The 264021-nt window shown below is 41.7% G+C and overlaps 5 protein-coding genes across 11 annotated transcripts; 2 read left to right on the top strand and 3 right to left on the bottom strand.

The window, feature by feature from the left end:
- Positions 1–4889: 4889 nt before the first annotated feature.
- LOC306965092 (plasma membrane calcium-transporting ATPase 2-like) lies at positions 4890–19610 on the bottom strand (the record flags this gene model as incomplete). The annotated part of the gene is made up of 19 exons (XM_079559336.1): positions 4890–5183; positions 5606–5794; positions 5874–5981; positions 10009–10220; positions 10615–10828; positions 11026–11217; positions 11298–11404; positions 11632–11719; positions 12357–12536; positions 12760–12997; positions 13159–13400; positions 13536–13778; positions 14445–14659; positions 15425–15562; positions 16240–16377; positions 16736–16858; positions 17788–18045; positions 18839–19036; positions 19415–19610. The coding sequence occupies 19 exons, from the start codon at positions 19608–19610 to the stop codon at positions 4890–4892; spliced, it is 3573 nt and encodes a 1190-aa protein (XP_079415462.1).
- Positions 19611–42061: 22451 nt separating this feature from the next.
- Positions 42062–76693, top strand: mymx (myomixer). Its single transcript, XM_079559683.1, has 33 exons — positions 42062–42675; positions 42907–42990; positions 44019–44153; positions 46978–47124; positions 47273–47464; positions 48159–48242; positions 48443–48588; positions 48664–48778; positions 48847–48924; positions 49104–49219; positions 50510–50669; positions 54196–54341; positions 54430–54559; positions 55790–55939; positions 57025–57174; positions 57698–57954; positions 58862–58997; positions 59863–60057; positions 60739–60891; positions 62305–62522; positions 63864–64047; positions 64129–64266; positions 64363–64713; positions 70057–71880; positions 72666–72797; positions 72890–72964; positions 73149–73235; positions 73312–73403; positions 73488–73573; positions 74138–74201; positions 74293–74498; positions 75194–75343; positions 76198–76693. Exons 1-33 carry the CDS (start codon positions 42193–42195, stop codon positions 76437–76439), a joined length of 6906 nt encoding a protein of 2301 aa, XP_079415809.1. The 5' UTR covers positions 42062–42192; the 3' UTR covers positions 76440–76693.
- A 10673-nt stretch (positions 76694–87366) lies between these two features.
- Positions 87367–94163, bottom strand: ntpcr (nucleoside-triphosphatase, cancer-related). The gene is made up of 5 exons (XM_079559803.1): positions 94069–94163; positions 92977–93139; positions 92789–92891; positions 90122–90328; positions 87367–87821 (listed from the first exon to the last, which is right to left on the bottom strand). The coding sequence occupies exons 1-5, from the start codon at positions 94100–94102 to the stop codon at positions 87750–87752; spliced, it is 579 nt and encodes a 192-aa protein (XP_079415929.1). The 5' UTR covers positions 94103–94163; the 3' UTR covers positions 87367–87749.
- A 482-nt stretch (positions 94164–94645) lies between these two features.
- Positions 94646–97033, bottom strand: map10 (microtubule associated protein 10). The gene has a single exon (XM_079560246.1). The coding sequence runs from the start codon at positions 97005–97007 to the stop codon at positions 94743–94745; it is 2265 nt and encodes a 754-aa protein (XP_079416372.1). The 5' UTR covers positions 97008–97033; the 3' UTR covers positions 94646–94742.
- A 1377-nt stretch (positions 97034–98410) lies between these two features.
- LOC306965348 (signal-induced proliferation-associated 1-like protein 2) lies at positions 98411–232900 on the top strand. Of its 7 annotated transcripts, none has more exons than XM_079559687.1 (23): positions 98411–98586; positions 148164–149881; positions 152565–152698; positions 155944–156132; positions 165419–165593; positions 166087–166190; positions 169201–169358; positions 170708–171284; positions 180188–180462; positions 190743–190997; positions 195577–195726; positions 200073–200176; positions 200262–200347; positions 204558–204895; positions 208835–209104; positions 211957–212010; positions 215500–215629; positions 223069–223288; positions 225811–225942; positions 226438–226458; positions 228777–228894; positions 229508–229583; positions 231446–232900. In XM_079559687.1, exons 2-23 carry the CDS (start codon positions 148384–148386, stop codon positions 231590–231592), a joined length of 5211 nt encoding a protein of 1736 aa, XP_079415813.1. In that variant the 5' UTR covers positions 98411–98586; positions 148164–148383; the 3' UTR covers positions 231593–232900. The 7 variants fall into 7 exon arrangements, with proteins under 7 accessions (XP_079415813.1, XP_079415816.1, XP_079415815.1 ...); XM_079559688.1 differs by lacking the exon at positions 98411–98586 and adding an exon at positions 129949–130216; XM_079559690.1 differs by lacking the exon at positions 211957–212010 and having other exon boundaries at positions 98412–98586.
- Positions 232901–264021: the final 31121 nt, after the last annotated feature.

Here is a 264021-nt window from a genome sequence, read left to right as displayed (position 1 = left end):
CCTCCAGATCTGTGCAGCAGAACAGCTTTGTCACCTCAGTTGCTTCTGAATTCCTCAAACACGGAGCTGTCCTGATCCCTTAAAGCAGGGGTAGGAAAGCTTGCTTGGCGGAGGGACGATTTTCTTCATTTAAAAAAGACCAAGGGCCGGACCTGCCAATTTTAGCCTAAAGTAAAGCACCATTTTCTACAAATGCCTGCGTTGTCTGTCCATGATTGTGGCCATACCGTTAAACGATACCAGTCTGGTATCGGGAAAAAAAGGTTTAGGTTCTTCTGATATCAAAAGCAGTGTTTTTCCTATTTTTTGTTTTTCTTGTTTTCACAATTGTTTTTCCTTCTTACTAATTTTTCTAAATTGATTCCCTATTTTTGCCCCTTTTTTTTCTCCACATTTTAGCCACATTTCCCCCTAAATGATTCCCCATGTTTCACACATTTCCTGTCATTGGAGATGAACCCGATATTGTAAATGTGCAGATCTTTCACACATTATTGTTCTGTTTTCTTGTTCCAGACGACACATATTTTAGTATTCACCTTATTCCGGAGGCTCGCGTGGGCGTCGCCATGAATTGTGCCCGCCCCTTTTCTCCTATGTGTTAACATGGGGCCGGAGAAGTCCACTTAAAATCAGTCACTACACGAAAACAAAGCCGTTTTTCGGCCGCAGTGCAGTGTTGACATGTCGGTGCAAATGAACATTGAACATTTTACACAAATCAATCAACTAAACATCAGATTTGAGCGGAAAATATTTTCCCTCGTTCTCCGTTTAAATGAACGGGCTTCACGCTCGACCGGAAGTGTCTGGACAACGAGGTGCCGAGACAACGCAAAAAGTGGCAAAAGGGTGCGGGGCGGAAAAAGGTGAATAGATGTTGGATAAAGTATCGTCCAGTTATTGAACGGTACCCTTCCCTATACATGACCTAATCGGGTGTTTTGTCTTTTAAAGATTTGACTGTATTTTGCGCATTTTTAGAATATTCAAACAGGCATTTGACCTCTGATTTGTGTTATAATATCATCTTCAAAATCATTCCAAAAATCTTGAGGGCCAGAGTTTCTATGCTGGAGGGCCGGATTTGGCCGTTGGGCCTGAAGTAGCCTAGGCCACCGTTTTTCCACACTAAGATATGTTCTTACCTGAGCTTAGACGAGTTGATGCGTACCTGTCTGGTCTTTGCCCTCAGTCACGCAAAATGACCAAAGATGTTGTTAACATTTGGCCTCCCCCAGCATATTCCTATAGCTCCAAACGGGGGTGAAGATAGAAGCGACCAGGCTCTTCCACGGGCACAAAGACCAGACAGGTTTGCATCAACTCATCTAAGCTCAGGTAAGAACATGTCTCAGTGTGGAAAAACGTGGCCTGTTCCTTTAAGGGGTTAAGGTTTTTTGAATGGAGTTTGCGGTTTGGGAAGCGCCCGAACCCTTAGCATGAGCCACTTCTGAGTGTGTTGAAGGTAAATATTACGAATATTTTTTGTCTGGTGGTGACAAAAAGAAAAGAAAAATGGTGGCCTGTTCCTTTAACAAAACAAAATGAGCGACAGAACATTATTAGCTTTCAATAAAATAAACTCAAAAGGAAAGTGTACTCACACACAGCGACCCGCACAACAGCCCGTGATGACCCAGATACTGAGGCCACTCTGCTACTGAGGCCACTCTGCTAATGAGGCCACTCTGCTACTGAGGCCACTCTGCTACTGAGGCCACTCTGTTACTGAGGCCACTCTGTTACTGAGGCCACTCTGCTAATGAGGCCACTCTGCTACTGAGGCCACTCTGCTACTGAGGCCACTCTGCTACTGAGGCCACTCTGCTACTGAGGCCACTCTGTTACTGAGGCCACTCTGCTACTGAGGCCACTCTGCTACTGAGGCCACTCTGGTACTGAGGCCACTCTGTTACTGAGGCCACTCTGTTACTGAGGCCACTCTGCTACTGAGGCCACTCTGCTACTGAGGCCACTCTGCTACTGAGGCCACTCTGCTACTGAGGCCACTCTGTTACTGAGGCCACTCTGCTACTGAGGCCACTCTGCTACTGAGGCCACTCTGTTACTGAGGCCACTCTGTTACTGAGGCCACTCTGTTACTGAGGCCACTCTGCTACTGAGGCCACTCTGCTACTGAGGCCACTCTGTTTCTGAGGCCACTCTGTTACTGAGGCCACTCTGCTATTGAGGCCACTCTGCTACTGAGGCCACTCTGCTACTGAGGCCACTCTGCTACTGAGGCCACTCTGTTACTGAGGCCACTCTGTTACTGAGGCCACTCTGCTACTGAGGCCACTCTGTTACTGAGGCCACTCTGTTACTGAGGCCACTCTGCTACTGAGGCCACTCTGTTACTGAGGCCACTCTGCTACTGAGGCCACTCTGCTACTGAGGCCACTCTGTTACTGAGGCCACTCTGTTACTGAGGCCACTCTGCTACTAAGGCCACTCTGCTACTGAGGCCACTCTGCTACTGAGGCCACTCTGCTACTAAGGCCACTCTGCTACTGAGGCCACTCTGTTACTGAGGCCACTCTGTTACTGAGGCCACTCTGCTAATGAGGCCACTCTGCTACTGAGGCCACTCTGCTACTGAGGCCACTCTGCTACTGAGGCCACTCTGTTACTGAGGCCACTCTGTTACTGAGGCCACTCTGCTACTGAGGCCACTCTGTTACTGAGGCCACTCTGTTACTGAGGCCACTCTGCTACTGAGGCCACTCTGCTACTGAGGCCACTCTGCTACTGAGGCCACTCTGTTACTGAGGCCACTCTGCTACTGAGGCAACTCTGCTACTGAGGCCACTCTGCTACTGAGGCCACTCTGCTACTGAGGCCACTCTGCTACTAAGGCCACTCTGGTACTGAGGCCACTCTGTTACTGAGGCCACTCTGCTAATGAGGCCACTCTGCTAATGAGGCCACTCTGCTACTGAGGCCACTCTGCTACTGAGGCCACTCTGCTACTAAGGCCACTCTGTTACTGAGGCCACTCTGTTACTGAGGCCACTCTGTTACTGAGGCCACTCTGCTACTGAGGCCACTCTGCTACTGAGGCCACTCTGTTACTGAGGCCACTCTGTTACTGAGGCCACTCTGCTACTGAGGCCACTCTGCTACTGAGGCCACTCTGTTACTGAGGCCACTCTGCTACTGAGGCCACTCTGCTACTGAGGCCACTCTGTTACTGAGGCCACTCTGTTACTGAGGCCACTCTGTTACTAAGGCCACTGCTAATCAAGAGGGTGTGACACCGAGAGACTGAGGAGGTGCATTCATGAGGTGCACCAAGGTAGGAAACTACTCTACCTGGTTACAAGTTCATCCTCAGAGAAAGATGTGGCATTAACACACAGTGAGGTCATGAACACACAGTGAGGTCATTAACACACAGTGAGGTCATTAACACACAGTGAGGTCATGAACACACAGTGAGGTCATTAACACACAGTGAGGTCATTAACACACAGTGAGGTCATGAACACACAGTGAGGTCATGAACACACAGTGAGGTCATTAACACACAGTGAGGTCATTAACACACAGTGAGGTCATTAACACACAGTGAGGTCATGAACACACAGTGAGGTCATGAACACACAGTGAGGTCATTAACACACAGTGAGGTCATGAACACACATTGAGGTTATTAACACACAGTGAGATCGGCTCCTCCACTGCAATGTTTGCAAATTATCCGTTTTAAGTTTCTACTAAATAAACACAAAAGGACAATCTGCCTTCATTTAGGCTTTTTAAAACAGGGACTTTGCTGTGGTGACTCTAATATGTATTTTGTCACTTTTATAAAGTTTGTAAAAAAGTGCACCTCAACCTCAATCAACGCAGTGGTTTATGGGATGGCACATAGCTCCTAATCGCCGGTGAGGAACCACCAGAGGTCCCTATGCTAAAGCCCTGAGGCTCCATCTCCTACCTCCTTCTGAACTGACAGCACTATTCGGACGCTTCTTGTCATGGCGGACGCTGATGCACATGTGTAGAACTCTTACCAATCTGCTGGTTTGGGCCCCTCGCGCTCAGAGCAGAGGTTCTCCTGGAGTCTGTGGGAGGGCGCGGCTATGACCACAGATCAAAGTGGTCGGATCCTTGAAATCCTACAAACAAAGAGGACAGGTCAAAGCTCTCTCTGCCATCTCTTACTGTCACCTCTGCGGTCAGATTGATGGGAGCGGAGACAGACCCGCCCCCTGGTCTGAACAAGTCCGAGGCCTGACATGTCTTGTTCCGGTTTTCCACGGGCACAAAGACCAGACAGGTACGCATGAACTCGTCTAAGCTCAGGTAAGACCATGTCTCAGTATGGAAAAACGGTGGCCTCTTCCTTTAAATGACAATGCCTTTAAGAGCTGTGATACATCAGGTAATGACTTCTCTGAAACTGGAGCTGTTGGTTTGTTTTGCCTCATGAGTAAGTAATGTAAGAATGAGCCAGAGGAGAATTCTTCAGCAGAATCAGCTATATAGTTTTGACGTGGTTTATGGTTTTTTCAGCTTTGTAATTGCAGCGTCATATGAAACAACAATAGTTTTTCAACTGTAATCCAAATACAAGACGACAACTAAACCGCCTGATAAATAAATCAAATGGCAGTAATCATAATATTCTTAACTTGCTTTAATGTAATAATGTAATATCACACAGAAATGTTGACAATGAATTCATTTAAAGCTGTGAGTAAACTTGCAATTTTGTAGCATACATAAACAAACATAAATCCTCTTCGATCATACTACAGTTAGCTAAATAACAGGTAAAAGCATGTCAAACATTAAAAAGAACAAACTGCTCCTCAGTGTACTCTTTGACTGAAGTCTCTACAACTGGAACTCAAAAACAGTGGCTGAAGAAGGTGAAGAGCTCAGGTGGTGCTGAAGGGATCAGAGGGCTCCAAGGTAATGTCCACTGAGGGCCTCCTTTGAGCTTGGGCTGGTCCTGGGTCGACCTCTACACGGTCAGCCCACCCAGTGGGAGTGCTGCTGGGAGTTCCGCTGGGCGGGGCACTGGGTGGATTGGAACTTCTGGAGGAAGGCCCCTCGTCGATGGTCTCGAGCTCCTGATGCGTCTGGAAGTTGTGGATGGAGCTGCGAGACTTGGGCGACTCCAGGCTCTCGTACGGACACACGTTGTCCCTGAATGAATTCACCACCCGCATCTGACATAAAGCATAAAGCACAAAGAGTCTGATGCTGTATTTTGTGTCGTAGCTTGAATGCTCTCTTCATGTACCATCGGAATGTAAACATCAGTCAAGATGAATATTGCAAATGAATGTCTCTTTTGTGTCATGTTGGAATTGTAGTGTATGTGGTACTTCTTTATTTAAGAAGTAGAGTAGTCAGGCATACTTGAGCATTAACAGTCAAATACATAAATCTATAAATAGATACATAATTCCATAACTGCTGATACACATTGTGGATTTATTCCTGTTCAATCTAAAGGTGGCAAGTAAAATGTAATGCTTTTTAGTGCAATATTAATGCCTAATATATTTTTATATTATGCCTTGTTTAGGAAATGCAACCATGCGGCCCTAGACTGTAGTGTGTTGTAGTGTAATATGTGGGTCCTGACCTGTGACTTGAGGCGCCGCACGCTGCGGCACGACAGAACGCGGCTGTTCTTCCGCTCCATCTTGCTGTGGTCAATCTCAAAGTCGTCTTTCTGTAGCTCGGTTTGGTCGTGTGGAGTGGCGTCTCTCTGAGTGTTCTGTCCTGCTGACTTCAGGAAAGGCAGAATCCGTGTCGGCACGCTGGTCACCACCTGAGGGCGCCACCGAGCAGAGGCGGGTTAGAGTTTCACTTGGACACAGAATGTCCATGTCAGTTTAAATGTTACAGACCTGCCCCCAGAGCAGAGAGCCAAAGCCGTAGAACACACACCAAAGCCACTGGTCGAGGCTGAGGGGGACACAGCTGAACGGTTTGCCTCCAAACTGGACAATAATGACCTGCACAAACAACAGGACGCCACAGTCACAAACAAATACTGTCAAGTCTAGGGCTGAAACGACTAATCGATTAATCGACGACTAATCGATTATTAAAATAGTCGACAACTATTTTGGTAATCGATTAATCGTTTTCTGGTTCACACAGACTAAAATGGAGCAAAAATGAGATAAAAAATGTAGTATTTTTGATGAAAACCTACTTTGATTTTATATTTAGGGTCTGTCGTGTTTTGTACATTGTAAATTTCATTAATAGAGAATCCGTGTACCCTTCGATCATTAGTTATTCCGTTTCAAAATAAAATCAGAAAAACAACATTTTCATTTGTTTTTTTCCCTTTCTAAACTTGAATTAAAAAAAAGAAATCTTGTATACGTCAATGTCAATGAGTTTGTTTTGGCTCTAGTTGTTTTAAAGGAGCTATATCATGCTATTTTAGCCATTCCAAAGTTAAGTATAGGCATTTATACAAACCTGGGGGTTCGATTTGACCCCCACCTATCATTCAACACCCACATCCAACATATCTGTAAGACTGCATTCTTTCACCTCCGCAACATCTCCAAACTCCGCCCCTCCCTCTCCCTTCCCGACGCAGAGAGGCTGGTCCATGCCTTTGTCTCCTCCAGGCTCGACTACTGCAACGCACTCCTCATCGGGATCCCTGGCAGGAGCCTGCAGAGATTGCAGTACATTCAGAACTGCGCTGCCAGGATCCTGATGAGGGTGCGTAAGTCTGAACACATCACACCCATCCTCCATAAACTCCACTGGCTTCCTGTTAGGTTCAGGATTGAGTACAAGATCTGCCTCCTGACCTATCAGTGTGTCCACGGCAGCGCACCAGTGTACCTTAAAGAACTCATCAACAGCCACAAACCAACCCGACAGCTCCGCTCCTCTGACAGCCACCAACTCCTGGTCCCCAAGACAAAGCTCCGCACTATGGGAGATAGGTCGTTCCAGGCAGCTGCTCCTCGACTGTGGAATGCCCTCCCCAACCATCTGAGGGCACCACAGTCTATTGAGGTTTTTAAAAGTAAACTTAAGACCCACTTATTTTGTGCGGCTTATTCTTAGTGTGTTATTTTGTGTTTTTAACTGATAATATTCCTCGTGTTTTTACTATTGATATGTTCTGCCTGTTTCTGCTCTGTTTGTTTTTTTGTGTAAATTGTAGCACTTTGAGATGTGTTCTTCATATGTAAAGTGCAATACAAATAAAATGTATTATTATTATTATTATTATTATTATATGATATATTGTACCTCTACCATTATGGAGCACTCATTTTTGTGATAAATATAAGTGTTTTCTGGAGGTATTTTTCGAACCCGGAAGACACAACGCTTCGATTCAGTTAACTCCGCCCCCTCTCTCCGCACATACAACTTTACCGTAATATAAATAAACAGCAATAAGTGAAGTCACTTCACGATGCAGTTATACGGAGTTGACATCTGCAACACAGCTTCATAAATGGCTAACACACATGCTAATATGCTAACACACAAGCTAACCCGCGTTTGGATTGACTCACCGCTCTGGTCCATCGCTGTTTACATTGTGGGACTCGCGTTGGTTATAAAAGTTAATCCACTTTGGTTCTGGCGAAGGTTCACCAAACATCCATCAGAGACAGTCACAGAAAAACAATATTTTGGCTGATAGTCGCTGAATCCCGGAGAAAAAAACAGCTAGACGAGTGGCCTCTTCTTGAAAAAGGTTGAATAAACTCCTCGTCCTCGTAGCCAAACGCGCTTCTTTTTCTCCGTGACATTATCGTTAGTTAAGAATGAAGAACAGGTGTCCAGAGTAGGTAACGAGCTCAATCGTCACAGCTGCAGCGCAAACATGACTGATCTGTTCAGACGCGATGTGTTTGTTTTGGCCACAGCTGACCAGGAAGCACTTCGGGCACATCCTTATTTTTTATTTATTTTTTACTCTTTGTTTCTTTCTTACGACAAAAATAATGAAAACGCTGTTTTACAAATTAAAATCCGGCCGTAAGCATAGAATTAAGACATTACATTACAGACGTCGAGCACTTCCGTTCCGTTGTTACGACACAACTGAACACTCAGTCGTTCACCAGGAGAGGGAGGAGCAGCTGCTCAGAGAGCAGGATTCAGGAGGATTACTGAGAGCTGCGTGAATGAAGCCACAAACCACTCTGGGGGTGTTTTTGATGAGGAAATAGCATAACAACATGGCTAAAAGCACCAAAAAGTCGATTTTGCATGATATAGGACCTTTAAATTCCCCCCAAAATTATGACGTTACTATTATTTCGTTTTATTATTGTTTGCGACACCGGAAGTGAGGAGAGACCTCAGCTCCTACACTTGTTTGGAAAGTTTTATGCAGATACTTTTTAAAAATTGGGCAACACATGCAGAGATCAGAGATGCTTTATATTACCACGGAGGGAATGGTTGCTCAGAAATATCCGTGAGGAGATTCTGCTTGGAAAACAACCTTAAAAAGCTGGGCAGACACTGTGCGTCTCTGTCGTGCAGTGTACAGGGGGCTACGAGCCACGAATAGCTGCTCACGACGGACGTACGAGTGAAAATCGCACGGTCACAAGGTTTTCAAACATGTTTGATATTTTTTGCGAGTCGTGTGGTCCTGGTCCTGTGGCAGCGACACTGAAGCCGGCGGAAAGCAGTGCGAACACGGGGAAATGCAGCTGCAGGCGCCAGGAGGAGAGGACACACGCGATATTATATATATTTTTATTCCTCTTCGTCACTTTAGTTGTGCATGATTACTTTGCAAAACAAAAGTCACTGCTGAAGTGGGGTGGACGGATAGAGGAGTGGCAGAGGGACAGTTTGGGAATGCACGACGGGAAAGGGTTTTAGAGCGCGGCTCTGGGGAAACAGAGAGAGAGAGCTCCCGAACGCTCCCGGCACCAGCTCTCCCGGGCCATGGGAGAGAAAAAGGCGTGTGGAGTCCGTGAGTGAGGTGGCTACAGGAGCCCCGACTCTCACATCTTCCACCTGTTCGCTCAGCTCCGCTCTTGTCCGCCTCCGAAGCGACATCACCGCCCACCACCTCCTCCGCCCCGGTCACCTCGGCTGCTGCTGCTGCAGCTCCACGAGGCGCTCAAAGTGAGCAGCAACGAGTTTGAGAAATAAAAGTCCTAATGACATAATAAACAACGGTTACAGAGGAGACCGCGTTGAAGCTCGACCTCTTATGCTTAAGTTTGTTTTTGTTTCCCTCTTGCGCGAGGGAGAGAGGCAGAGAAAAAGTTACTCATCATTTCCAGTAGCAAATCAAACCGTAGCAGTAGTGAACAAAATAACGGAAGTTGTTTTAGCAGTGTTTGTTTCCACTGCATAGCAAAGAAGTGGGTCAATATTTTATTTAGAATTGTTTGCCTTTCCAATTTAATTTAGAAAATGGAAATACAATAAAACAACCACATAATTAGTTTTTCTAAAACTAATGATCGAACGGTACACGGATTATAGAGCCTTCAAAAAACATTTCCCTTTAGTTCACTCCATCAACACATCCTCAAACAGCGCCACTTAAGCTATAATGTGATAAAAAAATAGAAAAAATAAAATTTCCCATTCACAGCCAAGCGATTAATCGTAACAATAATCGATAGATTAATCGATTACAAAATAATCGTTAGTTGCAGCCCTAGTCAAGTCAGTCCCCGGGTCCACACGTGAAACTTGCAAACTATTCTATTCTAATCGATTGATCTGTTTCTCTGGAGCTGGCTATTGTTGTCATGACGACAGTGACATGCCATGAACATGGGAGTACAAATGTGGAGGACATTTACTTTAGACACTAAAGTAGATTGATATTAGCTCTAAAGTTTAGAGCTAATATCAATCTATTCAAACCAATACTATGAATAAATTAGAATTTTTCACAAAGAAATTACTGATGGAAAAGGAGGAAAGAGAGGGTTTTTCTGCAACTAAAGAATCTGAGTTTGAGACACAGAAGGATTTGATCAGTAACGAGTAACGAACACGGCGTTTTTTCACCTGAACCACGAGGGTTCCCATGATGACGCCGCAGAAAATGGGGTTTTTGTGGATGCCCTCGAACACGTTCCTCTCCCCGTGGATCTTTCGGGCGTTGATCTCATTGAAGATCTGCATGAGGACGAAGACGTTGAAGACGATGGTGTAATGCACTGACGGCGGCGCATGGAGCGGAGCGTCTCTGCCGCTGTCAATGTCGAAGACGTGCTCACCTAAAACAAGGAACACGATGGTTTAAGGCAGAGGTTTGCGAAGCTTCTCGTCCTCAACAATTTAGCCACATGTTTTACGTTTTAGATGAGACAGCGAGTCATTAACCATTGTTTTTCATTACACTTGGAAGATTTAAGATATTGATGAATTTTGATAAAAAATATTTGTATATATATTAAAAACAATCTTCTTCTTTCAGATATAGCAGATATAGATAACTATTAGCTATAACCAGTTATAATTTGTCAGTTATTTGAATAGCTGATTAGTCCTTGCAGGCCTCATTCATGTCGTAATCTGGACAATGGTCAGTTTTTCGCCGCCTTCAGTAGAATATTGTGATACGTCTGACGTGACTAAAATAGTGATTGTTGAGATTTTTCAGTCACTGACCTGCGAAGAGCAGCATGAAGATGATGGCGAGCTGGAAGATGGCGTGTCCTAAGATGTTCTTCATCATGGTGCGGGAGATGAGCGGTTTGTTGCGCCCGTATGGTTTCCGTAGCAGCAGAGACTCGGTGGGCGGCTCCGTGGCCAGAGCCAGCGATGCAAAAGTGTCCATGATCAGATTCACCCACAGCATCTGCACGGCCTTCAGTGGTGAATCCTGAGACAACGCATAACAACATTTATGACCCCTAAGGTCAGGGGTCAGGGCTCGGACTGGGGGTCTGAAGGAGGAGCGGGATCATCAAACGGTTAAACAAAGGATTCCAGCGGCGGAAAAAGCTACATTTGATATTTTTCAGTAAAACGTGAATTGTTGTTGGTGTGTTTCTGAGGATGATGATGACGTGTGCGGACCTGGGTGATGCAGGCTCCAGTGAAGGCCACGATCACCGCCACCACGTTGACCGTCAGCTGGAACTGGAGGAACTTGGAGATGGAGTCGTACACGTTCCTGCCCCACATCACGGCTTTGACGATGCTGCTGAAGTTGTCGTCCGTCAGGATGATGTCGGACGCCTCCTTCGCCACGTCAGTGCCCGCGATGCCCTGAGCAAAACAAACACTCTAGAAAGTTCTGTACACAATTATGTGTTTAAAATATCGATTTAATGGTTGAAAGCTGTTACCATGGCAAAGCCGACATCTGCCTTTTTGAGCGCAGGGCCGTCGTTGGTGCCGTCTCCGGTTACAGCCACGACCTGCCGCTGCTCCAGTGCTTTGCTGTCAATGATCCCTGTCAAAATAAAAGTGTTTATGGACAAACATGAAGAAGAATTTGACAAAACAGAGGAATATTGACAAAATATATAAAAACATCAACATCATAAAACCTACGGCTCTTCAAGCACCTTTGAGTTCATGTTTTTTCTACACTTCATATTCAAACTAATGCTTCACACATGCGTCACTGGAGATTGCTGTGAGCTTGTCCCACAGCCACAGGAGCCAGTGCAGACTCACCCTTCACCAAAGTGTGTTTGTCTGTGGGCGAGGACCGAGCCAGGACGCGCAGTTTGGGCCAAATCTTGTCGATTCGTTCCTGTTCGATCTGTGGGAAAACAACAACATGGCATCAGTGTTCTTCTCAAACCGTGGACCCATTTGGGTTTATTCATCTGACATTTGAGACTTTTATATTTTAAAGATAAATTAAATTATGCTTCATTGATGTTTACACCCAGTTCAGGTCCATCTTTGACATGGTTTAGTCCTGATTTGGTTTTGAGGCCTGATGGGTCAAATATACAAGAAAGTTTATAGTTGTTTTTGAGAGAGAAAAATATTTCCACTGTACATTTTACATTGTTGCCTGATGTTTCGAGAGTCATCCAAGGGCCACAGATGTTAAGTCCCATCAGATGTTTGATTGGGTTTTGTGACACTCCAAGCACACAGGTGTTGTAGATTGATCTCATCCAGGTAGATACAATATTGAAGGTTAAATACATTTGAATTTTGTTAAAACATTTGAACGTCCCTTTGAAGAAGAGAGTTGGATGACTCTCGAAACGTCGGGCAACTATGTAAAAATATCCAGTTGAAATGTTTCTTTCAAGGTTTCATTTAAATATGTCCATTAACAAAACATTCTCTAATTGTGGATAAGATCAATACTAAACCACATGAAGAAGTGACTGGAGTAAACATGTAATCCATGGTGTGTGTCGGAGTTTTTCTGCTCTGACCTCGCCTTCTTCGTTTTTGATTTGCCGGTTGAATTCTTTTCCCTCCATACACAGGAAGTCGTCTCCTGGGTTTAAGATGCCACATTTGGTGGCAATGGCCCGAGCGGTGCTGATGTTGTCGCCTGTGACCATACGGACGGTGATTCCAGCCCTTTGGCACTTCCTGATGGCCTCAGGAACCTGAAGAGACGGGCAGAGGGAAATGATCTCTACAGTGTGTGAAAAATACACAGGTGGACGACGGAATAAAAAAGGTAGAGTTTTGTGTACAAAGAATACAAAATTGAAAAAAGTATGTGGTATATTCTTAAATCTGTATCCTTTAAAAGCCAATGCAGGTGTTTGATTAGGTCACTAATAGGACTGAAGTGTAAATGTTGACATTCGATGACATGAGCTGTACCTCTGGTCGTACAGGGTCCTCGATGCCTACGATGCAGAGGCAGGTAAGATCAGACAGAATCTGACCCTCATTGTCCCAGTCCGGCTCGCCTGCTGAGGCGGGGAAATCCTTATAGGCCAAACAGATGGTCCTGAGGCCCTCTGACGCCATGGGCTCAATCACGCTGTTCACCACTCGCTTCCTGTCGGCCTGACGGAAGGCCTTCACCTCTCCCCCAGACGACACAATCTTACAGCACCTGCACAGGACGACCAATCCATCAGCTCCAATAGAAAGTAATAAGATAAGATTACAAAATAAAAAGCCACAAAAGAACCACAGTCAGAGCAGTCAAAGTTCTAATATAGTATAGAATTATCTTTGATACACCACTGCATTGGACAGAGCAGAACAACACACTTCTTTAGCACGATTTCCGATGCTCCTTTGCTGAACATGGTGTAGCTGCCGTCTTCGTTCCGGAGCACGGTGCTCATTGACTTTCTGACGGAGTTAAAAGTGTAGACTTTGTAAAGGGACTCTTCGGGGAACTGCCGGCGGATGGCGTCATAATCGCGGTGCAGGTTGGTGGCGAATCCCAAAAGAGCACACTCAGTTTTGTTTCCTACTTGTCGAGGCAGCCCTCCCTCTTTCTCTGGAGGCTGTGGAGACATGACGGCGTTCACATGTTATGGTTCACTTTAAATCTTTTTACTTTAAAAGCTGCTATCAAAACCGCTGTCGCAATGTAATTTAATAAAGTCAATGTCTGAATCCTCCTGTGGATTGTGGCATACCATAATATCTGTGGTGTAGGCACAGTTGACGGCAATGCCCTTCAAGAGCAGGTCCACAGTGTGTGTGGGGAAGAAGTCTGGGGACGGGAGCTTTAGGTGGTAATGTCCCGCACAGTAGCACTGCACCACAGCCATACGATTCATTGTCAGTGTTCCTGTTTTGTCCGAGCAAATGGATGTGGCGTTCCCCATCGTCTCACAGGCATCCAAGTGTCTCACCAGGTTGTTGTCCTTCATCATTTTCTGGAATCACAAAAATAAAACAATCACGACTCAAAAACTATAGACATGACCATAAATTGCTGCAGCGGGAAAGGGACCAGCACAAAGTTCCTGGATGTGCGCATCACCGAGAAACTCTACGGACAAACACCACATCACCAGTCTCAAGAGGACATCAGTTTGAGTGCCACCCCATCATGAGCCCCTTCGAACAAAAAGCATCTATCTCTGTGTGGTCCTGTGCCAGCACTGCATCCTGCCGTAGGAGCCTCCAGGGCAGAGTGAGAGCAGCTACGAGATCACTGGTGCATTTACTCCACCAATAACACCCAAAAACACATGGCCTCAGGTTTGACCAGCTGACTTAAATCACTGTTGTGTATCAGGGGCTTGAACAACACATTAGACGCAGTAGAACTTACTTTGCAATAAAACAAATCTGCTTTAAAGATGGCAGAATAATCACATTCCCCTCAGACGGGGACAGGGGTATGTATGACAGTAAGTATTTATGAAACAAATACCTAAACATCTAAAAAGTCAGGAATGTTGGAATGGTTATTAGAATTTGGTGACAGCTTCCATTATCCCACAGAGCAAATCTTCATATGAATAATCTTTAATGGCCCTCCATGTCCCTCTGTAAATATTGTGTTGTAATTTCAAAGCTCTGGAGTGGTCACAGACCTTGACGGAGTAGGCCAGGGAGATGGTCACAGCTAAAGGCAGCCCCTCCGGCACAGCCACCACCAGCACAGTCACTCCGATGATGAAGAACTTGACCAAGAACTGGACGTAGAAGGGGGCGCAGGCGTCGTTCCAGGGAACTTTCTCAACAGCAAATGTGCTGATGGCGAACCGAATAATGAGGATCTTCACAGTCAGCACTGACATGAGAAGGCCTGAAACACAAAGGAGAAATATCGCTGATGGATTCCTTCATTTCCAATCGTTAAAGGGGCACTAGTACCTGTAAAACAGTCATTCTCAGCAGGTGGGTTGGGACCAGTGTTGGTAATGACAGCGTTTATAAATAACAGCATTAGTAACTGCGTTTGATTTCCCAGTAATGAGTAATTCAATTCATTACTATTTCCTCCGTGTGAGCTTACTTTATGAGGGAAAGAAATTAAGACAATAAAGATGAATATTTCAATACCTAATTTCCATCATTTCTGCACTTTAAGTGATGTTTTTTAACCATAGGCAATTATTGGGATAATATCGTTAATCACAATTTAATTATCGTCCCATTCCTAGTTGGGTCCAAAAAGTGTCTCTTTGAACCATTTTCAGAAAGTCGGGGCAGGGGCTTTTCCTAGGGAATTTTTCTAGTAAATAAGTATAGAGACAAAAGATTATTCTAACATGAATGATAGGAGTTGTTTTTATCATAACTTCATCTTCATGAGCTCATTTAGTGTACTCATTTATTCAATTCTTATTTAGGTCTCTTCTTGTCATCCGAGGATCATGGTGGGTCATGTGAGCCTACCAGCTGAAAACCACTGCTGTAAAAGACCACACTGTTCTAGGTTAGAACAAATTGAGCTAATCTATAAAACATCCGTATTAGCCAATCACAAGTCCTGCAAAGGGCTCTTTGAGTAATGTGCTGTGTCGACCACAGAGAAACCATTCATGTGTGTGTAAACCTGGTGCAGTACCTGCTTTGCCGATCTGCACAGCCAGGTGGGTCAGCTTTCCCTGCAGCACAGACTTCTCCTTTTTGTTGAAGTGGATTTTCTTCTCCACATCTCCAGCTTTGGGCTGCATTTCCATAGAAGCACCTTCTTCCTGTTTATCTGCATGCCACAAGCACAAACACAAGCAGTTCATTCAAATATCCTCTATAGCATTAGCTTCATATCACTGCTTCACATACAAGATCATTATCATAAGAAATCAAGAAAATATAACCTGATAGAAAACTTAAGATATTTCCTTCTCCTGATGATTTCTTGTGATAACACACTGTTGGTCTAGCTGATCATTATCACTCACATGTTTCATGACTATTTAGTTGCTGTTGTAAAGCATCAACAAAAAATAATAATAATAATTTAATACTGCATTAATCTCTGTAGAGAAATGAGTTCTCTGCATTTGACCCATCCTCAGTGTCACATGGGGCGACCTGTAGGAGCAGTGAGCTGCCAGCATGGGCCGGCGCTCGGGGACCATCTCCATGATGTGGGGCCAGGCTGGTGGTCAGAAACACCTGGCTGGAGGATTAACCTATTGCACATGTTTTTTATAACCTACCACTAACCACACAGAAAGGCCCCGTCCAGGTGGGAATCGAACCCGGGACCTTCGATCTGTGAGGCACAAGCACTAACCGCTGAGCCACCGTGCCATACCAAAAGCTTAGAAAGTTCTGCAAAATGGCTCTAATAGACCTGTTCAAGTTGCTGTTCATTCTTACGTTATGAAGTGTAGTGATTGTGGTAACTGTGTAAACGGAGTAAAATGCGCTCACTTGTCATGTCCTTCACGGTCTTCTTCTTCGGCTGGTCCTCCTCCTCAGCTCCAAGCAGCATGAAGATCTTCCCAGCCTGAGAGCTCACTCCAAGCGCCGTCACAACCATCTTTCCTGAACCCTCCATAACATGAGTGCCTGAGGGAAATAAGTAAACATTCAGTTCTCCCCAATTGGCTTCTGTTGTCTGTGTTAATTATAGACCTCAACCAATCTAACCTCTGATGATCGTATTTAATGGCACCTTGAATTAACACAGCACTAACCCAAAGCAAATGTACCTGTAGAGTGAGTCTGAGTGAATAAAGAAGGTAGGAGAGCGTTCAGAGTAGAAACTGTCGGACTAAATAATTGTCTGGGTCCAAAAACAAAGAAAATGGATCAGCTTGCTTACATCAAACAAACATTTTCAAAATGTTTAAGAGAGAGCTATTGGCAAGCAAACCGAAAATAGGATATCCGAGGGGAGTTTTCTTATTTGATAAATAAGACTCACCTGAAAGAATCATGGGGTCATTTTCGTTCTTCTTCACGTGGTCGCACTCTCCGGTTAAAGAGCTTTCATCGATCTTCAGGTCATTCCCCTGGATCAAGACGCCATCAGTCGGAAGCATGTCCCCTACACAAAGGACACAACCAAATCACTCAAACACCAACAAAAGGAGATCGACGTGGACTGATATATTCTAGAGTTCTGTTTGATAGAGAAAAAAAAAACTATAAATGTGACCTATTTCTGTTCGCTGCCCCACCGGCCAAACTCATCCCTGTGGGCACAGAGCATTCAGCCTCTCTGCTCCCCAACTCTTTCCCCCAGACCTTGGTAAAATAGACTTCCTGCCACTCTTCAAATCCAGACTCAAAACCCACCTAACCGTCCTACACCACTCAGTTACGCACCTTTTCACTGCCGTCCTCTGTTTTATTCTGTTGCTCCTGTTTTTATTGTTTCTATGATTCCACTGTACTGTGTCCTTGGGTGTTTAGAAAGGTGCTTTTGAATAAAATGTATTATTATAACCTAATCACTAGGACTCTGCAATAAATCGAGATTTAATCGTGATTGCAATCCCTACTTTGATTATCACGAGCTTAATATAGACGCTGCAGTTACGCATAAGACCTGAGGTGGCAGTAGTGAGCATGAAATGACCAACTTGCATCTAGCCCCTTTAAGGTTTACTTATCAAGACATTGTTTTTTGGGTTTCTGGTCAGTTTTCTAAATGCATAACCATGGAGACGGTTCTATCAGCAGAAAGCCTAAAAAACAACTGGAGCGTCCTAGAGGCCACTATGGTGGAGAGTAAAGGCGCCATGCTCACCACTCATACAGCCGCTGAGTTACTGAAAGGTCAAAGACACACTAATAGGCACTTCCTTTTGCGGAAATACACTTAAATAATGCACCTTTAAAATTGTGTGTTAGATTTAGGGCCCCAAGTCTGATGAAAAAAATCAGTAGAAAATGTGTAAATTACTCCGATGCTGATCCATTTTTGCACATGTTCCTCAATCATGTAAAGATGTGTTCAGCGTAATTTTTCACCATATTTGATCTGGAGGATGTCTCCGACCACGATCTCGGATGTATTGATGGCCTCAATTTGTCCCGCACGGAGCACTGTGAACGTCTGGTCCTTCTCAATGCGGCTCTGGAGACCCCTGAACTGCTTCTCTTTGCTCCAGTCATTAAACGCGGTCACCAGCACCACGCAGACCACAGACAGAAGGATGGCTGTGCCCTCGATCCAGCCGGTCTCTGATTCTCCCTCGTCATGCACGCCGCCCGCCGCTGTGCCACAACCTGCACACACCAGAGCCACGTTTCAGTACAAGTGACAGGAGGCTTTTAATCCACAAGGTGGTGATACGATGTATCATGTAATAACCACCTGGATCTGTCAAATCTGGGTCTCCCAGTCTAAGTTGGGAAAGTTGAAAGTGTAGAAGATACTCATTTTTACTCTTACCACCTCTGATGTTAGATCAGGGGTGTCAAACATACGGCCCGCGGGCCTGATCCGGCCCGCGACATGATTTAATCCGGCCCCTGCCCTGTAGAGCATAAATTCCAGAGTATGTCAAAAAAAAAGTAAGTCTCTAGCCCATTCCTGTGCGGAGTTATGATTTTTTTAAGAATAACCAGAATGCTCATTCTAGCCACTAGGGGGCATTAAATAAAAAAAAAAAGGATAGAGTTCCACAAGTGTCCAGCAGAGGGCACTGACATAGTAAGAGCTCAGGATATGAACAACACATTATATAGCCATGTGGTAAATGGACAGTCTACCCCAGGGCAGCTGTGGCTTCAATAACAGTTTACCACCACCAAGTGAATGAATAATGACTACTGCACTTTCAGGAACTTGTGACACAGGCTTGTAAAGTGCAATACAAGTGTGAGCCGTTGTTATTAATGAAGCTACAGTTAAGTTGGGGCTTTGATCAATTCACAGCTTATTATTATTCATTTATTGGAAACATTTTCTCTGTATTACATGCGGCCCGCGACCCGCCATGGGAGCTGAATTTCGGCCCGCGACCCAAAATGAGTTTGACACCCCTGTGTTAGATAATCATAATGTATATAAACTTACTTGGACGCTCAGATCCGGTTGGCTTGTAAAATGACAGGCCTAAGGAGATTAAAGCTGCCACCTCCAGGATAATAAGCGTGACATCCTGCAGTGCTTCAAATATCAGTCGTAGGAATGACTTTGGCTTCTTTGGAGGAATGATGTTTGAGCCAAACCTCCGCTTCCTACGTTCTATGTCCTCCACGTTTCCATTTAGCCCTGTCACACAAAACACAACATAGTCAGAGCTAGATTTACAAAAACCTGCACTATTCAGATTTATTCGTCACATGGATTAACATAATTCAACCATGCAAAGATTTGAGAGCGCTTCAAAGTTTTGAATATGTACTGTTGAAGAAGAGATCATCATTCTTTATTCAGACTCTAAGTCCATAGCATAAAAAGACATATATACATATATATATATATATATATATATATATATATATATATATATATATATATATATATATATATATATATATATATATATATATATATATATATATACAGACAAGACTCACAAAAACAATACATTCAAGATTATAAAAGACAGCTATACCAATGTTTCCATGTTTTGAGTGAGTGAGTTACCTTCTGTGGCTGATGTTCGCAGCCTGCCAAGCAGCCCAGCCACACCCCCGTAGAGCCGATCAATTTCCTCTTTGCCCTCGATGCCTCTGAGGTCCATGAGGGTGCTCAGCTCCTCCATACGGCAGAAGCTGCGCTTCGTTTTACGCCGTGAGGACTTATGGTTCATGGCCGGCACACTGCCACTGTTCCTGGACATCTTTACTTCTGTCCTTTTCTCATTCTTTCTGAACAAAGTAGTCGCTGATCTGCAAAGAATCAACAACAGGACAAGGAACCATTGATTGTGTCTACAAAACCAATATCCTCACATATTAAATCATCTTTTAGTTTTAACAAATACATAATGTTGTTTTAGTACAGTACAACCTGTTTTGATGCTTGATCCGTTATGGTTGGGTACTAAGTTTTTAGTGGTGCACACGCAGTAATAAGTTAAGTACTAATTTTAACTTCTCCAACTGTTGATACAATGATCCAGTGCAACAATATATATAAAGTGAACCCTAGCGCTGAAGTTGGTAATCCCCTTAGTAGGTGGTTATTTATAGAGCTCCAAGTATAAGAACTCCTTCCTCCCCATTTCAGTGACATCTCCAGGCCAAAGAGCAGAGCGGGGATGTGTGTGTGACGGAATTATGTAATCTTGAAGGTTTCGTTTTTGCCATACACCAAACATCGCAAACCGGTGATCTGAAGGAGCTTAGTTAACGGACACCGAAGTCCAGGCATTAATGTTAAAAATAAAGTCATCACTCTGCATGTTGGATACATTTACCATGACAACCAGTGGAGATGACAGTGTTAGCATCCGTTGTAGCCTACTGTACTCATAACACTTTTTGAAAGGTTTTGTTATGTTTTACAAAAAAATTATTAAAAGTCAAACAACTTGGCATATTAGATGTGGTTTAACCGGTTTAAACTGACAAAACTAGCTAGACTTCTCAAACATTTATAAATGCTTCAATTCCAAATCATTGTGAAATCGACATGTAACTTACCGATCTTCCTTATAACACCTCACAACTTAACTTAACCTGAATATGAAGAAGGGTCTGAAAAGTAAAAAACCGGAGACGATTGAACCCTTGCGCAGTTGGCCGGGAATCCCCGTTCGGTGTGGGCCGTTGACGTTGCGTCAACTGCTTTCATTCACGACCATTTAATAAAATTAACTAGTTTAAGCTCTAGTAAACCACATAATGTTATGGTATTCTAGCAATACACAAGGGCACTGTCTCAACATAGAGAGTTACTTCAATTAACTAACTCAAAACTGACCATCACACAAACCATCAGTTACTCGGTGTGATTTAACCTCTTAACCCCCGCCTTAACTGTTTTTCCCCATGGGTTTTAATCACATCTTTGTCACTTTTTTGTTGTTTCATTTGTTTCAAGAAGCTTTTAGATTTGGGTAAAGCCAAACTGGAGAAAATATGCTCGGTTTAGGCGGGGGTTAAGAAGTTAACGTTTACTATATCAACGGGCGGAGACGGTAAAGAGAGTTTCGCCCGTTTGACGGTTAAACTCATATTCAGACCACATTTTACACGCGCACAGAACTGTGCCCGAAAAAATACATTTTCAGTGATATCTATGTATGTAAAGAGAGACTAACTCACAGGAATCGATCGTTGGATGCAACTGCTACCGACCTGTTAGCACTTTGCCCAAGACAATTATTTTCTATAGTTATCGTCCTTTCCAAGTAATTGTAAATTCGATTAACGCATCTAATAACCTCCCGGCTTACCTTCCAAACCCCTCATAACTTAACTGAATATCAATATTTGTCCAAATGTAAAATCGCTTAGGCCACTCGGAGACGTTACCCCTGCGCAGGGACTGGGAATCCCCGTAGAGGCCGGTAGGTGGCTCGCGCGCTTGTTTGGGGTTTGTTATATTATTGTCACAGCTACAGGCTTGTCAAGTAAATTATTCAACACCTTAAAGATCACAGTCGCTCAAGGCCGTGGGAAACCAGGGTGCTGAGGGCGCTGCAGCACCCCCTGGTGGATAGTTTGTGAACTGCAGGCAATATTAACCCCTTAACTCCCACCTGAACCGAGCACATTTTCTCCAGCTTTACCCCAATCCAAAAGCTTCTGGAAAAAAGGTGTGAAAATAGCAACAAAACTGAGACGAAAACAAGGATGAAAATGTGAAAAAAAGTGAGAAAACATTGACAAAAAAGTGAGAAAAATTTGACAAAAAAGTGAGAAAAATTTGATGAAAAATTGCGGGGGGGGAAAAGGACGAAAAAGTTATAAGAATTTGACAAAAAATGCGAATAATTTGACGAAAAAGTGACAAAAAATGTACAAAAAATGACAACATATTTACTAAAAAGTGAGAAAAATATGACGAAAAATTGAGAAAAAATGGACGAAAAAGTGACAAAAAATTTACAAAAAAGTAAGAAAAATTGGATGAAAAAGTGAGGAAAAAAAGTACGAAAAAGTGATAAGAATTTGACCAAAAAATGCGAATAATTTGACGAAAAAGTGACAAAAAATTACAAACATTTTACAAAAAAGTGAGACAAATTTGAAGATAAAGTGACAAAAAATGGACGAAAAAGTGAGGGGGGGAAAAAGTGAGAAAAATTTGACAAAAAATGCTAATAATTTGAGGAAAAAGTGACAAAAAAGTGACGAAAATTTGACAAAAATGAGACGACTGCCCAACAAAAAAAGTGATGAAAAAAATCTGATGTGAGGAAAAAGATCCATTTAGTTTTGTAGGTCTTTCAAATGAGGTGTTACACTGGCCTACAGGATTTGGGTAATGCTGAACTGGAGAAAATGCTCTCGGTTCAGGCGGGAGTTAAGAGGTTAATAAATAGGATTTATGCACAGAAAAAGTATTTTGGGGGTAAATTTTGTCCCTCACCGCCCCCTAACTAAAATATCTTCCCACGGCTCTGCAGTCGCTCTGTCTTAGGCTAAATGTTTTTGTCTTTCCAGGACTCAAACTTCATGAGCGCCACTGGTCTGCTGACCGGGAGCGTGAAGCGCTTTTCCACCATGGTCCGCTCGAGCCGGGACAATCGCCACCTCCTCTGTTACATCGCTACAGGACTGGTGCTAGTTTTCTTCATTCTGTAATACATCGTCATCAGGATTCAGCGCTGACACTAAAGAAACAGGCTTTACATTTTATTGTAGTTATTGAAAGTGCAAAGACGAAGAGTTGGACTGATGGTACCTTTGTGGTGGGTGTAGTTGAGAGTCGGGAAATGGAAAGATGCCATTTTTTAGAGGCTGTGTGAAGCACCTGGTGGACCAACTGAGGACTAATACAGGACTAAACCAGCTCAAACCAAGTCTTGGAACAAAGGGGATTGTGGGTGATGTGGCAAAAAACAAAAACAACTTCTCACTATGCATGTAAAGTAGTAGCCTTGTTGCTTAAAGACGTGACTGAAGCTACTTGGGTTTTCTTCTGAGAGTTCACACTTGACTGTGATTGGTTTAATCTTCTGTCATTCATTCAGAGCAGACCGGCCGAGCCAATGGGAGGAGGAGTGGGCAGAGAAAAAAGCAGGTGTTTGTGCTTGAATATCTGAACTCCCGCCCGAACCGAGCACATTTTCTCCAGCTTGGCTTCACCGAAATGTAAAAGAATAAAAAAGCATCACAATAGAGAGGATGAAAATGCAGAAAAATGAGACCAAAAGAGACAAAAAAAGTCACAAAATAGCAACAAAATCTGCAAAAAAGTGACAAAAACACGGCTTAGCTTTCGAATGAGGTATTACACTGTTGCTCTCCAGACAAAAAGTGTTTAGATTTGGGTGAAGCGGAACTGGAGAAAAGACCAGCTCAGAGACATGGTCCCTTCACTGTGTCCTGGGTTTTCCCGGGGCCTCGTTTCAATGCGAGGCGTTCAGGAGACATCGGAAACAGATGCCTCAGCTCCTCACCGTGGAGATCAATAATGGAAAACATCTATTTACTATACACATTGTATTTATTGCCATGTCACCCTGTCGCCCCGCCCTGCACCTACACCCAAACTCGGATTAATCCAAATCTAAGCAAGTGACGTATGAACCCAAAATAATCCCAAATGTGAACTTCTACGTCTTGTGTTACTGACAATGATAAAAAGTTCATAAAGGATCTTACAACAAAGTAGTTTGCAGCATTAATGCACTTTATATCCTCATGTGATTTTAGGAAATTGTGTAATTGTTGTGATATAATAAAAACAAATCAACTCTAGTTTACCACAGTGAGGCCCTTGTACTGTACGTGGAGTTTACTTGGTTATTAACAGATTGTGTAAGTAACATGAAGCTGATGTTAATTATCCCGATGTCAATATTTTAATAAATAAGACACTGAAGCCGTTTCACTTTGTATTTCATATCAAAGTAAATTACCATGGAGCATCTGAGCGTTTTATTTATTTGCAGATGAACGTCACATGCAGTTTGTCAAAGTTGAAGCATTTTTTTTCTTTTTCCCCTGGATGGTAAAGGCCTCGTGACTGGTCAGATTTGCACTGAACGCCTGAAAGACCCTGTTTGTAAACTCCACTGTCCTGAAGGTTGGGGTTAGTTTGTTAGTTTGTCAGGATGAGGGTCAGATATTGTTAGTTTGGACTAGTTTGAGGCGACGTCATGGCTGCAGCTCCAGTTTTCATTGGCTGCTAATGTCAGAGACTGGCTCATTATCAAAGATTTTTAGTGTTCTTGGCACAAACAGCCGCAGGACAGAGAGAAACTAAATATGCCATGTTTTGAATGGGTATAAATGAGGAGCTGACTAAAATAACTGTGTGTTTCTCACTGACTGTGAGGCCAGAGACACAGGAGCAAAGCTGTGGCCAGGGGCGGACTGGCCATATGTCCATTCTGGAAGAGCACAGAGGGGCCACTGGCTCTAGGGCCACCAGTCCCGTCTCAACCGAGCTTTACCCAAATCTAAAAGCTAAAAAGAAAAGCATCAAAATAGCGAGAAAAAAAAGAGGATGAAAAGAAAACAAAAATGTGCCGGAAAAGCAACAAAAAAAGTGACAAAAAATGTGATGAAAAGTCAACAAAAACACGACAACAAAGCAACGGAAAAAGCAACGAAAAGGCCACAAAAGCATGACACAAACACAACAAAAAATTATAGAAGAAATGTGACAAAAAGCCACAAAAAAGTAATGAAAAAACAACATGACAAGAAAATGCGGCGACTCGACAAAAAGCTACGATCACTTTTGTAGGTCTCAGCTTCCAAATGAGGCGTTACACTGTTGCTCTCCAGTCGAGAAGCTTTTAGATTTGGGTAAAGCCAAACTGGAGAAAATGCGCTCAGTTATGTGCACATTTACGCTAATTTGGGCCAGGCTGGTCAGAGGGCTGTTTTTCAGTCCCAGTCCGCCCCTGGCTGTGGCCGTCCTGAATGTAAACCTCGAAAGGGAACAGGATTGCCTGATTACATTAACCCTTCTATCACTATCACTGGGTGAAAATAACTTAAACATGGGCCTGTGTGTGTTTTGGAGGAAAACCCCCAGGCCGTCAAAGATGTCAAAGACAAAGCTGAAGCTCAGAGACCCAGGACACTCAGATAAACCATCATAATGAAAATCACATAAATGTATTTGCTCGGATGTTCTAGGGTCAACCACCAAAAAAAAATATTAACAGAGCACAGTGAGCCTATAGTGTTTTTCCTCTCAGCCTCTTTTTGTTTTGGACAAATAACAACAGGCCGTTTTACTCTGAAAGTGAGTATTTACATCTTTCTTTCTGGCCTTTTTCCTTTCTTTAAGGCCATCTTACAAATGTAATTCTTCTCCATTATAATGAGAAATTACATCTTTAAAAAATGCTTTTATTAAAACATAATAATTCCCTAAAAATGTTTAATAGTAACAAAAACTCCCCGAGAGAAGCAGATTGTGTCCAGAGCAGATTTATTGACAAAAAGCATAAGTTCACAAACAGAGGCGACATTGAGTCCTTCAGCTCGTATCAAACTGTACAAAGTTTAGTGTCGAGGTCAAATGCCATTCTTAATCTCTTAACCTCATTTACTCCAGTCTGGCTGAACCCAAACCTCAAAATGGCAAAATCAAGAAGAAAAATGTAGCAAAAAAGCACCAAAAAGTGACCACAAAAAAAAAGGTCACAAACTCAACAACAAAAAATGTCAAAAAACGCAAAAATGCAAGGGGAAATAACCCAGTTTGTAGGTCTTAGCTTTCAAATGAGGTGTAACTCTGGCCTGTCGACCTTTGAGACTTGGGTAAATACCAAGGTTCTAAACAAAATAAGTGAAATATCTCCACATAGCCTCATTACAAAGCGGTCCCTCTGAACACACTGCCCTCGTCCCCGTCGTCGTGAGTGCTCATGTTGTACGCGTGTCTGAGGAAGTCTTCTATGGCGTTGGGATCGACCTCGAGGATCCCACTGAAGAAGTGAGTCAGTCTGTCCTTCAGGCCGGACATGGCTCTGGTCACGGCCTCAACGCCCCCTCTCTGGCCCCTGGGCTCCGGCTCCTCTGCGGGGGGGCAGAGCATCAGAAAGTGCTCCTGGTCCGCTGTGAGTAACAGTGCGCCCACCTGAGCCACGCTCCTCTTTAACTCCGCCACGTCCCGCCTCACCTTCTCCAGCCGCTTCTGCACTGCCTGAAGCTGCACCTCCTCCAGGCGTCTCTCCTCCCTCAGAAAGACGCCCTCCATGATGAAGCCCACGCAGCGCTGCCCCAGAGCCTGCACGTTCTGGATGAGGTCCTGCTCCCTCCGTCTGAGCGAGTTCAGCTCCGTCTCTTTATTCACCAGGTCCCGGCGCAGCTGCGCTTTCTTGGCCACGAGCTGCGCCTTCCTCTGCGCCCTCTCCGCCTCGCAGGTCGCCGCGTCGTGGCCCTTGTGCTGGCCCACGAGGCAGAGCGCGCAGATCATCTCCAGGTCCGTGCGGCAGAAGAAGCGCCTCTCCTCGCTGTGCTCGGGGCAGAGCTTCTCCCGGAGTCTGCGGGAGGGCGCGGTCAGGTGGTGGCGCCTGAGCACGGCCACGTCCCGGTGAGGCTGCAGGTGGGATTCACAGTACGAGGCCACACACTGCAGGCAGGACCGGACGGCCTTCAGCCTCCTCCCGGTGCACGCGTCGCAGCTCACGTCTTCGGGACCGGCGTAGTAGAGGCCAGTGGGGGGCGCTGTGAGCCCTGTCGCGATCAGCTCCTCCACCACATTGGCCAACACTGAGCTCCTGACCAGGGCCGGCCTCTCTGCGTATGCATGCAGGCACTGAGGACATCTGAAGGTGCTGGAGTTGTCCCACACGGTGCTGATGCAGTCCAGGCAGTAGCTGTGGCCGCACTGGAGGGTACTCGGGTCCTTGTAGGTCTCCAAGCAGACTGGACAGGTCAGAGCGTGCCGACTCAGAGCTCTCTCTGCCATCTCTGCTCTGCTCTTACTGGAAAATCTGAGGTCCAACTTATAGGAGACAGACCCGCCCCCCCTGGTCAAACAGGTCTGAGCAGCCGGGGACCAACTGCATTTCAATGATAATGTCTGAAGTGTCGAGATGCAGCTGGGCTTTGTTCTTCCGCAGAGTTGGGAATGGCTGCTCTGAAGCTGGAGCTGTTTTGTCACATGATCTGTAGTAGTATAGTTTAGTATAGTTAGAAGTAGAGACAGAATAAACCAAACCTAAGGGACTCAAACTTTAGATTTAACCCTTTAACCTCCACCTGGACCGACCACATTCTCTCCAGTTTGGCTTTTTCACAATTTAAAGGCTTCTTGGAAAAAAGTACATGTACTTGAGTATCTGTTTCTCACTCTTTTTCCACTGTGAGTAAATATTTCACTGCTTCATTTCGTCGTGTGCTCCTTGATCTTTAGAATTCTTTCGTTTTTTCTTTATTTTGTTCCATTTTATTGGAATTTTCTATGAAATATCTCAATTTCCGCATTATTTTATATTATGTTAGTTACTCAGTTACTCGCAGCACTGAAATTGGGTCACAACTTTTTACTTGTACTTGAGTAAAACAATTTGAAAGCAACGTTAGTCTTACTTGAGTAAATATTTTGGCTTCTCTACCCACCTCTGATTACTATTGTACACTTGCACAGTGACTAATAAAGTGATTTCTTTCTTTCTTTCTTTCTTTCTTTCTTTCTTTCTTTCTTTCTTTCTTTCTTTCTTTCTTTCTTTCTTTCTTTCTTTCTTTCTTTCTTTCTTTCTTTCTTTCTTTCTTTCTTTCTTTCTTATACAGGTTTGTCCATTGAGATCAGTGTCTCAGTTAAAGGAGAGACCTTTTCAAACACATGGACTCCTTGCCTTTAGTAGAACAGTGACATTGGGATGTTTGACTAAATAATAAAGGTTTTACACTGACAAAGAAGAGGCCACCATTTTCACTGAGACATGTTCTTACCTGAGCTTAGACGAGTGGATGGGCACCTGTCTGGTCTTTGTGTGTGCCCTCAGTCACGCAAAACGACCAAAGATGTAGTTAGCATTTGGCCTCTCCCAGTATATTCCTATAGCTTCAAACGGGGGTGAAGTTGGAAGCTTCCACGCTCTTCCACGGGCAGGTACGTATGAACTCGTCTAAGCTCGGGTAAGAACATCTCAGTGTGGAAAAAACGGTGCCTGTTCCTTTAAGAACAATCTTTGAATTATGTAAATATGAAGAAGAGCATAATGGCCTCTGTGGCTAAACCTGATGTAAAATGCTAAGAAATGTAGAAGTGCAGAATACTGTTTGCAAAGCACAAAGTCCATTTACAACACACTGCCGGTCAGGCAAGACCATTTCCTTTTTAGATTCTCACTGAAGGCATTTATGAATGAACACATTATGTTTTAAACAGAACAAGTAGAAATAGATTCGCTCCTTTTGCTTTGCATGTTTGACATTTTCTCACTGAGCTTCACGATGTCGTCATAATTTTGAGTTATTTCACCCTTTTGTTGTTTCCTACACAACCCCATGTGTTCATTCATAGTTCAATGTCTTCAATGAGAATCACATAAAGTAAATCATGTTGGAAATAAAGAAAAGCCGATGCATAAAAAGTGTTTCCAAACTTTTGACCAGTATTGTGTAATGTATTGTAAGCAGTAATCTTTAATAATTTGAATAAATAATTTGTTACTGTGCTCTGTAGATGACACTGCATGAATTTGATTAAGAACTATAGCAACTTTATATTTTAGTGTCACTTAAACAGACCAAGCATCACACTGGAATAAAGGACATTTGAATCAGTGTCGAGGCTGGTTTGACGAGTTTTATCAGAAAAGCAGATTAGGGTCTTCAGGCCAGACGTCCTGTTACAATAGAGGAGGGAGAAACAAAGGCCACAGGGATGAGGAGTGTCATGCTCTCATGTTAATTCACTCAGGAGGTGTTTCAGGCGGGGGTCATGAGGACAAAGGCTGTGGAGCTGAGTCTGTTTGCATGAGATTAGGCTGGAACCTCTAAACCTGAAACCACTGCATTTTCTACACGTTTATACTTTGGAATTGTTGCTTTTCCGGCATGTTTTTTGACGCTCTTTTGTCGGCTTTTTGTTGTGTTTTCACCCTGGTTTTTATCACTATTTTGATGCTTTGTTCATGAAGCTTTAAGATTTGGGTGAAGTTCTGTTCGGGTGATGGTTAAGAGTTTAAAAAGCATTCAATTCAATTCAAACTAGCATTACATTTAAATTTCTCATACAATGTTATTTTCCCTTAGAGACAGAACCCACTCAATGACATCACTCAGATATTTTCACTGCTCAGCCTGGACATTGGTCATAAGGGCGGCCTAATCTACATACCACATGAGTTTAATGAGTAAATAATCAATAGGTTTGTCCAGGATGACTAAACACAAAGCATTATCACTATATATTCCACAGAGGGAGTGGCTTCCATGAGAGAAACACTGAAAGTTACAGCAGTCCATACAAGGTGGGGGTTTGTTTGACGAGTCACAGGGATGTTGGGATAAACAAAAGGCCTCCTGCAGAGGTCATTTCATTACAGGCAGCGGCAGTGCTGGGGGGGTCAGGAGGGGACCCAGAGGATCTCAAACCCCGATGCCCTCCCCCAGGTTTGATACAGATTCAATACGCTTCCTCAGTTTGTGCCTTCCCCAGTCTATCTTAGTGAAAATACACCAGAGTACATGAAATGTGAAGTATAAATAGCGACATTGGTGGTGGACAGGTATGTTTGAGAATCCCAGCTCCAGTGTAAGCCAGAGTACATACATTTTGTTATGTTAAATGCATATTATTTGAAGTCACATCACATTTACTAAAACTTGGATGCACACACTTTATTTCTTTTCAAACATTTATGAAGCTGGAACCGAACAAATAAACTATTATAATTTGTTCATGAATTGTTTCCACCGTATTCAAAAACATTCTCAGTTGATTTAGTCATAACCATTGTTTATTGAGTAGTTTTCACAAATGTGTTTTTTGTTGGCCTATGTCTCCCTCTTGTGTTCATTTAGGCTTAGTCCTTAATTCAATTAGGTCAATTTGGATCTCAGTGAATTCAATTAAAAAAATTAAAAAAAGATTTGTGCGCAGTGATGTTTGAGTGTGAGCCGCACAAGAAGGCTTTGCACCCCATGTGTTGTCTAAGGAAAACAATCGGCTCTCCACTGATGATGCTTAACCCTGGTGGTTCATCCCAAACCTAGATTTTGAGTTTAGCTACTTTGTGCAATATTTGTGCAAAGTCAGGCCCCATTTCAACATCATAATTTGTTCCCCCTTAATATTGGCAATTACTTTTTAAAAAGACTGTGTCTTGTTTGGTCAGGCTGCACTGCAGGCTCTACTCTCGGGCGCGATCCCACTACTGAGCGGTACGGGAGTTTTGGCCTGCTCCGTCTCCGACCTGGGCCGGTGCACCCCTCCTTAGGCGACCTGGTATTCCCGAGCTCCCCCAGGAGCACCATATCGATACCGAATTTAGTGCGGACACCCGATCGACATAGTCCGCTGCAGCTCAGAGCTCCTGAGCTCAAACAATCCCCCAGTCTCGGCCTCCCAGCAGCTTGGATTACAGGCGCGCGCCACCGCACCCGGCGACAATTACGGGAACATTAATGGACTCATTTGTTTGACGTCATCAAACGATTACTTTATTTTCTTTTAATCCTATCACAAACTATTTCTTGGGTTGCTACGTGTCCATGAAGGACTTCATATCTGCATCTTTAGGAATTGCCCTCAAAAAACACACACAATCGACCAAAACGTCCTCAAATTACGGTAAAGGGGAAAAACAACAACAGGTGAACAGCAGATGGCGCTGTCATGCAGGTTTAGGGTCAGAGACTGGCATCGGGCAGAGACGAAACGGCAATTATAAAATGCTATGATAACATATTCATTGCCCATAAAACTCTTTCAACAGACCTACAACAACACAGTAGCCCCCCTTTACACTGAAGCAGACTCACAGAAATGTTGTGAAAAATGAAAGGCAAAACTTTGTCCATGTCTTCAGTGAGAGCAGTGGGATTAGTATCTGTACATCTGCTGTGGATGAGCCAGTATCATTCATGACCCAGTCCTGTCCGTACAGCGGGGCACTGATTGATTCATTGCCGAGGGATTCCTGCCCCGGACCAGCTGTGTCCGCAGCACAATGGTCAGTCTGTGTCTGGGTCATCTCAGAATGACAGCTGTCTGTGCCTTCGCTGTGAAATGCTCTCCATTTGAGTATGATATCACAGAAGTGCTATGTGCTGTAGTGAATATTCATCTGCTTCATGTCATCTCTGTGTATTTTCCATCTTGAGCAGAATATTAAAAGTAGCCTACTATATTACATTTTGTGACAGAACAGACAGTGCTTCAACAGACAAGGGAAGACTCGTTCTTATTACAGCAGATGTGGTAGAGAGCAGTGAACTCAGGACACCCTTTCCCAAATCACTTTGAAGAGTCATACACCACTCTTTTTGATCCTGAAGCTTATCTGCTATCCAATAAGAGTTGTTTTACCTAATTGTTATATTTTTGCAAGTTTATTAATGATGCAAAAGAAACACATAAGATAAAAAGCGCCAGTTAATCATGATAGGCCGATGTCATGTTTAGGGGCACTTCCGTCACACAATAAGTTATTTGCTAAACTTTTAAATTGAACAAATAATATCACTTTTACACAACATTTCAAATCAGATATACAGATACACAGAATTTGAGTAGGCCTACAACTGTCTTCTACTTGACCATGCTCATTATTCTGTATAAAATGCGACCCCTGGCCTCCATACACCTGTCATCGCATCACCTGAGGCGCCTGAGCCGCTCCTGACACTTTTGCTTAGTGCTGCGTTTTATAAAGTTTACAGGCAGCACATGTGGTGTCTGTCTGTTGTTACGCCTGACTTAGAGAACAGGAGTTGCTCAACTGCGGCATAGCTCTGCACAGCTTCAACAACTGCAAAAGGCAACTGCTGTTTGGTATTTTAGGGCAGGCCTGGTGATGGCAGTACTCAGAAATGTTTTGTGGCAAAGGAAAATACAGCTTAGACTTAATATGGCTCTTTTGGTGAACCCTGTGCAAGACCACATGAGGTTACAACAGCAGTGGTATGTAATGTAGTTTAGTCATCAGGATTATTTGATGTTGTGTTGAAAATGTGATGTAGTTATGAACCTGCTCATTTGCTGAACCTCTCGTACAGGATATGTTCATCAAATCCAGCTAAAATGAATTTCACACTTTCACATGTGCCTCCGCTGAAGTATTCCATATATTCCTGGAAGTTCTCACACAGTCCTGACTTCCGCTGCAGTGTTTGGGTCGTGCCCACAGTGATGTCATTGAACATGATCTGAGTTTGTGGCCAGATGATTAAATCATACATTTTCCTTTAATTTAGGCTTATTAAACGAACAGAGCTCTTCTCTGTGAATGTGCGCCTCAAGCTATTTTCTCACTCATGGTTCATTTGAATTTCTTCAAATTAGGGATGAAATTAGGCTTTTCTAGCAGCTTTTTAATGGTTATTCCGTTTCCATTTGCCAATTAACCATCAAGCCATGCTTTATAGGCAGTCACGTGATGATTCAGGAAAGCTCATTATTACATAATGTTATAGATTATAAAATATATACCTGAAATAGAGCAGTGACTTACTGGAAATGTTGCCATATATTCATAAAGGCACACTGCTGACATTTTAGGAGCTTTTTTTTTATGACTTTATGAAAATCTACTCCCATTACACAACAATCTGGGGTGAGATTTAGTTTCACTAAAGAGATCCAGTTTCCAACAGGTGTGAAAGTGTATTTTGGGAGTTTTTTGTGAATTTGTCTTTTATGTTACTGTGAGTCCCATGCCATGATAAACAGAAAGGGTGTATGAATGCTAAATGTAAAAGTACATAAGAAAGATACAAAAAACCTTATAATGCAGTCCTATTGAAATGAATGTGGGCCAACACATGCCCAGACTCAGAGTGCCTGATGATGAACAGTGACCACAACAGAGGAGACAACTGGCACAGGCACAGTCATTTCTTCTGAACAAGTTAACTTAATTATGTTTATGTGGCTTACTTTCTATTTCAGCTTTCATGGGAGCCCTTCCTTCAGAGAACATTTGTTCATTGTATTGCAGCCTGTGCTCTGCACACCTGCTCAAGGCACAACTGTTGCTCCTCACGTCAGGCGTGACACCTGCTTCATACAAGACTAAAAATATATACAGTATTTATATTTTATTACTTGCTTTAATAATGCATCCTTAAACAGTGGATAAACACTGTCTTTGTTCTGTCTGTGCTGGCACAGTCGCTTAGTTGGTCAGAGCACCTGTTGAATCCCAGCAGAGAATATTCTCAACTGTGAGAATGAATCAATGAAGTTGTAATCTTTCAACAAAATAGGACTGATTTATGAACTAGATGTTTGTGATTAAGATAAAACAGCCAGAAGTTCCAAGCATTTGTTCTGGGGATTTTATTTACCCCAGATTTCAACAACTATAAGTGGTATAAGGCAGAAAACAAGAGAGTAAACAACTTATCTAAGCAAACTGTGTAAGACTGTTGTTGCTCAACAATGATCTGGACAGGGCCAATGTGACCAGCTCCCCTACCACAGGGGAGCTTGTGAGCTTGCAGCTAGTGTTTAGTTAGCATTACTGTGACAGAAACCCGGAAAGTTGTGAAAAGTGCTTATAAACCCATCCTTGTGGAGAATTGTGATGTTAAAAATGTGTTAGGAAAGTTAGGAATGATGAGTAGGGATAACAACTAAAAATACAAACATTCTTTCACTGTTAAAAAACAACTTTAAAGGCACGTGAGACTTTTTTGTATCAATAGCAATACAGAACAATCTCTTAATGAGCAGCTAGAAACAGAAAATGGATATTTGGATGAGGACTTAACCTATTTAAGTCTCAGATTTGGCTGCCTTAGATAACATTTACTATGAAGCGAATTGAACTGAATTGAAGTAATTGAAGCGAATATAAATATTATTATGTTTTTGCAGATGTAATTTTCAGCACATTTTGAGCACGTGTAATGAAAGGTTTGGGACAGTAATCATACATCACGTTGTATCAGAGAAACTATCAAAATGATCTCATCCCCTCAAACTCAAAGGCCAAACTCTCAGGTAGGTCCATTGTTATATAACCCCCCTGAGGCCACTATGTTATAGCCAAAAGAACAATCTACTATTAAATCTTTTGAGGTGAAGCAGAACAATCTCTTTATTTAGCGATAAAACTCGATGCTGACCTAGTTGCTTTTAAAACAACATCTGTAAAAGGTTTGCTGCATATTTATTGGTATTTTTTTGTTTACCCCAATTATAAAATGACAGAGTAGGATTACCTCAACCCAACTATAACACTATTGTGCCGTTCAAAAAATGACTCAGGATTGGCATGCCCATACTTCTCCCGTTGCCCAAAGCGTTCACACAAAGCTTTTTTTCTTCTGTTTTTTCTCTGTGTGACATGAAAGTTACTGTGCAGATCGATCAAACGTCAGGGTTTGTGTATGTTCAAATGTAAATATGTACCGTGGGCTCACCTCGCCTTTGATTCTGTGTTTTATGCGCCTTTTCTTGGCAGCGCTCGCCAATACAAATGTCAACCTCAAAGTCACGGCATGCGGTGGATGGGGGGGCTCTTTGCACTTGATTAAAGCGAGTCTGGGCGATTAATAAATCAAACCGCGCCGTGTCCAAATGGGGGGCTTTGAGGCACAAAAACCTGGCCACAGAATGACATCATAGGCCAAAGGTTAAGCTGATCTCCTGCGGGGACTGCAGATGTGGAAACAGGCCCAAAATGTGTAGCTGCTGAAGAACATAGCCAACAAACTGCTCAAATACAAGCAAAAGTACAAAAGGAATACTTCAGTAAATGTTTGTGCAAGCGCTCAGTCGTCATTGTAGAAGACTTTTTCAACTGTCGACTGGCCAGGGTTGTTTATTGAGGATGTTTCACCTCTATCCTCAGTGGCCTCTTCTCGGTCATAAGTGAAATGGTTGTCAAAAGTCAAATTGTTTGAATTATGACCGAGAATAAGCCTCTGAGGATTGAGGTGAAACATCTTCAACGCAAGTCACAACCACTACTACAATACTAAAGCGGATATTCACATATAAACCTGGGGTTCCCAAACTTTTTGGGCCGCAAATCCAAATATCCCCAGACCAATAACTCTGGACCCCCCACTGTAAAATGCTATTAGTATATTAATGAATTCAGGTGCATAACATTTACAATCTGGTTTATTAATGTTTGTTTTGTAGTATAGTGTATGTCTAAATAGTTGGCTTAAAGGAACAGGCCACCGTTTTTACACTGAAATATGTTCTTACCTGAGCTTACACAAGTTGCTACGTACCTGCACAACTCCAACCCGTTTGGAGCCATAGGAATATACTATAAGAGGCCAAATGCTAACAACATCTTTGGTCGTTTTGCGTGACTGAGGGCACGCACAAAGACCAGACAGCTACGCATCAACTCGTCTAAGCTCAGGTAAGAACATATCTCAGTCTGGAAAAACGGTGGCCTGTTCCTTTAATTTCACTATAATATACTGCTTTCAATCAACAAAGTTTTAAAATTTCAAAAGTATTGTCTTTTGTATTGCATTTAATAATCTACCCCGAGCTACAAGCAACTATTCTGTGGTGGTAAGCTATACTACAGCCACTAATGCCAAGACGAGTTAAGGTATCTTGCCCGAGGACACAACAACTGCGTGCACCACTGGGAGCTAAGCCTCAGAAGTTAAACACACACAACAACCTTTTAAGTTGATCAAGAGAATGTTAATGAATAGTTCTACTGAATAACTGTTTAATTCTACAACCAAGGTTTATTTTGTCCTTTCCTTCAGTTGATTGATTTGATACTCACACAGGGGCTGAGAGAGGTGCAGCTTTTTCCTGTTATTCAACCTCTGATATGGTGAAATTGCTTCCTGCTGCCGGGGAACAGTTGCCATGTGAACAGGGATGACGGAGTGTCATTCACTTCTATGTAATGTCCGAACGGCCTGTACAAGACAAGCAAAGTCACAATGTGTATTTTACAGAGACCACATAATCTTTCAATCTCTGGACTCACAGGTAGCATGAGCTCATTCCTTAGTACATAAAACATAATAAATTGGTTGTCTCTAGTCTCAAGCTGGTCTGCAGCAGCCAACAAAAATGTATAAATTCCCAGATGACCCCTGGTTTAGTCCAAACACAAATCCCTTTCTTTTGGAAGTATTTATCTTCTCTCGATTATTGAAACACTTATAGTTCTTGGATGCCCTTTAAAAGCTTTCCATTTATTGTATATCAGATTCCTCTCGTAACTATCACTTGATTGCACATTTCCTGTCTATTTTGCCGCCCCTGAGTGTTACTTGAGAGCTGATGAAACAAGTGAAGTCTTGTCTTATCATTTATATACTATCTTATGAGGCTGCATCTTCATACCTCAGACGGTTGAGTATTTCAACACTTCATGAGGTGAGACCAAAATTTAGGGTGTAGCAAATGAGAAGTCTCAGTCATGTCAAAGGGAGGAGCCCAGGTGGCAGACCAGTGCAACCACATAAACTGAAAAAGTATTTAGCATGAGGAACAAACTCCATGTACAGCTTATAGCATACACAAACAATATTTCCAAATACGAATTCCTTGCCAGTCTCAACCACTCATTTACTGCCACTCTCAAGACGACAGATTGCAGTGTTTCTATTATTTGCATACGGGAACGGTGGGAAAGCATAATACACCTTTCTATATATCTGTGTTCAATCAAATACAGCCATTACCGTGCCAAAACATATTTCAAAAAGATGAAATAGAATCCTCAAAGCCTTGTAAGTTTCAGAAGAATGATGTCACTGTGTAAAAAAAAAAGAAAAAAAAAAAAAAAGTCATACGTTCTGCATCACTTCAGTCAATGCAATGTGACAATCTTGGCAAGTGGCCTCAGAAAACACTGATTTCTGACTCAGATTGGGTTTTATAGCCTGTGATGTCATGCAGACTTGCTCGGGCTCCTCAGAGCGATAAGAGCAGACAGGTTTCGGAGCGAACAGGACTCCCAGGTTGAGGAGCCGCAGGTGTGTGTCAGTGTCAGCCCGTAACTATGCATTACACTGGGTCAATTATCACCACGGGCTGTCAACAAAGCACTCATAATCATTTCTGCTTTATATGGGCGAAAATGTCAGACTTTGAGATAGCTTGAAAAAAAGGTCCTCGAAAATAATTGTTTGTTGCGTTTACTTGCTGATTTTTAGTGTGCCTATTATATTGCACTGAAATAATAGTGTTTTGACGTTACTGGAGTAGACGTACAAGCTCCTACCCACTTCTGAAGAATTATGTCATGAAGTACGCTATGTCCCCAATCCAAAGTGCTGACAAATTGAACTTTGCAGAGCCCTCATGTGGGTATTATGTCGCGAATACTTCTTTTGTGATGTGTTTATATTCCAATCTGGCCATAAACTTGACTCCAGTGACTGTGAAGCCCAGGGGCAAGCGTCTGAGCGCAGTCCCGGGTCACAGTCAAGACGTACGTTCAGACATACGAGCTAACAACAAAGGAATTCAGCGTTATTTAGATCAATAGATGAACTGCAGCGCACATGTATGAGCTCACAGCATTTATGACTTCTGCTGGAGTCGGGCCCAAAAGTCTGCAATCCATTGTTGTGCAGAAATTAGCTGAAATACAACCTGTCTGTTCGGAGTAAGAAAGATTTACACAGGCTTTGATAATTTGTCAAAGAAGGGACTAGGCTATTTGGAAATAAATGGGCTCTTTTCGCCTTCTTTTGGACAATGCTTAAGTTTCTACCACATCAACGTCTCATCACTTCTCCATTGTTAAACATTTTACTATATCTCCACTAATATTAATTGAAAAATGGGCAATGACATATTGATAGACTCTTTTTCGGTGTGTGCTCATTTCTTTGTTTAAATATGCTATAACATAATTTTGTAACCTACTACACATTTAATAGTTTAGAGGTTAAATGTAATCTTTTCCAAATCTTCATAATTAACATGTGTTTTATTTTGTCCTAGTCCTGTTCTGTAATGTTGTTAGCAGTGCATGATAGTCATGAAACACATGGATAGACACTGCCATGTGGACAAAAAGTCTGCAAACTTTTGTTCAGACAGTTCAGGTGTAAAAACTCCCATACATCATTTTGGAGCCTCATAATTTCTTTGATGAGGCAGAACAAAAGCGGCTCATCTTATCTGTAGTGAAACTCAATCCAGCGGGCCGATCATACTTCTGAGATGACATCGTCTGAGTGGAAAAGTACAGACCCCTCCGGCTCTCCATGCATCTTCCTCCAACACTGCAGCCATCACTCAGCTTTTACACAGGCCGTCCCGGTGACATCACCCCTTGAATAGAGGTTCACAAGTCGTATTTACAGACTTCAATAAAACAGGGGATATCTAACAAGCATGTGAGTCTGTGGTAACGACACATCAGGTTTTAATTATCTTCTTGGGCGGTCATGGTATCAAGCGTGAGGCCAGACACGGCTTGTTTTTTACATTAATCCTCAAAGATGCAAATAGATGAAGACAAATCAAACATGTTTTTTAGATCTAGATCTGAATGAGGCTTAAGACCTAGTTATTTCTGTGGGATGTGGGCAGCAACACTTGAGCGTTGCAAATTAAACGCACTGGAGAGGATTTCCAGAGTAAACAACATAAGGAAGGTGTTACAGTAGCTTGATCAAGCTCTGCAGGCAGAGGTAAGGCACCTGGTTCAAATCTGATCTCATGGCAACGCTAAGCAAACACCATTTTTAAAACAAAGCTGAGGAACCGGAGCTACCATTGTTTTTCAAATCAGGTATCAAACACAGTTTTAAACAAAACTATTTGCACAACTTACTTAAGGAAAAAGGAAAAATCATTAGCACGTTCACATTGCCGGTGGTGGAAGACCAAATTTATTTGGCTAAAGTAAAAGTACGAATGCAGGAGCAGAAAAGCAGATCAGATGAATATGACTTCAGTAAAAATATAAATGTGCTAGGTACACATATTTGGGAGATTGTATATAAGTTTAAATGAGTGTTGGTTTTGTGGAAAAGTATCCTCTTGTTATACAGATGGTGTTTTCAGAATTTATTATTGTGATGTTTCTGATCAGAATTACTTTACTGCAGCTTCACCTGTGTCATGTTTACAAAGAGGTAACTACAAAATATAAATGCATATGATCCACAATTCAAACTACTACTACCTTTAATACAGCTAAAAGTGTAGAGGAGAAAAACAAATCATCATATAGCAAAGTAAAATTACTTTAAACTTGTACTTTTTATAACTTGATTGTACTTTTCACTTTGTTACTTCACACCACTGGGTGACAGCGCCCAACGGTGTCTAAATAAACCATATGGTTTACGGAAATTGTAAGTTTACTTGAATTATTGTCGCCATGCATCCTTCATGTCTTTTTGATAGAAAATGTATGAAATAGTGCTTCATCCAATACAAATTCATTCAAATTAAACCTTCATAAACATACAAGAAATATTTAGCCCTCACAGCTGACAATAAAACATAGTAAATTATAACGTATGATGACATAACGTTTTCACAAGCTCCAATTATCACACTTCTAGCATTTCAGCAGTCACGCCATGGAGCAACCGCTGCGCACATAAACTACACTTTCAGTCACCAATATGAGGAAATGGTATTTTAAACTTGGCCCAAACCCCTTGAACCCCACCCTTTGAGCCGACGCTGGATTTATCTCTCCTTTCAAGCTGCAACACATTAAAAGTCTTCCTCTGATGACTTCACCCTGAAACCAGATCTGCTCTCAATGCTCCGTTAACCATGTCGCGTCCGGGGCTACTACTGTTGTCATATGAACATTAGGGTGCTCCATGTATGGCTTTCTTCTTAGAGCATGTTATGTAAGACAATGAAGTAAGTGACTAACTTGTTTTGGCTAACTTTATAGGCACAAGCAATAACTATCAGATTTCACTGTGGAGAGATGGAGAGCTGAAGAAAGTTAAGTTGTGGCAACCTTAAAATTAACTGCATGTTACGCTATTAGGTCCTCACGGTCACTGACTTTTCAGAACTTATCATCAACATATTGCAAATCCTGAGTGGTACTGGCTACTTGTAGTAATGATAATGCAGCTTGCCTCACAGCAAGATGGTCCTGGGTTTGATTTAAGAGTCAGGTGGGCGGGGCCATTCTGTGAGGAGTTTGTATTCTTTCCCTGTTTCTGCGCATTTCCTCCTGATCTGTTTTCACTGACTATTTAAAACATGTACAATATGGTTCCCTCAGAGGCCAAGACTCTTTCCATTGAGATTCAGAAATCTCAAGGACTTTTCGGGCTAGGTAAAGGTAAAATAAAATAACACTGGGTTACGCAAGTTGTCTAAAAATGTAAACTGGTTTTAAACATTTTTGCAACACAGAATCTAAAATTACATCCAATTTTCTGTATCAAGTCAGGTTTTTTGTGGATTCTAAAAAAAACAAAAAAAAAAACAATAAAAACTTATTTTCCTCTAATTTGGGGGGGGGGGTGCTTTATTTTAGTGCCATCTTCTACATCTGTGTATAAGTGATTTACCAAAATATATGCACACATGCCAATGATGTTATAACCAACCCCAGTTCCTTCCTAATAGTGGACAGACAGGCACCAGGACAGAAGACATTATAAAGACAAGGGGTAGAAAATGTGATTTTTTTTTATTCAGCACAACAAACTTGTCCAAAATCAGCTCACAAAACTTAGCCACCAAATTTGCTGTAAACCAGTGTAATAGCAAAAGTTTTCTAAATTATTCAATGTCAATTCAACACGTTTTTAAGTTCACTATGACTAATCAAGGCTAAATGAACAGCACCCCTAGCTTTCATACTGTATATATGAGAAACAAAAACAGTATATTCGCTAGAAGACAAACTGAATACAATCAAGCTACCACTGGATTAATATTACATATGAGGTAACAAGTGCTATGTTTCACTGAGCATGAGCATGTTTACATGGAGCTGCACAAACTCAGTACCAGGTGTTGGGGTCAATGCAGGGGTCATTTTAGTGCGGAGTGAAAGTTCCTTATTTGGAAGGGCTTTGCCGATGGAAGCAGATTCCCCTCTCTGCAAATGTTTTCTCTGCTCACTGCCCTCTGCGGTAATCCCTGCTCCCTCGACAAACGCGCGCCACCCCTAACATACCGATCATTCAGCCTGACATGTGCTCTGTTGCACCTCTGAGGAGAGCTGGGGTCATCATCTGTTTGACTGTTATCTGCTCCACTCCTAACATGTGTCATGCCAACAGCTCTGAGCTTAAAGGGGCTGAACGGAGACTTCAGCTGTAACATATGTGACAACTGTCCTTGAATGAGGAAAAGTCAAGTCCAAAGCTGCGAGCCACACTTTCACTCCTGCACAGTCAGCATTCACATGGACCTCTGAGGAGACAGAAAGACAGTCCTGGATTCTTCTTCAACAAGGACTGTTTGTTTAGTGATTTCTTCTGCGGGACAGGGCTGAATGTGTTCCTGAGGTAAGGTAGGGCCGTGTGGGTGTATGTGCAAGTGTTTCAGCTTGAGGATATTACCTCATTGCGGATAAGCCGTGATTGAAGAGGTCTGACAGAGGTTTGAGCCTGTGACTTCATTACTCCTCGCCTCTTATCTGGGGAGACTTTGGGTTCAGGGGGGAAGTTTTGACAGCCAGCCTTACAGCCCTCTCCACTTTGTCAGTCCTGACAGACAGAGAGAGAGACGAGTTTAGAGCGTGAAGAGCTAGTGACTTCATCCGCTCCTTAACCAGCCCTCCACTTTTCCCCTCCTTTTTTCAACTTTTTTCTCTCAGTGCAGTCAGGCAGCATGCCAGCAGTTTTCATCCTGCTGCGGACCCTGGTTATCAGGCTCGTCAGTAGCAGACTGGCTGGCTCAGTGGCACAGTTCCTCAGGAGAGCCCTTTCTACAGGCGCTGCTCACATTGGCACAGCACTTCGCCACGTCTGGGACCGGCTCCGATCCCAGGAGTCAAAGGAAGCCATCCTGGGCTGCGTGCTGTGCATTCTTAACATGCACAAGAAGGTGGAGAGCTAAGCTCCCAGCCCACTTTCACTTGGAGCCTACAATTGCCTGCTGAACAGACTGACAAGCAGAACTGGTGAGAGAGGACTCAATGAAGGGATGTGAATAACTTTGTTCTGAGGATCATTTGGACCACAGACTTTGGACAACATTGTGTTTGGGACCGGGCCATGTCTGAGAGCATAGTGAGGAAGGTCCAGCCCTTTACGATTGGGACAAGGCTGTCAGTCCCTGCTGTGTCAAAGTGTCAGGACTATTCACCAAATTATCTTCAAAGCCCTAGTTTGGATAACTGCACGCTTCAGCACAGCTTGAACTCTCTGTACTTAAGCCGCTCGCAGGTCTGTGCACATGGGCCACGTGTGGTGTCACCGGTCGTTCAGTCTCTGTCTCCAGTCGCACAGGAGGACATGGCAGCGGAGGACCACCTAAACCAAAACATCGCCTCAGCCGCAGCAGTGGCCAGGTCCATCAAGAAGATCACAATATCTGGACACAAGGACAGAGCAGAAAACAAGACCGCCTGCGTTTTTGTGCCTGTTCCCACTGAAAACAACAATAACAACAACAACGTCAACAGCAGCTCCACAGAACAAAGTTTACCCAGGATTGTAGGAGTGAGTTGTGAGAATAAACCAAGCTCTCAGTTCAAGGTAAGATCTGCAAAATAAATAATTGATAATAAATGCATTATTATTATTATTATTATTATTATTATTATTATTATTATTATTATTATTATTATTATTATGCTCTATGTGTATCTGGAAAGGAGAGAATAAATATAAAATGTAAATGTAGCCTTTTTTTTGGTTCATTACAAAAAAAGGCTACTTTGCCTCGTTGCTCTTGCTGTTATCACCTTAGTCTATGATTATCTCCAGGTGCTACTACGAAAGGAAGGCGGCAATGGACAGACATCGATGCAATCCAAGTCTAAAGTGAACGAAGAGCAGCCTATTCAGCAGGTGAGATGCTATAGCTAATGCTAATTCTTAATGAAGCCACTCCATAAGCGAAAAGTGCGTTGTAAAGATAACCATTGCGCACTCCAGTAGCACGTGCAGCAGCTACTTTGTCACTTTGCTCGCTGACTGCGTACAGAAAAGTCATATGGCGGAAGGAAGCTAAAAATTAGCCTTACAGTCGCAGGTTAATTTATTCCTACCGTGCCCAAACAACAAATGTGAAATAAATATCCACAGCAAGTATTGGAGGATTATGTAAAAGGTCGCTGGGCTGTTGGAGTTGGCCAGTCCTGCGTTGAAGTCATCACTGCGCGGATAAAGCTGCTCTATAACAGCAGCAGCAGACCCAGACCATGCAGAGGCAAGGCCCACTGGAAAACATGAGGTCAGGGAAGATGTTAACAAAAGAAAAAATGGTTGAAGCTGGCTATAATAACACCCTGACACAGCAGTGGCCTCATTTCCCCCTTTTTTTTTTTTTTTTTTTTAACTGCACCACTCATCACCAGTGGATTTATTTAATAACCACAACAATGCCTAATCTCCCTGTACTTTCAGTGGACCCAAATTGCTCACATAATTGTACACGAGGGAGGATGCAGGAATGAAAAGGATGCAGTTTATTGCCAAATTCCTTTCAAGGTGATGTGTTTACCTGTAAGAGGCAAGGGGCTGCTGCATCCAAGAATCTGTACAGGCTCATTTCCTATGCGCTCAGATGTTTCCTGATTAGACAACACCAGGAATAACACGTCCATTAGGAAAGCTTTGCCAGTTTCATACATTGGATACAATATGGTGCTGACTGTGAAGTTCGGAAGGGCCTTGGAGTCAGTCTGACAAGTGTTTATAATGTCTCCAGTTGAGACATGGGCTTGCTAACATTTCTGCCTCAGATTATTTTATCTGGAGAGCTCCACCGAGGGATTTCTATCACAGCAATGGAGTATTTATTTGGTAAACGCTCACATCACCAAATTGGCGGCGCAGAGATCTGACTGCGTGCTGGTTCTCCCCTGTCTTTGCAGATTTGCTCACTTGAAGTTGAGTCTCAGAGGAAAGAAATCCATCCAGTTGCTGAGGCTGAAGAGTCGCCCGGTGTTTCTTCCCAAGCGGACTGCTTCACTCAACGTAACTCGCTTTTCAACAGGGAAGCACTGCAGGTAAATAGCATGAAAGCCTAGTGTTTTATTTGGTCCAGAAATCCACAGAAATGTAGTTGTTGTGGTGTAAAACTGCTTCTTGATTTGCAGCATATCAGAGGGAGTTTGGATAACCTACATTATTATCATATATAACTGTGTGCGCTCAAATCTTCAGAAATGTAATTGTTGTGTAATGTATTTGATTGTATACTAAATTCATAGGCCTACTGGACGATATGGGAAAAAAGTATTTTCGACCTTAAATTAATTTAAAAAATACATCTATATATATTTTTAGCATTAAAGGGACTAGATGCAAGTGGGTCATTTTTATACTCACTACTGCCACCTCAGGTCTTACGTGTAACTGCAGCTTCTTTATTGAGCATGATGGCACTTCGGACCCGAATTAACACCTTCTTGAGTGACAGTGCCGGATTTTAGAGGCAGTTAATAGGTCTGGACATTAGGACATTGCTGGAACATGTAGAGGGAGGAAAATACATATTTTTTTTACATTTTTAAACTCCGTATAGTCCCTTTAACAAACATTAACAACAATATTTATTTTACTAATTTGGTTGATGAACCTCAGCAAATAATTCCTTTCACTGCAGTATAATCCACTCAGAATAGCGCCTATTCTATTCCTCAAAGTTCAGACCCCAAATGCTGAGCTGTTACTGCCGCAGGATTGGCTGTAGACTCATTGAGTAATATGTACCTCACCAATAATTAACATAAAGCAATAAAACAGATTCAATTTTATTATAAAGATACGTAATCATCAAAAACATGTGAGTTTATTCCAAAGCGGAAAAGCTAGATCTTGCCTGTCTCATGACCCCTGCTTTGAACAGAACAAAATATGTCCTGGTTCTTATTTGGTTCCGAGAACTGTATGTGTCCACGGAGCAGGAGGGGGCGCCACAAGTGAAGCAATTATTTCAGGATGAGATCACAGTTTGGCTCTGTGTCTTCACGCCTATGGCCCAGAGAGACTCAGCCAAGCAGCACAACTGGCTTTGTTATCTCATCACCGCATGCGTTCACTCGCTGCATTCAAGGAGGTTTCTCTGTGGATTTGAATGTGGGACATTTTGTTTAGCTTTTCACTGTTGTCAAAACTTTTATGAAGTAGAGTCTTTTGAAGTAATGGGCTGTTTTCAGTAAAATCATACCAGTCATGTGTCGGTGAAGTGAAACATACAGCATGATGTTACTGTGATATGTCCAATGTTTCTGCAACACATTGTAAAAAAAAAAAAAACTCTGGTGACATGACTTTGTTTTGTATTTAGAGAAAAAAACAGCATTAAGTGAGATTGTGCCAGGGCTCAGACATCAGAGGACCAGCTTGTTGTAGAGTGATTTCCCTCACTGCTCAGTCTGAATAAAATGTTATTATAGTATTGCATAGCCGCAAGGAGAAGTGGAAGTGAGCTTTCCAGGTAGTGGACTTTTTAAAGGCCCCTAATGTTTTAAACTGGAAGAGCAAAGTCGAATGCCACTTGCACCAGGCAGGCCTTTCAGCAAACAGCTGTTCACTGTCGACTTGGTGAACCCGTCACTCCTTGATTTTGGTTAAAATACTCTCATAGTTGAAGGAGTGTTTGTCTGCCCAGGTCTCGCTATGATGCCGTTACTACAGTTCATGCTAAGATATAGTTTTACTTTATTGTCCTTGTGGGGAAATTTGTATTCTCCATTTGACCCGGCCCTCAAAGCCACTGTGACATTCTGTCTGGAGCAGTGCTGTGCCCAGACCCACCTCCAGGTCTTGCACTAGGTTTATAGTCAGAAGCGCAAAGCTGGAAGCTTAACCTTTTGTGCATATTCATTGGGTTGATGGGGAAAACCAGAGCACCCGCAGCAAACACACTCAACTTGGTAAACAAATGTAGCCAAGTGGAAGCTTTTGAAACAACCCATGCAGTAATTATTTGCCATCTATGAAGACATATAAAAGTAATATTCATGCACATTAGAGCTCTATTCTCTGCAGCCGCACTAAGCGGTTACTATAAATTTGGATAAACAGACCATTGTTGTGGAGAGCGGACAGGAAGAAACAAGGGAATCATAGACTTCCTGTATGAGGTCATTTTATGCCATGAAAGCCAATGCCAGAAGATAGGGGCAGGCCTGTTTTGTCAAGCTCTTTTCCTTCTGTTCAAACCCAGAAATACCTCCGTCGCCTCAGGGGCCTTGTAAAGTTAATGACTGTACTCCCTCTGCAGAAGTGACATCACTGTTGTAATCGGGAGGGGAAAACGGTTGTTTAGAGACTGTCATTTTCTCTTGACAGTTATTGATTTCCAAATGAGGGCCTATTTTTCTTTGCTGTGCAAAACTCTTATGCAGTGGGACACGACTAAAACATGTGGATTCATTAGCGTGGAGAATTACTGACGTTTCACTGCAAAGTCTTCTTGGAACAAACAAAGGGAAATTCTTCCTTTATTTGATAATCCATGTATGGGTGTGTCTGAGACTTCCTTATTGGACACAGTTAACAAGTATAAAAACAAACATTTTTTCAACACACTTGGGTTAGAGGCCATGTTAGAGGCCATCAGATACGAAACTTTTGTGAAAAGACCCAACACTAGCCAACAGAAACGTTTGCACAAAAGTAATACTGAAAAGGAAGGGCTTTTTTTTAAACTCAGTATACTGTATTTGGAGTGACCTCAAAAGGAGAAAGGTGTCGCTGTAATTAATGGCTTCAACATATTTGAGGACACACATCCCCGACACAGTCCTCCACCTTTTCTTAATCATTTTATAGAGTTTTATAGATGAATAGTTTGGTGTTCAAAATGCTTTGTGCAATGTGCAGGCTGAAGCATGGATCCAGGGAAAGCTTCAGGACCTGAGAGATGGCAGCAATATTCAGCGATGCCCCCTACAGGACTGGGAAGAGTTCTCCCAGACGCTGCAGAGGGACCTCAAAGACTTCGAAAATACCTTGATTCAACTTAACCAGGTACTGCTGCCCTTTATGCAACATGAAGCTATTTGCAACACTGCAAGACATGCTTAAACATTAAATGTTTTTATTATATTTCATTTCAAATATATAGTTTGATTTTTTTAGCATAAATTAGCTTATTCATGTTTATGCCCCCCTGAAGATGGGTGAACAGTTGATTTGCAAGAAGAATCCGACTTCAGACCTGGTCAAGAAGCAGCTGAGCCGTCTCCGGGACCAGTGGCAGACTCTGAAGCAGACAGCCGCCAATCAAACCCGGGCTGTGGGCGGAGCTAAACACCTGCAGGAGTTCAACACTAAAGTGGAGAAACTGGAGGCGTGGATCAGAGAGAAGGTCGGTGCGTTCAAAAACACGCTGCTGTGTTATTGTTCTGCTGAACAAATGTGCCTCAGTTACCGCATTTTTTGTTGTTTTATTAGCTTAATCCAAATACAGTATAAATAATTTGGATGTTTAACAATCTTTGTTGCTCACTGCACAGTGACTTTCCAGTTAGAGAAAGGGTTTGCCTTTGCAATTTTGTTTATGTTGGTGCACTTTAATAAACTACAATAGATATATATTATACAAATATATTTATAGTTCGCAGTTATTTAGTTTTAAATGGGGGGGAGAAATCATATCAAATCGTTTTTTACGTAAAAAATCGCAGGTCATGAATCATTAATCATCAAATGGCAGATTTTTTTGGGGGAAAAATTGCCCAGCTCTAATACACTGCCATGTTTTCCATTTTCTATTGACTCATTACAGATGACAATTATTGTCCGCTGTCTCTAAAAATAAAATGTCTTTATTCATAAATGGATTTGTAATGTGTAATAACAAGCAAACCAAAGGTTCAAAGGTTCCCTCTCTGGGATTGAGGTTTTCCTTCTAAACATGTCTCAGTGTAGCCCGGGCATAAAAGCGTAATCTGAACATAAAGCAAAGGAAAAGGACTTTATGTGTATCACGCCTTTCATGGACAACTAATGGTTGTTTCCTTGTAAATGGTCGCTCTGAGCGCTGTTGTGTGTGCCAGCAGGAAGAGCAGCCGTCCCTGGTCAGTGTCCTCGGGGAAAGTGTTGACAAGGTGCAGCTGACGAGGAGGATATTAGATCTTAAACAGGTGAGCGCTGTAAAGAGAGCGTTATAGAGAGCAGCCGATTAAAACCAACCAACTCCATATGTTCAAGGCTTATTGCCCAATTCTCTGGAGATTTTCCAATGAGTATTTACAATATCTTTTCACCGCCGCTAATTTGGCTCCCAGGGTGTATGGCACAGACCGCTGATGTCATAGTTGGACTGTCTCTGCTTCCCCTACAGGATGAGCAGCTCTACAGAAACCTCTATGAGGAGATCAACCACTTGGCCCTTAAACTGGAGAAGCAGGGGAAGGCAGATGGGAAAAACATCGCCAGTCGAAGGAAACACATCAATAAAATGTACACATGGTCCTTTGAGATGAACTGGTATGATGCATGCAACACGGTGAAGCCAAGAAAGCCTCACAATCATCCCAATGTGCTCTTTCTCTGTGCGTTTAGGTGGCTAAAAGTTCAAGCTCGTCTGAAAAACTACCATGAGCATCTTCAGCTGGCTCTGGAGGTGTCATCATTCTACCAACAAGCTGATAGCGTATTACTGGCGATTCACAACATGGTAAGTATTAGTTGTATAGTGTTTTCTTCCAATAATGATCTGTGATTAAAGAGCTTTTCTTATTTAAGAGAAAAAGCTTATCTGCCTCCAAAGAGCTGGACAAGCTCGGAGACCAGGAAATCCGAGACACTGCAGGTCAAATCATGGTATGTCCTTTTTTTCTTTTTTTTTGCTATTTTTGTGTCTTTTGTATCCAAACCGTTTTAATTCTGAGCACAAAGTCTTGTTTTGTATTTTTTCTTTCTGTAAAATGTTGGCATACTTTTTCTGCTCAAATGAATAAATAAATGAAATGAATGAAATGAAATGAATGAATTCTCGGCAGATGCTGGACGTGAGTGTGTCCCAGCTCTCGAACCTGCACCCTGCGCTCGCGGACGGTGTCACACAGAAGCAAAGCGAGGTCAAGGAGTCCTGGACACTTCTTCAGAAAACCCTCAGGTAAGAGATAATACAGCAAGCAGAGTTTATCATATATTACATGCATTTATAAAATCAGAAAAAAGGCACTTCACTCATTTATATATTTGTTAATATTTGAATTATAGGGACGTGTATGTATTTTCTTCCCCCTACATGTTCCAGCAATGTCCTACCTATTTACCACAACTGCCTCTAAAATCCTGCGCTGTCACTCAAGAAGGTGTTAATTCGGGTCCGAAGTGCCGTCATGCACGAGCTTAATATGGGACCTGCAGTTACACGTAAGGCCTGAGGTGGCAGTAGTGAGTTTAAAATGGCCAACTTGCATCTAGCCTCTTTAAATGACAATAATAAGATAGATAAGATGAGATTCATGTGCAGGTCAACACACAGTCAAAAATGCAATGAAATTATATGAGCCGAATCTGTCCACTCACGTATATTAAAATAATAAAAAACAATACACACAACAATCTTCAGCCACACTCAAAGTGCAAAAGAGAGAGGAGGAGGAGGAGAAGAGAAACTTATTGCACCAATAACCCTTTGACTTCTAGGGCACTTGTTTTGTACTATTTCGGAGCCACAAAACTCCTATATACTCCAAATAAACCTATATCAGTGTTTCCGCAGGGCATTAAAAAGCCTTAAAAGTCATTAAATGTATTGTCCCAAAATTAAAGCTTTACACGTCATTAAATTGGATTCAAACTGGCATTAAATCTAAACTTATGGGACAATAGAGAGACGTCGACTCGACAATTTTTACTGCATGCGCTTGTCAAAAATACATAGATTCTGGTCTAAAACACCTTCATCAGAAATTATACACTATTCTTTCCTTGTGTCCAATTTGCTTCTGGATAACAACATTTCCCCTCATACAGTATAGTGTTTGGGCATTATAAAGCATTAAATTTGACTTCCTGTTAACTGTCTGAACCCTGTATGTTGTGAAGTGCAGAAAGAGCTACACTTATTACAAGAAGTTATGTTTTGTTTGTATCACTTATGTACTTTTCTCAAGAATCCCTCGTCATGGTCATTTAAGGTCAAGCGTAGAGATATCAGCCATCAACATCTTGAGCTTTCCAAATATTTATCAAGTGAGTAGCTCTCGGTCCAATGTGTATTTTTAGACACCTATGACATCATCTGGTATGTTTCATCAGCTGCACTGTTTTAAAACTATTTCAAGCCAATAACACAAACAGAGGCAGGAGAGATTCGGGCCATAATAGGAGTTTACTGAGGGCTGTAAAACACTGCAGTCAGCACCGCTCTGACCCCCGGCTCTGCGTCCAACAGGGCTGACCGGCCTGCACTGCCCTCCACCAACTCCACTTTCTCCAGGGAAGAGGCAGACCCTTTGACTTCACCCAGGGAGCAGTGCATCGTGGGAACTGAGCTGCAAAGGACCATGGGAAAGGAGGTGAAGGAGGAGCAGAATCGCCTAAAAGGTTTTGTGGTAAGCAGTTTTTTTTGGTGTGCATTTCTTTTACCAGAGTGACCGCAGTGTGTGAGACAACAGCGACATCAGAGCTGCTGAAAGATGAGCTCAGTTTTGCATCTGTGGTGGTGAAGTGACGCACGTGGCCCTGGGTTTGGAAAGTGCCTTATTTACATGGTGAAGGCCCTTTTATAAATAACAGGAGGATTACATGATGTCAGTGGTTTCCAAGATTCTCGATAGCTTTAGTGACCTAGTTCCTTAAAGCACAGTTTTAGTGGGAAGGACCAGTGCCAAAGCGAGACATTACAAACAGCAAATTACTCTTTATTTTCCAGTCCGTTCTTTCAACAAGTTTTCATCAAGCGTCTCGTTTCTAATGTTTCAAGTGTTGCACTGTAGGAGCCACAGGAAGAGCTTTAAAGGTGCTATTTTCCCTGGCTTTTAAAATGTAGTCGATTTCCCTGTAGATTTTCAAACCATGACTGTTCAACATGGTTCAGTTGGCGGCCAGAGCAAATATGGCTTTCCTGTCAAACCAGAACTCAACATTTTTAAATCGTTTAATTTAATGGTTACAATAATATCTTGGATTATGGCCTGTCTTACAAAAGCACAGTCACTGAATTAATGTAATATTAACAGATGTGGTCTGGTTCAAATGAAGGTGAGGACATAATAAAGCAAAGGATGTGAACTCCTCACAGGTGGCTTTTCTCATTTTGAATGATAAACATTGGAGAAAGACTTATAATGTTAAACATCTTTACGATTTTGGGTCCTTTTGCTTAAACATTCTTCCATCTTAAAGGAACAGATCACCATTTTTCCATACTGAGATATGATCTTACCTGAGCTTAGACGAGTTGATCCGTACCTGTCTGGTCTCTTGGTCGCTTCTAACTTCACCAAGTTTGGAGCTATAGGAATATACTGGGAGAGGCCAAATGCTAACAACATCTTTGGTCGTTTTGCGTGACTGAGGGCACACACAAAGACCAGACAGGTATGCATCAACTCGTCTAAGCTCAGGTAAGAACATATCTCAGTATGTAAAACAATGGCCTGTTCCTTTTAAAGCAGTACTAAGTAACTCATGCTCCTAGAGGCCGTAAGTGCCACTGCAGGTGGTGTAGCAATTACACAATGGAGATATTTTTTTTACTCAAACTTGGCTGTAGATACTGTTTAGCTTTTAGCTTTACCGTTAGCCTGTTAGCTACTTCTTCGTGATTCCATTAGTGTGTATTGGTGACTCCGGCCCGGAGGCAGCGAATTTGCAATTGTGGTTTTCTGGCCAGAGACACCAGGGGGAGATGAAAGACCCCCAATCATCCCCTTAACACTTGTATAACCCCCAGAGGGACTACGAAAAGGATTTATTAAGGTAAAAAGTTACTTAGTACTGCTTTAACATAAAGCAGTCTTGCACTTTTGAGTTTAAATTAAATACATGCCATATATTTTAATCCTATGTTAGGTGTATGATATGCCTATGAAAATCTGTGTAAATCCTTTGTAGCTCAGCTTGTTACTGTTTATTAAGGGATAATTTTGACATTTTCTGTAAAGCGTTGGAGCCCAAAGGCCAAACAAAACAGCCTAACAGTAATTTGTCATTTATGTTAAACTTCAAGAGGCACCAGATGCAGTGTACAGGTCGCTTGGCTGACACAGTAGTGCCTAAGTATTTGTTGACAGCCCACTCTGGCACAGTGCAGCCACACACACCTCTCTCTCCGCCTGAATAGTGACATAGTGTGTCCGCACACATTAATGGCTGTATGACTTATCCATATGTGGCCGGGCTCTGTGGTCTCCATCTTGGTATGGCCAACTCCAGTGGACACAGACATGGCTGGAGTCTGTTTCTCTGCCTAATTGTGGCCAGATGTGAAAGCTGCCAACCAGATGCTCTCGGTGCAAAGTGATAGTGCATGGCTGACATCACTTTATAGCACGTTTTAGAAAAGCACAGAGAAAGTAAAGCTCAGTGAAAATCAGAATAAACAGTCTCAGATTTAGGTGCTGAAACTGAACACCGTTATGTTTGAACTATATCCACACAGATGCATTCCTTATATTTAACTCTGTTGCTTTCGGTCCAACTGGAACTTTGATTGACACTAGAGCTGCACCATTATCGTAATCACCATGTTAGACACAATATCCATATCGCAAGAAGCCACAATGCATCACAAAATCACAGAGATCACGACTGAGATTAGCACCTTTTTTGCAAACACAACTTTAAACTTAAATGCACAGTGACTTCAAAAACATGCACAAGTTCTGTTATAGTCATGATGATAGTAATAGTCTAGTGGTTAAGGCTTCTGCACATATACACATAGCATTGTTCCGAATACAACCATCCGAGAATTTGCTAAAAGTCTCTCCCCAGTTTGCCCAAATATTCACCACCTTTCACCGTGCACTGTTCTGACTAATAAAGGTTATGGGCCAAAATAATGGAAACTTACCAAAATGGTTTAATCCAATGTTGCTATAATAATGGTATACAATCTCACAATATTCAAGACAGTTGTTGATCATTACCTTTTTTTTTTTCATATTATGCTGCCCTGATCAGATTTTTTTAGACTATTCCAAAAACAATTGTTACTCTGTGTACAGAAGCTATTTGAAAGTGAGCTTGATAACAACTCTTAAAAAAATGTTAAAGTGTGTTTTAACTTAAAGAAGAACTCAGTAACTTGTTTACCTTAATAAATCCTTTTCATAGTCCCTCTTTGGGTAATGCAAGTGATAATGGTATGATTGGGGGGTCTTTCATCTCCCCCTGGTGTCTCTGGCCAGAAAACCAATACACTAGAATGGAATCACGAAGAAGAAGCTAACAGGCTAAAAAATGCAACATGCTATGACACCTGCAGTGGCGCTTATGGCCTCTAGGGGCATGAGTTACTTAGTTCTGCTTTTACTCTATTGCTAAAAATGAATGATATATTTGTACCAGACACAGGGTGTACAGGTCTGGTGTTGACCTTTGCACTCAGAGTGAACTGCCATAGAAATCATTTCTGTCCAAAATGGGCAAACAGTAAATGCTATATTCTCTAAATCAATGGCCCTTTTAGTCATAGGTATAGTGTAGCACACATTAGCGTGCATTTATGAAGTGAGAGTAATAGATTCGGTGGGTTCTGTCTTCAAGATTTCTTACAGGCATTACAGCTGTCAATGTAATATCTTTCGCAGTGCCTGGCCTATTTCACCAAGAATAACCAACCTTTGTGTATTAGAAAGCGTGTGTCATTTGTCGGAGAAACCTTAGACTTGTCTGGGCAGCTGTCCATGTCGTCCACCCTGCAGCCACAGTGTAACATTCACATTAGCAGAGCAGGAACGCCTTTTAGTCTTATGACCACTCAGTATGGAATCAGCAAATTAATCCAGCCTGTCAACATGTGTTCAAATCAAGAAACATTACTCACTTGTCCTGTGGCTAATATTTTGGAGTTCCCCGAAAAAACTAAACAGGCTTTTTTTCTTTTTTTTTTTTGGTAACCTTTCGTGTCAGGGCACTGCTGACGCTGCAATCAGTCGGACATCAAGTAGCCAAACCCAGGAGCAGGAATCGTCCAGCCACCCTTCGTCACCCACGGGAGACGAGGCAGCCGTCTGCGCGAATGATGTCACGGCCAGACACCAAGCGAAGGGGGAAAGGTGACATTTGGGTCTCTCTGTTACTTACATAATGAGGGCTCTTTATGTAAGTCATAATTGGAGTCACATGGCGTTGTTTTCTTTGCAGCAGGAAGCCCAGAGCTGAGCCGAAGCCTGCCGCCTCCGCCGCCACCGCTGCTGCCCCCGCCGCCACCACCCAGCCAGGCCACCCACAGCTCCACATCCAGCTCCAGAAGTTCACTGTGTCTGCAGACAAGGTGACCGGACCCCAGCCAGGAACAATGCTGTTTTCTCTATACATCATTGTTGTAAAAGTCACTGCGAATTAAGGCTGCCTGACCTTAGGAAAACAAGTCATACAAAGAAAACAAAGTCGAGCTAATGCAATAACAGCGTGATTGGCAAAGATCCCCTTAATAAGTTCTATTTAGATTTATTTCAAAAACAGATTCGAAGACCACCTTAAAGGAGACAAATCATGCAAAATCGACTTTTTTGAGCTTGTTTAACCTTTGAAACCCACACCTTAACAGAGCATGTTTTTTTCCAGTTTGGCTTTACCCAAATCTAAAGCTTCTATAAAAACTGTCAACAGGTCAAAAAAAGCCACAAAAAAAGCAACAAAAGTGACCAAAAGGCAATAAAAAAGAGACAAAAAGTGATGAAAGTACAACACAAAAGTGACCAAAAAAAGTGATGAAAGTACGACAAAAATGTGGCAAAAAGGCAACAACAAAGTGATGAAAGAGCAACAAAAAAGTGGCAAAAAATGTGAGGAAAACGCAATTAAAAAAAGCCACAAAAAGTGAAAAAAGACAACAAGGAATGCAAGGGAAAGGATCAATTTTCATCATGGTCGGTTTTTGTAGGTCGTAGCTTTCAAATGTGGCGTTGTTTGCACTGGCCTATAGGTGGAAAGCTCCAGTCGAGGGAGAGTTTGGGTAAAACCAAACTGGAGAAAATGCAAATGCAAAGGCGTTAAAGCATCCCTGGAGTAGTATTTTGCTTCATTCATAAGGATTTGAGTGATGTTTTCACTTTATCTGCTGCAGAAGTGCTCCAGTCAAACCTATTTTTCATTTAATCCAACATAATTTCTGTGAAAAGGAAAAGCGTAACCATTGTGATGCATCTGTTGCAACATGAGCGCAACCCGAGTGTTAATTCCATATTTGTGGCACCGTGACATACTAGAAAAATTAGAAACCCACATTAATTTCTCTGGTCAGCGCTGCATTTGTTATTATAGCGCCATCAGAGCAAACCACAGACATTATGTCACATTTTAAATCAAACTGTTGTCATCCATGTTCGTCTAAAGTGTGCTGAGTGCTGCGCTACTTTCTCTGTAATTGTCCAGTAACTATGGAAAATATTTGATTTTCGTCACTGGTTGTCATAGCACACAAATGCCAATTCAATTTATATCGTCTCCTCAGCTGACTTCTAATGGGTTTTGCCTCTGTCTTTCTCTATCTCCATCCTAGACTCTGTCCTGGCTCAAAGACAATGTGCACATGGCCACCCAGGTCTGCTCTGTCGCCAGTTTTGAGGGTCTGGATGCGGCCCGCAGGTGTCAGCAAGCCTTGGAGCAGGAGATACTGAACAACAGAGCTCGGATAGAGGTGGTGAAAAGGGTAAGGTAACTGTACACCCCCAAGTAGGGCTGCACGAGTAATCACAATCAAGTCACAAATTCATTTTAGTTAGCAAACCGCAAAGGCTGCTGTTATTTGTTAATATGACATCCTCAACAGTGGTCCTCTAACTTATTTAACCTTTTAACGCCCACCTGAACCAAGCACATTCTCTCCAGTTTGGCTTTACCCAAATCTAAAAGCTTCTTGTAAACATGACATAATAACAACAAAAGTGAGAGAAAAATTAGGATGAAAATGCAACAAAAATAGTGACAAAAACATGAGGGAAAAGTGACGAAATGTGACAAAAATGTGACGAAATTTGACAAAAATTTGACGAAATGTGACTAAAAACTGATAATAAAAAATAAAAAACGGCACAAAAGGGTGACAAAAAAGCAATGAAAAGAACACGAGAAAACGCAAGGAAAAAGATCCGTTTGAATGGGCCTTAGCTTTCAAATGAAAATGCAAGCAGGTGGTAAGACGTTAAGCTATAATCATGCATTTAACGTTAAGCTGTCAAGTCATTGTTATTATCAAGTTATTCATATTTTTTGCTTACACCTAGTTTATAAATAATTTGGTCCACTTTAGGTCTGCTTCAGGCTTTTTTTAGTCTTGATTAGATCTTTTCCTGGTGATAGAAGATCAAATATTATATGAGGTGGCACTTGGTGTGAAAACATGTGAGAGCGACTGCTCCACAATAAACAATAAAGTATTAATTTGTCATTCGTCTGCATGGGGTGTTATTTTGTATGATAACATCTACAAATGTTCAAATGTAATTCATTGTTTAATGTAAGCTTTCCTCAAATGTTAAAACTCCTTGACGTTTGAATTGTATATAAATGTTAGAACATTTGCATCAAATTACAACACGTCATAGAAATCGCCTTTTTAATCCCCAAATCCCGCCATCCTAACCCAAAAACTCTCTTTTTCAAATCTTATCTTGCAAAATCTGGGAGACAGTTTTCGATCCAGTTAGCTTAATACTAGATTTCTGTGCATATTTCACATCAGTTCCATTATTTTGTTTATCACCTGCTCTCGTCACTCAATTGCAAATTCCTCAGGAGGGCCGCGAGCTGGTCCGAGCGCAGCACCCGGGCAGTTCCAGGATCGAGCAGTTTGTGGGCCAGCTGGAAGTCTTGTGGGAAGAGCTGCGGAGGAGGCACCAGAGAAACGCGCTGTTCTTGCAGGCCTCCGAGGAGCTGGGCTTTAGGGTAAGACTCTCATAAAACATCCCAGAACAAGCGCTCCTCTGAAGTCTGACCCGGGCACCGCGCTCACTCCTGAAAATATAGTGAAAATGATTACTTATGAGTTATGACAGACGGCTCGGGATCATTTTTCCCAATATAGCTGGCTTTATTCTGGACCGGGGCCTAAGCTGTGCACGCATACACTGACAGATACTCTTTTTTTCTCTCACTGACTGAATAAAGAGCTTTTTAAGTGAGTTAAACAAACTCCAGCTGAAATTCATCTGATACTCTCATAATGGTCTTAAAGCCAAGGTTTAAAATGTGATACCTCAATGTATGCCTATTTTAACATAGCACATGCAGGGATTACAAGAAAATATATTGTAACAAGGGGATAAAGGCTGTGCCATATTTTGCAAATGCATGATCAGAGAGGACAGCAAGTTGTAAGTTGGATTTACAACATGACAGGGTAGCACATTCTGTTTTCAGGCAAAAGCGTTGGACTCATCATGGCCTCACTTCTTGTGTTTTCACACAGGTTGTAAAAGTGCTGCAGGCTCTGGGCAGCCTGGACGCCTGGCTGGAGTCTGTAGAGCTTTCCATGAAGGAGTCGTCTTTGGCCACTGACTCTGAGACTATGAGCATGGCCGAGCGACAGAGCTGCCTCCTGGAGAGGGAGGTGACGGCACGTGGCCCTGAACTGAGCGCGCTCAGACAGGAGGTGGAGCGCCTGCAGTGTCACAGTCACCCGCTCACTCGAGGGCTGCCCGCGCGCATGGAGGATATGGAAACAAAGTAAGTTTATAGAGGACATGAGGGTCAGGGGTAACGCCCTGACGTCTATCATTGTGGAAAACGAATGTTATGAATGTGAACTATCAGGCTCCACGCTGGTGGTGCTCCTAGCTGTGGTCAGGAAACAGAGCTGCTCAATGTTTCCAGGCAGTCGCACGCTCCTGCAGCACTCCAACATGGAAGAGTTTATTCATAAAATCCACTCCTTACTAAAGACAAACAATTTCACCCCATAAACCACCAGAATATATATCCATGTATCCTGTAAGTTTTATTTAAACCCTGGCAGCCACACTCTCTATGTGCTCTTTTATTACATTTGCGATTCATGAGGCTCTCAGAGAGGTCTACCCCACAGGTCTGTCCCACACTTGGCCCGCGGCTTGTCAGCACGCGTCAAACTCGCCCTGTCCATGTTTTCTAATGACGTCTCTCTCATCGCTTGGCCATGAGAATTAATGCTTGCGCCATATACTTTTCGTAAAGCCTTATGATTCAGGCCCCAATTGCGGGACCTTCCAGTGTCCATAAATACAAGTTAAGCCCTGACCAAACTAAATAAAGAAAAGAAAGCACTTGGTTTAAGCGTTTCCAGAGTGGGAGTGTTGTATGGAATAAAAGCGTCTGACGTCATTATTTATGGCTGCAACATCCATTCAAGCATCATTTATTACGGAAAGAATACGTTTTTGAATTGCTCCCTTTACTATCACAAACATAAACCCAAAAGTACAGGTCATGTTTATGGGACACATGATATATTTTCACACAAATGGCACAGCAGCGCGGTAAAACGCACTCTTGAGCTCTCTATAACGCGGCCGTGTTGAAGGATGTATGGACTGAACGTGGATAATGGTTAGGCGTCTTGTATAAACATTTTAATAGCAGTGTTTATGTTTCACAGGTACCAGCGGGTTCAGAGCGCCCTGACGCAGCAGAGTTCGGAGCTGCAGGACACGCGGATGCTGGCAGAGTTTCTGGAGCGAGTGGAGCTTGAGGAGAGCCAAGAGCTCAGTGGGAGTCGCTTCAGCCTAGGACAGGTGAGAAGCCTCAACGAGCAAGGGTTCGACTCGTAGAATAAAACAAACGTGCAGGAATAAAAGCGTAGGAAAGGTTGTGCAGATTTGAAATACTTATGTTCCACTACAAATAGACTTGACATACTGAAAGCGCTTTCGGAAAATTACTAAGATCATTAATCATTCCAAAAGAGGTAAGATGCTAAAATGAAAACTAGGCCACACCGGGTTTTCCCATCAACGAACTTGAAAATGAAAAGATGTCCATTACAATAAACATGGCTACAACTTGACCAGGGTTACTGCTTGGGCATTTCCCTGGAAAGAGACAAATACTCCGGGTTTTATGCAAGGCCAATTTAACATTGCTTTCCACTATGCAGCATAACAGTGGTTAGCATTCACCGCACACTGAGACCCAGGTTCGATTCCCAAACCTCCTCCCTGTGTGTAGTTTTCTCCTGTAGCTGTATAGGTTTTGTGTCCACTCAAAAAACATGTACAATAGAGTCTGGCCTTTCTCAATCGATGGAAAATCAAAAGTTCTGACCACAGGGTTTTTGCATGTTATTCAAAACCATATAATTTAGTTATAAATTAAATGTGCCAAAGCTAAGGGCTTAAATGTTCTTTGAAAATGAGGAACTTGCTCAATTATTTTTTACAGCATAAGTTTAATGAAAAAAGTCTGGTTTCTGCTGAAAAGTTGCCCGTTGTTCAAATGTTTAGAAGTTACACATGCTCAGCTCTTTTTTGTTTGTGGCATTATCGTATTTAGACAATGGCATTTAAAAGCGTTATATTTGACTTGCTGCTCCCCGTATAAACCCTGGAGCAGATTGTAAACTAATTCCTCTTGTAATAAAAAGCGTTGTGTGCATTACAGCCCCTTCACAGTGAAATGGCCCCAGCACCGACTCTAATGGACCTCCGGAGCAGCGGCGCGGCGGACCCCCTGATCGAGTCCATGGGAGACCCCGTGGAGGAGCTGCGAGAGGCCGTGGAGATGCTCAACGACACCGTGAGGGAAAGAGGGCGCTCGCAGAACCACGACCAGGCCATTTGCGAGCTACTGAGCAAGGTATAAACACCGACTGAAGTATCTGTACACATCCGTCATGATTGTTTTAAGCTAAATTATCCTGGAAGAGGCTAAAATAGCTCGCCCAATTTCCTCGCAAACAGCTGCATAAACCAACTGCGAGGCACATCTGGCTCTCCCCTGTTTGTGGATGTGTTTTTAACAGGCCCAAAGTCATTCAGCACCCTTTTGGAAAAGTGTTGAAATCAGCAAAAACATTTATTTTACACCTATGTCAAACTGTTTTAGTTGACAAAATTACTTGGAGTCGAAATGAAATGGCACATTACATGCTTGTAATTAGAAAACTGCAAAAAAAAAACATTAATAGGTTTAACAAAAAGTTATATAGGTTATACAACAACTGTTACAAACCACAAAATATCCAGTTTAAAGCTTACTGACCACTCATATGTTGAAGCTCTGGGATATTTTTAAATGTGTATAGTGAACTAAACAATTGCGCAAAAAACAACACAAAATTACAACTACAGATGTATTTTTTTCAACATAATGCAGCCCTAATTCTCATAAAAAAGCCAGAGTCTAACTATGAGGGAGGTGCCATGACAGAGTTTGAGGAGCAGTAATTTGCCATGTGTCTCTCATTGGAGAACAAATAGTACACAATAAACGGTAATGACAGAACGTCAGTGCTAATGATGGCTTTGTGCATTACAGCATGCCAGCCTGGCCGTGCGCGTGGAGGAGTCCTTATGCCGCAGTAAAGACTTGGGCCTGGACATTCTGGAGAAGGAGACAGACATGGCAGTACAATGCGAGCCGGACCGCTGTGGTCTGGACTCTCTGTGGGAGAGGCAGGACCACCTGGAGGTGAGAGGAGGATGCCCGTTTTATGTTGTGATTATGGCTAAACATTGAACATGACTCAGTGGTGCTAATAGTGCTGCACAAAGACAAAGCGCAGAAACCAAAGGAAAATGAGAACATAGTGACGTTACTGCAAAGGCCACAGTCCGCTTCAATTGGAGAAACAGCTGCCAGGCTACGTCAAAACAAGCTCTTGTTTCACAAATCTCATAACAATAATAATGATCATTATAAAACGTTGTCAATGATGCTTGAAGCTGTGCACAATTTTGCTTTGGGTTGTAAATGCATTCACAATCCTTTGCATTGCACATGACTCACTACACTGTGAAGCTGTTTTATTATAGTATAGTTTTTTGACATTTGAAAGAGCTTTAAAAGTCATGTGAATGTGCTACCTCAAGATATAGCTACAATATATTGCCAAATATTTTCTTATTTTCGCAATTTTAGGTGACACAATATCGAAAGCACAAGAAAAAAACCTAAAAGAATGCAGTTTTAAACATGATTTTCCTAATATACATTTGTTTTGATGTAATTTATTGCCTTTTGTGTTTAAATCTAAGATATTGTGCAGCTCTATACCTCAAGTTGGACAGTCACCATTGAGATCTTTTTTTAGGATGTTGCTATTATGTTGTTATGTTGTTGGTTATATTGGGACCAGCTTTGAAGTCAGTATTGAGGTGAATTCTGAAGAAGAGAGTTCTGTCATTGGGCTTGATTGATTAGCGAACACTCCCTGTTCACGCACACTGCTCGCCTCCCACAGTGGAACAACGATATGCCAGATTTTTTCGTTCTTTTCTTTTCTCTGTGCTGTGTTTAATTGATTACATAAACTCGGCAGTAAAATCACACGCAAACACATGTAGTGCGTTTATTCCACACAAGATGTTTATTTATGCACGCGTTAGTCACTGCTCTGTGAACTGTGCGCTCTCTTTGCATTTGCTAATTCATCTCTTGGCCTGACTGAAACAGCGCACAGTTCAGTGGGGTCTTAGACTCTATGTTTTGTGGCGGTAAAGTCTGTGTGGGTCTTGTTGTGTTTATCGCACACACAACTGTCTGGACTCTGGACACAAGAAGGAATGACCTAATCCAGAGCAGAAATAACTGTGGCGTCAGCAGACAGGCATCCACCACATTGTGTTCCTGTAGCTGAGAAACATTATAACGCATTGCTCCCAGAGAACCCTCAGTGCTATTAATTACCGCCTTGTCAAAAAGGAAAAAACAAAGAAGTGGTCAGGATGGCTTGCTTGCTTTAGTGTGACAGGCCATGTGCGCGCCATATGGATCTCTTAGTGTATAATACGCATAAAGATATGAAGTCATGGGGAGAACGCAATACTAGGAACAGCCTGCAGGCCTGATCCTATAGATTTTAACTACTGTGATTCTCCGCAGATCGACTATGAGGTCATCAGGGAGGAGGTCGGCGCCGTGGAGAGCCTGGCCTCGCGCTTGCAGGAGCTGTGCCCAGAGAGAGTGCACGTTTTCGGGGCAAAGATCCAGGCGACGCTGCAGGGCTGGTCCGAGCTGGGAGCGAGCGTGGAGCAGAACAAGTCACGTCTGCAAGAGTTTGTGCAGCTCCAGGACTTCTTCAGGAGCTACCTCCGGATGATGTAAGCGGGGCGTCGGGACGGGGTGCACTCTGAGAGCTTTAGGGCTACGCGATAGTGGAAAAATACTGTGATTTTGTGAGTGCAATTGCTTTTGACATTTATGTTTTAAGATCAAGATTCCGTTCAGAGTGGACTTTTAAGCACATAAGTTAAAAATATAAACTGAGTCAAGAGTTACATGCTTGTCAGAAATTGTTTGACGAGGTCTAAACTACAGAGTTAGTAGGTTTTAAACATAATAGGAGCCCATGGAGAAACAGTTTTAGTTTTCTGCAGAGGACTTTAATCGGGGTCTTGAATGTTTGTTCAGGCTCAACATCACCATAAAGTGATAGTCTGTAAGTTTAAATGTTTTACACATTTCATAGATTGTGTATAATTAACCACCTAGGCCTGCAATATGACATAACACAATAAATACTAAATAATTATATATTTTCTGAAGCCCCTCCCTTTGCTGATCTCAGTCACTAATCAGACTCCCCGGTGCCATATCTTTGATCAAATCCTGCTCCTCATTTCGCAAACTTACGGACTATCACTTAGATTAATCCTTGATGCGCTGGGGACCACCCAACTGTCACTCAGCTACTTGTGGAGGATGTTGGTTTTGATTTGCTGAGAGTAAAATGTGTGATCCTGTTGCATAAATCAAGTCAGGTTAATAATTACTGACTAGGAGTATTGATGTAAAGGCCAACCCTCTCCACAGGCCTCCAACCACTGAAGACACCTGACCTTGCAATTGCTATATGATTGTGACTAATCTTGTGTCCTGCAGCTTTAAAGGACCTATACCTGATTTTACTCCTAGAAATGGAATGAAATGTATGTTGTCCTCCTTTAGTGTACTGTAAACTAAAACGTTTGTGGGGAAAACAGTGTGCATCAGATTATAAAACATTTGTATACATTTTATGAACTTTCAGGCTATTTTTCTAGCATTTTTGTGTAAGTGACCCTGAAAAGTGACCCTGCAAGTCGTGAAATGTTCCAATAAACTTGTCCCTGTAAAGAATTGGGATGCTACAAATATATTAGGAAAGTTATAAATGAGCTTGGACCACAACTAAAATGGAGGATAGGGCCTTTAATAACCTTGTGAGAGCATTAGATTCTTCCTGTCTGCCTCAGAGAGGGCAGGATCTTTCCCTTGTCTAAAGCAGGTCCCCAGTGAAATGTTAAAACGTGTCTAGAAGACGGAGCGCACATGTTTCCTGGGTCTATTTTGACAATGCGATGACTGTGTATCCTATCGCACACTGGTCTGGCCATTGTCATGCGTTGCGAATACACGTCTCCTCGCTGACATGTTTTGCTCTCTGTCTCCTCTTCCTTTAGCTCATGGACGGAAGATACAAGGTCCTGCATTTTCTCAGATACCGCCTTGCATCGCGGGAAAGATGGAAAGGCGCCAATGGCCGAGGAGCTGGATTTGCAGATTGAGCAAAAGTTTGAGGAGTTTGAGGAGCTGGCAGCTACAGGGAGGAACATATTAGACAAAGAACATCACCTCAGCCAGATGGTGAGAGAAGTTACACACACTACAACTGATGAATGATCTTCTTAAGGTTGTGTTTGTTGATGTTTTTTGTGGTTGTCGAAGGTGAGAGAGCGCATGGAGGAGCTGAGGAGCATGCTTGGATGGATCTCTGTGCACTGGAGAGCCCAAAAACAACAGTGGCTTCACAAACTGGAAGCGCAAGACAATGTTTACTCCATAATGTGCTCTTCACTCTCAAAGGTATCAACCTACAAGTGGTAATGCTAAAATAAGCTATAATAAAGTTGATTTTGCCATATTCCAAACTGATCAAATCGTTTCTTTTCTTTTACACAGCCGACAGGGAGCGGGCAGCAAGCCGATCATTCAGTTTATTCTCCGATTCTCTCCCATGAAGAAGAGAGCCGACAGTCACCCGGAGGATCTGAAAGCTCTTCCAGTATGTTTAAAACTGCCGCTAAGCAAACGGAGAACGGATACGAGGTCATGAAGAGTGTCCCTCTGCAAAGTCCTGAAGTGAAGACGCCAGAGTCTCCCAAATCTTCAGTCTTCGTCCTCAAAGACAAAAGCAGTCCTGGTCTGGGCAACACCGTCAACCTCATCCTCAGTTTTGGCAACACGGGGGACAGCCAGGTGCAGGTGCTGGACGTCCCGGCCACAGAGGAGGACACTGAGCCGCTTTGCAGGGTGAGGGGCAGTCGTTTTTTTTGCACTGCAGAATAATTCCATGATGGCATTTGTTTTCGCAGCAGTTTCCCACAGCATGGGATCTCCCCTCTTGACTATCAGCTGCTTCTAGCCTCTTTGCTCAAGCTTTACGTCCTGCTTTTTCCCCTATTTCTCCCATCAGCCCGCTGTGCCACAACCTCCTGCCCGTAAAAACTTTTGGAGGCGATGCCAGGGTCTTTTGGAAAATACTTTGGGTAGTTTAAAGAGAAAGAAAAAGATTTATCGGCAGAGTGCGAACGAGGTAAATGCCGTAGCGTGTGAAGTGGCTGCATGCTGAGTGTGTTTGTTTTTTGTGGAGAGCATGCTCTGCTAACCTCAGAACAAGGTAAGGCTTCCCAAGGCTACTGCTGCTGCTGCTCCTCTAAACCAGGGAGTCTAAATGAAAACAGCCAAAGCCCAAAAAGCTGTGTGAAGTAATATGTGCTAACCACATCTTTAAGAGGTTTACACTGACTTGACAGAATCCACGTCCAAACTCCATTACAGACACATTTATGACTATCAAACCTTTATACATCGCTAAAATAACATTACAACAGAGGTGCCCAGACTATGGCCAAAGGCGTAGCTCAGTCAGTCGGCTGAACTGGACCAACGTTATTTTATTTTTACTTTTACTTCACCTCTTACTGAACTGAGTGCATTTTCTCCAGTTCAGCTTTACCCAAATCTAAAAGCTTCTTGACTGGAGAGCAACAGGGTAATGTGTCATTTGAAAGCTAAGACCAGCAAAAGTTTTTGTCACATTTTTTGTCTCTTTTTTGTCATGTTTTTTTGTTGCTTTTTCATCGTGGTTTCTTTTAATGCTTGTCGTCTTTTCTCCTCATTTTTGTACTTTTTTTTGGGCTTTTTCGCTGCGTTTTCATCCTCGTTGTTGTCACTGTTTTGATGCTTTTTTTTTAAGCTTTTCAATTTGGGTAAAGCCTAACTGGAGATAATGGCTCGGTTCAGGTGGGGGTTAAGAGGTCAAAGTAACATTTCACCCAATACACAGAAAAAAAATATAAACATCTACTTGATTACAGTTATATTTATCAGTGAAAAAGGCCTAAAAATGCAAATCAAATGTGTTTTTGTTGTTTGCTCATCTCTCCTAAGACCTGACTGTCTCTAGCTTGTCTCCATGGAGATGTTTAGTTTAGTGGTGCAGTTTCATTAAAAAGATGGCTGCACCAGATTCAGCACTCTGCTAATTTCCATCTGTAGTCCTACAGAAATGTTGACTTTAGTCTTGACAAAAGATTAAATGTTGACAAATGTTGACTAAAGAAAGCCAAATGTGCGATTTGAATGGGTTAGGGCCTCATCCAAATCCATTCTTTGATTACCCACTGAAAAAATAGCATCGTCTAGCTGGTCATGAGGATTGTGTTTTGTATTGCTGGCAGCAGTATAATCTAAACTGTGACGCACTGTGCCTTTAAAACAAAAACATATATATTCCAGTTCTGGTTCTGTGACACAGAGCTGCCATTAGGATTCAATCCTAAATAAATATGTTGGGTATGGTAACGCGTTTTGCTATCATGCCCCGACTACGCTCTCTCTACTCGACGCTTCAATATGTTTCTATTAATGACAAATGTTAACAAAAAACACACCAAAAATAAAAACAAAGACAAAGTTTTAATTTTTATCGAGTCACTTTTTCCTGCTTGTTCCCAGCTTGTCTCTGTGGGACAGTCCCAGCTGCTTCGTACGTGAGGCCCTGCACAGACTGGGCAACTGCCAGTTAAACACAGACAGACAATAACACTTAGATTCATTATGGACAATTTAGATTAGCCATTATTAGCCACATGTGTCTGGGCAGAAGGGAAAGTCAGGCCGGGACAAGCAGAGGGCACTCACAGGCACAGTCAGTTTAAATCATCTATTATGCCTTTTTCCTCATGGATTTTAAGTATAGTATAAAACTTAAAATATTGCTTTGCATAAATTACGAATGAGGAAAAATAGTGACTAATCAATAACATTTTTCATCACTTTGTGCATAAACAGTGAATGCGTCACTAAGTTTTCCTGAAATGATCCTGGTCTGTTTTGTCAAAGGGTAAAGAACATGTATTTTCAACAACTTTCCCCGAACATTTCAAACTTGTCGTTGGGTCTAAACTTGTGAAAGACGGCTGGATTACGCTGTTGACAGAGACAGAGTGGGCTGATGAGTAATGTCCTCACACAGACGCCTCCTCCTGCTGCGAATGATGACAGACGCTTCTCTTTCCTTCTTATGTCACTGCACCGCAGGCCCAGAGGTGTGTGGAGGAGCCTAAACGTCGACTTAACCGTAACTTTACTCGAAAATAATTTTACTCCAGAGTAGAAGTAAAAGGCAGGGTGAGAAATAATTACTGAGAAAAGAAAATTGAGAAATGTTTGAGTTCTGTGCAGCTGCTTGTGAGTAAAATCTGTTTTATGTTGTGCCGTAATCCAGCAGAACATGATTTATGTTTATCTGATATTTCCAAACAATGCACCATATATTCAATAGAAGACGGTCCGTATAGTGAAGTAAGAGAATTGACACTCACAGTAATAGTATAGTATAGAGTAAATAGTACTGTGTAGTGCCGGGTACCGCTATTTTTTTCCAATACCGGTACTTAAACGATACTTGGTTTTCGATACCGATACATGAACAATACTGTTTTTGATGCCTATACTAATTATTTGTCATTTGTCCATTTCATTTCTTTTGAATTTGAGGGCGAAACAACCTTTTACCCCAATTTCCCCAAATTTAAAAAAAAATCCTCATTTCCCCCTCCCAATTTTTGCGCACTTTTCCCCCAAAATTTTTCATTTTTCCCTCAATTTTTTTAAACTAATTTCCCCCCCAAATGTTTCATTTATTTATTTATTTATTTATTTTTTAAATGTTCCCAATTTTTTTTCCACTTTTTCCTCCAAAATTTTCTGATTTAAAAAAAAAAAATTCCACAGATTTTTTCCCAATTTTGTTGTCTTTCACTTTTTGTTTCTTTTACATTTTGATGACCTGCAGCATCAAAACTTGAAGATAAAGACTGTATATTTCTTTTCAGTACATGATTTCGATACTTTTATATTTTTGATACCAGTAGTACCTAAACCTTTTTTTTTTTTTTTATAATACCAGACTGGTATTGTTTAACAGTACCCAGCCCTCATACTGTGTGCTAAAACTACTTGTTGAAGTACTTACTTGTTGGAAACCTCTGGACAGGCCTGATGTCGACTTCCAGCTTGACTTCCTCCCTATGGCTTTACCACAGTTGTGTAAAACCAGTGACCTCACCGTTGCTTCCGATGAAAGCCGTTCCCCCATTAGCAGCGCGGCCTGAACACTGTAGTCCTGATGATTAGACAAAGGAGCGGTCGTGAACTTTCGCAACAAGCCCCCAGACTCTGCACGGGGGTTTGATTTATAGTCGAGTGGTCCCACGACAACAAGAGATTAGTCACAAAGTTGAGAGTTCAAACCGTTGCAGTTGTGGATGACGGCATGTGCGCCATACGATTCTGATTAAGATTGTTCTGAAGTGTCCACATCATGTCCGTGTTTCTTTGTCATTTCTTTTCATTTTGTTTCTGTGTTGCTTGAAAAATGTGAGTGCATTCCTTAATCCCTTTTTTGTCTCAACCGTTTTTGATAAAAAGCTAAACACGGCTGATGTTTGCTTAGACTGCGGCTCGTGCCATTCTTCAACTGTAGCTCGGGAAACATCCGGGTAAAAGAAAATGAACTGGCAGTTTTATGGGATTAGTTCATTGTTATATAAGAAATAGTATGTGTATTTAGTGTGTATTTGCCATTGTAGACAGTTATCAGCAGTTTAAACATTACTCATTTTACTTATTTATTTCATTCAGGCGTGACATCTTACAATCACGACAAAACCGCCGAGCAAATACATGAATGAAACGGAACAGAGAAGATCAAGTCTTATAATAACTTTTTTTTTTTTACAGTATACACTGATGTTTTTTGTATTTTATATCCAGTTAATATTTAAAGGGGCTCGATGCAAGTTGGCCATTTTATACTCAGTACTGCCACCTCAGGTAATACGTGTAACTGCACCTTCTATCAAGCTCGCGCATGACGGCACTTCTACACATTAGGACATTGCTGGAACATGTAGGGGGAAAATACTTAATTTTAACATTTTCTAACTGTATAGACCCTTTAAAATACAGAAATTCATGTTTATTCATGAATGTCATAATAACACAACCATCATATTCATGCTTGTTCAAAACAAATATCTCACATTATTCACGTCCAAGTCTAATGTTCAGTCTTCTTTAACATTGTATCTTTTTCCGAGTTTCTTGAACTCCAGGAGAGTTCCTGACTCTTTCACTTCTGTCTGAAGTTTATTCCATAAACTAATTCCTGTCACAGTAACAGTGCCTTCCATTGCTTTAGAATTGATTTTTTCTTTTTTTTTTTTTACAGATGTCTGTTCCTTTACAAAGGCAGCACTTATTTCTGTGATTGCAAACACAAAGTTAATGAGAAAGATTTAGATAAATTAGAGAACCAATTTTAGTGTTGTACATTTCAGTAGTATATAATATATACATCAGTTAACACATCTTTTTCTGGTCCTCTGACCCTCCTAAACCAAGTACTACCAAAACATATAATAATAATAATAATAATAATGCGTTTTATATAGCGCTTTTCTGGACACTCAAAGACGCTTTACATTGCACTATTCATTCACTCCATACTCGGTGGTGATAAGCTACTATTATAGCCCCAGCTGCCCTGGGGTAGACTGACGGAAGCGAGGCAACCAGTCTGCGCCATCGGCCCTTCCGACCACCACCAACCACTCACTCACTCACTACATTCGCTAGGCTTCCTGGTGTTCCTAAACGGTCTCCCATCCAAGTACTGACCAGGCCCTTCCCTGCTTAGCTTCCAAGGTCTGACGGGATTGGGCAAAGCAAAGGCGGTATGACCATATCTAAAGCAAGTCTATGCAGGACTACCAGTATATAAAACCTGCGCTGTATCAGGTCTACTGCTACAGTCTAGGGCTGTATGAATACGAACATTTACATGAGGCACCACCTGAAGCAGTTCAAAAGGTACCACCAGTGTTACCATAGTTTGAGAAAAAGGTATAGAAGTTCCAAGTCAAAAACCTGGCTTTTTTATGATGTTGCATTTGTGATGGGGCTAAGTAGGAACTACACGAACACATCCCATTGAACTCAGAAACAACACTTTTAAGCATCCTGATGACACCTTCACAGCTGCAGTGGAAATAACCCATTAATGACATCACTTTGTCTGTTTTTTAGGTAAGTACCTACTTGCATGTCAAGGATAACAACTTGGCGCCAGGCCCCGTGTATGAGAGTATCACCTTCCCGCGTCAAAAGAGCCACTCAGCAACAGCAGCCCCGTCCTCCCCCGCCTTCATGTCCTCGCCTCCCTCCTCTCCATCCACACCTGCAGCCCCATCGCAGGTAAACAACTTCCACATGTCCACCGGAGGCAGCACTTCCATCTTCAGCAGTCTCAAGAGGATCGGCAAGAAGAGGAAACGCAAGAGGGATACACGAAGGCACACCATTCAGAAAATCATGGGCGTGGAGGAGCAAGAGGAGGAAATTCCCAAAAGCGCATCCGAGGTTGTAATTTATGACACTCGGACTTGGCCGCTAAAAGAAGGCAGGAGGAAGCAGCCAAAGAGTCAGGCTAATGTCTCAAAAAGCTACATGAAAAACTCTCTGTTGAAAGACATTGAAAGCGAATGCACAGGAGAGTACAACATCACGCCTTACGCTGTTTCAGAGGGACCAAAGCCGCCTGCGAGTAAAACTCACTGCCGCTACCTCTCTTTGGGATCTGTGCTAAGTTTTGATCTGCCTAAGGATATGACGCTCATTCCTAGTATTCAAGATATCATTACCATCGCCCCGCCAGAGTCCAAAAAGGCAGCAGGAGCTGATCCGGACCCACATTCACAAAGGCAAAGTGCGCTGAGCTCCTTCAAACAGACGAGACCTGCTTTGGCAGCAACTGCTTCTTCAGATGAGATTGCTGCAAATTGTCCGAGAGAAAAAGAGAAAGATTTCACTTTTGACAATGTGTTGAAACAGCAATCTCCTGTCTCGAAGAGTGAGCAGGCTACAGAGCAGTGTAGCAACCAAATAAAAGTTGAATGCAATGCAAGTGTAAATGAAGATCAGCCAAAAGATCAGCCAAAAAAACCACATTGTCCAAATCCGTCAATACAGCTGCCCATTTACGCCAACCATCTCCCTGCCACGACTTGCCGTAAACACGAGTGCCTCAGCGTCCGCACGCTTATCAAGGACTTGAACGGGCACAAGTACCACAAGTGCGTGAGGCCCCATAACGGGCAAGGTCATAGCCAAGCCTCACACATGGTGGTCAATCTCAAGTCGACTGTAAACGTGAGCGTTCGCCAAGACTCCGTGGACTCCGGCGTCTCGAGTTTGGGCAGCATCAGACTCTCTTCGGACGTGCCCTGCTCTGAAAATCCGCAGCCCAAAGGAACTGTGGGTAAACTGGTGTCTTTGGATGTGGGGTGCTTTGCAAATAGTAAATCGGGTGAACAGAATGTGTTCTCCACAAGTGACGAGAGCGTGCGCGTCGACCACCAGCAGTTCGAAGAGGAGGAGGAGGAGCTGGAGGGTATTTGGGGTCAAAACTTTAGGAATAGTATTTGCTCAGACATTATGTATCAAACGAATCAAGAAGAAACAGTGTCTCTTTGTCAAAATACTCAACCTGCCTCGCCCTCCCCATCACCCAAAAGCCCCGCAGTTCTCTACAGGCATTTGGTTACCGCCTCCGCACCTAATCTGCTCGTAGCGGAGTTCAAACTCCCCCCATCGGTCCAAAGTCTTCTGGGGTACGACAGGGATCCCAAGCGTCACCTCCCTCCCCTGGCCATCGGAGAGAGGAGGTCCTGGGCCGCGTTCCCAAACAGAGAGGCCCTCCCTTCCTCCAGCGGGACGTCAGTGGCTGTGAATGAGACGGCGTCCGATCCGGTCAAGCTGCCAGAGATAGAGGACAGTCAGAGGTACATTTACCAGTACAGAGAGGAGGAAGAGGACGAGGCGGGGGAGGAAGAGCACACAGGCGCTTCCAAGGTGAGATTAGGGCATGTGATGATGTGTTGATGTTGACCCGTTTAAGTGTTCGAATCTAATCGGGTTCAATCCAATTAAAAAGTCTCTGCCTCTGAACAATGTTTGAGGAGATTATTTAAAGGGTAAAACAGTTTGTATCTTGGTAGTTTAAAGGCCCGGTACCTGTATTTATGTGGTGTACAAACAATGAAACAGGCAGCGTAAAAAAGTTTAAACTTATTCCTAATGTATTTCTAACATTCCATTATCTTCACAAGTTTTTAAGTAACGTTACAACTTTCAGGGAGGAGGAACTGGAGCTTTACTAACAGTTATGTGAACAACTGGTATGAATGATGTTGATTGATAAAAAGCCTTTATCATAACATAGTAATATAATGCAGAGTGCACAAAGGTCTGCTTTTACAAAGATAAACAAAAAATAGTATTAGGTCTTTAAAATCACCCCTGGGTAATTCAGGAGGAGAAACTATGATTTGAATGTGAATTGCAAGTGACAAAGGTTGTCGTCAAAAAGAATAACATCCCTTGTTTGCAATAACTTTTTAAATAGATATAAAATCAATGCCTCATACAAATTTTAACATGATTTGTATTAATATTATTTGCACATTTGCTGATTAATTTACAATGACAAAAGTTAAAACCAGCCCTGATGGCGCTCGGGCCTAAATATTAGCATTAGGCAGCGCTGGTGCATGGCATAAGGGTTAGGGTACCTGTGTAATATACCCGTGTGCTCAGCTCTGTTCATTGTGTGGGATAATCTGTATTGTTTGTCACAGGACCCTTCACTGAGCCTTATGTCTGCACAAGCTGACGAGGAGGATGACTGTCAAAGCAAGTCCTCTCCAACAACAGGCGACTTGAACACGCAGGATCAGACATGGACCACAGGGGGGCGCTGTATTGCTTTGGTAAGCTCATCTTTGTGTCATTGCCTGTTACTTGCATTGCATTATTGTTTGAGAAAGTCTTTCCCAAGGCACTTATCAGTGTTTGATTTCAGAGTGGAAGGCCTGAGCTGCAGACTATGGAGGGGGCTCTGGAAAGAAAGCAGAGGCTGCAGCTGGGAGGAAAGAAGGTAAGAAAAGCCAAATCCTCTGTAGCAATTTAAAGGAAAACTCAACTAAAGAAAGGGTCAAATTTTAATGTAAAAAAATAAATAAACATCAGCTTAAAAAAAGAGAAAGAGAGGTCCAGCTCATTGTAAGAGCAGCCCGTGGTCAGCAAACTGTCAGCAACACGCTCTTATCTTATTTTCTCAGGCAGCCTCCCGAGGATGGAGCTCCTGCCACGCTGTGCTTTACAGACACACCTTGTGCTTCTACCAGGACAGAAAGGATACTCTGAGAGTAAGCAAAACCAGGAAACACAATAAATAAATATTAGATGTTTACATTTTTATTTTATTTTCATTTTTCTATTCAGAGTTCAATTTGTGGCCTGCCGCTGAATCTCATCGGAGCAGAATGTGTTCCTGCTCCGGAATATACCAAGAAACCCAACTGTTTCCACCTGAGGTAAGACTATGGCAGATTAATGTGCTGTCTGAGGGTGTTTCTGTTCCCATATGCCGTTTTTGAAATGTATTCACTTACCCTCAGGCTGCGGGATGGCTCTGAATACCTGCTTAACGCCTCCTCACGCTTTATGATGAAAAAATGGATGATGAAAATACAAGCAAACACAGGTAATTATTCACAAGTTAGTTATATTTCTGTATGCTCACAGAGTACACTTTGTTTTTCTATGCATCTTTATGATTGTGAATGAATATGCTTCAGGCTTAACACATTTAACACCAGTATCATGGCCTTTTCATGAGACCGTTTACAGATGCATTTTTTCCAAAGATCTGTAATGAGACATAAGGTTTTGATTAATTCTAAACTTTATTAAGGGCACACTCTCTCTCGTTTCAAGACCAGAGGAGATTGCTCCTTCCAGGTGGAACGATCTTCCGCTTTCCTTGTGCTTACTTGATTGTGTTGATGTCTTTAAGAGCAAATTGAAAACCTACTTGTTTGAGAAAGTGTTTTAATTCCAGTGGAATAAGGGTTGTTTTATGACCACCATGTTTTGTGACTGTAAATGTGAATGTACTTTGTGTTTCTATTTGTAACTTTGTGAAGCACTTTGTCTGTGAAAGGTGCTATATAAATAAACATTACTTAATTACTTACTTACATAGTAACTTGCATTATTCTTAATAGTACTTCACAAATATGTATTCCTTCTTGTTTTATTTTAACAGAGCGTCCTGAGGCTGAATCTTTAACCACAGGGCTCTACAGAGACACAGACTTTCCTCTCTCTATGTAAGATCATTGTACAGTATAAATAATGTTTTAACAATGAGCACTACATGAATGCATAAATACAGTAGTGATTTCCTCCTTTCCTTCACAGAAAACCCTCTGAGAGCTGTGGATGTCCTGACCCGGTCAAATGCTTCTGCTCCTCCCAACATGAAGTCACCTCCACGTTCCCCAGGCTCAAACCACGAGGCGCCGCCCAAACCGCTGTCGTCCGGAGAGAGTTCGCTCACATGTCACAGAGTCATTTGCAGAGCGCACAGGAGCAGCGTGACCCCTCCTCCACAGCGGGGGCAAGTGGTATGCGACTCACTGTGGCATAGGACTGCACTGACTTGTACAGACGTGTTAAACCATATGGTATATTGTAAATAACCTCAATTCATAAAGCATAAGGCACTCAATGTGCCTAATATAGGTGATTGTGCTGTATATATGCCTCAGTAAAAGGCGCTGTATTTGGACAATTTATGGGTGAAAAACAATTTCAACATTTAAGGGAATCCGAATATGTAGAGCTATAAAAATCAAGTACATTTCAGATCATATTAATAATGTATTCTAAATTTAAGCAATTTTCATACATAATACGACCCCATGGAGACCAAATATGTTGTTGTTTGTAGAAAAAATCGTATTAAATAACTGCACCCGTTGCCATATGTGAAACAAAAATGAGTGAGCATCATAGGGACAGTGACAGGATTTGTCTATGAAGTGTCATGAAGTGTAACATTAAATGTACTGAATTACTTTGTGGTAGTGAATATATGGAAAATATTCATAAAAGCTATTAAAGTTAATGAAGTCATTTTGAAGAGGTAATTACTGGCTCAATATGCCATCTAACCATTAAAAAGAAATCCAGATGAACCACTAGGGGGAGCCAAAGCATTGTCATGTTATTCAAAGAGTATAATGCTTTTCATAATCCCTCTGTGTTTTAAGGCTGTTATAGCTCAAACACACTAATGTTTTTTTAATTTTTATTTCAGGTGACAATGATGATGAAGATGACAGAAGCAGTTTGATGCAGATTGTGACTCAAACGCCCGGGAGCCTCACAAACACCTCTCCTCTCTCTCCGTCTCTGAGCTCTCCTGACGGGCTCAGCAGCCAGCGTCGCTCCCACTCCTTCACTTCAGGTGATTCACCAAAAGCAGTTTTTACTCACGACTCTCTTGAGTTTAACATCATAATCTCAGATGTGACTCTGTGTGGGCAGTTTGCTGTTTTAGACACAAATAATCAGAACAAAGAATCCGCTTTGAAACTTAACATTGTTTGTAAGTGATTAAGTCCACAAACTTGCCATCAATCTTTTTGCTTAAAAATCTACATTAAAGATCAACGTTCACGATTGAATGATGCCTTTTCTTTGTAATGCTGTAGTGTAAAAAAGGAACTGGAGTTCATTTGTGCTGAAAATGTATCAAACATCATGATTTTGTTCCATGAGTACCATAGTTCTAGTATCTACATAGTTTCAAGTTAAATAAAACAGAGCAATAAATATGACAATTAAAAGGCATAGGTATTGTGTGGACATTTCATGCATGATTGTGTGGTATGAACTTCTTTTAAGCATATTATGTATTGCATGGGGCGCCCTCCGCTGGCAGGAGGGGGAATTGCCGTAGCAAACAAACTGCAAGCTTACCTTTTTTAGACCACAGCATTTCAACAAACCAATCCCTCCATGATAGACGCAGACAGACGCAGAGTGCTGGTTTATGGGGAATAAAAATGTGGACAGTTACTCTAGGAACGCATTTCAAACAACAAACAAACAGCAAAATCCAAGAAATACAGATTGGAGCAGTTCAGTTGTAAAATACAAAGTGACCAAAAATCCAAACTGCGTGAATGAAACGAAAAACTACTCCTGGAAAGTAATTTATGAAGTAAAACGTAGGCAAATTGTTTCTTAAAATATATTGAATCCAGTATGAATCTATGAATAAAAATGTGTCTGAATCTTAAGTGTTTGTTATTTCAGCCACCTACCAGAAGATCAGCCCGGTGTCGAGCCGCCCTGGAGGCAGAGCAGCGGAGAAAGGCTCGAACTACTGCGTGACACTTCTGGTGGGAGACAAGTCACGGGACGTCCCATCCATCACCCACACACAGCCCCTTCTCCTGGGTGTCACCGAGCCCTCTGCCCTGAGGTACTACACAAGCCTGCCCCGACCAAGGAACAAGTCTGTCTTCAAAAAGTTCTTTGGGAGAAAAGACTATTGAGTTTTGACTAAATCTGTGGTTCTTAACTTTTGGCTCGGGACTTTAAAGTGGATCAAAGAATAATTTTGAGTGGACTGTGACCATTTGCCAAAGATAGGTTCTGTTAAATTACAGCACTGGGGTTGCTGCAGTCGTCCCACTGTGTCCCTAAAGAATAAGATCAGCTGACCTGAGCATCTTGAATGACCAGGTTCAATAAATTAATTTCTTCTTCCCAAGATGACAATGCCTGGGTTCATTGGGCTCACATTGTGAAAGAGCTTGGTGAAATATTAATGCAAGACTTGATCTTTTGGCATTGCAGAAGCTTATTGAAACAATGTCACAGCGAACACGTGCTGTGATCAAAGCTTAAAGGGACTACACAGAGTTTAAAAATGTTAAAAGCTAAGTTAAGTTAAGTATTTTTCTCCCCCTACATGTTCCAACAATGTCCTAATGTGTAGAATGAACCCAGACCTGTTCACCACAACTGCCTCCAAAATCCTGCACTGTCACTAAAAAGGTGTTACTTCGGGTCATGCATGAGCTTAATAAAGAAGGTGCAGTTACACGTATGACCTGAGGCGGCAGTAGTGAGTATAAAATGGCTAACTTGCGTCTAGCCCCTTTAAGCCGGTCCAACCAAGTATTAGAGCTTTTTTTTGGTTCGTCAGACAGTGTATTTTGATTTTATGATCTCTCAACAAAACAGAAAATACTGTATTATTTTTTCCAGAGGGTTAAACTGTAAATGTTTATTTGGGCTGCAGCTCGTCTCAATATGTTGTAGGTGAGTCCTGAATCTACTCCAGCTGAGAACCACGAGACAAAACGATCACCATGTGCAGTGCGCATAAACCGCTACTACTGACAGTATTTATGACCTGAAGATTAACATTTGTTTTAATGCTTGATGTGTTAAAATCATGAAAGATGCCACTATAAGAAAACGTGAACAAGTCATTTATGTTAAGTAAAAGTGTTCATTTTGAATGAGTGTGTGCTGTGTCCTAACAGAATAGACGAAGCAACCATCATTGTATCTGTCTTATTTTGTAGTTTGTGCTTCTTATTGTGTATGTGTCTTTAATGCTTGTGTGTCCGCCAAAGAAACAGAAACCATTAGACATTGCAACTTCAAATTCAAGGCCAATTTGAACACAAAAATAAATAATATTTTTCTTTTTTCTAAAGTCTTCTTTGTTATAACTTTGAGACAGAAATCTTTGTTTACCTACTGCAGAGACTAACATTAAATGATGCCACTTCTTTGTACCTTTTGCACAGTGCGTTCTGTTTTCTACCTTGAATCTATCTGCAGTTTGATACTGCTTGTGCCTGTCTTGTATTCACCATATTAAATTTTATACAAAGTTTGTTCATAATAAAACGTTAAAACAACATTTTCACATTTTCACATTTGGTTTCTGTCTTTGAAAGCACATAACATGTCATTTTCTGCTGGTAGATTTTTTTTTTTTTTTTCTTATAATTGAGTTTAACGCAAACCTAGATCTGACTGTTTGTTTTGAGGTAGCCCAAAATGAATGCTGCAGCTCCAGTTTTCCCCGTTTACTCGGCATTTAGGGTAAATATTGGCCAAGGTATTGCATATTTTGTTGTATTTAATATTTCAACAACAAAATAAATAGAGGGTACCAACAACACTACGTGGCTAGCCGAGTAGCATCTAAAAAGTATGAAAAATAAAGCCCAGTGATCAAAAAGGCTATTGCCAAGCAGTGGTAACATTGGTTTTAGTAATCGCACAGTGTCAGCCTATTTGTGCAGCAAAGATATGATTATAGCCGATGTTTAACCATAAGTGCGAGATAAGCCCATGTTGTCGCAGCGGCGGTGACAATGTCTCATCTGAGGGCTTTGCTGTCGCCTGGAGGGCTTTGAAGAGAGCGAGGATTAGATGAATCAAAAGATTAAAGGCCAGGGCAGGCTAATGACATTATGCCTATTTTTGCATATTTAAAAAAAAAAAACGGCAGCTATTCAGCACTCAAATTTATGATCAACATGCATTAGAGCTGGAGGCCAAGGTGTTTGCTATAGACAGGACGGAGGATAATGAGGCAGATGCATAAAGAGGCTGCAAATTAGATCAGGCCATTAGGAGATATTCAAAGCATGTGTGCTGCACATCATACTGTCACTTAAGGGTCGGACGGGGACAGTAAGACCAGACTTTATGTATCTTTTAAGGACAGAACAGTCTTCTACCATAGCCTTAACCACCAGACCGTTGACTGCACAAGCTCTTTATTCTCTTTATATGTATATGTTTTTGGAGGTCGGGGAAACTGGGTGGATACTCAAACCAAACACATAAAGGCCACACCTACAGTAGTTCAACAATTAAACCTGGGGCCTTCTAGATTGTTAAAGGGATGTTTCAGGATTTTTGACATACATAGGGCCTTTCCGAGTGTTGTTGATTTCTGGAGTTTTTTTTATTTGTATTATTATTCATGCAGTCCTTATTTGAAGAGTTTAGTGGTGCTAGGCTAGTGCTAGGCTAGCGCATGTCTATGGTAACTAGTAGCCTGCATTAAAAAAACGGGGTAGTCCTCCAAACGTTGCTATATCTGATTTGTAGAAAGCTCCTTTGTGAATTCCATGTGCCACAGGTAAACAAAACTACTGTAGATCTGGCAACTTTAACAGATCACTCTGCCGCTGCGTAGCTTACAACCAGGAAGTGTAACCAGGAAGCTGATGCTGTTCAACTATAAGCTCTTTTAAATGCAAAATTGTTATATTTAAAAAAAAAAAAAAAAATTCAGTCAACAGACATTTATATCGGTAGTCTGGTGTTATATGTGATTTGCCTCAGGTGCACTGTGCTTGGGTCAGACTGTTGTCAATGCAGGCTACTAGTTACCATAGACATGCGCTAGCCTAGCACTAGCCTAGCACCTCTAAACTCTTCAAATAGAAGGACTGCATGAATAAAAAAATTAAAAAAATCTCCAGAAATGAAACACTTTCTCACACGAACTCGGCAATGAGGCCCTATGTCAAAAATCCTGAAAAATCCCTTTATTCACTTCGGCAAACCTGAAAAAGAACTCTATGAACTACTTTTCATAAATGTACAGAACAGTTGTATATTATTTGTTTTTTGTTTTTTTGTTTTTTTAATCAACTCGTATCATCACATTGCTCTTCCTTACGGATCTTTCAGTGTTTAAAAAAAAACTGAAGCAGAAATCACATGGAAACAAAGAATAACATTTGGTTTCTCCTCTCTGAGCCAAAACGTCACTAAATGTGGTTTTTGGCAACTTGTACATGTGAAGAGAAACATGTAGCCTAATGTGAGTAGAAGAAATAAGTATAGGCTACTATATGTTTGTCAGCTCTCAGGAGAGGAATTTTCCCATCATAGAACAAGCTGTCATCTACTACTACAACAACTACAATTACTGTGGAGAACAAGAGAGTAGGCCTGTTCAGGAGAGCAGAGAGGAGTGTATAATGACTCAAATCTAGATAAATAAGGGTGTAATCAATGCCAAATTAAGATGTGAATAAGTGCACGCTATAGGAGGCAGACGACCTCAGAGGGGAGTGACAAACAAATGAAAGTAACGACAAAAAAACTACAGCTTGTGGGACCAATTCGCCAAAGGTTTCTTGTGCGGACATTACTGTGCAAGTCAGCAGACTGTGAGTCATAATAAGCTGCATGACTCAACCTCAGGCAACAGTGTATCAGCCGGCAGTTTGTACCTGCAGAATCCCTGTTACAAATCTAGATATGTTTTTAGTAGACGCCATGAGACAATGAGGTTCTGATCAGTGAGAAAGAGGAGCAAAGGTCCATGAGTCACCAACTGTTAAGCTGTTAAACCAAAGGCGAATGTGCCATCACAAAAGACAAGCATTGCTGTGTCCTTGGGCAAGACTCTTCAAGACACGGGTGTACCGCAGAGGACCCATTTCAACAAACTCATGCAATGATGAACACCACCTGCAATAACTATAGCAAATACTAATACAATAACTACTAGTGCTGCTACAAGTGCAGGTACCACACTGCTTGTGAAAACCATTTTAATGAGTAAATACGTCTATAAATACATAAAAGAAAAAAGAAAACCAGTACCAGTGAAAAGGTATGGAGTTTTCAGGCCTATATCAATGTCAATATCCCAACTTGATTCTAGCTGCAGCTGCTTCCTCAATGAAGACATTAATGCTGTCAACTTTTCTGTCACATCCACTTTGTTCCGAGCCCTGAAGCGACAATGCATCACCATCGATCGATCGCATGACCTCTATTTTGACCCTTAACCTTTGCATTATTTTGTGTTTAGCTCCAAGGCATTTCAGCTCCAAATCCAGATTGCAAAAAGCTTCTACCGTCGGCTATAACACTGGACAGGAAGGCAGCGGATACGGGCGCCTCAAAAACACAACACCCACGCAGCTTTGCACACTTTGGCCATTGCATTTCTTCAATTTTCTGACCACAAATTGCTACTTCTCGCGTGACGCGTCCTCCGCAGAGAGGAGGAGAGGGCAGGGTTTTTGTGATGTTGCAGAAAAGTGAGTCACACAAGGCTCACCGCAGACGCTCAGAGAGATCCGGAGATCAAAGGGAAGCATGAGGGAGGTGAAACAAGATACAGGGATGTCCTGAAGCCCTCAGGACCATCCCGAATGTGGGGGCAGAAATCATTAGGACTCTGTAGATCTGGGTAACACAGGATCGATTTGTAAAGTGATAAGGGATACATGTGGTCAAAAGTCACTCACAGGAGATAAACTGTATACCTTAGTTTTTTGAATTATGAATGAACCAATAAATACATGAGTGATCACATTAAAGGAACATTCCACCGTTTTTCCATACTGAGATATGTTCTTACCTGAGCTTAGATGAGTTGATGTGTACCTGTCTGGTCTTTGTGCGAAACCAAAGATGTTGTTAGCATTTAGCCTCTCACAGCATATTCCCATAGCTCCAAACAGGGGTGAAGATGGAAGCTACCAAGCTCTTCCACGGGCACAAAGACCAGACAGGTACGTATCAACTCGTCTAAGCTCAGGTAAGAACATATCACAGTATGGAAGAACTGTGTGCCCTCAGTCACGCAAAAAGACCAAAGATGTTGTTAGCATTTGGCTTCTCCCAGCATATTCCTATGGCTCAAACTGGGTGAAGCTAGAAGCTACCAAGCTCTTCCACGGGCACTCACAAAGGTCAGACAGGAACGCATCAACTCGTCTAAGCTCAGGTAAGAACATATCTCAGTATGGAAAAACGGTGGCCTGTTCCTTTAATGCGAGTATTTCATTCTACTCTTCGGATGAAATGTTACACAGTAAGGTTCCTGTAAAACCTCAACAAAGTACCTCCTCCAAACACCACACATTGAGACACCTTATCTACCATTATGTAAGTGTTTCCCATTTCCTCTTGCGGTTTTCGGTTCTTTCATGGTGCGTGCTACTGTCTGTGAAACCCTACCCTCCGCCTCGTCCCGCCTCAGGCCCCGGGGAGCCAATGAAGGTGATGTAATGGAGAAAACAAGCGAGATCTATCGACGCAGACCCGACACCGAGACTGCCCACCTGCACCGACCAGTGGACCTTAGTTTATACCTATTAGCCGGCTCCATTATAAACCATGATTATAGCTCAGTGGAAATAAATCTGAAACGCTAATGTCTGCCTGTCAAGTCTGTGGCTGGTGGAGACACCCACATCGACGGACCACGCTGAGAAATGACCTTGGTGTTTGAGGGAGTGTTGCTAAAACTCTCACTGTGGTCTATGGATTGGGGAGCTTAGAAGAGAGGAAGAAAGATTTAGCTTATATCATCTTCCATCAGTGGGTCTCATACTGTGGCTGTGCTTAGACCTGCTCTTGTCTTGTTTTAGTTTTGTCAGATTTGCCTATTGACAGAGACAAGACAACTTTCTTTCTTTCTATCATGACAGTTTGAATGAATTAAGCTGGTGTCAACCCAGAACTGACTTATTTATATAGTCATCTGTCTGTTCCTGTATCAGCTTTTCCCCAGCTCAATGTGGCATTTTGTCCTCAGGCATTTTCTGTACCATAAATCACGACACACGACGCCCCCGTTCAGTTGTCGTGGCGCCTCCAAGTGCAATAATCGTAGAGAAACGTCCACCCCTCTCTCCAGACCGCCCCTCCCAGCAGGACACCCTCTTTTGTCCCAGATTGGTGTAAGCTCCTTGTGTTTCTGCATCCTCTGTTGGGATAAGGGGAGAAGGATGACATCTGTCCCACTATACGAAGCGAATGTCTCTTTGAGATATGGATATTATTCAGATTGATTCATGGTTTTCTATAAGACATATCTCCTTCTGCGGAGGACGCGTCAATACGTCCTTTACCCCCAACAGTTCAGCTTAATGTGATGCAGAGACTAAAGAGATCTATCTACAGTGTATAGACCAGAAGATGACAGACATTGAATACAAAGCATGCACTGTCCAGTAGTCATGCATTTGGATGTTTGGAGAATTTGAGTTGTGCAAATGACACAGTGTAACTTAAAGTGAGAGTCTGTAAGTTTGCAAAATGAGGAGAGAGAAAGAGCGATCAATCAAGCTTTGTATGATGACAAACCGCACAACTTTATCTTGAAAGCACTGAATAACAAAGCACAAGTTCAGTTTCCAAAAGTTCTAAATTAAAAAGAAATCAGTCTGACACAGTGTAAAACATTTAGAAAAGTGCAAATAGAAGAGGGTTTTTTTCTTTCCATGTTTGGCTTTGTTTATTTAAACTGGTATTAACAATACCAACTTTAAGTCATTTTTTTTAGACTTGTTTTACTTGTTCAAAGTACAAACATGTGTATCACAACAAAGAAGTATTGCAATATATTGCAAAAAGGTCAAACGTTTTTGGTAGTCATTGTATATAAGATACCTCTATTAATTATTTAACTGTTGAATTGCACATTTCCTGTCTATCCTGCACACCCTGTTTCTGAGAGTGGAATGTAACAAGTGAATTTCTCCATTGTGAGATCAATAAAGACTTATCTTATCTGTTCTTTATTCCAGCCTTACACAGCAATATTGCATAAAGGAAAAGCTGTTTTGATTCAGACAGCTTTAGTCTTTTGGGCACTTAATACTGAGGGAAATAAACCACTAAACACTAAACAAATGTCTGTCAAATTAGGCTTTTGAATGTGACTACTACACAGTCTGAGAAAAAAAAACTATCTACCTCTAGATGCCGCCAAACCCACATATTATCTGTTTTCAACATGATCAGCCACCAGGCTTGACAGTCTTTCTTATATAATTGTGAAATGTTTAGTTTATTGTAGAATGGCATAAACAGAAAAATGCATTTATGCTGTGGTTTGTTGTGTAACCTCCTCGGACATGTATGGGATGGTTCCCATAGTAGTGCTTTAGTTTGTAGACACTCTTATTTATCATGAATGAAGGCTTGTACACATTCCTCCTCAAGGCGGAGAGGAAAGACGATATGAACAACAGCTGCCAGCAGTTACTACATGTTATATTTACTGTGGCACAGTAAGACTCACATACAGCAAAATGTGTGTGTTTATTTAGACGGGTGATTTTATAATATATGCCAGATATGTGTGCCTTAGGGGTTGATACAGCTCAAGCAAGTCAGAAAACAAAATCCCATACAATGACAGAAAAGTAAAGTTATGACGTTTTTTGGATGCAAACACTTTGTCAGCAGGTCTCCATGTGTTCCACATATTTCATTCTGTACCTGGAAGACCATTGTTTCAAATCCCTCTCAGTACAGTTCTGGGAATGAGCGATGCATTTGTCCAGCCAATGAGGCAATGGCCAGACTTTTTCAAATGTTGCAATTAGTTGAGAAGTATTTGCTTATATTTCTCTATTTATTTTATCTTTTTATGTGTAAAACATGTATGTCTCATCTATGTTATGTATTTATTGTGACATGTACCGTATGTCTCTCTGTGTACCTGCTGCCCCTATCTCATGGGACTATGGATGGAAACTAGCCTTGAGCTAAATCCAGGTGCATTTACAGCTCCTGCTGTTTATTAATACAGGCTGTCCCATTCAAATAAATAAATAAATAATAAAATAAAGTTGATGTTTTGAAATGTTTTGTATGTTTTCTGGTCAGCAATGAAAACCTTCCTAACAATTGATCCTGGAGCGTTGAGACCAGTGTGATGGAAAGTAAAGGCGTCATGCATTGCTGACCACTCATACAGCCGCTGGGTCACTGCAAGGTCAAAAACGCATGAATATCACTTAAAAAGTTGCATAATGCACCTTTAAGATGAGACAGTATAAATTAACACGAGTCCTTAAAAGGAGCTATACCTGTAATTTTTTTAGTAAAATAAGTTTTGCTCCGTAAAAGTATTTGTAAAAGTAGTCATTTGTGGAAAAAATCAGCCTGATGCTTGAAATTAGAGCTGTATTATGATTTGTTGATGTTGTGTATGGTCAAACCAAATAGTCAATATGTGACGAAAAGGGGTTTACCTATTTCTTCAAGATACCCATTTTGTCATATTTTGACAAAATGAGGTATAGTGCCTTTGATGTTTCTTAGATTTGTACTCTGTGCGGCACTTTGGTAGACCTTGTGTTGGCAAAATGTGCTACACAAATAAAGGTGGATTACAAATTGCATTTCATAAAAGCATCTGATTATAATGAAACACTGGCTTTGGTTTCATGGAGAAAAGATCTGTCAAATATAAAATATAGTATAAATGTTCTTAAAGTGAAATAGATCATTCTCAACTGCTGTAGCCTCGGGAGCCCACCTTTAACGTATTATAGAGATCTGCTGATTCAAACACTGACCTCAAGGCTGACAAAAATCAGCAGGATTTTGCAAAGCCGATGCACTGAAATGATCACACGACTTAACTTTTCCACCTGAAATCACTGTAACCGCCCTTCACCTTTTGCAGTGATGGATATTCAGTTTTTTTCTCTGGTGGTTTTGGGCATTGCAGCCTGGAAATTTCTGGAATCACAACTGCAGCACTGCTTTGAAACCTGTTTGTGCCGCTGGATCTGAATGTAGGCCGTGGTGGATGGAGCTGCAGACGCTGGCTCAGTGGCAGGTCTGACGCACTTCACAGCTGGCAGCTCGGGCCGCGGCCAAAACGACATGTAACACTGAGACTGTGCAGCGAAACAGCAGCCAACACGGGGGAAAACACTCTTTGATTGAGTTTCACTTTGAAATGACCTGAAGACGCCGCTGCTGTTCAATAACACATTTTTGCCAAACGAGCTCACAGCCGCCAGATTTCCACCAGCTGAAACGAACATCCCTTCAGCATTTCTGCTTGAATTACAATCGATCGCAATAGGTTTGCCAAATGAGTTTTCAAGCAGTGAAGTTGCTTTTGAAACCTGTTCAAAACCATCAAAGACTCCATATTTTATGACAAAGCGAAAAGTACACAGCCTTTTTCTTTGTTCTGTTAGAGTCAGTGTTCTGTGCTTTAATATGCACAGTATACTATTAATCCAGCCACAATGGAGGACCATGATCCCGCTCTGGGTTCCAGAATTAAAATCCCTCCAAATCACATTTACTTGAAAACACATTTTGATCCAATATTTACTTTCATCTTTTGCAAATGTACAAACTGAGGGGGCTCTAGAAAAGCAAGCCAAAAGCAATTATAAAGCAAAATCTATTTAAATTGCACTTTTGACCATACAGTTGTGCTCAAAGCTTTACAAACCCTGTCAGCCTTGTTGACAACAAAAAAGTGCACCACACCTACTGTGAAATATGGAGGTGTTTCCCTGATGCCACTGGCTCCAGAAGAATAAAGTGATGGTCCTGTTAGTGCCATCTCGGTGTCCTGACCTCAATATCATTTAACCACTGTTGGGAGAGCTCAAATGTGCATTTCATGCAAGACAGCCCAGGAACTTACAGGAAATGGAGGCTTTTTGCGAAAAAGAATGAGCCATTTTACCATCAGAAACAATGAAGAACCTCATCCACAACTACCACAAAAGACTCCAAGCTGTCATTGATATTAAAGGGGACAATACACAGCATTAAAGGAACCGGCCACCTTTTTACATACTGAGATATGTCCTTACCTGAGCTTAGATGAGTTGATGCGTACCTGTCTGGTCTTTGTGCGTGCAGTCACGCAAAAAGACCAAAGATGTTGTCAGCATTTGACCTCTCCCAGTATATTCCTATAGCTCCAAATGGGTTGAAGTTAGAAGCAACCAAGCTCTTCCACGGGCACATAGACCAGACAGGCACGTATCAACTCGTCTAAGCTCAGGTAAGAACGTATCTCAGTATGGAAAAACGGTGGCCTATTCCTTGAAATACTGGGGTATGTAAACTTTTGATCAGGGTCATTTTCGTACTTTCTTTATTCATTATGATTTAAAAATAGCAAACTCTGTTGTTTCACCATAAATGGCTTCACACAACCACTAACTATGAGTGAAAAACAACCTTAAGTGTTATCTTTCATAGTCTTTGAATAGCCCCCCCAAAAAAATAAATCTGCCAGGGCATGTAGACTTTTGAGCACAACTGTATGTTGAACTTTTCCATATCTTCCCAAAGCACCACTATTCACATAATCTAATCACATGAATTCACGTAAACAAATCCAGTGAGATGCTACTTTAGTTTGACTAGAGCCGGATAGACAAAACCTCTTCAAGGACGCATCCCAAAATCCAACAAATAATTTATGCATCTGCCGTCGTTAAATCTCACCGCATGCACGCAACTTCAATCCACAACAGAAAACTGGATGCACAATCTCTCTTTATTTTATTCTCCACACACTGGCTATGAGTAAACCATGCTGGATTACACATAACACTACTGTAAATACTGATAAACTAATAATGAGGTTCACAACAAAAGCTTTACATCGGACACATTTTCATGAAGAGTTAAAGGATGATCCATGCGCCCAGAAAACAAATAGAAACATGCATTTTCATTGTGTCCAAATAAAAATGCTATAAAAATGGCTGAATTAAAGATTAGATAACTCACGAAATACTATGAAGCCGTTTCCTGGTATTTTACACAATAACCAAGCAATTCCCTTCACTGCTCTATCTTGCAATCAATTATTCACAATGCAATCCACTTTAGGGAAAACACTGAATGGGGCGTATGAATGTATGCATGTGACAGAGCCGCTCATCAGCAGACAGGGATGGGTCAAAACAATGTCAAGTATCCTATCTGCGGGTTTTGCGCCTGTATATACAAACTCTGTTGGGATTAAGGCTTTAAATAAACACACACACACTGGTATAGAAGGCCGTAGCTGGTCACTGTTTGAGACACTCGTTCACAGTGGATAAGACGTCCTGGAGGATGGAGTTTCTGTTCTCTTTGGAGATCTGAAAGGTCACATGAAAATAAAACAGGATTGAAGGAACAGGAAAAAAAGGATTGAATTATGTTTAAATTCATTCAGATTGACCAGATTATTGGGATTCAGTTTGGTTTGTGTGAAATATTGTATTGCAAACTCAGGGTTCCATCTGTACCTACCAAGCAATAAAGTATTTATTTTTCCAGATGGTTGGTCTGGATGTTAGACCATTTTCCAACATGACAACAATAATTTCTAATAGACCAAGGTGTATTACAGTTTCCCTAAAATACTGCTCACTATTCACTCTTTCTTAGGACAAATTCCACAAAGCACCGACTGCACCCAAAAGCGCACTCTGTTGTAAAAACATGGACTCTGTTGTCAAAACCTGCACATAGAGCAGATATACTAACATGCAGCACAGCAATTCTTGTGTTTTCACATGAAACTGAAATTTTGCAACTATGTATGTGTTCAATTTACACACCATGTTGCTTGCTGTCACCGGCTATTTTTTTTTGTTTGTTTCTGATTTATATTATAATTTATATTAAAATAGATTTATTTATTTTTTTAGTTTTTGACACACCATGAATTGTGATCAAGGTTTTGACGACAGGGGAATGTTTTTGAGAAATTTGATCAGTCGGTGCAGTCAATAGCATTAAAAGGAACAGGCCACTGTTTTTCCATACTGAGATATGTTCTTATCCGAGCTTAGACGAGTTGATGCGTGCCTGTCTGGCCATCTTTGGTTGTTGTGCGTACGCTCAGTTACGCACAACAACCAAAGGTGTTGCTAGCATTTGGCCTCTCCCAGTATATTCCTATATCTCCAAACAAGGTGAAGTTAGAAGGGACCAAGCTCTTCCATGGGCACGCACAAAAACCAGACAGGTACGCATCAACTCGTCTAAGCTCAGGTAAGAACATATCTTAGTATGGAAAAACAGTGGCCTGTTCCTTTAATGTCCTTTCAGAAGGTTTTATATAGCACATAGTGTTGGGGGTATTGTATTACAAAAGTAATGAGTTACAAAAATAAATTAAATTTTTTCAGTAACAAAGGGATAAAACATATGGGAATAAATTAGTCATTACAATTTAAGTACTCGAGATACAAGTGCATTTAAATGAAGGAAAGATCTGCAGTTGTGGGTAGTTATCGTCGTCAAAACAAAAAAGAGAGAATGGGGAAAGAGAAGGAAAAGGAAATGTATGGCTGCAGTTTTGCTCGGTAGTAGCCTGGCTTTACCAGACCCTCGTACTCATTTCGTTTTGTACAAGGGTCTGAATCTTCACAATTAATCTCTGTTCTCAGGTGGGAGGGGTGAACTCCTTTGAAACGATTGGATCTGATTATTTCTATTTTCCGTTTACATTCTGCCAAAAGTAACTCAAAAGTAACTCTAAGTAGCGTAACTAAGCTACATACTAAGAAACATTTTCAAAGATAACTACTAATATAGAATCTAATACAGTTTTGAAGTAACTTGCCCAACACTGATAGTAAATTAAATCCATATTCCAATAGTTCATCTCTTCTGTGCTTCTTAAACACACCATTGATTAATCATCACATGACCTCCTCTTATGGTAACAAACTCCCAGATCACACGCTCGCATTTACTGTAACACAGAGCCGCTAGTCATCCTCGGAGCGTTTTGCATGACAATATCCATAACTGAGTCTGGCGTGATGAATTATTTTGACATTTGAGACCAGCCTTTGTTGTTGAATCAGTCACGCATGATTTAGAGTTAATCCCTCTATAAGAGAGGGATAATGGAGGCCATGGCCTTTCTGTGACCATGTACACAGATACTACTGGTAATGCTGTAAAGCAGCCTGGTAATGCTCTAAAGCAGCGCCCTACAGAGAGAGCAGGACTCATAACAACACCAAAACTGACCTAATTCCTATGTTTTCAATTTCATTATAAAGTAGAGTCAATGTAATTTATTACAAAGGGCAGCTCCATGTCAGTGAAAACATAAAGATTTAATACTATCAAAGGATTTGAACTACTACAGAAAAAGCAAATAATACATTATCAGCAATACATTGTAGATGGGTTTATTCTGGTGTAAATGATCATAAATTTAAGAATCAAGATGGCTTTGAGAAACAGATTGTGCAGATTGTTATCAAGAGCGTTTTTTTCCTTTTGTTTTTTGGCTGCAGAAAGTGAGTTCTGTTGCTTCAATAAAAAAATCTAATACAGTGTTAGAAAAAAGCCACATTTTCCTCTTTCATAAACAGACTTACTAGTACTACCCATCTCTATACCATGCATGGCTTGACTTTCTGAAAATACTCACAGTGAAGACCTTGACGTCACTCCTGCCCCGCACTTCTTCCACCAGAACCAGCGGCTTGTGTTTTAGGACGGGGATGGTTCCCAGGATGGTGCAGGAGGAGCTGCCCAGAGTCTGCCTCACTGCCCTGATGAATGACTGGCTAAACAACTCCATCTTACCGATCTCGTCGATGATGAAGACTTTCTTGGCCGCGCCTCCTGACCCCACCTGTCAACAAAAGCACACAGGTAACATTTATTCTCAATGAATTCAACTTTTGGTCCCCGCCCGCGGGAGGTGTTCCAGGCATGTCCTATTGGGACAAGGTCTCGTGGAAGGCCCAGGACACGCTGGTGGAAGTCTCCGAGCTGGCCTGGTGTCGCCTCGGGGTCCCCCCAGAACAGCTGGAGGAGGTGTGATCGGGAAGTTTAGGCATTTCTGCTGAGACTGCTGCCCCCGCGAAAAGTGGGAGCGGAAGAAAATGGATGGATGGATGGATGAATTCAACTTTTGATTAAAAACATGGTCAAACATGGTTATTTGGATTGGGTCTCTATAGCACACTCAAAATCAATGGTCTATACAGCTTCTGCCATTTATTCAAAATCTTATATAAGATCTAAGTCTATGCCATAATAATAGTACAGTGTGTTTTCTCTGCTTGACCAATTCACTTCGCAACATCCCAAATGGACTCACATTTCAGTAGACGGTTTATGAAATATGAATTACCAAAACCTTCAAGGAAGATTCATCTTCCTTGAAGATGAATCTTTAAATAGTACCTACTTGACTTCTTTACCTACACTTACCTATTTTGCATACCCCAACTGCTCTTCCATGCAAACTGTTTAAGATTTTGACTTTCATATTATGACCCTTTGGGAAGTTACAAAAATCAAAACTAGTCATTGCAAAAGCCTAGAGCGTCAACACTCCAAAAGATGTAAATTCCCTCTATTCAAAAGTGAATTGTTCTTTTTCACAAATTCCTATAAATAATATGACAACATCAATGACTTTGAGCTTAATGTATTTCAACAAGAACCTATTTAATTTAACAGCTTCATTCCCTTGTAGTACGGACCCAACGTTGCTCACCACAGACTTAAAATGACAGTGTAAGCATAAGTGGCTGGCCTAATATTAAGAGATTCTTTACAAACACACCTTGGCGTGACATCTGTGTGCACATCAGCCATATGCGATGACAGTCACCGATCTTACTGAATTATTAAAAAGACGCAGCAGAGGTTAAAAGTTTACGGGCTGCATCACTGCATATCGACAGTGCAATGTGGGTTCAGAGAGCCCTAGTACTGCCCTCTATCCTACTGCATGTTTTAGTGGTGGCTCTTTCTTTTAGTGGTTATCTTACATTCTGGTTTAGGTTGAAAGTTCATTTTCGCAGCGGTCTGAAAGCCCCACAGCCAGTTTCACACAGCCGGAGTCAATGGGGTGAACGTGAAGCCATATTTTAAGCAACAGAACAAATTTATGGACGGGTTTGTCCTTGAGGCAATGTCTTTTGAATGCCTGAACATGGGAATGGACATGTGTTGTAGACAGAGTGGAACCACATCCAATGTAGGGTTCACTTGATGCTAATTGTAACTATATTTTGTAATCAAGGTGTATTCTGAAATATCCATTGTCCGGGATACAGTGTGCATCTATCTCATGATTAATTTCAGGTAAAAAAAAAAGAAAAAAGTACATGCTATAACAATTTATACACATTAATTTGTGCTTGATGCTTGTTGTATTAGCCTCAAAGGTAGTGCTTCTATGGGACTACAGTACATTACAGTAATGGGTGATTAGCCGTGATTAAAGAGTAGCTCTACGTGAGATGAAAGTGGACTCAAACATCTCCAGCTCTCTGTCTTGTGTAGGCAGCACTCCGGGCTCACTTTACATGCCGGATTAATCACGGACAGTGACAGCCAGACGGCACCAGCGACACTAAAAACGTCAGAGAGGAATTTATGCCTTTCTCAAGCTTCAAATTATTCCATCAATTCAATGGAAATCAAAGGTCTGATGATTTCTTAAAAGGAGACAGAGACAAGTGTTTTCCTGGTGTGATCTATTGATGATGGTAATTTAGGTTAAGTACATGTGGGTCTTACATTTGAAGAGAAGAAGAGTTTTTTAAAATAAAGGGAATTGAGAGGGATCAACAGTGTCTCTGTGAGTTAATAGTGCAAGTTTTTTTTTAAGTAGCACTGACTTGTTGGAGCAGTGATGAATATGCTAATTGCTGTAGTGCATTTGCAGATGCTGTGGCCCACCTTGCATTTCATTGATAAAAAGAAAGCTCAATTTCAAGAATCCAATAGAAAAGTTCAGTTGCATTAACAGGCATCTCTGTTTTTAACTTTGTCAGAAAAGTTTTGTTCTTTTGGTTTCGGTGCTCTACAAGAAAGACCAACTAAGCTAAAAATTCAGTTTATTGACAATGGAGGAGTGACTGCACTGAACTTAATGTGGCCTTTAAAAACACTGTCATACCAGATACAATATCCAGATATTTTTTCCAGACATCCTCTGTTTGCAAATGAGCTCCTCACACGTTATTCATACAATTCTGAAAATATCACTAAAGATCAACCTGTCCTGCCCCCAACATATACTGTATGTATACATTTTCCCCCCAAAATTTCAAAAACATATTTAGAGACTTACATTTTTGAAGAGGGGAAGAACTAGGTTTTCAAATGAAGGCAAATCAACCACATACTGCCCAACTGTGTACTCCTGTCTGCCATGAGACGGACCAGCCATGTCTCTGTGAATTACAATAGGGATGTTTTAGTGACAACTAAAGACAAAGAGTGTATACACAAAGAGTGTATTTCACAATGACAAAATACCTGATTCGGGACAGGTGTCCCCTCTCCCCTGTCAGAGTGACGACATCAAAGCCAACCCTCCGTCCTCCTGCCTTCACCTCCTCTGTGTAAAAACCCTCTACAGTCGCCCCTGATGACACCAGGGCCTCACAGGCCTTCTGTACCAGAGTGGTCTTCCCCACACCTGCAAAGAGCACACACCGGACTGTACTTTACATGTTGTTTAAAGATACTCTGTTTATTATGTAACATAATATGTTACATCCTAGATGAAGGTTCTGTACTATGTAGTTGAAGCTTATCTCTCATCCAAAAGGCTTTATCAGCAACAATAAGGCTTCAGCTCAATGGTGGAATATAAAAGGGGCACTAGAAGAAGATAACATCTCCCAGTGGTCTATATGTAGTCCGTCTGTGAGCAGAAAACCTTAATGTTGCTAATGAAGCTTTTTGGGTCAGAGGCGAAACGTCCTACACTTCAATTACAAAGGACGATGACTCAAGAACATTAATCTAAAATTGAAAAACTCCTGTATGACTGAGAGCTTACACAGACAATGTGGGCCGTGCTGTCTGGAGTTTACATGTTCCTAATCGGCAAAGGGATGAAAGAATGAATCCAATACAAAGTAATCAATCTTCAAGGACAATAAAGTAGTCCTGGTTTAACCCATGACCTTAATAAAAACAAGACAATACAGACACAAGTCTATGCCACAATAATATCACTGTGAACCTCAGTGCATACAATATTAACTTTGCCATATACTTGCTTTAGTTTACTTGAATAACCCATGTTTCATAGTGTTTAGTAGTCAATGTAGATCCATCTTGAAGAGAAAAACTAATATCCACATTTTAAATTTAATTTCCACAGTCTACTTAACAATTTGTTAAAAAAGCCATGTATATCAAGCCACTGGATAATTACAACATGGTATGTGTATGCTATTACTAACCCACATTTTACAATAACGACGAGTTATCAAAAAAACATTAGTTGGAGTCAATGCTCTGCGAGAAAGACGCAAACTGTCAAACATAACTCGCTTCGTGAGTCGTGTGGATATAACGACTAAAAATGTCCTTTACTCACAGAGGGGTTAGACTTACCTGGCTGTCCTGTCAAGAAAACGTGTTTGATCATTTCACTTCATTCACAACATTCGCCCAAAGCCACGCTGCTGCTGAGGCACTTCCGTACACACACAGCCTGCGCATGCGCAATGGTACTTGTAATACAACGTTTTTAAATATAGGTTAATCCTCTCTAACGGTATGACAGTGATTGTAAAATATTCACTAACCTCTTCTCCAGTTTTTAGTTCGCATTGTCTAGACCTCTGTGTCACTAATTTATGTGTTACATTATACATTAAGGGTTGCAGCTAGATTTATGCTGTTAGTTCCACCCAGATTTAATAGTTTCACTGACTAGCTTCATTTCGTTTTTCACTTTGAAAATGTTCATTGTGAGATAATCAAACAGCGTGGCCAATAAAGTGTACTGCAGTAATTACCAGTCTATTATGACACTCATTTGCATGATAGACAATAGCCTTTCATTCCATAAGGAAATATCCACGCTTCATATGCAAACAACCATGATAAACGTAGATAAAACTGGCATCATTTTCATAATGTTTTCTTTATTGAAATTATGAGGAAGGTATAACTGAAAGACATGTACAGTTGTCATGGGTTGTTTTTTGCTTCATGCAGCACAATATTACTTAATAAAAAGGCATTAAACCAGATTTGACATTCAAATGTTGCATATAATGCATTTACATTGTGTACCCGGGGAGTTTGTGTGCCACTAACTCAGATATGTGCTTATACCCCTTTCTGAAATCAAGAGTCCCAAGTTCATCATCTTCCTCTGTTTTATGATCAAATGATGATTCATCAGAAATCTTTTTTATAGTCTGTTTACTTTTGTCCATTTCACTTCTATGATCTCTTGATGATTGTAAGCTTTCTCCAGAGCTTCTCTCCTCTCTGCTACTGTCTCTAAATAGTTTTGCTGAATATGCAGATAGTTTCGAGGATGCCCTGTCTCGGTCTCCATCCTCAGAGGAAAAGCTGACCCCAAAAGTCTGACGTGGAATTGTGTAAGTCCCCCTAAGAGCTCTTTGTGGAGACCTTGATGCTTTTATCGGGACTGGAATCACTGGTCTACTTTTAATACTCCTTTGAACACTTTCTGGGCTAGAGTCTGAAGATCTTCGCTGGTCTGAATGGGACTTTGGGGTCTTCGGTCTCTGCAGCTCTGGACTGGGACTCATGGGGTCGGGCGAAAAGGCATCACTGGGCTCAAAGCTGTTAAAGTCATCAGCGTAGTCGTCCTCTCCCCCGCTGCGATCAGAAACTGAAGAATCCACACTGCTACGGCTACTTCCTGAATGTTTCCCCGTGTGGCTGTCAGGACTTGATTGATTCATTTTCACCATGTTGTGGCGCTCAACTTTAGTGGGTAAGTGCCTGGAGGGACTTTCAAAGAACAAAGGTTTTTCAGCAATGCTTCTACCTTCTTGTGGTGTCCCTATAGGTGTAGCAGCATCCAAATGTGTCCGGTTTTCTACAGTGGCTTCCTGCGGCGTCGACTCAGCTGTGATGCTCTGAATCATTGTCTCTATATTTTCAGTCAGCTTTGAACGTTTGGTAGACCTTTTGGCTGATTTGGTAAGCTTTTTAACAATTTTGGATTCTCTGCTCGAAATAAGTGTTGTTTTGCCCTCAATTAAGCCTACACATTCTCTTTGTTTCCCGATAGCAGGAGAGTTTCGCTTCAGTCTGAGATTAAATGACTTTGTTGTGCCATACACAAGCTTCTTCTTTGGAGTGCTTCTCCTCTCTCCGTGTATTGGTGTGGAACAGTGTCTCGGAGAGTATAAATCATTCAACTTGGGACTCGCAGCTCGCCTATTTTTTGATTCATTCTGTAATTTTCTCGATGTGTTCCTCTCCACAGCTGATGCCTCTGTAGATGCAGGTTTGTACATCCAAGCCAAGTCGGGGTGAACGTTCAGAGATTGATTGGGGTTGGAAGAATTTAGTAATGAAAGCTCAACAAGGAGAGCATTGAGCAAAGGCATCTGTTGCAAGGCTTGACCCATGACATTTGGGGTCACATCACCAGGGCCTTGTTGCTGTTTTTGGACTGAATTGGCTACATAGTGTTTCTGTTCCTTTAGGCGCACATGATGATCAGTCGCATCCTCTGTATCCTCAAATGCAAAAGCGTCCGGGTTTGATTTCAGTTGTTCGCGACCCTCCTCTTCAGATCTAGCTCTTTCCTCTGCTGAGTTATTGTAATACAGATGTGGTGGGCAAAACACAGACATGTCCTCTCCATAGCTGTCAGTTTCTTGGCACTTTGAGGCAAATGTCTCCTGTTCCGTGGCTTCCCCGTTCTCGGAAAGCCTGCTCCCTTCATCAGGATTTGACTTTTGCATATTTTCAGAATCTGCACTTAGCTTTTCTGCTTCTTTCTTGCCGTTACCGTCTTTCAAACATACTCCAGTCGTGTATTTTGAGTCCATTTTGCTTACATGCGGCAGAAGGCTACTCCCCAGACTCAAAAGTTTAAAGCTCAAGGAGATGGTCCCAACTTTCTCCCCTTTGAGGTTAGATATACCAACAGTGCCTCTTTGTCCATGGGAGGAGGGAGTAGACACCCCTCGTTCAACCACATCTCGTCTGATTCTGTGCATGACATTCGCGAGGGAAATTTGAGAGCTGCCGACAAACTTGGGCATTTCTTCTTTGGCGTCCAGCACCATTGCATAGAGAGGCGTGCTCGACAAATGACGATGCAGCGAATCCATGTTCATTTTGAAGAAACAAGCCTTGCCTCGACTGAAAGTGTGTTCACCGTCTTTCCCCTTCACCTCTTTGTGTTCGGGTTGATAAATAATAAGCGTTGGAAAGTCCAGGAGACGCAGCGCCACAGCCAGCTCGTCCGACACCTTTGTTTCTCTGTCCACTTGAATATTATCCACAAGTAGCTCAAACGAGAATAAAGTTTCCATTTGAGTGTTTTCCTGCATTTACTGCTTCACGTTAACTATGTAAACTTAAATAATATCCCCAACTGGATAAATATGGGCTCATCTGCAGCTAAGCTTCTGTCAGCTCCATGGAAACAACCGTCGCACGGTCGCAGATTGTCTACGTCATCAAACGAAGGGAATCATGGGAAATGTAGGAAGTGCAGTTCTTGAAAAAATATAGAAACATTTATTATTATTATTATTATTATTATTATTATTATTATTATTATTATTATTATTATTATTATTATTATTATTATTATTATCATTCTTATTATCATTCTTATTATTTCAAAATGTATTTATTATTTTTGAAAATAAGCACAGAAAACACACATCCATGTACACTCCATTGTCATACTGGGGCAAATAGTCAAGGACAAAGTTCTTGAATAAACTTTACCATAGCCACCCCAGGGTAATAATACCCCCCCCCCCCCCAAATATATGTATATATATCAAATGCACATATAAATATCTCAAATAACTTTGAAAAGAAAAACAACTCTACAACCAACAAACAGACAAATGAAAAATAAATAAATAAATAATAATAATGGTAATAATAATAAAATAAATAGATACAATACAAAAACAAAACAAAAAAAACAGCAGGGATATACTGTCTTAAATTGCTAGTCAAAGGAGTCTGCATCGAACACATTTTCATAATAACCAAAAAGGGTTGCCAAATACTTTCACAGTCCAAAATTTTGGACTGTGATCCGAATCTTTTTATTATTATTATTATTATTATTATTATTATTATTATTATTATTATTATTATTATTATTATTATTATTATTATTATTATTATTATTATTATTATTATGATTGTTATTATTATTGTTATTTTTAGATTCCCATATCATTAACTACATAGCTCATTATTGAATTGAGCTGACCTTTTCACACTTTCTCCTTGACCTATGTTGGAAATATACCCGCATGAACAGTGGATATGTTTCTATCTTTTACACGGCTGGGAATGTGTTAGCATACCTTGCTAAAATAACTTTTTTCTTTTCTTTTCTTTCTAGTCTAACTTCTACTTCATTTTTGGAAATCCAATTAGCCCTACTTTTTTTTTTTTTTTTTATGTTATGTATTTGTATTCCACGTATGACTTTCAACACTTCACCAGATGGTGCCACTGGTGGGCTTACTGAGCTTAACAGACCAAAATAGTCTGACTGACTGAGCGCGTGTTTGGAGGCGAGTTAGTTTGCGCTCCATTTCTTTTCTTCTTCTTCTTCTTTTTTTTTTTTGGCGGAGATCCTTTATAATAATCTCCATGAAAATAAATACTTTTTAAAAACATTCCCCCCCAATGCAAGGTAAGCTCCCTGGCAATCAGGCGTCGAGTGGGCGGAGCCTCGGTCCTTGTGTGTTGTCATCGCGGAGAAAGGTGCTGGATGGATATCGCTATGGTCTAGTACTTCAGTTTGGAGGCTGCGACTGAGCGAGAGCGATGTGAGGCAGACGACCGCCACCACAGCTGCATTTTACCTTTTTTACGGATAACTAACACCTTTCTTCACTCATCGACCAGGCCTGGGCATCACTTATGAAAAAGGTACGAGACTCCGCGTTTTCCCTTTTCTCTGAAAGCAGCAAGTAAAAGTAGGAGTGTGGAGAGTGGAGTGTGACCAGCCATACGCGTTCAAACTCATGGGCTGTACGTGGCTGCACTGGCTCAACACAAAGGATAAAGTTACTTTCTGTCACTGAGCGCGATGCAAACATAAAAGGGAACGCCATGTTTCTACTGAAGTTTATATTTAGCCCACATTACTTTCTGTTTTACGAGTTCAGCACTTTGAACCGAGGACGCGTTGACTTGTCATCCACCCTGTTTATTTATGATACAGTCGCTTTTCACTTGTAACCACGTTTGTCACATAAATCCAAACTAATTGCAAGCTATGTTAAATCATTTGTTTGCAAGTGTATTCTCTCCTTCTCATTATGAAAGCATACAGTACTTCATTCTTTATTGGTTGGTGTGTTTTTTGTGTCCGACGGTGCTGTAGCCTATAAAATACTGTGCAGGCTGAAATATTCTTGAATGAACACATTGAGTTTCAGTTCTCTTTCTTGCCAGATGGGGGCAGTAGACGCAACACTGTCCGGCAGGTTTTTTGTGTAATAAAGCCTTTATGTATTGGAGGCTACAGGCAATGATTAATCCCCCACACAATGGGGTTATCCATTAGCTTTACAGAAAGCAAGGTTGTATGTGTTTTGGTGTATTTCCTCATTTCCTTTGTGCATGTTTTATTCACATTTGCAACAATGTGTGGCTGGCTATGTGTTTGAATAGAGTAATTCCCCTGTCTTTCCAGCTGTTTGCCTTTTACATAAATTATACCTGGATGGCTTTTTTTGTATACACAGTGCAATGTTTTGGCTGCTGCTGAGCACTGTACACCCCACAGGGACATAAACAAAGCGGACGTTGTTTGCCTTCCAGCTCCTATCTTTTTCAGTTTTCCTGAAGGAAGTTTAGCCTCAAGATAGCCACTTTTTCTATATAAAGGCTAAAGCTCAAGCCCCTTTCATTGTTTGTTGAGCTCCAGACACAACCACCAGACTTGTTTAAGTGAAAGTTTCCATTAGGAATATAGTTTTGTTTAATGGTTCCCTTTGGAGGAGATTAAAATATCTAAACACACCATTATTTTTGGATAGACCCCATGTCTGCCTGGGAAACATTTTTGCAGTGCACTAATGGATGAACTAGACACAAGAGGGCTTTTAACATAACTCTGATGTGTTGGACCATTTTATATGTTTTCATTTAGGACCAACAGTGTTTGTCTTAAGCCCCCAGTAACTGCAATTTGTCTTGCTGCTGAGTTGTACACGATAATATATTTTTAAAATTGTACCATCTACAAAGGTGCATGTATACACGACTGACTGACTCACCCTTTTACAACTATACATTGTGGGATTTACAACACAAAATACTTTGATAGGTGTGAAAGGCTCCACTCAATCAGCCACAACTTGCATTATACTTGAGCAACCTTTTGAGGAAGTAGTTCTTCTTAGAGTAGTTTTATGATGTGGTGCTTTTTACTTCTACTTGAGTAAAATTATCTGTAAATAGGTTATGTTGTGCTCTTTAGAATTATTTCTTTTTTTTTTCTGTATTTTCATGCAATTTTTTTGGAATTGGAATTGGATTTCTTGTTTTATTTCGCGCAATTTATGGCGTCATTTAAAATAATCAGACGTTTTCGCTCAAACAGTCACTCAGTTACTCACAGTACTCGAGTAACATTTTCTCCAAGTACTTTTTTTTACTTCTACTAATTGTTTGGGTCATTACTTTTTACTTGTGCTTTAGTTAAATTATTTCAAGGTGACATTACTCTTACTTGAGTATATATTTTGGCCACTCCACCCACCTCTGAAAATGACTGACACATGAACTGATGTGTAGAAAATACTGTTAACAAAAGTGGATAACAACCTCATTAAGATGCTCATTTACACCAGTTAATTAATTTTCTGCATGAAATCGCATCTGTGCATTTATGCTAGCTTTAAGTATAATGTATCTGTCAGATCATGTTTTCATATTTGTCAAATGAGGGCATATGTTTGCTCACAATTGTATATATACCAGGACGAACGTATGACTACCTAGGGTGTATATTAGTACTATACACTTCTAAAGCTTGGACTGAACAAAATGGGACTCAACTGGAGAAATCAAGAACGAAACCTGGATTATAACTGGGCAAACTGGCATTGAACCAGTTCTAAAGGCCCATACCAAGGCAAAACTAAGTGTAAACCAGGTCAACAGGACAGAAACTATGACTAAAGTCCTCCAAGAGATTAAATTGGTATTTTATTGCATACGCCAAGGATTGAAACATATGTTGCACAAGAATGAGACTTTGCTTGTTGTTGTTACATCTCTTGAGGAAGCTGTGATAATAGGAACACCAGTGAGTGTCCTTCTTGAGTAGGACTCCATGGTATCTCTGCATCAGTAGGGCATAAGAAAGAGCAAGCCCCGGAGAAGAAACCCCTTCTTTTTCCTAACAGCAGCGCCTTCTGCATGACTTTACAGTGGGTAATTGAGGCGGATGTGTCTTTCAAAAATAAAGTTGTGTGTACAATTTGTGCTCGGGCTGAACAATAAGGCACCTCTCTGGATTTGGCAGAGAAGAGCCGTCCTGTGACATGCCTGCAAGCGATATCCAGTTGTTGTCATTGCCGGGCTGCTTAGGTCGTCTCAGGGCCTCGTGGGTATGAAGATGTGACGCTAGAGTTACAACGCTTGTGTTTACGTCAGGGTATTGCCATAACAGAGGCAGGTTTTCGGGACATTATTTCAAGCTTGTCTTGTTAAAGCAATTCGTCACGTCTGGATGGTCGGTCAGCTCGTTTTCCTTCCTTTTGTTTTGTGGCTACAATGGTCGGCTGCCACAGCGTTGACCATTCTGACCAACGACAAGAATGTGGACCAATTGTATCATGATGGCTCCCAAATGAATAGCTTTAGCACATGTCAAACTCCAGCCGCCGTGCTGGTTATAATGAAAGTGAGAAATGCTTCCTCCTCGTGTAACATTGCACTTGCATAACTGCCCAATTATCTCCATCATGTGATATCCAGTCTTTTGATTTTTGACTTCTGTTTCTTTGTTGTACAACGCTTTAGAGACTCATGGGCTTAATCTATTGAAATGTGGAGGATGTTTGTCTTTTACCCCCCCCGCCTTAACTTAACTGCATTTTCTCCAGTTCGGCCTTACCCAAATCTAAAAGCTTACAGCCTATAAGCCAGTCTAACGCCTTATTTGAAAGCTAAGACCTACAAAACTGATCAAAATGGATTTTTCACTTGCGTTGTTGCTGTGTTGTCATTGCTTTTTTGTCACGCTTTTGTTGTTTGTTTGGGGCTCTCTTTATTGTGTTTCCCACCCATTTTTGCCACTTTTTTTTTTTTATCAGATTTTTGCCACTTTTGGTTGTGCTTTGTCACTTTTTCATCAAATCTTTACCACTTTTTCACTGCTTTTTTGTCACTTTTTTGTTTCGATTTTGACGCTTTTTTCAAGAAGCTCTTAGATTTGGGTAATGGCAAACTGGAAAAAATGTGCTCGGTTCAGGCTAAGAGGTTAATGTTTCAATAGAAATTTTGCAATTACTATTTTGTACAATGATATTTAAGTGTGTGATGCTGCAGCTTAGTAGCGCTTCATCTACACCAGGGCTAAGCGTCGTTAGGCCCGGGGTTAAAAATGGCCTCTCAGTATACAAAGAAAATTGGCCTGAGTAAATTTGCCTACCCCCAATATACACAGTATGCCCCACAGTTTGATGTAGGATTTTGGACCAATAAGGTGAATAATAACTCCCACTTTGAGGAACATGCTATTCTTGTGTTGTGGGAGCGGGCCTTATCAGCAAAATGCCATGACGGCAAATACTTTGTTAACTTATAGCCTGTTAACAAAGTTCTGTCCTATAATTCATTCCATACCCCTCCAGCTCCTCCTGCAGACTGGATGCATGTGACGGGGATCATAGGGGGGTCCTGGTTTGATCTGGGCTGGGCTGACTGAGCGCCTCTCTGGCCCGCACTCACAATAGGCCCCTCCAGCCCAAATCCTGTTGCTCCAGATCCAGCCAACCAGCACACAGGGGGATCACATGCTGCCCGCTGCTGTTGTGAGAGTTCAGACTGGTTCTGCTCGCCTCTGTTTTGATTGCAGTCTGGCCCTCTGAAAGGATTAGGCCCACTCATCACTGTCAGGGAAAGCACAGATGCCGTCATTTGCTTGCCGTTTTTTGTACAAATAATTGATCCCATGGTCCATTTGGGGTTTGCTGCTTGTGATGGATGTTGGTGCGGCGCTAGACAGACATAGACAAGTGGAAAGAGGCTGTTTTGGAATGATTTATCATTAGCTGTAGCCATAAATATGGTACAGAAATGTATACTGCTATAGGGAATCGAGTTATATACTGTATGTCACAAGCCTTTGCCTTTGTGTTCTTTGTTCCTGTCCCAATCCTACATAGTTGCAGAAATGCTTCAAGGGGGAAAACAAAGCACAACAAAAGCCATGCAGAATATGACCTGTGATAATTCCACACTATTTTAATTATTAATTCAGGTACAAGCTATTCTCAATATTGTGAGAGCAAAGGTATAGTTGAAACACATTCAGCAAAAGACCTTAAGACCATGCATGTAGATATTTATAATTCAAAAAGAATAAACTTAATGGATCAATCTGACACCTTTTGTTTAATGCTTTGTCACTTCTCAATCAATGTCCATTTTTTCCCTTTTTTTGTGAGACACAGAACAACGTGACATTAAGCTCTGTGCATGTTGACATTAGGAGACCAACATAATTCAATCCTTTGTGCGTTTCGTTCCACCAATGCTAAGACTCATCTCCATCTTTTCCTTTTATTCCGTGCAAATCTCAAAATGTCATTCCTCGAACTACTCTCATCACTTTCCAAGATCATGTTGCTCGAACGCTTCCAAGGTCGCCATGTTCTCCTCCAGTTTCTCATTATTGCGTCCCACCACTCCACACGTTCTTTCAGCTACTCATGTGCAATCAATGTAATGGCATTAAAGCAGCATGTTTAACAGCTTGCTCAGGCTCTGGCATATGTCATTGTGCATCTCTGGGATCCATGGAGATGCCAAACGGCCCACTGCAACAAGGGCCATCTTCTTCCCACTTCATTTAAGCGATATGTTATGAATAAGGCGCGTTGCTTCAGGATGTATGCAGATTACTGTCTGTCTCATGCAGCACTGTGAGTGTATTGTTAGTTAATCTAGAGTGGTTTAGTGGATTGTGTTCAAATGAATGCCAGGTTTATGGTATTCAATTATTGTAGTATGCTGTTGTATGAAACATCTTAAGTTGAGTGGCTTTGTAGGGCTTTGTCAATACATTCTTGAACACGCTTCATGATCTACCAGTGATGCATAAAATAACTTAGCACCTTTAAATGGCAAACATTTTCTTGTAACACTGAGATGTTTAGGGAGAAATGGCGCAGTAGATCCACAAAGGAGACGTTTTTTTCAGGCTTCAAATACATTTAAGACAGCTGACTTTGAACAGCCCCAACCTTGTGCAAAGAAACAAATGTCTAAAGGGCAAGTTTGTGAATGAAGCAGATGGTGAAGTGACACAAGTTAAATGCTTGTCTTGCTGTTTGCCAGTTGGACCCTGTCAAACCAGGTCTGACCCAGACCTGCTCCCCTGACTGTCCTGGGACACTCGGACCCACTGGAGGTGAAAGGGCTGATCTTGTGCTGACAACCCTGCCATCGCTGCATGCGTCTGCACACTAATGGAGGGATGCAGGAGATTAGATATAGCTCCAGATGGACACACAATGACATCAACAACGTTACTTTAGCCATATCGCCTTTTAGAATTTGGTACACAGTTTGATAATAGTATGGGGCTGTCATTTTAGAAGATGGAAAACATATATACAGAAAATACTTTACTTAACTGTGCTTGATCTGCTGAATGTGTTTGTGAAGAGATAGCGGACCACATACCAGAAACCCTGTGCATTAGTTGGGTGACCATCTAGATTTCTGACTGACAAATGTACATTTCCCCTATTTTCTGAATATAGATTTTTTTAATGCTTTGTGACAAACAGTAGATATGTATGTGACATATTGATCTGCCCATAATATCCCATATGTCCATGTGGGATATTATTGTGTCCTATGACCAGCTTAGACCGCTCAGCCGTGACCTCAACAAAGTCTACATGTTTTCTGGACTAAGCTCCATCTCATTTCTCCCCCTTCTTCCTCCCCTGTGTCTCTCTCTCTAACATTGGCAGACAGTGTTGTGTATATGATCCGAACAGTAGAGGCTATGGCTTACAGCTGTGGCCTATCCTACTAACACAGATGCAGCCAGAAGATGCTGTCCATCTGAGAAGAAAAGCCATTAATCCTCTTTTGGCAAACACAACTGAGAGAAGTGGGTCAGTATTTCACCAAGACAGTTCACGTTTTGTAATAAGCAAAACATTACATAATTTGTAGTAACATATAATTTTAGCTTCATTGCTTTTTAACTGCCAATTGATCCATACCATCAGCCTCTTTAGGTCTTTTTTTTTTCTCCAGGCGTCATCATGTCACATTAAGTCACAATGCAGCCAACCACATGCTTACTGACCTACTGGAGACAAGCTCTGCCCTTTCCAGATCAACAATGGAACGCAATGACACAGCGTAATAGCAGCACCATTCGAGAGTGAATACGATTTGATTTGTGTGCTGGAATATCTCACAGTTTTCTCATTCAAAAGTGACTTGGCAGGATTTCGCACCGTTTATGTGATGCCTGGAGCTTTGTTATGCTATGGAGGTCTGGAATCACTGAATTGACGCAGGCGTTTGATAATGTTAATTTAATTTATAAGTTCAGAGTCACCAGTTCACTAATATGCATGAGTTTGGGTATTGGGGCAAACTATTAAGAATCCAACGGAGTGTCAAGAGAGACTGCAAACTCTTTCAAGAGGCTTTTGCTCTGTCTGTTGTTTGTTGTTCTTAAAAATAAACCTTCATTCTTCTTCTTCTGAAAGCAGTACTAACTTGTTTACCTTAATAAATCCTTTCTGTAGTCCTTCTGTGGGTAATGTTTATGGGACGATCATCTCCCCCTGGTGTCAAAAAACCACAAATGCAACTCCCCAGCACCGGGTTGGAGCACCAATACACACTAATAGAATCACGAAGGAGAAGCTAACAGGCTAACGGGCAAAGCTAACTGTGGGCTAGCGCCACTTAAACAGTATTGACAGCCAAGTTTAAGTGAAAAAAATCATCTCCATTGTCTAATTGGATGAACAATATCCCTCTCTCCCTTTGTCTTTTCTGTCAGCGTTGTATTTACTCTCACGGACAATTACTGAGTAAAAAAACACAACATGCTACGACACCTACTGTGGCTCTTATGTCCTCTAGGGGCATAAGTTACTTGGTACTGCTTTAACCTGTTTAACCTTTCATGCTTTTAACAATATTATAACAATGTTCACTGATGAAAAGTCATACTGGCTCAGGCTTATGCCATTTGAGAAAAGAAACATCAATGCTCTGTCAAAACAAATAACACCTTAATGTTTTGCTTTTTGTTGTTATGCTGTGTGTTGCCGTACTATGACATCAACCACAAGTGTTTCAAAAGGTTTTTATAAAGCATAATAGGACCTTTAAAGCATTGGCATCTTTTTATATCATCAAGCATCTACAACAGGAACACGAGGAATTTGGCCTGTTTTCTTTTATCTTTTCCCTGCTTTATCAGCCGTACCTACTGCACAGACTTGTATCCGGACATGCTCCCATCATGCTTCGTTTCACAAAGCCAATGACATCAAATGCCACTCCCAGTGCATCTCTGTCATACATTATAGATTTGCCATAGTAAAGGAACATATAAAGGAACGTGCCTTGCTTTGATGAATTACCTAAGAGGCCACGTCTTGTTCTCTTGGGGCCTCATTAGTTTCTATATCAGGAATGTTGGGAAAAGGCCAGGGAAAGTTGCTGACCCACCCTGATGTTTTGTCTTCATATCTGTCACTGTGATACAATGGCAGTGGATGAGCGCTGGCCGGTCATTAACCCTGTGGTCGGAAAAGTCCAAGGACCAGCGGCCAGGGCTGACCTACAGGGTTAACCCAGGCTCAGTGCACCGTCGGCGGCGGGGCTCACAGTCGGGACAACTATGACCCCTTTAGTCCCAGCCAGCTCCAACGGGAGATAAGAAGGGATTTGGTTTAATGCTGCTGTGCATACCTGCTTCTTACTGTAGCGAGAAATAAAGGGTCATTTGGAGCAAGCCACACCAGAGCCAGAGTCCAGACATTTTTATCTGCTGTCTGTTCGTCTGATGAGTTAATGCAATGAGCGGGAATGTCAGTTAACCCTTGATATGAGCAGCATTGTGCATTGTCCACAAGAACAATGGCGTGACTGTCAGCTTCAGGGGCGTTCACCGAGATCATATGCATTTTATTTTTCATCTTTAAGACCCTGTGCCTGACTTCTTTCTTAATGTGGAATAAAATATGTTATGTTCTTGCAGACATTCGAGGAATAAAATTGATCTGGTTATTCACCATAGACATAGCAATGACACTGGACAAACACTTAGCACTTGTCCTTATGGGGGGCTTTCATGCTATAACAGCCAAACCTTCATACAGCAGCATCATTGTAAAAGGTTTGAGCTCTCCGCTGGTTTGAGCTCTCTACTAAAGATATTAATGCTAGTCTGCAGTTTGAGTCCAGTGGGGTAGAGAGTTCAGTCAAGCCCCCTCAAAGGAGAAGCTTGACTGTGCTGTTGATGTTTTGAACTTTGGGAGCACACAGTCCCTTTTGACTGAGGCTCTGGTGGAGGGTCTGAGAGAGGCCTGGCGTCTCATGAGACTAGCTTGGTGGTTATAAATTCATCCCTGTGAAAATTTAGAAATGCTTTCAGAATGAGTTGGAGCCACAACCAACAGTTTAAATGTACACGCTCCCTTTTCAATATGTGATTTTTGACAGCACCTGTGTCCATCCATACAATAAATATTCCTCATCATGATTAAGTAGGCCAAGAGTATATCTGAGTGAACCAATAGTTAGTGGAACTGGCCTCTGTTTCTAAAAAAATAGCTTGTCTTTTCAGTTCAATGGCATGTTTCACTTTTTAAACATAAGTGATTGTAGACATTAGATTATACAGTGATTACACAGACAGTGCTGAGTTCAATGGGTTGAAACTGGGTGGAGCGTCTGCATAGCTGTCTATTCAAGTATGTCTCTTAATCAAAGATTTGTCAAGTTGCCAGGTTTATGACTGCAGCAACATTTGACTTCATCAACATTGTTGGTTCTTGATAGTTAAGCTGTCAAGATAAATCATGGATAGCACGGATTTTGAATTCAGTTTGATTTAATGGTACTTCTTTGGCAAGGGATTTATTTATGCAAATCAGAAGTCAAAATTTCTACTGCAGAATGAAGATAACAGCATTTCTATGTTTTATGTCATCTCCTTCCACAGTTATTTCTTTGAGATGTGTTTCTCATATCGTGCAGTTCTAGTTTTTTGTGTCCTTTAGTCTTCTTGTCAGAAACCGAAAAAGGTTTTAACAAAGTCAAGGCATGATCGCATCAAAAAAGCCGAAGTTCAGCAGTTTTACGAGCCTCAGTCCTTGACCGTGTCTCCTTTTGTACAAACATCTGCGCCCTTGACTGTCAAATTGACCTGAACTGTGGAGCGAATGGCCGCTGGATGAGTTGTTCCTAAAGCGTTGAAAGTGCCGCGACTTGTTTTGGGAGAGAGCTTGATTGTAATTAACAAGTCAAATGGAGCAAAGCCGTGACAGATGTGCCATAAAGTGCATTGCTCCAGTCCAGCCCGCATTAGGCCCTGATGTAGTGCCTGTTGAAGTGCGTAGCATCCCTTTCCGAGCCTCATTGTGACCTTTTAGCAGAGACATCACAGCAAAATTGTACGTAACTCAACATGCAAATGAAGTGCTGATAAAAAAAAGTTGATTATAAGTACGAAAACTATAAAACTAAGGCATGTAGTCAAAAATACTTAGTTAAACTTTACAACTGTGATTAAAATGACACAAACAAAAAAAGATTAATTGGAGTAAACCCTATCCTTGAAAACACTGCTTTTGTTTCCCTACATGCTTTTTCCGGCTTATGAGGAAGTTTGCAGTTTTTCATTGCAGCAGGAAGGAGCTTTCGTCTTTATAGTGTGAGAAAGTCGGCTTCTTCTTTTGTTTTTACCAGCTCGGTGACACGAGACAAATGAGCCGGCGCTGGTCATGGCCGGTAGTTTGTCTTTGTGATTTTTTTAAAAAGCGCCTACGTAGCAATTTGCAGTGTTGTTTTTGGTACAATTTCAATCCGCTCATGAATTAAATGCTAATGAGTTTATTTTTCCTGAATATTTTGTTGTGGGAATTCCCTGAACTGTTGCAAAACCCGGGTCATTAGCATTGTGTTTTTGCATAGTGAAAAATTAGAGCGTGGCAGAAACAAACAGCTTCTTTCTCTCAAACGAAAAATATCTTTCATTTGAATCATGCCGGAGCAGTGTTTTGAATATGAAGCCTTTGTATGTTTGTGTACGTGCTTTGGTATGCTTGTGTGCTTAATTGTCACTGTAGGGAAATAAAGCCTCTGGGGCAACCGATCAGGAGCAGTGGGGCAGCCGCAGTGCAGTGACCACAGAGCCAGGTTCATGGTCAGGACTTTGAGCTCGCACTGTCTGGGAATTTCTGTATAGAAAACCTCTTGAAATGCTGCACACATCAAACCTAGGACCTTCTTTCTGTGGCCGCCATAGTTGGAGTAGAGTTGTTAAAGAAGAACTAAGTAACTTGTTTACCTTAATAAATCCTTTTCATAGTCCCTCTGGGGGTAATACAAGTGTTAATGGGAGGATTGGGGGGGGGTCCTCTCCCCCTGGTGTCTCTGGCCAGAAAACCACAATTGCAGCTTTCCTGCCTACGGGTCGGAAGCTCCAATACACACTAATGGAATCACGAAGAAGAAGCTAACAGGCTAACGGTCAAAGCTAACTGCAGGTTAGCGCCACTTAAACAGTATTTACAGCCATGTTTGAGTGACAAAACATATCTCCATTGTGTAATTGGATGCACAATATCCCTCTCTCCCTTTGTCTTTTCGGTCAGTGTAGTATTTACTCTTACGGACAATTAATGAGTAAAAAAACGCAACATGCTACGACACCTGCAGTGGTGCTTAGGGCCTACAGGGGCAGGAGTGACTTCGTTCTCCATAAAAAGTTTAATTATAACAGGCATGATCCTGAATAAGTAGCCGTGTATATTTAATAGTAAACACATAGTACACCACTACTACCCTGCTACTGTATTACACACACAATTAAACATCTTTTATTATGTCTCCTTTGTGTCCATTCCCTGAGGCACGAAATGCCCGTATACAGTACATGATATTGCATGTGATCTATTCTTGTATCTTGCTGTTAGTGGGGCTATACTTGACAGTGCTAACATACTGGAGTCACTTGTGTGTTCAAAGTCTTTTATAAAGTGAAGAGAGGAGCTGAACTGTGGTAATCCCGTATCCGACCTGGCCTTTTCCTTCAAGTCTGATGTGTTTAAGAAGCCTGGATGCACCCGAGCAACGCTAATGGGAAGCTTAGAGGGAGACCTTGCTTGTGTTTTCTCCTTTCCAAGCATCGGCGTTTGGTCTGGCCGGCTTTTATGCGATCTGTAAAGGGCCTGTTGACAGAGGATAATGATCTGGAGTGACAGTGACCTGATTTTTTTTCCCTTCTTCTTCTCTCGTGTCTTGCTCGTGTTATCGTCTGACGGTGTGTATAGGAGATCTGCCCCTCACCCTCCTCCTGCCTCTCCCGCTGGCAGTGAAGTGCAATGAAATGTGCGGCGGACGTTTGGAGGTTAGCCACGGGGGGTGTATGAGGAGCGCAGGGAATGGCCTGAAGGCAGCGCTGGATGTTTCTTTTATTTTGGGAGAGGACAAAATGAGGAAGAAAAAAAAAAAAGTTTGGGGAAGGACACAAGCAACCATATTGGGTATTGTTGAAGTGGCACTTCTCAAGCTGTTACCACTGGCATAAACAAACCACTGATTTATTACACAAACTTAAAAGAAACCATAAATCAGCTTGTTCAGTCCGAAACCCATTAAGCCTCATGTTGCTAATAACTACGGACCCCCCCAGTAACAGTTTTACTAATGACGGATTGTGAATCTTATTAAAAATCATGCTTGGATAAAGACTTTGCGATGAATGGACAAATGATTTCCTCATTCCCATCAATGGCCTGCACATACTGTAGCTCTATAATTTTAGATTTAGTAATACATGGGTTTTTGCAAGCACATGGATTTACATTTCTGCACGATATATGGATCAAAAACGCACAACAAAGATGCCTTACACTTATACTTCATAGGGATGTATAAGTGGACTTATGGACTTCATATGGAGCGCTTTATTCACTCCCACACTAAATGGTAGTAAACGACTACTATTTCCACAATTGCCACTTGTGCGCCGGTGGGCTCTTAGGCAGGGGTGAAGTGTCTTGCACAATGCCTGGTTGGAGCTGAGATCAAACTGCCAATGCTCCTTTTATGGACCACCACTCAACCGACTGAGAGAAAATCTGAGACTGGGAATAGTCCTGACCTGAGCCCATCACCATTACGACTAGTCCAAGTTTAGTTTAGTAAAATAATAGTAGGTCTGTCACGATAATACATTTGACGTTCGATATATTGAGGCAAGAAAGTATCGCGATTAACAAAATTATTGACTCTAACGATACTGGATACTGTCAACTCTCAGGTATAAAAATGACAGTAAACCTTTGTTCTAAAAATTATATCCTAAAATACCACACAAGAAAATGAAAGTTTTACAAAGAAAAAATAGGGTGAAATGCTAATATATGTACAGACAATCAATGTCGAGCCCAAAAATATATAATTTATCTGTTATTTATTGAATGATAAGTCGATATAGTCATTATTTTAACAGCCCTAGTTACGTATATAGCTACTGTACCACTGCTGGTGACATTATTTGCAAAAGCTATATTTAGAACAGGGATCCTCTCTCTGTACAGTCCCAGGATCTCAGTGCCAGAGGGACAATTCTTCTGTACAAGTGTCCTAAAAGAACACACTATTACGTAATGCATTCATGTCCTAGTCTGTGTGATCGTAACAAAAGATCTCGATTCTTACAATACCCAGCAGCTATGTTTATCCAAGGACTGAATAGAACTATTGGTTGGATGCGGTGCAGGATAGTGTTTACTCAAACGCAATGAATCTGTAGCAAAAATGAGATGTTTCTTGTTACTGAAGTAAATGTAACAAAGTAATGGCCACCACACTTGACATGTTAACACAATGAAGTTCTTTTGAGAAGCCTGACGCAAAACGGACGCGTCTAAACCAGGTGCTGCGGATCTGAGCCCGAGGAGCAGCTGGATAATTACATCGTTCCTTATCTGCGTCAACAGGCTGCGTCTTCAGCAGGAGCCCACAAACACTGCAGCGGTCAGAGGTCAGCGCGCACGTCCGGGCTGTTTACAGATCCGCAGCGGTTTCAGGACGAGGCGCGAGGTGGTCCCGTCTCCAGCTGCTTATCGTTAGCCGGGTAAACATGGAGGAGTGTTTCCGAGATATCAGGTTTCATTCGGTACAAGGCGTGTAGTGGGGATCAGAGCAAACTGTGTGATTGTCACAGATGTAGCAGGTGATAATTGGGCAAAATTGTGTCTCAGTTTTTGTAAATTCCCTCCTTTCTAATGCTCTCCATCTGACACAACATCACACACATGTTTTTGAATGTTGTCCACACTTTTCGGCACCTTTATGAGGAAATAATTAGATCATTGTTCATATGTGCTGGAGGAGATGACTTTTAAAGTGACAGTTTTTGTTTCATGTGAATTGGCCCATGAATTACAGAGAAATTAGCAAATAAACAGTTCAACATTTTGACAGTTACCATAGTTACCGCCATGGGATTTTCAGCTCAACTGCCCTCTGCATCAACGTTAAACTATAGGCTCTTTAGAAAGTAACCTATTCAAATACTTTCTTTCCGAACTCCTTCCTTGAAATCAAATTGACTTTTCTAATTGAATGTTATGTTCTAAGCAAGGATGTTTCTTCCCTTCTCTTTAGAGCAGAGGAAGGGCATAAAAATAAAATGTTATTGTCTACCGAGGTAGAAATCTTTGGCTCACCGACACATAGAAGTACAAGACTATGGACAATACAAACATGCCCAATACTAAAAATAAAACAAAAACACATATATAAGAACAGATCATTTCAAGATCATTTCTGTGGCGATTGCATTCGGTCGCTGCTTCATTCAGAATTCCCACAGCACAGGGGACAAAAGATTTCTTAAACACAGCCTTTTTAGCCAGTGGGACTCTGTATCGCCTCCAAGAGTTCAGAAGCTCAAACTGAGCAGAGTCAGAGGCAATAGCTCGAGTGTCCTTTCCTTGTACAGCTCACTCAAAGGTCTCTGAGGTCTTCCCACAATCTTAGAGCCTATCGACAAAATCAATGAAAGATTTGTATTATTACTATTTGTGTTATTTTGTGATAGATTTTATGCTATGGAAAAGAGAAACATCAGGGTATACATGTCAACACATAATAATGTCTTACACTTTAGCACTTTCTTGATGCTTAAAGCGCTTCGAATCGTATTATTCATACCGATCTTCAGCAATCGATCTCCACTAATCACTCATACACTCTCCACATTCACACAGACAAGGCGAGAGTGAGGAAGTGTCTTGCCTGAGGACACAACAACACATACAGGCTGATTGGAGTGACTGCTTTACAGAGCCACCGTCAGCCCAGATGAAGTAGTTCTTCTCGACAAATTGCATTTTTCACCGTGGGAGTTAGACATAGCAGTTTTGTTGATGGCTTGAAAGGTCAAAAAGAATAGATCCACCAATCATAGAGGAGCTTATGAGCGTAGCTTGGCTGAGTCAATATCCGTCTCCATTCCAAAACTGAAATAGATCTATAAGCCATTGGTGGCTGTGACTGTTTATCTCCCCTCCCCACTGCATGCATGGGATCTGATGACTTCTCACTCGCTAACCTCATTCCAGCTCCTCCTCTGCAGCGATGACATTTTGTGATCAGAGCGTGGAAGTGAGGAGGAGAGAAAATGAATGAAGCTTAATTGTTTCCTGTCATTTCCTTTTATTTTCTCTGAGGATTTTGAGGATTTGCTGATGAGATGCAGCCAAGTCCCAGGTTTAGAGGAAAACCAGGAGTTCTTCATTCAGACCTTCTTCTAACAGGCCTGAATACATTTTTGGCCGGGCAGTGTGTTTTCTGAAGTGGTGTGAAGGGATTTCAAATCACTACTGATGCAACGGGTTTACAAAACACGCCAATGGCAATACAAGACTTTTCATGCATTACATTTAGTAAACATCTCCTTGTCCTTGATACTAATAAGGATGCACAGCTTGGGTGTAAGCCTCTTGCTTGTAAGGATTTGGCCAACGGGGAGCCTCCTTCCTGGAAGACAGTGGTTGCTATTGATTTCATATTGAATAGTATTACTGCCGACCACAATGCCCAGCTTATTGTCTTGTTGGGAATAGGGATATCTTACATTTTTGAGGCAAAACTTCAAGGTCAATCCAAGAGGGTTATTAATTTTAACAACGTATCAGGGAGGTTTTGTATCTCAGTACCAGGATCACATCGGTATTTATAGCCGTTGTGGTTCTGTGGGAGTTCAGCGTATCAATCTCCGCTCGAACCGTCGCTGTTTCCAATCTACCGTAATGAAATCAAGACTCCCGCCTCGCCTCCTCCAGCGCTGTGACCCCAGACGTGGGTACCTTGGGACACGCTGCCTGCTCCCGTCGCTTTCTCCAAACCCTGCCATCGCCCAGACGTTCCTCAGAGCGGCTGTAGTTCAGAGATAAGGACGAGAGGAATAGGGAAATCACTGCTTATTTGGGACGCTTCTGTAAAGTCGTGCCAAGCGCTAAGATTAAGGCCAGACTCCTTCCTGTGTGCACTTTTTCCAAACCACGCCAGTGCAAAGCATGGGCACTTCAGGTATTCTTTCATTCAGGCATGTTTTAATATTAATACGGATGGACCTAGCTGCCCATTCACTGCAGGGGCCTTCCTGTAAGCCATTGTGCTCAGCCTCCACGATATTGCTATTAGGAAGCATGCTCATTATGCGCGCTTTGTCTACTAACAGCCAGACAAAGGAAGCATTACGGTGTCCCCGGAGTGTCAAATGTAGATAACCTGCAGCGAATTGGCCGAGCTTAATGGCTCTGTTGGCGCTTCTGTGATGGATACCTGGTAAATGGGGCTCGCTTGTTAATGAACATGTATTGAAATGCAGAAAAATAGCCAAGCTTTATTAGAAATATAATTAAACCTTCAGATGACGCTATGAAACGGCGCACGATTGAGATACACATAAAAAGATGGACATTGGTCTCACAGGTGAAGTCATTACTAGAGAAGTCATTAATAGCATTGGGGAATTCTCTTCAAAAGGCATAAAATGGGAAATTTCCAAAATAAAGCTCTTATTATCGGCAAAAAAAGTCAATTCTAGTAGCTGTTATTATCAAATGAACATATTAAAGGCTCAAAGCAAAGACAAATTTTAAAGTTATTTTTTTCTTCATGAACATAATAGACACAATATCAAGATCTTACAAGGGGAAGAAGAGTGATTGTGTTGGCTCACAGTTGTCCATTGCAGTGGAGATTTTCAAATATCGTTGACTGGACTAGGAATGTGACAATATCGATTTTCCGATATATCGCGATATTTTGCGGGACGATACGATACTGACTTATTCCGATATCGGCACTTTTGACGATGTCATGGATATTAATGAGCGACATCATGCATATTAATGAGGCATCAGCAGTAGTATGTAGTATGTTAAAATATAGGTTAAAAGTGGCATGTTTTTTTTTTATTGCGACGTATGGTAGGTTGTTTTTGTGCAGTATATCGATTATCACAGTATCGGCATATTGGTACCCTGAGGTTCCCATCCTTAGACTGGACTGAGTTGATTGAATTAAGGATCTTTTGCAACTACGTTTTGACTCAACCTCGTCTATTTGAGGTGAAAAAGAATGGTTCATTTAAATTAGAATATAATGAGTGCTCATGACTTTGATAGCTATAAAAGCACTTAGCTGTGGGCAGGCAGTGGAGATCTCATGGAGCTTGTGCTAGAAACACCAATCTTAGTTTAGAAACTCATAGTTCAGTCTTCTCTCAAATGTTCATGCTTCTGGACATGTTCAAAATGTTTGCATTGTGGGCTGAATCTTGATTTGATTAAAAAAATATTCTCAGTTACAGCAATTGTCAGAGAGAGTGGTCTTTTTGGTCCGGCTGTGAGCAGAATTCTTTAGTGTCGCTGACAAAGCTGCTTGGATGAGAAGCTAAACATACAATGCAGACGATGATGACTCAAGAACCGTCTGGAATTGTCAGATTTTTCCAAAATTCTGCACCTCCGAACACGCCATTTGCTCAAAAGTTATGCTGGTAAACAAAGACAAATCAGACAGATGCACTGAAGTAGATTAAAAACACAGACACAGCAAAACTCAATCACGCACCCATTAATCTACATTTTTCATGACAAGCTTCATCAGTCTCATCCATCATATCGTGTGTTTTAAAACGCGCCCTCAATATTTCCCCCGACACGTCCCTCCCCCTTCCACACGGGGACGACCTCATCAGATCAGTTCGAGAGGGCAAAGGTCGCTCGATCACGGGGGACCCTCATGTCAGGTCACATCAGTGCACTGGGATCGCCGGGAAGGAAATGAATTCACCCACGCTCGTCTTTAGCCCACTTAGCTCTTAGCGCCGCCGCCGCGGAGGGGGATGGTGCCGCACGCCGCGTAACGAGGCGGACCGAGGACAAAAGGTGGGCGCCGTGGACCTTGCACTCAGGATGATCTTTTTTTTTACATCCGTTGTACAATATTGATATTTCATAATACTGTAGAGCAAAGGGATATGTCAAAAAAACAAGCATCATTGGCAAAATCCACCATGGTATTTGTCAACAGGTGTATCTGCAGTCTGTAGGTCTAGTATGTGTTCAATATGATATGTTTTTGTCCTCTTTTGGGTTTGTCCTGGTACTACATAGGGCATGGTATAGCCCAATTAGAGTTGGTCCGGCCCACATTTTGAGTTTGTTATAGATCTGGTTGCTGGAGAGCTTTTGGTTTACTTGGTTTAAAGCGTTTTAGAAGCACTGCCTTACGTGTTTTTCATTGTTTGTAAGTGAAGTTGTAGCATCTTTTGTGTCATTCTAAAACTGGGTACAGACTTATGTACGTCAAACAGTATTCTGAAATGCCACCCTTGTCCTTATGTTATAGCGTATGATCAATGATGATACTGTGCATGTTTGAAAATGGGAAGGGGGTCACCTGCTGCTGCTGAGGAATGCAGAGTCTTGGTATTTTTACAACTGCTGACTCTTTAAATTTACTCTGTGGCCTGCTCTGCCTTGTGGTTGGCTGCTGTAAAATGTACTGTACGTGTATTGGATTCTTGAGGCCGTTGGAGGGGACATTGCACACTTAAATATTCACATACTAGACGCAAGACTCAAAGACTGTCTATCTCCCAGACCCAGGACATAATATATTTAAATGGTACATTCGCAATTCAGTGCTATGTTTAGCTGCAGGATTCGACTGATTTGTGGTGATGTTCATTGAAAAGGGCCTGTTATTATAGTGTTTTGCGCTACATTTAAGGTCCGAGGATCTGAAATTTGTTCAGCTGCTCTGTATCAACACAAATGCAAGGACACGACACAGGACATTTCCCAAAGACATGAAAAACTGTCCGCTGTTCCTCAATTTGACCCTGTTAAAGCGTGACACACAGTACCGACACCCTGATGGTGACTGCACAGCGTTCAGAACGTGGCTGGTGTTCTTAGCCAATGTGTTGTTATGGTGCGCTGCCTCATACTGTCCATCCAGGGGGTGTCCTACAATCTTTGAGAATCAAACGTAGTCCATGACCATCATCACTGACAATTGAAACCCTATAACATCGTGTGAACCAGGTCCTATTTCACCTTTATACTATAATGCTATTTATTTCAGTGGTAAATTGTCTCAACTTGTACTCAAAGCGCTTTACAGTAAGGAGCCACTCACCCATTTACACTCTCATTCATACACCAATGTGCGCAGACACTGGAGGCCAGGTGGGTGAAGTGTCTCGCCCAAGGACACTAAGGCAATGGGCACCTTCAGGACGCGGGATTCGAACCCCTGACCCGCTCTAGCATGTGCCCCACTGTCGCCTTATTTATTTCGATATTTAAGTATTCATTTGAATTTGAATTCTTTGTCATTTGAATGGTCTCATTTTATAGCAAAGGTGTCATTTTATTGGAGATATTGAACTTTGCAAAATACCTCTGATCCATGGGGTGTTCTAATGTATAACACCAACGTTTTCTGAAATGCAAATGACTCATGTATTATTTTTCTAATTCTATTTCTTCATATTTCATCCGTAAGGTGAATGTGGCTTGAGAAATCAATTTGCAATCCATACAGAAAAAAATTCCAATATATAATTTTCCTGAGCTATGGATCTAAATGTCAGTTATAAAGCCGAGTTAATGCCAGGTGTTAGCCCTGTCCCTAGAAGCACCTCCGCTTATTAGCCTGTCACAAACGACATCGCGTTGTGGGTCTGCACTTATAAATCCATCCATAGGCTCTTGTACCATTGTGTGTTTATGGCTGCTACGCGTGTGGGTGGCTCTGGGTGGGAGGCTCGACTTTGACACCCTTTTAGCTGCCACACCTCCTGCGTCCCGCCCACCACATGCCATGCCAGCTGCAGCTGTTAGACCTCAATACGAGAGATGTCAAAAATTCCTCTCCCCTCTGCAATTAGAGCCACAGATTGCTGAATAGCCCGCATTGCAATGTCCTAAAACGATCTCCTTGAAAGAAAGAAAAAAAGAAAAAAATGCACTCCTTTCTGCTCCCGAAAACACAGCCTGGCTAAATAGCAACTGATGAGTGGCGAGGAGAGTGAATAAACTTTCCGCGTCTGTTGTGAAGTTGACAGATTGTGTTTGGTGCAAGCTGCTCGTGGGGATGTGTGGTTTTCTCCGGTTCAAGAAACTAAAGGAGTTGGAGACGAGGAAAAAAAAAAAAAAAGGAAGAGAGGCCTCATTTTTTAACAGGGAGGGTGTTTCTCACGCCTGACTGAGAATGTTCCCTTTGCATCCAGTCAAGTGCTGCATTGTGGCTTTAACTAAAGAAATGCAAATAGATCCAACAGATGCACTGGTCGTTTTTTTTTAGCGTTTTGTCGGCGGTGGTATAATCTCGCTGGCTCATTGGGAGGACTGAGTGCGGGTCTTAAGTGTTAACAAGGGGCCTGGCACATACGATGGTTGCATGTTCTCAATGAGACGCGATGCTGGGGACAGATAAATGGAGGCTTTTGTGGCCCTTGCCAGAGGCTAGACTCGCCGCACAATACGGACACACACAGAGCCGGGCCTTCCCAGTGAAAACAGCTAATGGCGAGCAGCATTTCTTCCGCATTCTCTCTTCAACTCAAGTTTTAATGCCTGCTTTTTGCATTTTGTACCCAGTCTTTTTAAGGTTTCCCTGGCTTTGATGCTCTTGCCCATTACTCTACTCCCTCTATAGTCAGACCCTCCGTGAGAACTGAACCTTACACTCTATAATGTTTCCATGAAGTGAGCGAATGGAAATAACTCTGGCCATTTCCCCGCCGCCCTCCCACACTTCTCTCACACTTTCTCTTCGCGAGTCAAGCCGGACCAAACCTGCGCTCGCCTCTGTAATGATGCACCGGGCTTCACGCCGCTCCGAGCGTCCACCAAGACTTCGTGAATCCACTCCGGACGCGGTAGCTTTTCTCTGGCGCTAACAAGAGGGGCTGCAGGTCAAATTGTTCCACTGCAGGAGATGTCAAGTGGCACTGCACATCTCTGAGGAAGACCGAGGAACACTGATTTAAAAAAAAAAAAATAGTGGTTGCCTGGTCACTGCGATAGTTATATATATGCAGGCCTGTCTTGAATCGATCATTCAATTTTACAAGGTAATAAATTATTCGTCCTTCTGAGTCTTTAATGCGTCCAGAACACTTTCGTCTCGGTCTTTTCCACCTGTGGTTAACCTTTTTCTTCAGGCTTCTCTGTTTCTGTCACATTTACTCAGAAGGGAGAAGATTGTGCTAAATCTTACAACAGCCTTTATGGAGTGTCCCCACTGTCTGTAAAAGGAGAACTGGCGGCCGCTGTGACATGTGTGCGCTCCCAGTCATTTCAGTTGTATATAATATGTTCACAATCCAAGCCTGGCTGCAAGGAATGTGTGCTGTCGTAATGTTTATGGTTTAAAATTTAGACCGTTTAGAACATTTTTTTTCCTGTTTGAATGATGTATACATGGAAATGGTCATGGCCACTAACTTGCCCTTCCAACATCTGTAGTTTCCAAGGGGACAAGAAAGTATGAGAAGCGCTTGAAAAGCTAAGCAATCTAATCAAGGTACACCCGACCTCTTTACTGCCACTTGAACCGAGCCAAATGCCAAATTTCTCCAATTTGGCATTTCACAAATCTAAAAGCAAACAAGGCAACCAAAAAATAGAGTCCAAAAAGCCACAAACAGAGCAACAAAAAAGAAGAGGATCAAAAAAGCAGCTAAAATGTGACCATAACGTGACAAAACACAACAAAAAATGGCAAAAATGTGACCAAAACTCAATAAAAAAGCCACTAAAGAGCAACGAAAAAACAACAAAAAGTGGCAATCCCTGTCTGTGAACAGCATCCTGCCTTGGGACTACAGATTAGCCATTGTGGTTAACATATTTACATGTGGATTTTGAGGACTCGTGTTAGTTAAAGCTGGGGTACCTGACTTTTTTGTTGTCAAGTAAACTTATTATCACCTCGGAGTATGCTGCAAAAATAACAGACCTTGTTGCATTGTCTTGCCTAAATATTTATTGAGCCATGAAAGAGAAAAGTAGAATCTAAATGACTACAATTTGCGGTATCACTTTAGTTTGCACTACCTTGATACATTATACCTAACTACATTTAGTACAATGTAATGTGCTCTGTAACAATCTGTAATAACTTGTAACTATGGGTTAGATGCACAATGTAATAACTGGTATTAGTACTTTGTAGGTACATAATGTAATAGGACACGAGACACTTAGGATTAGGGCTTAAGGTTAGGGTTAGGGTTATGTCTTATTACATTATGTACCTACAAACTACAAATACATATTATCCCATTGTGTATCTAACCCATAGGTGCAAGTCATTTCACATTGTTACAGAGCACATTACATTGTACTAAATGTAGTTAGGTACAATGTATCAAGGGTAGTAAAATAAAGTTTTACCCAATTTGCTGCTTCTTTTTGCCATGGCTCAAAGCTGTACACGGGCTTGAAACGTGCATATAATACATTTCCTTGAACAATTCTGATGTGCAGAAAGAAAACAGCGAGAGATGAGTTTGGGCCAAAACAAAAAAAGTCAAAGTTTGAAGAGGAAAAATCAGGTACCCCAGCTTTAACATGCACTGTCCCATCGTAAATGAATGAATACATGAATAAATAGGTCTCAGCTTTCAAATGAGGCTTATAGGTTGCTCCAGTCATGACGCTTTTAGGTTTGGGTAAGGCCGAACTGGAGAAAATGCACTCGGTTAAGGCAGACGGTGAGAGGTTAAAGCAACAATTTGAGTCATAAGCAAACTTGGAGGTCTTTTTTTCCAAATATCTTGTCATCATCGCCGTCACAATGTGGCCGTTTGTTTTCTCGGATACATCAGTTGCGGGACTTCATGAACCGTCTCTCATGTGGCGAACTCTGCTCCGGGAACACATGTTTTTCGATGCCGCCAGTGAAGAAAGCGCTTTGAAAGTGACTCTGAAACCAAAGAGATGCCAGCTGCACAACAAACCACTCTGTCCTCCAAAAATTTTAATTGAGTCAGAGCCAGCTAAACAATGCTGTGATAATCCAGTTTGCTGTTTCGAAAAATGCTCCTTTTCCCCACCATTATTTCACCAAATTGAACGTGTTGCAAAGAAATCACTGCAGCTGTTTCTTCCTCTTTTTTTGTGAAGGTTATCTGATTTTATTTTTTTTAAAGCATGCTTTTCTTCCCCTGGGAAATCTGTTCTCTGTGTTTGTCCCTTTCTTCAATGCCACTGGGGTTAAACCTGTCAGTAGGCGTCTAACGTGCCGAACCGCGAGACCTTCCCTCCAGATCTCGAGCCAGGATCTCGATCAGATTGTTGAGTTTGGCAAATCATCACATTATTTTTTTGCCTCACACATCACACCAACTTGCCATTGAGTTTTGGCGAACGCTCTCAGCGACGGGGAAGATGCGATGTGTGTTCCAGATGGCCCATTGTTGACTTGGAAAACATTTTGTCATCCAAATTTCTCCCCCCCCCAAAAGTTCTCTCGCTGCTGCTCTTTCTCGTATCGAACCTCGCTCACCGGCGAGTTGCCGCTCTCCCGAGGCTAACTTTTTTTTGACATTTCCTTGTTTGTTTGCGGTTGTCGCTTTTTCTCTCCTCCTCGAAAGCCGTTGGTGGAGCGGGATATCTGGCTTACTCCTTTTCATCCTATGCCACCGGGAGAGCTTCCATAGACTCACAATATGCCTTTTTAGTGTCAACTTTCTCTCCGGCCAACTTGCTTCCTCCTGCCAAGTGTCCACTAAAAGCCAGCGCTCCGGTCAGTGATTATTATTCATGTGCTAATTTTATCCCCAGACATGATCAAATAAAGCCGTTTTATCTGCCCTATATTGAGAGAGCTTGTCTGGGCAGCCCCACCAAGCCGGAAATATCAGCGCCTGCCAACTTTTACCGAACGCGCTAGGTTGCAGCGGCGCTCAGCAGCCTCTGGCACTTTTTTTTTTTTTTCTTAACACAAATCGGATTCATACGCTCGTAGGAAAAGACAGTATGTGGCAAACTGCGTAATAAAAGCAAGAGTTGATGGAGCTTGACATCAGCAAGTTGAGGAAAAGCAGCGAACTGAGCAAACTGCAATTTGAAATGTTGCGGTATATATTGGGACGTTTGCCTCAAGAAATGTTAAATGAACTGTTAGAGAAATTATGCAAGCAATTACTGGTTTTGAAAGATTATCACCCTCTCCCTTACGCAAGTGGCTTTTCCTGTTCGAGCAGAATTATCAGTATTTTGCGCACCCTCTGAGAACAGTTTGGACTTATATAAACTGCAGTTAGTTCAGGCTTATTGTTTCGTATAATATTTAAAGGGACTATACAGAGTTTAAAAATGTTAAAACTATGTATTTTCCTCCCCCTACATATTCCAGCAATGTCCTATTGTGTAGAAAATCCTGCACTGTCACTCAAAAGGTGTTACTTCGGGTCCGAATTGCCGTCATGCACGAGCTTAATGTAGAAGCTGCAGTTACACGTATGACCTGAGGTGGCAGCAGTGAGTATAAAATGGCTGACTTGCATCTAGCCTTTTAAGAGACAAACAAAAGCATGTGGTTGAATGTTTTTGCTGGGGATGCACCAATCCGATACTGGTGTTAGATATCGGAGCCGATACTGGAAATAATATGACATTGGGTATTGGCTACAAATATCAGATACTTAGCCGATACCAGTTTTGGCTCACAGCTTTAAAAAACACAACTTTCACCAATTAAATCTAAGTGAATATGGTCATGTTGTATGTCATTTTGAAGCTAAGAACCTGGAGAATTCAGTCTCTGAGTTAGTTTTAACCTCCGCAACAGTGTGCTAATGCTTGTGACTGTATGCTAATGCTAACGGCAACTACTCTGGATACAGAAATTATAGAAATACCTAAAGTAGATTAACCTGTTGATATAATTAGGGTTAAGAACGGCAAATGGGATGTAAGTTGTGTTTCACTCAGACTGATTTTTAGAAATTAGAAGGCCTTGGCTTTCAAATTGGCATATGAAAGCTTTTCAGTCTATTCGCTTTGAGATTTGGATGTAAATAATTGTCAACCCTAATCCTAACCTGAACCCTAACCCTAAGGTGGCAGTTTTGTAGTTAATAGAATAAAATCAGCCACTGCTGGAGCCGCCAAGTGTTTGTATTTTAGTTTATGAAATGCTGTTAAAGAATAACTGATATAAGCAGTGCACAAGTTGTAATGCTCAGATCACTTTATGTGAGCTGTTAATGTAAAATAGCCTGTCCAAAGGATAGTGTCAAAAATCCGGTAAATCGGAAACCCCAGTATCAGTGTCGGTATTGGAAGCAAAAAGTTTTGGTCATTAATGTGGTCAGTGCTGCTTTCGTCATATCCCACGCAGTGCCATTTGAAAGTTGGAGGTTTACAAATGTTTCACTGTCTTTTATCAAAACCCTTGTCATTAGTTTAGGACAATTTCAACGGCTGCTTTTGTCCCTTTTGAGATCATTTAAACTCTTTTCAAAGGGAAGCATTTCATCTCTCAGGTATGTTTTATGAGGCATCACGCTAAAGGTGAACAGCGCTTTTGAATTAAAGTACACATTACTGACATCTGACTTATACAAATGCAGAATAATAGACATTTTGCAAGTCTGAAATAGTCACTTTTCACCTTTCCTTTGGAGATTGCGGCTTCACAGAGACGTTTTCATTTTGCCGGCTCAATCTCAACAACAATAAGCCAATCTGAGAGGCAGCCTCGGTCCCGCCGCTCTGTGCTCCACTGTAGGGTTTGATTAGGAGGGAGGTCTGCTGTCACTCACCGCGGGGCCGAGGAGGCAGAACACGTCTCCATAGCAACAGCCCGAGAGAAGGATCAGGTTTACACTGTGCAGCCTCCTCACCTCATCTGATGTACATTATTGGAAAAATATGCGATGACATCATATGACGGTTTAACTGTTGTCTGTACGTTTTGGAGAATTTGTTCAGAAATTGTTTTTTTTTTTTCTTAAAGTGCCAGGGATATACCAGTTCTGAGACGTATAATATTTCTCAGGCACATACACATTGTGTATTTCCGGTAGTTTGCTTTGCCCGTGCTGCATGACTAGCTGTAGGACTGGGTACCGTTGCATTTTTTTTTCAATACCAGTACTTTCACAATACTTTTTTAGATACCTATACTAAAATATTTGTTATCTAGAACCAGAAAACAGAACAACAATGGAAAATCTGCAAATTTACTATATACAGTATTTACATTAAAAAATGGGGGTAAATTGTGGAAAAAATCTGGAAAAAATTGTGTTAAAATTGGGGGAAAAATGTGGGAAAATGGGTAAAAAAATTGGAGAAATTGGGAAATATTAGTAAAACAAATTTGCTAAAATGTAGGAAAAAATTGGGTGAAAAATGGGGTGAACAGTCGGCAAAAATGGGGAAAAAAGTGGACCAACAGCATCGAAACTTGGAGCTCAAGATATACGATTTTTTCTGCTTTAAAGGATTTTTACTTATAAGTCAGTTGTGCCTTGGACCTCCTTTTTTGTCTTCAGAGCTAGCTTTTTGGCGTACGGATCCTGGAAGATACTGGCAAAGATACCTAACCCACAGCAGCGCTCACTCGCCCTCTCACTCACCAGACTGGTATTGTTTAACGGTACCCAGCCCATGACTAGCTGTAATAGGGCTGCACAAGTTTGGACAATTATCTAGCTTGCAATTTTTGCAATTGCAATTAATTTTTTGTTGTATGTTTTAAAGTTTTAAACACATCCAGGAACATTAACATTTGAAAGATGATTTGAAAGAACTGCTAAACTAACTCTACTAAACTCTACTGTCAAGGACTAGAGTTGGAAGGTTTTGATATAATAAGACCCCGTGGAGAATTGAGTAGTTGCCATAACATTCACAATTCTACATTTGGCATCCCTAAAATATTCACGAAGTACAAAACAAACTAGAAAAGCTTTTGGTGAAGCGACGTTACGTAAGAGATGCTCCTTGTCCCACCAGCTGCTTTGCCTCTCCCCCTCTCTGCAGGGTGAACAGAACATTTCTCTAAACTGCCCCCCCCCTTTCTCCCTCTGCATAACTGAGCTCTCACTTGTCCCACCACAGCACGACTTTATCAGCGGGACTAAAAATACTGGACAGCAAATGCATCACTACTCGTCCCAGGACGCCACTCTCTCTCTTTCCTCTCTTCCCCCGAAACCAAACGGACACAGGTGCCTCTCTTTCTCTGCACATTATTAAAAGTCCCCTGGTGGAAGCAATCAGGAAGAGCTTTGTTCCTTAACACATTATGCTGTTTTAAGTTGTTGAGTTGTGTAATTACCAAGTGGGGAGTCAATGACTTCCGTGCTGAGTTCAGTCGGAGTTTTTTTTATTTATTTTTTATCACTGGCTTCAAAATAAGTTGTAAAGCTCCAGGCTGTTTCCCAGTACCAAGTAAATATAGCTGTTATGGAGCTTTTTGTTGTTGCTGTAATGGACTCGTCGATTTTGGATAAAAACATGTCCTGGTGGGCTTCTCCTGTGCACTGGAATTATAGTCAGAATAAATAGTCGAAGAATGGAAACACTGTGCCTCTGTGCCCATGTCATAGGAAACATTTTCAGCTATCATCAACCTGGGAGTGGTGGCACGGTTAGCAGGTTGTTGTTTTTATTAATAGACAATCAAACATATCGAACTTAAGACAGTAAGCACATAAAACACTCAGGGAATAGTTGTTGTGTAGCTATACCGTGTAGCATGACAGTGCTGTGCTGTGTGATGTTCAACAGGGATTGATTATGAGTTGAGATTTGGTTTTAGATTTGAAATTGTGAAAATAGGTCCAGGGTTATATAATCTGAGCTTCTAGATCTAAATAAACTCTTCAACGGATAACCTAAAAACTCAAACACAGTAATGAAGCATAAAAAACATATATATATATGTAAAATGTAATGTGCAAATTGCCGATGTACAGATAATTACATATAAAACTATTGAAGGGACTCAGAAAGTGTATTTCATTCAGACTTCTCAAAGCGTAATAAAGAATTTAAATGTCCTGAGATGTTTTTCCCAGTGTTTGCAGATGTAGGTCGTTGTGCATGTGGGTCCATTTGTGTAATGACTAGCCTCGGTATGTAAATTACCCATGAGCCCCGGCGGTGTTAGTGGGACTCCTCCACATGTGTGTGTCCTGATGAATGGTTTGTCTGTTTTGCTGGACTATACAGTGACAAGAAACGGCAAAGTGTTACCTCCCGGGGGCTAACCACTCTGCAAAATAAAGGCTTCTATACCTCAAAACCTGGCTACTTCAAAGCTCCCCACGCAGACGCCGCAAAAGACCTGCACTCACTGCCATTCATTTAGCCAGATTAAAGTCTGCAGTTTCCTGCAATTAACGTGCGCCTCCTGCCTAGGACTGCGAATCCAGGAAGTGGTGCAGTGACACGGATTTAGTGCTTTTCTAATTAAAGGTGATTATGTTGCTATGTTCACGGAAGGAAATGTATCATCAAATACATCTACAACGTAACCAACAGTATGACTCATGGAGAAAGAAATCATTTACTTTGCATCATTGTCAAGCATGGATTTTGCTTGATTAGCCCAAGATGTACACTGTGGCAGCACTATTGCTGGTATTGGAAACAAAAGCTTTCAGTTGTTAAATGCAGCCTAAATTCAACCTAAATTTGAACAATGTGAGACTAGGCGCCTGTCTCACATTATCTGGAAGTCCAGATATTTTGGCTGCAGAAAACTGAAACGCACCTCCACCACGTTTAGTCCCGACTCTGGGCACCAGCAGGAGACTGAGATGGTTTATATGGTGCTAACATTTCGAAGATGTTTGGAGCGAGGCCACAGAGAGACTTGTTTTAAAGTCTACGACTACTATTACTCCTAGCACCATTACCACAACTACTACTCCTGTCATCTATATGCCACATTCCTTATTACTCCGATCACTACTACTGCACTGCACCAATTATCTCTGTATCACTTCATATCACTTATCACTTTATGCACCATATGTAAATCCAATCCTATGTCAATTGTTGTCGTCTACCATATTCTACCTCTTCTTTTTATCTTATTTATTTTAATATTCTTATGCATGCCCCTAAAGCCTTATAGTTAAAAGTTTATAACTTATTTTTATCTAAACTCTGCTTTTTTATGTTTAATGTTGCACATCTCACCAAGAAAAAATCCTAGTTTGTGAACCTGTTTACAAGCAATGGCAATAAAAAACAATTCTGATTTTGATTCTGATTCTGGTTCTGATTCTGAAATGTTATTCTTCCTGACTTAATTCAAATGAAAAACCCTTGGAAGCTAAAAATAAAGACCTGTAAAGAAATGTGAGTGTTGTAAAGGGACCCTGGGAAGAGTAGCTGAATGCGCTGCTGACGCTAATGGCATCAAACATAAATATAAACAATCAAAAATAGTTTCAATGGTGAGAAGAAATAAACAAAGTAGTACAGCAGCTATCAAAAGTTCTTATGTATGAAAGCATCAAGATATCATTTACCACTACAGTAATACATGTGTCAGACACCGTTATGCCTTGACTTCAAAACCAACAGTTAAGACATTTTAACCTTCAACACGTTCACTGTTATCTAATACAGACTGTGCTAACACACGGTCCATTAGGCTGTCTGGCTTTGCCGTTTGAATCAATAAACAAAACGAAAGCTCCACTAAACAACTGAATACTTTCTCACCATCAAGTGTCGAGAGCATAAAGAAAGATATTGACCTTTAATGAATTATAGATTCAACGCACTGGGATGGTTTATGTAAGTTGTTTTTCCAGCAAAATTCATAAAATATCTTGAGGTGTGAGGCTCTCTCGCTTGACTGTGTGAAGTGCCGGTGTCATATGAATATTTAGGAGTTCGTGTTATACTGGTTTTAAATATGCAGAAAATGTAATAAATTCCTGCATGTTCACAAGTTCAGAGCAGAAGCGTCGGATCAATGTGAGGCAAATAACAATTCGTAGATGCAAAAAATTTAGATAAGTGACTTTTCATGACTGAGGTGCATAGAAATTTGGACAGGAAATTGAGCCAGCCACTTGAGTTGAAAGATGGCAAAATCGACCCCACTACTTTATATTGACAAAGAGTTTACTTAGCCTGTGGTAATCCAGCACTTTCTCCCAATTGTTCAGCATAACAAAGACGTGTTTTTTAGCTTTTAAACAAACAGCGACCTCGCGAGACACGTCCTAAGTTCATTTTCCCTTTGAGAGCGCCAGATAATGTAAGTTAAAGGATTACCTCATGTTTGTCTTTGCTGCTTCTCTTGCGCTCTCCACGGCGCGTTAAAGTCCTTGAAATCACACAGCTGTTTTTCTAAGGGGGGCTCTGTGGACTTGCCCCATGCTGAGGTGAACCCCTTTTTTTTAATACATTTCCCTTCCTTTGCGCTCACTGACAGGCGTCCCGCTGTGTGCCGCTTGCCCTCCTCCCGCCTCAGGCCCCCAGCGGTACAAAAATGCAGGCTCAGCATATGGCTTGTTGATGTGGGGATTGCTTGGTTTTGAAATAAAAAGAGTCATTCCTGTCTCCTGTTGTCTTCACTGTTTACAGTCCAGACTGTTGGGAAAAGTTTTTTTTCTCTCTCCTTTCTCTGCACAATACATCATTCATTTAATATTGTGGATTAGGATAATTAGGGTCACAAGCCAGACAACCCTTATTTAGTAGGTCACAAATTCAAATGGGCTATTTCTGGAAGAGCATCTGGCATTACACTATACGACGCGTTCGGACAAGAAACTTGATGCAAATGGTTTCCCGGCTTTCTTGTTTCATTGCAAACATGTTGTTCTTGCCGTTATTTTTGAAGTTGTCTTTGCAGAGCATCTTCCGCATATTGTATCTGGCAGCTGACGGCCGCATCTCCCAAAATGTCACCCATCAAAAGTAACCCCCGGAGGTCACGGCTCGGGCCATCTTTCTTTTTCTTTTTTTTCATTCCCGGGAACAATAGTCTTTGCCTGTTGTTATGTTTTCTTTTGGTTGTCCTTCCTGTTGGTCCCCAGGAGCTCTGAATGTCAAGCCCCCCCCCCCCCCCCCCCTTCCCCCAACAACCAGCACCCCAGCGCACGTCCCCCGCCCATCGCACCACAGCCACCTACTTTCCCCTTTACATATGCTAATGCCCCCTGTCCCATTCAGCTGTTGGGGGGCTTTGTGGCGGGAGGAGGGACCGAGGCACTTTGGGCATTAAGGGACAGCTGTATGCATTTCCCGTAGTGGACTCTGCGATGGCGACCAGACTTGTTTAAACTCTCCACTTTGATCTATATTTTGCAATTGTATTTTTCTCGGACGAAGTTGCAAAGGGACCGCCGTCTTGTGGCAGGGAGTTCCTCTGTGATGTTTGGGATCGCTCCGACTCAACAAGTGGCTGATGGATTTAATGCACTCGGGTAGCATTGTTACCGCGGCGGCTAACACGGCATCCTGTCCTCTCTTCTTGGGATTTATGGCTTTGATGGAAAAGGCTGTCCGTTAATAAGGTAAGCATGGCGACTGCTGACAGCTAGTAAAGGTAACGTTGAGTTGTGCTTCTCAAACTGCAGTACATGGGCAACACTGGTGTCGAGGAGGTTTTGCAGGTCGTGTCATAGTTGAGCTCGATTCTACTTATTTTTGATCTGCTTTTGTTGAAGCTTTGGTTAAAACTTAAAGTCTTTGTTTTCTCCTGGTTTGATCACTGGTTGCTCCTAATGTGTAGACCTGAATTAGTATCTAAAAAGTGTTTGTTTTGGCAAGTATTTGATGGTTTAGTGAATATTTGTTTGTGCAAGCTCTCAACCAGAGCAGTTTTCAATAGGGTTGTTTGGAGTTGAAAGTGTTTTATTTCTCTTCATGTTCTAAGAAACACTCTTTGTCCCGAAAACCGCTTTTGCTACAATTTAATCATTCAAAAATAATATCGCATTTGTCGCCTTGAAGTGTTAGACAGTCCTTTCTGTTATACTTCAACTTTCTTCCTCAATCACTACATCATTTTGTCCTGTCCCATGAAGTCCTGCTGCTTTAGTCTTATATATATATATAGAGTCCTGGTTTACTCACAGCTTTGCTTCCCAGAAGAACCATAGGCTAACATATCAGAGTTGTCTGGCCTGTGGCGTGTATCAGAAAGATGTTTTCTTTTTGGCTACAGCAGCACTGAAAGTCCCCGCGTGGTGAATAAACAGTGATTCATCAGTATATCCGCACTTGGGCCTGTCCTCCCTGCAGCTATCTTCCTGTAACATCCCCCGGCTGACTGCACTTAATTGTCTACGAGCCTATAGCTGCGATCCGCGAGTCCAAAAATCGTCCGCTTTGTGCCAGATTCCTGTCAGCAGCGAGAGCGGGCTGTGTGTGAAAAAACAAAGTCTGAAAAGAAATGCTGACGTGACAAAGATGGGGCAGAGATGTAGCGGAGTCTTGGCATGTTGGAGCTGTCTGTCAGAGCATGTGTGTGTATAATGTGTGAATAATATATATGGTGGAGAAAAGGGTGAGTAAACGCTCTCCTGACGGACGAGCGGAAGGAGTTGGAGCACTTCTGTCAGTTCAGGATGTATTCGTTAGTGCCGCTCAATTTATTGGATTCAAATTGAAAGTGCAATGATCGCAATTATCACATTGGAAAGACTGCGGGTATTCAGGCGGGAAAAGATCGTTTTAAATCAACAAAACTGTCTCCCTGGGGTCTTATGTTTAACACCTAATTCGTTGAAATGAAATTGTTCATTTTTTGGGAGGGATTTTATGGAACTTTTAAATTTCTATTTTATTGAGAAAAAACAATGGTGTCCGAGACCATAGATGAAATATAGACTGGAGTCTGGATATGCAGAAAAACTTTATTTACCGTCAGTGCGGGTTCCGGAGACATGAACTCAAGACATTTGCTTTGCTTCTACATAAAGAGCTGTTACGCGTCATACAGATATGCAAGCCAAAACATACAGGGCAGGACCCATACAGTGTGACCCAATATGATAAATGGCAGTTTAATTTTCTTCTCTTACAGTGAGGTAATGAAAATATTAGAAGAAAAAATGTATTTGTATTGCATGAACATTGTCACAAAGCGCTTTACATGAGACAATTTTGCATTCACTCCATACTCGGTGGTGAGTATAGACTATGTTGCATCATTTCCCCCTGACAGAACATCTGTGCATTCATACAGGCCTATTGTACATGTTTTTAGTGGTAGGGGAAACCGGAGTACACAGACAAGGGGAGAACATGCAAACTCAACACTGAAAGGCTCCGTCCAGGTGGGAATCTAACCCGGTACCTTCTAGCTATGAAGCAAGAGCGCTAACCGCTGTACCACCGTGCTGCCCGAGTATTTCTACAAATACTAAAGCCTATTAATCGAATAGATGTGTGTAAGCTCTCAGTCGTCCAGGAGTTTTTCGACGTGATCTAATCAGATGAGTGTGCATAAGCTTTTTGGAGGTTTGGTACCACATTTTCAACTCAAACAACCCTGTCCAACAACTGGAAACCCCATCTTTGATAGAATAAAATTGAATTTGAGAGTGGTCTGACAGCTGTCTGCGTTTAGAGCAAGTGAAGTGTACGCTCTCCCTGACTGATGTGTGCGAGGAGTTCTTGCACTGTTGTCCGTTTCTCAGACACAGGCCTCTTACTTTTCAGTGATAATGTGACAATCTGGACTCGCATTGACCTCCACTGTGCGTCTCAAGCTTTTCTCACAGCTCCAGCAGCTTTCCGCCACAGACACACTTCACACCATTTCCCTGCAGTCTTCCTCCTCCTCCTCAGAGCTGACAGGCAGCAGGCCACCGTGAAGCAGCGGGGGATGTGTGTCAATGGAAATTGGTGGCGGTTTATTCTTGAAGCGCACTGGGCCACATCAAACCTGTGCGTCCCGTGGTGAGGAGGCCGGAGTGGGCCCGTCCCGGCACAGATGGTCCCTTTTGGAGCGGGGCCACGGCTCACTTCTGTGTTCGTGGGGCTCCAGTGACGCAGCCAACAGCAAACATGCACTCCTTCTGTTGGAGCTCTGAGCTGTGTGTGAAACCTGAGACTCTCCGCTGTGGACGCTGGACGTGTGAGTGAGGCTGCAGTTACATAATGACGAGTGACATTTAACTAAGTGCTTTATGAAAGTCCGGATCGTCACAAATAACACTGTGTTCCCATTTGCTGCATGAGCTGTTTATTAATTCCGCAAGTACAGGGACACTCTGTTTCATAGATGTCCAACACGACTCTGTCAGTTTGAGTCTTTTCCTCTCATCAGTCGCCGCAGTGCTCCCTCCCTGTCCTCATGTGAACAAACAGGCTGAATCTGCTGGCCTGTCTGTTTTAATTCTCGGCTCGCCCTGAAACTAAAGGACAATGGCAGTGTGCTGCCGGCAGGCGCTGGGCTCGGGGCCAGCTGGCAGCAGCGGGAGACTCCCTGTTTCAGAGAAAGCAGCTCCAACTCTGCTTTAAATCAGACCTGATTCAACTCTCAAACAGTGGCATTCTCTCCTCCACACGCCGGACCGTGCACATCGCATAAACACCTTGTCATTGTGCAGCTACCTCCAGCTCTGTGCCTCTGCTAAGCCCCACTTGATGGATCGAAGTCAGTAATTATGTTAATCTTGGCACAGAAAGATCGTCATTCCAGAGCAGCTGCTGTAATTTCATTTTATCAATGCCTGTCATCTTAATGCATTATTTGACAGTGGAATTCACAGAGACCTGATGCACCAGACAGACTTTATTACAACGGATACAACAGTACTGCGATTTCAAGAATTCAAGATTGTTTTTTCAACCTCCTGAAAAGCTATGAACCAATACCTCCATGCATCTCTATTTCTGACACATCGCTTTGCAACATAGTTCGCCGTGCACTTTGCGTATCAAAATGTAACGTTGAGCAGATGCTGGTGCCAGTGTTATTACAACTTCAGCTGTTTCAGTTTACACGATGTGGTTGGATTATGCCCCGGAGCTCATTTTGAACTATTTACCTCCTTCATAAAAACCAACACTCTTCAGCAGCCTGGAACTACCATTGAAGGAGGGGCTAAACAATTGACGTCTTTCATGTTTGCAACGTAAGATTAAGTTCAGAGTGCACATGATAAACACAGAGACTGGAGTAACATCACATGCATTTCAAGGAGAGTTTGTGGTGCTTCAGGGAGACTCACATGTTTGTTGTTTGAGTAGGACAAAGATCATCCTCAAATAATTATAGCCTTTGTAATTCCATAATTGCAATGTGGAAAAATCGTTTTTACAGCCCTAATTACAACACATCTGTTTCCACATATCTTTTAATCACTTTGTAGGTCGAAGAATTGGCTCGATTGCACAGGTTTAGGCTGTGGAGCATGAGGCTCGGTGACACTATAGGCTTAAGACGCTGATGTTTTCTCCATTCGATCAATGCCTTTAAAGCCCCACATTGAGGTTTCCGGAGCGACCGGGCTGAAGATATGTGCGGTCATGTTGTTTGGCTCAAAAATAATTGGATTTACCTTGACTCTCTGTGCCTCCCTGCACTCCCCTGGCCTCTATACACTACACACACAAAGTCCAAGCATTTGAAACTGCTCTGTTCTGGCAGCCGGTCTCCGCTCTGTGTGCCATATGGTTGGTATTATGAGATTTGAATGTGTGCGAGCGAAAGGATGAAAACAATTTAACATTTGCAGTAAATACATTTAGGCAGATTGGCGCAGGCCCTCTGTGCAATCCGGGCCCGACTGAAAGTAGAGCATTCCTCATTGGAGCTACTGTGATAAGAAACGTCCAGCAGCACCAACCACAGAGTCCAAGGCAAAGCAAACAGCAATCTTTTGTTTAATTTTACGGCCGAAGGGATAAATGTTGACAGATGAGGTGCGGCTTGAAGACTGTAACAGGGCGCTGAGCTGAGGCTAGCCACAAGTTCAGATATGATAAGAGCACAAATGTTTTTCTTCTCCCTGTCATATGGCCACTTCTGGTAAATTTGCCTATTTTTGAAGCACATAACTTTCTGTAATAATAATCTTAAAGCAGTACTAAGTAACTTGTTTACCTTAATAAAACCTTTTCGTAGTCCCTCTGGGGGTAATACAAGTGTTGATGGGATGATTGGAGGGTCTTTCATCTCCCCCTGGTGTCTCTGGCCAGAAAACCACACTTGCAGCTTTCCCTGCTCCGACCCGGAGGCCGCAATACACACTAATGGAATCACAAAGAAGAAGCTAGCGGGCTAACGGGCAAAGCTAACTGCGGACTAGCAGTTTTTTTAAATACAAAATTGCTCTGTATTTTGTTGGGTAATAGGTAGAACCCGATGGAGTTGGTCTGCTTTTTATGGTGTCATCAATTTGTTAAGATGTTTTCGGCTAATATGCTAGCTTCTGTTGCTCCTAGCAACATATGAGATGCATGAGAGCAATTCATACATTCACTTGACACAATGGATTGGTGCCATGGGTTGCCAGATTTGAACTTATCTAGTACAGAAAAACTAACATGATAAATATTTCCGGAAATCATAGTCATACTGTAGCTGACGATATTAAATCATTTAGCATTCAGGGCTTTTTTTTCTTTTTAAACAAAGTCATTTGTCATATAAGAATCATATATACCATAATTGCCAAGCTACGGTAAAGGTTGTCTCCTCTTCAAGACTTGTGATACATCTAACTTTAAGCTTAGTACATATTTCAGATTTATTATGAGCTTAGAAACTATTTATGCCTTTATCTTTATGCGTTCCAGCTGCTGCTTGTCTTAACAGTGAATGGAGTTGTCTTCTTCTACTCCTTATTGGACTCTTGCCGCTGCAGTAAAGCTGTGTGTGGTGTGAGGTTATGAAGACATTCGTTGGATACAAAACGCAAAAGGAGCATGAAGAATGACTTGTGAAGTGTGCTGGGTGCCAGAGGTCATCTCCATTGCACCCGGGGCACTGACTGACTGGGTCCTGGCGAGCGTGGGCATTTCCCGCCCGGGGTGCATTGCGAGCGGATGGTGAGCGTCTCTGTTTACTCGCTGAAACTGCCTGACCTCCTTTTTTATCTCTTCGGTGGGCTGTTCGCTGCCTCTGGTTCAACTCAGGTCTACGGGAGCGCAGATATAAACAAACATGGCCTAATTGTATCTCTGCTGCGGTGAATCCTCCAATGTATCACTCATTTGAAGTCTGAATTTCCTGTTTATCCCACCGCAGTCGACTTTTGGATGACTTTTGCATTAGTATGAGTGTTGCAGACATTTCCAGAAAAGTTGCGCTTCGTCATAATAGTCAGTGACACTGCCTTGACTCATGCCTTTGTGTACACAGAAGTCCCTTTTCGAAAAGCAATGCATTTCGCCCTCCCGTTCACCCATAAACACTTTTCGGTCAAAGAAAGTGCGCTCTATTGAAATGTCTTGCTTGGGTGATGGCTGTCAGTTGCTTTATTGCAGCGCGGGAGACGCAGCACGCTTTTCATTGTTGCTAGATGCAAAGAAACACTAGCGTAACTAATGTTTTCCAAACTGTGGTGTGCGGGCTGGATCAGGGCGGGACTCTCCTCTGCAGTTCTAGCCTTTTAGTGACAGTTTTGTTTTGTGTTTCTGTCCTTTTTGGGTTTGTCTTTGTTTAGAACCACTAAGGTCATATGTACATCCTGTTTTATTTCTAGTTTAGAGTTGATTCAGCTCAAGTTTTGGTCTTTCCGAGACTGGGATTTTATCCATCCAACCATTTTCTTCAGCCGTTGGAGCTGCCCAAATCACATTGCCCCAGCTCCTTATGGCTCCTCCTGCAGGTGGTGGTTCAAACCGGGCCTGTTGGTCTCTCATAAGGGGCTTCTGAACCGCTCTTTGTCTGACCCGTCACCTAGGACCTGTTTGCCATGGGAGACCCTACCAGGGGTAGGAAGCCCCCAACAACAGAGCTCCCAGGATCATTCAGGCGCTCAAACCCCTACACCACGCAAAGATGGCGCTTCCGTGAGGGGACTGGGATTTTAAAGACAGCTATAGTTTCATAATTCTTATTGGAGTAAGAAATGTAAGATTTTTTTTACATTAACAGCTCTAATATAAATGTCCATGGGTCTCTTCAAAACAAAATAGTCTTTCATTTGATTGATCAATGGTTTCATAACAGTAAATAGAAGCAACGTGATTGAAATCAAGGAGGAACCCCTTACAATATGATGCACTGCAGTCAATCTCGGAGTCCAATATTGTGACTTATTTCAAATTCTACTGACCCTGTTTAACCCAAATATATATTCAGCAGCTATTTTCCCAACTGTGGACTTTTTGGACTCTTCATACCACATTTGATTCTTCTTATCAGCCCAGATAAGGCAGAGCCAAATCTCATTTTGCACTTCTTTTTTTTTTTTGCCTCCCTCCAAGTCACTGACCCTTCATTCACACCCACCATCAAAATCCCAGCATCCTCTCTGTTTCCCCCCCGGCAGGCGTCGGCAGTGTCCGGCTGGTGGTCCGGGGCACAATAAAAAAAAAAAATGAAAAAAACGGAGCGAGGCGGCGAGATGATTGGATTTTAACTGGCTCAGATGTCGTAATTTATCTGCACCTAAACAGGAAAGAGAGGGCAACAGGGGCCGTTAATGGCAGGGCTCGAGCATCGGTGCTAATTTGGCTGTCAGCTGGTGGCGGCGTCCTCCCTGTGGTGAGGCTGAATGGTGTAGCTACAAAGAGGAATGAATAGGTGATCTCGAGTTTAGCATTCATCAATAACAACCAAATAGAAAAGTGGCATCTTACGAGTCCGATTCAAGACATTAGACCGTGCACAGTAAATACTTGATACTTGAGATTGACCAAATTATATATCCTCAAAAATTGTGTTTTTTAATGCAATATTCGTGCTGATCATTAGACATGTGCTACATTTTGTACTTTGCCATCTCTTCTTACCACCTGCTGTTTCCCAACCCGCATTTTTCCTTTCGCAGTAAGCGTCACGAGGCAAGCGTCGCTCCAGTGAAGCCGAACCATTTCATCAAAAGGCGATACTTGTGTTTGGCTACAATGCTGCACGCACCGGTGTTTTGTTGGTGGTTTAGTATCTCGAATGCCCGAAACTGCGGCCCTTTCTACTCCCTACACAAGAATGAAGAAAACTCCTAACAATGGAGGAGTGAAAACAGAGCTCGCACCTTGTTGTTATCAGCTCCTTGGGAAGAAAAATATTTACACCCCGCAGAGAGAGAGTGTGGTGGGATTTGAGTATGCAGAGACATGATATCTGATTCATTGTTTTTGTTGTGTTTTGATAAGGAAATCAAATAACAGGGCGCGTAGCCAAAGCAACACATTTGTATTGTTTTTTTTTCAGTCATTACCGCAATTTCATTAAGAATAAGACTTGTGGAAAACAACACTGGGCCTCTGTGACTATTCTTGTTTTAATAAGCACAAACACACATCAATTATCAGCACTCCAAGGCGCACATCTCTTCATGTTAAAATGTTTCTGCATATTGGATGCTACCCTGAATTTTGGCAGGACATATGCCGTTTAAAGGGATATTTCAGGATTTTTGATATAGAGCCTCATTTCCTAGTTGTCCAGAGTTTTGCTAATTTTTTTAGATATTTTTTTTTTGGAATTCATGCAGTTCTTGCATTTGAAGAGTTTCGTGGCGCTAGGCTAGTGCAAGGCTAGCGAATTTCTACGGTATCAGCTAGCCTGCATTAAAAACAGTCTGACCCGCTCCACAGTGCACCTGAGGCAAATCACTTATAACGCCAGACTAACCATATAAATGTCTGTGTCGATAGAATCATTTTTGGAATATAACTGACCTTGCATCACATGAATGATCGCATTTTGAGGGACTATTTTCTAGCAGATCACTCCGCCGCTGCGTAGCTTATACAACCACGAAGCAGATGTTGCAAATATAAGTTCTTTTAAATGCAAAATGGTTAAAATGATTCAGTCGACACAGACATTTATATGGTTAGTCTGGTGTTATAAGTGATTTGCTTCAGGTGCACTGTGGAGCGGGTCAGACTGTTTTTAATGCAGGCTAGCTGATACCGTAGAAATTCGCTAGCCTTGCACTAGCCTAGCGCCACGTAACTCTTCAAACATAAGAACTGCATGAATTCCACAAAAAAAAAAAAATCTCCAGTAATTATTAATTGGCTTTTGTCTCACGGTACTTCTCTGGTGTGGCTGACCAGTAGAGATAATGCAGTTGAGAAGCACATCACCTTTAAAACACTCTTTAGCAATGTGTCCTTTGCTTTGCCGCCAAAATACAGAAAGCTGTCTCAGGTCAAGAAGATACAACATCCTCATTAAGCGGCATCTTTGTCACTTGTAGCGCACATTTTAAAGAGGAGAGGTAATTAAGGGACAGACAAACGGCAAAATGACCCCCACAATTACAAAAACAAAAGGAGTCTGGCTGAACTTTCCCATTCTGTGTGTTATGTACATTCCCCCATTGTGCATATATGCAGGGGCGGACTGGGACTAAAAAACGGCCCTGGACTGACTGTCACATTGTGGCCGCATTTTTGTCAAATTTTTGACAATTTCGCTTTTTCGTTCCTTTTTTTGTGGCTTTTTGGCATGTTTTCATCACGTTTTTGCTGTCACTTTTTGTTGCTTTTTTTCATTGCTTTGTTGTGGTGTTTTTGTCACAGTTTTGTCACTTTTTCATTGCATTTTTGTTGTTTTTTAATCATGTCTTTGTTGGTTTTTCATTGCTTTTTTTTCATGCGTTCATCCTCATTTTCGCCACTATTTGATGCTTTTCTTTTAAGCTTCAGATTTGGGTAAAGCTTGGTCAAGGGGAAATTTAGATTCCAGACCAGTGGCCCAAGAACCAGTGGTCCTTCTGTGCTCTTCCAGAATGGACATATGGCCAGTCCGCCCATGCATATATGCATTCGATACTGCTCTGTACATTGTTAACTGTTGTCATTTTGTGCTTTACATGACTCTATGGACTGCACAGAATAATCCCAACATTGTGCTAACAGAAAATCCTTCAGAAAAGTTGCATTTCTGGAGGATAATTTGTAAATTAGTTGCAGATAGTAATGCCACCGGAGTCACATTATGATATAAGCCATGCGCTCCATAATAGCTGTAATAGTCTTGCCCTGTCACCTCTGCTAGACCCTCAGTGGCTCATTGCGGCGCATATCACTGCTTTGGGCCATGGGAGGTCGAGGCGCTGAGGGGACAAGGCCGGCCCCTGCTTCCTGTGAACAGAGGAGCATTAAAATAGCTCAATCACATTTGCCTTTATTAAAGATAATGGTGTGTAATGACAGAGCCGGGTCCAGCAGTGCGGTGAGGGTTAAATAAACATGTTTGACTGTGACCCCAAGTGCAATAAGGTTATGCGGGCTGCGGAGAAGAGGAATGTGAAAGCTCAACAAAGCATAAAATGGGAGGGTTGCAGTTCCTGAATCGTGGGCAGGGTCCTCTAAATGTGTCATGTATAGGCTGATGATTTTTTTCATTAAGCTGTGACTTTAAGACTTAACGCTAAGGTATTAATGTGAGTCCGGGGCAAGACTTTTCCCGCCAATTTGGACAAGTGTGTTTGCCTTCTTTTTAAACAGTTTCTTTCCTAATAGCTCATCACCGAGTCTGAAGGCTGCTGCATGCATCTAATTTCCTAAAGTGCAGCCAGGCCTGAGTAGATTAGTCATAATAACGCTGTCGACAAATCGAATCTGCAGCTGTAAATTCAATAGCACCGCGCTGTTAATGTAATGCGCTTTTATTGAACATTGCCTCATTATAACTGTATTTCCATAAATGTATTTTGTAAAATGTCAGGTGTGTTTGTCTTGGACCAGTCTGGGCACATAAAAGTACAAGTCTGCCCTCAGTGCTGGGCATAATTGGGAAATAATGAAGCCTGGGATATGAAGCTGTAACCAAAGGGACATTTTATGCTGTGTTTCTTTCAGTAGTGGTGTGACTTTATTTTGTAAAGTCCACTTTTATTTTTTCGTAAAGCCCACTTTTATATTAGCTTACTTTAATCCATATACATGATCAGTATAGTCGTCGTTGTATAGTAATTCTTTGTGAAAATAGATAGTTGTGGATAGATAGTGCATAGGGCTGTCACGATAATTACTATATCGACTTCAGATTAATGAATTTTTGGGCAAGTGTTGATGGGATGATTAGGGGGCCTTTCATCTCCCCCTGGTGTCTCTGGCCAGAAAACCACCCTTGCAACTTTCCCTCCACCGGGTTGGAGGCGCAATACACACTAATAGAATCACAAAGATGAAGCTAACAGGCTATCGGGCAAAGCTAACTGTGGGCTAGCGCCACTTTAGCAGTATTTACAGCCAAGTTTGAGTGAAAAAAAATGTTTTTCATTGTGTCATTGAGTTGTGGCACAATGTACAATATCCCTTTCTCTGTTTGTCTTTTCTCAGCGTAGTATTTACTCACATGGACAGTTAATGAGTAAAAAAACGGCAACATGCTACGACACCTGCAGTTGCGCTTGTGGCCTCTAGGGGCATGAGTTACTTAGTTCTGCTTTAAGAAGTACTTTTCAAACAAAGTCACAGACACTTTAAGCTTACTAGTTCCAGCTCAACTCGTTCCAGCTCAATTGTTTGTCGTTACTACTAATACACGATACCAGATAATAATGCAATGTCAATTCTGTTTGCCCTTGCACTTGAGTAAGAGCATTTTAAAGCCTTACGTTGTCTATGAGACAGCCCTATTAAAATCTGTTCCTGTTTTATGGTCATTTCGACAGCCCCGTATAGGTGATCTCCTTTCATTTGTCTTCACTTGACATTGAAGTGTGGTTCTGTGTGTTATTGCAGAGCCACATCGGGCAGTGCGTGTCCAGTTTAACGACAGCGTATTAACTCGTATTGTGCCTTTAATCAGGCCTCAATGTCACAGGATGATTTTAAAACCTTCTCTGGATGGACCAAGATGATAGATGGTGGAGGCAGAAATGAGTTCATTACAATAATTAGGCCCCGTCTCTCCTCTGCTAACCCTTCCCTCTGGCCATTCTCTGCCTTGTATCTTAAGCACACATAATAGCCGTACATTACACCCATAATAAAGGGTTGTTAGGACAGCGGAACGCCTACCCTCCATCTGCTGCTTCCCCTAAACACGACACAAAGCACTGGAGTTGATGGCAGACACCTTTTGGCTACTGAAAAGATGCATTTTTGCAGAACAAGACATAACATGCCAGTTTGTGATTACTAAGAGCTCACAGTAAAAGAAGGTACAGGGCCGCGTGAGGCCTTGTGAAGTTTGAATGTTTTCCCCTTTTCTCGGCGGATTTGCCACTTTGAAGGAGGCGTTGAGAACAAAGTTTTTCTTCAGGGACAAAAAGTATAGGCGTTCAACTTCAACAGCAGCAGCAAAAGGTTTCAACAATCTCTGGATGATTGAGGGACCTCACCGCCTTGGCCTTAGCAATTGCGAAAGTTGTTGCCGTGGCTATCTTGGTTTTCCCTGAAGTAGCGGCCAAACTGTTGGCAGCTAGGACTATAAATGCTGTAATGAAATGTCACAGAATAGAAAGTTTCAGTTTAGTAATGAATACTGGATATAGTAATGGTATAGTAACGCACAATTGGTCAATCCTCTAGATCTTTGGGAGCTGCCCTGTGGCACATTTCCCTTGTGATATTGAAGGATAGGTCAAATCCAAAGGACAAAGTACCAATACCTTAAGTGTCCTCCTTTGGGTCAGAGAGGAGATTCTTCTGCTGACCTTGGGAGTGTGCTTATAGTAGAAGAGCAGTAGCCGTAAAAGGAGCTTTACAGTGTCTCAGTTGTTAAACAGCCTCCTTTGGTTCATAGAACACATATTTCGCTGATGGGGAGTTTGTGGCGGTGGGGGTGAAGGAGAGCAGCGTGTTCATTAATCACTGTCACATGGAAACGGCTAATAGCAGCGGAGGAGAAGGGCACACAGACCTCCGTGCTCTGCCTTCATCCTGTGTCTGAACTAAATTAAGACCTTTTCACCCCTGCGCTGACCCGAGGCGGCCACACAAAAACAAGGTTATTGAGTTTTGGTTGTTTTTTGTGTGTGTTTTTTTTGTTGTGTTGTTGTCAGCAGCTTTCGCACCTGAAGTCTTCCAAAACCAGGGGAGATGCACTGTGTGATATTGTCATTACAGGTCACAATAAATGTCAGTGAATTTCTGGCTGCCCTTTAGTATTGGCAAGGGATGTTTTTTTTCTTTTTCTTTTAAGACAGTTTTCTTCTCTTCTATTTTATCGTTGTAAGATGAAATTTGTTGCTGTAGTGCTCAACCACAGCCGGATTTGTGCCGATAGAGATGATTGCATTACACAGGGCAGACATAAATGTGTGCATTTTCATTTATTGTGCTATTTTTGTCACAACACTTAAGAACATTATGTTAACATGGTAGAGTTACCTTGAAAACTCATGGATTGAATCATCTAGGTGTATTTATTAGTCAACCATTCACATTTACATCGCAGTTACTCATGTTTGATGCCTAGAATTGCTACTTTTGCCTTTGTGTACTAGAACCATACAGCGGCATTAAAGAAAAATACCGATCTGAGCAGACGTCTCCCGTGCTGTTGTGATGTGCAGTGATTATAGTACGTCTCTCTTTGTTCACTGTCGTCCGTGAAAGCTCGAGCCGAAGTGTCGCGTTGATAAAGAGCTTTGCACAGGTGGCACATCTCGCTGTCAGACGCTGTAATTGTGAGAGAGGAAGACAGAGTTCACTCAGTTGCAGACTGCCACCGTCACTCCAGCTGCAGCGGGAGACGGAAGGAGCAGACCCAGTGCCCTGTGCGAAAACCTGGATGTTGAAGTTTATGTTTTATTCAGGCTTTAAGCTTTCTGCCAACTTCAACTCAAAAATGTATCTTGTCAAAGTTATGCTGAAATCGTTGGAAAACACAGCCCCCGAGATTAACGCCCAACTGAACTGAGTAGACTTTCTCCAGATTGGCATTACCTAAATCTAAAAGCTTAAAAGAAAAAAACGCAACAAAAAGGCAATGAAAAAGCAACAAAGAGAGACACAAAAGAGACAAAAATGCATCAAGAAAGTGACAAAAATGTGGTGAAAATGAGTCAAAAAGCAAAAATAGATGACACAAAAATGTGACGAAAACACAACAAAAACACAACAAAAAAGCAACAAAAACATGACAAAAAAAGATAGAAAAAAGACACAAAAGCACAACTAAAATGCTTAAAAAATGTGACAAAAACACGGCGACCTGACAAAAAAAGTTCCAATCACTTTTTCGTCTTAGCTTTCAAATGAGGCATTACACTGTTGCTCTCCAGTTGAGAAGTTTTTACATTTGGGTAAAACCGAACGGAAAATGTGCTTGACTCATGCATGGGGTATGAGGTTAGGGCCGGCTCGAAAGTTTTCTGGAGGAATAGCCTGTTGTGCATGTTTTGGGTTGATGGAGTGGCCAGATGAAACCACCCAGACACAGGGAGTATATACCGGTACATGCAACTCCACACCCTGCCAACCAGACCGAGAAGAAAGACATGAGGCTTATATAGGGATATGTTGTTACTCGGAGATTACTGGACAAATCCCTGAAATGAAACTAGGTCAATTTCACTTTGATAATATGATTTCCGTAAAGCATTGTCATGTGGAACTGACACTTGAGAATGCCGCTCGTCACACTGGACGTCTGTATTGAAATGAAGAGGCCGTAGTATTGCATTGTTGGCTGCTCTGCTCTGGTCAAATGATCCATTATTCATCATTCATGGACATATTTCCCAGCGCGGTCCTACATTATGCATAACACATGACACAACACAATATAGCACTGTCTTCTCTGGGCACCCGGTTAAACGGCGATACGAGTGGGGGTTTCTCACTTGGTTAAAAATAGAAGTACAAAATGAGTAATTACAGTGTTTCCCATTTATAGGGGAGAGGCTGAGGTAACCCCCATGGTCTAATTTTCTCACCGTAGTTGTGGAAAACAATATTGACAATATTATAAATGATTGTGGCAACTCCTGCGGGCAGGTAGAAGACTAACAATACAATACAAAACAAATTATACTACTAATATTGCAATGGCGATTACACTGTTATCATAACAAAGCATTTTTTTACCAAGGCAAATACCCTGTAGGCATCTTCAGGCTGGTGTAATGCTGAAGTTACCATCTCCCACCACCAAAGCCAGCTTTTTCACCACCTGCAAACTCATACAAGGAGAGCCTCTTTCTAATGAGCTACTACTAATGCTATTGCCTTTATACTTCACTCACTAGCAAGGCTTATACTTATGCCACCACTTCTTTGACTCAAGTAAAAGTATCAAGTTACCTTCAAATCTGTGGTCATAAGCGGAATGGAAAGTAATAGAAAAGATAGGAACTTTGGATTTTCTCCTCCAGCTGAAGAAAAGGAAAATCTTATCAATATTTTAGTACGCATTTGGGTCATGCATGCATTACTGCCATTAACCCGTATTTGGCCCGTTCAGAGGCGCAAACTTTCTATTTTAAGCTTTCTGACTTGCCCCTCGCGTATTCGGTCTTGTCTCGCTCGTTGCTAATCTCGAGGTGCCCCACATTTTCTCCTCCGCAAATGGCAAAAAAAACATCAACATTTGCCCCGAAACCTGCAATCTCATTCAACACCGCTGGGACAAAACTAGAAAGATCTAAATCGGCACGGCTTCTTATCTAACAAGTCACGTCATTAGCGTTGCGAGTGACGTTTGGCAACAAAGTGAAGTGTTACTTTGCTGCCCTTTTTTTTTTGTAAAGTGCGAGGTTTACTCAATTACACGTGGGATTTTCACTTGATTGCAGCGGATACCACCAGCGCAGGGTGAACAAGGAAAAACCATTTAGGTCAGAGTAGCAGGGAGGGCCGTGTGTATTTGTGAACGGTGTACGGAGATCTCTCAGGCACAAGTCAGTGTAACAGGGCTAAATGTGCTGCAACACCCGCGTCACCAGCTCTCTATGGGCTGGTGTGGGCTGACGTGGACAGGAACTAGACACTTTAACCTAAAAAAAAAAACATGCTTGAAATGAATTTTGATACTTTGGAGTAAATAGTCGTGGATTGTGTTCGGAGGGACAACTTTGACAAATGAAATATTATTCAAGCTGATGATTAGGCTACTTTTTAAGAAATTAATAGCTAAATAGAAAAACAAAGCAATTACATCTAAAAGCAAGTGAAGCTGCTGGATCTGAAAAAAAAACAAAAAAAAAACATATCCTCTTTTTTTTTTTTACATTTTTGCTGTTTTAAGGGGGAAAAGAAGACAGAAAGCCAATATACATAGATACAATCAATTAGTGGGAGTAGTTGTGTCTTCAGTAACATTCATGTGTTGATGTCATTGTGACACCATGCAACAAGAAGGTCCTCGGTTCGCGTCCTTGACCAGGCGGGGCTTTTAAGTCTCTTTTCCACAGGTAGATGTTCATCAGCCCAATGCTTGGTCAACCAATCTGACCGGGTGTTGGTTTTGGGACCGGCCTCTAGCTGTGGTGAACAGCCCTCACTTTTGACATGCAGGTCATACAGATTCAATATTTCACAACATCATTCCGCTGTTCTAAAGGGGATGTTGCCGATATTACCATTTAGCCGCTGTTAGTGCAACTTTAGCTGGTGTTAGCATAACATTTGCATGTTGCTTACCTTCATAGTTCATGTTTTAGGTGTTGCATTTCTGTTTTATTAGCCTTGGCACCTCTGAATGATTCCATGACCCCCACCAGAAGGCAGCACTTGTCCACATTTGTTCGCAAAACCTTTAATGACGATCTGTACAGCGTGCTCCTTTGTGGGGGGCCCACAACAAATGAGTGCGCGGGTGTGTGGTGGAAACAGAAGCATGTTCTGGGTAGAGTCGATACGTGGCGTGGCAGTAGATACGTGCTATATGGAATAGGGCCTATATGGACTTTGGGGGTCATTTACCAAGTGTTAACAAAAATGGATCAGTAGCCGAGTCATTTGTGCATTTTTTGGTCTTGTTGCATTCTATCATATACATATCAGATTTGGGGAATCAATTCTGTAATACAGGCAATTTCAAATGGTAAATGCACCCGTCTTGATGAATGACCCCCTTTGTTGGTTCTCCAGGCCCCCTCTAAAAGAGAGATTCTGAATCTCACTGGAATCAGTATCAGAAGAAGTGGTAGTTGTGGTAGTACTTGGTAAGCAGAAGCACTTAAATTCGTTACACTGTGCAGATTACATTGTGAGGTACTTTCTGTCTGACCCTTCAGCACACAACCGACTTTGTCTGTCCATCTCAATTACATTAGCCTTATTGTCGTTCACGGCGGAAGGAAGCTCAGCTGTATCTAATTCTTCCCCGTATCTCGACGCGGATGATGTACTCGAGTTTAAAATAGGAAGCAATGCCGTTGTTTGTCTCCAGCCCGAGAGGATTCTCAGCTGTTTTCAAGGACAAACTCTGCGTCCTCCCAATGTTCGGGCGCGTGAATAAAACCGCTGAGTTGGGCGCTTTAGCTTGTCATTGTTTTCAAAGTACAATGTTAGAAAAAAGTTAAATGCAATTACTTGGTTAGATAATGTGATAAAACAGCCATTTATGCGCATTTTTGACATGTTAAATGTCAATTCAAAATAAAGGCGGAATTAAAGCAGGACACAACCTGAACTAAACAAGTTTAACCTAGAACTAGTCTATAAAAATCCTAATCCTAGCTCAGACTAGGACTAAACCAAGACCACACCAAGATTCGACAATTGACATCAGTTCAGAGGATTACTTTGTCTACACACTCTGCAATATAAAACTAATAGTCTTTTTCATAGCCTCATTTGCAGTTACATCCCACATAGACGGTAAAAGGGATTTGTGTCAAACATAGAAGCTATTCCCCATTGTGTAATCTGACGGCAGTTTGCTTGTATGAGATGTCATTGCATGTGAATATTTCGCTGAACATCTGCCCTCAGTGCCGTAATTTCTTTCATTACCATCTGTTAAGACTTGGCTCTAAGCGCACACAAAGATAAGCATCCATCTTTTTTGTGAACTCAAAATAGTACTCAATAATTGTCAGCGTAATCTTGCTAAAGCTAATTGCCCGCATTTGGGAAGATGCTCGGTGTGAATTCAGCGTAGTCTCACAAACAGTTTGGATCATGCGAACAATTTAGGTCAGGAATAGGATTATTTTTTACAGCTGAACTGAATGTGCCATGGTTTGAGGTCATCTTGAGAAATTCAAATCTTTAATAAGAGTGATTCTGTTCTGTATAAAATGTCCTCCACATCCTACTGCAACTACTATTATTAGTGCTGTTGCTATTACTGCTTCCCTCTACTTCAGATGACAGAAAGTAACTTAAATGTTTGGGGAGTGTAGCTGCTGTCGAATTATTGTTATTTCAAGATTCAAAGTTAACTCATTTTCTTTTTTTCCTCTCTTGTCTCCATAGGTCTGAATACTAATGTTGAAGACACTTCTCCTGGACCTCCTGATGCAGCATGTTTTAAATATGTGGCCCTCCGTCCTGTTTGAGATGTAACTATGGCCGCTGCATTCATTTGGGACACTGGCTCCTACCACCTCCCCTCCTCTCCTCAGCAGTGAACCAGACCGCACGAGGTAATGAGGAAGCATCCTCCAAGTCCGCCCCTCTCCTCTGCCAGCGGGATATGAGTGTTTCGTGCCCGGACACAAAATCAATCCTTGTGGGAGCTGTGGGAGGCCCAGAAGAATTCTCCAAAGTCATGCAGTCAGAGGAGCTGTTCAGCCGAAAACTCAAAGCGCTCAATGGCAACATGGGACCGCCGACGGCTAACATGCAAGGGAAGTCTGACGGCAAAACGAACGGGACTCCAGCTATGCCTAAAATGGGGGTGAGAGCCCGGGTGTCGGAGTGGCCCCCCAGGGCCGACGGCTGGGATGGTGGCAGGCCGTCACCGAACTATCAAAGCGTCATACCTGTGTTTCAGAACGGACAAGAGCACACGGTTGAAATCGTGGAGCAAGGCGAAGCGGTGTGCGTCGAAGTAGACTATTCAGACAAGTACACCATAGAGGAGCTTTTATGCCACTCGCCGCTCAAAGGCCTGCACCCCATTCGCCAGCGCAGCAACAGCGACGTGACCATTAGCGACATCGATTCGGAGGACGTTGTGGACCAGAATGCCGTTAATCCGAACACAGGCGCGTCTCTACACCGCGAGTACGGAAGCACGTCCTCCATCGACCGACAAGGCCTTACCGGAGAGGGCTTCTTCACCATGCTCAGGGGGTACAGAGTGGAAACCATGGACCATCGTAGCATCCCGCCAATGGGGTTCCCCGAGCTGTTGCGCTGCGACGCGTCCCTGTCGCCCAGTTTGCAAACCGCAGCTCAAATAGCGAGGGGAGAGATAGTGCACATTCCTGGATACGATTACGTAGACAGTTCCCTTCTCTACAGCAGGGAGAGGGAGAAGTCTTTTATGCGGCGTTTGAAGTCGGAGTCGTCTGAGCCGTCGATTTTCAGAAAATTACGGACCATAAAAAGTGAGAGTGACGCTTTGAGGCTTTCTCTTGAAGACGACAGAAGGCCGCTAAGTTTTCAGAAATGCTTTGCTCACTATGACGTCCAAAGCGTCTTGTTCAATATAAGCGAGGCAGTAGCGAGTCGAGCGAATTTAAGCCAGAGGAAAAACATGACAACAGGGGCATCAGCGGCATCTGCGGGAGCTATAGGTGGGACAGGAGTAGTGGCCGGTCCTGGTCAAATGCCTGGGCTCGGGATAGAAAATATCATGGCGGCGTGCAGTAGCTCCAATGTACCCCTGTTTGAGTCTCCCCTGGGCAGCCGCGAGGACCTCAACCCCAAGGAGAACCTGGATGCCGATGAGGGAGACGGAAAGAGTAACAATATGGTGCTGAGCTGCCCGCACTTTCGCAACGAAGTCGGGGGCGAGGGGGAGAGGAAGATCTCCCTGTCCCGGGTGAACAGTTCCAACTACAGTGGGTTTTCCGAGAGCTGTTCGTTCGAGTCGTCTCTGAGCTCACACTGCACCAACGCCGGGGTGTCTGTGCTGGAGGTGCCCCGCGAGAACCAGCCCATACACAGAGAAAAAGTCAAGCGCTACATCATCGAGCACATTGACCTGGGAGCGTACTACTACCACAAGTTCTTCTATGGAAAAGGTAAGCGCCGCCAATACAAAGCGTATTATTTCACGGTTCATAAAGTGAAGCATCGGTGGAAGTGTAGTGGGGCAGGGATGACGCTATGTTTTAGGATTACTAACCACACAGGCCCAATGTGTTTTGTTTGAATTGCTTTCCTGAAGGAACAGCCAGAGCACTGAGGGTCAGATATCTTGACAGCGCAGTTATTTTTGTAAGAGCAGATGAAATAGTGTCCAGAACAATAGCAGGCTTGTGTGGGGAGCAGGAGGGTGCGTTTTCACTTCCCGAGAAGAGAAGCGGTCGTGTCCTCTCTGTGATATTGGCTTGAACCCTGAAGTGAGACCGTGATTCGTCATGTGAGAGGAGAGAGGTGAGTCCCGCAGCTGTTCCCTGTGGGGCCCCAGTGCCAGCGCGACCCTCCGAACAAACTGAAGGGTCAACACAACCACGAGAGGTTCAAGCTTTCTCATTAAAACACCTATGTGACCGAGTCGGGCAATCGCTACATTATACTCCACTGCTCTCTCCGCTCAGAGCCCGTGCGCTCTCAGCAGATTGTGTTACAGACTTAAGCCCCTCTAGATAACAGCTGCTTCACCTTTCACACTGGAGATGCCTGAACTGTTTCACAAAGATACTCTGTATTAAAATATGCCCGGCGGCACAGGGTTAAGCTCCAGTCAAGGTTAATGAAAGCATGAATCTACTGTCTCTATTTAAAGTAAGTTTGAGTAAAGCAGAGGAGCGTCACTGACAATCTTATTGTATGGAGCCCAGCGTCCCCTTTGCAGTTGTCTGTGTGTTTAACCCCTGGCTGTGCGGCACAGTGATGTATAATTGAAACGCTGCAGTTTGCTCTTATGGCTCTGAGGTTATGGCTTTTACAGCACTGCTTTTACTGCAGTTTGTGGTTATGGCACTTTTTCCATGAGGTGTTTTATTGGAGAGACAATCCAGTCATCACCTCTGTCTGCACTCACACAGACAGGCCGTGTGTCACCACTTTAGAGCGAGCTTTTATCAACCTGAGCTGAACATTGATCCCATTGATTGCTTACAGCCGTAGTTCCCACAGCAACAGGAGTGTTCTCTCCGGGACGTCCTAATGGACACCGTGTTTCCTTCACACCCACAGGCCAAGCCTTGTTATAACAGGTCAGGGTTACTTATGGTTCGATGGCAGAAGAGGCTTGTTCTGCCTCGTGTGACCTTTTTAAAGTTAGAAAATGTAACTATTGGACTTCTTTTGGATTTGAAAAATATATATTTTTGCCAGAATGAAATGAAAAGCAGATGCTTTATTTGATATGACAATCAATGTCATGAACCTTGTGGCACCATGCAGCCCTAAGTGTCACTACTGACAGGCGTGTGTAACCAGAGGAGGAAGTGACAAGCTTCCTCTCCACTCTCGCTGTGTGGGTGCTAAACTGAGGCTTTGCACGGACAGCCCATCACCGTTTGACCTCATGCACCACGGAGTATTGTGCCGCAGTCCCTGCCACATCCAGCCCTGCATCTGTGCATCCGTTAACCACACACAAGTGACAGAGACCAGCGCATTTACATTGCATGCTCCACATGACACAGAGCATCTTTAAGCCACACAGGCCAGTAGGAGCGCAGTGCGTCAGACTCCTTTGAGGGTTTCTTTGTTGTCTTGTGAATCCCTGTCTTTTTCCTCGGCTTTACTCTGGATTAGGTTGTTTGCTTAAGACACCACTCCAAGTGTGCACAGCTTGTCCATAGTCTAAACATACAACGCTTTTTCAGCTATTATTAGACCAATTTCAAACAAGTTTACTACTGTAGGGCTTCACAGCTAACGAAAGATATTTAACGTTTGTTCTTGTAGTCTCTTACAACAAACTTCAAGTATCAGTATAGGAAACATGGATGCATTATCATTATTAGAAATAACACCACAGTAGCATCACACAAGGCTGAAGTTATTACTTGTTGATATTTTTTATGCAAGTTCATTTCTGTCACTCACCAACTCATCGTAACATGTCAATCCTTGAATTTGAAAATAGCCGTCCTGCTTATGTTTCACTAAATGACACAAAATACCCCGTCCCATATGCAGGGGATATCCCAGAGGCTTAGTGTTAACAGCTACATCCGCATTTAAATGTAGCCAGGAAATTTTTGTCTGTCTCTCCTCATATTTCTCCCGCTCAGCTGTGTCAGGTCGTTATTAAAAACACGGTGTGGAAACAGTCACCGCCATAACAGCATAAACGTAGCTACTTTGAACTTATATCGCAAAGCAGCAACAATCAAATTTCACTCGTAACCGCTGTAATAAAAGAAGAAGTACTTGTGTTTTATTATTTTTATTGAGTGCATTGTTATGCAGAATGGCTGTGCTGCAACAGACAGGGTGGCGTGCATCGGTCAAACTTTCCAGGGAGGACATTTATCTTTTACTCATTCATCCAAAATCCCAATCCTGCCCATGAGTCTCTATTTCTAATCTGATTGCACTGTTTTAGGTCTCCGCTTCAATCCATCTGCTTTCCATCGTAATCACTGTCAAGCCTGGCCTTATCTGCTCCATAAAGCACTGTGTCAAATTTTCAACAAATTTCTCCCTCATGAAAAATACATACACTCTGAAAGGATTTTTTTGATTTATGTGAAGTAAAAAGTGATTCGGTAATTGACTTTTCTTCTCCCCTTTTTGCACTTTCAGAGCATCAGAACTACTTTGGGGTGGATGAGAACCTGGGGCCGGTGGCTGTCAGCGTCCGGAGAGAGAAACTGGACGAGGGCAGGGAGAAGGATGGAGCACAGTACAACTACAGAGTGACCTTTCGCACCAGCCAGGTAAATAAACCAGACCCAAATGGTGGGTTAACTTGGGACGCAAAAGTGGGCTGCAGGACCAGTGTAAGTGGGTCAGTCTAGCCAAATATGAATCTTGAGTTGAGCATTGATCATGTCAGCCTCATGAGATTAAATCAACAACAAACCGGATAATTTGCCCCAGGACCAGGAGAGCACTTTCAGGAGTCTATGAAGAAGCCTATTTTCTGTTGAAAATAATGAAAATACCCATAAGAAACCTTCATGCCCTGGGCCCCAACAACATGCTACGACACCTGGAGTGGCGCTTATGGCCTCTAGGGGCATGAGTTACTTAGTACTGCTTTAATATCAATTTTACTGTGGAAAAACTATGAACTATGAAAAAATTACTTACAATTATTACTGTAATTATTAACCATATACTGTATGCTAATATAACAATGCGGTGACACAGATCTATTGTATTCTTATACTCTACTTCATCATATCCACTACCTGTGCACTTGATCTCATTTTCACCTCAGGAGCAAGGTATGTTTGTGAGTGTGTTACAGCCACAGTCTATTGTTGCAACAGCAAATTCAAGCACAAAACAAGCATTCAGGGGTTTAGCGTGGTCATGGCAAGATAACACCGCTTTGAGAGCCTTTGCTACTCCTGGACTTCAAATTGTGCTGAATTTGTTGGAAAAGAGGGGGGAAATTCAGCACCCCAGCAGCTTGTGCCAACTCCAGAAAACTTTCCGGGGATATTTCTGTTGTTGTGTTGGTTACTCAGCATCAGGTTCAGTCATGCCGCTCAAAACAGTCGGCTTCACTCCCACTGGAGACAACAGCAGACTCTCCTATAGGCTCATAGGCCCAGTGCCCCAGTGAAGCTGACAGAATCGACCATCCATGCTGAGCAAAGTCTCAAAACACTGAATACAGTTGTGCAGAGGTGGGTAGAAAGTGAGATGCTGTATTCTAAGTAAGCGATTATTGTTTGATGCACTGCCAATCAATCCAATCCAGTGAATTCACACAGTATAGCACATTTCACAACATAAAAAATGTCAAGTTTAACACCAGTCAAAATGGAGTCAACATATGACCGAAAAAGCCATTTTGTCCTTGCTGTCCTCTGTGGGAGTAAATCCTTCCTTGACGCGCGCTGGGTGGCCTTTTGCTCTGAATAATTCAGGTAGCCCAGCTGTGACAGGCAGAGAAATGTCAGCGATAGCCAGCGCCAGACCTGGTTTAGAGCACCACTCCCTCTGAGACAATGGATCTGGGTCACAGCTCGGAGAAAGTGGCAACTCCCAATCTCCCAGTGTCTATTTGCATATACAACTCTCTCATTCGGCACACCAGGACCCTGATGTACAGTAGAGTCTAGAGTAAAACAATGCTGGGTAAAATATCTACAAAGGTCAATAACGATGCAGACAGATATTGCAGGACTGACAGCAAGAATATCACAGTCTGATCAAAATTACAATTCAAAGGCTCTTTAATTGATTGATTTCTGTTATCACACCAAAAAGTTGCAGTCCAAACTCATTCTTAGTTTCTCTTAGGGCTGGGCGATTTTGGGAAAAAAATAATCATGCAAAAAACGAGCTCTACACTTCTAGCGTCACAGTACAACATGCCCTCACAACAACACACAAGCATCTGCAAAGGGTGTAAAGTTTGAAGAATATCAGAAGCAGACCTCAAAACAAATCCACACGGTCCAAATAGCGATTGATAGTTTTCCTCTTCAAAGGTAAACTCTTCATTCCCGGGTGCGCATCCTGGTCCTCTGGTAGGTCCAACAGACGAGTTAACGTAACTTACACGTAAAATCACCAGGTCCTCTCCTCTGGCTTCCGCATGTGCCATCCGGTGCTTCCTGTTTGTTTGGGTCAAGTGTTTCCCTGGGATTGACCTGACAGGCGCTGCAGCGTTGTGCTGTCCATATTTTTTTCCCGAATTGCGACAGGACTGGCCAATTCTCTCCTCGATTAAAACGCACCGCGCTATTATCGTGATTGTGATCGTGATTACATTAAAATTCCATTAATTGCCCAGCCCTAGCTTCTCCTAGAAGATTCCTAGCTTCACGATTCTTTGCGGAGATGAGTTTATGGGCCAATTTGACACTTTCAGGGAGCAGAGCAGCGTTGTAATGTAAACTTACGACTAGAGCTTCACAAACACACAGCACCGCATTAAAAAAGGGGCAAAATTAATTTCACTCACGTTTTACTCTCTTCACCCCACACAGTTAAGTAATCTGCTTTCCTCCGTGCTTCTGCTGTGGCTACACCGGCTGCTGACGTCAACTTCCGAGCCCAAAGTGGATCAAAGGGGGATTTATTTAGCAAAAAACATGTCGCAAACTGCATTCTGGGTCATCGTTCACTGGCACATTTGTGGCTAACACTAGGAAGACGCCACTTAACATCGTAGTTTCACTCCAGCTACTGACTACTTTCAATTATTTACAATGTGAGTTGTTAAGGCTCATGCGCAGAGACGTGCTTGAGTTGTTGTGAATAACATGGCACGACACAAAACCATTCATTGAGGATTTCAGAGCAGTAGAAAAATGTAGTACAGTGACATTGTCATTCAAAATACAGTGGGTTCAGGAAGTTTTCATACCCCTCTGTTTATGCCGATATTATGTTGAAATCTGGTGCTGAAAATTATTACTTTTATTCGCATTATATTCTTCATGCAGGCGTTAGAAGTGTCTGCCCCTTTCTGTATCAGAGCAGTGTCTTTATCAAAGCAAATAAATAAAAAAATGAGGGGCTGCCCAATTATTTATAATTGAATCGATACCGCAATTAGCAAATCACACACTCTTTTGTTGTTGTTCAATCTTCTCTCAAGTATTGTGCTCCTTGACATGTTTAAAATGTGGACTGTGGACTGAATTCTGACTTTAAAATGGAACTCACAAACCAAATTACAATTCTTGCCAGGAAAATTACAAGCAGTGCTGTCTGAAAATGTATGTCACACAACATAATTATTTCTTTGTTTCATAATTTCTCCATATCTTTTAGTCAGGATAGTCAGTGATGAATATTACATATAAAGAATGTTTTTTATATCAATTGGGGGTTAGGCGTGCTACATAATAAAACGAAAGGACTTGGAATAGATCTGAAAACTTTCTAAAGCCGACCGTATGCGATCACAAAAACAGATGGATTTTCCCAACACAAAATACATTGGACAGATTTGTTATTGACTGAAATGATAATTGCCATCTGTCTTTCCTGTTAGCTGACCACGCTGCGCGGGGCCATTCTGGAAGACGCAATCCCGTCCACTGCCAGACACGGCACGGCCCGCGGGCTGCCACTCAAAGAGGTGCTGGAATACGTGATCCCAGAGCTCAACATCTCCTGTCTGCGGCTGGCCAACAACTCCCCCAAAGTCCCGGAGCAGCTACTCAAACTGGACGAGCAGGGGGTAAGATTATACAAGCTGTTTAAATATGCATTTTTTTTTATTTTATTTTTTTTACTATATTGTGTGGTTTTACATTTTAAATGTGTGCATTTTTGCATTTCTGTTATTACACACAATATTTAGTCTTTTTTTCTTTTTTTTCTTCTCCCCTTGTGTAGCAAATAAAATCGACAAACAAAAGGAGCTATTACATACCTGATGTGCTGTGACAGTGGTTTGAATTCATACATGGTAGCTAAAAAAAAAATAAAAAAAAAAATCAGAACAAAAAAAAAATCCTTGTTTTATACTACATCAAAGCTGCCATGTATGAAGAAAATGGAAAAGGACTCCCCACCATGGGATTCTAATTCCTAAAATGTGTATATTCTAATATATATATATATATATATATATATATATATATATATATATACACCTATATACACATTTTTTATAATCATCATTCTTTTTTTTATTTTAATATTTATTCATTTATTTAAATTAAATTAAATATTAATTAAATATGCAACTTTGCATTTATTATATGTCACAGTGGTGTATGATTAGCAGTTTTTGGAAGTCATTTGATAAGCAAGTTTTGAGTTTTGCTTGTTCTACTGTAGACTTGGATTTGGTCCTTGTTTATAACTAGATACATGCATAATCGTATGCATGTATCTATGCATACGATAGATAGGTCTTGTTTTAGTTTGCTTTAAAAATTTGCTTTGAACACGTTTTGTTAGATATGCAAAATTGCAATATCTAGTAAATAACAGGAAACAAGAACTCGTGCTTAGACTATACTTTTGTAGTTATTGTAGTAAAATGTTGCTTAAACTAAAGCTGTTAACGCATAACTCTTGAGAAAAATGATTACAGTATTGACGCTGAGAATGTCCCACAATATTGAATCTTTTCTTTTCCTGAGGTATGACTTGACCTGGAAAGTCTGGGAATCGCTTTAGTTTTTCTTCATTGTTTTCCAAAGCCTTTGTGGCTGTCTCTGGTCGCTACAGTAGGGACATGAACAACACATTGTAATAGCTCAGCTCAGTATTGATCTTCAATTAAGGCCCCCATCTCTGACACTTTTGTAATCCATCAAAACAAACAATATCTAATACCACAGCATTAACTTGAAAACACCAGTTGTCTTTCTCTCTGTTTCATTATTTCTATCACTGGAGTTGGTCGCACATGCCTTAATAAATAGCTTTAAACTGAATCGATACGACTCAGCGCTGACTATTATGACACTGTCTTGGCTGATACAAGGGCCGCCCAAGTCTCTACCTGAAAGATTTCATATTCAGGTTGGCTGGCAGGGGCTGTCACATTACGTTATCCCATTTGACAAAAATAGCCATTAGTGATGTGGGCTCTGTGCGCACCAGTGTCAGAGATGGATCCATCGGCTGATCCTGTGGCCTTTAATTTCACGTGTAATAAAAATGCAAGATTGAGCGGAGCCTCCGGGATTAGACTGTCCATGTCTGATGATCAGAATCAGCGGCTTATTACTGTAATTAATGTTTGTTAGCTTTGTCAAGATATGGCAAGTTAATGGCGTTTGCAATATTGCACACTGCTCATAGACGCAAGCAGCATTGTGTTTAAAAGCACAATAAAAGAGTCATAGTACACAAAAAAGTAACAATACACAATATTTCCCCAATGAAGATGAACATCTGAATTGAGTATGGTTTCCCCGGCTCTGATACTGGAATTGTATTTACCGATTTTCTAAATAAAGACCCACAGATGTGAGCCACAGCTGTTTACTGCATCATGGCTAATGCTAACGCCCAGAGCAGCTTAAATACTGACTGTGGAGGCTTTGCAGAAACAAAAAAACTCAAATAATCACAGAGAAAGGATGGTTTTTACATTTTTAGAGTTGAAGAAGTTGCATTGTAGTGACTAGCAGCACATGGGCTGTGTTTAATTTTGGCCCAAATGAGACAGATCATGGGTTTAGCATCTTTTTACGGGCCACACCATTAGTCCATTTGAAAAGAATAGTACAACAAGTCCTTCTTGTCTCATAGATCCTATATGGAATATGTATGGGCTTGTCCACCTGCTGTACAGCTCCATGCCTTTGCCATGAGGCACTGTCTGCAAATCCTGTGTTGGATTTAAGACAGATCAACTCTGTGGAGGAGGAATAAAGGAGTGAACAGAGTAATAAGAAACCTTTAAATGACTCTGAGGAGGAGAGCCAGATCTAAGCAGGACGCAGCGCTTCGCCAAGTGCTACTCCTTTTTCTGATCCAGCCCCAAACTCCTCAGCTCTGTGTCCGGATTTATGTTTTAGCCATTAAAACTTTGGCCCCATGTGCTTTTTATTTTATTATAGTGTGCAGAAGAAAGTTGTTTGTAGTTTTTGTAGTTTTGGAATAGTTGTTTTGTGCAGCAATGGTTTAGGAAAGCTTGGATATTTTTGGTTCGATATAAACTTCATCCACTGAAAGAAACATGTTAAGAGGTCAGGTCTGTCTGAGCAGCTGTATGTTCACTCTAGCAACATACGGTTAGTTGGGTCCTAATGTTTACCCTGTAGTTTCTGCTGTGTAGTGAACTCATTCTGGTGATCTAGACACGCAGCTCACTACTTTCTCCTCAACTCCAGTAATTAATTTCTTTAATAAAGACCGGCCAAATTAAAGTGACCGTTCATTATGTATGGATAAGTATTTGTCAGACATGTTTTATCTCACAAAGATCAGCTTTAAATAAGATTACAGACTGGACTGAGAGGGAGGCTATCAATCATTTCATAATTAAAGCTAAATGTAAGCAGCTTATGTTAGCAACTTTTCACTGTAACAACTTATTTAGTTTATAAATTGACAGAATGAATCAGGCTGTTGTTTCATTCAGGCTTGTTGTGTCCACTTCAGGGACCAGTTGCTGTTGGCTACACTTCGACAACTTTTCATGAGGTACCGTAGGAAATATTGAGTCCACTTCTTTTTCCTCACTGGTCATTCAGACACCGGTACAATTCCCTTTTCGTGATACAGTCCGTTCACCAAGTGGAGAACAAGGTGAAAAGTTGACCGCTAAAATATGCACATTAGATTGATTTGTGTACAATGTCCAATGTTCATTTACGCCAACAGCCTGAAAACAGCTTTGTGTCCGTGTAGAAACTGATTTTGTCTTGACATCTGCAGTCCTATGAAGGGGCGGACACAATTTATGGCGGCACTCGTGGGAACCTCTGGAGTAAGGTGAATAGGGCAGTGGTTGTCAAAGAGGGAGCGCTGAGCTACTAGTCCCAAGATCACTTCATGATAGACAAAAGGAAATATTGTTAGTGTGTTTAAAGCAGTACTAAGTAACTCATGCCCCTAGAGGCCATAAGCGCCACTGCAGGTGTCGTAGCATGTTGCGCCCCATTAATTAATTACTCATTAATTGTCCATGAGAGTAAATACTACACTGGCTGTAAAAAACTGTTTAAGTGGTGCTAGCCCATAGTTAGCTTTGCTCATTAGCCTGTTAGCTTCTTCTTCGTGATTCCATTAGTGTGTATCGCGCCTCCGGGTCAGAGCAGGGAAGCTGCAAGTGTGGTTTTCTGGCCATAGACTCCCCAATCATCCCATCAACACCTTCATTACCCCCAGAGGGACTACGAAAAGGAATTATTTAAGTGATAGTCTGGAAGTATAAATGTTTTACAAATTGTATAAAATGTGCAAAATCGACCACCTGGTTTTGCATTTTGTTGTAAAGTACAAATATACCAACATTGTTTTTTGTAAAGTCCCTCCTTCCCAGATTTCTGCAGCTATTCAGAGTGTAGTATCCTTGATCATTTACTTTTGAAAATGATGTTCTTGCTCTCCTCAAGGGCTTTCTGGTCCAAGAGAGGAGTTTTCTTTCGCATTTCACTCTATTTCTCCTCACTTAGCAAACCTACAGACTATCACTTTAAGGTAAACAAGTTAATTAGTACTGCTTTAACATAATTCTCATCTGACATCCAAGCAAAGTGATTTTAAATGCTTTCGGACACAGCCAGTGCCTTGGCAGATGTCTATTGTCTATGCAATAGACATGCAGATATTTCTTTCTTCATTCTGAAACACATTTTTTCAGCCACAACTCACAAGCTCTTCATAAAAGCCCATCTACGGCATTGTCTTTCTCCTACATTTACACATTCACAACCATGATCATAATTACCTTTTGATAGCTGTTCTTTGGACACCAGTGCAAGCACTAAGACAAAAAGCCCATCTCCCTGTTTTTGCTTTCCAAAACACATTACAGCTTTGTAGAGGGGGGGAGACTGGGTGAGCCCCCTTGTTTGTTGGTCTCCAAATGTGCGCGCTATTTCACAGTGAAACTTGGCCTGTAGGTAAAAGTATCCCGGAGCTTTCAGAAAAAAATCCTCTGTTCCTTTCTTGCCCAAAATAATATCTTTGAAAGCAGTGTTGTGTGGCTGCGAGGGGAGAGCGGCGCATATGCGAAAGTGTTTTAAATAACCTTGTACATCACAGTGAGCGGCGGGGCCTGTTCGTGGATGGACTGGCAAATGCATTAGCCACTAGATTTGGAAACCCGATTTTGAGGCAGGAGAGAGGCTGTAAAATTACACATGAAAAATATAATACAAAATGTGTCTCTCCATCTCTTCTTGCTTGATGTTTTATCACGTAATTCAATTTGAGGCAAAGATGAAAATGTCACGTTCTGCTTTCATTTCGCACTCTGGGTGATTTAAAAGAGATGGGGGAAGATAAAGGGTTATTCTGTCCCGCTGGTGCCTTTTTAGAAGCTATAATTACACTTAATAATATTTCACCTTAGCGAGGTCAGGAAGAGCCAAGTAATCTTCCTTTTCTAATGATGCAAAACAAATGACCCCTTTCTTTCATTCAAACCAATTTTTAGCAAAGGTTTTTTGGGGTCGTTTGGAACAATATGTTGATAACCTCGCCCATTTTCTGTGGACAAAAGAGCGTTAGCAATTTCCACTGTTCTGCTTTTATTTAATTAGAATAAAGACAGTTTTTGAAAGGGAAAAGTGATTTTGCATTTTGGAGATGCACCCAGTTCCCTAAGCCTTAAATACAGGAGGATCAGTGCTGCAGTGCTGGCAGATGCTGCTGTACTGTTGTGTAGAGCAAAAGGACACTGCTGTCTCCCTCAGGTGAAGCTCTCCGGAGGGAAGTTATGCCCCAATTTATTTCCTTCTTTATTTAGTAACTCCTATTATTGTACTTTTTTTGCCTCTGGAGCAAGTGGGAAGTCGCAAAATGTAGAGTATATATTCAGATGTCAGATATGCTTTCTACTATTTCCCCATTATGTCAGTTATATGGTAATAATGTGGCGTATATATTTCCGTTCTTGCGGTAATGGAAATAGCAAGGCACCATTCACATGTTATATTTCACTAAACTTTAAATATACTCCACATTACTGGAACTTCATTTAACATTGTTGTAAGGTTTCTTGCCACTTTGTCCAACTCTAGTGGATGCATAGTATTCACTAGAATATAGTGTGTTATTTTTTTTATTTTTTTTACATTTTTTGTAATTATTGTTTAAAATTTGAATGATCTAAAACGGGGTCCCCAACTGGCAGACCTGGGTCCAGATCCAGAACCTCCAGCGGCTTTTATCCGGACCCCAAAGCCTTTTCATCGTCTCAATATACTTAATTTCTAAGGCTGAATTAAAAATTATCTAAACAATTTGAAAAACATTGAAATAGATGTCTGTGTTAGCGCTCAGTCGTACATGGGTGGTCCATCTTCAATGAAGGTATTGAAATAAGATGGCAATATTTTTCATTCATAAATCAGGTCTGCTTTGTACATAGACAACCTCTGTTCATGTTTTAACCTGGACCCTAGACATATGTCGAAAGTTATGAAAGAAATATTTTTGGACCTTGAGCTGAATTAGTTAGGGACCCCATAGAGACAATTCTTAGTATCCCCTAACTTTTGAGTTGATTGAAAATTACATAAACCGAATGCCCTTGAATGAGCATCAGCAAAAACTGCAATATTCATGGACACGACCTACTATACTAAGGAGCAACAAGTCCTCACTGGTTGAAACAGGTTGTCTAAACTCATTTAGACGGACCGCGCCATGAGCCACACCTGCGGGTGCTCTGTCCCAGTTGTTACGTGTTTGCACCTTCTCAGACGGGGACAGATTCACCTCCAAAAGGCCAATCATGTTGTCCTTTCCTTCTGCCAGTCTGTTAAAGAGGTGAGCCAGGTCAAGTGAGCCCCATATAATCCAGGTCTAAACAAGAAAAAAAAAAAAAAAATGCATTGTGCCATTTCTGCAGGGCCCGACGCTATCATCACTTCCCATCACAACCTGGGCTCAGTTACCATGACGACCACCACGAGGGGGTTTAACCTGCGCGAGCCCGAAAAGTCAATGGCAATTTATTTTACTAGATTATATGTTACCTTTAACATCGGAGAAGATCTTTAGTTCAGATGTGTCGACCATGGTGTCGACCAAAGGTTAAATTTAAAATGTAAAGTGGAACGCAACAGGTAGAGCTCAAGAAGGAAGCCTTTTCTGCTATTTTTAACGGCCTTTAGCTACAAGCGGTTTGTGCTGGATTAAATATCACTCGATTTCAGTGACAGGACCAACGGCCGTTTGTGTTACAGAGATTCACAACGACAATGCTAGGGGCATTGGCCGCCAATGGTGCAGTACCTCCATATCGGGGCGGCAGAACAAGCTAGTTTTACATTGCATAGCATTGGACTTTATACACGTGCTAAACAACTGTAAAGTCTGGTCCCTTACTTTACTTTCTACAGCTAGATATTGCTCCTTTGATAACGCTGAGTTAGGCGCAAGTAAAGGGACCAGGCTGGTTTTCGTGAGAAACATTTTAGACTCATTGTATACTAATAAGGGCCGGACTGCTAGCATTGGAGTTGCCGAACTACATGTCAAGTCTACAGTGAAGATCCAGCCTTTATGCCCTTTTTCAGAACATGCTTCGTCAGAGCTGGGTAGGAGGAGTCTGTAAATCTGCCATGATTTCCCCCTCGAACGTAGTTATTATGGCAAACAGGGGGAGTGAGTAATGACTGTCTATTATTAATATGTCTATGGACAGGACATAGGGTTTGGAGGAAAATAACTTGGGGATGAGATGTGTGTGTGTATGTTGTATGCAATAATTATGTAGCAATAAGATAGTAATGTGTGTGGCAGCATGGTGGCTATATGCTTAGCACTCTCACATCATAGCAAGAAGGTCCTGGGTTTTGTCTCCTAGGTGGTGGGGCCTTTCTGTGCAGAGTTTGAATGTTTTTACTGTAAATGAGAACATCTTAAAACGTGCAATTAGCTAAAAACCCTGACAAGATCATGGCTGAAAATCCGGAGAGGGGTCCGCACAGTAGTCACTTACTCCTCCTAACAGGTAGCTTGGGTGAGCGGTGTGTGAGTGCGAGTATTTGGCCAGAGAGTCCATTGGTGCTGATCGGTGTTGCCGCACTTCTGTCAGTCTCGCTCAAGGGCAGCTTTTGAGGCTGTATTCAAAATTCGAAGGCAAAATGGGATTTGAATCACTGTGACGCGCTTAAAGAATACAATAATGTTTTGTTAGCACTGTCATTGTTTTTCATTGTGGTATGATGTGGTAGTGGAAGATTTGTCTTTTATTGTGCTGGATAAGCTGGGACATGTTTTCCCAATGAATGGTTATCCCATGCTGATTATAATTACCATGAGCAAAATTATGTCAATTATGTATTGTCTGACAAATTACCAAGCCCCTCTGCTTAAATTTATACTGGAAATGTCAACAAATGTTTTCCTCTCTAAAATTAGACATCTGTTTGTATTCAGAGGGGAACAATAACCAAAGGCGTATAGTATTATTTGTGGGACGCTGTAAAGCTTGTTAATAGTTTCTCAGCCACTGACAAACCACAATGAAGACTTTGCTTTGGGGAGAATCTCTTTTTGGATTGCTTTCTGTAGCGGACTTCTCTTCCCCGAGCCGCGGTTTGTCAGAGTATTTGTAATTCGCTCCACAGTTGTTAAGTAGCTCTTATTAGCCGAGGTTGATTTGTGCCCCGCTCAGAGCTTTACCTGGAGTTCAGAGAAACACAGGCAGCACAAAGGACTCGGAGGATCGAAACTTTTCTCCTATTAAAAAAAGATTGTAACACCAAGAACCACCGAAGGACTAACTGGGCTGTTTGATTGTCTAAGCCAGGACTTAATTATATTTAGATTGGTCACAGTCATGAATCAGAATAACAATCTGAACCAGTTGTTTTGTTTTACTTTTGTATTTGATCAAGTCATTCACCGAAGTCCATGGGAAAAAAGTACTGTATGGGAACGTTTTTTCCCATACAGTGTCTTTTTACACGTTTTTTCCATGGGAAAAAACGTGTAAAAAGACACATTTGGATCTGTTTTGTAGGTCTTGGCTTTCAAATTAAATACAATTTCAAACTCTGGCCTGTAGACTGTAAGCTCTCCAGTCGAGAAGCTTTTACATTGGGTAATGCCGAACTGGAGAAAATGTGCTTGGTTAAGGTGGGGGTTAAGAGGATAAAGGGGCTGGATGCAAGTTGGCCATTTTATACTCACTACTGCCACCTCAGGCCATATGTGTAACTGCACCTTCTATATTAAGCTCGTGCATGACGGCAATTCGGACCCGAAGTGACACCTTTTTAAGTGACAGTGCAGGATTTTAGAGGCAGTTGTGGTGAACAGGTCTGAGCTCATTCTACATATTAGGACATGGCTGAAACATGTAGGGGGAGGAAAATAATTAATTTTAACATTTTTGAACTCCCTATAATCGCTTTAAACTGGAGAAAACTACAGAAAGGTATCCTACGCCTGCTCCAGAGTTAAGAGATGAATCTATAAGCTGTAATGTGGAGTAGCGATAGGTTATACTGTAAGTACTCTTATAAACTTCTCTTAAGTGAAATGCACAGTTGGCTTTATGTGGTAATTTAATCAATTGGTAACTAACTAACATGCCTATAATAAATTAGACAATGGTTAGGATGTAACCTATACACTGCACTACTCATTTTTCCTTTAGATCACTCCACAACTGCTTTTAAGTAGCTGTTATGAGCACAGCTTGATATATCGTGTGCTGAAAACTCTCACACGGCCTCAGTGCTAGCTGCGATGTGATGGAGAGCTCTGTCCCTCCATTTTGCTGAGTGCCTAATGTACACTACACGCACCGGACTACAGGAAATGACACTTTAACGCTGAGTGTCTTGTGTATGTGCTTCCCTCTCTCTTTGCAGCTGAGTTTCCAACACAAAGTTGGCGTCCTCTACTGCAAGGCGGGACAGAGCACGGAGGAGGAGATGTACAACAACGAGAGCGCGGGACCGGCTCTGGAAGAGTTCCTGGATCTGCTCGGACAGAGGGTGCGGCTAAAAGGCTTCACCAAGTACAGAGCGCAGCTGGATAACAAGAGTAAGATACAACACGGCACTCTGAGAGACATTAGGGATAACGTCACGTCCTGGTCTGGTTTGAATCTGATAAAGCTTTAATCTTGTGATCCTGTTTTTTTTTTATATATATAACTCTGGCCAGACACACACGTCCAGTATCTGCTTTAAACTCTATAAAAACATTTGGTCCTGTTTGAAGTTTGAAGTTTTAGATGTAGTGCTGCAGGCTCTCTGTCAGCTCTCTTGGAAATTTAGCAAATGTAATGCACTACATACATACATGCAACCAGTGTTTCAAATGAGAAAAATAAAACGTTAACCTTTGAAGACATCATTTACTGCAAAGATCTGCATGTCTAGTTTCTATCTCCCTCAGGGTTAGATGAAGAAATTCTTTGAGTAATGCTCTTTCCATTTTTGAGCAACACTCGGGAAAAGGCTCCCCACTCTGCTGCTGTATATTTGACCACATTGTCCTGAAAAAGGCCCGTCTTCTCTCTCTTTTGTTCCAGCCGACTCCACTGGGACCCACTCGCTGTACACCACCTATAAGGACTACGAGCTGATGTTTCATGTGTCCACCATGCTCCCATACACTCCCAACAACAGACAGCAGGTCAGTACTCATCACTGCTATTCATTTATCACAGATGATATAAAGCCCTCAATGAGAAAAGGAAATTCTCGATTCATCTCTGTCTCCTACATTGTATTGTGCTTGGAGACGCTTATCCCACCTTTTCTATTTTGAGTGCTTAGAGTCGAGCGCTAGACATTTTTCCGCAATAGTTGTCAGGTTGAATGTTTTCTGCTCAGAATATTGACAACCAGCTTTTATTGGTTGGTTCTGCTGCCACCTTTTAATAGTCTATTGTTATGTTTTTTTTATCGACTCAGTTCATTGGACTTGACAGTATGGCATGAAAGTGGGTAAAGAGTAGGGGGAGACATAGAAATTGCCAAACGTTGAGGGCGGCACATGTACACATGTGATGTACTATAAACCCCTTGTCAAGCCTGCTGCACTTAATGGTAACAATAAGCTGTGAGTGGCACAGGGGTTAGCGCTGAGAGCAGGAAAGTCCTTGGTTTGATTTCTGGTTGATCTGGAGAGGTTTCCTTAGGGTTCTCTTGTTTACTCTTATATAAGCATGTACAATAGTGTCCCGTCTGGGGTCAGGCCTTTCCAAAATAGAGAGTGACATCCCAGTCCCCTGTATAAAAAGTTTCCTAGTTAAGGGACAAATAAATCTGCTTTCTTTGATGCTAAAAGTGTTTACTCTTTTGTAAACAGACACAGGAGATGGTTACTGAAAATGCATTAGTGTGAAGTAAAGCTGAACCCAATTTTGAGTAAAATCTTATGAGGACACACAGTTCAATAAATCTGGGTGTGTTAGCAAAGACCTGTCTGGGAGAGTGGCAATTATCCCCACTACTGGTTTGTAATGGCGAGTGCGGTGAGATGTACTGCGGTGTTTTTCAAGAAGGCCTGGATACTATTCATCATAGCAGCGCGTGTGAGAGTGTTTTGCCACTTTAGGTACAAATCTCAAGGGTCCACTACAGCTCTGCATTGATGCTGAGGCCTTTGTCTAATGCTGCTAATGTGTTCTTGAGTAGCTCCTATTTTTCGGATATCAATAAATTCAAGCCGGGCTCCTGCCAATCCTCCCCGGTGGCTCGTTCTGCCACAGTAATGACCTATCAGCACAAAGTACAGAGTTCACCAGCATTGCCATAGAAACTGTACCCCTCCAAAGCTTTTTAATCAATGCTTCCCCAGGGGCCGGACCTGGAGTTGGCTTTAGATGAGCTTTTGTGTCTGTCTGTCTGCACTAACAAGTGGAATTAAGTGAAGCTAATGGGAGACTGCCAAGCTATAGCCGGATACAGGGATATTACAGTTGTTTCAACAGTGGAGCCTCAAATTGGCTAATATTGGAGTTAATTTGGACTGCATCTAGACAGCAGTACCAAGTTGGCGACTCATAGTAGCATTGGATTCAAAAGTTTCAGTAGTCGTATGTACTTGGTTGTTTTGATACTCATTCATTGCTCTGCAATTCACTCTGCAAATGCGATTAAGATAGGAGAGTTAAGGGGAGGAGTTAACCTTACCATAAGCTCCACCTTGTTGATATCCTAAAACAAGGGTCACAAGCCTTTTTTGAGCTGCGTTGAAGCGTTCATGGGGCTCATTTATCAGGACAGGTGCTAAATAGTGAGTGCAAATAAGCATATAGATATTTGTTGATTGTATTCCAATATTTGGGCAACAAATCTTAGTTGAAAGTAAATGACACAATGCAGTGTAACTGTAGAATTGGGAAAATTATCAAAATGTTACTCATTTTGTACACGAGCAAGCGCTTGGTAAATGGGCCCAAAAGCTCCAAAGGGCACCCAGATACCCACGGTCATTGGGTTGGTGGCACTAAACCCTGGCCATATCAATAGACAATTGTTCTGCCTGGGTGGAGTATCTGCTCTACCACCTCTTTACTCTGAACAGGTATCTGCTTGTGAACTGGCTATTGTGCCACTTCTGGGTGCGTCTCATTAATGTGATAATGTGCCCATTGTTTTTTTTAGGGCAGGAGGAGGCTACTGTAGATAGAGGCCAGACAGAGTAGTTATAGGAGTATTTGTAGTTGAAATAGGAGTCTAAAAGTAAGGTAGTGGGAGTAGCTGTAGTTGATGTAGTCATATAGTGTAAGATGATTGAACTAAAGGGTCAATAATACGTCTTGTGCATTGAAAACATCTTCGACTGCATTTGGATTTTCCTCCACACTCTTCTATTGTATCTGAGCAGGACAGTGGGAGATTTTAATTTAATCCGTGGAGTCTAATCTTCCCATAGGCTCTCATCTCGTCATCCTCTCCAATTCACCTCTTAGCCTCCTAATCCGGCTTGTTTGGCCCTCTCCTTGATCCTTGCTGACAGCTTCATTGCGGGCGGAGAGCGGGGTTAACTAACGGCAACAAAACAACAATACAAGCAGTCAGCTGAGGTGATAGTGTAAGGCGAAGTCAACGGGGAAAATAAAAGGCTCTTTTATCTTCGACACAAGGGCCGCACAATATATCGTGAATTCAGTAGTGCTGTCATGCATGTCATGTTTTTCTATAAACAGGTACTTTGTGTCTGCAATAGGTTAACATTATATTGTCATTGTAAAGGTCTGTTACTGCATAGCTATTATGTACTGTATGGCATGCTTTTTATTGTACAAAGCTCAATAAATCAGGCCAGAAATGAGATATTGAAACATCCTTCTGAATAAAGCATCCTTCTAAAAGGTAGATACATAGAAGATACATCTATGGAGAAACAGTGACTCTGAAAGTTTATATATGAATAGTGCATACTGGCCCAAAAGCTGAATAAGCTTAGCCTGTAGTGTCCCCCCTTAAATTCCCAACCCTTCTGAAGACATCATAGTAAAACAAATACTACTGTCTGTTCTAAGCTGTAATTTGATATAGGATAAAACCATTACATAGATAAGCACATTCTTTAGTGGCTCGGGGAATCTTTACTACTCTCTCTTTCCTACATTGCCTGTTCTATATTACATTACATCATGTGACTAACTGCATCAATCTGTGTGGCTTTACAGTTGTTACGGAAGCGGCACATCGGGAACGACATTGTCACCATCGTGTTCCAGGAGCCCGGGGCGCTTCCTTTCACTCCCAAAAACATCCGATCGCATTTCCAGCACGTGTTTGTCATTGTCAAAGTCCACAGCCCCTGCACCGAGAACGTCTGCTACAGGTAAACGCTATGAGCATGCTAACCAGATTTGTAAAAAAAAAAAAAAAAAAAAGATGGAGTCAGTTAGATAAACCTTTGTTAATATTTTCTACATGACAAATTAACAAAGCTTTTCTAATCCATTTATTAGCACCTTCTTAGATGCTGTATGTGTTGCCATAGTAACACTGCTCACTGTCCTTGTGTCAAGGATAAGGTTAGGGAAATGCTATTCCTACCATTATAGGAATAGGCCACCGTTTTTACATACTGAGATATGTTCTTACCTCACTTTAGCCGAGTTAATATATCCCCGTCTGGTCTTTGTCCGTGCGCTCTGTCAGGCAAACGGAGCACATACGCAGCCTCTCCCACATGTCATATAGCTCCAAAAAAGCTCACAATAGAAGCTACCAAGCTCTTCCACGTGTTCCCTATTTAAATAAAGTTACGTGAAGTGTTTTCATGCGAAGTATATTTACACAGAAATGTAACATGTCGATTTTATAAGCAGATAAAAAGTGGTACTATATTGTGAGGCGTAATGATACGAGCTTGGTAGCTTCTATCGTGAGCTTTTTTGGAGCTATATGACATGTGGGAGAGGCTGCGTATGTGCTCCGTTTGCGTGACAGAGTGCACGGACAAAGACCAGACAGGGATATATTAACTCGGCTAAAGTGAAGTAAGAACATATCTCGGTATGTAAAAACGGTGGCCTATTCCTTTAATGTATTCATGTTGGATCAATAACATTAATTGCTATGTTTTTATAAATGATTAACAAATGTCAAAAGAATGATGCCTAAATGTGTTATTGGTAAAGTGTTGCCCATAAAATAATAGTATAAAAATTACTAGGGCAGTGCTGTGGGATATTAAAGAAATGAAAGACAATTTGATAAGCGAGTCTTTTGATGTGTCTTGTTCAAAACGTTTCCCTGCAATGAAATGGCGTCATGTGAACTTTTAAGAGCACTTAATTTGAAAGAACAAAAAAAAAAAAATCGCCTGCTGGGTGCTAACTGCAGTTTCTCGACTTCACAAAGACGCAGGAATCGTGGGGCTCTTTTGATGTGCTTCCTCGGTGACGTTACACTTATTATCTTCACAGACACCTCAAAAGTAATGATTTAAAGCACTCGCCTTCGGTGGGTAAAAAGTTTGAGCGGCTCTTTTATTGTATAGAGAAAAGGTTATCAAGTTTAGCGGGAGCTATTTCCCTGAGCGACGTGCTGCTTCGAACTTAAAAGGTCCATTTAACTTGCGGTTCAATACTTCACTTCTTTTATTGTCTCGCTGTTCTCACATCCTAAGTGCTTGTTTTGATTTATCGATTTTTTTCTTTTTTTTTTGCTTCTCACCTCAAGCGTGGCTGTCTCCAGATCTAAGGACGTGCCTCCCTTCGGCCCTCCCATCCCCAAATCTGTGACTTTCCCCAAATCAGCAGTTTTCAGGGACTTTTTACTCGCCAAGGTCATCAACGGCGAAAACGCGGCCCACAAATCGGAAAAGTTCAGAGCCATGGCCACCCGGACGCGGCAGGAATACCTGAAAGACCTGGCTGAAAACTTTGTCAGCACCACTACCATCGACGCCGCTGTGAAATTCAGCTTCATAACTCTAGGAGCCAAGAAGAAGGAGAAGGTCAAGCCGAGGAAGGACGCGCATCTCCTCAGCGTTGGGGCGGTCACTTGGAGCGTCCGAGCGAGGGACTTCGGCCAGTCCATGGATGCCGATTGCTTGCTGGGGATTTCGAATGAGTTTATTGTGCTCATAGAAGAGGAGTCTAAAAACGTGATCTTCAACTGCTCGTGTCGGGATGTGATTGGCTGGACTTCTGGGATTATGAGCATCAAGATCTTCTACGAGAGAGGAGAATGCATCCTCCTGTCGGCCCATGACAACTGCGGAGAGGACATCAGGGAGATGGTGCAGAGACTAGAGGTAAGACCAGTTGAAGCAATGTTTGGTAATGAAGTTTTAACTGTTCTAATCAGGCAAAACCCTCTACTTGCTTACTCTACTTGATCGTCAAATAGTTATTCAAATCCAATGCATGGATTGGTGACTCCTTTCTGTCCTAGCTTGTCTAGCATTAGCTTCTTCATTATTAAAGCAGTACTAAGTAACTTGTTTACCTTAATAAATCCTTTTCGTAGTCCCTCTGGTGCTATTGGGATAATTGGGAGGTCTTTCATCTCCCCCTGGTGTCTCTGGCCAGAAAACCACCGGGTAGGAGTCACCAATACACACTAATGGAATCACAAAAAGAAGCTAACAGGCTAATGGGCAAAGCTAACTGCGGGCTAGCGCCACTTAAACAGTATTTACAGCCAAGTTTGAGTGAAAAAAATTATCTCCATTGTGTAATTGGATGTACAATATCCCTCTGTCCCTTTGTCTTTTCTGTCAGCGTAGTATTTACTCTCACGGACAATTAATGAGTAAAAAAACGCAACATCCTACCACACCTGGAGTGGCACTTATGGCCTTTAGGGGCATGAGTTACTTAGTACTGCTTTAACTATGAACTGGTCCACGCTATTTTGATACTTGCTAACCTAACTACCGCAAAACCTTATGCATGGCAAGGTGTGGGTGACATGCCCAAAAATGTTTTAGCTTAGATCACAGTCTTGACTTCATTATGACTCATGTGCACTGAGAGTTTCTAAGTACCACGGTCTTTCATTCACTCTTCTTTTATTTAAGCTGCTTGGTTTCAAATTGTTCAGTTGATAGTAAACAAAACAAGAAAGAAACAAATATGATGCCAAAAAGGAGTAGGCAGAGGCTTGAAGCTTATTAGTGCCTACGCCTTTTCATGCTGACATATTTTTCAAAAAGTCAAAAAGGCACTTGACATTAACATTACATTAACACAATATACTGTAGCATATCTTTTGTTAGAAACTTCTTGTACTTCTTTCCTCAGCCTTGTTTTGATGTAATATTTTTCATTTCAGTCAGAGCTCGAGGCTGCAGACTTTACTAAATGAACATTTTAGTGTTACTTTCTTTTTTGTTGCACACTTTGGGTTAACGGCTCACTGCCACCAAATACACTGTCAAACATCACTTTGGACGACTGACTTTGGAGGGGATGGCAAAATACTTTCATGTTTATTATGTACATGAGGATTGGGAGTTGGAAATATTACTAATAAATAAGAGCAACACACATTAGGAATGTACGCACACGGTAAAGCTTACTATTGAATAACCCCCTCAAAACAGAACACAATATATACGTGTTAATTATTTTAATGCAGACTGTAGAGTGCAGACATAGCATCATCATATCTTATCCGGCTTATAGTAGGACTCATGATCAGACACACCCGGGTGTCGTCATGTGCATGAGTTGAACAATAATTGTGTATCCTACTTATTTCAAAGGGAAACACTCAGTTGCATGTTGTCATATAAATTCCCCTATAAACCCACAATGGTTAACGTTACGCTAACACACACGCACTGCCCAGACATTTCAGTGGTAATGTTTGCCTTTAGCGCAAATGGAGCATTGAAGCATTTTCCAATTCTGCGGCCTCTCTGTGGTAAAACAATGCATTTTACTGATATTACTTTTGCCCATTCCGGCTTTACTGCTCACCACAGGCTGTTATTTTATTTGCTTCATTATCTGTTGGTTGCTTAACGTCAATCTGACAACATGCAACCATAGCCTTGTGTTGTTCCTTTGTTTCTTGTTCTTGTAGAGCCCTGAGATAAAAAACTAAGCTATTTGATTAATCACCGTACTGTCATAGGTGTTGTTTCCCCACTGCCTCTCTTCTTTACTCCCTGTGTTCACATCTCTGATATTATATCTGCAACATCCTATAATTACCTAAGTCAGTGCCCTCAGCCAGTTAGAAGCCTTGTTCCAAAAAACAAACAAAAAACAGAGAGAATTATATTTTTTCCTGAAACCTTAAATTTCACTTTGGCAATCATCCTAAGAGGCTTACAACCTCTTTTTCAACATTACATATTAAATTGTACTCTTTTTTTTCCTTCTCCATCCTACTTTGACCTCGGCTTCGACCACCTGACACATGTTTATTTTTAGCATTGTTTGTGTGTGCATACGTGTCCTATGCAGGCGAAATTCAACAGCTACAGCTACAGCTACTGCAGAGAGCTACATGATCTACTTATTCAAAAGAAATACACTAAAAAGCTACTTATGCCCGACTGATTATTAACCAAGATGATATTTATACTATATTTTCTTCCTCTTAATACATTACTTTATTTGCCATTATTGTGCTCCAAATGACTGATGATTTATGAACACAATCTGGAACGAAACGATGCAAAAAATATTGTTCCCTTTTATTTTGCACCTGGATATAAAAAATCCCTGTGCAGTGAGAGGATTAACTGGCCCTCCCGTCGGCAGCTTTCTTTGGCTCATCGCACATAATCAGACCAGGTTTACAGCCAGCAGTTTAGGTCATTGTCAAACTGATGTTATCTAAGTGTTAGTCCCTTTTATGAACGAGCCAAAGCAATTTCATCAAAGCCAGACACTTTATTTGATAGAGGGATTAAAGCTCCATTCTGAAACCATTGGGGGGTGTTGAATGGGTGCAGGTAAGGCAATGGCAGCTTAAAACGGGTCACCAACCCAGTTTTTAAAGGAGATAAAATGAAAAAGTGAGACTTTTTTGGGTCTGACGGACTAAGAATAGAGACGACATGCCCTAAGACTGCTTGAGCTACCCACTTACTTCAAAGTCCTCATTCTTTTTCTCATCTAAAATGGCCAAGCGCTGCAACACTATTTCGGGGTTAGTTGGTGTAAAATGGGTCATAAAAGCACAGGTTTTTGCAGGGCACTCGTCTGGGACAGAGTGCTTAAGGGAAGAGCTGAGGTCAAGAGAGACTTGTGCTTGGATTATATAATGATGTCGGTGCCCTTTTAGAGTATTCACACGCAATACTGAAGAGTAAGTATATAAACAGTGAAAATAATCATGGATGCTTTTGTAAGTCAGTTTTCAGTCCTACAGAAGGTTTCCATCGTAGGCAAAACTTCTTAAGCCATCAACTCTACAGGGTTGTCTTAGTGTTGAGGATGTTTCGCCTATCACCTCAAGAGGCTTCGTCAGCAACTAATGGTCTTTGGCAGCAAGCTAAACATAGACAACAATTTAGTAGGAATATAGCCTTTATTGCATACTGAGCCAATGTGTCAATAACTGTATGTATGTACCAATGACTGTAGATATAAGATGGTCCGTTGCTTAGGTTTTCTCAACGGACCATCTTATATCTACAGATATCCACATATTTATTTATTTGAGAGATAAAGGAGGAACAATGCTTATTAATGAACATTTAACAAATTATATGCCAGATATTAGTCTTGGGCTAATTTTCATCTGCAGACCCCCTGGCAAGTTGAAAACATAAAAACACTCCCACAGGTGAGAGTAGCTATGATTAAAGCGGAGGAGCCGGGCCAAACTGAACTCCTCCATGTGGTCTTTATCTGGGCTGCGGACTGAGCTGAACATTAGTTCGCTGACGAAGCCTTTTGGATGAGAGGCGAAACATTCGAGACTTCAACTACAGAGCACAGACGATGACTCAAGAACCTTCATTGAAGATGGACAACTCCTGTACGACTGAGAGCCTACACAGACATAAAAAACCTCTGATGAAACCTTTGAGGCAGAACGTCTTCAACACTAAAACAACCCTGTACAGATGATTGCCTGAAAATACGTGTACAAATGTATAAGAGCACATTAAGAAGTGCCATGTTAATCAAAATCGGGAATAACCACACTGTGCCTTACCAGCTCTGATTGAGCACCTAGAATAAATTGGAGATCTACTACCACAATACTTTTTCATTCATCACATTTTTTCTCTGAATTCCAGAATTTTAATAATAACAAGAATGCTAGTTTTGCTTTATTCTAGCTCAAATGTACAGTTTATCTTGGCTACTTCTCCTAAAGCCACATATTATGTTCAGATACCAGTATATTCTCTCCATTCCTGAACTCCCTCTCCTCGTCTTTTCCTTGTCTTCTCTCGCTCTTTTGTGTGTTGCATTTCAAAGATACTTAGGCACAAGGAAGACTAAAACTAGACGTTTGAATAGCAAGATATCTTAAAACGCCGCTGAAGACCATTTGAATAATTAATCCTAACACAGCTGTCAGTCACTTTGCACTTCTTTTATCCAGGAAAGGACAGTGCCGGATATATTAACATTTGTGATTAGCCAAAGGACATCACTTCCTCATTCGCTATGCTAATCTGCACTCACACTCTCTAGCGACTTACCGCAGGGGGATTTGCGGAGAATATCTCACACGCAAGGCTAGTGCAAAAGTATTAATAAGTGTCTGATTGTGTTACTGGCACATTGGGTACCGTAGCTGACCACGCACTCTATACTATGTCCCGAAGGTGTCTGTGTTTTTGCAGTCTGGAGATTGGGTGCTCTCGTGTTTCATTGGAGGGATTTACAGGCTGCTCGACTTGTGATGTAATGCGAACTGTTGACTGGCCATAGCAGCAGCCGAAAGATTGTGAGAGCAGTGAGAGCATAGGGCTAAAAGCTAATGGCTGAGTGGTCCCGGTGCAGTCTCCTGGGTGTTGCTGCTGTGGAGTTGGATGGATACGTGTTTAGCTTTAAAAGACAAACCTCCCCGGCTGCATTCGGTGTGAAGGCTATTTTTGTTTAGTGGAAATGGTGCCATTTAGTTTCTGATGCAACATGGAAGATGACACAATGGGCATGAAAGTCTTACGTAATGTAGCTACCTTGGTTACCTTTGAGTTTGTTACATGAACACACACGTATACAGCATGCTTGGATCATATATGCCTTTTTGCCTTTTGCTGCTTTCTTTTAAATCTAAATGGACCGTAAATGTGTCTGTTCTGAATGAAAGAATATATGTGATTTGCAGATTTGCTGACATTCTATGACACAACAAAATACAACCTTGTTCTGTGTAGGCTGCAACAAATTATTATTTTAGTGTCCATTAATCTGGTGAAAGTTTTATTATTTGTTAATCATTTGACAGGAAAAAAAAAACACCTTCTTAAAGGGATATTTCAGGATTTTTGACACAGGGCCTCAATTCCTAGTTATCCACAGTGTTGTTGATTTCCTGGAGATATATTTTTAATTCATGCAGTTCTTATATTTCAAGAGTTTGGTGGTGCTAGGCTAGTGCTAGGCTAGCGCATGTCTATGGTAACTAGTAGCCTGCATTAAAAACCTCTTCAAAATCATCGGGTTGTCCTCCAAACTTTGACATATCTGATGTGTAGAAAGCTCCTTTGTGAATTCCACGTGTAGTAATGCCGGCCGCAGGTAAAAAAAAAACTACTGCAGATCTGGTAACCTAGCAGATCACTTCGCCGCTGCATAGCTTGCAACCAGGAAGCTGATGCTGCTCAAATATAAGTTCTTTTAAATGCAAAATTATATATAAAAAATGATTCAGTCAACAGAGACATTTATATGGTTAGTCTGGTGTTATAAGTGATTTGCCTCAGGTGCACTGTGCTTGGGTCAGACTGTTTTTAATGCAGGCTACTAGTTACCATAGACATGCGCTAGCCTAGCACTAGCATCACTAAACTCTTCAAATATAAGGACTGCATGAATTTAAAGAATATATCTCCAGAAATCAACAACACTCTGGGTAACTAGGAAATGAGGCCCTGTGTCAAAAATCCTGAACCATCCCTTCAAAGAAAGATGGATTTTTTTGTTGAGCACTTTCAGATAAATGAAGTTTTTCATCAAAAACACAACATTTCCTGTTTCCTTTGTAACTTTAATGTAATTCTTGCCTGTCTGAGTGATTACAACTTATTTTCTCAGCACATGACAATCCTTTAATTACTAAATTAGTTGATATTATTTCAATTATTGATTAGTAGCAATTAATCTTAATCTTAATAAAGTTGTTTCAGCCCTAGTTCCATGTTCTAGCTCTGGGTGCTTTACCGTTATTATTGATTTAAGATTTGTCTGCAATTGGGAAGAGCTTTTGCAGTTATCTTGTCTTAACCCAGGAAGAGCATCTGGTAGAAACTACCCAAAAACATTCATGGGAAAAAAATAAGCAACATGTGTTGATGTATAAGACTAAGCCAGGATGAAAATAAAAGGTTTATAATTAACAAGAACTGCATGGACTTGATGTCCCTATTTTAAGGAAGAACTAGTTAACATATCTGTAGCCACCGTCCGAATGAATGATGTTGTTTTGTCTGCATTTCCGAGGGTGATTTACAACTCAAAAGGAGTTGCTGGATCCCTTACATTTCTCTTCCTGGTCAATGATAAACCTTTTGAAAAGCCCAAACACTCGGCTCAAAGGGACTAAAACCCCTGAGATCCAGTGTCGGCTCCTCTTCTTTGAGTGTAAGTGGACTGACACACTGTTTTGTCAACATACGGAGACAAGTTTCAAAAGCCGGGATCAGCCGCGTCTAAACCACTCATCACTGCCGCTGCTTTAAAAGGGTGAAGGACAGTCCATCTGCCTGTCACATATACATTTTAGTGCGATCTTTGAAATAAAGTTGTGAAAAGCAGAAAGCAAGGCCATGTGACAGCCTCATAAGGCTATATTCTGGTCCTGGTGAATGAAAGGCCAGAATGCTATGATACAAAACAGCACTAAACAAAGGCGAAAACGTAACTAAATCAGGAAAATTGTTGATTGTGTTATTCTGACATTATGCCATCAAATTCTACAACCCCCTGAATGCAAACCCTCCTATCAAAAAGTTGAAACTCGGAAAGACAGTTGGAAGTGTGGAAATGCGGCGTGAAGCATATTACGGCCACTCAGAGGAGCCCCGGACACTTTACTGCCCCATACGGAGAGACTAAAAGCTGCTAATGAAGGCTTTTAAGAGGCCATTATTTGGGGCTAATGAATTTCAGAGACAGGGCAGTTTGATTTAATGGTCCTAATGTCTGGAAACGTCTTTGTTTCACTCTCAGGTTTAGGACTCCGAGTGAGTTGGACTTTGCATTTTGGGAACGTAAACCCAGAAAAGTCATGAACAAACTTTTTTTTATTTCCTGGTTCAAAAACAAGCCTGTGAAGTTTGATAATCACAGTATAAGACTGAAACTCTATAGTGCGCTGTACCTCACCACTAGAAAGTCCCATAACCTTCTGCCCACTATTCGACTTAGATAGATACTTGTATAAATAAAATAGTATGTAGTTTTCTTTCATTTAATTCCATAATATCCAAAAACACAGCACAAAATCCTGTCCCTTTGCGCGTCACATGTGCAGAAAACTCACTACTTCCCACAGTCTGTTATTGTGAGAAGTCACTCAATATGTGTCCATCACAGTGATCTGACCTCCTCTGTCTCTCTTCCCTCTCTTTCCCTTCTCACCCGTCTCTCCCCTCTCACCCCTCTCTCTCCCCCTCACAGTGGGGTAGAATTTCTGCCCGTGTGAGAATCTGGTGTTGTGTTGACAAGCCCATAGCCTCAGTAATGTGTCCCTGAAGCCAGCTGCCACTCTGCGCAAATGGAGTCAGTCACCCACAACTGAACCAGGACTAATCCGATGGGTGATTAAAGCCCATTCGATGCACCGCGTAGCTTTTTTTTTCCAGCGGTTGCCACGATAATAAAGCCTAGGAGGGAGCCTGTCCACTGCTGTTGACTGTAACCCACCTCACATATTAAGGTGTACATGGTAGGAGACCACACGGGCACAGTTTTGTATTTATCGCTGCGGTTTGAACTCAGACTGAACTTGAACTTGAACTGCATTAAAGGGATTATGCCAAAGCCAATGTGTAGTAAACTCGGTCAGATGACTAAATTGAAAGGATGCACAAAGGATTGAACTTTAACTTGTAGTAGCGTAACATCTGGCTGTGTTTGGCTTTGTTGCATACGCACCACAGACAGGAAGCAGTATCTACGAAAGTCATTCAAGAACACTTTGCGCCGATTTATTTTTTTGAACTATGGCTATTTCCAGTGTAAACAAGAGGTTATTCATACAGTTTTATTTATGTTATGAAAATTATGAAATAAAATTAATAATAATAATAATAAAGATGCATGGTTTTATATAACACTTTTCTGGACACTCAAAGACGCTTTACATTGCATTATTCATTCACTCCATATAAGGTGGTGGCAAGCTACTATTGTAGCCACAGCTGCCCTAGGGTAGACTGATTGCAACCCATCAGCACCATTGGCCCCTCCGACCACCACCAATCACTCACTCACTCACTCACTACATTCACCCAGGCTTCCTGGTGTTGCCAAACTGTCTCCCATCCAAGTACCGACCAGGCCCTGCTTAGTTTCCAAGGTCTGACGGGATCAGGCAGAGCAAAGCCACAGCCTCTTGCCCCCCTCCTGAACCGAGTGCATTTTTTCCAGTTAGATGTTACCCAAATGATCTAGAAGCTTCTCAGTGTAGTTCCTCATTTGAAATCTAAGACCTTTTTTTGTGTCACTTTTTTGTGGCTTTTTTGTTTCATTGCTTTTTGTCAAGTTTTTGCCTTGTTTTCATGTTACTTTTTTTTTCTCTGCGTTTTCATCACTATTTTGAGGTTTTGAGGTTTTGGGTAAAGCCAAACCGGAGAAAATGTGCTCGGTTCAGGTGAGGGAAGACATTAAACAAAAAACAACAATATTTGGGGGTTTTGTGCCTTGATCATTTGCATTACACTATTCTGAAGACCATTTTGACCATCTAAAAAAAAGACGTACATACTCTTGAAAAACAGGGTTGTAAGTCTAAACATTTTACAAAATAACTGAAGCTGCATTCATATTTTGTTTGTTCTCTCTTTTCCAGATTGCGACTCGTGGCTGTGAGACGTTTGAGATGACTCTGAGGAGGAACAGTTTGGGTCAGCTGGGTTTCCACGTGAACTTCGAGGGCATCGTGGCGGACGTGGAGCCCTTTGGCTTTGCCTGGAAAGCCGGGCTGCGGCAGGGCAGCAGACTGGTGGAGATCTGTAAAGTGGCTGTGGCGACTCTCACTCACGAGCAGATGATAGACCTCCTACGGACATCCATCTCTGTCAAAGTGGTCATCATCCATCCGCACGAGGACGGGACACCGAGAAGGTAACGCTGCTTTATATGGGACATGCATTATGTTGAAAATTATGTACTGCAATAATGAACGGAAATGTGCTTTTTGGTAAGGAAAATGTGTGATGATCTATTTTACCACTAGTATTATGCATTTTGCATGACTGAATGCCTTCTGGGCCTGAATGAGAGCTTATTAACAATTTCTGACATACTATAACTTCACCCTTTAAAGCAGTACTAAGTAACTCATGTCCCCAGAGGCCATAAGCGCCACTGCAGGTGTCTTAGCATGTTACTTATAATTATATTTATTAGTTGTCCATGAGAGTAAATACTACGCTGACAGAAAAGACAAAGGGAGAGAGGGATATTGTACATCCAATTACGCAATGGAGATAATGTTTTTCTCTCAAATACTGTTTAAGTGGCGCTAGCCCACAGTTAGCTTTTCCCGTTAGCCTGCTAGCTTCTTCTTCGTGATTCCATTTGTGTGTATTGCGCCTCTGGATCGGTGCAGGAAGCTGCACACCAGGTTGAGATGAAAGACCCCCAATCATCAACTACTGCTTTAAAACCTCAACAGAATATTAAACCAGACATTTCTTCAGAATTTAGTTTTTAGATACACTACCGCTCAAAAGTTTGGGGTCACTTATTTTTTTTTTTGTGATCAAGTTTTTATTGAGTTGTGCATGTTATCAGGTTTACATACCAATTCCATATGCAGCACAATTTTTAAAATATTTTTTCCCCCTCACCCTTTGTGATAATGGGTCTTTTGGTATGAGCAGTTATGCACAATACATGTTCAAATGTCCTTATTTTTGACAGAAAAACACTGCTTTTTTCAATGAGGATTGCGTTAAATTAGTCTAGACATTGTAGCAACATCATTGTAGCTGGAAACGGGTGGGTTTTTTTTTAGTGGAATACCTACATAGGTGCATACGTACATAGGTGCATTTCCAGCAACCATCGCTCGTGTTCTAATGGTACATTGTGTTAGCTAATCGTGTTTGAAGGTAATTGATGATTAAACCCTAGTGCAATTATGCTAGCACTGCTGAAGCACCTTCACCTTTGAGCGGTAGTGTACATGGGAAAAGGAAACATGTCCATTGTCTGGTCATTAGTGTTTCTCATTCATAGTAATCTCTGTAGATTATTTGCCTTAAAGATGTCAAATAAGTGAAATCTTAGTTATTTTCAGTCTACTCCAGGGCAGCTTTGGCTACATACATACTGTAGCATTCCACCACCGAGTGAATTGTTCATGGGACCTGTCTGTGAAAAGCGCTTTACAAGTAAAACTTCCCATCCCATTGTGCGGCACTTGGTTTTTCTCCCATCATTTGAAAATCAATGTGCGAATTACATCTTTAGTTTTGTGCACAAGTTATTCTGTGGGACAATAAAACAGAAGCCTTTCCCGTTTTCTTTCTGCAACAAATTAAGACATCCAGACGCTGCCATTGTGAGCCATAAAACAGGTGTCTCGAACCCCATGAAATTGTTGTAGTTTTCTCACTTTTTGCGCAGCTGGGAGAAATTAGCCTGACATTTTGCTCTTATATTTTGGCTTATTAACATAAAGAAATGCTTACACACCTTTTTTCTGTTGCACCTGCATTATGTTCCTGCTCTGATTTCTCTGGAGAGGGACGTTTGCTTTGTATCAGTATGGCTTTGTTGTTAGCAAAAAGAAGAAAAAAAACCTCCAGCGGTGCTATAGACACACACAGACACGTACACACTTCTAGTCAGTCAGCAATCCTGCTAATGATAATGAGAAGCGTTTTGATTAATGGCTCAACTCCTGCTGCCATTGTCTGACAGCTCACATTTGGAGATTGCTTTTTTTCCCCGCACAATCTCCTATTCAGCAATTAGTAAGGGAGTGTCGGCTTTATGATTGAAGGGAGACTCCCGTGATAATAAATAGACAACTTTGAAATGACTCCTTTGTGTGCAGAGGCGCTTAAAGGATGGCCCCGCGCGAAAGCCCTGTAAACCACATGTGCCTGCGCGGTGCGTTCGAGCGACAGACAGAGCTGGGAAATCGCATCCATCACTCTCTCGCGCGCATATTTATGACATCTTTGTTTGGTCGGTGATTCAGACTGGCAGATTTGAGTGTTGGCAAATGCGGTCTTCGCACTTACAAATTGTCAAAGTAGAATAACAGAAAATAACACGTCAAAAGCTGCTTGCTGTGGGAGGGTAGAAGCCTGGTTAGCCAACTTTATTTCTTTGTGAATATGAGTAGCACTTATCAAGGAACATAACAAGGAGATCATTTATTTGACATTGAAACTAGATGGGTGACAATCAACAAGCAGTGGGTGTCGAGTTTGTAACTGCAATATGCCTAAGTTTGTAAAAAATGAAAATAATGGGAGTTCATTATAGTATGTGAGCATTTTATCCTACATTTTGATGTGTAAGAAGAGGGTGGTCAAGGATTTGGGTAAGTTTGACAGTGACGACGAGATGACTGTGTTTCTAGGTCTGGACAGTGTCAAAATGAGTCCTATAGAAACAATGAATAAACTGCAGAGTAAGTAAGTAAGTCAAGTAAAAGTAACGTTTCTTACTAATAATTTTACTGAAGTAGAAGTAAAAAGTAGTGACCCAAAAAATTTGATTCAAGGAAGAGAAAGAGTATTTGGGTACATTTTTACTTGAGTAACTGTTTGAGCGTAAAAGTTTGATTCATGTTTCAGTGGTGTCATAAATGATGACAAACAGAACATGAAATCATGTGAAAACTGTGATGTTCTCAAAAAAAATACCATGAGATTGAGATAAGATTTTTCCCTCAAAGATTTACTCAAAGTGACACGTTTTTTTACTGTAGTAAGAATACAGATACTTCATTTTAATATTACTCAAGTAAAAGTCAAACATACTGTAAAGTTACAGTCACTTCTGAAAGTAACTCAAGTATGTATACGTAAAATGTTAATGTAATTGAGTACTAGGGTAGGGCGATCTGGCCTAATATTTATATCATGATAACGATATAGTTGATGATATAATTGACAATGGACCCGTTACTTCAAAATCCCAGCCTTACGCCTATTGGGAAGATTAATTCAGTGATATATATATATATATATATATATATATATATATATATATATATATTTTTCAACGCTATACTCTTTAACTCGCAAATATGATCTTCTCAAGCAGTTTACATCCTTCATTTCATTTTCTTTGTCTCCACAATGATAAAAAAATAAATGAAAACGATATTTTAAAAATTATATCGTGATAACGATATGGCCCACCCCTACTGAGCACTACCTGCCTCTGATGAATGCAGTTGGGGGGCATAGACTGCTTGTGTAACCCAACAGAGAGGCTACACGATTAATGTTTGCTCAGATTACTGAAGAATTGCTGATAGAAGAGTGTGTCAAATGCGTGATTGGTGTACATGTCAAACAAAGTGTGCGCAACTGTCTCTGAAATTTGTGCTTTCGCCCGGCAACAGACTTGACACATTTACTTCCCCAGATGGCGGACAAACAGCTTCAGTCTTTGAAGCCTCTCTGGCACAACCGCCGCCTAATCCTCTTAGGACGATCTACGATGGTTCACTGATACCATCATAATCGCTGTTCAGAGAGCAGAAGCACACAAAACATCCTCCCGAATTTGGTCAAATGTCTCTCAACCTGCGTCTCCCGCCTTCAAAGAGTAGCCATAGGTGGGAGGGCTTAGCAAGGAGCCAAGCTGTTTGGGCAACTTTACTGAAGCTTCTGAAGCGACAGCAGGTTTTCTAAAAAGTAACATGAACGAGGTATAGTGTACGGTACATATAATAATATCATTTTCACTGCTTGTTCTAGTTCTAAAAGATTATTTAGTAGTGCATAACCAAGCATTGCTTCGAGCCAAACAGTGCATTAGATCATGCTGTAAGTGTCTGTGATGGACTGTATGGGGTTTTATGTGCTATGGACTGAGCCTGGCCTATATACTGCTGGTGTTTACAGACAGATGCATCCAGTAGATTAGTATTTTTTACCCTTATGCTGATAAACAATGATTTATTGGTCCGCATTACATCACTGTATTGAGCCAAACAGTGCATTAGATCATGCAAGTGTCTATAATGGATCATATGAGGCTTAATGCTTTATGGATCGAGCCAGGCCTTTACATATATATAGTGTTTTCAACAGATGCATCCAGCAGATTAGTAGGTATTAACAGAAAGAGAGCAAACCAGTGGCTGATGTTGAGCCTTGCTGTAGCTACAACTCATAATTGAAACTATTTTTAGCATCATACTGTCCATTAATTATTAGGAAGTTTTAACTAAGCATAAATTACATAAAAGTCAACTCATTCATCTGTGTCTAAATGCTGTATGTGAACATTATTTTAAATTCAAAATCACTTGGAAAAAGCTTGAGTTGAAATGCACCACCCCAGAGAGCTTAGCCGTTTTGGCGACACAATCAAGAGCTCCTCCGAAATATACTATTTTGCATTTGTAATGGGAAATCCCCTTTTCCCACCCCTAACATTTCCCACCACGGTCTCCAGAGGTCTTCCATTCTCCGTCTTTGCATCTCCGCACTTCCTCCCAAGACTCCCACCGACCCGAAGGTCAAAGTTCACCTGAAAAATCTCGAGAGCCCTCCGCTGTTTTTTCACCGTAGCATCTTTGAGCCGCGAAAGTGTTTGGCCGTCAACAATGGGAGCTTGAGTTTCTTCTCTGTTGCCTCAAAGGAAAGGAATTCGCTGGTCTTCAAGGCCCGGGCTGAAGTCCCCTGTGGCCAGAGAGAGAGAGAGAGAGAGAGAAAGAGAGAGAGGGGTGAGCTGTTTAACAATGACAAGACTTCCATGACCTCCAGACAATGAGACCCGGCTTCACACTGCGGCCATGACAGGGAGAAATGTTTTCATAAGCTCATGCAGTGAATAAGTTATTGGGCTTATGTGGCATGTTTTGGTAATGAAGTACAAATCTATTCACTGTGTTCAAGATGTGTGGCATTCAACATGATGTGCCTAGTGAGATAACTGTTATAATAACGCTAACAAATGCTTATATTTCAATATGGAAATAAGATGACTCAAAGTTGATTTCAAAAATATATATGCAGCTATGTCTTGATTATACCCCTATTTTTAGGATATCAAAGAGAGCAGGAGCGCTATTTTCAAAAGTACTTCAAACTTCATCATCCCACCTTCATGAAAAGCACGGTTGTGTCGCTAATATTAGCTTTACCTTCCCGTGTATTTGTTTACATTTGAAGCAGGATGTGGTTTAGCCAGTTGCTTCACCAGAGGCCTTTCCATCACTGCACTGAAGAGCTTTAAACAAGTTCCGCATGTTCACTTTGATTCAAACTAATGAGAAAAAGATGAAAAAGATTTGTGCTTTGAAACAAGAATGCGATGTACAGAACATGTCAGTGATTGGCTGTTTGGCTTGCGGTTAAGAGTGTGGTTGTCTGAGGTCCGTAGTGTAAACAAAGGAGGCCTGGTAAAATGAGACATACGGGCTCTGATGAAGAAGGCAGAAAGCTTCTTCATTTGGCGACAGATGCTGTGTTGTGAAGGTATTAGTGTCTTACCACAAACAATATGAATATACTTAAAGGTAATATTTATGATTTTGTTTTAATCTACTGGAGGGCATGAGCTGGATTTGGACCCCTGCTCTGCTGTGTTAAATTAGAATCAGAATTACATTGTTTTCTCAATAAGCAAGGCAGTTAAATTTCACATTTATTTTCTCATTGTGTGCAGACCTGCTTCAGATATACATTATGAAGCTCTTTCCTAAACTCAAATTTGAAAATTGCTCTGTGGATAATGAGTATTTGGTGTGACATTCAGATTGCCACTTGTGACCTTTTCCTTTTGAAGTGTCATCAGACTTGTCATTACGCATTTTCATCTGAACCGCCGCTCATCCGGATTTCTCACTTCCCATGCCGCTCACCACGATGGAAAAGAAGAAGTTAATGCACAAAAAACTCCCTTCAATACAAATGAATCCTTTTGCCATTCTTCACAGGAACTGTTTGCTCTTTCAGATCAATTGTTGCAGAAGTAACCTCAGGTCTTCTCCAGTGAAAACCTATACAGAGCACTTAAATGAAGCCGCCATAATGGTTTGCAAAGCCGCAGTGGAAGGTGGTGACCTCTGTGGCTTTTGGTTGTGGCCGAGACTCGTGAATGGACTAAACGTGTCACTCACTCCGTGGACGTGTCATCAAACTGACAGTTCACCCGCTGAGGTCAGAGGTCACAGGAGATCTGCTCATTCATTGAGAAAAAAGGCTGAGTAAGATGTTTCCTCGTATTTAAGTCACAACAGTTACTTTTGTTGTGTCAAAATGTATATATTTGGTCCATTTGGTATCTGAGTTTGAAAGTTCTTGTTGATGGATCTTGGTTGCTGCAGTCCAGATCTAAGCAAATTGAGATTCTCTGTATTACGTGAAAAAGTTTAAATTACTTTGTTATATTGTCACTTATATAGTTAGGTATTGAACATTGCTGTATAAATTGATCATTGATGTGCATTGATTGAAATAGGCAAAAAGCGATATATGAAAGTACAGTTCCCGAACATTACTATATTTTCCTATCAATTATAATGATATTGCTTTAAAACCAGCATCAGACAAAAACTAATACTGTTCTGCAAGCTTTGGAATGGAGTGAAAGTTTATTTGTATAGTGCTTTCACATGTCCTTCCAGGATAACTTTATGTCGGCTGTCGTGGTATAATTTATAGCCACTCGTGCGTAGCTCAGTGGTCTTTCTTGGAAAAGGAAGCTGGCACTGTGTCATTTCTCCCATTTTCAACCTTCACTTTCTGCTAATAGCTACAATAAGAGCCGCAATAAGAGGCACTCTAAGAGGCACATCTGATATGGGCGCGGGTGGAGGTATAGCCGTTGACCAAACAATCATGTCCTGGTGTTGCTTTGTGATTTGTAGCCAGTAAGATCCGCTATTCTAGTGGCTTTCATTAATTTCATTTCTCAAATAACCTTCACTACAAGGCATCACTTAACTATTAATGAAGACAGACGCTAAATTAACACCTATTGCTCCAGCCTTCGTTAACCATCATGGGCTCCTCTAGAACTCTTCCAGGCCTGTCATGTCACTTTAGTCTTGACATAATCCCCAAAAAGCCAAGCCCATGAGAGGAATCAACAACCCACCGCTCCCACTGAATCATCCGGGGCACTGAGAAGAAATATTAGTAAGGTCACCACCGGAGGAACTCAAGCTTGTCACGTCTTGCTCATTGTTGTGAAAAAGCACAGCAAGGAACAGCATCGGAGACCTTTCCTGTTGACAAGCTGTTATGTGGATTTAGCCCATTCAGGGTCTAATGGCGTGTGGCAACCTGGCACCAACACACATACACAGTTAATCAAGGTAATGAGCGGGTTCACAGCCCTGTTACGAAGACCAATGGAGCAACGGTCAAGGAGCTAACAGGCTTATTAGTGTCCTGATATGTGACAAAGAGCACCGGAAATGATATGAAACAACAAGGGTTTTTAATGGTGAAAAAGAGCATGATTTATGGAGGAATGAAAATTAAGGAAAATGTTCATTTTGGAATGCAGATTAACAATTACAGTATGCATAGTATAGTATATAGGTTTCAAATTAAGTTGCAGTTATGTTATAAATAGCTAAAATGTCATAATGTTTGATATTGTCTGTATTTTGCAGTTTTCGATTGAATTGCAGATTATTTTCACCAAACAACAAATTACAAGTTGTATTAATTAATGCATATTCTAATTACACCTAGTTTGTTTGGTCAGTGAAGTGATTCCTGCACCCGCGCAGTATCTCATCTTTCGCTAAAACAGTAAATCTTACCCCATTGGTGCCACAAAGCTTGGAAATAGATGGCTCTTACTGTGGGAAAGAAAACAAGAGTGGATACAGCCCCACTGGGACAATCCTCAAAATGCTCACGACGCTGTGCTAAGTGCCTTAAATGCAGTCCATAAATATCAAAATGAAAATAAACAACAAGCTTTTGGCAGTGTTGGCTAATCTCTTGTGTTATCTTAAAGTGGAAATGTTCTGTCTATTTTAATTACATGTTTGTAATAGTTACAGCTTTTAAAATGTGTGGGTCCAGGGCTATATTCAAGTTGTTCTGTGCTACACAATACCCACTTTAACCATTCATTGGAACTGTTTTCATGTATGTATTGCATGTATGTATGTACGTATGTATACACACATTTCTCTGGCAAATATAACATAGAAAATTGAAAGCTATTGAAAACATGCAGGAAGGACACGTAGACGATTGCACTCGACGTGTCAATTCTGGCAACACAAAGACCTCATTCATCGGACACTGGCCTTCCTCATTATATACTGCTCCATATCTGCCCAGCCAGCCATGCGTATAACATACACTACATGGCATCCAGTAAATAATTGATGCAAACTCGAGGGACATGTAGCGCACAGTGGACACTCAGGGCCCCGTCTAGCACAACATTGGCAGTCTCCAGATGTGAGAGATGCTGCAGAGGAGATGGAGGGGTGAGCCAGGGGGGGCGAGGTACTTAGATCCTGTGACACGCACTCTCCCGATGGGACACCTTGAATAAACAGCAGCTTCCCCTGCCCCAGTTTGATGAAAGGGACCTTATGATGAACTAATAATGGACAGTCCATGTTTCTGCTTGTGTGGTCAGAGCAATCAGCTGGCCTTCTATAAAAGTAAGTCCTTGCTTTAAAGTGAAACGACTAAAAGGATAGTTACATAAATAATGTGTAGTTAATATAAAGTGTTACCAAAACTCTTTCTTTGCTATTACTTTGTTGATGATTGCATACTCATTTAGATATTAAGTCAAATGATCTACAGTATTTAGTTACAGATTTGAGTCCAGTGCACATATACTGTACCTCTGTCCCTCCGATGACTTCGGTGCATTGCGAGGGGGGGGAGTCTAATCTTGTGGGTCACGCTTGACAGGGTTTGGAGATCTCTTTGGCTGTTTAACCCCCAGCCATCACCGCTGCCCTACGAAGACCTCTTTCTATCTGAGCATAGATGAGAGTCTTCCCCTTCGCCCCGATGATTAATGTTGCATGAAATGACACTGTAGGCCCTAGTAGTATATGTCCACCCCGGGAGACAGGGCTAAATCCTGGCACCCCCCTCCTGAGCAGAGCCGCTCAAGGGAGGCTCATATCTGATTAGGTGTCGGGCACACATTTTCCGGCTTTATTTGACTACCAGATTTGTAGCCACTGTCTCCTAAGTGTCTGTCTTGTGCCTCTGAGCCTCTGTGTAGTATGTAGGTATACTCAATAGGTATTCACACCCCTATACTTCTTCCTATGTCAATACGTTACTCTGACACTGAAAATATTATGTTTATCTTAATGTATATTGACCAAGAATGATACTATTAGGAATGTTTGACAAAGGCACAACTACTGTATGATTGTAAGAAATGTAGCTGTTGTATAGTATACATGAAAAGCTATTTCACTTTATTGTCTTTCATATTATTTCCAAATTTCTTTTTGTGTATGCTCATCAGCTAAAGGCTGGTTTGTAAGCTTCTACAGTTTGTCGAGATGTGGCTAAATTTGAACATTTGTGGTTTATTGTCAAACCAATACTAGGTTCCTGTCTTGCAGTGGCCCTGTAATGCCTGTTAGTGTGACAGTCACAGTGGTGCATTATTGTGTGTTAAAATTATATGATGTGAGTTTCTTGAGTGAATGCCAGGTCAAGATGAGAATCTTGACCTGGCATTTGGAAAACACTGGATGGACACTCATTAGTTGAAGTACATAACATGTACTTTAGACTTTTGACTTGTAGTTATAGTTATAGTTTCTACATTCTCTCTTTCTCCACATGGTGCCTAAAGCAATCACGAACACCATGGCAATAAAGTGACAAAAAGTTTAACTTCTGTATTTCCACCAATTATGAATCATATACCGTCCATAGCAACAGCTTTTTATATAGATACTTGCTGTGAGGGTGAAAGTGTCATTTGGAACACAGCCAAGCATCTTGTTTTGAGAGCAAAAAAACAAAATATCTGCCAAGTCAAAGTAGTGCAGTGAAGCAATTAGTCTAGAAAATGTGTATTTTTTTGCCCAACACTACATTCTAAACCCAAGGACCTTTTCAGATTGACAAAAGTCATACTGTATTTTTAACTTGCGTTCTCAAATGTAAACATGTAAAAGTGACATAACGCTGTCACATATTTTAAAGTGCTAAAGTTAGTATCTTCTTCCGTCTTTTCCCCAGGGGTTGCTCGGAGCTGTACCGCATCCCGATGGTGGAGTACAAAGTGGACAGTGAGGGAACACCCTGCGAGTACAAGACCCCCTTCAGGAGGAACACTACGTGGCACCGCATGCCCACAGCCGGGGGCCCGCAGCTGTCCCGGGGCTCCCCCACCCAGGGGCCCGAGCGGCTGCAGTGCCAGCAGATTCTACAGCAGCACCAGGGAGGCATCCCGAGGAGCACCTCCTTCGATAGGAAGCTGCCAGATGGATCAAGGTGTGTTTCTACTACTTCTTTCATGGTTACTGCTAAAACATGACAAAGCTTTTACTGCTACTACTTTTACTACTAAGACTACAGCTAATACAAATACTGCAACAGCTTAATTTTTTCCCAACGTTATTCTAATTCAACAGTACTCACACATTTCCTTCAACTGTACTGTAAGAATGAAAGTAACACTACAAAGATCTTGTTGCTTCCGGTTGAATTTTGAAGAGGCGAGCTGTGGATGAAATATTACTAAACACTCAAACACTATCCACGGAGATGCATCGTGTTTGAAATCCCTCTCATTTTCATAAAGTGTCCGTGATTGTTTGAGTGCCATTACCCCGTTGATGGATTTGCATAAATGTATGGAGCGTTTGAGGCCAATAAATACGGGCCATTGCTTTCATCACTTGTTAGATGATTGGCCAGTCTCTCTCCCCTCTCTCCTTCCAACGTCTCCATTGCGGTGATTTGTTCTTTCTAATGAAACCCCCACAGTCGTGATAACCTTTCCTGCGTGTCACCCCCCCCCACCCCCCTACTCCCTAACTCCCCTGGTGGTGCTGCCATATCTGCCTGTGTCGGAGGATAATGGCCGCCTTGCCTGTCTAATAACCAGGCTTCGCGGCTTCATCTCTCTCTCCTCCTTCCTGCCGCCCGCTGTGTCTGAGGTGGAGCTGGGGACACTGACATGGTTCAACATATCTCAGCCAATTACTGCAGAAACAAAGGGAGAGCTCTCCTCTTCAGACCGGGATGTGGAGCACCCCAGAGGGACTCGCAGTGTGAGAAGAGGAGACACACTGCAGACTGGAGAGGGAGGAGAGGACGTGGTCTGAATGTTACATTGGAGCAAATCAGACTATAAATAAGTATGTTTTAGATGCTTGTGGGAGGATTTTTAAAGCAGTTTCATGTCAGTACTATATAAAATAATATTGGTAAATACTGAAAATATTTTTTTCAAATAACAATTCAGCCCACAATCACATCATGAACTATCTTTTCATCCTCTTTCACTTCATCTGTGGCTAGGCCAGAGGCAGAGAAGCCCAGACCTCCCTATTCACACACTTTTCAGCTGTTTTAGGGAAGTCCCTTCTCTTAACCCCCACCTGAACAGAGCGCATTTCTTCCAGTTTGGATTTACCCAAATCTAGAACCGTCTTGCAAAAAGCGTCAAAATAGTGACTAAAACGGGAAGAAAACAAGGATGAAAATGCAACAACAAAGTGACAAAACAGCGACAAAATCATGATGAAAAGGCAAAAAAAGGTGATGAAAACGTGACAAAAGAGCGGCAAAAAAACCAAAATAAAGCAATGAAAAAGTAACAAAAAGCGACAAATACTCTTCAATAATGTGACATAGATGTGGTGACAAAAAAAGTTATGATCAGCTTTTAGCTTTTTCTTTGCTTTCAGATGAGACGCTATACTGGCCTATGTGTTAGCTCCAGTCAAGAAAGGTTTTAGATGTGGGTAAAGCCGAACTGGGTAGAATGCACTTGTCTAAGGCGTGGGTTAAGAGGTCTAGGATATTGTGAGGAGCTTAATCTGTTAAGAGGAGCTCAGAGTAAAGATGCTGCTCCTTCACTTTAAAAGGAGCCAGGGCATGTTCTGTTCAGATCTTCCAGTTATGTCTAGTCGGGGAAGACATTTGTGTTTATTGGGCATTGTTATCTCTGCGTTGCATAGAGCAGGCAGCGGTTTCCAGCCAGGGATTTGCAGCCACTGTGCGGGGCAAACCGGGCACTGGAACATTTTCAACACGCAGGAGAGTTTGTATTCACAATGACGTGAAGTAGTCTTGTTACAAATAAACAGACACGTATACAGACCCTTGTGAAAAGCTGGTTAGATGAGACAAAAAAATGAGAATCATTGGGATTGAGGACCAAATATTTGATTATAAAATACAATGAATGTTTACGTCAAACGTCCTGAGTTTATCATATTTTTGTTTGCAGCGGTGCATGAGCCAATCCACGGCACGACTATTACAATCAGCAGTTTGGATTTCTTGAATGGGTGACAAACATTCACATCACGCTTCTGGAAATGGGAACTTTCAGAAAAAATGTTGCAATATGTTTGGATGCATCATATTTTTCTTCCTCTGTTTCGCAGCTGCTATAGTTTCCCCTTTCCTCTCTGCCCTGCCCTCACAGTGACCCCCAGCGCGGTCTCCACCATGGACAAGTGTTTCTTTCCACTCGTCTTCACTCGCATGTTATTGCGGCTCATGGAGAAATTATATCCCCACTGTGCCGTCCGTTTTTCTTAAGAGCGGAAGACAAAGGAACAAAAGGCATCTGGTGCTGCTTTACATTGGACACTTGAGCCAATAGTGAAAGGAAATGTACCGATGCGGCCAAAGTGTTCGGCGACGTGAAGTGATTGAGTTACCAGCAGTTTTGCGGGATTTTCCATTGAGGTCTATGAAATGGAAGCTTGATTATGATATTGTAAAGTGATGGCACTGAGAATAGGCAATCAGACAAGCAGTTTTAAATTGTGCTTCTAATATTATCGCATGTTAATGGGCAATTTTACATCGACCTGTTCTGCCTCTACATCCTGCTGGGCATAGGCTACAATAATAGGCAAAATATGGTTTCAAGAGGCTCACATGAACAAAATTGTCATATAAACAAAACTCGGTATCTAATTTCAGCACAGTTAATGATTTTGCTTCTTCACAAGGGTAGCGCTTTGAGATTTCTTCCACGTCCTGACAGTCCATGGGTCAATAATGTCGGTCTTCATTATCGTCTATTGGCCGTCCACTGTCTGAGGCTGTCTGACATAATGCTTTAAATCGAACCCAGACGTACAAAGTAATTGGTCACATTTACATGGCCAAAAGGTTATGTTAGGACATTTACAATTACTGTATGTGAGTAATGTGTTTTTTAGAGTTACACAACACACACAAATATGATGTTGCTGAACATATTATGCATTTATACTCAGTTTTGAGTACATTGCTTAGCTTATGTGCTCCTGATGACGAGTAAATGCAAACTCCCCTTGGGGAGACCTCACACAGCACAGGAATTGACCCCAGGACCTTCTTGCTGAAAAGGAGAATAGTATAGCATTAGTTTAAATTGTGTTTTATCACTTTTTCTTACATTCTCGATTAATAATTTACATCTTAATCAAGATATGAGAGTAGCATTTAAAGAAGAACTAAGTAACTTGTTTACCTTAATAAATCCTTTTCATAGTCCCTGTGGGGTAATACAAGTGTTAATGGGAGGATTGGGGGGTCTTTCATCTCCCCCTGGTGTTTCAGGCCAGTAAACCACAATTGCAGCTTTCCCTGCTCTGACCCAGAGCACCAATACACACTAATGGAATCACGAAGAAGAAGCTAACAGGCTAACGGGCAAAGCTAACTGCGGGCTAGCGCCACTTAAACCGTATTTACAGTCAAGTTTGAGTGGAAAAAATTATCTCCATTGTGTAATTGAATGTACAATATCCCTCTCTCCCTTTGTCTTTTCTGTCACCGTAGCATTTACTCTCACGGACAATTAGTGAGTAAAAAATCGTAACATGCTACGACACCTGCTTTGCTATAAGAAATGGGGTCATTATTTCATCTTAAGCTACAAACTTAAAGATCTTGACCACCTTCCACCAGTCCCACTGTTTTCACAGATGAGATGAAAGTTGGACAAATCTGGCTTCTGGATTTGTAAAGGCCTCCGTGCAAAAGCTATCAGCGCTGTGTTATTCCTGCCTCAGTGATGCCGCCGACTCTGGAGTGTTTGTTAAGAGTAAGGGCTCTAGGCAGGAGACATAACTCCAACTCTGTGTTTATTTTTCACTCCGCACCGCCGTCCGCTTCTTTCTCACAGACAGGCAAAGGAAAGCAAAGCAACCTCCCGTCTCTAAATATTAAATCAAGCCAAGGCCCAGTGGAAACTTCACAAAATACACTTGCAAGCTTGAGCTGATATTTTAATCAAATAAATATGTTCTCTAAATATTTATGTGCACAGTGGATTATGACCTAGTTTTAACACAGACATTTGAACTCAACATATGATCTCACTTTCATATATTCCGATACGGCCTGTTTGTTTTAAGAACTTGTAATAAAGTTTAGGTTAGAACAATTTCTATTCAGACAAGTGGTACTAAAAAGTCATCTTTCATTTTGCATTATTTTTTTTTATTAAATGCCACTTTATTGCTCAACTGCACTACAGCTTGTGCTATAAATATATATATAAACTCACACAGCTGTTGTTTTCAAAGAGCATCACAGATCACTGGCTCACCACGGCTCCTTCCTTGGATCAATTTTCATACTGACCAGTGACTGCAGACCAGGAACACGCCACAAGATGATGAACACATACAGTGGGGAAAAAAAGTATTTGGCCAAAATCCAATAGAATGTCTATGTGAAACTGACAAAATACTTTTTTCCCCACTGTACATATATAAAGCTCACTCAAATATTCAATCTGAAAGCTCAAGCTTACTTTACCTTACAGTGCCGAGGAGATGTTGCCTGATGTGTATGTTTTTTTAAATATCCTATTATTGTCTGTTCTTTCTTTTAGGACGATGCAGGACTTGGAGAACCCGCAGGTGTCTTCATGCAACAAAGGGGACCAGCATTATCGCAGTTCGCCCAGTAACCAGTCCTCGTCCAGCGACCCCGGCCCATGTGGGAGCAGCAGCACGTGGTCCCAACAGCCCGGATATGACGGGTAAGAGAGAAACTTTTCATCAAGTACTTCAATGGGTCTCATTTGTGAACAGCTGCGTGAGTGAAATGATTTGCCATTGCAGTTGTAGCCCGGCTTCTTTTATTCTGGCCCAAAATCTGATGACATGCACCATACTAAAGTGATGGTGCAAGTTTTAGCCTATATTTTTTTTATTTAGAAGCTCAGAGCGCACTTGTGTCATCATCACTTACTGCTAAACTGAAGACCTGCAAAGTGACATTCTCCAAAAACACATAAAATCTGCGTGTCTTTGTAATGAGTTCCCCTGCTGATGACCAGGCTGCGGTGAATGATCGATCCAGTGCATCGCGCATATCAGACATGTCAGACACACAGACACATACGTAAGATCCAATCCTGGTCATAATCCGCCTCAAAAGCTTTGTTTCCAAAAAAAGTACAAGCGCATTGTTGTCGAGGAACAGCCCAAACACAAGCCTCAAAATAAATGTGCTGCTCAGTGTGTATTTGACACTTAATGAGCACATGGCCGACACGTGACAGTCTGCACCATTTTTTTTTTTTTACTTTAGAGTTTTGAAAAGCTTTTGGGAGCCTACAGACTCGACTCCACTATAGAACCTGTAAGAAGATGCCCAGCCACTATTATGTACGTTAAAAAAAGTAACATCAAACAATTTGTCTCATGAAGAGAATTTTCTATTCTGTCCTGAAAGCCTCTCCAATCAGCCTCAATCTTTTACAAAGGGCTTGTAATTTTGCAAAATGACAGCAATCTTTGCCACCCCAAATAGCCATATGATTACTGCACTCTTTGGTTAGTCATCCTTTTTGTAGAATGCAAGAGAAATGGTAAGGGAAAGGCAGTTTCAAAAAGAAAAGATGGATCGTGATTTTGCTGCAGGTGGTGATCTGCAAAAAGTCTGTCATTAAATTTGCCATTTGAAAAAGCCACCATCAAAAGTTTAGGTTTTTCAGCTACCAAATACAGATGATGTGCTTGCAATTTCAGCCATTTACAAGCCAATCCAGTCCCACTAAATCTTGTTTTATGTGCAATAAAAGTGGCTTTGCAGGCAGATTTTTGTCAGGATTCTCTGTAGAAGAAACTTTGTTTAGTCACAGGTTATTCTGTTGGTGCAGATTGACAGCCAGGTTTCCCTCAGAGAGCTTTATTTAGGGCATCTGTGTGCAATATAAAAAACACTATCCGTATTTGTCAATATCAATACATATTTTCAGAAAATGATTTGCCCCAGATAAGGTGTTATTCACACAGAAGAACGTTGCAGAGAATATGAACATTTATCATTTTAATACAATATACTGTTTTTTTTTACTTGGCTGTTGGATTGATAAATGCTGATGCAATGGCAAAAGGATTCTTTGACTTCCAGAGATTGTCGTCTGCTTCAAAGCTGCAGCTGTAAGACAATTACAAAGCCATCATCGGCTTTTAACAGCATAATTATCTTCGTTTACCATAGTTTTATATCCCTAAATTCCACCATTGCCAATAGATTGAAGTTCAAAGACGACATATGTGGCGTGTGTTGGCACAAAGGGAGCCATGTATTTTCCGTCAACACAGATTTTATCGCTCAACTCCATTTTTTTTGCACATTCATTTGTTTCTTTATACAAGATGGCCATACGCTATTAATCAGTACAGTGCTTGCTTGCAGATCCCACACTTTTTTTTAATCTCATAATGGTTTGCAGGGCATTGTAGTTTGCTGACTGCTCGCCATCTGCCAGCCCCGAGTCGACTACATGAAAGTAGCCGAATGGAGAGCTGCCTGTCTAAGTGGTTACAGACCATGACAAGAGACTTAGCTCCGCTCCACCACGTTCCTGTCAGAGGCCTCAAAAGTGCGCTGAACTCCGCGCCCCGCCTGAGCACTGCACTGTGAAGCCAGACAAGTTCATTCAACAAAAGTACAGTGGAGACGGATTGACCCAATTCACTTAGGAACAGGAAAATTACTAATTATTTTGGATTTTTTTTTATCAGTGTTGTGAGTTTTACCTTTAGCTATTTTTGACCACTTTTGGATAGGAGACCTTTTGAGACTATTTTAAATATTCGTCAAAAGTAATTAAATAATACAGAGAAGTAGTTATCACAACAAATTCAGAGTTACTTTGTTCATCCTCACAAAGGAAATTCTTCAAAGTTACAAAATAGAAGTGGTAATAGTTTTCATTTTTATTTGAAGGCATTTGAAATAAGTGACAACTATTGCGCATAAAGGAACGGCTAGCATTCTACTTTTAAAGCAGTACTAAGTAACTTGTTTACCTTAATAAATCCTTTCCGTTGGCCCTCTGGGGGTAATACAAGTGTTAATGGGATGATTTGGGGGTCTTTCATCTCCCCCTGGTGTCTCTGGCCAGAAAAATTGCAACTACGACGGGTCGGAGCCACCAATACACACTAATGGAATCACGAAGAAGAAGCTAACAGGCTAACGGGCAAAGCTAACTGCGGGCTTGCGCCACTTCAACAGTACAGCCAAGTTTGAGTGAAGAAATTATCTTCATTGTGTAACTGTATGTACAATAACCCTCTCTCCCTTTGCCTTTTCTGTCAGTGTAGTATTTACTCTCACTGACAATTAATGAGTAAAACCGTAACATGCTACGACACCTGCAGTGGCGCTTATGGCCTTTAGGGGCACGAGTTACTTAGTTCTGCTTTAATATGCTGCATGACGCAACACAAGGGCATTCCAGATTTAGGACTATTTTGATATTGCACATGTATTCTTGAAAACTAAATGTGTATGTATATTTTAAAGCTCTGCTGACAAATCCATTGATCTTCCAGACAGAAATGGCGCTTAGCAATCGTAAGGGAACAACACATTCTGGCCTTGGTTCAGCTAATGTAACCCTGGCACTCTAATTAACAAATGAAAAGGATTGAGCAAAAAGAAAGAGCCTGGCATGCTTTGTTGTGTAAAAAATTAGGTCTTTTGTCAGCCCTGTCTGGCAACCTCTTTATTCCATTATGAGCTCGAGAGATTCGACCTCAAGTGATCTTGGAGCTAATTGCTGCACAACTGTGACGGGGCTCGTATGGCTGATAGTGTTAGAAACGGCGTGACAAGGTTGTACGTTTTTTATAACACCATCTGTTTATTTTCACTTTATACAAACGACGTTCCCAAGGTGCTTACTCCCTTGTAGACCATAGACTGTAGAAAATAATGGACGTCTTATGCTCACTCCTCCCCGTTTACCAGAATGACCACGGCCGTGGGGCAATTCATGGCGGATTTACAGGCTCCCCCTCCCCAGCTCTGACGAAGCATGTTCCTAAAAAGGACATACGGGCGGGATTTTCACCGTAGACTCGGCCCTTGCGTGACGTGTAGCTCGCGCTGCTCCAATGCTAACAGTCCGAGCCTCGTTAAATACGAGATTTCAAAAAATCATATTACGAAAACCAGCCTGGTTTCATATATTGTTATTAACCCAGCGTTATCTCAGGAGGAAGATCTAGCCTAGTCTAGCGTTGAAACAATTGAAACCAGGCTTTAAAGTAGTTTTTAACGTGTCTAAAGTCCAATGCTTTTCAATGGGGGCCTAGCGGCGATATGGAGGTACTACAGCAACGGCGGAGCAATGGCGGCCCCCACGTTTGTGGTCAAAAAGCAGGGCAGCCAGCGGCCATTGTTGTAGACGGACCAACGCAGACTGGATGGGGTGAGAGGGCGCCCCTCTTTTATACTCACTGGCCCCTCCCCCCAGCCAATCACCACCAGTGTACTGTTTACTACCCTAAAACAGTATCAACCAGTCCTGAACAATTTACTACACACACAGAATATCAATCTAACTACTTTAGCATACTCACAGAGCCCAGAAACTACCCTTTAACTTTACTATAATTTATTCACTGAAAACTGGGCTGGCCATGATGACGTCATGCGCCGGCGTCCCGCGTGTGACGCAATATACCCGGAAGAGTGCAGACGCTCGGTTTGCTCGTGGGAACATGGATGGGGAACACGGAGTTATGGAAGAATGTTTGGTGGACCACGGGGTTATGGAAGGGAGATGGTTCAGCGACGGCCTAGTGTGCACCCAAGACCCCCGCGATGGACGTTGAACTACTAGCGTTTCGCAAACGCGGAACAGACGGAGGGAAAACGGGACCGAGCAACAGGTGAGTGTGGATGTGTGCGCGTTAGGTCCTAGGTGGGTCGCGGTAACTTCCCCGCGGGCTCGGACGGGGTCACTCCGTCACAACAACTCTGGTGAACCTTTTCAAAATGTCCTTTTGCCATTTGTATTGACAGTGGGGGGAGAGAAAAAATGACCTAATCCATTTTGCTTTTTCCTCATTTAATCTGCAGATGTCCGTCCCCTATCCTTCACGAGCACGCAGGGGACATCCAGAGGGGCGATGGGGACATGCACCGGGAGAGAGAGCCCACACTGGAGAGGACCAGGTCGGCAGGTAAGGCCCATAAAACTGAAATTGCATTACCAGACGTTGAGGCATGACCTATTCGAAACATCTGCGATAATCTTTTTCTCCACAGAAGCTAAATGGCACATCCCTTCCACGAAGATCCTGAATCCACTGAAGCAGAGAGAAGGGAAGGACTCGCCCAACAAGCTGTCCCGGGTCAGTGTCCCAGTCATATTTTAGTGACAAAATAGGATCAGGATGTGACCAACTGCTGACTTGGTTCTTAGTTTAAGAATGATTTGTGGATTCTGCAGGAGAATTGCAGATTTTAGCTCTGGATTTTCTAACATATCTTTGGATCTAACATAAGGCAGAGCGATTCTTTATTTTATACAGGATTCAGTGTAAGAGTAATGCCCTTTAAAGCACATCAGTTTGAGTGAAAGTAAATTGATAGGAAACATATAACTTTCCTTGTGTTTTCCCCACACATTTATAGTGTGCACCTTTCTTTATGACATCTCAGTTTATCTGGGAGTCCCAGTTTCGAGCCCTTTATCCCGTGTCCCTGCAGATTTCTCCAAAATCATTGATTTGTTCCAGTTTTATACAAGCGCCATCAAATGCTTAGACTTAGGCAGACTTTATTGATCAACAAGGGAATATGCGTTGGCATAGTTGTGATATTGGAAACAAAATAGCTCCTAAAGCACGACATTTTGGCTTGAAACTAACAGTCTCCAGGCCATGTCTCAATCACAAATTATAAACCAGTTAAAAAGCTTAAAAGTCTATTATCTTAATGTCTTAATGTCGATCAGTCCATGAAATTGACATTAGACGTTCACAAAAAAAGAGTTTTAATGATAAGGTTAGGGGGAAAGGCACGATTTGACTTCCCCGGCAAATCCCCATTGTGCCATAGCTTTTAATTTGGAAAATCTGGTCACCCAAACTTCATAACAACAATGACTGATATAAGGCCTGGCAATTGGCATTGACTCTGAGAGTGAAGTACATTTTAACTTCAACAGAAGGTAATTCCTTGTTTGAATATGTAAATTTGGTTCAAACACGAAACATTTCCACCTTCACAACAATTTCTTTTTTTCTCTTTTTTTTACTCATTACATCATTCCCCCATGTCATCTTTTCATTACTTTGAGTTGAGATTGCTCCTGTTAAACGGGTATGCTGTATTGATTAGCTCAGTTGGGGCTTTGTTAACTGCTCTCATCACTTCCCTTCATCAGCATGCTAACAGGCGACTCGTCTCATCACCGAATATGGTTGTCGCCCACTTTTTCCTTAGGACATCGTCTTCCTCCTCGAAGGTTGAATAAATTAAGAGTGCTTGACTTTCTAATTTCACCTCCCTCTGTCCCCTCTAAGGCTGGAGGCTAACACAGCTAACAACTTAATTTAAAGACGTATTCTACTGTTGCATTAACCCAGCCCCGTGGATAAAGATTTAAAAAATATATCTCTCTGCCCTAATGCATAAAGCCGGAGTGAGAAATCGGTCCAAGATTATATTCATTTTACCGTTTACTCCTAAGGCTTTAGTCTGGAGTCTGGTCTATAATATTCAGTTGAAGGTCAAACAATACTTTATAAACCTCCTGAACTCAGAAGAGCGTGTTCTTGTGCATGTTTTTGCAAGTTTTGTTGTCCTGTTGTTTTGAGTGACATCACAACAGTCTAAACATCCTGTAGTTCATTTTTGAGGAGGAGGGCAGCTGAAAATTCCATGGCGGTAACTATGGTAACTGTCAAAATGCAGATTTATAGTCTTAGTTTTTTGCTAATTTCTTTGTAATTCCTAGACCAATTCACATGGAGCAAAAACTGTCACAAAGTTCAAAGTCATCTTTTTCAGCACATAGTGATGACAATATTCAAAAACATATGTGTGATTGTAGGGAAGGACAGTAGAAAGGACTTGTATGGCAGGAATAATATGGCAGGTTTGTGATCCAATCACTATCAAATAATGACCAGGAAAAACATTTGGACATATTTCTTTTTGGAAATTTATTTCAAAACCTGCTTCTCTCCCATAGAGTTGTATTGGCACCTGCCTTCCAACAGCCTTCTATAATGCAACCTATAGTTTACCTTTTCAAAGCTCTTTTAGTTTGTCATGATTGAATGCGCTACATATATTTATTTATTGGTTTATTTGGTCAGGACAGTGCACGTTAATGAACACACATGGGTCTCATGCATTTAATTAACCTTGGGCTAATTTCCATCTGTCGTCCCCCATGTGCACTCTCAAACACACGCTCGTTTATCCTGGCCTATTGTTCATGTTTTTAGTGGTAGGAGAAACCGGAGTTCCCGGAGGAAACCTACGCAGACACGGGGAGAACATACAAACTCCACACAGAAAGGCCCTGTCCTGGTGGAAATCGAACCCAGGACCTTCTAGCTGTGAAGCATGAACGCTACCCACTGTGCTACCGTGCCACCCATATCCCAGAAATCTTTGCGATTTTGACGACACATCGCCTAGCTCTATAGACTTTAACATCAGATATATTAACATACTGTGAACCAACTGCCCCAAGCAAGTATATACTTCAGTTGACACGTTTTTAAACTATAGTGGGAAAAAAATCACCTCTGTTTATTTGTGCTAACACAGAAGACATTGAACTCTATGCCAGTTTTTATTTGCACAGGTCCAATAATGACAGAGATATAAATCATACCTCAGGTTAAAACATCGGCACTGTGTCAGTTATTCACTGAACAATATTTGCCTTTTAAATCTCACGTTTTCCTCCTCAATATTTAACTCTAGGCTCTGTGGAAGGTGAACACACAACCTATTCCTTGGAAATCTCTAGAAGCTCAATGCCCCATTCATTCAACAGTCTTTTTTACAGCCCAATACACGATGTGGTTAATAATAAGTCCAAATCAGTTTCCTTCCCTGATGAAAGTTGTTCATTAAGCTGATGAATCACTAACAATCCCACTCCTGGACCTTTCCCAGATCCTCTCTTCCAAGAAGAGGAGAGAATCTGCCGGTTCAGAAATCCTTGGATTCAGTGCTCAGCTGTCACTGTTTGGCATTTGCAAACGTACTCGTATTCTAGGCCTGCTCATGTCTTGCTTCCAATTCTTAAACAAGGAGTAAAAAATGCTCTCTCGTGTTACTGTCAATTTCTATAGGAAGCAGACAATCTCCTCCTACTTATTGTTCAATAAATGACAGATAAACAATACATTTGGGCTCAATATTTATCGTCTGTGCATTTATTCGCATTTTTCCCACTTTTCTAATATAATACGTACATTATATTTTACCCAAATTAAAGTGATTTTCATTGTAAATCGTGTTTATTGTGGGCTTTAGAGTTACGGTGGTTTCTGCAGCATTAAAAGGTCTTCAATAATATCCTTTATCGCAATATTTTCCTGCCAGATTTTGTTATCGTCACTATCACCATTCACTTTTTTCCGATACTGGAACTTTAACACTACTTGGTTTTCGATACCGATACCTGAACTATACTTTTTCTGATACCTATACTAAATTATTTCTCATATAGGATCATAAAACAGATGTAATCTGTTAATAAATAATAAATTCATTTTTCTTCCATTTAATGTCTTTTGTATCATTTATTTGAGGTGGAACAACCGAGAAACGTCATTAAAGTATAAAAGGGCAGAAAAGCACTTTCCGAGTTTTTCTTATTTCCCCCCCCATTTTTAACCATTTTTTTCTCCAAATTTTCCACATTTATTTAAAAAAAAAATTCCCTGTTTTCCATATTTTTTCCACTTTTTTTCTCAATTTTTCTACATGTTTTTTCCCAATATTCCCCAAAATTTATTTTTTCCTTACATTTTTCCACTTTTTTCCACATTTGTTTTTTTCCAATTTTGCACCAAATGTTCCCATTGTTTCCTCCCAAATGTTTAAATTTTTATCTCAAATTTTTCTCAAATTTTCCCCCTTTAATCCTTTTTTTTTTTACTTATCATTCACTTTTTCTTTTTTCATTTCTATTTTTTTAATGACAAACAGCATCAAAACTTGAATATAAAGATTTTATGCTTCTTTTCGGTTTCTGCTTTAAATTTTTCAATACCAGTGGTAACTAAACCTTTTTGTCGATACCAGACTGGTATCGTTTTATGGTACCCAGCCCTAATCGTGACTCATTTTAGGGATGTAAGCGATTATTTTCACAGGCTTTCACCCCTGAGAATCATTAGCCAAGGTTCCCTCACCTTCCTAGTTCATGTTGCTCAGTAGTTTCTTTCTTCCAAATTCTGATAGGGCTTTTCTGACACACCATAACTCCACCAAAAAGAGGAATTTGTAAATAAAGCTCCATGAAGCCCCATGTTACTTGTTGTTGTTCCCAAAGTTCCTAATTAGATCCCTGACATTTTCTTCCCCCAGACCGGTGACAAAAACTCCAGTCACTCCAGCAGCAACACTTTGTCGAGCAACGCCTCCAGCAACAGCGACGACAAGCACTTTGGCTCGGGAGACCTCATGGACCCCGAGATGCTGGGACTAACCTACATCAAAGGAGCCTCCACGGACAGCGGGATAGACACCAACCCCTGCGTGGCTCCCGGGGCCAGGGTTCTGCTGCAGAGGATGTCCGAAGACGGGGGCAGCGAGGAGGAGCACGGGAAAATGTATCTGCCACAAGGATACGCCTCTGCCGTGCTGTCGGGTCACGTGACGGAGGGCAGCATCGGGGACCTCAGCGAGATCTCCTCACATTCAAGGTAACGGAGTGCCAACAGAATAATAAGCTGGTTACCCAAACAAACTGTTGTGTTTAATGTTATAAATGTTGCTTATTTGATGGTAATGGTGCTTTGTTCCAGTGCTATCTGTGTGCTACATAAATGTTAAACCTATTTGTTTCCCTTTGAAATACTTTTATTTTTACGCTACTCAATGAACAGTGCAATGTGAATAGCAGTTTTGTCGTTTGGTGAATTGGTGTGTAGACAAAGGCAGTACAATGGACAATAACAATATAAAGTTCAAGCTTTCGAGCGAATGAATAGGTAGCTAATTGTATAATTGAAATGTTGTTATGGTCACAGTTTGGTGAAAATTCAGATGCGGGAATGCCATGGATTCAACACAATAAGAAAATCAACTTTTAAGTAGGGTGCGAACCACTCTGTTGATACGCTTTACACAATCAACACACTGTGAGACACATTTTTACTGGAGAAGCAATCAGATGGAGAAAAAAGAGGCAAAACAAAAGGAAGTCAGAGCTTTTTTTCTTTTTACACGAGCATATGATAATCCCACATCCCTATGTTTAGATTGCTATACCACTATTAAAGCTTGGCAGTCACTGTGTTGATTTTCCATATGGTTTGACCTAATTCCCTTTTGCTGCCGGTCATATCTTCATTCAGTGGTGTTCGTCATTCATTTGCCTGGGTTTATCTGAACTGCTGAGTCATTGATTTGCCCCGTGAGTTACTTCTCACCCCTTAATTACACATTCAAACTTACGTGCGCAGCCTTACATTTGCACAATTTTGTGACGCAGAAACGCCAACAGTTCAAAGGTGGCCACTGGCTGTTTGCTCAACCCTTAAGTTGACTATTTTCTTTATTTCGCTTATGAAAATGTAACAAAATACAATGAGAAATCCTAAGTACAGCCATTTCAGAACAAAGCCTCTCTATTGAAACACATGGCACAAGGGAAACACTGTTAAAGGAACAGAATGGCTCATATTAAGTGGAAAACCAATGAAGTCCATAATTGTGCTAAGATAAAGGACCTGGTTTTGTCCTCGAGTAAATTATAAAAGCAGATATTTGTGACTTTGCATCTAATTATTTATGAATCAGTTCTTATTGATTTTAGCAGTTGTTGTTGGCACTACTGTGACAGTAAAGCTCTTCTCCGTGCCCTGAAAGCTGAGAAACATACTTAAACGCATCAAAGTGAGGAAATGGGATGTCAGAAATGCAATGGGCTAAAAATGTTAAACTTCACTCTTTCTTTCATTGTTTGTAAGCAGCAAAAAAATCAGGTACAGGGAATTATTTGAGCATGTGATCAATCCTATACTTTATTTACATTACATAGGGTGGCAGTGTTCTATAGAGTGCAGTGACCTCGCTATTGTTGCCAGGCGTGTCTTACCTCATTCATGTTAACCTACATCTATCTGACGTGCTGACTCATTGATTTGCCCGGGGAGAAAGTTGTCACCCCTTAATCACTTTTACTATCCCAGTACGTGCAAATCTATATGCACCGCCTTACATTAACACTTTTTGTCACGCAAACATACCAACAGTTCAAGGTTGGCCACTGGCTGTGAGTTAACCTTTTCACCCCGCTCTGGACTTCACTCGTCTGACTCCTCCAGTTGTGCCGCAGTGGTTGGGCCGCAGTGCCAGGCTGAAGCTCCACCCAGCGGGGGCCATGCATCATCGCCACTACCTCATCCCGCCAGACATGCACCCATCTGGGGGAAGAAGAGGGGTGTCAGAGGGGTGCGCGCCACAGCCCCATGCTCTGTCTGCCACTTTGAAATGGCATTTGTTGGCGCCACTCAAGATTATGTTGCGACAATCTGTTCAGCTCATTGGTCTGTTTAGAAAGGTGTCCCGTCGCCGTCGGCATCGGCGCATCGGTCGGGGGAAGTGAGGAGAGAGCCCATGCCATCACCTTGACTAGTTCGATGCACGCTGCCTTTTACATAATAGTCTTTGACGTGGCGTGTCATTCGAGCAAACAGAGAAGCAGCGGGAGTGCACTTTGCGGGCGTGGCCCAGATGGTCATGAATAATAATGGGAGAGTTGGAGGTAGAGCCTGTAGCTAATGCCAACTTTAAGTCCCTGTGCATTTAAAACTGTGGGGGGTTTGAAGTTCTTAAAAGCAAATACTGCCGAATATGAAAACAAAAGCACAAAGAGCACACATATCCAGACTGGATGTTTGCAAACCAGGCTTTCACCATAAGTTCCTTAGAATAATTGACTGTAACAAGAAGGGTTGATCAAATAATTGCAATTTTCATTCAGTAACTGTCTTGTATAAACCAGACTTTAAAAAATACTTTGCCTGGACAAAAACAAGGCTATTATAAAAGTGAATTAGGAAAATTATACTAGATATTATATTAGACTACAACTGATCTTTTCCACATCTTTTTTTATGCATTTTATGTTGTTAGAGCGAAAATAAAGTGTTAATCCCAGTCAGAGGAAAAACCTCATTGATCTTTCAAGTACATTGTGGCTTAAAGCGATATAGATATTGCGTTACCTAATACAGTAATAATGCTAAACTGGTAATATATTGCGCAGGGGCAAGGGGCAACTTCATAACATAACTCACTATTGAATCATAGATGAAAAAGAAAAAAGTCCAATCTTTGAGTCTTAACATTGCTTCTGTATTCGCACTGTAAAAAGTTGGCAACAATTTTAATAATCATGAGTAAAATGGGATCCTACAGATGAGCCAACATAGCTCCACTTATTTAGTCAACATCAAGCACCTCTTCATAATTCACTCATAATCTAATCACACTTCACGTATCTCTTGCCCTTTCATTTAATTACTGTTGAGTTTAAATAACCTGAGCACAACCGAGGCAGCGGCAGAGCGAGCAGGAAAAGCTGTGCGTCTTCGAGAGGGAGGCTGTAATCCCTTGTGTCAGCTGACAGTTGTGGATATTAAAAGGACAAGGTTCAGCAAAAGTCAACTCCTACTGTATGAGCTGGATTCGAGTGAGTCATCCTAATTTAACCAGCTTTGGGCCACAATGTCCTGTACATTTTACTATAGGAGGAAATTAAGTCACCCATTGTAGAGGAGGGCTTTTAATACATGGCAAATGGTAGAAGCTGAATTTTATCAATGTTAGTGCTGCTTTTGTTGGGGATAACAAGTATTAGAGCCCATTGATGTAAAGTTATCCTTAGTCCATTTCTATACCGTATTTAACAGGGTTTAGTCTGGTTTCAGTTCAGCTTAAGACAACAGTAGGTTTTGTCCTGATCACGTCCATATGTTCCGGTGGTAATGGTTTTCGCTAGTTCGGGTTTAACTTTTGATTGTTCTGGTTACTCTAGCTATCTTTATTAACTAATCTAATGTTTGTTTTATGAAGGTGGAACTTTTAATATCCAAATACTTTGTGTGACAACTTTTCTGCAGCCAGGAGTCGTTTTTTTAGACAATCACTGAACTGAAGTAACGTCTTTTAGCTTTAGTTTTAGCTTTTAACTTATGTTATATAGCACAGTAAGTTTCAAAATAACCAGGGAATCAACTGGAGAACCGGCACCCTTAAACAAAAAAGAAAAAAATCATTTCAAGAAGCAAGACTTTCATTCCAGTAGTTTATTTAGTACCAATTCACAACTAAATGCTGTTCTGGACAAAAATGCATTCTAAGTATGATTAATAAATATGTTGAAATCTTCTTGGGAGCTCCTGCTCATGCCTCGTGACCCCCTTAGGTGGTCCCGGCCCCCCCTTTGCCTGGAGTTAGTGGTTCCATTACTGCTGATCACATACAAACATTTCTCATTGTCATGTTCTTTTCATGCATTCTTCCTAATTTTGTCTTTGTTTATGTTACACTTTGATATTTCCAATCATCTTTGAGTTACCTTATGTTTTTTGTTTGTTTTTTTTCCTTTTTTGTTGTTTCTTTTTTTCAATCAGTGGGTCACATCACTCGGGCAGCCCATTAGCCCGCGGTGCGCGCTACTGTATGTCCGCTGACTCCTCCTCCAAGGCGTACACCATCCCCCAGGCCAGCAGCAGCAGCGCCAGCAGCAGCTCAGAGAGGGCTGAGTCTGGGTTGGGACAGGGGCCCAGCTCAGAGCCCTGCGGACAGACGCGCCCTCAGCCCAGCGCCAGTGTCCCGTCAGGGGATAGTCCCACTGCGGAAGAGGAAGAGATTGAGGGGCCTCCGAACATTTCACAGTGTGGGTGAGTGAGAGAGCAAGGGAATTGAGGAAGTCACCGGGAACAATACTATTAAGGTCCACAGTCAAGTTTCAATAAACTAAGCAATTGCTCTAATCTTTGTGTCAGCATGCATATTTTAGCAGGGGCAGGGCGATTTTCCACAGGAGACTTGGAGTGTTCTTATGTAAGAGGACAAGATGGTATAGCAACTCCTAGTGTAGAGTATTCAGAAAACCAGAGTCTGCGTTTAAACATTGGGGTGAGAAGAAGGTCCCATCTTGAAAATAATTCAATTTAAGCCACATTTTGAACTAAAATTACAACAATGACTTCAAAACACCTCTATATACCTATAATACGCCAATGTGCTATGTATCATTAGAACTTTATTCAACAACAGTATTCCCCCGCCTTAAAGGGATATTTCAGGATTTTTGACATATGGCCTCATTTCCTAGTTATCCAGAGTGTTGTTGATTTCTGAAGATATATATATTTTTTTGAATTCATGCAGTCCTTATATTTGAAGAGTTTATTCATGCTAGGCTAGTGCCAGGCTAGTGCATGTCTATGGTAACTAGTAGCCTGCATTAAAAACAGTCTGGCCCAAGAACAGTGCACCTGAGGCAAATCACTTCCAACACCAGACTACCCATATAAATGTCTGTGTTGACTGAATCATTTTTGATATATAACCGTTTTGCATTTAAAAGAACTTATATTTGAGCAGCATCAACTTCCTGGTTCAGCATCACTAAACTCTTCAAATATAAGGACTGCATGAATTCAAAAATATATATCTCCAGAAATCAACTACACTCACTCTGGAAGTGAGGCCACATTATCTCCAGTTCAGCTTTACCCAAATGTAAAAGCTTCTCGACTGAAGCTTACAGACTATAGGCAAAAGTAACACCTCATTTGAAAGCTATTACCTACTAAAAGTAGGTTGTGGACACTTTTTTTGTCACATTTTTTGTGCTTTTTTGTCAGATTTTTGTTGTGATTTTGTTTCTTTTTCACACTTTTTTTGTCGCCTGTTTTGTCAGGTTTTTGTTGTTTTTTCATCCCTTTTTTCGTCGACTGTTTTGTTGTGTTTTTGTCGCTCTTTTGATGCTTTTTTTTTCAATAAGCTTTTAGATTTGGGTAAAGTCGAACTAGAGAATATGTGCTCGGTTAAGGCTCATGACGTTAAACACTGTGAACAGTTGTATGTAAAGTCGTGACACAAGACCAAATACCGAATCTGAAACATTACTTTCTAATCTTCACATCCAGTACCATAGAAAGCAATATATCAAAGGTGCTTGGCAGAGCCCGAGTAGTGTCATTGTCAACTACACAGCTGACATCATGGACCTTTTATGCTCAAGGCTTTTTTTTATTATCAGAACAAAACCCCTTTCGGTACAGACCCTTCTCCTTCCCGGTCACCTCGCCGGTGTGCATGAAAACTGTCCCTGATTGAAGCCGACAGCCACCAAATAAATAAGCTCGATGAAGCTGTGGACATAGTACACTTGGCACATGTCACTTGCGGTTATTGATCGCTCCCGTGAAGCCGGCTCCCCGTGGACCGGTGCCTCAGCCGGTACCGGATCAGCGGCAAATCTGCGGGGATTCAGACCCGCTGCCAGCGCGAAGGCATGAGCCGCGAAACCCTCTCCAGACCAAATAAAGACAAATGTGTGCAGTTACTTAGGATAGGAATGTACAGTGAAATGAAATACCGCGTTTCTGTACTTCATTTAAACTGGGACCTTCTTACTGCCCTAGATTTTTGATGGAAAGAATACTGAGAAGTCGTTACAAAGTGCAGCATGTGTACACACTTGGACTCAAATGTCTGTACATGGGTCTCAAGTGGTGAAAAAGTAGGGCCGTTGCCATAGCGATTGACAATTCAACACAAAATGCTCTATCTTTTGAATGGTCCTCAAAGTGACACCCTGAACAGAAAAAGTAATAGCAAATAAACAAAATGAAACACAATCATCTATGTTATTGGTGGTGAAAAAATTGCCTTAGTTAGGGCATTTGAACTAATCTCACGCATTTTAATCAAAATGTGAATCATTGCGACCTTACAGGCACATGATTTAAAGACAGAATTGAACAATGAAAAGCTACTGTATATTGTGTGCAACATTAAATGTACTCATACTGTGCAGGTGTAATGAGAATAAATAGCCCATTGATGCCAGAGGCGAGAACAGGGAGCTATGTTTTCGTTACCTAGAAACATCATGAGCATCAGGCAAAGACAAGTCACAAAATAACCTCTGTAACATCTACAGATAAAGACAAATGCATTTACTTAAGATTGGAATGCGGTGCAGCTTCTTAATATGATGATTGACTGAGAGTGTCAGAAGATTAAATGGTTTTAAAGGCAGAACACTGGCCCTTTGTTGGTAAAGTAGAGCGCTGGCAGAGAGGCGTGTGTCCATGCCTGTTTAAATGTGTCTATTTACAGGGCTTCTAGGCTTTTGGGGGGCAATAGGAGAATGAATGTGAGATCTACTCTCCTGCTTTAGCTCCTTGTAATTTAATTTAAGCCATGAAATTTGCCACTTAAGCGCTGTGTGACTGATCGCACGCAGAAAAGTCATCTTCAGTCGACTTATGAAAACGCCGCTAATCCAGTTACAGTCCCCATTGTTTGTTTAGATATTTCGTCTTCTTACGCAACAGCACTTTATGATAAATGGGCTAATATAACTCGCAGATATTGTTCTCCCCATAATGAAGTTTCTCTTTCCTCCTTTTTAAAAAACTTTTCTCATTTGCACTAACCGTCCTACGTCTAATGTGTAACAATGTCTCTAACCTCGGGCTGTTTTTCTCTTTGCTTGTTGTTCGTCTTGTTGCAGAGGAGCGGAGAGCTTGTTAGCTTTCCTTCTCCAAATGCTGTCAGAGCGCTCAAGGTACACAGTCAGTCAAAGTCAACCCCCGTGGCCCCAATTTGACCCGGACCACCCGATCCCACATGCACTACCACTACCGCCACACCCGTCCTCTACCCCTCCTCTCCTCCCCATGCTCCTCTGTCCTATCCCGGCATGTCTAAAAACGCAGTGCTGGTTTGTTTGCCGTGTGCCCCCCTCCAATGTGGAAGAGAGGGGAGAGTAACCAGCTGTGCCTCAGTGGCTGTGACATTTCTGTGGTGTCTTCTGCCGAGTCCCACTGCGACAAACTGCGCCCAGTAACCTTTTAGTGCTGTTTGTGACCCCAAATGTTCACTTAGCCGACAGGAAAACAACAGCACTGTCTACCCAGCCCTTCATTGTCTATTATGTAGACCCTAAGAAATGTTCACGTTTATACATTTGGTTTTAGATAAGCTTTATCAACACATTTATCCAGCTATATTTTCCTATTTTGGTCATTATCATTGTGCTAAGTCTTTAGGCACACAAAACTAGCTTGGTATAGATTGCTGGCTTATTCTCAAGCAATTTACCTGAGCCATACCGGGAACACAAGTGATATCAAAGTATAGCATGGCAAGAGAAATAATTATTTGATGTGACAATCTTTGAACTTTGAGGGCTCTGTTTAGAAAGACGATGATACTCTTTATAATAGTGTGATAGATAAAGTTAATAGATATTACAAGAGCTGGGTACCGTTACACCAGTATGGTATTGGAAAGAAAGGTTTAGTTACTACTGCTGTTGAAAAAATAAAGGTATCGAAAGCAGGTTCTGAAATTGTTATTTTCAGGTTTTGATGCAGCTGGTCATCAAAAGAAATAAGAAAAAGGGAAAGAGAAGTTGGGCAAAAAAGTAGAAAAAATTGGGGGGGAAATGTGGCAAAATGGTGGGGAAATTTGTGGCAAAATTGGGGGGCAAAAATGAAATAAAATTGGGGGGGAAAAGATTAAAATCTTGGGGAAATTAAAATTAAAAAATTATTATAATAAAATTGGGGGAAAAGCGGAAAAAAATATGGAAAGTTTGGTTAAAATGGGGGGGGAAGAAGAAAACTTGGAAAGTGTTTTTTTTGTCCTTTTGTTGTTAAAACAAGTTTCTTGGTTGTTTCACCTCAAAGAAATGATACTAATGCAAAATAATAAAAGCACTTAATTATTTGATCACTATTAATCTGTTTTATTGTTCTATTATGACAAATCATTTAGTATAGGTATCAAAAACCAAGTACCGGTACCAGAAAAAAAAAAAAAACGGTACTCAGCCCTAGATATTACTCACAATATCTAAATCAACTCTGTTCGAAATATCACACTCTTAAATAGATTAAAGCTTAAGTTAAGGCAGTTTTTCTCTTTTTACAAGGCATTTATTTTAAGTACAGTTTTTCCTGAGAGCAGGTTTCCAAACCCAGTGTGTCATATTTAGAAAATCCATCATAACACATCTGGCAATCGAACGTGGACATCTGCACAATATTTTGGGAATGGTTGCTATGATGGTACTAGCTTGAAAACACTGCAAAAGTCAGCTGAAGTGTCTGGTCAGGCCGTCCCCGTGTCTGACTGTCTAGCTCTCGTCCCTGCAGTCGACTCACGCGCTGCCAACAGCCCTCAGTCCATTCAGGCAGAAGTCTCACAGCCACATGACCACACAGGCTGCCGGGCCGTTTGTTCCCCGTGTCCCTGTATCCGAACAGCAGAAGATTTAAATGTATTAAATAAGTATATGTGTACTTTGTTTCTAACCCTCTACTCAACCCTGTCTAACAGAGCACTTTTCCTTGTTGTTTTGACACTCCTCTACAACGCAGGCTCAACTTGTCTTGTTTACATGCGATTTCTGCCTGTCACTAATGTCTTATTCTTGCTATTGTTGTTCTTTGGTGCAGTTCCAAAAAACCCTAACATCAAGGTTTAAAGGCACAACCAGCTTTGTACCAATCACTGAATATTTTTAAAATTATGAACATATAGTGAACTTTGCAGTGTACAAAGTTTCAGATAAATCTTCCTGCACATAGATTATTATGATCTTGAATGGGATCTTTACTTCCTGGATAAAGAGAGGCCTTCAAATACAGCTCAACAGACCCGCCCACTTCCTGTCACGTGTCGTGGTCGGAAAGTGAAAAAAATAAGATTAATATTTATTTTAGCATGTTATTGTTAAGAGTTTAAAAGCACGTGTGTTAAAGGAAGAGGCCACCGTTCCTTTAAGGTACTTTTAAGGTCTTACCTTAGCATAGACGAGTTGATGCGTACCTGTCTGGTCTTTACGTGCACTCAGTCACGCAAAAACAGTGAACGTGTTGTTAGCATTTAGCCTCCTCCCCGGGGGTGAAGTTAGAAGCTACCAAGCTCTTCCACGTTTTCTCTATTTAAATACGGTTACGTGAGCCTTTACACGAGGCAAGTATAGTTACACAAAATTAAACATGTCGATTTTATAAGTGGATAAAAAGGGGTACTATAGACCCTTTCGCTGCTTACATCATCAGTGACATCAGCTGGAGGCAGGAAGTGATCAAGAGAAATATTTATTTTATATTTCCAACAACAGTTTATACATTTGTTCATCGTTACTATGAAAACAGCTACAATGGAAATAGATAGGAATCTAGCTTCCTGCATCCAGCTAAGCCCGGGATGTTTACAAACGGGTCTATATTGTAAGGCGTAATAATACCTTAGGAGCACTTTGACGTCTGTGCATTAAAGGAGGAGAGGCTAAATGGCTAAAATAAACAACATGTTTGGTCTTTTTTGCGTGACGGCACATGTAAAGAATCTCAGTATGCAAAAACGGTGGCCTATATCTTTAACTCAATGACATAAAACACACAATGTTGAATTGAAAAACAAACTGAAAAGTGTTAAAATCATTTTGCAATCATCCATACAATGCTTGCACACAGCTGATTAACCGGTGTCGTGCTTTCAAACTCCTAATATTTGATTATATTTATAAATTGATGTGGTCAGTACCCTACACATACAATAAATGGGACAATAACAGCACCACTATGAGTGAGAGCAAATGAATGCGTGTGCTGTTGCTGTATAGAGTCTCAATACAAATGTTACTATGCAGTTTTACTTTTTAAATATCTATTTCTCATTCACTGTTTTTACCAATAGAAAATTAATATATTAGATTTTCCTATGGCACTGCTCCATAATGAAATATAAAAACATAAAAGAGGTCTGAAAGCTTTATGAACCACTGCCTAATAATAAATTTAAGAACCCATTGGAGGATAACATACATTACTGTCTTCTTCCATTACCCTGTTCCTCCATGACTAGCAATGATGTTAGCATGCTAATAGCGCCGTACCTGAAGCCCTCGCGTGATCCCGTGAATAGCTGGATGCCTCTTGACCCCCCCGCTGTGATGGCTTATAGCTTCCCCCTCAGTGCGCCGTGCGTGTGGATATGTCTGACGAGCTGTGCCCTTCTCTGCCCTCTGTCTCATCTGCAGGCAGCTGTATGCTCAAGAGGCCGCCTGCCGCCTTCAAGCCGAACAGGAGGGGAAAAGTCTGCAGCGGCAGTCCAAGGAGGAATACCTGAAAATGATGGTGCCTGACAGTCCTACGGGAGAGAGCCGCAAGGTGAGGCCTGTCACTCTCACGTAGGGGGGATGATTGACGAACCAATACAGTTTCTGCATCGTCAGCGGGAAGTTGCATGCAATTATCGCAACATGCAATGCTATGGGCTTGTGCTTGATTGGATCTGGAGTGGTTTTGCTTACAAGTGGTTTCCAAAGCGTGCGATGGCTATAGCAAGTGGAAAGATAAACATTTGCTTTAGTCAGCTTGTCAGACATTACCTGAACTTACACTATCCTGGGTTATACTGTATGTTGGCTCCTATGATCAGCTGGACATTGATCATGCTATTTATTGGGTCATCAAAATAAAGCATTTGGAAGAGGACTTAATGTACTGTGTTTGAGCCGCATGTTGGATATACTTATACTTATTTAAAGCAAAGCAATTTATTGGCTTTAAAGATCAATTGCAGTGCTGTAGATGTATGTGCATCAAGTAATGAGATACACCTAAACAACAACAGCATCCCATTTAAACACTAATACACACAAAAACACACAGCTCTGACTGTAAAAAGCAAAGGCCAAGTGTAAGAAAACAAGGCATGTATTTTCTGTCATTCATTTTCCATTTGCGGGTTGTTTTTAGAGACGATGCCAGAAATGATAAAAGCTGGGATTTTGATTGTTGTTTTGCCACATAAACATCGCCTGCTCCCTGGCAAACAATATTGTGATAGCACTATATATGAAGCCTGCCCTCTGTCTTCCCAAAGACCTTTCAGTTCTCATTGACTGGCACATACTGTTTGCTTAATTAAATTTCTAACGGGCCGAGTTTGCTCAGTCGGGATGACATGGATTAGAGCCAGGAAGTGGCAGGAGTGCATCGATGTTTGATGTTCCCGGGTCCTGCACACTCTATTAATTGCATCTTCAGTTTCCTCTGCTTTCCCCTTCCCCCTATCCATTATCTACCGAGAACGGACCCCTAGAGACACTCAAATGGGTTATTTTGGGATGCTGCTTGCTTTATTTCTAATACAAATGCACTTTATCCCTCGAGGAAGCGTAGACACACAGCTCCTGGCACGGATCACTTGTGCCCCTCACTGCACTGATTAGTTTTGTCTTGCTTTGTGCATCGAGCGGACAATTTGTAAAGTAAATGTCTGACCAAAAAGCAGCAGCCCCACTTCCTGTCCAAATGAAGGCAGGTGTACTCTCATTTCCCTGCTTTTCATCCTGTTTTCTTTCCCACAGAGAAGTAAGACCTGGCTAGCCTCCACAAAAGTGCACCGCGAGAGGCATACAGGCTTTTGTTGTAAATCTTGTTCTCCACTGTCTGATTCATCGGGATAAAATCACGTGTGGAAAAGCAATCTAAGAATCGAGCTAAAAGAAGAAGGGTACAGTAAACACAGAGACTTAATCCATGTAGACGCATCTGATCCCAGAGAACACAATCATTTTTTTTTTCTTTTTTCTGGGATGTTTTGATGTATTTCAAGACAGAGCAATCAAAATGCAATAATGCTTAAAAAGGCAAAGGGTATTAGAAATGTCATGCTCATATTTATATGAATATAACTACAGATAAGTAGGGCAGCGGGGCACGATAGTGGGAATCCCATCAACTAAAGGCACGCATATGGGGGATTAGCAACTGTAAATGACTGTCTGCACATCTATATTTCATTGTTAGCACTACAATGTATTGATTGATTGTCCAGCATGCGGGCTATAACCTGAATAAACCCAAAAGCCACAAAGAGTCCAGCTGTAAGCTTATATTGTAGAATGGAAATTATGTTTACAGGTGAAACTCGGAAAATTTGCGTATCGTTCAAAAGTGCATTTATTTTTTATTTCGGGTTTTTACAAGCTGTGAGTCATAATAATCAAAATTATAACAAATAAAGGCCACGTGTATCTCACTTGGCATGTAATGAGTCCATCATATATCAGTTTCACAGTTCAAGCCGAACTGAAAAACCAATGCACTTTTTAACGTTATTCTAATTTTCCGAGTTTAACCTGTGCATACCCCATTCTGACCACTGCCAGCACCAGTGTTGGGGGCAATGTATTACAAAAATATATCACTCTGTTCAGTAACTAAGGAATGTGACATATTACTTACACAAAATACCGGAATATATTAGTCATTACAATTCAGGTAACTCGAGTTACAAGTGCATTTAAACTTATGAATGAAAAAAGCCAAACTCCCCTCAAATAACGGACAATGGTGTTTAAGAGCTGCAGTTGCGTGTAGCTAACGTTGTCAAAACAACAAATGGAGAGAATAGGGGAAAGCGAAGGAAAGGGAATTCTCTGACTGCACTTTTGCTCGGTGGCGTTATTACTATTTTCGGTTGATATTTTGCCAAAAGTAGTTTAACTCAGCTACATTTTCGAAAGAGTAATGTGTAATACAAACATTACATTTTTATAGCTGTATCTACTAATAGAGAGAGTCAAGCTCTTTATCATAAAGACGCAAATTTGAGCAGTGGTACTCAACTCATGTCGCATCTAAATCCACTGTCACCCTATGGGACAAGTTGCAACACAATAGTAAATATTTAGCAATTTTGACCTCAGTTTTTCAGTGTTTCCCCCGACCACCACTAACCAATCACTGACACTACATTCATACATGGACCAGGCGGGTGACGTTTTTTGCCTAAGTACACAACGACAGTCCAACATGGTGGAGCTGAGATGAGAGCCGCCAGCTTTCCAGTCATAAGATGACCCGCTCTACCATCTTTGCCACTTTTGCACATGTACCAATGGGCCATGAGGGAGTCAGAGTTCATGAAATGTTTCTAATATTTCTTAATGTAAAAAATTGCAACACAGTTCTTCATAAAACGCCACTTCACTGGTTTAAAACTGCCATCAGCTTTGTCCCATCAAAATAGGTAATAGAAAACATACCTTTGTATATATGCACTAAATGAAAAGAGTAAAAAAGCACATTGGCTCGACAGCCGGTCTAATCTTAAACATATTGCATCTTGTACATCATGGAGAGTTACAGGTTAATCCTCTTGTCACTTCCGCTAAGGTCACTGGATGCCGTTCATTGTGAGGGGGAGCAGGTGCAGAGAGATTTTCTTTGCCAGGCGTGTTGTCCTCCGGGACGTCCCAGCCACAGACAGGCGTCCCATTGTGTGTCTGACGCAAAGGAAAGCCGCTTTCAGCTTGTTCTCGCTGCACATTCCTCTTTTGAAGCTCCGCTGGGAAGGAAAAGGCATCTGAATAGGTGGTTGTCTAACACATCCTCCCAAGAGGCATTTCAAAAAGCTCCCATATGGCGATTGTTGACTTTATTTAGTGTTGGCAGAACGGGCAGTGAAATTAGGGCAAACCATGTTGTGTGCCACTTCTGCTTGTGCTGATAAGAGCTTTGTTTTGTTTTATGTGTTATTGGTATAACACGACAGAGTGCAGTGATCCTGATGCAAGAATTCCATGCTGTACTTTTGGGGAAATCGTGGGAAATGCTGCAAACTGGTTTCATTTCCTTCTTGCAGATTTCACTCAGTTCATCATAGAATCCTTCTCAACTTTGTATTTATTAGTAATATATACCTTTTATGTTTTACTGAACATTGTTGTGCTGAATGTCGTTCACACTTTTCACACAAAGTACCTAATATTTGGCTTTTCAAGTACTAACATAAAAACAGGACAATAAATTGGCCAAACCAGGAATTAAACTGGTTTTGCACTGGGTAAAACTAGATTCAAAACTTGGTCTGAGGCCATAGGCGACACTGCAGGTGTCGTAGCATGTTTCGTTTTTTTACTCATTAATTGTCCGTGAGAGTAAATACTACGCTGACAGAAAAGACAAAGGGAGAGAGGGACATTGTACATCCAATTACACAATGGAGATATTTTTTTTCACTCAAACTTAACATTTAAAACTGTTTAAGTGGTGCTAGCCCGCAGTTAGCTTTGCCCGTTAGCCTGTTAGCTTCCTCTACATGATTCTATTAGTGTGTATTGCGTCTCTGACCCAGAGGCAGGGATGCAATTGTGGTTTTCTGGCCAGAGACACCAGGGAGAGATGAAAGACCCCCCAATCATCCCATTAACACTTGTATTACCCCCAGAGGAACTAGGAAAATGATTTATTAAGGTAAACAAGCTACTGAGTACTGCTATAACATAATCCACCACCAAACCATGCTTTATAACTGCATGCTTTATATCCGGAGGCAAATCTCTCCTACCATCCTTGCAATTCTCTGAAGATGCAATAAAAGGAGATGACGCTTCAAGAAAACACCATCTTTCACTTACCGTGACTCTTTTTATAGCACATTTAAATCTGGGCTATTTCTCGCTTTATACGAGAGCGCCATGTGGGGGTCTAATCTCGTAAAAGCTGGGTGGGAAAAGTGGCAGTAACAGACAACTTTGTTAAGCGAAAGCTCCTGAGATCGCTGCGATGTTTATCCTCCTTTGAATTCAACTGCGTCGCTGCTTTAAAGACATACTAGATCTGTGTTAAATTGTCACCGTGGGATTTTGCGGGGTAGAGGCCTCTTTGAAATAGAGATGGCTGGGTGTTGGCTTGTGGGGACACCGGTCGAGTGGCGGTTGCAGCTGGAAAGCCATGGACAGAGGCTTTTCCCATCTGGCAAACGGCAGCCCGTGTCATTTGTGGTCAGTTTTGAAGTCGGTAATATTTATGTTAGCAGAACGAGTCACTGACGGACCGGATTGGTATTTGAGGTTTCACGTGTTTAAACGGGAGCTCGTCTGTCAAAACTCAAGCTGGGATTAAGAAACCATGTTATCTCTAGCAGCGCTGTGCTGTGTAATTTAGCACACTCAGGGCATTAGGTTAGGATTCAGTGATTGTATTTTTACTGTAACTTAGTGGGCAGCCAAATACGGTCAACGAAGTCAGCAAAGATTTATTTATGTGACTTGCATGCATGCACCCACATGCCGGACTATTCCCATCATAGTGAGTTAATCTTCTGTTCTGTCCCTTTGGCTTTTTCCACATGGAGGCCTTGCAGTAAATCATCTGCCCCCTAGTTTGACATTACTGGTGAATTTTGCTGGCATAGTTTACAAGGTACCCTTCCTGATGCAGTCTCATTACTAAGGTCTTAACCTCTTAACCCCCACCTTAACCAAGCACATAAAAGCTTTTAATAAAAGCATTGAAACAGCAACAAAAAACAAAGATGAAAACGTGACAAAAAAATACCAGAAAAGCAACAAAAAAGTGACAAAAACACAACAAAATGCGATGAAAAAAAGCGATGAAAAAGCAACAAATAAGCCACAAAAACGTGTCGAAAACGCTGCAAAAAAGCAATGAAAAAATAATTTAAAAGTTGCAAAAAAAATCTACAAAAAACAGATGAAAACAGGACAAAAGGGCTTACAATTTGTGACAAAAACAGGGGAAAATGCACTCGATTCGGCGAGATTAAGTCTACAGCCAATCCTTTGACATTGAGGGCACCTGGTTTGGACTTTGGAGAAATAAAATCCAAACCTTTCCTGTTTAATGGCACGTTATCATTTCATAAACTGTCTGTGTAAGCTCTCAGTTGTACTTGGTTGCCCATTGTAGACAAAGGTTCTTGAGTGCATAGCTGTAGAAGCTCGGATGATTTTTTTCAGTATCAGTTGCAATTTTACCTTGTAGCAGTTGCCTTACGCTATCCACACAGAAAAATGCCTTCATTTTTCATCTGGCATTCATTTCATAGATGTGTTTATACAGTGAGCTGCCCAAAAAATGTTACCCAGTCCGGCGTTATCACCAGGGGCAGCGCTCTCTTGTCTCTCACATTAGGCTCAATAGCCACAGCTCAGTGCCCTCTGTCACCACCTGCACTGGCCTCCTCTTCCTCCTCCACTCCTCCTGATCGCGCAGACACGCTCCAGCTGTGTCGGATCCGAGCGCGTTTTCCTCAGAGCAAACGATGTAATTGATTCCTGTCATTGTACCCTGATGTTCACGACTTACCCGCCCAGCTGCCCGCTCGAGTAAGCCTGCAGAGCTAAAGACTAAAGCTACAAGCAACATGTGGCGAAAATATATAGGGAGGTGAAGTGGCAGGAGTGCATTTGGTGATACAGTATCTGTTTCAGTGTCTGGGTCACTCCTGGTTATGGTCACATCACACCTTCTAGCTGAGCTCCTGGTTTGTCCTACATTGTTTTGAATATTGATTTAGACCTAATTAAGGTCTAATTAGACCTCGATTAATTGTAATTGTAATTTAATTTTGTTTTAAGTGGTCGGGACTGTGCATGTTAATGAACCAACGGCCATATGTTGTCCTGCACTTAAAGCAGTAGCAAGTAACTTGTTTACCTCAATAAATCCTTTCCGTAGTCCCTTAGGGGTAATACAAGTGTTGATGGGGTGATTCAGTGGTCTTTCATCTCCCCAGGTGTCTCTGACCAGAAAACCACACTTGCATCTTTCCTGCATCGGGTTGGAGGCCCCAATACACACTAATGGAATCACGAAAAAGAAGCTTACTGGCTAACAAGCAAAGCTGCTTAAGCGCCACTTTAACAGTATTTCCAGCCAAGTTTGAGTGAAAAACTTTATCTCCATTGTGTAATTGTACAATATCCCTCTCTCCCTTTGTCTTTTCTGTCAGTGTAGTATTTACTCTCACGGACAATTAATGAGTAAAAAAAAGCTTAACACAAAAAGCTATGACACCTGCAGTGGTGCTTATGGCCTCTAGGGGCATGAGTTACTTAGTTCTGCTTTAATAGACGGTGGAGCACCCAGAGGAAACCTACACAGACACAGGGAGAACTGTCAGACTCCACTTTTTTTAGTATTGATTTGTGTGAAAGAAGTGCTGCTCTGTCTAGTCCTACATTTACCATGATTCAGACCTGTTTTTTTCCCCCTGTGTTTGCAATGGTTTAGAAGAAGAAGAAGAAGATCTTTATTTATATAGCGCCTTTCACAGACATATAGTCACAAAGCGCTTTACATGAGACAATTGTACATTCACTCCATACTCGGTGGTGGAAAGCTACATTTGTAGCTTCAGTTACCCCTGGGGGAGACTGTCAGAGGCGCTTTCGCGACTACACACGTCTGCGCCAACAGACCCTCTGACCACCACCATACATTCACTCACACATCATTCATCCTGGCCTATTGTACATGTTTTTAGTGGTAGGGGAAACCGGAGTGCCCGGAGGAAACCTACGCAGACACGGGGAGAACATGCAAACTCCACACAGAAAGGCCCCGTCCCTGGTGGGAATCGAACCCGGACCTTCGAGCTGTGAAGCGAGAGCACTAACCGCTGCGCTACCGTGCCGCGGTAGCGCCCGTTTAGTCCTGGTACTTTGTTCTATCCAGATTTCACCTGTGTTTTGCAGCTTTAGTCTAAACTTTTTCTAAACTTTGCTTTTTCGACAAGTTTTACCCTTCCATGTTGTGACAGTGCTGTTTCCTCCTGTCTCGTCTCTCAGGGTTCGGTGATGGGCAGCCTGTCCCCCCGGCGCTCCCTGTACCGGACACTCTCGGACGAAAGCGTGTGCAGTAACAGGAAGTGCGCGTCCTACGCCAGCTCACACAGCTCCATGTTGGACCAGGCCGTGCCCAACGACATCCTCTTCAGCACCACCCCACCTTACCACTGTACGCTGCCTCCGCGAATGGTCCACAACCAGGGAGCCTCCAACCTGAGGAGTGAGTACTGGCGAATACAGTGATCAAAGTCCATAGACATTGAATATATTGGAGATTAATAATGATGTGATTTACTGCAGAACATTCCAGGTTACATGAACAAACAAAATACTAAACATGTCTCTGTGATCACCAAGACACCAACAATGCTATTTTTCACACAATAAAACATTTGGATAAGGACTTAATATATATACTGTATTTAAACCTCATGCTTTGTTGCCTGTTGTCAAAATAAAGTGACAACATCTTTTTGTAATGAAAGAAATAAAAGCAACAAAATGTATTCGAGCGACATAAGATAAAATTTCCAAGCCCAGGTGCATTTAATGGGCTGAATCGGGAAGCCACCTTTCATAAATCCACATGCAAAATGCTAAATGAATATGCATGTCACTGCAGTTTTTTTCAAAAAGCTGCAACCAGTACAAGAATATGTTGTCTTATGGGATACACCTGTATGTCAAATTACACCTCGACTCAAGAGCACGCACACTCTTAAGTTCTCTAAAGCTTCCCCCCTTCCTAAATTGTTGACAGTATCCTCCACAGCACCGTATTAAATTGACAAACACTTATTTTGCATGTGGCTCTGGGATTATCACTCTCTCCTCGGTGGCGCCAGATAAGAGCCAGAATACAGACTCTAAGTGGGAGAGCCACTCGAGTCCATCCGATATCATTAGACCGCCTGGCGCTCACTTGAACAACACTTGTGGATATAGTCGGATAATTGGAGGAGGAGAAGACACTGGGAACTTACGAGGGGCCTGTCAGTGCCTGTGAATTAAGCAGACACCTGTCACTGCTGGCTACGCTGCTCTCTCCCGATGAATATGCAAAAGTCACAGAGAGGCTTCGGTGAAATCCAATAGATAAGTTGTTAAGTTGCAAAAGAAGTGACAAAACCAGGATTCATTTTGGCTCGAACTGGGACTAAACCAGGACTAAATTGGGTTTAAACTTCAAACTCTTCGATACGACTCTCTTTCTTGGATAGAGTCACCCAGACGTGAGCATCTCTGAATGAGTGGTACAATAAAGCAGTCTGGCTGGGTTTTTCCTGTGGAGCTGTAAGCGCATTCGTGTGGAACAGGCGGCTGAGTCGCCGCTGAGCGGTCACTCATGATCATGCCACAGAGACGGTGCAGTCCGTCTCGTGGATAAACCAGACTAAGCCTCAGATCTTTGTTGCGAACTCCATGACAGCTCGTTTGGCACTCTGAGTATGTTACCTTAGAGATCATCCCCCAAAAGAAAGTGTTGCGGATTTGTAGCACCAATCTCTCACCCAGATATTGAAGTCTCACTCAAGACCAAACTGGCCTGAACTGAACCTGTGCACATCTAGATTTAACCGTGATTAATCCGTATACAAGCCAGTTCTAAATGTTCCTATTGGAGCTGTGTCATAGCTGCGAACCATTGCTACAGACATGTGATGTGTCCTGCCTGGCCGCTGCAAATACTGTGCATCTACTGTGACATGAATACACCGATTTTCCATCAGAATTGTCATAAGTCTGTCATGCATAACGCCTCACCCACTCTGTCCCTGCATGCCTTCTGTACTCTCCTGTCCCATCTCAAAGCTATCCTCAGCATCTCCGACCGCTGTTATTAGGATGGAAAATAGCTTTTGGAAGGACATTTCTTTCTGTTACCCTCTTCTCCCTGTCAAACTTGATGGATTCCTGATTGCTGTAAGGAATTGCGGGGGATTTTGAGGTCCTCTTTCTGCCTCCTCTGCTCCTGGGAAGATTGAAAAGGGATGGTCACCTCGAGATCTCGATCTTTCCATATCTTTTTTTTATCCAAATGGTAGCCTTTGTTGTTTATTGAACCTGTCTCTCAGGGTTTTGAGTGAGGTAGACACAGGATAAGAAGGGAAATTGATCGATAGTGGACAGCTATTTAGTGTGCACAAGGTTGCCTTTTTGTTTGGTTAAATTTGAAGCAATTTTGTATACAAAAATACAGCATGGATTATAGAAAATAAGGCCTCTCATAACCCTAAGTAAAGAGGAAGGAGGAAGGCCACAATGAAACATTGGTGGTTACTTACAACAATACGTGTAATCTGCTATAGGGCATTCTTTGGTTATGCTGAAATTTTGAGATTTAATTAGATTTAAGAATCCTTTTGTGACTTTTATACTAAGTAAATGTGAGCTTAAGTTAGTCAATGACTTTTTGAAGGTAATGTAAATGCAAAAGTGGTTCGAAATTGTACTTTATGCATAATAGAGTCTAGAGCTAATCTTTGTTTATTTTAGTTTTTGTTTCGTTGGCCTTGTCTCGTCCTTTAATTGGAGATACTAACACCCTAAAGTTTTTTAAGAACCCTGTTTCCATTAGCCTCTATGATGTTTTGTTTAGTCCAAGCATATCCTGTTTATCTCCTCTTTGCCCTAACCTGTCCACTCCTTTCCAAACTCTTGACCCCCTCTGATGGTAAAATCCTGTCCCATAATAGAATAGACCAGGCGTAGACTCTTATGGGGTGCTGCCTGTCTCTGCAGATGAGTTTTGGTTTTCGGACGGCTCTTTGGCGGACCGATCCAAGTTCAGCGACCCTGGCCTCATGCCCCTCCCAGACCCGGCCTCTGGTTTGGACTGGTCCCACCTGGTCGATGCGGCCCGGGCCTTCGAAGGTAACCGGAATAGAGCTGCAAGAACTGCTACTGGTGCCTTACCTAACTAACCCCCCAACCCCCACATCCCTCTTAACTCTCCCTGTTGCTTAGCGTGTGTGTTTGCCCTTTTAACTTACCTCTCCTCTTGCTTGAATGCATACGATTGTGTGTGTGCCTGCCTCTAAGTGCTGCTAGCTTTAGCGCCGGGACTTCTTTGGGGAATCCTTTTGCTTTTTGCGCCTCTGGCTTTGGAGCCCCATTGTGATGCCATTCACTCTCAATGCCGACATGGAGACTATTCTGGCACTGCTAGCTCACTAAGGCATCACTTGGGAAGGATTTTCTCCAAGGTTTTTTACACTGTTGGGCCCTTGATAGTTTAGAGCATTTCGGCTTCTAGCTTTTTGTGTTGATGTTTAATACCGCAGACAATGCTTACAGTAACTAATGCTATAAGGTGATTTAGGTAGTATTAGATGTAGAAGTAATGTAGGAACTCCTGTTTCTTTTCAGACGATGCAGTCGTGCCCCGAAGTAAGTCATGTTTCCAATCACTCATGCATTTTTTACATGTAACGATCATTGAACAGCTCCACCACATCACATCGAGCATTATCGCTTGTGGTCTTTTTGCTGCCATTTTCCCGCAAGCACATTTTGATCGCCATACATCACGAAAGCCTTAACATGCCACAAGCCTTTTTATTTTTTCCACTTGAACTCAACTTGACCTCAGAGACCTATAAGTAGGCACTGTCGCATGTGACCATTCATTTGGCATATTTAATGAAATGGTTAATTCCTTGATGCGCATTTTTCTTCTCGGATCATTGCTGCGTGATTATTTAAGTGCGGTGAAATCGTGGAAAGGCATGGGCTTATCTGGCACCCGAACAGGGGTTGTCACGGCAGCGGGGACTGGCCCAGAAAGCGCTGTGTAAACTGGAGCGTAGTTGCCAAAGCAGAGATGGGCTCCAGGCTGCCTTTGTGCCATGTGTGCTTAGGCAGCGATGTTTAGAGCTGCGAATGAAAGAGCTAAAGCATTTTATAGCCTTTATAACCTGGGTCAGGCTCAGAGACTGCTAAAGACGGTGATGCAAACAGACAGGTCGAAATGCCTCAAAGCACCCTGGTCACGTGTGGAATCACAAACATTTCAAAACTAAAAAATGTCTTCTGTCTTGTGTTTGGGAAGAAAATATATTTCATCAAACAATTGTTCTACTTTAAACTGTGATAAATTGGCTAATTCTTCATTAAGATATTTACGCACCCTTAAAAATGTACAGAAAATAAATGTTAGTCCGCTTCTGTTTCCCTTTAAGTGCGGTTTAAAAGTCCAACAGTGTAAAGGAGAATCTGTTCTTAATGTTTTGGCTGAAAAAAATATCTGAAAATATTTTAAAGCAAGGTAAGGCAAATATTAGAGTACAATGCATAATGGAAATGGATTTGCAGAACAAGAAGGGCATGTTGAAAGTGCAGAAATGCATTAATAAGAGTCATTGTAATACTGAATTAAAAGCAAAGAGCGCAGATAAAACACTTATCAGTTGTCATATGCACCGATGAATAGTATTATTTTCAGCATTGATTTGAACACAGAAAAGGCCTATCTTGATGCATAAAACTGAAACAATGCCTTGTACTCTACCAAAGCTGCTTAAATGCTGATATACCTAAATGCCTTCTTGTACTGAATTTAATTGTAATTAAATTGTAATTTAATATCAATGCCCCTATAAACATGCCCAAAGTTTGTAACAAGCTATTTATAACACACAACATTTCAATTCAATGACAAGTAGCCGTATTGTCGCCATCACTGCTTTCCTCAAAGTCTTTAATCTTCCTGATGCAGAATATGTCGAAAATATTCATTCATATGTAAATGGTGTCTCCTCTCACTCCGGGGCCTATCATCTTTTTGTCTCGGAGTGGATTAGCTTTCATTTGGGGCTAAATTAATGGAAGGGGTTTTCTTGATCTTTTTCATGCATATGCAGATCCTGGTATCTTTAGTCAGAGACCGACGGGCTTAAGAAGAAGAGCCGTAAAGCAACTAAGCAGTCCCCAAGTGAAAAATGCCAACTTTAGGTTCTCCGTGGGGATGTGATTGAGCTTAAGGGTCTGATATGGTAAAACAAGCGTGACCGGTGCCTTGCAGCTCTATGCGATGCGGCCCCCTTACCACTTCAACAGCTGTCAGTGCAAACTCAGTAGGTCCTAGCGCACAGCCCTGGGGAATGCCTTGAACTGTACTGCATTTGCTTTGTTTCAACCATGTTGTCTCTTGTCTGTTGCAATATTCCAAATAAAGGAATTCTAAAGGAATAAAGGAACAAACAACAAAGAGGATGCTGTACTGCATACTGTATTATGCCTCGTTAGGTAGAGTAGCCAAAGTTATGGTACTGTTATGAATATATTTCGATTCATTTTTTGTATATTTCTTGTCAATTCTTTTTTTATTATTATTGTTGAGGTTAAACATGAATCTTAGAATAACTGTCATTCTCAATATATTTTCTTATTTTGATTTTTGTATGTAGTAATAGTCTAACAAACATTGCATTACTTTTGGGAAAAATTATGAGCCAATTACACATATCACGGTACATAATAGGAGGTAAAAGTTTGCATCAGCACACCTATGTATAAACATAAAACATTAAAAAGTGTACATTTTGCAGCGGCCGTATGTGTTCCTCCATAGCTTACACTAAAGAGCATGTATAGTATGAATGTTTGCATGTGGTTGCCCTTTTCTACCCTATTAGCTGCTATACTGTATAAGCCATTATTCTTGTTCTTTGTACAACCTTTAACCTGGTGTCTGTTTTCTTGTCCAGATCAGCGCGTGGCTTCTTTCTGCACCATGACGGACATGCAGCGGGCCGAGGCGCTGCAAATCTCCAAAGAGCTGACCAGGCGGGTCGCTGAGGCGGAGGGAGCAGCAATGGATTCTGCGTACGTTTCATTCACAATTTCCAAAAAATACGATCTGATTTTGTGAGATCTTGGTCTTGATTGAAGAACGCCATCTTCAATCTAAAAAGTATTCAGACTTGATTAGAAAAAATACTGATGTAATAATTATCATTTGTCTTTGATAGCTCCTTGGTGTTTTAATCAGGAAACGGTGCTCATTTTCCACAAAATGAAAAAATCACACACTGGAATGTTTTGACTGCCTCTTTTCCTTTCTACCTACAGTATCTTATCGTTCTGCTCATGTACCCAACTTGACCTTCCTGATATAATGTAATCATACCTGGTATTTGCATTTCACTTCCTGGGATTTAGATCATTTCCCTGCCTTATACTAGAAAGACCATGATACAGAAAAACAGACAATTCCCCCCACCTCATCATATTGAGTAGGATATATTTTTCCATACATATATGATATAGATAGGCTTCTTCATAAACCAGCTCGCACATGGACCGCTGTTCCAGACAATGATTAATGCCCTGTTTTTTATAGCTTGGTGAGAAATCACTACAAAAACTACTACTGCAGCTACAACCAGGATTTTAAACTTTCTTTTTACGTGAATGTTCTTTTCCTTCTCTTCTCTAGTCCTCCCTCGTCTCTCACTGGCAAAGTCAACCAGCTGGAGGTGATCCTGCGGCAACTGCAGAACGACCTCAGAAAGGTGCGCTGTCATATTTTTGGATCTCTGTTTGCTCTTTTGGGGCTTCTTTCAAGTCGCTCGACCGTGCTTGTCTGTCACACTGGTGAATAGGCAGTGAGTAACAATAATGCCCGGAGGTCGCGGCGATACAAACTTGTCTCTCTAATTCAATATCCTGCTTCCTCTCCGCACTGTGCCCCGGTCCGATGTTTCCCCACCTCTGCTAATGCGCTTAAAACACAGAGGAGGAAATGCACTTTAATCGCAACAGTGAAAAGGCCGGCTTTGCTAATGTTAATGCGTCCCATTCTTACAGCCCTGAAGACAGACGGATGTGCTCATAATAGGCCTTTTATCGGTCTCTGCTGTGCTCTTTCGGCATATGCCTCATATCTCCTTGTTGATTGAGAGGTTGTTGTTTTTTTGTATCTGTATTTCTTTGTGTGGAAAAGCAGCAGACAGTACAATGTGAAATTCTTTTTTAAATCATTAATGCAGATTGTACAAACTTATGCTGTTTTTTGTAGTATCAGTAACTGAATGTACCTATTCATTTAGAAAACCACAAAACAGAAATGAACGTTTCATAGAATATTTTTTCTTCGAGCCGAAACGAGTGTGCATCATTAATTGGGTCTCAGGCTGCTTAATAACGTTCTGTAGCTTTGACCACCTAGACTTAAAAAATTACTATACTTTTATACTATATTCTTTTACAGCTGAGAGATAGTTCCAGAGCTATGGGCTTTTCTATTGCTCATACTAATTGCAACTGTCATAGCCTATTTTATATTATGTTCCTTAATGCTCTCCACACACTGTACACATTCATCGTTAGAGAATGATTATAATATAATACAGTAATATTTTTGCAGGGCCGCTGCTAGCCATTTTGGTGCCCTAAGCAGAAAAAAATGTGGGCGAAGAGGGGGAGTGTGGAGTGGTAGCTTACTGAAATTAAAGCAGCACTAAATAACGTGTTCACCATAATAAATCCTTTTCGTAGTCCCTCTGGGGGTAATACAAGTGTTAATGGGATGATTGGGGGGTCTTTCATCTCCCCCTGGTGTCTCTGGCCAGAAAACCACAATTGCAACTCCCCTGCCTCCGGGTAAGAGGCGCAATACACACCAATGGAATCACGAAGAAGAAGCGAACTGGCTAACGGGCAAAGCTAACTGTGGGCTTGCGCCACTTTAGCAGTAATTACAGACAAATTTGAGCGGAAAGAAATATCTCCATTGTGTAATTGAGTTGTAGCACAATGTACAATATCCCTCTCTACCTTTGTCTTTTCTGTCAGCATAGTTTACTCTCAAAATTAATGAGTAAAAAAAAAGCTACATGCAGTGATGCTTTTGGCCTGTAGGGGCATGAGTTACCTAATTCTGCTTTAAACACGCTCACGAAATTACTGTACACCAAAAGTAGTTTTAGAAATTAATTAATTGAGTTTAGATGTATGTTGCCCCCCAGAAGCTGAGTTACTTCCATGCTCAGGGTCAGTCACATCTCTGTCTCCATTCTCTCTTTCCCTTTTCACTTGCCCCTGTGAGCACAGGCTCCAGAGAACAGAACGTGATGCAAATGTTTTGTCAGGGCATCTGAACTTATGTTTGCTGATAAATTTACTAAGTTTTGTCTGCTTTGTACTCTATTGTATTGGCACACATTTCTATAACTCGTCTTTCTCATCGTTTTCATTGAATATGCAGCCGTTTTATGTTGACTGCATTAATTAAACAGCGGAGCAAATACTGCATAATGCCTCTCAATCACAATGGGCTCAACATAGTGCCCCTCGGAGCACTTGATACCCTACGCGTTCAGACCATATCTTTGCTTTAACCGCTCTATTAACTGGTTTCTTTTTCGATGTTTAGGAGAAAGAGGACAAGGCCATGCTTCAGGAGGAGGTCCAACATCTGAGGCAGGACAACATGCGCCTGCAGGAGGAGAGCCAGACGGCGGCCGCACAGCTCAGGAAGTTCACCGAGTGGTTCTTTCACTCCATCGACAAGAAACAATGAGCAAGACGCCACCATTTGACACCCCATATGAACATTAAAGACTGCCAGCCCATTTGGAGACTGTAGCCGCTGAATCGTGAACTTTTGAGATCTGCTCCATCTAGAGTTGACTTCTCCAAACTTTTCAGAAGCCCTTAAAAGGATTCGATAAAAAAGCCCCTGGATCAATTCCTCGGCCTTTCTAGTGGAATGTAAAGCTAATTTAGTCATCTACATAGAAGAACCTACCTACTTGCTGTCTGTCACGTCGGTCTACTGTAATGTACATTCAGAATTACTGTATCATACTGCGCACACTGTCCCAAGCAAGGAGCAAGAAAGTGGACTTTAAAGATGGGGGAAAATCGGACGAATGTATTGGATGAGACGTCGTTGTACTTATACCAAGAGGAGTCTAGACAAGTACTGTGGGTTTGAAACATGAATGTAGCTTCAATGTTTATGGATATTCGGACCAGTTTTGTTCCTCCTTATTCCATCGGTGTTGTGAGCGCGGAGTCGGGTGAAATGTTTCTGAAGGTGCTTTTTTTTCTCTCTGTCTCTCTCTCTCCCTTATAAACACAAACGTGATTATTTTGTCTGTAGTTTCCATTCACTGTCACAACAATGTCCTAGCAATAACAAAAGTGGTAGTAACAAAACTGTGGATCATTTGAAAAGACTAAACGCTAGCACAAAGCAGTCGCATTTGCTAAAACAGGAAGAGACTGTGCCTAAAACTCTTGGTTGTAAACGGATTGTTTCTTTGCTTTGGGTCTCTTTTGTAAACACAAGCCTTGTCTGTGGCTCACTGATAGAAACTGTGTGCGTGAATGTCGGACGTATGTAAATGAACGGCTGTGAAATGTTAATATTGTTTGTAGTGTTTTTAGAGCTTTTTAGAGCAAGCGCCAGTGAACCACAACTACAATGCCAAATGTGTTTATTCGTGTACATATCTGCCACAGAAGTGTCTTGTATTTAACACTATTATTTAAGCTTATTTAACCTGAAAGTTGTTTATTTTATTAAGGGTTATTGTTTCTTTTCTGCACTAAGGAGAGCTCTGTGTATGTTGTGTAAAGTAAGTGTGTAGCTTGACAGGGCAAAAAATACATATATATTTAAATATATAAATGAGGGCGTTTTGGAGATTCCAACATTTGGATGCTGCTAGATGACAGTTCGCTGGTTTGTTTTGCTTTGAAAATGTCTCTCCGTAAAACAGTCTCATCCCGGTGGGACGCCTGTTGCTTTTGTTTTTGTTTTTCGGTCGATTTTTTTCTTTTTTTTTTTGGTTCCGTTTTTTAATAAATGTAGTTGCAAAATCAAGTGGTTCTCTGTCTGTCATTGGAGACGATCTGGAGGGAGGTGTTTCCTAAACTTGTAAAAGCCGTTTTTGTAGGACCTGGGACATGGCTGCGAGACAGACCAACAACATCATAAAAGCCTGAGGGTATTTTTACATCTGTGTCTGAAGGCTGCCTGAATGTTGTCTGCTTAGCTCATCAGTTAAACATGTCCCAGGGCCTGAAACACTCATCGCACAGTACAATGATAAGAAGAAATAATTAGCTATTCTGAACTACGGTAATAAAGCTTTTACTTTACTTTTCAGCCACATGTTTCATTCCAAGGGAGTGATGGCAAAACTGTTATTGTTTTGTTGTTACCACACTAAAATTATGAAGAGAAAACAGTTGATGCCCTGTCTGTGGAAATGTGGTTTCGGTGCAGGCCTGGCCCCAGAGAAGACTCTATGTCAGGGGTAGGCAACGTCAGGCCCGGGGGCTAAATCCGGCCCTCCAGCACAAAACCTCTGGTCCTCAAGATGATTATGTGAAGTATTATTGTGCAAATAAGAGATCAAATACCTGTTAAAGTACTCTAAAAATACAAGAAATAGTGTCAGTATTTTAAAAATGTCCTGCTTGGTCATATATAATGTTAAACAGTGATTCTCAACTGGTGGGTTGGGACCCAAAAGTGGGTCACGGAACCATTTTCAGTGGGTCGTGAGGCTATAGGGAACTTTTATTCAATGTTTTCCATCTGAAACTGCACAGAAACACTAACTCTGTCTGACAAAAATGAATGCTATTGGGTTGTTTTGATCATAATTTCCATCTTAAAGGGAAATCTACTGCTTGTTCAACAAAAACTTGTGTGGTAAAATACAATATTTTATACAATATATGACAAAATATTGTTTTATTTGGGTCCTCGGCTTGTCATCCGAGGGTAATGGTGGGTCCCAAAGTCTTGCCACTTGGGAAACACTGATGTAGAACATTGGCATTTGCAGAAAATAGTTCTTAACTTTAGGCTACAATGTCAAGGTTCGGCCCTTGGGTGTTTTGGCAATGATGAAAATTGGCCCTCCAGGATGCAAACTTGCCTGCCCCTGCCCTATGTACATGTTTTAGTGACAGGGAAAAACAGCGGAAGTCTTCGCTGACACGTGTAAGATAAACACAGAAAGGCTCCACCTCGTCTGGGAATCAACTCCGGGACCATCTTGTAGTGAAACCAGAGCGCTAACCACCATGCCTCAATGTGTGTGAGCTCTTTTGGTCATAATCAGATGCACACAGAGGGAATGGTTAAGCTGTAAGTCTTTACAATTCAAGGTGTATTAATTTAGGACACAACATCTGTAAGTAACTGATTGTAAACACGTGTCCCTTTTTGGGTAATTAAGCAATTTACAAAAACTGCCTTTCAAACATCCAAATAATTTCCTGTTTCTCCTTCTGTTGTTCTTTGAAGTGTATTTTCTGGGCTCATCTCGAAACAAAAGCCTTTGTCTGGACTGGGGAGCCTCCCAGAGGAGATGCACCAGATAAAAACATTTTTCTCTAAGACAATTTCATCCGCTATTTTGTAAACAGCAGGTGTGCCAGGACTTCCAGATGAAACATGAAGCAGTAATGCGTTTGTGACTTGATTCCCTGCGAGTTTGTTGTTCTTTAAATAAATGACAGATGTTGAGTTGCCCGCGGGGACGGCAGCGGACTATTCTGAATAATTAATCATACAGCAATTTGGTAAAGACGCGAGAGTAAAAAAAACATTCAAATTTGTTTGTTGCCTCTACTCCAAACCTCCAGTCCAGCTGCTGGAGTGTGGTCCTATCCATCAACATCTCTAGGGGCTGGAGAAATGCATTGTGGGTAGAGAGCTATTTCCTCACAAACTATGTTTATTAGGCTCACCTGTTTGGGAGTTTGAGATTTGTTCCAATTGTGTGAACAAATGAAAGGTAATGTAACACTTATCAAGATGGGGGGGGGGGGGGGGGGGAGTGAAGAGTGTGTGTCTACTAATGGGCAAGGAACCGCCTTTTCTCCACTGTCTGTGTACACTGATGAATGAGTGTTTTGATACTTCCTTAACCTCTAAACCCCGCCTTAAAGCTGGAGTACCTGACTCAGATACCCTGCGCTCTTTTTTCTCCAGTTCAGCTTTACCCAAATCTTGACCTGAGAGCCTACAAGCTCATAGGCCAGGGAAACGCCTCATTTGAAAGCTAAGGACCACACAACTCATCAAAGCTTCTTCCTTGTTTTCGTGGTCAAGTTGTAGTCATTTTTGTTGCAATTTTGTCATCTTTCCGTTTCTTTTTTTTCACGTTCTCATTGCTTTTTTTGTCACGTTATGTAGCTGTGATAGAGACACAAGTAATGTGTCAAAAGCGTGATGGAAATGTGACGAAAATGTGACGAAAATGTGACGAAAACGAGATGAAAACATGGCAAAAATATGACTAGCTCCAGTCAAGAAGGTTTGAGATTTGGGTAAAGCTGAACTGGGGAAAATGTGCTTGGTTAACACTCGGGTTAAGAGGTTAAAGGGGCTGTACCCAATTTTTTTATCTGTATATTGCTCTATACGTTCACGTTCAATTTATATTATGAACTATTTTTAGTTGCAGACTCTGAAGTTACACTGACTGAAGCGAGCTCTGCTGGTTGTTTGAAATCATGAAACTTATCCATTTTACCTTATCCTCATTAAGAATAGGGTGTTAGAAAACTTGACCACAGTTGAATTTTAGGTATCTCCCTTTATCTGTCCCTCTGTGTGGATACAATCCAGTATACTGCCCTTAATGTTCAGTGCTTTGAGGGACCAGTGGAGGTAGAGAATGCTACATAAAGCTTTCCCCCATTCAAACTCCTGGTTATTCAAAAACCCTGCAGCCTCCTGTCCTGGGATGCTCTTGTTCTCAGCCTGACCCACGGTTCAGGTCACAGACATTGCCCCGGCTGCTGTGTTTTGTTTTGGTTTTAAGGAAGGCGAATTGCGAGTTGAGTGGAGGTGGATAATCTTCTGCACGTCTCGTTGCCAGGAGGACGCCAGATGGAGATGACTTTGGCATCGGAGCCAGAAGCAGCCCGTTACAGAGGGGGACATAGGGACAAAAGTGTCACTGAAACATGATATCAGAGAGGCAATCGAGTCAAGAGCGGGACAGGAGGGAAAGAGGGATTTGAGGAAGGTGGAGAATCATGCTGAAAAAAAAAATTGGCTCTGCTTAAAGTTGTACAGAATCTTATTTTAAGTAGTTGTTTCCAAGGCATTTTCTTTCATGATGTGACAAAAGTATTTTAAAAAGTCTATTAAAACTGGGTCAAAATTGGCAGCTGCCTTTTGCCCTGGGAATCTGTAAATTATTCAAGTCATCTACAATACGTGAGGTTTCCTGGTCTCTTCTGACAACACTCATTTCTTCACATTATGATGATAGGCTATGATATTTTAAGTAAAAGAAAATCTAGATCTCCTGAGGGCTGACAAAAACTGGTGTGAGCACAAATGATAACGGATGGTCCACTGGGCACCAGGACAAAGTGAAGAGGTGTAAACACAAGACTTTTAATTAAAGAGGCACGTAACAAAAACGCCGACAAACAAGAAAGTTAACCCCAATCCAATGGGCCGTAAAAGTACCATATGGTCCAAGCACCCTCCTGTGACTTCCTATAGATACTTGATATATTATGCAAGTGTCAGCAGATGCGGAGGTGAATGCTTGTGGGGCAAGTCTGGGGGAGCACAGGATGCCCCTGGTATTTGGCGCCACAATTGAAAAAGTAGTGCCCCCCCCCATGGTCCAGTCTAGTAGTGATGTGGCATTAAGGACGGCTCTTTGACATGAATGGGTAAAGGGGATCTCTTTCAAAAGATCTTTTTCTGTTTCTTTCAAATGTAAGAAGAAAGCCCAAGCAAATGTCTTTTGGTTTTTGAGATAGTTTGGGTGTGAATGCGTGGATGACAAATTTGATAAGCAATAACCAATATGGACTACAGATGGAGTGCACAAAAAACAAAAGATACTTGGAAAGGCAGTACGATGATTCCCACTTGGGGAAATGTAACAGATATGAAACTCAATGTACTCAAACTGTGGTTCGTGCGCGCCACATGTGACACAGTGGTATTACCAGCACAGATGCTCCCAGCAGAGTGCCACCCAGATCATGTTTCTCTACCCGTCCCGACTCCAGCTGGCACTGCTCACATGGGACAAGGGCTGCATCGACCACCACGGCTCAAATATCAAATATCACTATGGACTTAAGGGTCACAGCAGGCACGAGTAACGGACCAGGAGTATAAGTGAATCGAAAAGTGATCGAAGAGAGCAAACATATTCCCTTCCTGAATATATTTAAGATTTTGCTAGAGGGCTCGGGTTTAAATAGGATCAATCGTATAAGATGAAAATTGTCCTCATTTAGGGAAGAGACCAATGTTTGGACATCCAGATAAAGCTGAACAATTTAGCAGTTTAGTTTGTGTCTACAGCAATGTGCTTTAGCCACTTTAAAAATCAATAACAGTTTGGGGCGATGCTTCATGGTGTAATGTTTCCAACGGTGAAGTGAAACCACACTGTTTTCAATCTGTGAACATTGGATTGGCACGGTTTAGTTTCACTTTGTTTAGTTGGAACAAGATTATAAAATGACATTGATCTCTCTTTTCATGGAGTGAAATTGTTTACTTTCCATTCTCACATAAATCATGTTTCACTTCACCTTATCCAGCAGTGTTTGGATTGTGCAAAGCGTGGCCCTTTCGTCTGTGTGAAATCCAAGTCTGAAATCATTAGTAATGAGTATTTTGTCATATGATCTTGAGAATACCTGATCATGTCAGATATCAGAAGCCAAGCGAGGCGGTAATACCGTGATGGCCGATATCTGTGGGAATACCAGGTGCTGTAAGCTTGGGTCACATTGAATCAGTCGTAAGAGCTTCATCCATGGATCCAAAGGCCAGCAGTTCAAATCCAGCGCTGACCAGTATATTGTTGCTTCCTTGGGCAAGACACTTTAACCTTCTTGGAGAGTACTTAACTTGAAGAATAAAGAATAGCTCCCGCACACTGTCTAACGCTTTATTTCATTTACATCGTGGTCTCCTTCCGTTTCCTGGGCACCATCATCCCAACCATCAGCTCCCTCACCAAGAAGGCCCAGCAGAGGACGTTCTTCCTGCGGCAGCTGAGGAAACTTAAGCTTGCACCAAGATGCTGGTGCAGTTCTACACGGCCATCATCGAGTCCATCCTCTCCTCCTCCATCACGGTGTGGCTCCCAGGCGCTACAGACCGGGACAAGCATCGACTGCAGCGCATTGTGCGTGGTGCTGGAAACTAGGTGATTGGCTGTGGGCTCACATCTCTCAATGACCTGTTCAGCTCCAGGACCCGGAGGCGTGTGGGTCAGATCACAGCTGACCCTTCTCACCCTGGACACGAACTATTCACCCCTCTCCCCTCAGGCAGGAGGCTACGGTCCACCCAATAAGTCAGTTACACTCATGAATGGAATCTGGACCTGGAATCTAGTTTAGTTTGTTTATTTGAGCATCAGATGCATACAGGTATAGTATACATATAACATACAGAATTATTCACAACATAAGAGGTTAGTGCTGCTCAAAGGGAGTAGGAAGAAGTTAGTTATAACTTATAAGGCCCTCTCCCTCCTTTCAGACTTACACAACTTAAGCTACTGCTCACGGCACAATATTTTTAATGTATAATTAGGTTTTAACCATGAGATCTATGCGGCAATTCCAGACTGAGGAATTGCCTTAGTAGCAAATTAAATCAACAAAAACGGCTCCTCTTAGCAAATCCCAAACAGTAAAGTAATAGTTCATGACGTTCTTGTGTTGCACTTGCATAATCTGTACATCTGCACATCTGTAAATACAATCCCGCTGTTGTTCTATGTCAAATTGTTGTCGTCTTATTATATTTTGCTTTATGTATTTCAACATTCTTTATGCATGCCCTTATATCCTTATAGTTTAAACGTTTTTATAGCTTATTTCTGTGTTATCTGGTGCACAAATTCATAGTTTGTGAACCTGTTCTCAAACAATGGCAATAAAAAACATTCTGATTCTGATTCTGATTCTTGCAACGTTTCGGTCCCACTGACCTTCGTCAAATATTATTCTTCAAGACACTTCACAAACCACGATTTCACTGTCTGTGTACACGCTGTGAACGAGTGCACGTTCGGGATAATGGCTGCAAATGGCTACGATCTGGCATGGCGTGTGACTCTTTTTTAAACACGCGCTGTTGTGATAAACAACCTAAATATGAATAAATGAATGAACAAACAGGTGGTTTCATAAATGTCATTTCTGGAAATTTCACATCTGGGGATACAATCAGATCCGCATTATCCCTCAAACCAATGGAATTATAACAGATTCACTCAATTTTTGGGCCATTTCTGTTTCAGTACAGTACTCTCTTTTATCTCTCTCCCAGTCTATGATTAAAATCCTGAAGCAGCAGTCCAGGAGTAAACAAACATGCTTCACTTTGCCTTGAGCGTTTGAGACAAATTGAAAATCTCCCCGTGTGTTGTTTGTCTGAGGCGTAACAGCAGCATTATCCTCACCTGTGCTCCTTATCTCGCAGCTCTCCACAGCCACCGCTCTGTGAGGCTGCGGCGACAGGCCACACAAAGGAGCGGGAAAACAGAGGGGGTGGATGAAAGGAGGCCCGTCCTGACCGGCATATACACCCATCTCTGTGCCCTCTGCCTCCTCCTGTGTCCCACGGGTGCTGCTGTGCGTCAATCACGTTTACAAGTGAGAATACAATTGAAGCTACGAGCCTAAAATATGCTTTAGCTGATGATAATATAACATTCTCTCGCCAATGATCGCCTCGAGATGTGATGAGATCCCTTCTTTTTTTTCTCTTCTTTTTATATCAGCCCATAGACCAGCACCGTGTCAATCATGTCCCAAGAGACATATATAGATATAGCAAACCCAGAGAAGGGCAGCATCCTATGTGAGCCGCTTGCCTGTCTCCCCGTCCGTCCGCTTCAAAAGAAAAGAGAAAGGTTACGTAAAAAGAAAAGAAAATCATTCTCACTCAAAGGTCAACGCTGGCAGAAAATTTCACATGTCTATACGAGGAAGACTAAACCAGAGCAAACCTCTTGTGCTGTAAGTGTCATGTCTGAGCTATTCCGGGCTCCGTCAAATGAGATAAAAGACAGGGACAAATAGATAAGACAGCGCACCGCATTATCTTTATTTGGCGAGATGTCCTTGTCTCTCGTCCTGGCTGCGAGCTACTATCGATTCTCTATGAGTAAACAAGCAGGTGGGCTTTAGCAGCGCATTGGGGTTGGCCGGATAAGAAGACCCCCCCCCCCCCATTCCCCGATTCAAAACGCTGACTTTCCGCTTTTTTTTTGTGTTTGTTTAAGATATCGATTATGCTAAGTGGAGTTTTTCTGGTGGGTCATGGGAATATTGATGACCACGAGAGGTGAACAGTGGGAGAAAGAAATCCAGTGGGGGGTTTAGTCATAACAAAGTGACTCCCAGCGAGCCATCATCAGCAATAAAAGCTTAACTGGAGCCGTGATCAATATGTGGTCTATAGGGAGAGCGGGCCAAGGTCAAATGCAAAGAGTGCAGAGGGTGGAGGTTTATTCAGGACACACAGGGTTGAACAAAGGTGCAACACATCTACGGTGCTCTCTGCTTGAAACTTAAACGTCAGAATCTGTTGTATTAAGCCGTTTACATTGCCCTCCCACATGTCTATAATAATTACTGTATGCAAATATGAAGAGTAGAACGGACAGGTCGGGAGAAAAACATGGAAAACATCTACAGCATCACAGAAAAATTGCTGGCTGAGTCTTTGTTATGGTTACTGTCAGTGGTGGATCTAATTTAGTATGTCTGTGTCGGATCTGAGTTATCAAAATATGCTCAATTGTGGCAAATGTTTTCAGCGAAGCAGCCATGTGGTCTGGACTTTATTCAATTGAAGACTTTTACTGAAGCAGACTCATGGATGAGAGGCAAAACATCGTCGTTTCAGTACCCAGTTTAGACATACATAATACCATATATATATGCAAAAGGCTGTCTAATCTAGTACAGAGGAATGCTAGTTCAAGACCTGTTAAGGTAACAAGAAAGTAATTACAGGTATTGACACATAAAGTGCAAGGTGGTTTAATAAAGCTGTGAATGTAACAAAGGCGTACACGGTCCAATAAGAGTCTTATTGACATGCAGTTACACTTTAGGTATGGTGTATTTGCACATTAGTTATGCAGTCATTTTCCATTGTTCCACTTGGTTACTCTTTAATCTTCTCTGTTTCCTTTCCTTTGTTTCCTTTGTTTCCTTGAGTTACAGGCCATAGCGTCTCACTTTAGATACACATTAGGTATTTACACATTAGTTATGTCATATGGTCATTTTCCCTAAGTCTATGCATAGTGATTCCAACCGAGTTATTCATATGTTTAAATCATTGCACATTGATTATTGTAACTTGCTCTAATGTGGGCTGGACAAATTCGCCTACAACAAGTCCAGAACGCTGCTGCGCGCTTACTGACAGGAACAAGGAGGCGGGAACATGTCACCCCTGAGCTGGACTCCCTCCATTGGCTCCTTGTCAGGATTGACTTTAAGATTTTGTTGCTCGTATTCAAATGCCTTAATGGACTCGACTCCGAGCATCTCTCTGAGCTCTTGTCCGTTTATGTCCCAGTCAGATCAGGGAGGTCTGCGAATCAGCTGTGCTTGAATGCGCCCAGATCCTGTTTAAAGATGCTTAAAGAAGATCGGACTGTTAGTGTGGCTGCTCCCAAACTCTGGAACAACCTCCCACAAAACATTACAGCTGCTCCGACCTAAGAAACTTTAAAAAAAAACATCTGTTTGCATTGCCGTTTGGTTCAAGTTCAGCTGCATTTTGACTCATACTATGTTTTTTTTACTCTCTATTTTTATATTGTTTATATTGTGTCTTTTTACCTTGCATGTGAAGCACTTTGGGCACCTAGTGTTGTGGTAAATGTGCTATACAAATGAAGTTGACATTGACATTTATAAAGCTGGCACATCAATATGACGACCAAAACACCTCCAACTACACCTTGTACACCACTAAACCTTGCTATGTAATTACCTGTACTTGCCTGTGCAAATATCATCCGGTTCCCTGTAGAATATGTAAAACATTGACAGTATATACATGGTACTCGAGGGCTGTAATCTAAAATGTTACCGGTCTAGCTTATATAGTATTTGAGGAATCTTTGCTATAATCTGTCATATTTACATCACAAACATTGTTCATTAAAGTGCACTGTCCAAATCAAATAGATGAATAAATAATAGATAAAAAACACCATCGGCATCGTTTTTCCTGTTAATGTGTCTGTGTGAATGAGGTTGCCTGAGTCGAGCCGAGAGCGAACGCTGCAGTTATACATTGTGCTGCCTTAACATGGCACGCCCATTACAGTCTGTGGTAACGTGGCCCATTTAAGGCACATTGTCCCATTTACTGCCGGTGTAACACAGACCAGCAGCAGCAGCAGCACACGGCCTGCAGGTTTTTTAGTTGGAGGAGAGTGGCCTCATTTATTTTTGTGGTCGTGTTTAAGACAGAAGGGTAAAATCGTTTTAACCCCAGACACTTTCTAGGCCACAGAGTTGGTCTCATTCTGTCTATGACCAAATACTTGCCGCTGTTCAGTGGAAGTTGGCGCCAAAGTCCAAATTAAGGGTCTAAACTTTTGGTCTTTGTCAGAAAACATTAGATTTGACGTTATAATGCGGCCTTAAAGTTGCCCTGGCGTTTTTTCTTTTACTACTGCTATTACTACCCATATTATTGCTGTCACTCCTACACAAGTTTGAGTATAAGTACCACTTCTTCAGCAAGAATACTTCAAAAGGCTCTAGTTATTTACCGTCTTAGGTTTTTTGCAGAATAGCATATCCTTTATTGCAAGTGTAAGCATGTATTGATCTGGCATATTATAACCGCTGACTGTGGATGACATTGATCTTGCTTCAAAAGAATGTATGGATTGGAGTATTGGCAGCCTATGTTTGTAAAATTTAATCATAAAACAGTTCGGAGACTCATTTTGCCCTAGTTGAAAGGCACACTTGCGTAACATTTCCAGTCATGTTGCTGTGTCAAAAGAGCAACTAAGTCGACTAAACCCAATGCCAGCGAAACAATCATTCATTATTTTTGCAATGGGTCATCAAAATGAAGTGTTCGGGTGATGACCTAAAGACGTAATGTTTTTCTATCTGTCAGGTTTAAGGAAAAGCAAGTCCATTCACAGTAAAGTCAAATGTTGTTGAGGTATTTTTCACCAATAACCTGTAAGAAAATTAAAGTTTATGTTTGATTCTATGTATTTTCCTGTGGGGTTCCCCAGGGGTCGATTCTGGGGCTCCTCTTGTTCAATTTGTACATGCTTCCACTGGGTCAATGAATATCCAATAACAACGTGTCCTATCACAATTACCTTATCACAGACGATACTCATATCTATGTTTCACTGACAGATACACTGTATCAAACAGATTAGTGTGTGGATGCAAAACAACTTTCTCCAGTTAAAAACAGATAAAATGGAGATAATTGTCTTTGGCCCACAAAAACAAACAGAGATTGTCATGGGTCATCTTCAGACTCTTTCATTAGAACCTAAAAATAAAGTTAGAAATCTCCGGGTAACCATGGACTCAGACCTGAATTTTAACAGTCATATTAAGTCGATTACATCAGCAGCCTATTGCCATTTAAAAACATTGCTAAAATAAAAAAAAACATAGTCTTTAAACCAGACTTGGAGAGACTAATTCATGCGTTTGTCTCCAGCCGGTTGGACTATTGTAACTGGCCTCTCTAAATGAGCTGTTAAACAACTGCAGTACATCCAAAATGCTACTGCTCGAGTCCTGACCAGAACCAGGAAATACAACCACATTAGTCCAGTGCTCTGGTCGCTGCACTGGTTTCCTGTCACTCAGAGAATAGACTTTAAAATAACTCTAAGTCTCCTCATGGTCGGGCACCAAAGTACATCTCTGATATGTTAAAGCCATATGAACCACCTCGGGCCTGAAGATCCTCAGGGACGGGTCTCCTGGTGGTTCCTAGAGTCACGACTAAACAAGGTGAGGCTGCATTTCAATTTCAAGCAACAAAAGTGTGGAACAGCCTCCATGAGGTTGTGAAACAGGCCTCAACCCAGGCTGAAAGCACACTTATTTACTGCTGCCTATGGTAATTGATTATATTTTATAAATTTGAATACACAATTTGAATATATATTTGCATTTCTATATATTTTGATGAGTTGTATCAATTGAATTGTTTTATTGTGTTTTTATTGTGTTTATTGTGCATGAAATGGGCTGTATAACTAAATTTTCCTTGCCTTGCCTTATTGGTAAAATGTTACACAGTGTGGCTTTCAGCAAATGGGAGTTCATTTACATAATTGTGTTTGCCATTTCCTCCATTTGTTGTTGTGACAGTGATGCCATCCTTGCGTCCACCCTTCAAGTCTTGTTCCACTTTATCCAAGGCTAGGTTTTACTCACACTGAACGCTTCTCCAGCTCCTCCTGAGGACACTTGATGCCCAAAACACCTCCTTTATGCCGTGCCAAATTTACTCTTCTTTCAGAAACATCCAGACATTAACTACGTCTAAAGCATTCCTATTCTCCAGTTCCACCCTGGCTTGTCTTTCCCCATCAATTCTTTATCAACAACATTTTATCAAAACACATTATCAAGGATTGATTGCTATTTATGTGATAACCTCGCAAATTTCCCTGGAGCTGCAGACAACAACTCCAACACGCCTGGATGTTCAAGTTTTTAATTCCTCCCTCATTAAATAAACCAGAAATGCTTTAATTTTTTTTAACTCTGAGCCGTAAATGACAGACAGAGGCCTATCTCCGCAGCAGTTCAGTGGTTCGGCACGTCTCCCGCCTCCCTCCCAGATGGTGACATTTCTCAACTCCAACTCCGAATGTCAACAAAACTAATAAAGGAGGCATTGATGAGCCTTAAATAGCAGCGCAAGTGGAAGATTTTGATTTGTGATTTTTAATTAGGACGTGTAATAGCGGGGACTCGACGGCAGAGCTGGAGCGGTGAAGCAGTCCGTGGGTATATCGGGCTACTCCTGAACAGTTCATTAGTCGCTCCAATAAGTACAAATTAAGGCTCACTGCGCTTGTACCGAGACTGACGCCGAGGTTTACCAAGCAGAAGCATGGCCGTACAATGGACCACAATAATAATGAGGGATTAGAACAGATTATTCACCATTGAGACGTTTAATATGCTGTAGGCCACTGGTTCTAAATTGGTTACATCAGAAGAGCCACATTTTCCTATTCCTTTTTATTGTGACATATTGCAGTGATTCCCAACTCTTGACCCTGATTTAACCAGCGGCAACACCTTCTTCCAACCAAACAAACTATTAAGGATTAAAGAAGCCATTTATTTTCGGCTACGCCACCCATATGAAAACCCTTGCATGAAACTTCGCCGGCTAAAATAGATGTGTAAATAAATGGAGCTGAGGACGACCTCTAACCTCTGCCATTATTTTACATTGATTGCTTTCTGAATCAATAGCACAGAACATAAAAAGCTCAATACATTTGCATCGAGCAGCTAAACAAGATGAACGACATGTAATCTGTTCTCAAGCCTGCTGTTTTCTCCTATTCTCTGGTGTGCAATCGTCTTATTTACTCGCGCTTTCACTCCGGTAAGGGTCCTGTCAGTGCTCCCTGGTGCCCAGTTTGACAAGCCCCACGCAGCGATTTGTGTAATTTATGTCTTTAATAAGAAAAGTGTGAAGCTCCAGTGCATCGTAAGTCAGACGTGCAGAAGTTAGTCTAAAGGTTCCCCAAAGTGCTCAGGTGTAGTACATTTCCTTTTAGTAAATACAACAATATTGCCCATTTACTGCACCTACTAAACCATCTACACTTACTGAACATTTGTTTAGGTGGTTGGACAGATTATATTGATAGGATTTTTTCTGATTTCTCTCTATCTACCAATCTCTATCTACTAAAGTAGAAAGTCATCTTTAGTTCCCCGACATAATCAAACAGAAGACCAGGAAAATACAAGCATGTCGAGTAGAGAAATATGACAAGGGGGATAAAATTCAGTTCAGTTCATTTCTGTGGCTTTTTAGGACACTGCTGCATACAAAATAAGCCAGGTTTTGTTCCCCCCAGACACTGGGGCTTCACATACATTCTCACACTGAGCGCTGCAAGAACAAAATGAAGTATTTTTTGCCTTGTAACTCTCAAAATTAATTTTGTTGTGATTAATTTTGCAATGACAATAAACACCTATCCTATCCTAACCGAAGACACTTCCATAGTTACAAGCCAAACATTACTTCATTTTGTTCTTGCAGCTCTCGGCTTAAGAACAAAGTTCTTGCGTCTTATGAAGTATGGGTGAACCTTTAGTTGACTAAATCTAAGATTAATTTAGTTAACTTTGCATTAAAATAGCGCATTGAGTTGCCTTGTGTATGAAATGCACGGTATAAATAAAGTTGCCTTGCCCAATACTTATTCTAATCACATTTAATCAAAGTCCACAGCTTCATGTTTCTTCTCCCACATGAACAAAGCTCAGACCTGTTCCTCTGGCAGTGATGTGAGGCTCTTTAAAACTGTCATTAAAAGTTTGAATGATTTTATTCTCTTCTTTTCCTTTTTATTTGGTTTTATTTTAGTCATAATTTTGTCCTCGGCGACAAATTTTATTTTATTATTTATTTTATTTTTAATTTTTATTTTAGTCGAGGAAATAAACACTGCTCAAAACATGCACAATAGGCAAAACAATTCCACTATAGTCCAGTCCGCACTGCACTCACCGATACTGATGATTTAAAGGTCAAATACAGAGGATGGCTTTCCCTATTGAGACAGTAAATCGTGTCAGTGAGATTAAACTCTCAACCCTTCGATGCTGCTGCTGGTGTTGGTTTTAGTTGGACTGGGTTTCTAAAAGATTTACAACAGCCTCCAATCTCTTTACATCAGATAACACTCACCAAGCTCATCTTTGGTCTTTCCATAAAAATGTGAAACTTTTGACCAAAAATGATGCCCAGATCTGTATAAGTCCAGTCTCTTGCCGGAAGCATTCATCTGAGAGATGTGTCGGTCCACAGAGTGTCTTAAATCGCATTGAGCTTCTGAGGGAACCTGTTCTGGTCTGCGTAATTATGTCTTTTCTCGTGAAACTTCTCATCATCTCACTACACTGACTTCCGAAGACCGATGTTAAAAACAAGTGTGGCCTTCATGTGTCTGCGCAGCTGAAAGAAGCAAAAAACCACAGGGACATCTGCACGGAGCGAGATCCTGTTACCATCACACCACCCACCGCCATGAAACTATCCCAACCACTAATGCTTGAGGGACCATATGGGCACACAGCCAAAAAGTATAAGCCATGATTTTGTATTTATCCTCTATCGTCTTAGCTTTAATGAGGTAACGACTTCCTGCAAAAAATGGAGAAGTGTCTAAATGACATTTGATAGTGCAGCGCCAGTAAATTATATGGAGATGGAAACATGGAAAAGAAATAAGGGTTGGCACGATAAAGACGGGGCTTAAAGATGCAACAAAGCATTTTAGAGGTTTTATAAGCAAATAGTGATACGTGTATTTAACATCATGTCTACAGTATGTTTTGCCTCTATGACACTTTTATTAAACATTTGGTCTGGCACAAAAACAGATTACTTTGTTTTAGATTTTTGATACACTGGAAATTACTTAGAGCAGTACTAAGTAACTCATGCCCCTAGAGGCCATAAGCGCCACTGCAGGTGTCGTAGCATGTTGTGGTTTTTTACTCATTAATTGTCCGTGAGAGTAAATACTACACTGACAGAAAAGACAAAGGGAGAGAGGGATATTGTACATCCAATTACACAATGGAGACAGTTTTTTCACTCAAACTTGGTTGTAAATACTCTTTAAATGGCACTAGCACGCAGTTAGCTTTGGCCGTTAGCCTGCTAGCTTCTTCTTTGTGTTTCCATTAGTGTGTATTGGGGCCTCCAACCCGGTGCAGAAAGCTGCAATTGTGGATTTCCGGCCAAAGACACCAGAGGGAGATGAAAGACCCCCCAATCATCCCATCAACACTTCTATTACTCCCAGGGGGACAACGAAAAGGATTTATTAAGGTTAACAAGTCACTTAGTACTGCTTTAATATCACTTGCTCTTCATGTTGAATTTGAGTCGGTTTGAACTAATCTAAGATGAGATAATAATGCCAATGGAACACGCAGAAATCACACTTGAAATTGGACACATTTTTGTTACTTTTAAAGATACGTATTTTACTCTAGAAATGATACAAAATAATCTGAATCAAGAAAAAATGTGCTTGTTCCTGTAGCAATAAGAGGTTTTATCTGATCTAAGACTTGCCCAAACTACTCAAACTTTATGTAATCTCTTAATTCAAATAAACTCATGTCATTTCTTCCTTAAGATGATTATTCTTTTTCCAGTGTACTTCATACACATAAGCTCCCTGCACTCGCCGCATTCCAGATACAATCAGCACAATTTTTTTTGGAACAAGCTCTAAGCGTAGCCTATTTCCTTTAGTGAATTAATCACATATGAACCATAATTATGCTGCAGTATTTGGACAGAAAACAACTTTTTATACAACATAACAAGTACTTTCAGTGACTTTTTTTCAACATTGAGAGAGTGCTCCAGTCCTTCTAGTTTAACAATAACATTTAAGGTTAATCAACTTCCATACAAAGATGCAAAGATGGAGATGAAACAAGCAAACAAACTTTAAAGTGCTATTATTATTCCTTGGTTTCACTTGACACCTGTCCCTATTTATATTCCGCAACATTAACCGTTTGCCAATAACCTGTTTCCAAGAACATTCTGTCACCTCCGCTTTTTTCCCCCCAAGATCCGTGTAAACATTTTCACTTTGAACACAGTTGGCACTTATTTGTTCCACTTTGAGTGCTGGAAACTCCAAATGTGGCGTTGAGAAAGTTGCATGTATATCTTCTAAAATCCGCTGAATAATTCATGAGGAGAAATGCCAGTGTGTAAATTATGTATCTTAAATATTACCTTTAGCTGAGTGTGATAAAGCGTGCGTTCTTGTCTGTAGCTGTATTTGTAAGGGATGGCATAGGAAAGTTCGTGAATAGATCAGAGCATTCCTGGATCCAATTAGTTTTGTGGTGTATCCCGGAGAATAAACAGACAGGGGAAAGTATTTCAGCTATGGGGAAACTTCAGCCGTTGCTCCATATATCATAATGCAATGCAGCTACAATGTGCCTGTGGTTTAGGCCTGTCCACTGAAGAGTCAGTCGAGATGACCCACGGGCATTACCGAGACCTATTTACACAAAGGGCTTTTACTTAGTGTAATGAAACACAGGGAACTGGACAACTTCCAGTCTAGACTTCTGTGAGTTGTGTGATTAGAAGCTGATGGTTGAATTACACAAAAGTTTTGCCATTATAGATTTACATAGTACATCCATCTTACATATTAGCCAGCAATGACAGAACAATCTGACTTATAGTATAGGATAGGATTCAAAGCACAAAGGTATCTATTGTGCGAGTCCTCAGCTCAGATATAGCTGAGGCATGATTCTTTCCACAGGAGTCATTTGAGAGCACTTTTCTCTTGAGTCAGTTGGAGCGTAAACAAAGGGCGAGGTCTCCTCCCTTCACACTTCGGTCGAGTCTCGTCTGCTGCCAAACACCGGAGCACGGCGCAGAGATGAGGCCAGAGTCGGAGCCTGTTGCTGGGAACAAACATCCGCCCGCTCCTCCCACGCTTTCACACCAAACCCCTCCACGCTGGCTCCAATCAGCCTCCATCTGGCACCGCAGACCTGGGACCCTGCCCTGCCTTGACACTCACACCGGGACGGGCCCCAAAACACAGGCCCCAGTGAGGGAAGGAGCTTCGACACAAAATTTAGCTAACACTGAAAGCTATTATGAAATGGGTTGTAACAGATCTCCAAACAAAGGTTACTTTAAAGCTGTGGTCGTCAAATATTTTTTGTAGTAGAGTAAACTTTATTTGGCACCATAGATCTACATTGTGGACGTGACATTTGCAGAAGAACAGGCTATTGTGTGTCCTCCAGCGCGAACCAGGAAGTCAGAGGCTTTATTAGCACGCTCTTAGCATTGGCATCCCGACTTATTTGCCATGAACTCTGGCTGAGACGAGCTGCAGCTAGTGATTCAGGAAGTGCAGCTTGATTTTTGAGACAGTGTAAGAGAGGATATGGGGAACTCCCTCTCAAACCAATATAAAATACAAACATGTGTCTTGCGTGCAGAAAGCTGAATCTTGTGTGTAAGAGACATTGTGCGTTATGGTACATGTCCAAAGAGGCACATTTGGGAGACATGGTAATCCATCAGTACTTCAATACATATAAGGTCAATGATATATTTCTCTGTCCTTTATTCCATGCGTCAGCACAGTGCAAACTTATCTCTGGTTTGACTGAATGCTCATTTATTGCATTGGTCCTGATATAAAGGGCAGGGAATGGCGGCGTGTGCTTGTGCTGTAAAACGCGCTGAATGAATTTGGAGCGCACAAAAGCAAAGCGCTGAGGGATCAGCACGCGGGCGGCTGCAGGTCCGCGAACACAATGGCTCTAATTCAGAGGCGTATTGTGAGACGAGATGTGAGCGATAGCGCAAATGAATAGCAATTGAAAGGTGTGAATGGCACCTCTCATTAAAAGCAAACATGCAGTCCCCGGTGTGATCCGGCGCTTTAATGTTGTTGCTTGTTTTACTTGGACGGCCGCACTCACATGCAGCTGGGCATCCACTGGTTTGGCCACCTCTTCTGCCAATCCTGTTCTCCTCTCCTTATGTGGGCTTCTGTTGTTCACCCCGCAGGCTCAGACCGGTGATGATGGGTTTCCACGGCAACATCAGCGGGAAAGGCGCGGCGTCGGCCATCTTTGTACAGTCGAGTGGCCGTCCTGGTTTCTTTGTCTGTGGTTTGAACTGAGAGGAGGGTCTCCAAGATGCAGCGCAATGATTTTAATGAGCAATGATGGAATATTTCGCCTGAAGTCATGGATCCTGGACTAATGGATGGTCAGGAAAGGCACATGACATGAATAAAAGAAAATGCAAATGACTTTATTTTATAGATGACTGGTAAAAGTGACATCTGTAGAGCAAAGCCAGTGCAAAATCGACTTTTTAGAGCTTTGTATTACGTTACAATGTTCTTCTCTAATCCAAAACATACCTCGCGCATCTTTGAGTAATCTTTGGATCCTCTCCACTAGCTATTCTGAGCATGGCAGCAACAGCCAAACTTAATCCTCTCATCAGGAGGCAAAAAAACTCAACCACAGCCACACAAGCCGAGTTGTGTATATTTTCCCCCTTGTTTTCTCTTCATTGAAGCAGCTGCCCAGCAAAGGAGGAAGTGGGAGTGGCTTATGTTAGCTTGCTAGAAGGATCAGGAAGTGAAAATACTAGATATTTTGTTTCAGCTGTTTTCGATCAATATAGCATTATCTAACCAACAAAATAGAAGTGACAAAGATGTGTTCAGCATTATTGCCAAATACTTGCAAAAAGCCTAATACCCTCTTGTACGCCTCGCTGCTCCCGTTTCAACCTTTTTTTTCCTCTTTCCTCAAATAATAAGAGCAGCAAGTTGTGGAAAAATGTGACCGCTGTAGGCAGTTTACATCTGTCTCGTTCTCTTTTTTTTTTTACAGTTTAAACTGAGCTTCCTCCCTCTGTTGCAGGTTCAGAACAAGACACATCGGAAGAGTTATGAAAGGGAAAAGTTTGAAAACCAATTATCATAAATAAAAATCCACGTGCCTGGCCATAACTATTCACCACCCCTCGAATTAACAAAATGCTTTATACCTTACCAATCTCTACGCACTGATTTCATATTGATTGCAGATCTATTCAATTATGTCAACTTGTTTAGCCCCCAGGAAATCAAAGCGCAATTGACAGTCTATCTGTTGTACATTCAATACAGTGCGGTGTGGGCACTCAGTGCAGCGGAGAATCCATCTTGATTTCTTTGTCCGAGGTTCAAACAGAGCGGATCTTGCTGAGAGCGTCATGGCAATCGATATCGTCTGGCAAGACTCACAGCGTGGAGTCCTGCAGGGCAAATGTCTCTGGAGTTTTCACAGAAGAAGAAAGAAAGGTGGAAGGTCAGTCTCTGAAAAACACAACAGGCATTGGCTTTGTGTCCAGAAAGGCATTCTGCACATGTTGGATGTACAATAATAATCATATTAAAGCATATAGAACGCCCAAGAATAGGGCTGAGCACATCTTGGGCCAAACGATGCAATACCTCTATTTACTATACTATACTACGCCTTACTTTGTACAGCAGCTTTGCACCTTATATACTATTCTTTATATGCTTCACTGTAAATATTAAATATATTTATTCATTCATTCTGCTAATGTTACTATAAGTGTCTGGGCCACTGCAAAACATTTTGTCCAAAGCAAAATGTTTTGTCCAAAGCATAAAAAAAGTGGGCTCACTAAAATTAAACATCAGAGATAGATTAGATGTAAAGGTTTAATAGTTCGTACCCCCCAGAACTTGAGTAGTGGTGTACTTCAGCTCAGACATGTCTTCCCTCTCTGTGCCTTCCCCTCTTTCCTTTTTCACTTGCTGCTGCGAGCACAGGCACCAGACAACACAACATGATGCAAAAGTTTTGTCTGAACTTAAGTTTGCTTGCGAATTTTCCACATTTGTATGAGCGAGCCGTGTGTGAAGTCTCCCCGTGCGGCACAGGGATTCTTACGTGCGCTGTATCATCGGTCGCATTGCCACACTTTTCTATAACTCTTCCTCCTCATCGCTCTCATTGAATACGGGACCGTTTTTTCTTGTGTCAGCTGCATTTATAAAACAGAGCCGCAAATACAGTATAATGTAATTCAATCACAATGGCTTCGATGTGGTTCCCCTTGGGGACGTGATGCCCGACGCACAGCGCGTTATGAGTGTGTAGGAAGCGGCGCCGCTGTCTACTGTCCACTATTTAATAAGAAACCAGACGTTACGGTCATTTGAACCCCAGCTAAGGCTAGCGAGGGGGTTTCTATAGGCTCTCACAGTCTTTCATTTGAGGAGGGGTGGTGAAGTATCCAGGGTGTGGTCTGTATAACTAAATCGAAAACAAACTCTAAACTATATGGTGTTGTTTGTAACCTTTAAAGGAATAGGCCACCGTTTTCCCATACTGAGATATGTTCTTGCCTGAGCTTAGACAAGTTGATGCGTACCTGTCTGGTCTTTGTGCGTGCCCGTGGAAGAGCTTGGTTGCTTCTAACTTTACCCCGTTTGGAGCCATAGGAATATGCTGGGAGAAGCCAAATGCTAACAACATCTTTGGTGTTTTTGTGTAACTGAGGGCACACAGTTCTTCCATACTGAGATATGTTCTTACCTGAGCTTAGACGAGTTGATGCGTACCTGTCTGGTCTGGCCCGTGGAAGAGCTTGGTCGCTTCTAACTTTACCCCGTTTGGAGCTATAGGAATATACTGGGAGAAGCCAAATGCTAACAACATCTTTGGTCGTTTTGCGTGACTGAGGGCACACACAAAGACCAGACAGGTACACATCAACTCGTCTAAGCTCAGGCAAGAACATATCTCAGTATGTAAAAATGGTGGCCTGTTCCTTTAAAGGAATAGGCCACCGTTTTTATATACTAAGATATGTTCTTACCTCACTTTAGTCGAGTTAATATATCCCCGTCTGGTCATTGTCCGCGCGCTCTGTCACGCAAACGGAGCACATACGCAGCCTCTCCCATATGTGACATAGCTCCGAAAAAGCTCACGATAGAAGCTACCAAGCTCTTCCACGTGTTCCCTATTTAAATAAAGTTACGTGAAGTGTTTTCATGCGAAGTATATTTACACAGAAATGTAACGTGTCGATTTTATAAGCAAATAAAAAGGGGGACTATATTGTGAGGCGTAATTATACGAGGAGCACAGCGTCCGCGTAGTAACTCCTAAAGACTTCCCCCGCTCACTTCCGTCAATAACCTTAAGGAGTTACTGCGCGGACGTTTTACTCCTCGTATCATTACGCCTCACAATATAGTCCCCCTTTTTATTTGCTTATAAAATCGACACGTTACATTTCTGTGTAAATATACTTCGCATGAAAACACTTCACGTAACTTTATTTAAATAGGGAACACGTGGAAGAGCTTGGTAGCTTCTATCGTGAGCTTTTTCGGAGCTATGTCACATATGGGAGAGGCTGCGTATGTGCTCCGTTTGCGTGACAGAGCGCGCGGACAATGACCAGACGGGGATATATTAACTCGACTAAAGTGAGGTAAGAACATATCTTAGTATATAAAAACGGTGGCCTATTCCTTTAAGAGGGCAACACACAGATCACTCATATTCGACATGCTACGTTTGTTTTTGGACCAGGGACAGACAGATGCCAAACTCTAAAAAAGTTCCCCTTTAAGGACTGAGAAGGCAATGTTGAACGAACCACAAAATCAATCTAACATTTGCCCTAACCGTGTTTGTGTAAGCTCTTGCTCATAGACGTTTTCCATCCCAGCAAAAAAGTTGTGGCCTTTTGGAGTGCATTGTTTAAAATTGAAAGCACTTTGCCTCTGAGCTTCCCCAGTTCGGCCTTGATTTAGAAACACCACGGATGGACGACCATGGTTTGAAAACTTCTGCAGCAAAGGTCATAATATATACAAAAGTACGTGTCATTGAATAGAAAACACCGCCTCATGTGGTTCCTTTAACGCGATGCCTGGGCTTGCTTTACATCAGTCATGCTTCACAGAGGTTTTGTGGATTCCAGGGTGACAGAGTTGGCAGTTCTCTTCTGATATTTTTTTCGTCACTTGGCCTCAACCACAAACTCGCAGTGTGTTTTTGATGTGTGTTCGCCTGGGCGTGTGACTGCTCCCCTCGTGGCCCCCTCAGCAGCAGCGGTGACTCTAATGAACCTCTTATTGTCTTTGTTTAAGCGCCTGCTCCTGGTTACTCGAGCTCCTCTGGCTCTGTGCTCGCTGCCAGCTGCCTTCGCCTTACTCAGACCTATTAGTGCATTCCAGCGCTGGCTTAACGTCACTTCTCAGCACCCACTGCAGACCTGATTGCTCATATTTGGGCCCTTTTCCAAATATTACGGAGCAAGCTATTCGGCTCTGGTAAGATAATCCAGATTTAATTTTGGTTGGCTGATTATCATGATATCTGTTTGCTTGACTTTTCTCATGGGGCTTTGTTGCCTTAAGCACAGTGGAGGTAGCTGCTGTACATGTAAGCGATCAGATTACGCGCTCAGATCAAGGTCAATCAAGTCCTGCATTGGTTCTCAAGTTGTGGGACAGGTCACACAGATAGCTTGGTGATTTTTTTTTCTTTTTTTCCCCCAGTGCGTGACCAGGCTTTTTTCAGTGGGGTGACACAGTGGTGGCACCAGGGCTGGCCAAGTCTTTAAGCCTTTAAGCAAAACTTGAATTGACAATGGAACTCTGAAATCTCATTATTGTTGTACACTTCAACTTCAATTTATGAAAATGATTATTTTGTTTGCTTGCTGCTGTTTGGTGATATACAGTCAGAAAAATCTATTTTACATTGTTAATGAAACTGACTGGTTTGTTTCACCCTGTAACCCTCATTTAACACTGGATTTGATTTAGCTCTGGTTTATGAGACATGGTTTAGTGCACAGTAACTGAGTAAATACAGTGTGTTTTGTAGAGTCTGAAAATATGTAATGGTCTGTATGGTTAAAATGTCAAAAGTAACCATAGACAACAACCAAGGCACTCTGTCCTTTATGAAAAATGTAAAATGCCTTCATCAGGGTGCAGAGACAAAGTGAACTACCTTATGCAAAAAGGGCCTCCATTTAAAGTGAAGCACCAGTAGTACAACAGACAAATAAATGAATTATATGCAACAATAGGAAAACATTTAGGAAAAATGTATTACAAAAAGAAGAATTAGAATTAATATGGAAAACACCAATGAAGTATTGGCAGCAAATGTAAAATGGTCACTGATCGATTTTTCATAATGGACAGCCTTGGTTTTTGTTGTCTGTTTATACTTTTACACCTTGCAGGCTATTACATACAGTATTTCCACAAAGAACCCCATTCCAAAGAGCACCTGTCCTATAACTTTACAAGTACTATGCTAGATTCCACGCAGCACTTCTCCCAAATTGTTTACAGTATGTTTTGTGTCTTACGTGTTTTATAGGAATAGGCCATACTGAGTTTATGTTTCATTTTGTGTAACTATACTTGCATCGTGTAACTACTCACGTAACCGTATTTAAATAGGGGCAACATGGAAGAGCTTGGTCGCTTCTAACTTCACCTCCGTTTGACCCCATAGAGGAGAAGAGGCTAAATGCTGACCACATCTTCGGTCTTTTTGCCAGACTGAGCGTAAGCGTATAGACCAGACAGGTACACATCAACTCGTCTAAGCTAAGAACATATCCCAGTATGTAAAAACGGTGGCCTATTCCTTTAAGAACTCAAGTCATCTTTACCAAGTGTGCGTATATTTCTAGGCTGCACAACATCTGTACCATAGCCTACTTTATAAAAAAAGTTTTTATAAGATCACATACTTTCCCCTTGGCCTCATTTTTGACCTTCCACAGCTGACGATAGAAGTTGCAATAAAGTAGTTCTGATCAAAAACACCATAACAGTAAAATAAAAAAAACAGCAGCCGGCGATTCAATCTCTGCTGTGAATCTACAGTACATGAAGGTCAGTACAATTTCACACACAAAAGAATATAGATCTTTATATAGTATCTTTCTAAAGTTATCAAAGTCCGTGTGAAATGCTTTCACTTTATCCTTGGTTGATATTATTTCTATTACTTCTAGAGTTTGGGTTTAGTGGTTTGGAAACGATCCTTGTTGTGGTTTACTGCTCCTGTCCTTGCTTGATTGTACATGTCGTGATGAAAAGAACAGTTTCTAGTTACACACTACATCCTTAAATGTGGGTTGGGCTGATATAAGGAAATTCAATGCCACAAGTAAGAACAAGCAAGAACAATGCAGTGCTTCAAACTGGCTCTCTGACAAATGGGTTTACATAATAGTGAACATGATCTAATGGGATCAGGAAGGCTCTGTCTACATGGGTCACTCCACTGGTCCACCCTATCACTATTTTCAAATGAGTGTCTAGGCTGGAGAGGAGTGGTGAGTCTGTCCAACAAATGGAGGAAAGTAACTGAGGAATCCAGAGAAGATGTGCGTATTTGTGATGGGCCATCAATAGCACCGATCTCAGCCAAAACTCAAATACTGCACGGGTAATTTGGCTTCGAACTGGGGAGATTTCAGGATTATCTTTTTAATTTGGACCATCCACCAAAACTGCTTTTCAAAATCATGTTGGAGGATCATTATGTGGTTTGAATGTAGGGTAAAACTTGCATTACTTGCCTAAATCAGTGTTTTGTTTTTTTGGTGATACTCTAAAGCTGTGAAAAGTTTGAGAACTACCTATTATATTATACTTGATTTTTTTGAACTTTGTGAACTTTAACCAACGCTAATGTGTCCACAGAGACCTAACCCTTCATAATCAATAGGGAAGATGTTTTATTTCATTTTCAGGGATGCACATTGTTTCATAAAAGATGAGACATTTTCAAATGGTGCTGCAAGAAACTACTTGAGGTAAGCCACCTATCCATTGAAGAATAGTAGAACAGGGGCAAAACACTGCTGGGACGGTGGGCGTGGAGTCCGCTGTAGGACATGAGAGGGAGGAAGGACATTAGTTTCAGGTGGATGACTTTGCTGCTTCGTTCCCACTCTGTCTTGCTGTCTCTGCTCCACACTGGACCCTGAGGCGCTGCACATTTTCAGCTGAAGTGAGCACAACACTGACCTGGGTTTACTGTGATCTTGAACAGCAGCGAAACTGTGAAACAAGGATGAAACGCACAGGGGAGGATGGAGGATTTTGTTTGAAACATCACTACAGGAAAAGGTAAAGTTTTACAAAAGTTGCAGAAGGTTAATGAATGATTTCTAAGTTAGGTCTTTTGCCTGACTTGCCTTTTTTCTTATGGAAGGTACTTCTAAATTATCTTAAAGTATTTCTCCATTGATGTCTATGGTTTGTGTACGATCTTCTGGCATGGTTTGCACCAGTGTTTGTATTTTATAAGCCATTTTTTGCATCAAACTGCACATTGAATGAGTATGGATTATGTGTGTTCTTTATATGCATGGCTGAGTTTCCACCAGATGCAACAATTTCCCCATCAACCTCCTTTATAACGGTCAGAATAGGTACTCCTGACCAAATCAAGCTCATATTTTTGAAGACTCTAAGATTGTTCATTGAAGGGATGGGTCAAATGCAGTAATAACATATACCAAATCCAGTTCATTCACCTAATATTGTTTCATTTAGGCAGGACAGAATTGAACACAAATACATACACTAGTGTACATGGACAGGAGGCACCAGTTAGAGCTGGATTTCTAACCGTGAACCTTTAAATCCATGGACAAATGCTGTGTATTTACCATATGGCACAGACATAATAAAAGATAAGATATAAACAACACATTATAGCCACGTGATAAATGGTCAGTGTGGCCCAGGGAGGCTGTGGCTACAATAGCAGTGAATGAATAATGGCTACAGTATAAGAAACTTGTGACACAGGCTTGTAAAAGTGCAGTGTAAGCCATTATTATAGATTTATTATAGTCCTGTCGGGCTTTTGACCAAATCAGCACTATTTTAATATCCCAGCTCATTATTATTCATTTATTGGAACACTGTTTTCTCAATAGTATTTTCCTGTTTACATTATATGCGGCCCGCCGAGGAAACTGGATTTCTGCCCACAACCCAAATGAGTTCGACACCCCTGCTCTATACTGAGTCATTTTTGTCATTTTCAAGGTGTAAATGGTTGATCATCAGGTTTAAAGGACTTTACCATAGGAAGATACAGACATTAGAAAGAGTGGTTACCTCAGGGCTATCCATAAAGGAAATAAGTCTGGCTCCTGGTCCTGGCAGTAAACGCTTTCTATTGAGAGATAGGGCCAGAAGCAATTTAGAGTTTATTTTGGCAACTTTCTTTTGGCTGAGCGTTTCCCCCTGCCCTGGACATCCTATAGAGTTCCATATAGTGTCGTTTTTGCTGCCAGAGAAACATTTTAGCCTAGGCTTTCTCTGACTGACAGGCTGATTATGGCTGTCGTCACTGTGGAGGTGGACAGCAGTTATTTTGATGAGAGTGGCTGTGGAAAACCGGCCCTTCACTCAGCAATCTGTGCTTATGAGAAAAGGACTAACGCTATCAAGGGGCTCGCAAAGTTATCTCCAGCCATCAAAATGCACAAGTTTTTGACATTTTATGAATCAAACTTCTGTGGCAAATTACAGTATTTTGGGGCTTGCACAGGCTTTGAAAGGCTGCTGAAGTACCCACTCAGGTGTGTTTTCAGAGGTCTTTATTGACAAAAGGGCTTCATATAAGTGCCGCTGGATTCTACATGTAATAGTCAATGAATCATTTTGACGGAGCACTCTAGTTTCCTTTTGACATAATGACTTCTGTTATAAAACTTGAACTTTTATATATTTGCTGTTCTTGTCCTGTCATTTTCTTTTATTGTTTCCTTGCTGACAATGACAAATGGAATTGAATTTGCTAGTAAACGCGTGGTATGTATCACTGTACCTGTACCACGACATTGACAAACATGACATTGCCTATTCTAATACACTCACAGTGAGTTTGACATAGGATCTTTATTGCTCTGCTTTGACAGCTGTGACAGACACTGTGCGTTTGCAATGACACCCTCTTAAAATGCAAGTCAGACTCGTGGATCAAAACAAATCAAAAGTTGAGAAGTGCAACTCAGCCGAAAGCCTCTCAATAGCACTTCAGAGGCGTCTCGTGTACAATGGAAATGTAATATGAGAAGACAGAGATGACACCCACCTGAGGGAACGGCACTTGGCTCAATAAAATTTTATTTGCCGTAACTTTTGAAAACTTTTGGAGACAACTTTATTTGCGACAAAAATGAATAGCATGTTTCAGTATCCACATCTGTTACCATTGTTTTGATAGTAATTTGGATGTATTTATTAAAACACCACACAAGCAAAGGCGTGCGTGTTGAGTAATCGGGAGCATCGTATCAAAATCAGAAAGGACTTTTGCACCATATTTTTCATTCATTGTGGCAGGGAGACACCATTTGACTTGAACTAACTCAGAGGGGTGTTAGAGTTAACCACCCCTCCGCTTTAGTTCAAGTTGGTGCAGTCCGTGTGAGTAAAGAAATGAACAGAAAACAGAAGTTGAAAGGCATTAGCATTCAAGGTAGAAAAAGTGGATTAATATAGATGTATTTTTTAGGCCCTGTCCATACGAAGTCAAGCTGAGGACGAAACGCAAAGATATTTTTCAGTCCAGTGTGTCGTCCATTTGAGCCCGGCGTTTTAGGGGTCTGTAAACGAACATTTTCCAAACTGGCTCCCAGAGTGGAAAGATCTCAAAACGCCGCTTACGTGGCGCCGTTGTTACAAAATCCCCGCAACTTTTACTAAAACTAATGAGTTTCACTCATGGATCTATGATGGTTTTACTCTGCTCCTCTTTGCTCCGCTGCAGCCCGCAAGCCACAGGTGACAAGTAGAAAAACACGGCCGAGTCAGTCTGTGTTTTTGGACTGACAGTAAAAGTCTGGTCTCTGACAGGTTTTTCTGCTTTCATCCCGGTACGTCTGAAGAATAAACTCGCCTCCTCGTCTCTTCTGTAGATCGTAAATCCTTGAATCAGTTTCATTTTCACTGTTTACATTCCACAAAGGTTTGCACATGCGCCCTCTACATCTTGTTCTATTATCTGTGTTAGCATCACAGCGCCTCACAAAGGCCTGGAAGATGAATTGCGCTGTTTTCACAGACCTGAGTCAACCTGGACGCACACATTTACTAAGCTGGTTTTCTGAAAAGGTTTCTGAAGGTTTCTGAAAATATAGGCGTTTTGTCTTCAGATATAGCCTTAATCTACATCACTTGGTGCTGACTGTGGAGTACTATCAGGCTTAGACTATATTTGCATCGGCTCATGTGAAAAGAGAAATCGTCATGAGTGTGACTCAATCCTACAATCTTTTACTTATAAAGCTAATGCACTATGAGTTGAACTACAACTCCGTGGGTGTATGGGTCAATTTAAATCATTAAATTCTTGTGCTGAAATGAGGTCCCAGCACGCCCCTGCACCTAAGTAAAAACATAATCGTCTAAATGCCTCCAGATCTAAAATAGAAATACAATAAACCCGGACTAAATTAGCTGGCCTTTCTGACCAGATCGGTGAATACTTTGCCAAAAGCGTGGACTGAAGGGGCAGCATTCTGGTTAGTGGCTGATCTGTATCAACAGAGCTCTTCTCAGCAATAAATCACGAGTGTAGTTGACTAGAGACTAACAATACTCACTCCAGCTGTATGGGATTGGTAATGTAGGTTTGTACGTTTTATGACATTGTAAGTTTTATGACACTCTTTGATATTGCTTTACATTTTCGGGCAGAGTGGCTCAATAAAAAGAGCACAAACCCCTAAGGTTAAGTGCATACCTTACATATTACTGTAAGATAAGGCCAAAATAATTGGCGCTGGTGCAGTTCAATTTGAAAGTCCAACATGTCGAGCCTCCATCTTCACACCCTCAGCTGTAAATATCCAAGAATGCCGTGTGATTGACAGCACATATTGAATGTCTATCAGGGGGCAGACCACAGCGCAACATTTGCCACAGCTTTTGGTGTTAATTGTTTGATAGGACCTTGGACTGAACCCACTTGGCGCTGTGGATTAGGACGTCCCAGAAAGCCTCCCCCTCTGTCAGAGTGAGAGGGGCGCTGTGCGAGCCCCTGTCCTGCCCCGAGACTCCGCGATAAAACTCATCTGTCGGGGAACAATGGCGCACATGGGGAAGTGCTGACACACACGCAGGCCGGGCTCAGGGCTCCGACAGGTGGAGCATTTTTCACATCGTGACCCTGTCAGCCTCCGGAGCACCAGGCAGTACAACTTAAGTGAGTTACAGTACAGCTAATGGGTGCTGTAGAGGAATGGACAAAACCTAATGATTGACTGAAAACAACACACAGTGACAAGAAGAGCTGCTGAAGATAGAAGCAAAACATCCTCAGCTCCATGAACCCAGTCCTTTCGGTGATATTTGAAAATCTCTAATGATTTGTGGAGTTGTTTATTTGACATCCATAATGCAGTTTATCACCACGAAGCACTGATAGTCCGTCCAATCATGAGGAAACTAACCTGGAGCAGTTGGGTTGGGACAAACAAACACTTCAGTCGGTTTCTGATGTGTCATGTTCAGGAAATCCTTCAGTGCCACTTATTGGTTGAACATGGTTAGTCTTGCTGTATTTTCTTAACTAATTGCCCCTTCATAAACCTAACTGTGGGCACTTTGGGAAATCTGATGAGGAATCCAGAGATTAGCACGAGCCCAAAAACACACATTAGCTCAAAGGCCATTATGCAGTGACCCAATGATCATTTGTAAAGAAGCCCTGGAGCTAAGCAGCTTTTTAGTGGCACAAAACACAAAATAAACTCTCTGACACTTCAGCTAATGTACGTGCAAGAGTTTGCAGCAGGGAGAACGCTGGGAATAAAGATAGACAAGGCTGTTAGCAATGTTGATACTATCGTCTATTAGGAATAACAGCGTTTTAGGAGATGGTGAAAAGTTGATTAACTCTCTCACCACTTTACTGCCACAGAGTATTGTTTTCATAAGCCATCACAGAGATAGCAGGAAGTGGTTTACCTGTTTGAACTAGCTCTTTTTTGCTCATAGTTTTCATTCTCACAAGCTTTTTATTTTTTTTTATTTTTTTTTTACATTTTTAAGCCCAAAACAACTCTGAACATGAATCAGAAGAAGCTGACCTTTAGGCAGATACCAGACCTTTTCTCCTTCATCAAACTCAGTCGATGCCCACTCAGGAGCGCTGTGTTGTGAGCTGAAATACATCCGTTTGTTGATGTTTGGTGACCTGTCGTGTTGAACATGCAAACTCTCTGACCCTAATGAGAAGTGGCATAAAGGTGAGTGCACTGCGCGTGCTATAGGGCTGTGCTGCCATTTGTGTCACTGCACCAAAACATGACAACACGGGAAAAGTTTCCACAAGTTATACAATCGTTGTTCAAATATGGCTTTCTCATTGAGGAAAAAAGTATGGTGGTGATGTTAAAGGGATATTTCTGGATTTTTGACATAGGGCCTCATTTCCTAGTTATCCAGAGTGTTGCTGGTACCTGGAGATATTTTTTTTATAATTCATGCAGTTCTTATGTTTGAAGAGTTTCGTGGCGCTAGGCTAATGCAAGGCTAGCGCATTTCTATGGTATCAGCTAGCCTGCATTAAACAGTCTTACGCACTCCACAGAGCACCTGAGGCAAATCACTTATAACGCCAGACTAACGATACATAAATGTCTGTGTCGATAGAATATTTTTTGGAATATAACTGACCTTGCATCTCATGAATGATCACATTTTGAGGGACTATTTTCCAACAGATCACTCCGCCGCTGCGTAGCTTATACAAACACGAAGCAGATGCTGCTCAAATATAAGGTATTTTAAATGCAAAATGGTTAAACTTACTCTATTGACACAGACATTTATATGGTTAGTCTGGGGTTGTAAGTGATTTGCCTCAGGTGCTCTGTGGAGCGGGTCAGACTGTTTTTAATGCAGGCTAGCTGACATTGTAGAAATGCGCTAGCCTTGCACTAGCCTGGCGCCACGAAACTCTTCAAATATAAGAACTGCATGAATTACAAAAAAAATATCTCCAGGTACCAACAACACTCTGGATAACTAAGAAATTAGGCCCTATGTCAAAAAT

Source organism: Gobius niger (genome assembly GCF_951799975.1).
Source record: "Gobius niger genome assembly, chromosome: 7".
Taxonomy (NCBI): domain Eukaryota; kingdom Metazoa; phylum Chordata; class Actinopteri; order Gobiiformes; family Gobiidae; genus Gobius; species Gobius niger.
This window is presented reverse-complemented; position numbering and strand designations above follow the sequence as displayed.

Coding starts and splice junctions, on each gene's coding strand:
- ntpcr (XM_079559803.1), bottom strand. CDS start 94,102: ATGATCAAACACGTTTTCTTGACAGGACAGCCAG. Junction 93,140..94,068: donor TTTCTTGACAGGACAGCCAG/GTAAGTCTAACC, acceptor TGCTCTTTGCAG/GTGTGGGGAAGACCACTCTG. Junction 92,892..92,976: donor GGACACCTGTCCCGAATCAG/GTATTTTGTCAT, acceptor TGTAATTCACAG/AGACATGGCTGGTCCGTCTC.
- LOC306965348 (XM_079559687.1), top strand. CDS start 148,384: ATGAGTGTTTCGTGCCCGGACACAAAATCAATCCTTGTGGGAGCTGTG. Junction 171,285..180,187: donor AGATGGTGCAGAGACTAGAG/GTAAGACCAGTT, acceptor TCTCTTTTCCAG/ATTGCGACTCGTGGCTGTGA. Junction 225,943..226,437: donor TGCGGCCCGGGCCTTCGAAG/GTAACCGGAATA, acceptor GTTTCTTTTCAG/ACGATGCAGTCGTGCCCCGA.
- mymx (XM_079559683.1), top strand. CDS start 42,193: ATGTCTGAGAGCATAGTGAGGAAGGTCCAGCCCTTTACGATTGGGACA. Junction 64,267..64,362: donor TGTGCTCTTCACTCTCAAAG/GTATCAACCTAC, acceptor TCTTTTACACAG/CCGACAGGGAGCGGGCAGCA. Junction 64,714..70,056: donor ACACTGAGCCGCTTTGCAGG/GTGAGGGGCAGT, acceptor TCTGTTTTTTAG/GTAAGTACCTACTTGCATGT.
- map10 (XM_079560246.1), bottom strand. CDS start 97,007: ATGCAGGAAAACACTCAAATGGAAACTTTATTCTCGTTTGAGCTACTT.